The sequence below is a fragment of the Camarhynchus parvulus genome, chromosome 3 (genome assembly GCF_901933205.1).
Source record: "Camarhynchus parvulus chromosome 3, STF_HiC, whole genome shotgun sequence".
NCBI classification, from domain to species: Eukaryota; Metazoa; Chordata; class Aves; order Passeriformes; family Thraupidae; genus Camarhynchus; species Camarhynchus parvulus.
The window spans coordinates 6,197,077-6,482,092 of record NC_044573.1 but is presented as its reverse complement, the minus strand read 5'-3'; the positions used below and the strand labels follow the sequence as shown (position 1 = coordinate 6,482,092).

The following is a 285,016-nucleotide window of genomic DNA, read 5'->3' as shown; positions in this document are numbered from 1 at the left end:
ATACTCTCAATTATATGATCATATTCAAATGATTCAATAGCAAACATAGTCTGTGAGTTGTCACACTCTTCTTAGCAGATGAGAAAGGCTGTGGATGGATAAAATCCTGTCAGGATGGCTGGGCTCAGAGAGTGGTGGTGAAAGGAGTTAAATGCAGCTGGTGCCCAGTCACAAGTGGTGTTCCCCAGGGCTCAGCACTGGGGCCAGCTTTGCTTCATACCTTTATCAATGACCTGGAAGAGGGATTGAGTGCACCCTCAGCCAGTTTGCAGGTGACACCAAGCTGGGTGGCACTGTTGATCTGCTGGAGGGTAGGAAGTCTCCTCAAAGGGGTCTGGACAGGTTGGATTGCTGGGCTGAGGCCAGCTGTATAGATTCAATAGGGTGAAATGCCAGTCCTGCAGTTGGGTCACAACAACTCCAGGCATCACTACAGGCTGGGGGCAGAGTGCTGGAAAGCTGCCTGGTGAAAGAGGACCTGGGAATGCTGATGGATAGTGGCTGAATGTGAGCTGGCAGCCTGCCCAGGTGGCCAAGAAAGCCAATGGCATCCTGGCCTTTATCAGGAGGAGTGTGGCCAGCAGGAGCAGGGCAGTGGTTGTTCCCCTGTACTTGGCCCTGGTGAGGCCACACCTCAAGTCCTGTGTTCAGTTCTGAGCCTGTCTCTGTTTGAAACACACTGAGGTGCTGGAGAGACTCCAGAGAAGGACAATGGAGCTGGGGAAGGGTCTGGAGCACAAGTCTGATGAGGAGCAGCTGGGGGTGCATAATCTGGACAAAGTAGGCTCAGGGGAAACCTTACTGTTCTCTACTGAAAAAGAGGCTGTAGCCAGGCAGGGTTCAGTCTCTTTTCCTAACACAGGACAAGAGGAAATGGCCTCAAATTGCACCAGGTAGGTTTAGACTGGACAAATTTCTTTCATGGAAAGGGTTGTCAAGCCCTGGAACAGATTACCCAGGGAGGTGGTTGTGTCACCATCCCTGGAGGTGTTTAAAACATCTGTGGATGTGGCACTCAGAGCCATGGTTTAGTGGGGGACTTGGCAGTGCTGGGTCAACAGCTGGACTTGATGATTTTATAGGTCTTTTCCAACCTAAACAATTCTATGATTTCGTAGTTGTAATTAGTCATAATTGTTTGGAAACTTCTTGTGTTGTGGGGAGTACTTGTAGGAGTTTGCATTATCAATGCATCAGGAACAGTTTGCTGAAATAATTTGTGAAGAATTTTTTTAAATAGGAAGCTTACAGGAAAACTGTTATCTTCTTTCCAGAAGATAAATTGAAAGTAAAAAGAAGTTGTATCATTCATTTTATCCTAGTTTATCTAGATTGTCAGATTTTGTTGTTTAAGGTTTTTACAATGGAGTAAATAGAGTAAACAGCTATTGCTGTGTTGTAATTTTTGTTGAAGCTCAGTATTAGTAATGCTGTGTGGCAGCATGTCAGTGACTAATTTATAAAATGTTTTTCTTTTTTTCCGGTGTAGGAGTTCTACATTTTAAATCAAATTTCCCCTATGCTATGTCTGTTTTCCCCATGTTTTCCATTTCATGTCTAAAAAGTAGAAGAGGCCCATCAGCTTGCTGAGGTGTATTCTGAGTGTCCCAATGTAACATGTCTCAATTGCATAAATGGGTTTTGTAATCTTTTGCTCTGTAGCTTGCACAATGTGGATTAAGTTAATTATTTATAGCATGTCAGGGCAGCTTTTGAAGTGTCTTGTGTGGTGCAGGAGAAGTTGTATTGCACAGGAAACCATCCTACTCTGCCTTGTCAGTCTGGGCAGGGCCAGAAGACTTTTTTCTTGATAGCTGAAATAATTTAGTGATCTTTTTCTTTCCCCCAAAGAATCTATTGTATTTGTCCCATCAAATAATTTTTCTTTGCTCACTTTTTATTCTGAAATTTAATTTTTTGGGGTCAATTTTCCCTTTTAAAGTGTCTCTGGTCTTCTCTAGCCATTTCTCTTTCTAGCCCGTGGTTATGTTACATACATGTCTCTCTCAAAACCCTTCTCAGAAGAGCAGGTGCTCCCAGGCTGGCCAGTTGAGCCCATATCAAGCTGGCAAGAGCAGCCACTAGACTGAGATAGGGACAGGGGTCACTGAAGCTCCATAGGGTCTTGGTCCTTGCTCACCATTATCCTTTATACAAGCACTGGATGTCTGGGCTTTTTGCAGGTCCTCTCTTCTTTTCAACTCTGCTTGTGAGAAGGTTCACTGCATTTAAAATGGTCTGCACCAAGTCTTAGCCTGGAGCAGGCCTGGTGGTCCCCAAGCCCATCCCCGGGGCTGGTGATCCCTGTCCCAGTGCTGGTGTCCTGCTGAAGGCTGTGGAGTGACCAGAGCAGGGTGGGCAGGGGAAGTTCCCTGCTGGTGGCCCATTGGCCATCCCTGCCTGCCCTCCCTGGCAGCAGAGCCCTGGCACTGCCTGCTAGGCCCTTGACCTCCCCCCAGTCCGGCTGCTGACCTCTCCAGCTGGCCAGCCCTGGGATCTCTCCCTCTCCTCGCCCAATAGGGACCTGCTTCCTGTTAAGTCACTGCTGAGCCAGGCTTTTCACAGATAAGCAGACCCTGACCATGAAAACTCTAAAATGGTTTTTCCCTTTCATTTATCCTGAACACTGTGTCATCTTTCTGCATCCAAACTTCCCCTGATGTCAATGTAGCGAGGGGATCAGGGACGATTATGTTTCTTCTTACAAGGAATGCTGACAGGAACCCGGTCAGGAGACCTGAGAAACTCAAAGCATGAGAAAATATAAAAACAAAGAGGTCATCAACAGTCCCCCAAAACTGGTGGGTACTTACTTTTACCCATGAGTATTGTTTTAATGTGTTGTTTTATTGTAAATTGGTTTTTAATGAACCATTCCATTTATCTTAGAAGACTGAAGCATTACTTGAGGGTCTGTACTCATTAGAACTGTTTAACCAAATAAGAAATTACAGACATATTGGAGTTGTGGTAAGAGAATATGCTTTGAACTCTCTAAATTCTCCTGCCCTTGGAAATTCACTGGATTATGCATTATGGAATAAGCTACTTTATAGTTGTTTCTTCTTCCAGAAAACAAAACAAAACACTCTTCCAGGAAAATTAGTAGTACTTTTATTATTCTTCAAACTTATCTTGTTTTCATGCCTCTCAGGTCAGTGTGGAAAACCAGCCTAATATGTTTACTTTTGCTTAATTGATCTTACTTTGGCTTTGCATCATTTTTTTTCTGGAGCATCAGTCCTGAGAACTGTAAACAAAGTGAAGATTTGTACATGTTATGTTTCAGTCAACAGGGTACAGGTTCTGGGTCCAGATTCTAGTCTCAGTGAAAACAGTGGATGGTTTCTCACTAGGTGGAAATATTCAGAAACCATTTGATGTTTATTTAACTTCTCTCCTACTGAGTGTAGTGAGCACTCAGCACTGAGTACTCTTGAACATTTCACCCCTGGTGTCATCACTGTTTGTCCTGCTGTTTGGGCAGGTTGTCCAGCTTTTGTAATGAAGTAATTTCTAAGGTGAAAATAGCTTTTTTTATCCACATAGAATTGAGAAGTGTAATGTGTATAATAGAGAAGTTTTCTAAGAGTCTTTCTTTCATAAGGATGGCTTTGTACCCTTAAAAAATGTAAAAGGTAGTGACTCCAGTAAATGGATCAAAAGGCAGGTTTGAAGACCAGCTTGGTTAAGGCCTTCATTTTGTAAAGGAAAAGGCAAGTATAAGAAATAGCACCAGCCTTTGAAGAATAAAATACAGGTTCTGGAGCAGTGTCTAGTGAAAGCCTGTCTACCATCACATTTAGCTGTTTCTAAAGTGATAATCATCACATCTCTCACTGGCTGCCACTCCTGGGTCTTCTGCTAATTTGTGGTTCTTCCCCTCTTCTGCAGCTCCTCTGTCTGAAAGGGAAGTGGCAGAGCAGGGAATAACAGACTGGGGCCTTGCTCCTCTTTTTTCACCATCACTGTAAATGTGGCTGACAGCAATAACTTTCTGAATTAAGGAGATTAAATCAGAACAAGTAAATACTAGGAACAAATATTTGCTGACCAGAGCAGCAGATCAATTCACCAAAATAAGGATCTGACTTTTCTGCTGTGCACAGCTGTGACATGGGATGATGTGGTGATGGAAAAAAGAAGGTATTTCAGATGACCATTGAAATTCCTCAGGATGTGGGTATTTGGTGTTGATGCTGGAATCCTGACAGTTTTACTTGTGATATTTCAGCTCTCAGTGCTGGCTACTGTTTGCATTTTTGTGCTTAACATTTTGTAAGATATAGAATATGCAGGATGTTGAATGTTAGAGGCTCTACACTAGTCCCTTCTAAAAGCTATTATCTGCTGCAGTAATTACCACCATAAAAATTGTAAGAATAGAAATAGGTCTTTCCTCTGGGCTATTTTAGCCTCTTTTTTTTTTTTTCTCTGAAGCTTTTGTTGTAGATCACAAGCTTTATGACACAGAAATTAAATTATCTCCCTTGTCTCTCAAGTATTCTATTGTGGTGGTAAACCAAATTATATTTTAGGACCACTGTGCAGCTTCTCTGGGACAGAAATGCTTTTATGTGTGTAATCCAATTAGGATTGGAACTATTATGGTCTTCAAGGGGAGATGGATTTGAAGTTCTGAATTCCACTCCATTGTGTTTTTGTTTATATGGAATAGCTTATACTTTGTTCAAGGGAATAAAACCTTTTGGTTTTGTGCTGTCTTTAACAAAGTGAGTAGTGTTGGCTCCTTTAACCACTTGAGTTGCTCTCCTAGAGCTGATTTATCTCCTGGCAGGATCACTGAAAAACCATTGCAAAGAAATCACAGGTTTATTCAGCAGAAGCCAGACAGGTGTGATTGGACACTCCTGTATTGCTATCAATGGAGATAACATAGCAGGAAACAACTAACAGTCCATTATCAATTTCTGCAGTCCCAACCTTGTAAACCCTTGGGTCACAACTTCCCTTGGCCTGGGAAAAGAAAATTTGAGAATTTCTGCATACACACATCTTTATCTTACACTTTCACCATTTTTCTCAAGTATTTTTCTAAGCTGTTTGGTTAAAGCCCATCTTGTCATCTTACTTTAACAAGGTTATTAATCATGTTTACATCAAGATACATCATCAGCATTCTCTGAAAAGCACAGGTATATCTGTACTCTGGTGAGGTGTCTTCATTAGTCATGCTGGCTATTTTATTGCAACAGCCTGTAATTATTTTGTCAGTAAATATCAAAACCTCACAGTGACTACTTGAATGATGCAAAGTAGCCTCCTGCCAATCCATGAAAACTATCAGCTCTACCTTTTGTTCTCATATATGATAATAATATTGGATATAAAATGACAGTGGGGGAAGGCTTTTTTATTAGAAAAGGAAGCCACTCCAATTCAGAAGGTAGATGAAAACTTTGTGGTATAAAGGGTAAAGGATCAGAAATATTTGAGATCTGCACGTTCATCATGCAAGCATTTGAAGAAGCACAATGGCACTAATGTATTAGTCTCTCTTTTAACTGTTGTCCAATGGAATTCTTGGAAAGTGGAAGTAACTTGTTCTTCATGAATTAGAAAGCTTCAGGAATGATGGTGGAGGACTTCTATTTAGTGCCCTTAAATGTTCATACTTGGGCGTATTGCTGAAGATGAGAAGTCTGACAGGTAGTTCTGTTTGAAAATAATCCAGGCAATTAAAAATGTATCTTCTGAGTAGCCAGGAATTCAAAGACACATTTTAGATGTACATTATTACAGGCTTTCTACAAACAGTCAGCTTGCTTCTCTGTCTGTTCTTAATAAACTAAATTTGACACTAAGAAGGCTCTTTTACTTCAAGTTGAGACTGTAGGATATCAGGAACATGACTTGAGAAAATCTGTCTTGTGGACCCTAGGTAGGATTGGAGGAGAAACACAAGACTTGAAGTAATTTAAGTTTCAACTTCTGCAATATGTGCTTAAGATATTATCCACTTTGTAGGCGCTTCAGTTTTCAGTTTTTAAGCAGTTCATCTTCTTTTTATGTGCTGCTTCTCTTGGAAGGGCGTTCCTCAATGTTACTGCTATAATGGGGATGGCTTTTCTAATTTTCACCTTAAATGATGCATGCTGGGTTTATAGCAACTGCTCTTGAGCCAGAACTGTCTTTTTGTTTCCTGCTTGATGTTTATGGTCTGTTACTATTGCTTAGTGGAAAATTATTTAGAATGAATTTGTTTTGAAGGGAAATCAAGAAGTCTGGGGGATACCAGCTGACCATGATGGCTGCAGTTTGAGACAACTGGCCTGTTTTAGTGATAGCATCTGCTCTCCTGTACTTTGGTAATAACAAAACTCTTCTGAAAGTCTCTGTGGGATTGCCTTGCCATGCTTGTCCAGTCTAGGTAGGCCATCTTAATGATGGGAACTAGAAGGAAATCACAGTACAAGGTACTAAGTGCAGGTCTCTGTTTAGGCAGGGTCTGTGGAGAGAGGCAGCCTTTTCTTAGGCAGACTTACATAGTTGGGGGATCCTTACAAGCTTTTGGCATACACATCCCTCCTAGATAGAGCAGTCAAATGTTTAGTTGATTCAGGAAAACCTTTTTGGTTCTTTGTTAGCAGAAGCAGCTGTGGAGGATTTCTTGGTTTTCAAATGAACTGCCCATCAAAATAATGCATTCTGAAATGAGAAAAGAATTACCACTGAGATACACAGAGCAGCCAGAGGATTTGTGCAGAAGCCCAGGCAGGTTCAGGACAGTATATGAAATAGAAATTTATTTTATATGGCTGGTATCAGAGTTTTGACAGGGAGTCACATGCTAGACTGCATATAGACAAGAGAAAACTAGGTATTACCATCTCCCAAACAAAATTAATTCATACCTTCACAGGGGCAGAACAAGACAAGCAAGGCAGACTTTTGTGTAGAGACTCTCTCCTGTGAAGAAAAGCTGTGGAAAGTTAGCCATGCATGGGTATGGTATGGGAACTAGTTTTCACTTAGTTAATCTGGCCCAGAAGAGTTAGATTATCAGGACAGGTATAGGAAGTTTCCCTCACATGGCACCTGGAAGCAGCTAAACAACAACTGATAGGTGTCAAGTTTGGTGCTGCTGGAGGCAAGCAACTCGCATTAACGAGCCTGCTTGAAAAGAAGTTGCTTTTCAGGTCAGATATCTGAAACATCCTTGTTTGGCCCACTGGAAATAGGCAATGGAAGAAACACGGAATGAATTGAAATCAGTCATGCTCTGCTAATTATTGTGATGAATAGTGGCAACCAGGACTCCTCAACAGAAGGCTGCATTGGCTAACCTTGCTCATTTCTTGCTCTCATAGGAAGACAGGTGGTAGGACAAAGAAAAGAGCTATAATTAAACTCCACCCATCTTCAAAAGCAGGTGAAGAGATCATAATTCATGCAATAAATCTGGATAATTAGACAATATTTGTACAATTAGAAGCTGAACACTGAATGATTAGTGATTCATGAATAATGAGCTAGTATCCACTCACAAACCTCAATGGGGAAATCAAATTTATATTTGCTTTGTAACAATGATCTTTCTCAAATGTCTGTCTGTAACCATGAAGGAATTTAGACCCCTCACAGGAAAGTGCATGAACATAATTTATTTTTTTTTAATTTCTGAGAAATGCCTTTGAAAAAATGTGCAGTACCTTACTTTCTTAATCATAAGGCAATTTTATGTGGGGCTATTTTTGGGGGGGGGTTTGTGTTTCGTTGGGGTTTTTTGGAGTGTTTTGTTATTGTAGAGTATTAAGTTTACTGTCTGTATTAGGATCCCCAATGGTTTTGTTTGAGCTCTTTTTGGAGACTTTGGCAATAAAGACTGAATGTCCCTATCCAGAGATAAAAGGCCCACTTCTTTCAGGAATCTGTCTTCACCAGTGGCTGATAGGTGATGCCAAAGAGAAGAACAAACATCCTCAGGTCACACACTTTGTCTACACTCAATATAATAATTTATAATAATTTATAATCATTCCTCTATGATGTTTTGGGGTTTTTAAAACTCATATAGAGAACACAGAACAAAAGCCACAACTACCAATAGCTGAGGCTCTAAAAAAGGATTTTTAAGTAAGAGATGGTGTGCACAGCTCTAATTAACCTTGTATGCCCTTGTGGCTGACCCTGATAACAGCAGGTGGAGACCTCTTGAGATCCCTGACGAGAATCCAGTGTGTGTTCCCACAAAGGATACATGAGCCAACAGAAGAGGGATCACCAGAACTAAAGCAAACAGGTTGTTTCCACTTGAGGGGGAAGATGCTGTCCAAAATAGTTTAGCAACAGTGGCTCCAGAGGTGCAGTGGGCACACAGAGTGAGTGTGCAGCCATACAGGGGTTACTGCGTTAAAGCACTGACTTGGGACTCTGTTCCCTTTTCTATTTGCTTTTAAATTTGCTCCTCATAAATCCCTTAATAGAATTCTCTTCAGAGTCACCTGTTTCTTCTTTCCTGTTACCTGGAAAGAGGAACGTGAGAACAGAGCAACAAATCTTCTTGCTTCTGTTTGTTTTAAATCTCCTTGTTTATTACCCCTGGCATTGTTTCCTTGTTGTACTTTCATCCATTTACCTAATTCTGGCAGTTAACTCCTGGCAGGAATAGTGCTTCCATAAATTTCACTGTATTTATTGAACTACACATGTGATCATCTGCAGAACAGATGATGATGATTATTATTATTGTGATTGCAACAGCCAGGTCTGCAGGATTAACCAGTCAGAATGAGGAAAGTCAGCTGCTTTTAAAAAAAATATTCTTGACTCATATCAACTGCTTTGCAAGCTCTTCAGTGAGTGAATGAGACTGCAAGCAATTTTGAACTTCTAAAACATTCCCATCTCAGAGTTATTCATGGGCAAAGGGATGATTTCTGAAATGGGAAAGTTTGCTAGACTTTATCTGACTGGTAAGTCAGAATACTTTGTCTAATAACGAATTTTTGTTTGGTTGAGGAAGCTTTTCTATTTTAGCTCACTTAAGGAAGTTCTGGGTTGAGGATTTTGTGAGTTGGCTTTTTTTTAGCTTTCACTTTATTTTCTCTGATTTCTTGTAATCATCTCTTCTGTTTCAGAGCACATGGGATTTCAAGAAATAGACAAGAGATTTCAACAGCACACACTCTCATGCTTCAGAGTTATTTAGAGCACTAGGAAAATTCCAGTTCTGTATGTCTTGGTTCTCTGCCTTTGAAATGGGTATAGTAATAGACTATCCCATCAGGGTGATGAGAGAATGAGTGAATTTGGTGCTGTGTGATCAGTCACTCTGTTGAGATGAGGTCTGAAGTTTTAAATTACCATGTAATCTATAAATAGAGATCATGATCATAGTTATATTAATCTTTAGTTTTGTCTTGGGTGTATAGTAGGTTGATGGATCAAATTCCTGTGATGGAATATCATAAGGTGCTGTTTACTGATTTAGCAGAAATCAATAGTTTACCTATAATGTTATCACCAAGGCGAGGCAAAAATTTGAGTATGGCTATCATCCTTTAACAAGTGATGATATGATTGGAAATGTTCTTTAAACCTAAGAACTGCATCATGCATTATGGAAAACACAGATCAGGAAACTAAACAAGTTTGATTTTGGTGTTAATGCTGTAATGGCTAGTTGCTTTAAGGTTGTTGTAATAACACATTACTTGTGGTTATGAGTAACAATTGTTATTTGAAATATTACAAAACTATTAATGAGTAGTAACCTTGTGTACACTAATTTTGAGATTGCAGCTTGCTACGTGAGGGTAGTGCTTGTGTAAATTTTGCACAGAAATACCAAGCAGCAGAGCTTAAGATTACCTGAAGAAAAGGGTTTTTTCTAGTACTCTGATATTGCAAAGTGGGAGGTGCCAGACAATAGGTGTCAGCACTGGTTCAGCTATGCACAACTTCACTGAAAACATAGATTAAGGCAGCTGGTTTTAAGCACAAATTTGCTGTGAACTCTACTTTCAGCAAACTGAAATGCCTTTAAAGAAGGCTGAAATGGTGTTTGACACTAGTTATGAAATAGCTTTTCTAGGGTATGGACTGGGAAACAGAATAGATGAAACAGAAGATAAAAGCTGGTAGAAATTATGTATGTATTGTGTTCACTGTGAAATGTTTCTGTAATACTGAAGGACTATTTTTGAAAATTGTAATTTAATTAGGCTTTGTTATCTTATTAATTATTCAGAGAGGTTCCTGAGAAGAAGACTTTGATATTGTGCTTTCCTAGGTATTTAAAAGAAATCATTAAAAAACCTAATAAAAAAATAACTGAAACTGAAGAAGGAAAGCAAAATCACAAGAATCAGAATGGAGCAGACAGGATAAGGTACAGTGTTAGGAAACTTCCATGGACTTTGGAACTGTGCTGCTTTGTGGTGGAATTTTAAACTGGAAGTAGCTGTTTAGATATCTTGTTCATTGAACCAATGCCTGTCATATGGATTCTGCCATCACATGGATGATTCTGCCAACAGCTTTGGAAGAAATAGACAGGAAGGCTTCATGCAAAAACTGTGGTTGTGTAATGGAGAAACCAGAAGGAACCACCACCAGGGAAATGGAAGACAAAAAATCCTTGGTTTTCCTCTGTATTTCACTGGCAACGTGCACCCAGGAGCCAGGATGTGAGGATTAAGCCAAAACAGGTAAGAATAAATGCTTTAAGGGCCCAGTGTAAACATTATGGTCTTAGCCTAGCACTTCAAAAGAGGTACTGGATCAGAGTGCCAGCTCTCTAGAACTGCTTTTATGTGGACAAGCACATGCCTGTTTAAATTATGTCCTCCCAGGCAGAGGGTACTGCAGCTTTAAAACTGCAAGGAAAAATAGTGAGAGCCTAGCAGCAGATGTGCACGTATCAAGGAGTTTTTAAATAAGCAGGTGCTGTCATTAGAGACCTCTGTGTGGTGAATGCCAGGTGGATGGCTGTGCGCAGAACAAGGGAAACAGCTTTTTCTTGTCAATATTTGGTGAAGGATAGCTGGGAGAACGCCCCCTCCCTCCCTCCCCTGAAGTTTGCATTGCATTGCAAAACCCCGTGAATTCCTTGCTAGTGGCACCCAGCAGTGCCCCAAGCCTGGCAGGATCATCTGAAGGGAATGCAGCTGAATTGTGATCCTCTCCTATATAAAAGGGGGCGGGTCACTCTGCTGCTTCCAGCTCCTCTGCTGTCATTAGGGCTGCAGGAGCACCAACCACAGGCAGCTGGCACGCCTCTCCATTGCCTCTTATAATATGGGCTCTCACAGGGCACCGGTGTAAAAATCAAGTCAGACATTGTGGAGGCAGACTCGGGTCATCTGTGGTGTGGCTGGTGCTCACTCTGCTCTGGGGAGTAGGGCTGCTCTCACAAGGCTGCTCTGTGGCCCTGCTGGAGTGAAGGTGGGAAGGTGTGCAGGATGGCTCCCAACCAGGCAGGGGATGAACTTGTTTTCTTTGTGAATGGTAAAAAGGTAAGGAGGATTCCAGCTGTCTATCAACTTGCTCCTGGATTGTGGCTTGATCGCTTACTTTTCTAGCCATCTTTTTCCTCCTCTTAAGTTTTCTGATAAGAATACATGACAAGTCAGGTATTAAAAATCATTCCATGACTTTTAATTATTAAATTGTGAAGACTACATATTGCTTTGCTATAAATGGCTTTTTCTCTTCTTTGAATTTACCTTGTGAATTATTCAAAGGGTAACACAATTATATAATTTTCCTTTTACATTTTTGATGGCAATAATTTACTACAATTCTGATGTAGCTACTTTTAAATAAGTGTGCATTTCTAGCATTTCTGCTAGAAATAATTCCAGTATTTATAACAGATCTGGAAAATTCAACTCAAATGGAAGCATCCACATATAATTCATCAATAAGTAACTCTAACATCTGGTTTTTGAAAGGGATTTAGAAAAATGTTTATTCCATTTAAGAAGCTAGAAAACTCTTCAGAATGAAAGCCCATTACCTGATACTGATTCCTGGCAATAACCTGCGGAGTGACTGTGTCTCACAGGAGGCTGGGCTGCTCACTGCACGTGATGGACACATTTGAACAGCTTGTCCTAGGTCTCCCTTTCCTCAGTTTGGGCTTTGCCTGGCTAGCAACGCCTCTTCAAAGGTTTGTTACAAAAGTCAAAGCTGACTCTTGGACCAACTACCAAGTTAATTCTATTTTTGAGCTCAGCTCAGTGCTGCCTTCCCCTTGCCCAGACACTTGGGCAAGGGAACTCATGCCAAAGCAGCTTCCTGCTGGGAAGGGAAGGGGACAGGGTTGTTTATCCATTGGTGTGGAGCCAAGAGATTGCAAACCTTCCCTGAGCACTGCTTATCGGTGTAAATCAGGTGTTATACTGGGTTTGGGCTGGACAATTAATTTTTAATCCCTTGAGGGATCACACAGTACTCTCAGTTGGTTAAAAAGCTCTGTGCCCTGCCTTACAGACTAGCACAGGATTATATCCGTTTTGCTTTTTTGCTTTTTCATGGTTGTTTAATGTGAATGAGAGTGTAGCTACAATTAGGGGTTTTAGTTATGATTTTGTATCCCAAACTGGATTGGAATTAGAACTTTGTGAGGTACTAGTGGATTTGATATGGATGTTTTGTTTTATTGACATATTAACAGTTTACTGAAGAACGAATTTTATCTAGTGTGCAGTAAAAGTTAGTCGTAGAGTTGTTAAATATAATGCTGATGTAGAGCCCAGGCTTGGTTCTGAGGTTTTATAGAGAAGGATGACAACTGAAGCTTTGCTCACACAGATTAGTAGTGGTTCGTATGTGTTAATTGACATATCTGCTGTTCATTGTTTCTAGAAAGAGATGAAAACTTGAAGCTCCAAGTTAATTGTAACTAGCTAATTGAGTCTGGTAATTGAAATTGTGGCATAGGATGCTCTGTGAATTTTCTCTGGTGAATTCTGCTATGGTGGGAACACGTGGCACACCATTAAATTGTTGTCTTCTTGCTCTGTGAAGTTTTGTGAGATGCCTCCTTTGTGAACCTCAATTTGTAGAGGGTGAACTTGGAGCTCTTTAGTTCTTGCATTAGGAGGTTGCCACAAATGTGTTGGGCGATCCAGATCCTGATACAAGGCAAGTGCCCTGTCTTGTTTGATTTTTTTTTTTAATTTTCATTTTTTTTCTGGTATGCCCTAATCAGTGAGAATTGTTATTCTGGTGCCAGATCAGCTGAGGTTCAAAACCAATAGGCCTCTCATGGTAGGTATGAAGAGTTTGTAAACAAATTCCTGCATGCAGTTACGAGTGGTGCTTCAGCACTGGCTGGTGCTCAGTTATTACAAGAGCACTGCTCTGTGTAAATTGTTAGAAAAGTTCTTCTTCCTGGAGAAAACTTTTTGCCAACACATGAAAATGTCTATTAGTCAAAGTTTTGAGCTGGCCTTGTAGGAATTTCTTTTATGCACAGGGGGTGAGGCAGAGAAGGGGAGAAATGGCAGCCTAGGCCCTGAAGGCCATCAGCAGAAAACAACCTGTTTATTTTGGATCTTCTGCCTGTCCTTGCTGTGTCCTGCAGGTAATAAACCTCCTGTGAGTGACACTGGCCTTGTTGCATTTCAGCAATTTTATGGAACTGCTGTTCTTGTTTACAAAAGCCTATGTGCATGTGTAAAGGGGTTTATCACAGTGTGATCCTGGCAGCTTGGCTGAAAAAAACCCCAAACACTAAGGGATGATTAATATTACCAATGGTACCAACTTATTTGAATGTCAAAGCTCTCTTAGCATCCTTTCCCACTGCCCCATGGAGCAGGCAGTTCTAGTAAAGGAGCAGGTTTCACTTGCTATACCCAGTAGCTTTTTTTTTTTCTATTCCTTTCTTTGTGTGTGTTGCTAAAGTGGCTCAAGTTACAGCCCTACCAAATGCAGGTTTAAGAGAGAGAATTGACTCATGGGGTGCTCTGATCTGTGGCAGTGTAGGCGGAGTTTGTTGGGACATTGCTGCACGTGAAAGGTGATGTGAAGGAAGGAGTGGTGGGAAGTGCCTGGAAGTGCAATTCTGCTGGAACAGCAGGTAGCAAGAGACTAAGTGGAGAGGCAGGCAATAATATCTTCTCAATGGTGATCAGTGGCAGGGCCTGAGGAAACAGCATCCATCAGGGGAGGTTATGAAAAGGTTTTTCACCCAGAGGGTGGTTGGGCACTGGACAGTCTCCCCAGGGTAGTAGTCACAGCATCAAGTCTGACAGATTTCGGGAAGTATTTGAACAATGCTCTCAGGCACCTGTTGGGATTCTTGGGGTGTCCTGTGCAGGCCCAGGAGTTGAGCTTTGGTTTCAGTGTGTCTCTTCCAAGTCAGTATATTCTATGATTCCAAGTTAGGATATGGCTCTATTCATCTGGGATCCTGATTAAATATTCCAGTTGATTCACTGCAAAGAGTGTGGTAACACAGCCAGTGGGAAAGGTTCCTGCTGTGTGAATTCATGACAGCTTGACACTGCAAATGGGCTGCTGACATCCTGTCACTGTACAAAACCACGTGCCAAGGGGTGGTTTGTGAGACAGGGGCATGGATTGCAGCAATTTCTTCTCTCTCACATTAGCCCAACCTGTGCTGTTGTCAAGGAAAAGTCTTCTTGGAGCAGCTGAGCACACTTCACATTCAGGACTGTTTATTTCACTGGGCATATAGCTTGGCACACTACTAACTCAAAGTTCTCTTAATAGTCTGCCTAGACTAGAATGCAAATCAGGCTGTTCAGTTTAAAGCTAATGGAGGCAATTTTTTTTTCTTGGCTGACAAGTCTGTCTCATGCATATGTAGGATATAATTTTAGTTTAAACACATGGAGTCAATATTTCTATTTCTATTCTGAATGCTAGGGGAGGATCTATGCTGGAAGCCACATTTAGACCTCTTACCACTTCCAAAGTCTGTGAGTATTTGATTGCTGGTGGGTCCAGCTAAGATACAGGATTTTTCTGAGCTTTGTGAACCTCTGGATTCTACATAAACAGAGACTTAGGAGCTTATAGTGTGCTGCTTTAAAGCAGAACAAAGTGTTCTCATGACCAGTAGCAAATTTACATTATGTGGTTATATTCAGTTTGTTCATCTGTGTTCGAATCCTTTTTCCTAATAAATGAATTTGAAATCTCTCATTGTCTTCAGGAATAACACATTCACAGATTTTAATGTCCTAGGGGACCTTTGCATGTGACTGGTCTGACTTGCTGTGTGGCAATCTGGTTAAAACCTTTCACTTTCTCTTCTTGAAACTTAATCAGTGACCAGGGATTAGTGATTGAATGGGATCTTGTCCTTCAGGAAAGCACCTGCTTCTCATTTATAGACCCCAACTGATGGAAATTTTAGCACATTGTTTGGTGAAATGGGAAAGTTTTTCACTTTCCTTCTGTTCCTCTATTTACCTTGTTCAACTACTGTTCCCTTAAACTGAAAAACCTCTAACTTTCTGGGAATAATGATTTAAATATGATGCTTTGTGTTGTAAAGGCAAAGGTGTCTGAATTAGTGAGAGGCAGGTAGAGAAGTTGAAAAACAAAATATTTGAGATTGAAGTTTTGTACATGGAATTACGGGGACGTGAGTTCAACGTTTTTCTGGACTAGTCCATGCACTCTAAAGGTGTGAAGAGCTGCTTCAGAACCTGCTTTGCATGGTACTTAAAATCACAAAGAACTTCAGAGCCAGGCTAGGCTCCCTGCTGAGGTGGAATTGAGTATTTAAAATTCCTAGAATCAGTAGGCAAACAGACGTGTAGTACAAACACAGCAGTACAGAGTAAGTTTGTTGAGAGTCATTTGACTGTCCGTGCCATCCTAACATTTTCAACAATGTTTCTTTCTGCATTTGATTAATAATTAAGCTGCCAAATGCAGAAAATCCAGTTTTAAATTGTCAAAACATGGCTGTCAATCTGATACACCTGCAATGTGACATTTGATTTAAAAAGCCAAAATAAAACAAATTGCCAAACATTAAAAACTTACCAAAAGGGAACTATTTTCTTTAACTGCAGTTCCTAAGTTGTTTGATCCTACAGCTGCAGAAGGCAATGGATGGAATTCAGTTTCTTTCTGTACAAGGACACTGGGGGAGGTGAGCAGGAGCTGTGGTACCGAGCTGTGAATTATATTGTACTGGGCATCAGACAAGATGTGTTATCCCCACCCACAGGGTTTTAAAATATTTTAAGAACAAATCACAGCAGGAGATTGCAACAAACCACTGGAGGAATGATATGCTGGAGGACAAGCCAGCATCAACAACAATGAGCAAAAGGCAAGAACAGCAAAAAACTCTTACTCTGTGCCCAGCAAGAGAGACTCATCAGCAAGCATCCTCCCACCAGGAATCTGAAGTGAAGAGAAATGATTCCTTGATCTCTGATGTGTGAGATTTGTGTTAATCCAGAATGTTCTCCAAACTCTTACCCCTATCTCCCTCAGATCCTTAGTCTCTGCCAGAATTGCAAATATACAGCTCCAGTGGAGTAGTTTGAAGTGGCTGAAGTAGCAATCCAGGGCTGTTGGCTGGAACAGAGTAAGGGTGTGGATCGTCTGGGGCATGGTGGGAGACATTTTCTGATAAAGTTGAGCAAAGCATTGGCTTTGGGACTTCACACATTCTTACATCATTAAAAGTACATGGAGATGAGTGGTTAAATGAAAAATGAAGGACTAGGCCTGTCTTTTAGTTCCTGCTTCCTGAAAAGAAGCCAGTGGGCCAAACTTTTAATTGCTTGGTTTGAGTACATGACTGAGCACTTCTTGAACTCTTTCAAGAAAACTTCTTGAGATGTTTTCTTTGATATAAGCACAGAATAGTCTTTAGCTGCTCTAAGGTTTCTTCTCTGTGTCTGGCTATCTTGGAAGCTGCTTTGGAAGGGTTTGCAATGGCCATTGGCACAGACATGAGGAAGAAGCTCTGTGTGACAGTGGGAGTTGCTGGGGCTGGCTCTTGGCTGTGGAATGGCTCTGAAAGGCCATTTGTCCTCTCACAATCACAGGGATGTTTGGAATTCCCTTCTCATATCTGTTTGCCAAGGTGCTGCAGAGGGTTGTATGTGCTTACTCTGAACCAGATGGTCATGGAAGAGCACTGCATGCTTTTATTTATTTCTATGCATCCAGGAGGTGAGGGAACAGGGGAACTCTGCTCTGAAGAGCAGCAATGGGTGCTGCATGATCTGCAATATGACATTCCCAAACTAGAATTGACTCTTTTTTTCCTGTAGATTATCCCCAATGAAGGAATGAGATGTGCAAAAAGTGACCAGTTGTGTTTTGTAGCAGCAATTTTATCAGTTAATTCTAAAAAAGTGAACTCAAGCAGGAAGTATGAACCTTGTCTCTTTAGGATAACCTTGTCACGTGTCAAAGGCATAAAACTGGAGCAGGACAGAGGTTGTGAAGGTTTCTTATCAGTGAGAAAAGAAAGTTAAAAAAAATACTTGAACAAATGACCCCTGTTTCAATTTGCCCTTCAAACTGGGAGTGATTAATTTAAATAAACTGTAACTATTGTACTTAGGACTTGCATAAAATAAGAGCCAAGAACATGATTATATTCTGGCACACAGTGAATTTGGAAAAGTTTCTTGACACTTTATTAATAACAGAAAACGGGGAAGACAAGCCCTGTGACAAGGGCGGAACTTTGGTTTCTGACCACTGGGCAGAGGTTAAAGTAAAATGTTTTATGTCTAATGGATAACTTCTAATAGTATGGTTTATTAATAGGATGGAGGTGGCTCAAAATATGCAGCAAAAATTTTTCTTTTCTTAGTATTTTGTATTCCCACATTTAGGATGGCTACTACTGTAATACTGATTGATGTTACAAGGGAAGAAAGAGAAACTTCAGAGGATTGGTAGTTGCTGTCCATCCTGCTGCACCTGTGTTGTCACATTACAGTTTCCACTGTGGGGGTTTTTTCTCTGCAAAACCTTTTACTGATGCTCTTTCTGTCATTCTGTTTATCTGCTTATTTTCTCTCTCTTCCAACAGTAAAAGAAAGGACAAAGTTCAGTTATTCAGGGTCGATAAAGATGAGACACCCTTTGGGACGTGTCAGGAACCCAAGATTTTAATACGAAACACAGTTCTTTCTCTTCTCACTAAGTCTTTCTCTTCTCACTACTAAGTCTGTTTGCCATTTTGGATGAAGGGTTTTTTAGATTTGCCGCAGTGTGCCATGACTGAAAAACTCAGATGTATGTAATGCATATACTTCCCTCTGACACAGTACATTCAAGGAAACCTTGTATCTGGGCACATGACCAACATTGCTGAAATAATCTGTGGTTTTTGCTTCCTGCTTTGGAAAAGAAGTTGCAGAAAGACCAAACTTTCCCCTTGCAACTATCTGTGTTGTAAAACCTCTTGTGTTTATCAATATCTTTCCCTTCTTGCAGGTGGTGGAAAAAGATGTGGATCCAGAAACAACCCTGCTAACTTATCTACGGAGAAAATGTATCCAGTGCCAGAAAAAACTGCAGAAAGCTTTAAATGCCTACAGCATTTCATAATTGTTTACTGTTCTGTCAGTTCAGTACTGGGCAGAGATTTTGCACAGAGTGTAAGAGGGAATGCTTTGCATTGTCTGGTATCTCTTGCTAGCAAAGATTACAGCTGCTATTCCAGGCTTGAATGATAACAAATTTTAAATTATATACTTTAAATGATTTATTAGTACTTTAAGGAAAAACTTGTAATTTCACAGAATTATAATATGATGGAAAGGAAGCAGTAATGAGATGGCAATAAAATGGAAAGAAATGTAAGTTTGTTCCACACAAAGAATAAAGAATTTTCTGGCCAAAACATCACATTGGCCAGCTAATATCCCATAACTTGATAACCCTGTGCTGTTTATCAGATGGCTCAGGGAGGCAGGTTCAGAGGCAGGGGTTCCCCCCATGCAGCATGGGCGTGTTTACATGAGCAGATCCAAGCAGTCACGTTTCACCCCTGCTTGAAACTGGTCAACACGTGAGTCAGAGCAGCTGCAGGAGCTGAGTAGCTATTACTGTGATGATCAGGCTGGCTGCACCAGGTCTGCTTCCATAGGTAGTGTCATTCCACGTTTTCTGAGTTTTTGTCTGCCCAGCTGGGTGTGTACATCTGCCAAACTGTTCACAGCCGTGTTGGTGTATCCATACCATGCTGCTGTGTTCCATTTGTCTGGGAGCTGAAGGAAGGAAGTACAGGGATGTGAATCACACCTCTTGGAGGTTTCCAGCAGAACTATCAGCAGCTCTGAGTATACCATAGATGGATAAAGGTCAGGAGGAAATGTAAGTGGTGTTACTCTTGTGCCTAGGTGTGCCTGTCTTACTGCCAGAACTTTTATGCCTAAGCTTGTAGATAACTAATGCAAATAGCTTTGTAAAGAGAGAATCTGAGCCCTTCAAAACCTGCTGATCTTCTACATGAGCATTCTTGTTAGGGTCAGACAAATACTTTGAGAAACATGTTTTACTGAGGCAGGTTAGCACCGTTGTCAAGAGAAACATTGGATGGCATGGGAAAGCTGTATTTCTGCTCAAGCAGGCACATGATTCTATGCAAAGCAATGGTGGCTTTAAGGACATGGTTTCATTGTGGACTTGGCAGCCTTAGGTTTGCATCAAAGATGTGGTTTAGTGGTGGGCTTGGCAGCATTATGTTTATGGTTGGACTTCATGATCTTAAAGATCTTTTTCAACCTAAATGATTCTATGATTCTTTAGAAACAGTCAGTGCCACACTGTTTGCAGTGAAGTCAAGATTGAGTTCCCTCTATCACAGTGTCTGTTGCTTTTCCAAAGGCTCTGTGATACAAGGAAAGGCACTGATTATCTCAACTCAATGTGTCCATTGCCAATAAAATCAGCTGCTTTTTACTCCACCAAAAGTCTCTCAACATTGGCCAATTCTCTTTGCAATAAATAATAGTGTCTAATTGCTTTCTAATGAGCTCCCAGGTGTCTGGGCAGGGGTTCTGTACATCTCCATGAGTTCTGGTTCTCAGTGTCTCCCTCCTATGATTTTATGGGACCCAGGCTCCTGGGGGAGTGTGCATGGCTGGTTTTGCCCCTATCAATTGGCAAGCCATCAGAAATGGGGTGGCCAGACCATGACTTTTGAGATGCAGGTAGTTTGTGAGCAGTTCAAATGCAGCTCCCAGCCAGTGCTAAACTGTGTAACTTGTAGCCCTGAGTGGCTGCCCTTCCTGGGAGCCTTCTAGGTGGTAGGAGTCACCAGGTGCAGGAAGAAGTCATGCCCCACCACTGAGAGGTGCCGAAGGAGGATGCCACTATGTGGCTGCATGCCTGAGCAGCTCCTGCTCAGCAATTACCAGTGCTTTATCTCCCTTGTGTCATTTCCTCTTCTGAGTCATGGAAAGTGGGAACTGTTGCAGTTGAGGATATTTTTTTGTTAGTTTCTGAGAGTGTGTTGGAGAGTAGGCTGTGTCCTTATGAGGGGTTTGGGTGTTGATCTCAGTAGTCACATGCCAGCTTTTGAAACTTTGCTTATGTTAAATTATTTAGCAGAAGAAATGAGTGATTTGCTTCCAGCAGGAACTTGTTGCTCAGCCTTGATTGATGACTTGAGCAAGTTGTGCCAGCTCTTTCCGTGTTTTCCTTAATTCCTGTTCTCTCAGTGGGCCTGTGTGGAACCAAACTAGGCTGTGGAGAAGGTGGATGTGGTGCTTGCACTGTTATGATATCCAAATATGATCCCTTCCGGAAGAAAATCCTGTATCCTTTGCAATCTGAACTCTGCAACAGAGAAATAAAATGGGGACAGATCCAGGTTCCTGACATACCAGACATGGTACTATTTTTTGAAAAAAAGTTATATAATGAATGTTTCTGCCAAAACATAATTTTTCACTTTCAGAACATAAGCTCAGAAGGCTGAGATAAGAAAGTATTTTTTTAAGCATTGCACAGTGTTTATAAGGAACTATTTCTTCGTGCCCTGCAATATCTGCACTGACTCTAATGTAACTTTTTCCTGTAACAAACCATATAATGATTATTGTGATAAAATCTTTATTGTTATTGTATTATGACAATAATCTCATTTCTGTATGCCAGCAGATATTACCATTTTTCTCTACTTGTACTGTAGCTTTCAGAATTATTTCCTGAGACAAAATTTCCTCCTCTTCTCACTTTAATTAATTGAAAAGGGAAACAATGGAATAAAAACAAAAGGGAATGCAAAGAGAGGATGAGACAGAGAGACAGGCCTCAGTTTAGTTTTACTGTGTGGAACAGAAAGCACTGAAATCTTTAATGTATTTGGAATAATGCTTGAAGATACTATAACTTGGATCCTCTCTTAATAGCATAGCCATAAGATGTCTTTAGGGTCATTATTCTGTCTTGATAGAAATGAGATAAAATAACTAGTTCTTATACGAGTTTTGGCAACATTAATCTCTTTTACCTTCAGTCTAGACTTTCCTCCCATGTTTACCATCTAGAAACAGCTTTCTAGGTAAAAGGAAAAAAACCCAACAAAACTCCAGTCTCTTATGTAACTTTGCAAGTGTCCAGCTGCCCAGCATCTTCGTATTTGTTAATCTGCCCCTATAAATTACTTATATGGGTTCTGTATCTTAATGTGCAACAAGGATGTTTAAAGTTGCTGTATCTAGGTGAAATCCTGTGGTGCATGCCTGGATCAAACTGCAAGGGAAATTGATTAGAATTTTGGATGACTGGGTGCTGTAGGACTTGATTTGTAATTAATTCTTATATCACATCTACTTAAATGCTCCTGTTGTGTTCACTGCTGTAGCTTCTGAGTACTCTTCACTGCTCCTGTTCCCTTTTTCCTTTGCTGAGCAGCACTGTCAAATGAAATGACCTTAATGTCATATTTTAGCCACCACACTGCCAATGCTTGTCTCTTTCCTGTCTGTGCCCTGCATCACGTGGCTGTAACTACTGTTGAAGGCATAGGAAACACCAAATCCAGGCTGCACCCAGCTCAGGTAAGCTATTGATACTGGGAACTTTAAAACTCTCTATGCATGTTTTCTTGTGCTGCTTAAACCTGTTCCAGGACACTGGGACCTCCACTAAAGCCATGGGGCTGACTCTCCACATGAGCAATCCATACTTGCAGGAATGGCTGAGTGACAGAATCAAACTCCTGAGGCAAAGCTAGGGTTCTGTTCTGCCCCAACAGGTTAACTCATGCTATCCTGGCTGAATTGCCAGTGCTCTTGTCCTTGGGCTGCATTTGCATGGCTGTATTTGGTCCACATCCTGGTCTGGGAAGACTGATGTTGTGAGGAAAGCCAATCTAATGACCTGGAGCTAGGAAATCTGGGATAGGTTTGGGCTCTCCTATGGCCTTCCACAAATGACTTTGGTTTCTGGTCTTGCATAGTTAGGAACCTTCCCTGCAGTAGTGTGAAGTAAGCTTTGGTTCAGCGATGTTTCTGGAGTTTCAAAATATTCTTGGTGAGAAGGAGTGACAGGGATGTGCATCCTTGCCCTTCTAGCAAGGTGTTACAATGCAGCCTTGCCTCTCTCTGTCAGACCTGCTGCCTTAAGGTAAACTGTGATTCACCTCACCTTGCACAGTGGGTAGGACTTGTGCCACCACCTGAGGGAGTGAACAACAAAGTGAAAAATAAGTTCAATATGCATGAATGATGGCAGCCTTTGTCTTCTTTTCTCTCCTCCCACCTGAAGATTCTGATAGCTAAATTTTGAAATTCAAAGTCAGGTCTAGGCAGGTAACCCAAAGCTTGCTAGCATGGTAAATCTGAAGAATTCCTGATCTCCTTGGAATCTTCTAGTGGCCCTCAGGCACATTTTGAGTTCAAATTCTGTGGCAGTCATATTTTCTGGAAAAATCCCCTTGCCCAGGATTCTTCTCCTGGGAAGCTGAGAAGCCTCACAGAAAAAGGAAAACAATTCTTATCTCATTTGCTTCTCCTGTGTTTTGTCGCTTTGGAATGTCTTTGGAGATTGCTTATCCAACAGGTGATTGTTTCATTAGTTTTTGATGTATTTTCACTCACTGGCCAATCACAGCCAAGCTGTGTTGAGACTCTGGAGAGAGTCACAAGTTTTCATTATTATCTTTTTACCCTTCTGTAAGTATCCTTTCTGTATTCTTTAGTATAGCATAGCATCCTTTAAAACAATACGGTATCATAAAATAATAAATTAGCCTTCTAAGAACATGGAGTCAAATTCACCATTCCTTCCTGCCACAGGGCACCCCACAAATACAATAAAAGCCTGGGTGCAAACTTTTCAAGCTGCTCTCCTCTTTGAAGGCTGTCCCACAGATTGACCAGAGAACATCTGATGATAATCTCAGCCCCTCTGTGATACCAGGTTTTGCTTTTAACAGGAGTGTAATTGAAACAAGCACAACAATGAACTCACCTTGACATTATGGGCTAATTGTGGTTTTTACTTTATCTCAGGAGAGAATAGCAAAAAGTCATGGGTCCCAATGTGGCTTTTGCACTCCAGGCATTGTCATGTCCATGTACACATTGCTTCGGAACAACCCCGAGCCTCACATGGAGGACATTGAAGATGCTTTCCAAGGTAATATTCACAGCCCTGCAGGGGTGCAACTTGTTCTGCTTTAATTACATCTGCTTCACCCACTGGGATGGAGGTGCACCATTATTTAATGTATTTTGTTAAAAAGAGCTGGTGGTTGTGAGGTTAAGATGTAGCTTTTTCACTTGGAGACCAGCTAGGTGCCATGAAGTGAACGTCATAGTTTGTAAGCAGGGGCAAGTGGCCTCAGTCTGGGATTAGGAGCCCAAAAGGTGGCCTGTCCTTGAGGGGCATAAAAGTGTCCTTGTTTATTCACTGCTGTCACAACAGCCTGCAGAAGTGACAAAGAACATGTCCTCAAGTCAAGGACCAAGACAGCAGCGTGCCATGATGGAGTGGGGCAGAACCCAGCTGTGTAAATCCTGCGAGAGGCTGCTGTTATTGCTAAGGTTAGAGTCATCACTGTGCTTCCAGCAGTGATCTGAGAGGAATGATGATGCAGGAGAAAGCAATCTCTCTGTAATTCAGGAGACAGACGAGTTGGTATACTGATAAGACTCACACAATTGAGATAAATGAATAGTGAATAAGACAGATTGAATTTGTTCTAAATGAATTTCAGTTTAAATTTCAACAAAAAGGAATGGTAGGGTTGTTGCAAGGTTCCTAATGAAATTTTCCTCCTCCAATTTTTTTCATTAGCTGTATCAGGATTTGACAAGCTTTTGTGAGAAACAATAGAATGTTTTAAAAGAAGATAAATTTTTAGCCAAATGACACTAAATCCTTATCCTTTTGCTCTGGCAATGCAGGGAACTTGTGTCGATGTACAGGCTACAGACCCATTCTGGAAGGATACAGGACATTTGCTAAAGTAAGTGGCTTTAGATGATGTTTAAAAAAAAAAAGGAAGTTGGTAGTCTTTCTCTCTGTTACTGAAACACGCCATGAACTCAAATGGAGAGGAAGGAAATTAATATGCTCCAACAACCCAGCTCCAACTCTTGACCTCTGTTTATGTGATTCATGTGTTAATAATTCAGATAGAGTAAACACTTTATTCTCTCCACTTGCTGGAGACACCTAAATAACATCCATCTGATGGTCCCTTTTTGGATCACAGGTAATCAGACTGTAACTCTTTTCTATAAGTCTCAGAAAAACTTATCCTCTCTGCATAATACAGCTTGCAGCTGATCCTGGTGTGGACAACCTGTGAAGGTATGGTGCACTGGTAGGGACATGCTGTGGAGGAATTTGCATTTTTGAGCAGGAATAGCTCTGGAAAGAAGTTAAAATCACTATTTTATAGCTCTTGCCCAGAATTCTTCTGCTGGTTTGGGTGCAGTATGAAGGTTTGCCATGAATTTTCTCTACTCCCTTTGTACCTGAATGAGTGCTGGAGGCTGTGAAGAGGAGTAGATCATTATGTACTTCAGTGATTGCCAGCCACTCATGGGTCTACACTGATATTAAATATCAAAAGGAAATAATTTATGGTGATGCCCATTAGTTTCATTTTATTATCTAGAACTGCAGTTAACAAATGAAAATACAAGCAGGAGTGAGGTTCATTACAAATGGTTGATAAACCCAGTTGATAAAAGCCTACTTGGATTTCCAACAGGCTCTCCACAGTGTCTCACCAAAGGGTTTTAAGGACAATAGGGGTTAAGAGGGAAGATATCTGTAGGTATGAAAGATTGGTTAAAAGGCAGTAGAGGAAAAATGGCATATTTTGGCAGTGGAGGGAGGTCACTGTTGTGGGGTTTTGTTGGGACTTGTGGTAGGAAGCAAGGTTGTTGCCCCTATCCCTAAATGTGGTTTAAAAGAATGTTAAGTAAGGATATGAGAAAGTAAACTAACAGATATGAACTTTGGGTAGTGAAGGCAGGAACTGGCTTTGAGGAATTTCTGGAGGATTTTATGAACCTGAGACACTGGAGAATAGAATGGGCTACAAAACAGAAAACACTGCTATGGCTCTTCTTACACTTGAGTTCTCTGTGCAGTTCTGCTCCTCTCACCTCTAACAGGGTATTGCAGAACAGAAGAGGATTCAGAGAACTGGAACAAGGATCACATCTGTGGCAATCTGATTTCCATACTGGGAAGCACTGAGTGCACTTCAACATGAAAAGGAGATGCCAGGGAGAGGAAGGGACTCCATGCAGCACAGTGGTTTCTGTTGACCTCTGATAGAGATCAGCAGAATTGTGATTAGAAGTGGAACGTGAACAGGCATCTGCTATTTCCTGCCTCTGCCAGTAAAAGATAATTTCAAGAAATGAAACTAATAGTAGTCAGATGGAAAACAAAGGCAGATGGTCTCTGTGGTGGAGTATTGGTATTGTATTCTATGTGCTTTCAGCCTTCTCTGGGTGTCTGCTCACAGCTCCAGAGCTAATTGTTGAATGGTCAGAGTAGTTTCAAACCAGAACAAGAGTTTTACCAGCACAGTAGGCATGCATTACACTGTAGGATATTGCCTTCCATTGGTAAGAGAAATACCTATGTGGTTGGCATCTTTCTTCTGCTTTGGGTATTTCTCTCAAAATGGGATCAAACCTACTTAATTTCCTTGGAATCTGCACATTTTTTCTCAGAACAGTTTTTGTTCCCACAGGACATGAATTGCTGTGGCAAAGTTGTCAGTGGCACTGGATGCTGTCGTAGTGGGAAGGAAAATACCATGGTAAGCTGGATGTTAAGACCCACAACCTCGATTTTCAATATAGCATTGGAGCTTTGATGTGTTAGTCACCTCTCTGGCTCTGCTCTGGTGCAGATACTCGAAGTTCTCTGAGCTGTTTTTGTTGTCTATCTCTTGGAAAATGCTGGGAATGTATGTCCCAATGAGCATGAATGGCCATCATGATGTGGGTTTTAAAACAGAGATGTTCCTTCTGAGTCTGCAAGGAGCATCCCTTCTGTCAAATAGCACAACTGTAAACAGTGTGTTACCAGCTTCTAGTGCACTGAAGTGATACATCTTTCTGTGAAAACAGGTCTAAATTCCCCACTCTGATATTTCTCAAACTTTGCCACCCAGTGATGAATGAAGCAATTTCCTCTCTGTTCCAAAACTGTACAATTGAAATCTTTTGGAATATCTGGAGGGGAAAAAAGTCAATCACATTGTATGTATCAGTCTAGGTACAAAACAAATGAAGGAATGGAAAGAAGAAATTGGTGCTTAAGGTAGTGTGAGTATAAAATAAATTTAGGAAGCAGAGAATATAATGAAATTCATTACCAGAAATTTCCAGGGAATTTCTGTGGATTGGTTTTTAGGAAGCATCCAGTGTTGCATGGAATACTCCAACAATTAAGACTGCTTGGAGTCCTTTCTTTCAAGCAATTTATTAATGAAAAATGTGACTGCAAATTTCTGAAATCTGGGGATTGATAAAAGAGGAGGACCATATTCTGTAAAAGTTGCAATGTTCTGACTATGTTTAAAATAGCTGGAGTGTGCTTTTTTTCTTCTTCAGAATGGGGGCTGCTGTGGAGGAAAAGCCAATGGTCCAGGCTGCTGCATGAATGGAAAAGAGGACAGTGTGGTAAGGTGCCTCTCAACTAGTACTTTTAGTACTTTTTCCTTTATTTCTGATGTTTTAAAGTCTTAGATCTGGCTCATTGCATGCCCAAGCCTGATGCTTTTATTTTAGCAAGATCTATGCAAAGCAATTTAGAACTGATTTATATTTTATGGTCAGAAGAGCATACATCAGAAAAGGTATATTTGACATGATTTAACATGCCAGTGTGAAAGGGATGTCACTTTTGATTGACTAAAATATATTAGTGTGTTCAGGGTTGAGGGTTCTGACAAGACATGCAGGGGAATCAGAAAAATATAACTGGAGGACCTTAAATGCTGAATCAGGTGGCATCATTTTGCTGTGTTTGCCATGCTTTGCTCTAGGAAATAGTAACAGGGATTTGAGTTGAAAGAGGAATGAGTTATGGTTATATGTGGAGAGCTTTCTCCTCAGTCATTAGCCATTTGCATTTTCTCTGTCACAGACAATGACCTCCTCCAGCCTGTTCAATTCTTCTGAGTTCCAGCCACTGGATCCTACACAGGAGCCAATCTTCCCACCAGAATTAATGGTAAGTTCATTCAGAAAGAAATAGCAGTGATTTGTTGGCTCAGTTGTTCTGCACAAGGTTTGAGTGACTCTGTCCTGAGGAAATGGCGGGGCAAAGATGTCTGCTAATAAATGAAAATGCATGGGCATGAACCCTCCCTGTTCTATAAAACACAAGGTGTTTGAGCCAGGGTGGCTTAGAAGAAATATGCAGGCCAGGTGCCTGCTCCAGCAGTCTGGCTTTCTTTCTGGTTCTCACCATATGTCTCTCTGCTCTTGGGTTGCCTTCCTTCCCAGTCACTGCCTGTCCGGGGCTGGAACAGTAACTAAAATTCAAATGTCAATTGATTAGGTCAGATGTTAACTTCTGCATCAAATACAGATATATCTGAGCTTGTCTCCCTGTGTTCCCTTTATAGTGTAGGAAGAGAAGTAGGAACTTGCGGTGGTTTTGTATGAGAGGCATTCATGGAAGTGATGAAAAGTTTTTAGCTGCTGGAAAGTTTGTGTTTTTGTAAAAAACACATGTTAAAAATGAAAGAAACTCAGGATTTTTTTCTTTCTTTTCTGGCTGATAGAGGTAACAAGGGCTGGGTGGTTTTTGCTGTGGGCCTTTTCCCAGGGTGTCTTCCCCCAGCTGGTTTTTGGGTAGGGGAGGAGAGGCTGCAGGGCCCATGTTGGGCCTGGCTGCCATTTCTGACATCCTGCTGCTACTGAGCAGGGCCAAGCTGGACCTGCCAGCCCCTAGAGCTGCCCTAGGCCAGGCTGGCTTAGCCAAGATTCCACCACCATTAAATATGCACCCACAACCACCGGGCAGGGCAGAGGAGAGGCCATCAGCCCCCCTGGCTGCAGCTCCCACCACAAACTACCAAGCCTGGCCTGGGTCAGGTAATGATCTACAAGCCCGGAACAAAATATTAAATCTTTCAATGCTTCAGTCCTCCCCTGAGTGAGAGAAGAAACAAAAATGCAGACAATGTAAAGGAATTCACAGAATGACCAGGTTGGAAGAGATATTAAAGATCATCAAGGCCAACCAACAACATGAAGACACCAAAGTCAATGAAGAAGCAATCCTGGATAGGAGAAATGAGGAGATACCTTTAGTTTTAAGCTGCAATCTTCTTGTAAAGATATGAAAAAAGATTCTTTTTTCCCTAAAACATATAAAGGTATAGAGATGAAAGTATTCAAATTGTAGATATTGAGCAAAGGCCTTCATACTAAAGTAAGCAAATGTGAAAGTAACTGTAATCCTATGAAAAGTTTAAACAGAGAAAGAGAAAAAAGTAATAAAGATCTTGTGCCCTTGAGAAGAAAATAATTTCAGAAGTAAATAATGAGAACTTTTGCCTTTAAACAACTCATCTTCAAAACATTACCCCATAAGTTGGCATGGCCCATAAACACAACTTGAGAAAAACTTGTAGAAAATGAGACGAATTTCACGATTGCAGATTTCTCCAGACAGTTGCTATTCATAGAGAGAACCAAGAGAAAACTGATTTCTTGTAGAGAAGTCTCCATAACATTAACAAAAAAGACTATTTTAGAAGTAGTAAACTGACTGAAATTTTAGGTTTTGTTTCTTTACATTGTCATTGGAAAAGAAAAGACTGTGGGGGGAAGAGCAGTGTCCTAAAGGTATTTTATTCTAATTCCTATTACTTTCTTTTAGTTACTATTAATAAACTTTTCTTTATGCCGTTTTAGAGTTTTACACCTACTTTACCTTTCTCCTAATCCTATCTCACAACAAAAAAGAAATGAGTACACTAATAATTAACCAAGACTAAACCCATCACACTCATTGATACGTGAACCATAAAATCTCAAATTAACAAATCAAAACCACTACAGAACTACAGGGTGTAGCTCAATATGTATCTCAAATAGTTATCTTTTCAAAAAACTCCCCTCACCATAGCAGGAGTAAAAGTTGGTTGGCTCACAATGACATTAAAAGTTAGGTGAGATGAGTTTCCCTCTATGTTTCATTCCTGTCTTTTTTGGGGATCCTCCCCCCTAAGCAATGTGTCCTAGCCAGGAATCTAATCCAGCACATGACACATTTACAGCTTCCTTCACATTTAACAACTGAAATTCAATCATTAATTCTGCTGCTGTACCCAGCTTAAATGTGTCATGAGCTACAGCAGGTGTAGGTTCTCTTAGACCATAGCATGAGATAGATTCAGCTTGAGATAGGGCTCCTCTGTTTCTTCTTCAAGATGTTCTCCTGCCCAAGGAGACTTCATGTTGATTTCATGTTTTCTGTAGTCACTGGGTGAAGTAGTTAAAAGGGGAATCAGAACCTGGCCTAGCAGGTTAATTGCAATTCATCTGTACTAAAAACTGACATTTTTTGATTGAGATGGGAATGGAAAACCCATTGAAGCAACTGGAGCCACGGCCACGTGCCAGAGCCTTGGAGCTTGCTGGCACAGATCTTGCTAGGGAGGTGTGGCAGCAGGATGCACCTGGCAGTACCAGGAAGGGAGAACTTTTGTCAGGATGAGAAAGACTTCCATCACTGCTAGCAGAAGGATGGGGAATGGCAAACTGCCAACCACAGTGTGGATATCCCAGCCCCCTGTCAGTAACTTGGCTGAGATGGAGCCCAGCGTGGCACAGGCATGGGCAGCGTGTGAGCAGGGATTCTTGGCTTGATGTAGAGGCTGAGCTCTGTCTGAATTCCCTTCTGCAGACTCAGAGTAAGAAACAGCAGAAGCAGATGTGTTTCAAAGGCGAGCGTGTGACGTGGATCCAGCCCACAACTCTCAGTGAACTGGTGGCTCTCAAATCCCAGTACCCCAATGCCAAACTCGTTGTGGGGAACACAGAAGTGGGTAAGAGAAAGAGCTGATGCTTATTATGAACAGTTGGAAGACCTTCCATTAAGTATTTTGTGACAACAGTGCAAATGGAAACCTCTTTCATGTCATTGCTTTTAAAAAGCTATTTATTTTCAGGTTGTTTGTAGGAGCAGGTTTTCTTCTCAGGTAGATTAATCTCACTGTGAATGTTTTTCTCCATTCTTTGCTATGTCAGGTGAAAAAAATGCTATTCCAGATCTCTGAGCCTTTGTGCTACTTTGTGGAATTTTGAGGAGAGGGGAGTGACACAGCATGAAATGTCCCCATAATCAAATTAATTCAGTTGTGAAAGCTGCATTTTGAAGGACTTTTCAGTGAGAAAATTCTCAAGACTTGAAATCTTACTGCCTTCTCACACCAAATAGATACTTTTGCAAACATAAGTGCTGAGGAGGATAGTTCAGGCATATTTAGTAATTCTGTTGTCTTGAGCAGTTGGTTCATGAAATAATTACTAAATGTTGTAGGGTTTGTTGTATTAATTTTCCTTTCTTGAAGGATTATGTGCAGCAGTAGCCACGTCACACAAGTATCAAACAGTGTCTTTTCCTTAAGGTATCGAGATGAGGTTAAAGAACCTCCTGTATCCAGTGATGATAGCACCAGCATGGATCCCTGAAATGAATGCTGTTCAGCACACTGAAACAGGTGAGCAAAACAGAGGCAGACCACCTGTGAGGTGAGTGGGGACTCCATGGAAGAATAAAGAGGGTGTGAAGGAAAATCCCCAGATTAAAGATTGCTTTCTGTATATGTTATACCTTTCCCATTTTCCCACAGGAAATCAAGTGAGTGATACGTAAAAAAGTGAGCTGGGGATGTTTAGCCCAGAGAAAAAGAGGTTCAGGGGTGACCTTATCACTTTCTAGAACTCCCTGAAGGAAGGGTGTAGCAAGGTGGGGGTCAGTCTCTTCTCCCAGGTAACAAGTGACAGGACAAGAGGAAATTGCCTCAGACTCTGCCAGGAGATATTCACATTGGCATCAGGAAGAATTTCTTCACTTGAAAGCATGGTCTAGCACTGGGCTGGGCTGCCCATGGAGGTAGTGGAGTCACCACCCCTGGAAGTGTTCAAGAAATGATTGGATGTGATTTTTGATGCTGTGGTTTAGCTGATGTGGTGGTGTTCAGGCAGAGGCTGGACTCAGTGATCTCTGGAGGTCTTTTCCAACCTTAACAATTCTGTAATTCCATTGCCTTTAGCTTTGTGATGGAAATGGGTCAGCCTTACAAATAGAAGTACCTAGGACAATTTAGTGCATGTGGCCCCATGTCTGGTAGGATACTTAAAGTGTGGAAACTGGAAAGGACTTGGAGTTCACTTCTGAAAGGACAGACTAATACCTAAAGGAGGCCAATATTGTTAATAATACACTGATGCAAAAGGGTGGTGTGTTACTGTCACGTGGGAGACAGCACCACTGTGAGCTGTGGTTTAAAGGTGAATTTTATTCTGAGGATGTGATGTTTACATGCAGTGCATTCTAAATAGCCTGGTGTAACTGAAGGTCTAAGTGAACTCAGTGGCATCTCAGCTTTGCAGACACATAACTGTCCTTGTGTACCTCAAAATTTTGGAAAACAACATTTCTTTTCCTTTGTTTGTTTACAGGGGTCACCATAGGCGCTGCCTGTACCCTGAAGTCAGTAGAGGAGGTGATGAGGAAGGCAGTGGCAGACCTTCCTCCATACAAAACAGAGATTTTCCAGGCTGTCCTGGAGCAGCTGCGCTGGTTTGCAGGGCCTCAGATCAGGAATGTTGCTGTAAGTGACTCGGGAGCACCAGGGGCTGGAGTTGAAAGCTCAGTCTGAGGAGCTGCCCTGCCTCAAGCAGTGTTGGTGTGCCCTGTGCCTCTCACAGGAAAACATTTGCAAACCTTGGGAAAGAAACCAGCACACAAAAATCAACCCCAGGAAGTGCTGGGGTCTCAGCTGGTGTCTGTGCTGCACTGATGTTACACACTGAAACATGGCAGTTCTCCAAGTCTTCCATTGCTGTTATCACCAAGTGGGGGGGAACTTAGTGAGATTTGACTAATTGAACAAAAAAAAGGTATTTAGAGTGCTGGACAAGCTTCAAAGAAGCATGTGTGTATCTATTTCTGTGACAACTGGGGCAGTCATAGAGTTAATGTATCAGAGCTGGCAAATTTTCCTCTAGTTTTAAAGGGGAAGATGTGCTCAAACTCCATGTGATCTAAGAAAAAATCCAAGCAAGCAGCTAAACCAACCTAGCAAACAAGAACTTTTGTTCCACGAGACACTGTGCCATGCATTTGTTTTGTAGCCAAAACCCTTGGGTCCTGACTGTTACTAAAAATACTCTTTTTATTTTCATGGATCCTTCCTTAATAGCAGGTACAGTGTTTGAATTTTTGGCACGGTTGTGCATGTGAGGCTTTAGCATAAGGTAGTCTTGATGCATTACCAAAACACTGTTCTAAATCTGTTTCAGGAAAATGTTAATATTGTCTGAGACAGCATCTGATTTCGTGGGGCTTAGATTTTCCCAATTAATTAAAGGCCAAAAATTGCTTCGAATTTTAATAATTATCTGATGCATTATTTTCACTCTAGGCTATTGGTGGGAACATAATGACAGCAAGCCCAATTTCTGACTTAAATCCTGTGTTAATGGCGAGTGGAAGCAAACTGACTTTGGTATCAAAAGGTAAGTTAGTTACATTTCCCTGTACACTGAGGGGACTGGGAGAGTCAGCGGCCCTCTGCCATGGGTTGATAGGTCAGGCCAGAACTTGAAAGTGGAAATTAATATTATTGGTCTGAGTCCTCTGTGTTTTCAAGCTTTTTGAGGCTAAAGTCCTAAAGCTAGAGGTAAGGTTGGCTTCCTAAAGAATGTTGAACTTCTTTGCCAGATGGAATCTCTGGTACTGTGTATATACTTACAGACACATCCTTGTGAAGAGCTGGTTGAAGATGTGTACTAATGAAAAATAATAGCCATTAAATAGTTTGTCACTATCATACTTTAATCCTGGTTTATTCAGATAAAGACTGAAACTTGGTTTTTGTGGTTTTTTTTTCTAAGAAGAAAGCCAAGTGTTTCAGTTTTTATTTGTTCTTAGGAATTTTTTTTAAATTGTATCCTTGAAGTAAATGGACTGTCCAGTCAGTGGACTGGGTTTGTGTGCAGGCTGTGGAAAGGAGAAATAGGGGGATTTAATTAGTATTGGAAACTGGCTCACCTGGAGGCTAAGCTTTAATTAGATAAAGAAGGAGATCTGTTTTTATCAGTTCATGTACAAAGAAAATTTAATATGTAGGCAGAAGCTGTTATAGATTCCATAAATACCAAAATAAATCTGAGAGATTTTCCTGATTTGGAAAGAGAGTGGAAAAATGAAATCAGATATCAAGAGTGATTTGTGTGGTTTGAAGGCTTTTCCACACATACTATTGCCATTTTTCATTTATTCACCACTGATGTCCCTTTGCTCTACAGAGGGCAAAAGGACTGTCACCATGGATGAGAAGTTTTTCACTGGCTACAGAAAGACAATAGTTAAGCCTGAAGAAATACTTCTCTCTGTTGAAATACCCTACAGCAAAAAGGTAAGTTTGTAAGAAAAAACTTCACCGTCTGTGGAGCTAAAATGCTGTTATTTAAGTGTTGTTTTCAAAGTTAGGCACCTTTTCCCACTCTCAAGTGCTTATGTAGTCCCAAGTGGACCAGGAAGCAAGAGAATTATTTGGAGAAAATTCAGCAGCACACTTTTCTTCACAAGCAAGGGGAGCAGGGCTCTATGATAAAGTATGGTAAGCTCAAGAATTTTTTTAGTGCAAGGAAGAGAAATTTCACTGTATTATCTGAAGCTTTTTGAGTGCATTTGGTAATGATGAAAAGTGTCAAAATGATGTTCCCAGAGGTAGAAGTTCTGCTTGAAAAGCAGAACAGAAAAGGTTTTAGCAATTTCTGATGCAGAGTGAAGTTAATGTGCCAAAGATTCCTGCTTAATTTCTGTGAGCTTATGTGGGAAATGAAATGGGGAAGAGTCAGTATGGATAAAAGGGAAGTTCAGTTTCTTCATTCTTGCAAGATATAAACCACAAGGACTGGCTATTAGGGCATTTTGGAAGCCCATGTGGCTATGTGGGCTTCCAATGAGGCTGTAGCAGCACAAACCACAACTGATTCAGTATCTAAGAAGTAAAACTCTGCTTTTTCCTTTAGGGCTGAGAACATCAGACTGTAATTTTGTGCTTGTGAGGGTGTTTACCTTCTTAGGGCCTGTGGCTCCTAGTCATAAGATGCAAGGATTTGCAGTATGGTGATGCATTTTCTTTATAAATGGAAAACACTGATTTACTTGAAGTGCCATTGTATTATGGGAGAGAACTAATGAATCCCCTGTCTATCCTCTCAATTCTTTCTATTTAACTACTAAAGGAACAAAATTATTTTATTTATGGTGGTTTTTCCATCTATTTCTGGGCAATCCTTCTTTGGTCTTGTGATAAAAGCATCACTTTTTGCCAAAATGAGAAACATGGTTGAGGTTGCCAATGGAAAGCACCGTATTCCTCCATCCATATGGCAGTCTCATGGCAATTTCACAGAACAAACAAATGTTTACAAGCAGGGGCAGTGGCTTCAGCCCTATGTAGCAGGCAAAGTTTTCTGCAACTGTGGTTTCCTCATGAATGAAAGCAGGGCTGTTTCAGCACACAGCTAGATAGTTTGGGGTTGTTTTTTTTTGTTGTTGTTGTTGATTTGTTTGTTTGTTTGAAACTGATGTTATGCCTTGCATTATGTAATTAATCACACCAAGGGTAAGACTGGCCAAACAATAGAAAGAATTAACATGCTCTGTTGTTTGCCAAGAGACCCAGGCAGACATGTGATGTGATGCTTCACTTACCTACCCTCCAAGTGAGGAAAGGTCATGAGTGCCTTTCCTCCCACAGGACTCTGAATGAAGAAAATGAAGGTGTCCTGTGAGGAGAGAAGGCAATATTGCCCTCTTGTTGCAATCCTGCTATTGGAAATCTCTTGATTATGCAGTAAGAGAGGAGGCTGCTTTTTCTCCTCTTTGAAAGCTAATTGTTTTGACAAGTAGAGTGGCAGAATGTCCTCACTGGAAGGATGCTATTGATGCTCCTCTGCTATTATCTGCTGGCTGCTGAGTAATTATTTGGATTCAGGAAATGAAGCACACCCTTCAGTTATATCTCCAGTAACAAGTGCTTGATGCACAAAAGGGGCCTCTTGTGAAACTGTTGTCATTGTCAAGAGGAGAGAAATTGTTCTGTCTGATAATGAAAGAATTGCTGTCCACTTCAGATTAGAGGTAATTAATGAAGCAGACTGCTGTGCTGTGTGGAGTCACTTGGAGAGAAGAAATTTGTCAGAAAACTCTGCAGAAGGGCAGTGCAAAGACATCAGATCCGATTCCTCTCTTAGCCTGCAGGGTGCCTGAGCAGCAATTTGTCTTCACCTGCAGCACAGGCAGGTGCTGAGAGGACTGACCATGCTGTGGCTCCAGGGTGCCACCATTGCATGGTGCATCCTGGTAAAGTGTTAATCTCATATTTACAGCCACTCTTTATAAGGGAGCTGCTGAGTTTTGTGCACTGCAGTTACTGGTGCATTCACAAGAATTTCCTCGCTCTGTGGAGACCAGGGTAGTAACTGAGAATTCTATTTCCTGTAGCAGATTAAATTTTCTTTTATTAATTATTCTGGTCTACTGAATAGACTGAATTATTAATACTGAATTATTCTGGTCTACTCTAGAACTGAGACATTTGTGATTACTGATTTCAGCTCTTGCAGATTTCAAAGACTTCTGAAGGGAAGGGGTTTAGGATATGGGTTTTACTGATTAGACTTCCAGCTTAACAGCCTGGGAGGAAGAAAAACTTGTTGAGAAACTGTAGTTTTGTTTATGCAAAAACAATCTGTCTTGGTTCTTCCTCTTGAAATATGGAAAAATGTGACAGGCACAAGCAGATCTCTGTCAAAGCTTGTTTCCCCCACAGTCCTAGGCTTGGTAACAACCACTGAACTGATACATTAGAATTAATCACTGAATTATGTGAAAATAAACAGTGCTGCCTGAACAAACATGTCCTGCTTGGCCCTGCACAATGAATCAACCTGATACTGTTGCCTGGAATAGCTCATGCACTTAGAGATAGGTAAACAGCTTGTCCACGTTTACATTCCAAAGCATGCCAAGGTAGAGGATAAAGAAATATATTCCTGTTTTTCAGGGTGAATACTTCTCAGCTTTCAAGCAGGCTTCCCGTCGTGAGGATGACATTGCTATTGTGACCTGTGGGTTGAGAGTCCTGTTCCAAGATGGCACAAGCAGAGTGCAGGAGATAAAACTAAGCTATGGAGGAATGGCTCCTACCACTGTCCTGGCACTAAAAACTTGCAAGGAACTCGCTGGCAGGTAGGAATTTTTCCTGTAAAAAAATATTGTCTCATGGAACAGTGCAGATTTTTACAGGAGCAGTTGAAATATCTAAAACATCCTAAATGCTCTCTAAAAGTACATCAAAAGAGAAAGGAGAAGAAGTATAATAATGCTTCTGCAGCAGTGTGTTTTGTGTAATGCCTTGTTTCCTCCAGTATGCTTTACCCTCGAAGATCCATGCCATTCTCTCATTCAGAGAGGCATTTTCTTTCCAAATTCGCTCATCAGTTGAGGTGGACAGCAGCTAGATGTGTTCATGACCTACAAAACTGGGTTCATTTCAAATTGGATGGAAAAAAGTCAGGGTTTTTGTCATGCAATAGCTTTGCCATATCTTTAGGGAAGGTAACATGAGCCCACGGTGACAGCCAAGCTCAGACGTGTGCTATGAACAGATAGCTGATGGCTGTTGCTTGACAGCTCATGGGAACAGTATGAAGCTGTGTCAGGGCATGTTTAGACTGGATATCAGGGGAAAACTTTCTTCACCTAGAGGGTGGCTGGGCACTGGAGCAGGCTCCCCAGGGCAGTGGTCACAGCACCAAGCCTGACAGAGTTGAAGAAGCATTTGGACAACAGTCTCAGGCACACGGTGTGACCCTTGGGCTGTTCTGTCTAAGGCCAGGAGCTGGACTCAATGATCCTGATGGGCCCCTTCCAGTTCAATATATTCAGAAGAGTTAGTCTGCCCTGGTGAATTTATCTGAGCAAGGTGTCTGTGTCCCCTCTGTTCCCTTGCAGAGACTGGAATGAGAAGCTGCTGCAGGACGCCTGTCGCCTGCTGTCGGCTGAGATGGATCTGTCTCCTTCAGCTCCTGGGGGCATGGTGGATTTCCGACGCACCCTCACCCTCAGCTTCTTCTTCAAGTTCTACCTGACAGTCCTTCAGAAACTGAGCAAGAGTGGCACTGTGAGTGCTCCTTGGGAAGGCAGATTTGGGGAAGGAGAACCTCTTTGTACTGCCTTGGTGGGGACGGCATGGGGAGAGTTCAGATTTGAGCAGAGTTCCACCTAGTAACAAAATCCATGCTGCAATAGCTGCCAGAGCTGCCCTACTGCTTGCATAACAGTGACTTGTGTATCTTCCCACTTGCTTCCTGGTGGCACCCTCCCCTTGAGGTGGAAGGGTGTAGCTCTGTGGTTCACAGGATGATTCCTGGGCTTCTCCCATTTGCTGCATGACAAGTGGTCTTGTGGCTCTGTGGTTGTTCTTGGCACAGAGCCTGAGCCTCATTCACCTTTAACTCAGTAGATTATGGATTACCTTAGGTGGGAGATGGAGAATGGAAAATATCCTGAGCTACTAGGGAGTGTGAGAAAGGAGTTGGAAGGGAAGGTGATTTTCTTTAATATGTCTCTGGCAGAAAACTGTGTGTGAGCCTGTCCCTTCAAACTACATCAGTGCTACAGAGCTGTTTCACAAAGATCCCATTGCAAATGCCCAGCTCTTCCAAGTAAGTAGCAGCTTTCCCAAGTAAGTAGCAGCGTCAGCATGACATAAATGGAGGCATTTCTGTAGCTCAAACTGTGCTGCTTATCTTCTTGTCTCCCTAAGTATGGTCATCACATAAACTTTGATAATGCCTTGCATGTAGCTTGTATTTGGGTCTCAATCCTTTCCTCATTTTTGGATACTATTCTTTCCTATTATTGCTCAAGAGAGCCCAAGCTTTCTCTGTTGCTGAGGGCTCTATAAAAATTGCTTTTCTTCCTGTACCCAGCTCTATATCCAAACTGAAATTCCCATTCTGTTTTCCCCAGTTATAGCCTACCTTTCTTGGCATCTCTCAAGCTTCACACTTATGTATCTTCTTTCTTATTTCTCTGTTAGTGACCCATTCTCTTCAGCTTTGAGAGCAGAATCCAGTTTCAGAACTTGAGCTGTCTTACGCAATATGTGAAATCAAACCCTTCCTTTCCACAGCAATTTCAAAACCCAAACTACTTTCACTTCATTCCCTACAGCTCCCCTCTGTGTAGCCACACCTTGTGGCACCTTGTTTACCTTCCTTTCACACAGGACTGAGCCCCCATCCCATTTCCCATTCACTAGAATGTCCCACAGCACTCTTTGCTCTCCCATCAATGCTTCCATCCCCTTCCACCCAAGCCAGCAGTAGTCAGCCATGTGTTTTACTCCAGGAAGTGCCCAAGGGGCAGGCAGTGGAAGACATGGTGGGCAGGCCTCTGGTGCATGTTTCAGCAGCCAAACAAGCCAGTGGAGAGGCTGTGTACTGCGATGACATCCCTCACCTCGAGAACGAGCTGTACCTGACGCTGGTGACCAGCACCAAGGCCCACGCGAAGATCCTGTAAGTGCTACTGCTCCCTTCCAAGTGTTGGAAGCATCCTGTTCCTGGTGGCTTGGAAAACATCAATCTGTCAGGGTGTGGGTGAGGGAAAGGTTTTGCTTAGGTGGGAACTCCAGTTCTTTGCACATTGTTACGTGGAGGCGAGCTCTGTGTGTGTGTGACAGCTGCCTTGCAAGCTGTCAGTGGGAATGTGAGGGAACCAGCACCAAACTTTGGGCTTTGCTGAAGCACAAAAGCCCTCAGCCTAAGCCAAACTTTTTGCATTTCCCATCTCTTATACTCAGGCATGAAGGATTAAAAAGGAGCAAGGTAGGAGAGCACCATAGAGGTTGGGATGTCATTTTAATCACTAAACTGGAAGATTCTCCTTCTATCTGCTTGAAAAATTAGGTTGTGAGATGCAATTCTACCAGCTCTCCTGCTGGTGGGTCAGCTGTGGGCACTGGGTTTTGCCTTGCATGGTGCTAGCCTGCACTGGCTCTGATCAAGCCCTCTGCACAAAAGTCATTTGTGAATTGGCTTCAGCTGTGAGGTGTAGCCCTGTTTGTGCTTGGCTATAGCAAAGTGGACAGGTCAGTGTTTGCAAGTGCAGCTGTCTCAGAAAACATCTTGCCCATCCAGGCCATAACTGGTACCTAATTCATAACAATAGTAAATAACCAACTCCTAAAGGCCAGTCCTGGCAGGTAATGCCATCCACATTCTCATATGGATTTTAATGCTGTCATATTGCAGGACTGGCTACCCCCACAAACCCTAATTTTGTTTATGTGGTGGTGGGTTCTGCAGGCTCTCATCTGCCCTCATCTGCTTTGATGTGGGGCACTCCGTGTTCCACTGGCTCGTGTCATCCTCAACAGCCTTTCCATGTGCTGTTCATTCCTTAGGCAACACTTCCTGCCTAGTTAGGCTTCCTGTGCAGAGCTTTCCCACTGTGGCATGGGCAGCATGGTGGGCAGGGATGCACAGATGTAGTAATTGGCTCCCAGGTTATGAAAGAAACTGCTCTGCTCATCACAGTTAATTTTTAGGTGTTGCCATGTGCAATGCAGACACTTAAGTGGTGTTACTGCCACCAGGGCACATGAGGAGATGGAGAAGGCATCCCATCCATGCTTGTGACCACAACATGCAGTGTTTTCTACAAGTTGCTGTACACATTCTCTTGCATTTATGTTGTGTACACGTATTTCAGGCTGGGAGCCTGTAGCATTCTGCAGAGGACGTAGGAGAATATTTAATCAGGGGACAAAAGTATCAGCCTATGGTTTTGGCAGTCAAAATATTGACTCTGAAAACTTCCGCTTCATCCTAGTCAGAGTTTGAGCACCAAGTGTAAATCGGACTCCAGCTGCCTCTGCATTTCTAACTAAGGGAGTGTTAGGGGGTTGTTTGTGAGCTACTGCTGCAGATACACAGGAAAGAGAACTTCCCAAAGAAAAATAGGATTTTGAGTTCCTGCTGTCTAAGGGTTCATGTGGGAAAGTTCATTCATACATTTAAGGTCTTTTTTAAAAACTCTGTGGCTCACTGGGATGTATTAACAACTGCTTTCAAGCACAGTTTATATCAAAGTTTTAGGAATCTAAACAAGTTGCTGAAAAAATTGCAGCAATTTACAGAAGGCAATAAATCATTCAGTGAGCAAAATCGAAGCCACAGCACTTCTTAACTGTTTCTCTATAAAACCAATGTACAGAATATTGCAGAAGGATCCTGAAAGTATTTTGTAATATATTTTACAAAGTTCTCCATATGAAAATTAAATTCCATTACTCTTTTAAAGTTATTTTGTCACTAAGTTTTAAATTTATATATGATTGAAGCAGACAAGCATTTTGGTTAGATACTTCTTTTTCTGATTACCAAAGAAAGCCTTTCATGAAGGTTTTTGTCTTTTTGAGCATCACTTCTTTGGCATCCTCTTAAAAACCCTGAAGCTTCCTTATGATTGATCCTCAGCAATTTCTCCCTGACCCACCCGTGGCAGATGATGCATGTCAGCACTAAAATTTCATGTTTATCCATATTCTTGCCTTCATGGCAAGAGTCATGGCAACTACTAGAGGCACAGCATCACTAACACCAACTTGGTATCAAAGAATCTTTAGTACATGTGGCAACTGGATCAAGTTCAGATATGTCTTGGGGAAAAGATGTATGACATAGTCCCAAGAAGCAGGGTGCTGATCAGTCTCACAGTCAGGATTAACATTTTCATATAGATCCCAAATTATTTTAGTCTCATATGTTATGCTGTCACAGTCTCACTTGCTAGTCATATGGCATAGCCAAACTCAGGGAAATCAGGCCTGAATTTGTATTGGAATCTCATAATTGCTTACACAAAGAAAAAATGAGAAATAACACTATCTCTCCTTCTTTCCTTAGCTCTATAGATGCATCTGAAGCTCAGAGTGTTCCTGGGTTTGTGTGTTTTGTCTCTGCCAAGGATGTTCCTGGCAGTAATGTCACTGGCATCGCTAATGATGAGACTGTCTTTGCTAAGGATGTGGTATGTAGCTAAAAACAGCCTTTTCAATCATGCTGCTCAAGATGTAACATTTCTCATACTGTCCAGTCAAGTCCTCTACCTTATACAGAGATAATTCTAACTGCACTGGGGTCAATAGAAATCTTAGTGCCAAATTCAATAAGGCCCAAGTCCCTTTGCCCTGTGCCCCTCTCCTCTCTTATCTCCACAATTCTTCTCTAAGCTGCAGCCCCCTGAGACAGGCTCACTCACTCCAAATTTGCTTGTGATTATTTTCCCTGGGTGCTGATTTTTAATAGACTGGTCTGAACAAACTGCATGAAAGGAATAGATAAAGAGAATTATCGTGAGTCTCTTTTCACTGCAAACACACACCCCAAGTGATGGTGGGTCCCAATCTCGCCTGTAGGTCACCTGTGTGGGTCATATCATCGGTGCAGTCCTGGCAGAGACACAGGAACATTCCAGGAGAGCAGCTAAAGCTGTGAAGATTAAGTATGAAGAACTTGAACCTATTGTCACAATTCAGGTAAGATGGCTCAGTTCTGTATCTGCAGCTGACTTGGGACTTCCTGCTGTCCAGTTCTGTTCTCACACACGTGGTTACTGAGCCCCACGTTTTGTTTGTGTTTGTGGGTGCAACAGGACACTGATAGAAGGAATAATTTGTGTATTTAAATATAAAGAAGGTACATCTTTGGTGTCCTGCTGATTTAGAGTACATTAACTTTTTCTGTGCTATTTAAAGCTGAAACAAATAAATCAAGCTCGGGGAGATAATATTGTGCTCAACAGAAAATTGTTTAAATAAACAAGGTTACTGTGAGTTACATTCTTACCCACAAAAGCTTGCTTTTAATATTCTCTGGTCTGACCCTGCTGGTTTCTTTGATATCCATTCCCTCTTCATTCTCTCATTTACAACAAGCAATAATAAGGTGTGAAAATGTCTTTTCTAGCTCTGTCACTGCACTACTTCTCTGAGATTTCTGCAGACCTCTTGTCTAGTTTCTAAGCTGCTGAAATTAATTTTCAGGAGTTCACTCCCTGCTGTGAACTGTATGGCCACAGTCTTTAAGTGGCTTTTCTCAAAGCTGAAGAAATTAATATCAACAATGCATGATCATTTCATGCTTTTCTAACTGGAAAATTTGTTGACAAGATCTCCTTATGAGACAGTAAAAGCAAATAATAATACCTACACAGCATTCATTTCTAGAAATGAGAAAGAAAAATGCATAAAGCCATTTTTAATGCATAAATTAGAAACAAAGGATTCTAATGAAATGGTTTTAATAGTCAGTATTTCATACCATGTATTTTGCAAGGAATTTTACATGAAATTGTATTCATGTAAATAGAGTCTGTGCACTGTCTCGTGCAGACATTGGTACTGTCTTCTGAGGACAGATTTTGAGTTGTTTGGGTGATTTGTGGATTAACAAACAATGTGTGAGACCTTTGCCTTTTCTGAGGCTTCAAGTTGTTCATTCACCCAGGGAACATGAGAGTGGAGCCAAAAACGTGCTGGTGGTTTTTTTGCTATTGGTTGCTTGATATTTGGTGGGGATTGTTTTCATTATGGAAAGTTTCCATTTTGGCAAAAGGAAAATGCCTTTGTTAAACTTCCCTTATATACTTCCCTGAATATTAACTCAGAAGTGAGCTACTTCTGCACTTCTTATCTTAGAGGTTTCATTTTCTCTTTCTCTTTTTATTTCTCTTTTTTTTTTTAATTATTTTTTCCTTTTCTCCCACCCTACGGGCTACAGACAAGAGTTAATATAAGTTGTAAGTTATAGCTCTGGTGGTTACAGGCCTTGAGGTTCTGGGTCCACAATGTCAAACAAGTCACAAGGAGTACCCTAAGATTGTCCAGTTACGGTGGTGTTGATTGTGAAATTGCTTTGTTGCCAAAAGTTATTTTCTATTGCTTTTAGTCAAGTCTCTTGGCTACTACCATAGAAAGTGTCTGATAAGTCCTTGTGCTTTTTATCTTGGATGTTTCTTCTTCAGTTAGAGGAAGGTTTGATTTCATTTCCACTTAGACAAAAATGTCATTGTGTCTTTCTGTTTCCTAGGAAGCAATTGAGAAAAAATCTTTCTTTAAGGATATAAAGAGGATTAATAAGGGAGATGTGAAGAAAGGATTTGAAGAATCTGATCACATTTTGGAGGGTGAGAATAAGCATTAATAATTCTTTTAAAATAGTATAGTTTGTGACAAAAGAAGTCAAGCTCTCAGCCTCCTTTTTTTCTCATATGATACTAGAGTAAGGCTTGCAGGACTAAATTAATTTCATATAAAGTTTCAGACTGATACACAAACTTTATTGTTTCAAACAGACCTGGATGCTGCTGGCTGTGCCCCCAGAAAACGCTCTTTTTTTCAATGAAAGCACACATTTTTCTTGAGCAAATATTCTACACACTGTTTCTTTTTCTTTTCTGAAATTTTTCCCTGTCCAGACATAATCTGATCCAAATCTTATAGACAGCCAATTTCCTTTAATCTCGTGTATGGCTGTATCTTAGGCAAAGGGACCACAATGAACAGATCAGGGCCGTGGCTGAGAAAGGAGCTTGTTTCTGACATTTAATTGTGTGTAGCATGATTGGAAATTGTACCCTCAGCACTGCCAGGTAAGATGCCCTGGGAAAGAGCCTAACTGATTCCCAGTTAGATAATCCTGAGGCATTTTGGGTTTCTATTTTTGTTCTCCTGTTTCAAAGTCTGTAACCTTGTATTTTATCTACTCAGCTAGACTACACTTGATTTATTTTTATTCTTATCTCAGTGGTGTTATTGAGGCAGTCTTGAAAGGCACCAAATACTGCATCTCCAGAGATGCTGGATCAATGGCATGGTGTGCAGAATTTTATTTTTGAAATGCCAGCCACTTGTGTTTTAAAATTAAGATTTATAGAAAGTGGAAAGAAAGCCTGTATGGAATTTTTGTTGTGTTTTGTTGTTTGGTTTTTGTTGGTTTTTTTTAAACATTAAACCAGAAGTGTCAGAGCTGGTGATATCCAGTGCTGGGCAAAGCAAAGGGTTGTCACTTAACACATGTACAGGAGGCAGTGGATTGAAGACAACATGTGATGGGTGACCTCTTATAACACCAGGGATGCCCTTTCTGTGGGGCATTTATTTCAATTTTCTAGGAGAGATGTACCTTGGTGGTCAGGAGCATTTCTACCTGGAAACTCACTGTACTTTGGCTGTGCCAAAGGGAGAAGATGGTGAGATGGAACTCTTTGTGTCAACCCAAAACCCAATGAAGACACAGGTACTTCTCATTAACCTGGTGCCAAAAAGCCATTTGTTTCTCAGTTTCAGACTAGATGAATGGTTGTTTTATAGTTGCTTTTACTTTATTCTTCAATTAAAAAACACATAGGCTTAGAGTTGGGTATGGGATCTAAAGCCTTTATCCATCCTGCTGGAATCCTGAATCTCCTACCACGTGACAGGGACATTTCTGTTGGCAACACATCTTTGTTAGGAGGGATTACATGCTTATCCCTTTCTGGGGAGGGTACCAGCTGCTCAGGAGACACAATGCTTGAATGACACATCAGAAAGAGAGGTGGTGAAACCGCTGGCTGTGCACCAGCTCTCCCATTCCATGAGATTGGCTACTGGCACCATGGGGTGTCCTTGTTCTGTTTACTGGCTCACCAAGAGTGTCCAAAGGTCTCTCAATGCAGCAAGGGTGGTATGGATGCCAAAGCCTGTGCTAAATGAGACCTGTGTCTGGCTTGGCTCATCTTGTGTCAGTCTTTTCCTGAATCTTACGCCTGTGTGCTGCAGCACTGTGCCTTTTCCCCTCAGAGATCAAATGCTGGCCTTATTGGCTCCAATTCCATCAAATCCAATATTTGCACTGTTGAAATGGTTTCAGGAAGGCAATGTGTTGGCATTTAGTTCCTAACACCAGCTGAGCTCCCTACATGTCCTCCTGTTTTGTTTTTCTTTAGGAGTTTGCTGCTAATGCCCTGGGAGTGCCTTCAAATCGGGTGGTGGTTCGAGTGAAAAGAATGGGAGGAGGATTCGGAGGAAAAGAGACTAGGAGTACTATTCTGACATCTGTAGTGGCTGTTGCAGCCTTCAAGTAAGTTTAGATGTGGGGGAAGAGGGATTTTTTTCCTTCAGACTGTCCCAGGCTGCCTCTTTCTGGAGCACCATTTCTGCTGGAGCACTTTTCAATACTCTGCATGTTTCTTACTGTACAACGTATAGCAAGCTTGGGGTTTCCCAAAGGAGGTGTCTAATGGATTCCTAGCTGGTAGGAGGGATTGAACCTGCCCAGAGGGGCTAAGTTTATGTAGGAATGGCAGCTTTTAATAGGAAAGGGGGAAAAACCTCCTTATTCTTTTCTCCTTTGGTGCTCTCTGAAAACTCTTGGATCTCAAATTATTTGCCTTTCGCCCCTCACTTCACCCCAAACCATTCCAAAATCCAGCACCAACCATGGTTTTTTTGTTTAATAGAGGTATGAGAATATCTTTGTTCAAAACTCTACTAGACCAGTCTTGCATCATTATATGTCTGTTCTTCTGCAAACTCCCTCTTGGGATTTTTCCCTAGGAATGGTGGCAGGCCTTGGAACCCGCGCTTTTCAAAACCCTAAAAGCTCAGGGAATTAACCTAGGTTGCAACCATTTGTAAAGAGTAGATTGGAAATGTGCTCCTGGTTTCTGGAGTTTTGCTGTGGGCTCGTGTTTAAGTGTGCAGGTTTTGGGTGGACATGGCCTCTGAGGTGACATTTCTGCCCTGTCCTTCCCAGTGCTGCCCTTGCTGGCAGAGCTGGAGGGATCCTGCAACACATCAGCAGTTTGTTACAATACCTTTGAATGAGGACAGGAAAAATGACACCCTGTTTGTAAATTGACTTTATTTTTTTTCTGTTCTGAGCAAACAATCTGCTTTCTCTAATTAATCAGTAAAACATTTGCATCCTTTTCTTCTCTTTATCTCTGCCAGCCAAACCACTGTTTGACATCCTGGCAGCTACAGAACAACATATATGACATTTGCTAGGTACTGGTACAACCTGAAGACAGGCACTTGGAAGGCAAAATTGTTAGAAAATTAAGAACCACTCCTACTCTCCCCCTTGTTTTCCTCCTTGATAATAAATAAGCAAATAAAAACAAGGTCAAATTGAAGGCTAGTTAGTACTTTGCATTATTATATAATTCCTGTGGCATTGTCTTTTTCAAAGCCAAAAGAGTGCCTTGAGAAATAGTCTGGAAAACAGTGATTGCTCAGTCATTAGCATCTATGTCTCAAAGAAATTATCCATTTTTTAATGCAAGAGTTTTCACAAACAAGTCCCAACTTTGGAGATGTTTATTTTTTTACTCAGTCTTGCCATTTTCTTAAGTGTAAGATATATAAACCAAGCAGTTTACCCTTAACTGTCCACTGCCACCCTGGAAAGACAAAGAGAAGAGCCTTGTTCTGCAGGACCTGCATTGAGCATTTCAGGTTTTGCCTAAAAACCTGTGTTCTTTCCCAGAACTGGCCGTGCGGTGCGCTGCATGCTGGATCGAGATGAGGACATGCTGATCAGTGGTGGGAGGCACCCCTTCCTGGGCAGGTACAAGGTATGCACACACATGAAAGAGCCCTTGTGCTCTCAGTGCTGTCCCTGAGACATCAGAGAGCAGTAAGATATTGGGAAAAAACACTGCTGTGGTTGTTTCCCTGCTGATCTCCCCCACTGCAAATGGGCTGTAGCATTTTTCCTGTTGAAGTGCTGCAGAAGTTATTTTGACTTGGATGGTTCCTTTCTTGTGACCTCAGCATAAATAACTCTGCCTTCCTTGCAACCAAGACTTTGACCCTGCTGACAATCACTTTTTTTTTAGAGGTTTGCCCATTCCTGTAAAGCATCCTTTACACAGCAACGTGCTTGGTTAACTTCCCTTCTGCTTCAATCCCCCTCCAACTGCTGCTGCTTTTGAAAGCAAAACCTGTTGAAGAAATTGTGGCTGTGGTAAGCAGCCAGCACTTAATTTAGAAGAGTTCTCTGGAGCAAGACTGACACATGCATCAACTCTTTACTGGGGGGACTCCCTCAGCTGCTGGCTGTGCCTGCCCTGTGCTGCACTGGGGACAGTCAGCCCTCTCTGCCTGTGTGAGATCCATTCAGTTTTTGGAGGCAAGCACAAACCAGAACGCTTTGTTGAAAACTGATCACTGAGGAGACACTCTCTTGACAGGTTGGCTTCATGAAGAATGGGAAAGTCAAGAGTCTGGAGGTGTCATACTACAGCAATGGGGGCAACTCTATAGACCTCTCTCATGGTGTAAGTAAAATTTTCTGATGGCTAATTAAACAGAAGGTGTGTTTCTGTGCAACCTTCTGCTCTGCCTTCAGAGAGCTGTTGCCTACAGCATTGCTTGCATGTGCAGCTCTTTGACATGACTGAAAACAGATTTTGAAGGGCTTTTGGAGCTTCTACAAATGCTCTGTGAGCCAACTGACCTGTCTTGTCATGTGCCACATAATTCTTATGGATGCTGTAATAACTCAAATTGAGCAAAGGGGTCGAGAATGTTTGCTTTGCATTACAGAGGGCTGTGATGGAAAAGTTGTTGCACAATGCAAGATGGCTGATAGATCCCCAGCTCTGGGGAAAGATAGTTCCTTGGAGAAAGAAGCATCCCAGTCAATAGGTTGATCAGGGCAAGCTTGTAAAGGACTGGCTAAAGCCAACATTGTGCTCACAAGCAGTAAGGACAAAAAATGGGCCCTAGTTCTGAGTTTGTCTCCAAGAAGTTTTGCACTGATGAGTAAAAAACTCTCCTTTTCTGTCATGTGAGTGACCAGCTCAATAGCCTAGTGTCACACAGGTTGATTCTAGCTCACTTCCTCCAGTCCACCAAGTCTTTGATAATTTTCTGCAAAAATGGATCATTTTCAATAGGAAAGAACTGCAGGAGCTCTCTACCAGAACCACATTTGATGCTGGCTATGTGGCTGGTGCTGAGCAGAGTAGAATGACAGGCAAGTGTCTTTGCATAAGCTGCGGGCCTGGTTGAGAGCACATCTATGTAATTGTCTTTTTGACTGTGTCTGAATCAGGAGACTGGAAAGTGCTCCATGTAGAGATAAGGTTTGGTTGTGTGTTGTGTCCTCTCTGTGCTGCTGCTGGAAGGGAAGTCTGGAAACACAAGCCAGAAAGAAGTTCTGGCCATTTCCCAATGTGGACAGAAAGTGGACAAAGATCTCAAATCTTGCAGTTCAGTAGTTACTGAAAATGTTTATTTCATATGTTTGCCCTTCCTGCCATAACCCAGTGCTGAGTCACTTTTCCAGTATCAGATTACTCAAAATGTGAGAAGTGAAGAGAAAACTCTGTTTCTTCCCGACAGACAATGGCATTTACTAACAGTTTGACTTGGCATGAGCCCAGGGCCAAAAAGCCATAGGAGTCAACAGGGAAATGAGCTTATTGTCCTGTTGTTCTGGAGTATGGCATTCACATTCTCTGAGCAGAGAGAGACATAATTTTCTCTCTCAGGATTTTTCCTAGAGAAGCACAGAGGGAAGAGAAAACAATTTTCTCTACTTGCTGCTCCTGTTGTTTTTGCACACGTGGAATGTGTTAGGAAGATTGTTTACCTGAAGTGATTTGTCAATTGGATTCTGCTGAGGATTGTTTTGTTTCCTTGGCCCATTGGCTCAAAGCTGTGTCCTGGCTGTCTCAGACAGTCATGGGTTTTTCTTTAGTATTCTTTAGTATCTTTTGTATAATATAGTATAGTATCTTTTTAGTATAGTTATAATACAGTATTAATGTAATATCATCTATTTTAATAAAGCAATTGTTCACCCTTCTGAATCAATGGATTCAGATGCCAATCATTCCCAGATGTTTGGGGCACCCTGCATTTGATACGGAGGACAGCACTTGACATTCCCTTGCACCTGGGAGGCTGTTCTGGCTGCACCTCAGTGCTCATCCAGCTGTGCTGACTGCAGCACTGCAGGGTGCTAGAGAAAGTGCTGATGTAAAATAGCTTCAGAGCTTCCAGTCTGTTTTTGGCACTGGTGAGAAGTCTGACATCCAATTAATGTAAAATGTGTCCACCTCCATTCCTTTTCTTCACCAGGTAATGGACAGAGCCCTGTTACACTTGGATAACTCCTACAACATCCCCAATGTCAGCAGCGTGGGCATCGTTTGCAAGACCAACTTGCCTTCCAACACAGCCTTCCGTGGCTTTGGAGGGCCCCAGGGAATGATGATTGCTGAGTGCTGGATGAGTGACGTGGCTCGGAAGTGTGGCCTGCCACCTGAGGAGGTACAGACACACTGACACCTTCCAGGGGGGTGCTGCCTTTGAACTCTGAGAACTGCATCAGCCACATGAGATTTTTAAGCATAAGAACTTTTGCTTCAGTTTTGCTGAGCTCCCAGCAGGATCTTAAACTTGTGTGACAAATACGTTCTAGCACGGATTATCTTCTGTTTAATTAAATTCCTTGGTAGCCTCAATTTTGTAACATCTGCTTTAAGGATAGATATTGAAGAGAAGAAAGTCCAAAGGAACCAGGTACCTTAATCTTACTGACAATGTGCTTTAAGTCCCAATCTCTGAAAATTTCCAGCCTTAATGTCTTAGTTTATGTTTTCCCATAAACAGATATATATTTGTTAATGGCTTTGTTCCTTGGCTCTTTGTAGAAAGAGCCAAGGAGTAAAACCAGCAACCAACACACTTTAGATCTCATCCCTCCTTGTCTGAAGCATTAAACTTGGCCTGTCCTTTCTGTGTCTCTTTGGGAAGGTGAGGAAGCTCAATCTGTACCACGAAGGAGACACAACTCATTTTAACCAAAAGCTGGAGGGATTTACTCTACGAAGATGCTGGGATGAATGTTTGTCCAGCTCTGGCTATCACGCCAGGAAGAAACTGATTGAAGAATTTAACAAGTAGGTGCCCTGGAGCTGTCTTGTCACTGGGTGCAACTAACATCTGAAGTTCTCTTAGCAACTCGAATGATGGGAAGTCATACCTCATATTTACAGATTGTCTTCTAAATATTTCTCCTTTTGAAATCCCTTTATGCTCACTATCGGAGGAAAAGTCTACCAGTGAGCTGGTAGCATAAATAGGGCCAGAATCAGACCCAGCATGATGTGATTTTGTAAGAGAACTGTAGCAAAGAAGAGGGGGTCTGTTAAGTCCAGCTAGGATTTTCACATGCCTGTCAAGGCAATCTGTTTATGCTTTCCTCTGCCTCATTGACTTTTTTAGTTGGCTTGTATATACAACTGAACAGTTAACAGTATGTACAACTGTTTCTATAATGCTTGCAGAAAGCATCTTCAGTTGCAATTTCCTCTTGTTGGAACACACAAAGAAAGCCTTTAATACAAATTAGTGATGATCTCAGTCTTTATCACAGTCAGGTGTTTAATTTCCATTTGATGCACAGTCAGAGGAAAGCACAGTATTGATTTATGATAAAAGGCTCATGGGTATATGAATAATGTTCTTTCCTTGCAGGCAGAACCGCTGGAAAAAGAGAGGGATGAGCATCATTCCTACCAAATTTGGCATTAGTTTCACTGTCCCATTTCTGAACCAGGTCTGTAAATGTCATTTGCCCTTTCACTAGAGAACTGGATTTATGCTGCCTCCCCCAGGCCTTCCTCCACTTGTACCAAACTGGAGCTTCTTGAAGAAGTAGTGAATTAGTTAAGAAAGAGCACACATTTTTCAAGCCAAAATGAGCACCACACCAGTTTCCAATTTATACTCTCCAAAAGACACCACAATATAGCTGCATTTCCATGGTATTGTGTTAGGTTGATTTTTCTGCCTTTCTCAATAGCAGAAATATTGCTCCTGTGTTTGAGCTGATTTGATGGACTGTCAAAGGTGTTGGAAAGTTGAGGTGAAGGGTGCATCTGTGTTTCACAGAGGCAGGATTGGATTACTTCCCCTGCTTTCTGAGCTGAAAATATTGACTGGGGTTTGTTATGTCACTGGAGCATCTAGTGTGTTGGTGAGATTAAACCAAACTCGCCTCAAGTGTAAACAAGTGGCTTTAGTTGCACCAAAGAACAACCTTAGTCTAGTTCTGAATGAATTCTCTCTGTACCCTGCCGAGTACTCAACTAGTTAATTTATGATGATTAATGTTCCCTGTTGTAGGCTGGAGCCCTGCTCCATGTGTACACAGATGGCTCTGTGTTACTTACACATGGTGGGACTGAGATGGGTCAAGGACTTCACACCAAAATGATTCAGGTAATAATGAGTTTAGGCTTAACTGAATAAGATGTCTTTTCAGGACAATTACACTCTCCCTACAGCATTGCCTCAGGCACCTTGACAAATCCTCCATGTGCATGCAGAGAGTAACAAATCAGGACTGATTCCTCTTCATTGTTTGAGCAGCAGTGCTAGATTTCCAGAGTATAATCACAACTGAGTATTAGAATTAGATTCTTCATCATCTTAAATCTCATTATGTAAATAATGCAGGTCATGCTTACAGTTTAACTACTCTGGCAATTTCAGTTCCCTCATAAAGGTACAGTTTCTATGCATTTCATATAAAAATTAGTTGTATTGAAAACATATTTATCTGCATATGCTAGTGCTTTTGTAGTTTAAAAGGCTTAAGGGACCAAAATTCCTTTGCCAGGAAAAGGACAGGAAAATCTTATGGGGCTTTTGATCTTCTGATTTTTTTAACTGTTGAGAGAAGAATTTAGTCTCATAATACTGAAGTGAATGTCTGTCATTGTGGCAAATGTGTGTGTGCTCACACACATGCAGTCTGTGAGATTCAAATATAACAATGTCCTGGCCAGTTCTCAGTCACTGGAACAACTCAGTCTGCAGGAAAAATGAAATTTATGGTGGGAGAGGGTACAGGTTGCAGTATGGATCTTGGTAGTGCCAGCAATGACTGACAATGCTCATGGATAAGAAGTGCTGCTTACCAATTGTTTACCTTTGCTTCACAGGTTGCTAGCAGGGCCCTGGGAGTCCCCACCTCCAAAATTTACATCAGTGAGACCAGCACAAACACCGTCCCAAACACCTCCCCGACAGCCGCTTCCGTCAGCGCGGACATCAATGGCATGGCCGTCTATGTAGGGAGCTGAGTTATCTAAAGCACTGGGTTACGAGGGAGGGCTCCAGGGCACGAAAAGCTGCCCTGTATTTATCTCTTGTTGCTTAAGGAAAACAAACATCAAAAGGCAGTTCCAGTGTAAGGATGTCTCATAAGGTGACCTGGTATAGCAGTGGCATTAGGTTGTGAATCACTGTATTTTTTCAAGTTATTCGAAACTCTCCTTCAGTCCTTTGGTAGTTCTAAAAATAGAGTGTTTGGGATTGCTCAGAATGAGCAGAACAAAGCATCCATTTAAACAGCCAGCTTCAAAGTAATTAATACAGCCTTATCTAGAACAAGTGTATTTTGCTGCATGTGTTAATAGCAAATGGTTTGAGAGCTGTTCTCCACAAGCTCTAAGTGTTGATCAGCTCAGAGCAAATGTTCTGCTGTAGCAATGGCATGGTCGTGGCTGTCTGCCATAGTGGAGTTGCCAATGTATATGTTGTTGGGTATGTGATTTTTCTATTTTAAAAGAAGAATTTAGTACTGGTCATTCTCAGTTTAAAAGACAAGGGGGAGTGAATCCTGCAAGTAAAATAATCAGGCTGTTTTTATTCTCTGCACGGCTTATCTGTGTAGGTTGAATTTTGGGAAGAAATTTTTTGTTCTTTCACTGTTAAAGGATCATCTTGTAAGCTATGCTGAGTTGTCCTGTACAGATAGGGTACAGACAAAGTTAATGTATAAATGAGCAGACTGCTTATATTTTGTGTCATGGTCCAGAAAGTTCTGTGCTGAATTTGGGATTCCTTTCTGCTATCAGCACATCCAATCTCCTTTAAAATCCTTTTCAGGCAATATTTCTTCCTATGTAGCAAGACATCCATTAGTGAACTTTGTTCCTTTTTATGGTTTGCCAAAGTCCTAAAGGCAATATTGATTTAAATACAAGGTTCTTTGAAACTCTTAGAGGGTTCCTAATACCATAAGCTGGCTATTCAAATCTTAAAGTATTTCTTCTCACTCTCTTTGTTCCTAGAATGCCTGTCAGACTATCCTAAAAAGACTTGAGCCAATCAAACAGTCTAATCCCAAAGGATCCTGGGAAGACTGGGTAAGCTGTTTGTGTCTGTCATGAGACAAGTGGACGTTGTCACAGATTGTTTTAATGGGCAAACTACATGTGCATGTGTGTCCTCCAGGCCTTCTGCACCTTGCTAGCATAGATTTGAGCAAAGACAGTGAAACACAAACCTGGCACAGACTTCCAAGTAATTAAAACTTACAAGAGGTCATCCCCAAGACATCAGTTATTACTTTAATCCTGAGATTTCTCCAAATTTTGGGGCCTGCCTACGACGAACTTCATCAGACAAAAGTCTCGAGTGGTTATGTTTATCTTTGTAGTCAGGCTACAGTCTTGGACAGAAGGAAACCTGATTTTTAATGAAGGGATTCTGTAGCATAGACAGCTCTTGTTGAGCTGCCATTCAACCCCTATAGTGCTCCTTGTCTGCAATATCTCTGTCCCCTCAATGAGAAGAGATGGATGGGCTGTAAGGCTCTGCTCTTCATCTGAGGAGTTTTGACTTTGGGATTTGGAAGTCAAGGTAGAATTTCCCTCACTAAAGTCGAGATGACCTGTCAATTTAACCTTTGTCCCTGAGGCTAAAAGTCTAACCTGTAGCTGAGAGACAAGCAAACACAAGCAGCTCTCATCCTCTGCCAATGATTGGAGTTCTGCCCTTGGTAGCTGCTGATGGGGCTGTTCGGGGAAGCAGCTGCAATCATGATTTGGCAGTGCTGGAGTTGGGTAGTGTGACAGCTGTCTGTCACTGGACATTTGCTGCTTGAGGCCTCCTGGAAATGTTTTTGTGCAGTTATTTTGAATGACCTGAAGTGAAAATATTTCACTGTTTTCAAACTCTTGTTCACGTTGCCAGATTAAAACCGCCTATGAGAGCTGTGTCAGCCTGTCAGCCACGGGGTTTTATAGGTGAGTGAAAATTCACACTGCAGAGGCACTAACTCAGGTGTATGGATTGCATCCAGGGAAATTCTGGGAAGATTTACAGCCCCTAGTCCCCTGTAACTGCTCTAAATTAAAGCTGCATTCCCTTTCCTACCTACAAGTGATAAGGTTAACAGCCTCTTGGCTGGGGAGAATTGATTCCTGATGGAGCACAGCTCTGAGGGCAAGTAAATCTGGAGGAGATCTGACTTCATTCCAGCTGACCTTGGTCTGAAGAGGCATAAATGAAATCAGAGCTTTGCCTGGGGCTCTGCTCTGTGTCAGCCCTGTGGCCTATTTTTGCGCTAGAACTGCCATGCAGGATAAGAGGGGACAAGGGTTGTCCTTGAGGAAAATCCTGTCTCTTGTGGCAGGAGCAGATACCAGTGTTTCCAGCAGTGTTCTCCCACTTCAGACTCTTGCTGGACCCTGTGTAGCTCTGAAATGAGGCACTTCTCTTAGTCAGCTTTACTGCTGGAGGAAAGCAGAGATCCATCATCTTTAAGGCAGAGGGGTTGACATTAATAAATAAGTCTATTGTTGAGAAAAACCTATTTAGGGCTAAAATACACTATGTTTTAGTTTCTTTTGTATCCCTGAAATGTATTTTCCCTCTTAACCAAGTGACTTGTCAGCATTTTAATAAACCAGTTTTCAGATAAAGTATAAGTAGTCAAATTTGCCATTAACTGTGCTTAAAATCAATTCTAAGCTTAATAGAGTTTCTGCTTCAGCTTAACTATTTTCTGAAGTTTAATGGCCTTAAAGAAACATTCAACTGCACTCTAAAAGCAAAGGATTTTCCACTGGATTGGTAGATAATAGTCATCACAAACCCTGAGATTTATGGGCAAATAAAGATGGCTTAAACAGTTTGATAGTTTCAATCAGGTTTTGGAATACAGAGTAGATTAAGCAGATTTCTCTTTATAGTTGTTTACGCTTTTACTTTCTGTATGGGCTTGACAGAAGGAATGAAACAAGAGTGAATAAGGATTTTGATAAGTAGCAATGTAGTTGTATTTGGGTTTTTTTTCATGAAATTAAATGTGGTTTCATTTGTCTTTGTATCAAGAATTCCTGAAGTTGGCTACAATTTTGAAAAGAATGAAGGGAAACCATTCTCCTATTTCAGCTATGGAGTTGCCTGCTCTGAGGTTGAGATAGATTGCCTGACAGGCGACCACAAGGTGAGGGGTCAGCAGTGAAACAGTGAAACAGAACAAATACTGGGTGTCAGCCCATTCCTGGCTCTGTCATTGGTCTGGTGTGACCTTCAGCAAATTTCTTAACTCCTCTGTTCCACAGTGCAGCAATCTGTAAAGTGTAATAAAACAATAATTATCTACCCTGTGGGGATTTGGGGCTTAATGAGTGATTGCAAAAGTTATTGGATTTGCTTGAGTAAGAGATAGCAGCATTGTGCTGGCATAAAAGTACAGAAACATCCTGGAATTGAGTTAATCATTAAAATTAACACTGAAGACTTCTGGAAAGAAAGAAAAAAAAATTAAATCAGGATCTGACCTAGTTGGTTATGCTAAGCTACAGGCCACTGATACCAGCATCTTGCAATTAATATTAACTGGGTCCACTGGACCTCTGGGGAAAACTGCAGTGAATTCCTCTGAATTACTTTTGGAGTGAACTCAGATTAAAAGTCAGTATGAGAAGTTCAGCTGAGATATGATTATGTGGGATAGTGTTTGGATACTCTTCCTCACATGAGACCATGGTGGACCGGTTGCAGAGATCTGTGCCGATTTACCCTTTATTCCTGTTTTCTAGAACATTCGCACAGACATTGTTATGGATGTTGGTACCAGTCTGAACCCAGCCATAGATATAGGACAGGTAAGTGAAAAGTACTGCTATTTCCATCACATTAAGGCAATCACACTGCTCTCAGTCTTTTCTATTTATTATCCCTCTTCAGGCTGTGCCTTTGCAAACACACCCTTTTTAACTTGGCACAGAATTACATAGGGAAATATTCTGTTAGGGTTTGGGGATTTTTGCCTTGGATAATAAGACTACAGGATATTGTTCAGTTACCACCCCATAGATGTTTTTCAGGCTAAATCCCACACCTGATATTTATATTCCTATCTGTCAATATTAAGTTTATTTATTTTAGTGAACATTCTCCTGACTGAAGAGTTAGGGTGGCAGATTCTGTCCTCCAGCTGCTGCTGTGTTGAATTCTCAATAGGAAATTGGACCAGTCACTTATCTTGCAAAGTCCTTGGGCAGGCACAAGATTACTTCAAAATTTTGTGCAGTAATAACCACACTATCTCTTAGCAGATAAAGGTAATAAAACCAGGGTTGTTTGACAGACCAAGAGATGAATTGTTAGATGTGCACTTATCTAGCCATCTTAGCTCGCTGGCTAGCTCTAGATGTTGATATGGTGTAACTCCAATGAAACTGCTGCAGGATTTGGGATGACAGGAGAGCATGAATTGCAAAGCTCTGCTACAGCTAAAATGAAATTTCCTTGAAAGTGACATTTTTTCTGAAAGAGATTTTTTTTGAAGTGTCCAAGAGGAGAGAGGGATTTTCTGTCTTTGAGGCCTGTCATTTAGGTTTGGGAGTTGAGAGATGGCCTAACAGGAGCCTGTCAAAGGGGTCTTCAATTCCTGTGTCTTTCCATGGACTGCTGCAGAGGATCTGGGGGCACAGGAGAGAAAGGATGTGGCATGAGTGCAGGAATACAAGTACAAAGAGATGGGTCAATGGATGCTGGTGACTGCTCTGGCTGTCAGATACCTCAGTGGGCACAGAGAGCAGAGCTGCTTTGTGCAGGGTTGTTCAAGCACATCCTCTTCTTGTAATCTTTTTTCTCCTAAAATTTACAGTAGAAAAAATATGCAAAGGTTTTTAGTACTGAAATGGATATGGGAGTGTTTTTGGAGGTGTCTGTGCTGCTGACCTGATAACACACAGCACTTAGAAAAGCATTTATACTTAAATAGAAAGCATAAAATAGTTTGTCTTTAGATGTTTCATCTTCAGTCCTTTTAGTCTACTTGTCCTTTGATATATCAGCAAGTTCAACTCATTCAATGTTCACCTGCCTGGGAAGAAATCAATATTTTATTATTGATTTTTTTTTTGGTTGTTTCATCAGAAAATTCCTGTCCTGTGTTTACAGAAAATCTGTTTGCGTGTATTTGTAAATTGCTTCACCTGCCAGGGAAATGCAGCCACATTTATGTGGGAACACAGGAATTGTGCAAAGATTGTATCCAGCAGAAGGCACAAGAGTTTAGAGATAAAAAGCAGGATTTGAGTCGGGTGGGAAGGGTTGAAAACCCTGGTGGATGTCATCACTGTTTGTCCTTGTGCAGGGAAAAAGAACAACAACAGAGCCTGTAACCTTGTTTGGATGTGTTTGTAGATAGAAGGAGCCTTTGTCCAGGGCATTGGGCTCTTCACCATGGAGGAGCTGCGTTACTCTCCTGAAGGGAACTTGTACACTCGAGGGCCTGGCATGTACAAAATCCCAGCATTTGGAGACATCCCAACAGAATTCAATGTGTCCCTTCTCCGTGACTGCCCCAACAGCAAGGCAGTTTACTCTTCCAAGGTATGCCTGTGAGGTCTGTGGGCCTCTTACTGCCCCATAACACTGTGAAGCTGAGTGGGATAAAGTCATGATCCTGTGTGTCTAAACAGTTCATCTCATCATACTGTGGTTACTCTGAGGTGAGAATGTTTTTCTGTTTCTTATCAGAAATGTGTGTACTATCCTTTGTAGTTAGGAAGAACTGAAGTAACCTGCACATTGCTGCCCTGATTGTCCATTAGACAGAACTGAAGTGCTGTTGCTTTGTGACAAAGCTTGTGTTTTCTTCCTGTTTCTTCTTTAAATGGACTGAGGGTTGATTTGGCTCAGTCTTTCCTCACTGATCACACCTGGCACACTGGAGGCTGTTTTAGCATCTTGTTGCCTCACTGAGCACATCTGGTAGACTGAGGTTCCCATCTGGAAGGCAAAGGCTCACTCTTGCTTGTGCCCTGTCTAGGCTGTGGGAGAGCCACCTCTGTTCCTGTCTGCCTCAGTGTTTTATGCCATTAAAGATGCCATCTACTCAGCGAGGAAGGAGTCTGGCCTGACAGAGTCATTCAGGCTGGACAGCCCTGCCACCCCAGAGAGGATCCGCAATGCCTGTGTGGACATCTTCACCAAAATGGTAATAGCCCTGCTCTCCGGTCTGCTCCCTGGCCAGCCTGCCCATGGGCAGTGTGCCTGCAAGTCACAGGGGCCCAGGGCTGGGATTAGGGCAGGACAGGGGGGCTGTGTCCCTGCTCCAGCAGATGGGTTTTGTTTCATGGGTGTTATCCTTCATTTGCCATGCCATTAGCTGAGAGCCAAATCCCCAGGCCAGCACTGCTAGGCTCCCACTGCAGGAAGGGCTGTACAGTATCCCTGAAGTTCAGTCCATTCCATTCTCTAAGTGTATGGAACACTGGCTGCTTGTCCTGATGCTCCTGACTATCATCTCTCAGAGAATCATCACATATGGTGAGGGCCACGGTGTGATTTAGTGGTGTCCCTCAGCAAAGGAGGGGGAGAAAAGTGTTCCTTCAAATACTCCCTTCTTCTGAATGTTACGGCCACAGGAGTCTCCTTAGAGTTGTGGACTTGTTCTGAAGGAGTGCAGGAGTTATCCCTGTCACTGGTTTCTCTTGGGCTGCTCTGTCATGGTGTTGTCACAGGGCTCAACTATCAGGCCCCTAACAGAAGTGCCATGAGAGTGACATCTGTGTTTGAAAAAACTGGGATAGCAGCTCCTATCTTCACAAAGTCCCCACCTGAAATGTGTGGGACATGCTGAATGCTGGACAGGACCCTCATTTGTTGCTAATTCAAATATTTGTTCTCTTTGTAGTGCCCTTCTGCTGAGCCAGGGACCTTTAAGCCATGGTGTGTGCGTGTGTAGGAGGAACGTTTGAGGAGCAAACTCTGCTGAAACTGAGCTTACATCAGAGGAACCACAAGGCAGTAGGACTGTAATGGAGAAGAGAAACCAACCTGTGTTCATGTGGCTCACCCACTGATTCATGGAGCTTTCACATTTAATTGTCCAATCATTATTTTCTCTATGAGAGGAAATTGCTGCCAGATTATAGGTGTCATGTAAATTCAAATGAAGACTAAGTTGAAGGTGATGTTATCTAGGTGTAAATGAAAAATCTTACAGATTTCATATAAAATTGCTGCAAGGATGCTTCTTACCAGCCAATGTGAAATAGCAGAGTGGATGTTTCTTCCTTTTCTTGCTATGGGGAAAAGATGTATCACCTTGTGATGCCATGCCAAGAAGGACTGAAATGTGTTGATCCCAGACATAGTCCTCTAGCTGAGATGGGGGAAGGTCTAAGAGGTGCTGAGGGCTGGACCCTGCTGTGTCCCCTTTGCACACAAAGCCAGCCATATCCTAGAGGAAGATGAGCAGGACTTTTGCTGTTGGCTAATGAGGATGGTCTTACCTGTGTAACAAAAGTGTTTCAGAGGAAAAGGCTAAAATGTGACCAACAACTGATTTACCCTCAGTTCAATGACTGTTGCTTGTTCAATGACTGCACCTGGGCTTTAATTGAGATTTTAGTTCAAGTGCTACCTTGTCTTCTCTGATTAAAGATAAAAACTAAATATACCAAGAGTACTTCCAGCAAGATGCTGCTTTGTTTGACATAGATTTTTCCCATCCCACATCTCCACTTCTCTCCCCATCCTTCAAATAGGAAAGGACATCAGAGACCTTGGGGTAACAGAGGAACTTGCTCATCGATGTTCCCAAGGTAATTTACACCAGCCTAAGCAAGGGGCACAAGGAAGCTGGGCACAGCTGGGGATTAGCTGCCTCTGGGTGCCCTCTAGGGTAAATCCCTTGCTGTCATGGCCTTGCCTTCTTTTCAGATTTCTTCGTTTTGCTGAATGTAAGAGAATGGATACGTTTTGCTACAGGGAGTGCTTGTCTGAAAAATGTGCTGGCTATGTGATGACCTGGTGTCATCTGGATTGAATATATTTTTCATGTTGGATTTAGTGCTGGACATCCCTCCTTGACAGGTTTTGTCACTGTCAGATTCAACACTGGAGCACCATGTTATCTCTAGATGGTCTCAGCCACATACTGTGCCTGCTTATCATTTGCAAGCTCCAACTGTTTTTCTGGCCTACTGCTTTATGAAAAATGTCCTTTTTCTCTTTTTGCACTCCCAGAGCCACAAAAAAGTATGGTGCAAGAGGACGTAACTCCTTATATAAAATTCTGCTCACATACAAACCTTAAATTTTGCCTTCATCTTAGGACTGGACAATGTATGCTCAGTGTGAAATATTTTTTTTAAGCACTCCAGGGTATATTGCTTGGAAAGGAGTAGATTTATTTCTCAACTCGAAATATTATGGATCCACCATCTAGAAGAAGGGAATTTGTACATGTTAGTTGCAGGAAGTATTTTGTGCCTGTTGGGCTTGCTATGTAATTGTTTTATTAATTGAAATATGATAATTGAAGTTTCTTAAGCTCTGAGGCACTGGGCAAAAACACATTTTAGTTTTCTCCTGAAAGTTGGTAATATGTAAAAAACCTCTTAGAGAAGCAAACGTGATAATTCATGTGCAAGAACAGCTATTGGAGCCTGTGTGTCCACATTCTTGGGTGTCCAGGGAGGGATGCAAAATACTAAGTCTGTAAGGTAGATTGGTATCAGCTGTTTCTGTGAATTCCACCTCAACATGCTCAACATGGGATTGCTTAACATGCTCCTTCAGACCGGGATGAGAAGAAATACAAAGATATTGTGTGTTAAAGCAGAGCATGGAGACACAGGCAGAGTGGGATATCAAGGAGCTCCCAGTGCCATCCCAGGGGAAAGCTGCCAGTGTGCGCAATAGGCCTGCTGCTCGTGATGGTCCTGGGAGATGTTGGGATGTCACTAGCAGGATGAATAAGTGCTCTTTCTCTCCCTGCTTTTTGGAGTTTTCATCATTTCAGGATAGGTTTGTGAGTGTCTGACAGAGTCAGAGTGACTGCCTGGTTAGGTGAAATGCTTTTAAATTAGATGTGTCAAGTCTCTGTTTTGCTATTTGCTTTGTGAGTTAATTGGAAGTGCATTAGCCAAGTTCTGTGTACATGCAGTGGTCAGAGCAGGCTGTTCAGAGCAGAGCTGTGGAGCCAGTTTTGCTGCAGCATCAGTGAGCCACTCTGTCCCAGGCAGCAGCCCTGGCCCTCCTGATACCCTCACCCAGCTGATGGAGAGAGGAAACACTTGCCTTTTGGGGTGCACTGGAATTGAATGCAAATGAAATCAAACACCTGGGGACAGCAATGGTATAAAATCTGGGTTGCAAAGTAATGACAGCAACTGATTGTGAGGGTGTAGGAAAAAGGGAAGCTTGGAGGCTAACAGGAATTTACAGAAAGATCATTGTGCTACCCGCCTGTGCTGTGGAACTCTAAGGAACATGAAGCTGAGGTTTTCATGTCACTGCTCAGTGTCTGAACATTTCATACATTGTTGTCATGGAACTAAGTGCCTGGCACCTTAGGAAAGTGCTGGGACCCACTGGGGAGGGCTGGCAGGAAGAGAAGATCCCTGACCTGAGGTGTGTGCTCTGCACTACAAAGCTGTGGGGAGCAGCTCTCCTGCTCTGAGTGCACAGCCCTGTCCCCTTCCAGGTGCTGTGTCCCATCTCCTCACACTACATCTCACTGTGTGGAATCTCAGCTCACTGTCACTGGAGGGAAAGCTACTCATGAAGAGAAAAATGTTCCTTTTCTAGTACTTTCCAGTGAAATAAAGCATGGATGCAAGACTCTAATTTAATAGCATATAATTGGAAATTTGCTGCTTTTCTTCTTCCAGAAGTCTGTCTCAGAAGAGGAACTATGCCATCTTGCTAGACTGTAAAGTACTGCGCACAATAATGGCACTTAAATAGTAATTACTGCAGCTGGAGAGTGTGTGGGAGTGTGAAAGGAGCCCAGCTGATCTGATGTTTTAATGCTATTAATTGCATGGCCTTCTGTGAGACAGGGAGGCCAAGATTTTGGTAATTGTTTTAGGTCAGTTCTAATCAACAGTTTTCACTAACATTCTTTAATGAGCACTGTCAAAACGGTACCATGAATGTACATGGAATTCTCTGTGAATGTCACAACATCGCAAAATAAAGCTGCTAAATACTCTGGAAACAAGTATGCTATGGTCAGAGTCTGGAAGGATTTGAAATCTAGACAACTCATCCTTGGTGTTTGCTCGACAAAGATGGACCTTTCCCAGGGCCTGTGAGTCAGATCAGCTCGGTGACCAAAGCAGGGAGAGGGTGGGTCATTGCTCCGGGCTGCCCAGCTGGATGGAGCTGTGAGCCAGCTGGAGAGACTGGGCCTCTGTCTGGCCACGCTGGCACCGTGTCCAAAAGAAAGCAGAGTCAGGCCTCGTGCTTCTCTGCCAGCAGCAGCCTCTAGTAGCCACATCCTGTTTTCCACTGCAGCACAGTGATGCATTCTGATGCTTCTAGCTACCTCCACAGGGCCCACCAGCTGCTGACACAAGGTGGGAGGCAGTCTGTCTGGTGCTGTGGCTGGTACCTACTCAACACTGGCACTTCCTTCTCTCAGGGCTAGTGTACCAAGCTGAACACTGGCCTCAGCCCATTGGAGTCAGCCCTGGAAGGAGGGGAGCCAAACTCAAAACCTGTGAATGGAGCAAGCATTGGGTCCCAATTCCAAGGCCCACTTGAGCCCACATACACAGGAGATGAGGCTGTAAAACAGGAACAGTTCACTCAGAACAGAATAGACCAAATGATGGGCTGGGCTTGACCTTCCCTGAGCCTGAAAAGATTGGGAACATTGCCAGTGGTTCCCCAGCAGGGTATGCCACCCTGTGTTACATCTCAGCCTCCAGGTGACATGTTCCACTGGGAGCACTTCTTGTATCTGAGTGGGAAGATTTGTCAGGAAGAAGCCATTGCCAAACCTCTTGGAGCCCAGAGAAGGAAATATCAGCATAGGCACAGCGTGTGTGATGCTACAGTGGTTTGCAGCAGGTCCAACCCCCCCTACTCCAAACTGCTGGGTTTATCCCATCACAGTTCAGTTCATGCAGTTTTCCAAGTGCCTGCTCTTGCTGCATTTAAACACAATTCAACCACGTTGATCCCCTGTCCCTGGCAGTGGTGTGTCTCAGCTCTCTGACAGGCTTTTGGACTGTGGCATGGAAAAACTCATTGCAAGCAGCTGTGAAGCAAAGGCCTGTCAGTATCTTGAAGCACCTGCTTTTGGTTTAATGCTCCCTGAAACAGTTCCTCCCTCCATGCAGGCTATTTCTGCCAGGTCTCTGCAGTGCTGGGATGGTCTGACAGGAAACTGCTTGAAAATGGGAAAGCAGCGAGGTCCCAGCGGTAGAAATGAGAGAGCTGCTGCTTCTGTTGTGCAGACAGCTCGCTGAACATCTGCTCTGACAGCCACCTGTAGGTCCACTGCACCTGGCTGTCGGTGAGCTCGGGGAAGAGGCTGCCTGCAGGCAGCCCAGCCCGGTGCAGCAGGTGGCCCAGCTCCTGCCTGAGGAAGCCAAACATCACCACGTAGTCGTACTGCACGAGGCAGGGCTGGCACAGGCTGACCAGCGGTTTCCAAGCTTCATGTTCCTTTCTGCTGTCTAGGACCTCCTGGACAAAGCTGCTGAAGGATGGGCTGATGCCCATGCCTTGCAGGAAGGTGGCAATCAGTCTGTGGAAAGGGTCCCTGACAAAGAGCACTTTGGTGTAGGACCCCAGCATGGCCTTTCTCTCCGTCTGGTTGAACTCACTCAGCCGCGTCTCCTTAGCCTGCAGCCGGCGGTAGGGGAGCGGCACTGGCAGCGTCACATTTTCCCACTCCAGCTTCTCCAAAAGCTGATGCCATTCCTCCACCCCTGCTGATGGCACTTGGCAGTACAGGAGGTCCAGCCTGGTGTTCACCCTCAGGCTCGGCAGCAGGGAGGCTCTCTCGTCCCGGCTGCTCGGCAGCGCAGTGACTTTGCCTTCTCGGCTGCAGAAAGCTCTCAGTCTCCTCTTCCTGAGCTGCTGGACATGAAGGAAGGTGTCCAGTGTCAAAGTGAAGCCCTCCTCTGCCTTGGGGGCCAGGTCACCTGGGAAACAGCATTTGGAGATGGGGGTGAGGAAAGAACACAGTGCCCTGAGTCAGACCCCGAGCACACAGTGCTGCTGCAGGCTCTTCTCTAGTTATTCCAGCGTGGAAAGGATTCAGCATGGATGAAATGGATAGGAGAGGGGAGACCAGCTCTGTCTGGCAAAGAGCTTGGCTTTGCTGGGAAATGGGTTTGTGTCCCCATGAACATGTGCGATTATGGACACCCAGACCCCCCTTTCCCCAAATCACCATGCCTGAGGACAGCTCTAAACCACGGACTTATTCCACAGGCCCAGTTGTCCACTAAATAATATTTTTTGCTTTTAACTCCTTGCTTGCAGCTGAACATCGCAGAGGTGAGTTTACCAAAGAGTCAAAAATATTTTGAGAGACCAGGCAGTAGTAAATTGGTTTGTAGCTACAAATACGTGATGTCCTGCAAACCCTTTTGCATCTGTTAATAGGTTAAGATCAGCTACCAAGTATATGTGAGTAAGGGATTATTCTGAATGGCTTGGGGTGAATTAGGGACCCAAATGACATCATTTCTTGCATCACTCCCATATGTAAATTTTTTCTCTTGTAGATAAAAAGGCAAAAGCAAATAAAAGGCAAAAAGCAAAGAGAAGTGAGATGACAACAAAGCAAATATAAAAGGCAAAAGCAAATACAAGGACTCTCTGAGAGTGAGTTTAATTTCTCAAATTTCAGCTTTGCTTTTTTGTCTTCTTATTTTTGATGTGAAAAGGCCAGAGTGGGTTTGAATGTGGAAGATTAATGCCTGCCTTGTTAGTTTATTTTCTTTAGCAGCAGCACATCTGCCTCATCTGCTCAGTGCAGGCATCTGGCAGCCCTGGGGAGACAGTTTGATGGTTTGTTCTGGGTCCTTGGAAAGTTAAATATTTGAGGAGGCTCTTGTACAGAGCAGCACAGGTAAAAGCAGAGAAGCACAGTTAAAATTAGGCACAGGACATCAGGAACACAGTGATGCCTGAAGCTATCCTGAGCTGCTCTTTGAATCACCCAGCCCCAGAGTGACAATGTCTGCAAAATCAAGTGATGACTTTGCCCTGGAATGATGGAAAATGGAGGGGAAGGATGCATTTTTAAGGCAAGAAATGCAATAATCACCAACGCCCCTACTCCCTCCTGCCCACCCAGCAGCATTTCACAACAAAACAATGAAAGTTTTCATAACAAAAGTTCGGGGAGTTCCCTCCAGCAGCCTGACACCTGTTTTCCTCACCGCACCTGAAATCAATGACCCCGCTAAGAGCATGAAGCTGCAGGGCCCCACAGCAAGGGGAGGGCCTCAAACACCATGCCAAGGGCATTTTTTGTCCTGTAGGCATTTGCCCACCTGGACCCTCTGGAAGAAGCTCCAGGGCACGTCCCCGGGGCACAGAAAGGCTGCCGGACGTGCAGAACCCGGGTGGTCAGGCCTTACCTCCGTGCCTGCGGGCCGGGCTCCGGAGCAGCAGCCTCCAGCCGAGGAAGGCGGCGATGGCCAGCGCGGCCGAGAGGCCGAGGCGGGGAAGGAAGCGCATTTCTGGGGTGTGCTGGGTGCCGAGCGCTGCTGAGCCGCTCGGGACCCGAGGGAAGGGTGTCGGGGAACCTCGTGTGTTTATTTAAACACACCCAGCCGGAGCTGGGTTAAAGTACTGTTTGGGCAGCGGCTCGGCGCAGGGAAATGGCCTGAGGCACAGCAGGTGCCGCCTGCCTGCGCTCACTGCGTGTGATATTTTGAGACAGAATCTGCCTTGTTATTCAGAGTCTGTGCCGTGCCATGCCAGGTGGCAGTGCTGTGAGGAACAGGCCCTGCATCCCCACCCTGTGCAGGCAAAGATGTCCCTGGTCCCCTGATACTCCTAATTGTCTCTGCTTTTGGCACCGAGGGAGGGAGGCACCACTTGGGAACGGTGCTGTGGGGAGCAACCGGGACTGGGACTGGGAATGGGGCTGAGCCAGCGAGTGCTGGGCCACGGCTCCTGCTTCGGTGCTGCTGGGGCTCTTTTAAGCTGGCAGCTGTGGCAGGGGAGGTGACAGGGCACAGCCAGCGTCATGCGGCAGGTCCATGATGAGCCACGGCGTGGAAGTGTTGAACTGTTTGTGTCCTTCAGCTGTTTACAGCGGGCAGCGCAGGGGCCTCACGATACAAAACAAGTGGTGAGCTCCCATGGCGGCAGCCAGACGCGCTGCTCCCTCCTTTCGTCCAGGAGCCACCCTGGCGGGATGGAAACCCTCCTGCCAGCAGTTCTTGAGGGCTGTGCCACGGGAGGATTTGCTCTCCTCCGAGGCTTTCCCAGCAGAGGGTGCTCTGTGTCCGACGAAGCGCTGCCCTGCCCGCCGCCGGGGGAGCCGAGGGACGTGGGCCCTGCCCGCCCGTCCCCGCTGCGGCTTCGCGGATCAACCTCACAGCTGCCCTGGCCACATTTGTGCCTTTTAATGCTTTTCTGCAGCGAGGAGGAGATGTTTCCTCCAGGTCTTGTGGCCAGACCCTGCTGCAGGTGTCCCTGCAGCTAAATCTGGGAGAATCCCGGTGCAGCCAGAGCTGGGGATGTTCGGGGCAGGTGTGAATGGCCGTAATTTGATTATATTTCGGCAGGGACTGTCCCAGCCACAACCCCAGCGAGCAGCTGCAAAAGGTAGGGAGAAATGCAGCTGATTTCTATTTTACAGTCATAAAGTGAAAGCAAAGAGACATTCTCTGTCTGGGAGGCAGAAAGAAATAGCGGAAAACCGCCTTTGCTTTGCATTGCAAGGAAACTGAATTTCACAAGTTACATCAGGGTAGGGTTTCATCTCTCCTTGCTCTAACTTGTATCTGCCATCTAAATTGTGATTTTTAATTTTTTTTTTTTTTTTTTTTTTTTTGGTGCTGAAAAGTTTTCTCAAGTGTCTGTAGAGGCTTACTGAAACTCACTGCTGTGCTTCCCCTGTGTGCCTTCCATTCACCACTTAGCAACAGCCAGCGAGGCTGAGACTGCAGTTCTTGCGCTGAAAGGCTTCCTGCTAGATGCCTGTAGGGAGCCAGAGCAGCCTTTTGGGCACAGAGGCTGAGTCAGGTGTGGAAATGCATTCACATCCTACTATTTAATGCAATTGCACAAGGGAATTAGTTAGGGAATTCATATGAAGCTTCCCATAATTTCGGAAAACCCTCACTGCCATGAGTGTGAGAAAAAGCCATTTTCTTTTTCTTTACACCAGCAGTAGGATTGCCTGAATAAGGATTTGTAGATTTTTTTTTTCCCACCAGTGTCTTGAACAACATTGCCTTGGGCTCCCTTTTTCTCCTCACAGGACGCACACCCTTCGGAGATATAGGTTAATAAACATCCTCCTCTCCAGCCTTCCCACATTCCTCCCACTTCCAAATTTTGCAAAGTATTGTTTTGTGTGACCATGACCCGTGGGCACTCATGTGAGGGTTCCCCCCCTTGTTCCTCCTCATGCCTGCCTTGTGGGAATGTGAACTTTGCAAAGTGATGGCCTGCCTCGTTTGGCAAGGGATGTTTTTACACTGCGAGGAGAGGAAGAGCAGAGAGGAAACCTTCTTATCCTTCTTCTTGTTTGGAAACTTGCATATGACATCTGTGTTTTGCAAGCAAATTCGGGCCCGTCTCTCAGAAGAAATGTGGGAGCAGCTGGAGACGGAGCAAAGTTCCCAGCTCCCAGAGCACCATGTAACGTGGAAAGTCTCTGGTCTTTGGGAAGGATGGTCCTGAGAGCAGGGCTGCCAGCTGCTGGCTGGGGATGCAGTGCACTGAGTGGACAAGGATTCCTTGAAATCAACCCAAAAAGTCAGGGGTGGGAGTGGGTATTTGTGAATAAACTGGGGTTTCTGCAAGTGGCCTCTTTTCCTGACATATCTCTGGTTCCCAGAGCTCCTTTCTGTGCCTGTGGAGAACCTTGGCTGCCCAGCTTGCTTTGAGGGTGGGGCACACACCCCATCACCCACCCACAGGGCTATCTTACTCTCAGGGATGAGGTTTAGCACTTCAGTGCATGAGCTGGAGCCCATGTGTAAGGATCAGCTCCTTCAGTCTTATGGTCATTTCCAAATTTGGCCAACTCTGCTGCTTTCTGGTGGGATGTGGGATTTTCTTCGCTCTAGCTCCTGCCAGATGTGGGTGAGCCAATCTGCCCAGCACCCTGCGTCCTTCTCCATCTCCTCCAGTGCTTGCATTCAGCGCTGCCGCTGTTAGCAGTGGGTTTGGAAGGTGGGCATTTGTCCTGGTGCATTGGACAGGGAGCACCAGGCTGGCTTTGGGCAGGCAGGGAGAAGCCAAAGGCCGCAGGGACTGCCCCACGCAGCAGCATCCTGGGACTGAGCAGCAACCAGTAATAGTTATGCAATGTGGAAAGGAAGGGAAAGCAAGTTCCCATTGCGCCCAAGGAGTGGAGCAGGTAGGACAATGTTTGGAGTGGTTGTACAACTCTGGCGCTTCCTGTTTTCCTGCGGGCAGGAGCTGTGATTGTCACTTCTTATTCAGCTCCTCATCCTGGGAGGAAGACAGCATCGGGCTGTCCAGGGGCAGCAGGATGTTTATGTGGCAGGCTGAGTCAAGGTGCTGCTTTTAATACACTCTAGAGCAGAGTCATTGGGGGAAATGTACATTTTAGATTTCTTCTTTTTTTTTTTTTTAAAAGGCTCATGAACATCCAAAGTGCTTTGCAATTGCCATCGAGCTGTGTGGCCGAGTGCCAGCTGAGTGTCGTTGTTTTCTAAGGCTATTACACAAGGATTTCACAGGGTGCCATGAACTACTGGTAATTTAGGGAGGATTCATCTAATTAGTGATGCTGTATTGAGAGGCTTTGCTTAATTACTCCATAAGCTGTTAAAGTTTGCGTTGTCTCAGCCAGGCCCACATCAACCAGAGCTCGTAGCGGTGGTAGGGAGAGGATGAGGCAGCCATGCAGCCGTGTGCCCATCCAGAGGAGTCCTCTCTCCTTGCTTTATTAAGTATAAAGGCATTTCCCTGGGAGGGGGGACCAAGAGACACAATATTTAAAAAAATATGGGGATTGCAAGCATTATCTCTCTGCAGTAGCAGATGGGAATCCCATGGGGAAAAGTAGCTTGTGTCTGGATCTATGTATGCAGGGGAAGAATGGTCATGGGACTAGTGGCCATCACATCCACCCCATCCCCTGCCATGGGACCAGCAGCCATCCATCCCATTGCCTCCAACCCATCCCCTGCCATGGGACCAGCAGCCATCCATCCTATCGCCTCCATCCCATCCCTGCAATGGGACCAGCAGCCATCCATCCCATTGCCTCCATCCCATCATTTGTCATGGGACCAGCAGCCATCCATCCCATGGCCTCCATCCCATCATTTGTCATGGGACCAGCAGCCATCCATCCCATTGCCTCCAACCCATCACCTGCAATGGGACCAGCAGCCATCCATCCCACTGCCTCCATCCCATCCCATCCCCTGCCATGGGACCAGCAGCCATCGCCCCTGTCCCAGCATCTCCTCATGAGGCTTTGTGGTGCCACCTGGACAGCACAGGATCTTTTACCACTGAGTGTTTCTCCAACCAGATCTCAGCCTTGATTTGTGTCCCAAGCTCCTCCTGGCCTTCCTCTCTCTTTAGTGCTGCATGGGATAAACCCAGAGTGCTCCCAGACAAGCCAAGCAGTGCCTGTGCATGTATGGTATTTTGGAAAATCTAGTCCTTCAGCTTCCCTTTCTCATTTGTTTTTTAATGTGACTTTTGTTTCATGCAGACAGCTCTGATCTTTGGACTGTTCGTCCCTTTGGGACCCAAGTAAGAAAGAGATCCTGAAAGAGCCCTCAGGAGCCACTTATCCACCCCATCAACATGCGGACAAAGCCTCTGCTTGGCCCCCAACTTCACAGAGGTGGGAGAGTTTTTACTTGGGTGGCCTCAGCCACATTGCTGGGGGCAGCACAGAGGAGATTGGGGTCAGAAACATCCCAAAATCTCCTGAAAAAGAGCTGGTGGTGGTGAAAAACAGGGTGGCGGCTGGAACCAGACTTTGATCTCCTGCTGTGGTCCCTGATGGGAAGGGGAGGTGTGGGCTGGGAGGAGATGGGCAAAGGAAGAGGGGATCTCCTGGGATTTGGGGATGTGTCTCCCATGTGTCCTCTTTTGCTGAGCCACAGCTCTCTCACTGCAAAATGGCTTCCCCAGGCTTCACATCCTGTGCCTGCCCTGGTTTTTGGGGGGAGAGGAGCACGTTTGCTTTGTTTACAGCAGCATTTTCCCCTTTTTGTGTCATTTTTTGTGCTGCTGCCTGATCAGGTGAGGAAAGCTCTCACCTGCGTCTGTTGCTGGGCACGGGGGAACGGATTCTCAGGCAGCTTTTGACCCAGGGACTGGCTTTTGCTGATGCTGCTGAAAGCTGAATTTGTCTGAGTGCACCCAGACATCTGCCCACTGTTCCTGGCCTCTCCCAAGGGAGTGCTGCCCCATGACACTGCAGGCTATCACGTTTTCTTGGTCGCTGGTTGTTTCCATTATTCATACAGCAACTCTTTAAATATTCAGAGGTCTCTTGACTGGTTTTTCAGTGGCTTGGGGAGGAGGAGGAGGTGGCAGCATGGCTCGCTGGGGCCACCTCCACACCTGGTTTAGTAGGATGCTATTTCTGATGAGCGATGTTTTCGGGAACTCTGGAGCCTACGGCCCTGACTCCAGACCAGAAGTGGCAGGGGGAAAAGGATTTAAGGTCTGTTTGTTTTACTTTTTTGTCCAGACAATAAGCCAGCAAATACTCCCAGAATGTTTATATTTGGATAAGGCCGCTCGTGTCCTGTGAAAGGAAAATGACACATCTACTACTTCTCCTGGGGAGAAATGGTGTGGGACAAATGGACTCCTGGTGTGGCTGCCAGAAGCCTCTTGATGCCACTTCTGGGATGTGTGGGATGGCATTGGCACTGTGGTCCACATGGGAGAGCATGGCAGGGGGACAAATGCCTGTTTTTTCTCTGTTGCTGGCATTAGTTTGGGGCCAGATGCACAGAAGGGCAGAGCTTGGTCCCCTGTGCCAGCCCCACGTTGCTGCCTCCTTCTCTCCCACTGGGATGGGGGCTGGGGACACTGGCAGGTGGCCTCATCAGACTTCCCATCCAATGAGTTGTTTTTGGAGTCTATGGGTTGTGAACCACAAACTGGAATTCAGTTCTCCTGGTTTTCCCAGAAGCGCAGCCCCTCCTGGCATGGCACTGCATGGGGAAAGACACGGGGCATCCAGGTTTGGCTGCAGGGCTTTGGGCTGGCTCTGCTCAGCTCCCACCATCCCTAACCAGGACATCAGGGGCCTGACCCCCCCAGGACACCCAGCTGGTCGTGCCTATGTCCCCCCATCTCTTCTGGCTCTCTCACAGCTTCCTGCAATGAGTGGGGTTTAGCAGCTGCAAACAGGACTGACTGTTTGCAGCAACTCTGACAGCAACTCCTGGACAGAGCCAGTGAGGATCAGTGTGCAGCCCCATCCTGGGACTGGCAGAGCCCCCTGCCTCCCCATGAGCCTTGTCTGAGTACAGGATTCACTTGGGGTACACCACACACCCCTGCCTCACCATGAGCCTTGTCTGGGCACAGTGAGCACAGGATTCACTTGGGGTACACCACACACAGCATCCCCCTTGTCCTGAGGTTGGGTCTTATGGATTTTGGAGCCTCTTGTCATTGTCCAGCTGCAAGGGGCTGAGGGATGCTCTGCCCTCATCTCCTCTATTCCAACCCTCTCCTGCAAACAAAACGCATACCTGAGGTGTTTTCGCAGGAGATGAGCAGCCCATCATGGCAAGTCACAACATGAAGGTTCCAAAAACTACCCCATAACAGTTTTCTCTTTTTTTTTTTTTTTTTATTTGTTAAACCACTCCCTTGCAGAAAGCACCACCTGCTTGTCCCATAGGGAGAGGTCAGGCAGGGGGAAGAATAAGTGAACTCGAGGCACTATGGCCCTGCAGCAACAGGTCAGGTCAGGGAAGAGGAATTTTCTTGGCTCACAGAGCCTTGGCAGCTCCTGGGGTGGCTCTGCTGGCTTTACCCTGGGGCAGATGCTGTGAGAAAGTGCCAGGAACTCACAGCTCTGCTGCAGTCTGTAACTCCAGCTGGGTCCAACACCCCCTTTCTTGATGTTAAAATTGGTCAGATTTTTTTTTTTTCATTTCCTCAGGGTTATTTTTTACCTAAAAGTGAAGAAAAGAGAAACTTTTCTTCCTATTTTTTTTCCCCAGAGCTTTTGGAAAAAGTAAGAGGGGAAGGGACTTTTCTCCTTCATTCAAAGTTGGTAAATGCAGCCAAAACTTGCCTTCTCCTCCTCCAATTATTTTACTTCTATTAGTAAATCTTGCCTGTCTGTAAATTGGGCATTTCTGCCTTTATTTCCATTCTGTGGAAATAACCAGTCCCCAGCCTCTCCTCTCTGATGTTTGTCTCCCCATACATGCTGAGGGTCATTTGATTTAAAAATTTCCAAACAGGCTGGAGACAAGAGAAGCAGCTTTTTGTCACCTGCAGCACCGTGTTTCTGCAGAACAAAAACATGGTGTAATGAATGAAAAGGCCTGGAAACGCTGAAAACCACAGGAGAAGAAAAAAACTGCAAATGAGCAAATCACCATCATGTCACACACAGCCACAATTAAAGAAGCAGCAGATCTGGGAGTTTTGGTCTGAAAAAGCCCAAAGGATTTCAGCTCCTCTTCCTTGTCCAAGGCTTAAAATGCAGCAGCTGTTCAAAGTCATGCTCTGGTGCTCCACCTGCCCCGAGTGCTGAATTCAAAAGCAGGCAATGAAACCCTGAGCTGACAGGCCAGGAAAGCCATGGAATGGAGGAGCAGGGATCTCTGTGCCTGAAGGAAGGACCCAGGAGGGGTGAACACCTCTTCCACCCCAGCAGCCTTCTGACTCTACGAGCCTTCATCTTCCCCTACACCAATTTCCTGGGAATGCAAGGTGTGGGAACAAATTGCATTTTGGGAGCCCTTTGGAAACAGATTTCGGTTGCACCATTGCTCACTCTTACCTAAGACCTGGCAGCAGGTTTTGCTTTTGGGAGCTTCTGACCCCAGCTGGTTGTTGCACCGTGGTTGAGCATCCTCTGCTCATTCTCCTGATGAAGAAGGAGACAAAGATGAATGGTGGAGAGGTGGCTCCCTTGGTAAAACACCCCTCAGGCAGGCATCCACCACTTGCCTCAGCCTCTGAGGGTGGGCAATTCAGCAGGGAAGAGGTGGGAAGGTTCTGTAGAATCCATGCCATGTGGATGTGACCCTTAGGGACATGGCTTAGTGGTGGCCTTGGCAGTGGCAGATTAATTGTTGGATTCAATGATCTTAGAGGACTTTTTCAACAGAGGTGATTGAACAATACTTTCACCAGCTGCTGAGTGCTGGGATCAGTGTGTGTGGGAGTGGTGCTCCAGCCCACGGGGTTTAACTGGAGCAGAGCACTGAAATGCCCCTGAGGCCTGGCTCTTGGGTACTCCTGAGGCTTTTTTTGGAGTCTTGGCTGGTGGTTTGGTGTTGCTCCAGCACATTCCCACTCTCTTACTGCATCTCCAGCAGCCCCTTTGCAGAAGACCATGCTGGTGTCCCCGGAGAGCTGCCAGTGCCAGCTGCCTCTATAAATACCCCTGGTATAAATTCAGAGCTCTGTCCCTGGCAGGCCCAGTCCTGCCTCTGATCACAGCATTGTAGGGTGCTGGGATGGAAACTCACAGGCTGTACAGCCCTACCACAAGAGAAACAGCTCTCAATGCCTTGTTAGAAAGCTTACATTTCCCTTTTCCATTGATTAATAAAAGTGATGCAGTAGTGATTCTCTGCTGCTTCAACATTTCCATTCCCTTGGTCTTATATAAGTCAAATATTTCAACTTTTGTACCAGGACAAATCATTTTTAGAAAGCCAGCTAAGGCCTATGTGCATGCCAGAGTGCTGCAGCTCCATGGCAATGAGCCTGGGAGCTGGGCTGAGATGTCCATGTGTGGGTCAGACCTGTGGTTGCACTTTCCCTGTTTCATGGAGGAGTCAGCACATGAAGCTTCCCATGGTTGCAGAACACATCTCAGACAGTTCTTGCCCCCTGCCCCAGGCCATGGCAGCAGGGCTATTTCTCAGGCTGACCTAAAGGGACATTTCTTTACTGGGCTGTCCTTGCCCAGACTGATTTTCTGAATCTTTTCAGATTTTACGTGGTGAGGTCCCCTGGGAAGATCCCCATTGGAGGAGGAGGGATGTGTCTGTCTGACAGCTCCCTGCAATGTTAAAGGGTGCCTTGGGGATGGGCTGCAGCTTTCAGTCCTGACAGCCACATTTTTGACATCCACTGCCCCACTGAGAATCAAGATTTATTCTTAAAAGGAAAAAAAAAACATGCACTTTTCTTCTTTGCAAGGAAAACTCTCACTCCCTTTTGCTCTCTTGCCAACAGGAACGGCTTGCTGGGGGCCGAGGGAAACTTCTGCTCAGCACCAGGCAAATGCATGAATTCCTTTCCATGTTCCTCTTGGTACATCTCCTTTTAGCACTTGGGGACTTTTTCCCTGGTCACAGAGAAAAGCAGGCAAGGAGAAAAAAGAGCCGGTGGGCAGCAGAGCCCTTGCCAGTGCTCTTGCTTTCCTAGTGACACTGGTGGCTTTGGAAAAAGTTTTTGGTGTGTGAGTATCCCCTCAGGGCAGACACAGCTGAGAAGAGCGATGCCTTTGCATTAGAGGAGAGTGGCAATTATTGGCATTGGGGCTCGAAACAGCCTGTCCTGACATCTCCACGCTCCCGTGTGCTGCAGAGGTGGGCAGCAGCCCCTCGGGGCAGGTCCCGTGTGCTGCTCCTCCCTGCAGCTCCAGGGGAGCGTGGGTGTGCTGGGGAATGCGGGAGCTGTGGCGTGGGCCGGTGGGAAGGGTGGGAGGAATGACTGTTCCGTGCTTATATTTATCTCCCGGGTGATGGCCAGGCTCACAAAGCAGGATACGCCTCCCCGGAGCCCGGCAAACTGACAAAAATCTACCTGGGAAGGATGCAAACCCAAACAGCCCCCCCCTACTAAAAATATGCAGGCAAATAGAGATTTTCCGAAACAGAGTTCCGGAATGCTAAACTTGGTGGTGATTCATGGAAGGAGGGGGGCACAACCTCTTTTTTTTTTTTTTTTTTGCCCCGAAGGCGAGCAGGAACAATGTAAATGCCGAGTGTTCTCCGAGCCGCTCCCTCTGCCGGGCTGCTGTGCTTTGAAGCGCCCATCCACAGCCCGGTAGGCACCGGCTTCCCAAGAAGGCAAAATTCCTGCCGCAAAAACAGGAATCCCTTATCGGGCAGCAGGAAATCCTATTTTTACATGAAGTTCAGAATAAAAATAAAAGGGAAATATATGCTCTGTGGGTATGCAGGCTAAAATTAAACCTGGAGCTTCTGCTCTGATGGCTGGCTCCTGCCACTGCCTGGCTTGAGAATCTAATGGTGAAGAAGGATCCTGCTGTCCCTGGCTGCTCTCAGTGGGATCTGCTCTGCTCTGTGGCTTTTCTCCTTTCAGTGAGCTCTATGAGTGTGGCTTAAGTGAATCACTCACCTTGGATCAGTGCTGTGGCCAAGGCCTGTGCCATGGACAAGCAAGAAGAGGTTCCTTTGCCTCTTCTTCATGTGGCTCCTTAACATTTCTGAGCCAAATCCTTCAGTTTCTGACTGCCCTGTCAGCTCCGCTGCCCTATGCCCAGCCCAGGCCTTTCTCTGACCAAAATTTCTGCATCCAGGTGGTACCACAAGATGTACTGATGCATCATGAGGCTCTGTCTTGACTGAGTTTCCAGCTTTGGGTCTGCTCCCCCAGAGGGGATGAACTGGCACATCTGCTCTGGATTTGAGCATTGCTTTACAAAGTTCTCTGGGATCTGTAGTAATGAAACAAGCCCTAAGCCACAATCCCCAAACCTCTTCCTTTCCTACAGCCCAAAATTGAAGAGTGACTGCCAAAAACAGCGCTGTGGCTGTGTGTTTTCATTACCACTGTGATTTGTACAACAAATGCAGCCCATTTGCAGCCACGCTTTTGTTCTTCGACATCTCAGGCCTTTGCCAGCTGAAGCCACTCTCAGGGCTTTCCTCTGGGCTGCACCAGCTTCACCAGCTCTGTGACACAGGGTGGCACTGAGACAAATCCCACAGGCACTGTGAAGGTGGCTCTGATGGCACTTGGTCAGCATTTCTGTAAGGCAGCTCATCTCAGAGTTTCCTGTGTTGGACCTCGGACCAAAAGGCTTTTTACTTGGTTTCCAAAGAGCAGAAAAGTCACTGGGTAAAATGCATCATGACTTCTTGGCTGACCACATTGACCTTTTATGTATGTGTGTGTGTATCTATACATATATATTTTTTTATATATATATATATTTATATATGTGTGTGTGTTCAACCTACCTCCTGTCTGCTTTTTTTCCTGCAGCAAAGGTTCACACTGAGCCTTTGGCTACAAAATATATTGTAAAACGTTGTTTGCTCGGAATAAGTATTTGAGGGCATCTTCAATCTCCATCAGGAAAGCAAATCCCAGTAAATATTGAGCAGAGCAGCCTGAGTTAGCCAGACAGCTGCAGGTGCTTTAGCAGGGTGTTGGCTTCTCAGGTGCATAGGAGCTTGAGAGCAGAATTTCTTTCACCTGAGCTGGTCTTCTCCTAATTGGTAAAATTGCAGGAAGTTTTGAAAGGGTGGATGGAGAATGGTGGTGCTGGGTTGCTGCTGAGAGCCAAGGAGGAACAGCCCGTGGAGAACAGGTGGGAAAACTGGGGAAGAAGGAGGGTGAATGAAGAGAAAGCATTTGGTGATGGTTTTGGATACTCTGGAGTACCTGGAGCTAGAGGGAGCTGCCTGGGTTGTGTCAGCTGTGGTGTCATTTTTAGAGGATGGCTTTTTGGTTTTGGGGGAAGGTAGAGTTGCAGCATTCACCACTGCTCCTGTTTGTGGCCGGCCTGGACAGTTGCATGTCTTGAAATTTAATGTTGCAGCATTGTTTGCTTTTCTTCTCATGTGCTGAAAGGGCTTTATGTGGAGAGCCCTTCTCAGCCTTGCCAGCTAGTGTGGGCAAGCAATTAAATTGTTTTGGGCAGCCCTGTGTGTGATGAATGTGTGTGGCTTGCATGCAGTGGGAAGTGAATGTCTGAAGTCCCCCAGAAATGCAGGTCTGGGATCTCTGCTCCGTTGTGTAAGTGCTGTTTAACACTTCTGCTCTTTACTGTAAGATGAAGTGGTGAAATTTGCCTTAAAAGAGAAGTGATGTGAAATGGTGCCCAGTCTGACCTGGAAGAAAACAATGGCTTCTGTTCCTACACAGGGTGTAATTCAGTTTGAACTTCACCATGTGAAATTATCTTGCTTATTCTTAGAAGGTTTTGTGCTGTAAAACATCACCTTGCTGGTTTGCCCCTTTGCAATCACTGTAAAAACTGCCCAGGCTGCTCCTGTTATGGACAAGGCTGGGGGGGCTCTAGCCTGGCCCTTGTCCTTCCTGGAGTTAGGGGCTACATAGCAGAGGACAAATAGACATTTGTAGATATTTTTATTTCATTTTCTGCAGTGGACTCTATTTTCTGGCTGTTCCTCTTTCAATGAGAGGTGATTTTGGGGCATTAAATGTTGAAATCCTGTGTGGTTCTGTGGTGCTCCTGCGGGATATCTTGTATCCATATTTGATGTCGTATCCAGCCTGTGCAATGCTTTTTCTCTTATCTCTGAAAAAGAGAGGCATGTGGAGCCAGTGAAAACAAAGGTATCTGTGAACACCTTTGGGTTGGGATGGGGAGGGGGATGTGTGTGCCAAAACCCCTTGGGTGAGAGGCTTCCTGAGTAAGGACAGCACCTACCAGGAAGGGGTAAAGGAGAGGTATTCCTTTATTTGATACAGACTGTTTGTCCCAGATATTGCACATGTGGTCTGACCCCAGAAACTGGGCACAGCAGGTCCAGGAGGTGCCCTGAGGTGAGGAGAGGAGTGGGATTCCCATGGAGGCCTCCAGGACCCCTGGGCTGCTGCCAGCACGGGGTGCCAGGAGAGCTCGCTGGGGACTTTGGGGTTGCAGATGCAGACCTGTGTCCGAGGTCCCTGGGGTGACACAGGGCAGGCTGGCCCTAAGCAGAACGAGCTGCTCCCTCTCACTCTGGTCACACTCCTCAGGCTTGCTCAGGTGCCCGGAGGTGACAGGGGTCGTGCCACCACAGTAAGAGGGGTAAATGCAGAGCTTGTGTCCCTGGAGATTTTGGGGTTTTTTTTTTGCCTGTGACAGAAACTGTGAGTGTTGCCAGAGTGCAAAATGCAGAACTTGAGAGGTGAGAGTGCAGGGCAGGACTAAAGGTGGGCTGCAAGGCCAGTCCATCCTCCTGAGGCAGGGAAGGACTCCATGTGCTTCTCTCACCTGCTGTCTCAGCTGGTGCACTGGAGTTTCTTGAACCTGGTCCCCATTTCACATTCAGCAAAAATGAACAAATTTTGCAACAGAACATGTTTAAGTGGGAGGGGGGGAACTGTCAGTCCTTCCTTTCTGAGATGTTTTGAGAGTCAAATTTTTATCAGAGGGAAAAAAACCCAACCCAAAACTCAAAACAGGAAACTCTTATCAGCTTGCCAGGAAGCTCTATTGCTTTGTGGAAGTGTTACCCTACGGTCATTGCTACTTTCAGTAGCTGTTTGTGAGTAATTTATGGCTTTGAGATGGGCGTCAATCTTCCATGCAAGCAGGGGAGAGGCCCTAAAGCTGGAAGGAGTAGTGGTAGGAATAGAGGGTGGAGGGGAAATACCAAGGAACAGGATTTGTATTATCTCACTACATATATTTACAACGATAAGATTTTCATTGTCTTCAATAGTAAATTATGATCCTGTTTTTGTTCTGTATTTGGATCAGGAAAAAGCAAACCCGTGTCTTCAAAAAATGCACAGGCTTAGTGTTCCGTGCCTGTTATTCAGCAGAAGTAATCGAGGGACTTGGGATGATACGTAACTTCTTGGCAGGGGAATTTCTAAATTATTGCCTTATGGAGTTCTGTGTGCTTGAATTCTAAATGTGTGCAGGTGTCTCTGTGTAAATCATATAAAAATTTATCTAAAACCTGTTAGAGGGGGTTGTTTGGTTCTCCTCTGTGTCCCAGTTTTGGTGTGCCCATCTCCACCACAGAGCGCTTGCTCGTACCCAGAATAATTTCTTTAGAAACAGTGTCCCTGCAAAGTGTTTTTGGATTTAAAAATAAGGAAAGCAGTGTTAGGCAATGTGTCTGAAAGCTGTGTGTGTGTGCAGAGAGATCAGGAGCTCCTATTCCAAACCTGCCAGGTAGCAGTATTGAACAGTTCTGGCTCCTGGCCCGGTGTTTATTTTTATTTTGCCTTTTTGTGCCCTGGTGTGTCTATCCTATTGCATTATGGATTGCTGTCACTCCTGTAGTCACCCAGCACAATGGGGATCTTTCCAGCAGAGGCATTTTGCATCCCCCAAGCTGTATGGAGCAGGCATGATGTGGAGAAGGAAGTGCAATGCTGTGCCAGGTTATCACGTCTGTCACGTTGACTGCTGGCTAAAGTGCTTGTTTATCTCTTTGTGCTGGCAAATCTCTTTTGCTGAAAAATAAGCATTAAACTTTTGTCTGGAAAGCTGGGCTTCTGGGCCATGAAGAGAAAAGATGATTTCTGAGTGCATAACCCATGACCAAATTCTTAAAGGCATTTTGGCAACAAGCCTGTGCAGAGGGGCTGGGATATGTCCTGGGTGAGTTCACTGTGCACCACCACGATGCAGAGCTCATTTCCATGGGGCCTAGCCTTGCATTTAGAAACACATCATGGTGTGACCAGGCTTTGGCAGTATGGGGATGATGCTTTTTTGGGGGAGCAATGCATTTCTTGGCTTTTCTTGGGCTGCCTTGTGGCTGGAGGAGTCCCTGTGAAACCAACATCAGGGAGGTGAATCATCTCCGTGCTTCTATCTCATCACTTTGAAACCTGACTGTGCCCATTGGCTTTTGGGCTGGCATCCCTCTCTGAAACATATCTTTTAAATACAAAGATTCCTCCTTTTTTTTTTTCTTTTCCTTCCAGTTTTTAAATGATGGCCTTAAACACAGAGCACTCTTGTGTCCCACTCTTCTGGGAAATGGGGTTGTTCCATGACGGCTTGAAGTCTTTGGCCAAGCATTGTTGACACACAAAAGTACAGCATCCTGACTGCAGTGGTGTATGAACCCATTTTTCTCCTTTAATATGCACTTATCTTTATAATAGGGCATTGGAAAACATTCCTCTGAAACCCAGTAACCAGTGGCCTTTCTTACTCATTGGACTACATTCAGTGTTTGCACTAGCACTTCATTAGGAAATAGATAACTATTTGCTGGGGCTGTAAAAAAAAATCACTTTTTCCTCTCCTTGTACCTTATCTGCTCTTCCTGGACAAAAGTCAAGAGCCTCTTTCCCCTCGCCCCTTCCCTCTTGGGTATACAATTGAATACAAATGATCCAAGCAGTATGATATGCCAGGTATTTTGCACACTCATCTCTGGGGAGCTGATAACAGCAGCCCATCTCTCTGGAAAGCTCAGCCTCTTGGCTGCTCACTCCTGCTGGAGTCAGCAGCTTCTTGCAGGGCCAGGAGGTGCTCACCTCCCTCATCCTTCCAGCAAAGGACTTTGGAGCAGGCAGTGAGGTTGCAGCTGACGCCTTGAGGTGCCCCAAGAATAATTAACGCTGTAAGAATAATTAATGCCGTAAGCTCACCTGCACATTTGGTGGCAGAATTGCAAACCTCCAATCAGCATGGTAGGGTCCTTGAAAGACATTTCCTTAGCTAGAGGGGGGGAAACGAGCTGCTTCTGACCAGCTCTGGAGATGGTGGGAAGCCAGGTATGAAGATGCTCTGAACTTCCTTTTTCCCAGGGGGTCTCCCACCAGCCCTGTATTGTCCCACCTTTGGCAGCCTTCCCATGAAAATCACAGTTCTGGCATTCCCACGGCAGTGAGAAGCTGGCTGAGTAAATTCCCTGTGGGGACAAGGGAGAGGGCTGGAGCAGCGTGTGCCTCTGGGGCTGTAAGGATGGCCCACGGCTCTCGGCAGCACTGCACCAGCTTTTGTTCCCCTCTGTCCTCCTGAAAGGAAGTGGTGAAAGGCAGCCAGGCCGCCTTTATTTCTGTGAAATGGAGTGAAAGGAGCGAGGCAGCCCATCGGAAGCAGATCATTAGGAATATTAGTGACCTTAGGTGATCCCTCCGGGGCTGGGAGAGGAGCAGGCGGGAAGGACATCGTGTCCTTGTTTGTCACGTTAGCTGTCTATCCTCCGTGCTCTGCAGGGCTTGTTTGCCTCCCTTGAGAAGGAGACATCCATGTTTCCTGCTGTGGGAGAGCAGCTTCTCCAGAAGGGTTGGACAGGCCCTCCACAGAGGCACAGCCAGATTTCAGCCAGCTCTACTTGCACCAGCCTGCCCTGGCTGTATAGACACCTTGGCCAACTTCTAGCAGGTTTCCCACATTTTCCAGTCCCATCTTAAACCCTTGGGACCCTCTTTGTGCCTTTGTCAGCTTCTGTTGAGGGCTGTGCTGGGAAGTCACCTCTTGTTGGGACCTTGCATGGACAGGCTTTTCCCAGAGAACATGCAACAGCACTCTTGCCTGTCTAGCAAGGCTTTTGGGATGTCATCATAAGAACTTTTCTTCCCCCATCCCATGGTGCAGGCTGGATGAAGATTTGCACTTCCCCAAACCCCGTGTGGGAGAGGAAGGACAGAGAGTGGCCTTGAGAACCAGAATGTCTGAGAAAAGCCACAACCAAAGCCCAAAACTGCTCCTTCCAGGTTCTCAAGAGAGATGGGAAACTCTGCCCCTGGGTCTGTACTGAAATACTACCAAGCCTGAGATGATGATGTTGTGCTTCTGGGGTTTGACTCAGCTGTGTAGAGGATGGAGGGGGAGGAAAAAGCTGTTCAAGCATAAGCTTTGCCATTTCATAGGCTGCATGTGGTCTCTTTTCTGTGCTGTTCTGCTGAAGGGCTGTGCTTGAAGCTTGGCAGAGTCCTCTGTCCTCGCAGATATGGGGAACAGAGGCTGGGAAAATACTGCAGGGAAAAGGGCTGGAGCAATTCAACCAGCAGAGCTTAAAGGAAAGTATTGCTGCCATACCTCAGTGCCTCATCAGTCTCCATTCCTGTGGAGTGCTTACAGGGGGGGAGACCCCAAACCCCTGCCAAAAGCCCAGCACCACGGAGGTCCCGTGGTTGCACAGACAGCTGTGGCACTGTCAGATCCATGGACCTTGGTTTGGTTGCTGTGGGCCCGGGTGTTTGAGTGTTCAGTCCCTTGTGCTGCACAGCATTGCTGTACCTGATGGCTGCAGCTGGGAAGGCAGAGCACTTGTTAGAGAGCTGATTGCTGGGTATGCCAAGTACTGCCTGCCTTGGCCTGAGGCACGTTTGAACCAGGCCTTAAAAACCAGGTCCCAATGTGTCATCATGGCTTTGAACCTCATGGGTTTTTTGATTAATGCTTTTTGATTAAAACATGTGAGACTTGGGGTTGACATTCACCGCTTGCATGACTTTTTTTTTGGTTTAAAGATCTCTGCTCCTTGCAGAGACAAGACATCTCTGGGCAGTAAAACTTCTTTCCTGACTCTTCTCCCAGTCACTGGATTTTCTATTGCCCCTGAGAAGCCTATAAATCTCTAGACTAGCATTAAATGGCAACCAGTAGATCACCTCCTTTCCCTTTCCAAGGCTGCTTAATTTCAGGAGGAAGAGTGAAGCCTTGCTGAGCTGAGCAGGAAGAGGAGCTTTAGGTGTGCTTTGCTATCTTGTGCTGGTGGCTGCTGGTGGGACCTGGGAAAAATGCCACCAGTTCTTTTTATAGTTCAGTTTGCAAGCTGTATTTCTTGGCAGAGAAGATGATCATTGGTCTGTTTTTATTCCTTTGGCATGATGAGTCATCAAAGATGATATTAATTAGAGAACTAATCTCCCTTGGTGGCAAATGGTGCAAGTTCTCTGGTTTGCCAAGGGTTTGTTCCATGCTAGAACTGGATTGAGGGGTGCTAGTTAATGGGTATGGAAGCTTAAGCTGCCTTATCACTTTTCTGTGCATGCAGAAGAATTGATATTCCCAACTGAGTGGATGAAGGAACTCTTTACTGAGGGACTGGACATTAAAATTCTAACTGGGGAACAATTCTGCTTCTGAAAACTTAACTGTGAGCTGCCAGCTTGGACTGCAGCTACACTGCACTTCTGATACAACTGGAGATGCCTGTGCTGTGGGACATGGAAGCTTTAAAGATGGAAGGATGCAGGGAATGCCTTCTAATCTGTTGTGTGTAAGAGCCTGAATGAGGGATGTGGGACTCCAGGGGCTCTCCAAAATGCAGTTTATTCCATCCAAGAGGTTACAGCAGCCCAGGGAGGTGGGTGACAGAGCTGTGCCCACAGCTGTCAGCTCCAGCTGCAGGCAGGCCTGGAGACCCTGAGTTTAGGTTACAATGCATTATAGACTTTCCTTTGCTGAGCACCTTAATACAGAAGAACCAATCTATACCTTAACTTTTATCTATAGCCTGTCATAGCTACTGTAATTACCATATTCATGTTACTGTTCTCCAATCACTCATAGTTAGTACATTACAGTTTAAGCTAGAAGTTGTTTTTCAGTTTTCTTGCAGTGGAAAATTCTGAGACCTTTTTTCTACTTGCAACATTGGCTGACTTGTTTGCCTGTGCTATCTTTCTGCTTGGTAAAAACATCTTCTTGTTTGAGGTGGGTTTATCCTTTGCTCTAAGTCATAAAAACCCCTTCTAACTAACACACCCTTTGCCTCCTTGGTTATCCAGTAAGACTGGCTCAGCAATTCTTTTCTTCTATATCAAAACTTGCTTCCATCTCTATTCCTTCATCAGACTCTACATTTAAAAATCTTTCTGTTAAGCATATATATCTGTGAGACTTTCTTGTCAAACTTTGATTCTTCCCAACAGTTGTGAATGGTTTAAATGTGGTGGGCAGACAGACAGCAAACTCTTCATTTTGATACCTTTCTACTGTCTTAAGTGGAAACTCTGCCTTGAAAACTGATGGTTGAAGGAGGTCAGAAAACGGCTGGAGAGCTTTCCCTGGGAGCTGTGCTTCCTACTGATCTCTGTGCTGCCATCACCTTATAAGGAGCTCCTGGGAGCCTCATCTTGCTGATAAATGTGTGGGGTGCTGGGTGAGAGCTGTTCAGAGAGCAGCATTTGGCATTTCCCTGCAGGGAACTCGTGCGGCGTGAGGAGAGGAATTCCACGCGCACGCCCTTGCTTTGCGCAACGGCCCAGGCGAGGAGGGCGATCCAACCCAACCCAAGGGTTGGATATAAATATCTCCCAGTTCACATCTTGTGCAGGCACTGACGAGGCCTCTGCAGGCACTAAGGAGGCCTCACTGACAGCTGTTTACAGCACATGTCAGCAGCTGGAGGGGAGCCCATTTCAAACCTAGCAACTTGCGCGGTGTTTGACAGCGAAGGGCTCGGCGGAACAGGCACGCCGTGGAGGACGTGTGCTGTACTCAGCAGGGATTTCTCTCCCTTCAGGCACCCAGGGATTGTTTCCAAGGCCTGCTTTAAATACTGGATTTGTTACTCTATCAGCAGTGCCTGGAGGAGCTGGAAAGCTAGGCAGGGATTGACTTGCCTGCACTAGCCTTGAGCTTCTTCACATGCTGAGATTCCAAACTAAGCCTTGTTAACTAAGCCTTGATTTTTCCCCCACTCTTGGACAGACTACGAAGAGGAGGGAAAGGCTCATAAGCACAAGGAAGGAAAGGGAAAGAGAAGAAAATAATAGATGCTATGCTATGCTATGTTATGAAAACTCCACAGAAATAACTTGGGTGTTACCAGTCAAGCTGCTCCTCTGGAGTAATTCAGTGCTGTTCTCCATGAGTGTTCCTACCCATGTGTCAGGCTTAAAGACTTGAGGAATTCTGCATCTAGGAAGGGCTTAAATAGTCAATTGTGTCCCCTGATTTACCAAAGCCTGAATGTGGAGCCACAGCTTATCTCTATAATAAACTCTATAATAAAAGAAACATGAGATAAATAATAGCAGAGATGGAAACTATCAATGATGTAAGAAGGGTAGTGTGATCTGAGGTGATCTTCTAGAGGAGCTTCCGTGGTTCCAGCTGTGCTTGTAGGAACACTGTCCCTCTCTGAAAGGTCAAACAACCCATAACTTTTGACCATATGACAGCAGTCTTTGGTTAGTAAGCAAACGATTAAGGAAAGCAACTTAAACGAACAGTTTCCAGACTTAAATCTGAATTTCACTGTTGTATGAAGTTTGTGTTGGAACTTAAAGTGATGGAAAAACTGATTCTGACCTTTTCTGTTTGATTAAAAGTCTCTCTGAAGTTCAGCATGCTGGCTAAATTCCAGCTCCCAGAAGTAATTGCCTTTTGCCAAGCTACTCACCTCCTGTGAAACCTTATTCAGGGAACTTAGTGTAATTATTATCCTTCCCTTCAAATAAATGGTTGTATAGCACTGTTGATCTAATCTGCCTGTCATGTTCCACTGTAGAGAGAATTTCATTTTCAAGAAACTCATATATTAGCCCATAAAAGGATGTAGGTACAGATGTTTCTGCTCTAGATCCTTCCCAGAGAGAAGACCAAGTGCAGTTCCTATTTAGAGGGGTAAAAAAAAAAAAAGGCCTTTTTGTTCTTCTGACCTTGTGAAAGCTCTTCTGTGTGAGGATGGGTAGAGAAGGACATGAGAGGATCAGAGAAGTGAGTGGTAGTGGTGTGTTCACATGATAAAATCCCCCACCCACAGACAGCAAATGAATTGGTTCCTCTGTAAAACCTCCTGGGGAAAATCTTGTTAGGTAATTGAGAAGTGCTCTGGGAAAAAGGAAGCACTGTTGGACACAGATAACTGCCTTGGAGTGTGGCTCTGTGAGCTGGCTGGAGTGCAGTGCCTGGAGTCCTGGTGGGCTTGGCAAATCACATCCTTCCACAGATGTGGGGAACAATACAGGTGGCTGGGATTGCCCAGGGAGTCCTAACTCGGAAGGGAAAAGGGAAAAAAAAAAAAAGGGTGTGTGAATTTGCAGCTGCTGTCTGGGAAGGGGATGGAGAAATACATGCACCTTCTCATGGCCATAGTGGAGAGACAGGATTCCATGCATTTCTATATGGAGAACAGGGTGTGTAAGGTTTGATATGGTTCTTTGGTGTTTTAGTGGGACTTTGTTTGATTGATGTTGTTTTCTTTTAAATTTCCTGAAGAGCCTATCAAAAATGAAATGTGCTGGTCAGATGAAGTTATCTGACTGAAGAGGACTGTTCATAACCTGCCTCTCTGGGCACACAGCCCCCCTGCAGCTGCCCTGTTCCCTCTGTAGCAGGGTCCCTGCTGCAATCCTATTAAGTAATTATGTGTTTGTCAGTGCAGTGCTGGTGTTTTTTCCTCTCTCCCCACCACCAGTGGAGGAAGCTGCACTCTGAGAGTGCCAGGTGGTTCCTGAGGGTTGTTGCAATCAAACCCCTCTGCACTTGACCTGTGTGGGCAGAGCTCTCTGTGCCACTCACTGTCCTGCTGGCCCTCCTGGGTGAATCCTGCAGGAACATCCTGGAGAGGCTGGCTCAGGGATGAGAGGAGCACAGTGCAGAGCAGGCAGGAGCATGGAATGTGCTGGCATGCCCCAGCCATGGTGTGGCAGTAACTGCTGCTGCCTACCCAAGCACCTTGCTGGAGTGTACAAGGAAGAAAAGACTGCCTAAGACCTCACCTTCTCCCATCCCCTTAGAGAGAATGTTCAGTAATGTTCTGCTTTTTAAGGAGTTAGATTTCAGCATGACATGACTGGCACAAGCAATGTGCTGTGTGAGTGGCCATCAGACAGTTGTGCCCACACAGAGGCAGGGTTGATTCATAGTGCTCTGCTCAGCCTCAGCTGGAGTCTGATGGATGCAAATTCCTCAAGAAGACCTGGACAGCCTTAGCAGCTGTGTCCTGTGATGGCAGTCAAACTGGGGGTTACTGGGTAGCTGAACTGGCATGACCCAATTTGCTGGCTTTTCCTTCAATTTGCATTTATTGCTTTTGCTCTCCACCCTATTATTTCCTCTCACCCCTCTCTCATCCTGTACAGATGCTAAATGGAAACTTTGCCAACTCCTACAGCTCATACCCTCTCTCCAGATGCTTTCCCAGGACTATCCTAAGTGATCTCCCTGTCTTACTGCCTCTCACTGTCCCACTCTGGGGATAGCTATCACTGTCATGAACATCCACAGAAAATAAAGACAGAAATAGAATTAGTCAGAAAGATTTAAGACTGAGGTTTTTTGCATCCATTCTGGATCTTGATAAATTCACAGCATTCTCATCTGTGACTGGCAGGAAGGAATTCTTTCAATATATTCTTTTTTCTACTGAAATGTGGTGGTTACCTCTCCCCTGTATTGAACAAGGTGGATCACGGGTACAATTCCTCTTGCTTTGTCAAGTATGGAGGTTGTGATTAGACTGCCAAGAGAGAAAGATGTTGCAGATGTCAACCAGTCATTCGGCAGTGCACAACCGAGTCCAGCTGGGCTGATCTGTATGTGCACTTTTGGGAATGTGCATAAGCATAATCTCCTCCCTTTGCTGCACTTACAAATAAGCTTTTTTTTTTTTTTTCTTTTCAGCTGCATTTCATTTCACTGTAAAAAGAAGTAGACAGATCTGGCCTTTCTTTTTTAATAATGTCTTAGGACCAGGGTACAAAAAAGGTTAATGCATTAGTTTTTAAGACAAGTGATAAATGTACTGCAATAAGCACATTCTACATACACAGAATATATTTCTCTATATAATATGAACACAAGAGATATAAAATAAGTTATACTTATCTTGGTTTTTCATCACAGTAGGAGCTCAGCTTATATAAAGTGACAACAGGATTGGAACAACACGCTGCTCCAAAGCAACAACAAAAACCAGAAGTGCGTGCGCACGTGTGTGTTGAGGCAGTGAAACAGGAAATGGAGGCATTTCTGCTAAAATCAGGTCTTGGAAACAAAAATTTCAGAGCATGAAAGAAGTGGGGAAGGTCTCTTGGCTCAGGGCAGAAGTTGGGGAGGGGATCAAGTCTTAAGTGTGTGGTGAGGAGAGTGTGTGAAGGCTGACATCTTGGCTAGGTTTGTGGAGGCGCAGAGCAAGCTCTGCCCAGTGCCCCAGTGTGGGGTTTGTGTCTGCACAGTGAGGATGGGGCCTCATGGCTGTCACTGTGCACCATGAGAGCAAACACTATCACTTCACAGGAATCACAGACACCACCACTGTTCAAAGAGCAAACAGGACCCACTGGCTGTGCAATGCTGGGTGAGCCTGGAAGCGGTGCTCCTCCCTTCCACCCACCTCATGTCCACCTCTAGGGCCCCCTCCCTCTGCTCCCCTTGGAGTGTGGTTCTCTTGGCTGGGCCTGCAGAACAAATCTCCCCTGGGGACTGAATGGGAGGTGGTGCTGATTGGGAACTCTGAGTGCCTGCCCCACAGTGAACAATGAGGAACTCCAGCTGCCCAGTTCAGAGCTCTTTCAGATTTTATTTTATTGATGTATTTTTCTTTAAGGATTGGGGAAGAACGTTTGTAAAACTTGCATCTTAACGGTGAAACAAGGTTCCTAAAGTTCTTAACTCTGGGGTTTAGTATCTAGTATTTTAGTGTGGGCTTATGTTAATTAGGAAATGCTCTTTATTTTGGCCAATAGCTTGAAGACCTTGTGGTTTCTCTTAGTCTCCTGAATTTTGCAAGACCCATTAAAAGGCAGAAGGTGCAGCCAAAGCTCAGGAGTGATACTGGCAGTTAGCAGATTTCTATTAGTGCCTATTCCACTCTCCAAAAATGCAGCCCTGTTCAGGTTTTCTTCTATTCTCACTTAACAGACTCTCCTACTTTGCAACATCCTTCCTTTACCTTCATATTTACAGACTACACATTAGAAAGCAGGGACAGTACACTGGAAGAGTTAATTGCATATCATGAAGGATTGGACTTTTTTGTTCTGCTTTAGATTTTGTTCTTCATACAGCAAAGTAGGTACAAATCCAAACGTGATCTCACATCTAAAGGTATAATTTAAGTAAACATGTTGTTCTAGATCTTTTATTTTCCCCCTCCCTTTCCCTCTCCCCTATAACCTTTCTTTCACTCTGTTATTTTCCTTTTGGACGGAGGGAGGAGATGGGAAGGGAGCTCATTTGGCAGCTCATGACCCTCCAACTTGACTTTAATGAGATGATTCGCCAAGGCAAACTCCTCATCATCCAGCATGCCATCTTTGTCGATGTCAGCCAGTTTCCAGATCTTGCCCAGCACGGTGTTGGGCAGCTTGGACCTTACCATCTCCTTCTTGGCGTTGGCACCAGTTATTTTGCCGTCGACAGGCGAGAGCGTGTAGAAGATCTCGTCGTACATGGGCTTGTCCCTGGCCACCACCCACTCGGCGTCGTCGATCCCCTCCCCGCGCCCTCTCCGTAGCCGTGGCCAAAGGGGCCGTGCAAGGTGCCCTCGAAGGCTCCTCCCTTCACCATCTGGGTTGGCCGCTGGGACTCTTCCTGGCGGACCAGCACCATCAGCTGGGCGATGTCGTTGGCCAGCATGTCTTCCACGGTCTCCAGCAGCTTGCTCTTCAGAGGCTGGAACTTGCTAAAATCCTGGGCTTGCAGTTGATCCTTAAAAATGGGACAGCACGGCAAGAGGTGAGCGACATGGAGGAGTAATGGTGCACGGGGGGATGCCTGCCAGCTATTGCAGAGGAGTGGGGAGTTTGGCATTCCTTCCTCTGACTGCCCTGCTTTCAGCATGGCATGGGGTCTCCCTGGCTGGCCTTGCTCTTACTTTAATCCTCTCCTAAGTCCTATAGAAAATGACCAACTAGTTCAAGGCAAACTGGTTGTGTGCTCTTGCTACGTCCTCCAGCCAGTGCTCTACGTTCCCTCTCCCTTTCTGCACTCTGGGAAGGAGATGCCACTTGGCAAAAGACCACTGTACTCATCACCATGCAGTGCATCTTTCAGATGCCATCAAGACAGCAGCACATCTGTGAGAGGTGGTGAGCAGGTCTTTACAGCATGGCTCAGATTCTGTAATTTCACAGCTAAGCAAAAGGGCTTTCAGTAGGGCCTGCAGAGAACTCTCTTCTAGCTGCAGGAAGACCTCCAGCTTTATCTTTCACCCTCTACTCATCAAATCCACACTATTCACTCCAACTGGATTCATACAGGTTTTGTTTTTTTAACACACATTTTAACAAGCAGTGAAGGAGATCTCCTATACCCCACAGATATAATTCCCAACAATTTAGGGAAAATATATTTTCAAAAATAGGCAAATGCTGTTTTCCATAGATAACTAGTAGCAACCTCAAGAGCTAGAACTCAGAACAGGGTTTTGCTTGGACTGAAGCCACACAGCAATACAGCAGTGTCCAGCATTGCTTGAATGTACAATACAAGGCTCTGATCCAAGGTCCTTTGAAGTTTCTGACTTGTGTGAACACTGGGCCAGGTCTCTGGTCTGCAGAACAAAAAGCCTGCTTCTCTGCTTAAAATAGAAAAGGGGATTAAAGTTTTTACACCTTCCTTTCTCTCCTTCTAGAAACAAAGAGTTAAGTAGAAAACAAATATAGCTCTTGAGGAATGTGCCATATGTAGCCCTTTCAGGACACAGCTTTCCTTTTGTTATAAATTGCTTAGGCCTGAAAAATCTGCAAATGGAACCTGGAATTAAAAATAAAGAAAAACAGAAGAAATCATTTGCTGTAAAGTGCTATTCAGGCAAAGATACGAGAAATGAAAGCGAAGCTGTAATGCCTCACATAAGCTCTATGTGTAAGAAGTGCTCATGCCCAAATATAGCCTGCACATATTTTAAGGCACATTTCAACATTACAGCAAGTTTTTCCCACAGGTGGCAACAATCAAAGTCTGCATGGCTCTGTTGTATTCCCTGCAGTTACTCCAATGCTCTTTCCTTGGATGTTTGCCAGGATGCCACTGCTTACCTGCATCTTTCTCAGGTTAGGGAAGTCTCCTGGTGAGATCTGATGCTCCCGTTCAATGCGGGCATAAATATCTCCCAAGTTGTTAACAAGCTCCTTCTTTTTATTGTCTTTCCCAAACATTGAGGGCATTTCCTTCTTTAGGGAACTGATGATGTAGGCATGGACCTGAAAGGAATTAAATTATATGGAATGATGGCAAATGTTAAATAGCACATCAGAAAATTCTTCTCAGCAGAGCATCTGTGCCCAGGCCATCTTGTCCCACCCTGAAGAGCAAGCTCAGCTCCTCAGCTTGCCTGGACCTATGGACTGTTATTCCAGTGCTCAATGCTCAGCTGTGTGCTTTGTCTGTGCTGAGACAAGGCAAAAACAAGTGTAGTCCTGAGCATACAGACAGTGACATTCATATGCACCTTCTGGAGGGAGTGGTGGGTTTTTTTTTCTTCCACTGGGCATGGCCTTCCCAGTCCCTTCCCAGTCCAAATACACAGGTTCAATCTTTTAGTACTAATACCAGTCCTTAACTTATGCAACATTGTGGCTTTTTTATTTTTAATGGCGAGCCAAGCATTTTTTCTTGAATTGAAGACCCTTACACTGAAAGCTTTTGAGGGATCTTTTGATCTCTTTCCTCAGTTGATGTGGGTTTTTTCCTGTATTTTTAAGGGCTTCTTTCAGTTCATTTCAAATACTCTGGGATGCTACAGGCTTATTTGTCATTTGTGTGAGTCTCCACCTCCTGTGCATCCACCTTAGTCAGGTATCTCTCTTGGCTAAGAAAGTTTTAAGCAAAAAACTTAGAGCTTATCAATTCCCTCGGTGTATGATTCTGATATACTGAATTGGTCCTAATTCTCAAATTGCTACCACAGAGCAACTGCTTTCCAGATCCCTTCAAGTGCTACCTGCTTGATCTGTAGTTACCCTCCTCACTATGGCCCCCCCATGACTGACACACCAAACACAGGAATTGTTTTCTTCCCATATTGGCATAGGGCTCATATGCTGGGCCTGAGTTAAATGGGATGGAAAAAGAGTAGGATCCACCAGCTCTGCAAGCTGAACTGGCCAAACCCACTTCTCCATCGGCTGCCTGCTGCAGAGAGCCCACACTGAACGCTCGGGGCTTCTATGCCCGCACCTACCTTGGCCAGGCGCGCTCGCTTGATGAGATCATTGAGCTTCCTGAGGGCTGCGTTGCGGGGCAGGCTCTGGATGTCCCTGAACAGGTCCTGCTCCTCTGCCTCAAACAGCTTGCGGTTGTCGGGGATGAGCAGCGGGTGGGACCAGAAGGAGCCGATGTAGACTCGGATGACCTCGGGAGTGTTGACGATCTTCCCCAGGGACCACATGAGGGCACCGTACACCCGCATCAGCTGCTGAGTCTCTATCTGGTCGGCCTTGTTGAGAACAACTCTCATCTTGTCCTCGTGGTTCTTCAGGGCCTTGATGACCTCAGAGAATTCATCAGAGATGTCCAGCTTGTGAGCATCAAAGAGGAGAATGATGCGGTCGACCCGCTCTGCGAACCACTCCAGTACAGCAGCGAAGTCATAACCTGCAAGGGGGGAGGGAGAGCAGAGATGCAGCAAATGTGGGAGATGAGAGCCTCCCTGCTGTACTCAAACTACATCTGCACCTAACTGAGGGTAAGCTTGCAAGGAAGTGGCTTTCCCAGCAGAACAGGTAGCTTGATAAGGAGATGAGGCACTGTCCATATAGTTAAGGACAGGTCTTGTCCTCTCCACATGAAGAGATCACTCAAAGAAGTGCTCCAGTTCTTCATTCAAATGCACATCAAGGAGCAACTGCTGTATTCAAACTTACTGCAGAAGTCTTGTATGTGGCACAAGAGAGGTTTAATTTGTGAATGACTGGCCATCAGTACAGCCTACATGGAAAGCTGGGTCATTGCAATACTTGTAGCCAGACTGGTTTGAGATGCCTATCTCCACTGCTTAATAAATCCCAGGTCTTGTTGTGCAAGACTAACTTTATCCCATCCAATTCAGAACCCAGCATGCAAATAACCTTCCCTAGCAGAGTAACCATCCTGTCATACCTGCTGCATGTGCACAAAGCCAAATGATTTGTGTTCACTTAGCCAAGAGCCTGACACTCAGCAGAGACAGCATTGCTGTGAACACCAGAGGCAGGCACAGGCCAGGAACAGTGGGTTCAAATTTCACATGCCTCAGGACTAAACATAATGGATTCAGTGTCAGACTGGGTCAACCTCTAAGCATGATAAATAGTGTGTGGAGAAGTCCCTAAAACAATAGTAATGACAGCAACAAAATTACCTTTTTTCCTAGCTCTGTGGTGGATTTTATTGTGCTTTAAAGTCTTGGTGAGAGAACTGCTTGGTTCTCTCCCCCTGCTCTGTCAGGCTCTCCTATGCTGTGCAATATTTGGGGTTATCTGAGTCACCAGAGTGCTGCACTTAGTTAAGGAAAATCAGGACAGGGCAAATGCTATTTGCATTCAAATCCTTTAATATACTATTTTAATCTTGGCTTTCATGAATAAATCCATGATAATTAGTTTGGTGCTTTTTCCTCCTTCTCCCCTTTCTTTTTCTTCCTTTTTTCCTTCTGTTCCCTCTAAAACCTAGAGGGCAACCAATGCATCCCAATCATTAGACTGGAACTACAGAAGGGAGGATAGCTGAGCTCTGATCTTGCTTTTTCATGCTGGCCTTTTCTTCCACATGACTAAGCAAACTGGAGTGAAATCCTGCCTCTCATGTCAGGAGTAAAGCCTGTGTGAACTTTCTCTTCAGCAGGAAAAATTTGTATTAACTTTTTGCCACTGAGAACTTTTATACAACTTCAAAGTCTTGTTACTGGGCAGTGTTCTGCTTTGGTCAATTACAGTTTGCTGCTGACAGGAAAAGGGGATGGCAGAGTGTGGGCATGTGAGGTGTGTGTGAGGTGTGGACACTCTGTCCTGCTCTCTTCCATGGGATCTACAGAGATCTCAAATGAAAGGCAGATGTTTGTCCCACCGGTGTCCTTCTGCTCACTGGGACACGAGTGTCTCCTCTCACAAGAGCAAGCAATGCTGGGCCCTGGCTCTTTGCTCAGCTGTGTTTGATACTGAGAACTTCAGGGAATTCAGAATCAGTATGAGCTTTGACAAAGACCTGCTGAGCATTCAATATGTTATACTGACAGCTGCCTATCTTGCTCAGTCCGTGTGTCTGACCTCAAACACAGTCACGAGTCAGTTTTTTAAAATTGAAATAAACTTGATCCTGCTTGCTTTCAGATGTTAACAGCCTTTTTTAACCTTAGGTGCTAACCTCAGCTTTTTAACCTCAGCTGCTCTGGCTGCAGGGAGCTCTGCTCCACTGCTCTAATGGTGCAAAGATCAGGGTGCTGACTCCTTCCTAACCTGTGCTGGGGCAGTGGCTGCAGGACAAAGTCGATGCTGATAGCTCACTTCACTTGGCCTGGGTTCAGGCTGTCAGCTGTCCCTCTGCAAGCTGATCAAAGGCTGTGCAAACAGGGACCTCCCATGCCCCCTCCAACCCTGCTAAACAGAGGATATACAGACTTTATGTTCACTTCTGTCAGGGCTGGAAGTCATCTGGCATGGCAGGACAGTTTGTTCTTCATACGCAGAGCTACACAGCTTGCTTTTCCATCATGGAAGCAGTGAGTCAGGGTGACTTTATTTGGAGATGTTTGTGCGTTTAACCTTGTAAAATCTCATGGACTGAGATGTTTTCTTGTCAAGCTGCCACATGTTTGAATTGTACCATAGCTACTTCGTCCAGTCCAGTCTTTTTCTTGGGAGAATCAGATGGAAAACAGTGATGGTCTCTAGGCTGCCTTGTAATGCTACAGTGATGTCCTGTCACAGATCATGTGGATGGTTTCCCTCTGACAGTAGAAGAGCAGTCACTGTTACACTCTCTGTTGTGTTAATAGGGGCTGGAATGAGTTAGGGAAAGTGTGTGCACCTGACACTCAGTCCACCTTGCAGGGATTTAGTAAAAGTGGGAACTGATTATTTAAAAGGGAGGTATAGAAAAAATGTGTAATCGTAGTTTTGGTATTAACTGAGGACTTGGGAGACTGACTTTAGCCTGGGTCTCAATGTTTGTCCAAAAGTATCTTTAGGTGCTTAGCTCTCATGATTTTTATCCTGTATCAAGCCTGCATCCACAGTGGCACTTAGAAGGTATCTATTTACTGAGCCTCTCTTTCCCTATTAACAAAAATAAATGTTGCTCTACCCAGCAAGAAATGGAAATTAATATCTGCTCAGACCCTTTGTGCACTCCCAGCTGCTACAGTAACATACAATGAGTCCTGAATGTCCCTGTGGGCTTCATTAAATGTCCAGATTGATTAGCAGACTTTCTTTCCTAGCTTCTTTGCTGGCTCAGAGATATTCTCTGGACAGCTCTCCTGCATATCTCCATTAAAGAGAGAACAAAGCCCTGGAGAGTAACACTTGCTGTTGACTGCTCTGGGACATCACCATGGATGTGGTTTACATGCCATGCTGGGACAAAAGCCCAACCCACACCCTCCCCTTGTGTGTCCCTCTGGCTCTGGGGAACCTCTCCTGTTGGTGCCCAGCTGAGCTAGAAACAAGTCTGGTGTGTGCAGTGCTACTGATCCCAGCTGCATTCATTCCTCTGTATGGGGGTACCTGGCAGGAAAAACGAGGTGTAAGTGTAGGCATTCTGTTCTTAGGTGATGGAGGGGAAGAGGGAAAATTATCCTGAGTGCTGTAAAGTTCCTTAACAAACAGCATGATGCGGGACAGAGCTCTGTTTACAACTTTCTACTCAGAGTCACTGACTGTGGTGGTGTTTTCATACACACTGCCTAGAGAATTGCTTCAGATGTGATTCATGGGGTAGACTTTGTAGTCTTGCTTTTAGTGTATAACAGATTGTTACTAAAGCATTTGGATAGCAGGATGACACTGTAAATGGCTAAGGGCAAGCTATTAATAAAGGTGCTTAAAAAGAAGGTCTTAGATTAATATTTTAACATTTAGTTTGGAGCTTTCATTTTTGGAGGGCTTTTCAATGCCACAGAGAACTCAGGGCATTTTGCCTGGCTCTAGCCAGAGCTGGAGGTGTTCAAAACCTGAAAACACGAGGCTCATTCTGTAACTAAACTTTAGCATTATAGCCTCACTTTGGATTCCTCCCTCCTGCCCCCTTTTCATTCCACAGATGCACTGGGCCTGCCTCTTTCTTCTGGCACTTTATTACTGTGTGAGCTTAGACCAAGAACTGATCTTCATCTGCAGTCAAATTAGGAGTTTTCCTGGTGTTCCTTGCTTGTTCCACTGCAAATGCATTATGTCTCCCTGTGTTGTAGGGTGTTGCTAAGGCCTCTCACAAAGCAGGCAGGCACTATCTCAGCTTTGGCAGTGTTTCAAGGGTGGGTGATGCTGTCCATGGAACTCACCAGGGTTTTACTGTCAATTTACAGGGTGGCTGGGAAGCCATCTGCTTGCCAAAGCTGCATTAATGCAAAACCATTATTACAGGGATGTTCAGACAGAACTGTAAAGGGAAGAATTTGCTGTTCAGTAATTCCTGTCTGTTGTGCTTGCATCCCTGTTGAAAAATCTGCTGCATATTTAAACATTCTCTAACATCACTGCTGCAGCTTCTTTCACAACCTCCAGATAAGGTGAACATGAAGAGAAAATGAATCCAAATCATACAGCAGTAGGAGGACAAGATGAACATGATAACAATTTTATTCCATCAGATTTTTTTTTTTTGATGGGACAGGTTTCCTTCTGACAGCATGAAAAGGGCTCAACAGACTTAACACAAAGCTGACAAGTCAGCAGGACTGTCAGTGGGTTCAGCCTGCAGAGAAAATTACATTCTTGCAGACACCTTGCCACTTAGACTCCATAAGGCAGGCTGGCCTAATGAATTCCTGTCTGTGCAGCACTGGAATACCTGGCACCACGCATTTCACCAAGAGCTGGCAGGATTATGCAATTACATTCTGTCAAGTCAGATCAGGCATGATACGGTCTTTATGCTGACTGTGAGAAGATGGATGATACCTGACCCAGCACAAAATCTGCCTGGCTATAAGATTCTAAAGCCAATCTGAACCAGCAAAGAGTGGGCATGCATTGGTTCAGCATTTCTCACCATGCAGTTACACTGGTGGTTGGTTTAGGTTTGTTTAGTTTGTGCTGGTGTTTTTTTACTGGTAGCAAGCATACTAGTGATTTCCTGTCTTGTGGAACCATAGCCACTGGTCCTGTGGTAGTGGAGTTCAGGTGGGGTTGAATGGAAACAGTGAGATCAAGAAGTGCTGAAAACTCCAAAGCTGCTGCTCTGCACCAGATATTTCACAGCTTGCTGTTATTACTGCTGTAAACTGTGCTGCTGCTTTTAGCAATTTACTTCTTTCCTGCTGAATTTTAGTCACTGAGAACTTCCTTCTCATCTTTCTAAAGCTGGTGTTATCTAGAGATGAAAGATTTACCAGAGAGTTTTATGGCAGTGTCCCTATTTGTCAAGTGGGAGACTGGCTCTGATTGTCTGAGGACAACATCCCAAGATGACACTCTGAACACTGACTGCCTAGAGAGGGAACAGCTCTGGGGAGATAAAATGAAATTAATGCTGATTCCAGGGAGCTTATGCCTTAAATTTTTCTAATTGACTAATAGAGCTTTGAGGCTTAGTCTAACAGGTCACAGAGATGTCCTCCCTGAGAGCCCTCCAGAGTCCAGGGAAGAAGACTTGTGTCATTGCAAAACAAGCAGGCAGCCCACACTGGAGGGGGACAATGTGCCAGGAGGGGCAGGTGTTAGCCAAATGTGACAGATGGCTGTGAGCAAGGAGAAGGAAGGTCACACCATGGTCAGAGGAAGAAAATGAGGGGAGGGAGGGAGGGGGAAGTTACACATCCCTTTGAGGACACACAAAGTGGGAGTGGGAAGCTGGGTTGGGTGGCAGTTATGGTGTCCTAGAGAGAGAAGGGTGCTGGGTAAGAGTATCAGAGAGGAAACAGCTGGGACTGGGTGGAAGAACAGTGATTTGAGCAAGTTTCTCTCAAGGAGAGGAGCTGGGGGTGCCAGCAAGGATGATGAAAAGCAAGGGATGGGTACTGGATACACCTCACTGCAGCTCATCCTAAAACACCTCTGTAAAAAGCTGCCATGCTCCTCTCTGGAAGTGGCTGCCTCCCAAGGGAATATAAAGAGATTCCTGTAATGTATCTGTGGGTGTGTTGGGAAGTACACAGAAGGCCTTTGGGATGAAAAGATTTCTTTGAATGTCGCATGCCCTAATTTTTAGACAGGCCCCAGCCTGCCAATCACTTCTGCCTGTGCCTATACTCAAAGAAATAATCTGTCCTGGAGCTGCTGATTCAGAGCACTGGGAGCTACATCCTCCTGCCAGTGCTCCACGTTTCCTCCTCTTCCATACCAAGAACTAATGGAAACATTAAATACGTTTTGGAGGCTTTAAGGTTTCCAAAGCAAAAGCAAAAGACTCAAAGCACAGCAGGTCTCTGTTCTCAGCTAGCAACAATGCTAACATTAACCAGTACCTGAGTGCCAGACTGAGTGGCTTTTTGCTTTTATGTTGTTTACTGCAAGGGCTTCAGGGTGGGGAAGAGACTGGGATGGGGCTCTGGCTTTATGTCACTGGAAAGTCAATGAAACCTCACTAGGCACATTCAAATCAGGTGGAGCAAAGCTGAGGAGAGCATTGTCCAGAGCTCCTGTTTAGCTCCTGTGTACACACAGCCAGAACTTGTCCCATCCTCAAGTTTTTATCTTTGCCACTTGTGACAGATGGGCCTGAGCGTTACCTGGTACTTGGGCCAATTCTAAAAACTAAATTCTAGAACAGTTTCTAGACAGGTTTTGAGACCTCAGAAGGCACCTGAATACAGGCCAAGTTTTCCAAAGAAGTCAGTGCATAGCAGCATTGATGTGTAGCTGGGATTCCAAGGAACATTTTTTTTACTATAGCATCCAAACACAAACTGAATTCTCCTGTATTCATACTTTAAATTTCAGGAGCAATCATGTTTGAAAAGCTGGCCTGAAATGGGCACCAGTGACTGACAGCTCCCAGGGAACCAGGAAACACATTCCTTCTCCATTGTTACTCAGGATGCTGAAAGAATGCATGATGGGCATAAATAATGCAAATTGATGAGATGCTGATGGCATGACCATCTTCCCTCTATGCAATAGATACTTAGAATATTTCTGGAGTGCACAGTGCACAACAAATGGACAAGCTGCACAGCTGTTCTAAAACTCAGACTTGTTTAGTAACACAAATGAAATGCTTGCTGTATGTTAATAGGAATAGAAAAAAGCACAGCCCTTTCCATATGTGCAGCCATTTAATCTTGTTCTTTGGTGCTGCTTTTTTTTTGGCTCTTCCAGTTCTGCAACTGCAAAATATATCAGTATTTGCAACCCTAATCATGGAGACAGTCCCTCTCACCCCTAGTACCAAGCAAAGTATTGGTTTGACTTTCTCAAACCCCAAATATAATCTTGACCTTCTGTTTGCATACTGCTTTCAGGTCAGAAGAGTTAGGCTCATGGCTTCACATATTTCTAGAAATAAAAATGAGAACTGTGCAGATTTTCTGCTCATTTTTGTGTTGTTTTTAAGAGGAAGTGCAAAACAGTGTGCCTCTAAGAGCTGAGCACTTCAGTGGAACAGCATGTGTTAAGTGAGACTGTGATAAAATCAGGCAGGTTGGCAGAGCAGCTGTAATGGAGGTGAACTGGAAAGTCAAAACTAAGCAGAGCACTTTCACCCTCCCAGGCAGAGTGAAATACAGAATACAAGCAAACATCACCAGTGGGGAGTATTATAGCAAATATTTGAAATGCCTCCCTTTTGGAGGCTTTCAGGGTGGATGCCTTTAGTTTGTATCATGCTGTTGCTAGCACACGTGACAAAGCTCCTCAGAAAAAATATTTTTTTGTTGCCATTGTACCCTAAACAGCATTGCATGAAGTGGGAGAACATCAATTCCCTTGGTGTTTGCCTTTCCCTTCCAAGCATGGCTATTTGAGACACAGCCAGGCTGAGAGCTCTGCACTGCCCAAGACTGTTGCTATTGGCATTTTTCTTCTTGCTGTCAGACTGCTGAGTGATTAAGTGTCCCTGGTGCTGAAGCTGCTGGCCATTTGGGAATCTTGCTTTCCCAGGAGAAGGGTGAGGCTGGTGGCTAGGGTTTTTTCCCTTGGTTATGGGATGCTTAGGCTGCACTGGAGCCAGCAGGATGAACTGAGTGGAAGGCTGGGAAAATACTGGAATAGTGTACACTGGAAAGCAAGCCAATGAGGAATGACACTGCCAGTCCTCACCTGCTGGCTAGGACCTTGTGGTCACTGCTAACACAGGAAAGGGAGAAGGCAGCATACAGGGAGTGAACATGAAGTAAGAGTTCAGGATATATCCAGGAAATACTACCCCAAAAGAGGGATCAAACACAGCTTGGCCAAGGTGTCACTGAACTTGGCAGACTTGGATCTGCTCAGCTCAGGGCAGATGTGGGCTGAGACAGCTGGGCAGCAGAGCGTGCAAGGCTCAGCCCCCAGGGATGGCACTGCCACTGAAGCACACGAGTTCTTGCTGCCAGGTGGCTCCATTAGCAAGGCAGACTCACAGGGTGATGAATTATGAGGAAGTCCTCACTCCTGTCCTGGCTCTGCATGACCTATCTGTGGTCCTCCCCTCTGTCCTCATTTATTTCAGTCATCCCCTCCTCATTTTCCCTCCCAGCAGGCTGGCCTGAGCTCATTATGTGACACCAGAACACTGCTTTGCAAGTGGATGGCATTTGTATCATTATCAAATTGTCAAAGCAGACAAGACTGTGCTGCTTTGGTCCAAACACCTCCCCCATGGGCATCTCTGCAGCCTCATGCTCCCCTAGAAACAACAAATAACAAAAAGGACACAGAGCAAGGGGCAAGGCAGTGCAATCATTAGTTCTTTGAACATGGACACAGATTCGTGCCTCAGACTGTAAAAAAGATCAGAAGAGAAATGGCTGCCTTCCAGGCAAGGATGATACAGAAGCAGTGGAGGACAGGACGCTTTGGGCCAGGACATCCTGGAAACATTTCCCACAAAGCCTGTAAATGACACCTGTGCATCCCAGGGAGTCTGGCTACCACACCTGTGACACTGTGGGTGCCCACCACAAAGCAGTGCATGGGTCAGAAGCTCAGGAGGTCAAATCAGTGCAGGCAGCTCCTGGGCTACATTTTTTATGAGGGTCTGAGAGCAGCAGGAGCTGTCAGTGCTGGTGATGTCACTGCATGTCAAAGGGATGTGCACCCCAGCTCTGACAGCCTGCATCACCCTCAAGTGCTTGATAGGCCTAAACCTGCAGCTCTGCTACTGGGAAACTTCATGGGCTGCTCTGTGGGGGAAGGGGGCTCTTTATGGTCATGCACTCCTGGGAGAGAGCCAGTGCAGAGCTTTGTTTCCTGGGATTATACAGCATTCCTTGCAGCAAAGCCTGGGGGCCATTTGCAAAGCCCTGCTGCTGGCACTAACACCAGCACCCTGTGCTTGTGCACACACTGTCAGATCTGTCACCTTTAACAGCTACAGGGCAGTGAATTTAATTCAGAGTTGATTTTAGACAAATGAAATGCTTCCAAACCTGGACTTTGCCCCTGAATCACTCCTTTAAACCCTGTTCCCTTGCTCCTGCTCTTTGAAACATGGATGCAGCAACAGGAATAGCTACTGATTTGGAATTCAGGGGTATAAGGTGGCTCTCATGGATTGCTAAACTCTGACAGCGTGGCATTCTGCTAAGCTGACACTGTATAGATTAACTAATGCTCCTGATGTCTAATGGGGAGAGAGATGGACTTGTGATGTTCCCACTGAGAGGAATTTCCTATTTTTAGAAATGCTGCTGGTTCTCATGGGATGGGCAGGCTGGGAAAGCCTGCCTCATCTTTTATATCTTTACTTTCCCCCACAAATTTATGACAGAATGCTGCTTCACCATCTCCTCTCTTCCCTGCCACTGCATCCCAGGTACCACAGTCTGAGGGTCTCAGAACCTACTACCAGCAGTGGGGGTAAGAAAAGCATTCCTGTTCCAAGCAGTTAGGAAACTTCAAAGTCTCTTGGAAAACCTCTGTAAGACTCCCTCAGGTATTGCTTCATTCCCAAGTGAAATCTGAGCAGGCTGGGAAGGTACAGAAGGAGCAGAAGAATTTTGTTGTGTCAGCATTTTTAGCCCTGTCTTGTTTTCTGCCTCTACCATGTTACTGCTCTACCTGCCTCCAAAACCAGCTTGCTCATGAGGTCAGCTTGGCTTGTAAGCTTGGTGGCAAAGGTGTCAGCCTCACCACTTTTTCCTATTCCTCTTCCATGGGAGCTGGGAGGTGGCTACTCCCTTTCAAACACCTTGAGATAAGCTCAAGCCAATACCTGGCAGCAGCCCTTCCTAAACACAGGCACCTCAGCACTCTTTTGGCTCTTCCTGCTCCCTGGAGACAGAAATTCCTGGAGTTTCCCAGCCTCAACAAAGCCATATTGACCTAAACCAGGTGAAGATCTTGTCCTGTAGCTATTGCAAGGTCATCTGACCTGGCCAACACGACCACTTCCAGTCTGTCCCAGATGTAAATGGTGACAAAGCAAGGTCCCACCTACACTGTACTTTTAACTGTTGTGATTAGATCAGTGACTGACCCCTTGTCTGGCTGGAGATACAGCAGAGCAAATTCCTGGGATGGCAGGATGATCAGGAGATGGCTGATCCATCTGGAGTTGCATCCTGGCTGAAGGGTTGAACGACCACACACTGTAGTCACAGGGCCAATGTGCCAATTTTCTGCCCTAAGCACACTAAATTGCACTGGGGGCAGAGAAGCTGTCCAGGAAGAACCTGCTCCACATGCTGAGACAGGCCTCCAGTTCTGCAAACATGTACAGCATGCAGAAATGTACAGAACTGGGACTCCCCTTCAGCCTCCTCAGCTGTTTCCAAATGTCTGCAGAGGCATTACTGGCTTGGGTTAAAGTACACCAGTGACTTTTGTAACAGTGCACAGCTGTGTTATAAGCATGTTCTGGCATTGCTGCCATTTATTACAGTAGCTGCAAAGTACAGAATTGTTTAGGTTAGAAAAGATCTTGAAGATCATTGAATCCAACTGTAAACCCAGCACTGGCCTCGGATCTGTCCCATGCATTCAGATCCCTCTACAGATTCCTGTTCCTACCTTCCAGCACACCAACACTGCAGCCCAGAGTGGTGGCAACTTCACACTGGCTGAGGGTGCTCTCACTCCTCTTGTCCAGATTAAGATATTAAACATCACTGGCCCCAGTCTGAGCTCTGGGCAACACCACCTGTGACTGGCTTCCAGCTGGATTTAACTCTTCTCACCACCACCCTTGGCCTGCCCACCCAGCCAGTTTTTCACCCAGTGAAGGGTGCACCCATCCAAGCCATGAGCAGCCAGTTCCTCCAGGAGAATGTGAAGGAAACAGGGTCATAGGATTTACTAAAGGTTAGGCAGGCAACATCCTCAGCCTTCCCCCATCCAGGAAATTGGTCACCTTGGCACAGCAGCACATCAGGTTGGTCAAGCAGGACCTGCCTTTGATGAGCTTGTGTTGCCTGGCCTGATCCATGATGATGATCAGTTCCATGGCCAGGGTCACACTGACAGGATCTAGAATGGGACACCAAGACCCACTGGAAAGCTGACAGAGAAATTCTTGCAGAAGGAGCAGCAAGAAGTGCCAGTGTATTCTGCAGGAGGGTATTTTTAGTTCTGTAAACAGCTGAAAAGTAGGAAAATCTTGCAATATGTGTTGGCATTTGAACTAATGAGGAGATTTGGAAAAGGGGCATGAAATGGAATTCCTTTTTGAATCACCTATACCTTCTTCTTAGTTTTTTTTTTAATAACAAAACTACTTCCTCCTAAGCAAGTTTCTTTCACTGTGATAGTTCCACAGGAGAATTGGTTGCTTTCAGTGGCATTTTTTGACTGGAAAATGTCTACATCTCATAATAAATTTTTTTAATACTTTCTGCTGAGGGGAGGAATGCTTGCACAGCATATTTTTCAACTTTCTCATGAAGGCTGGCACACCTTGGAATTTCTGATCCCCTAGTAGTGCAGAGGCCCACACTGAAAAAGGTTAATGTGAGGGGATTTTTGTGAACTGTAGCTGTGCTTTATTGACACTTCTTTGCTAGCTAAGGTTCCTGTGGTGGAAAATGCCAGCAAAACAAACAAGACCTGGCTCTGTGCAAGGTGGCTGCTCAATTAAAAAAGGAAGTTTCCAAGAAAAATTTCAATGCAAAAGTGTCACAGAACTTGGAAAGTCATGAGTCATCTGAAATCTTATGGGGCAGAACATGGGAAAATATGGGAAAGGCCTCAGCACTTTGGGGTGGAGCCTGTGCTGCTGAAACTCAACTGTGCACAGTTAATAGGCAGTGTGCATGAGAACTGATCTCAAACCTGAATGCTGAGATTACTGCTCTTGGCTTTCTTCCAGTGAAAAGGTGCATAGCTCCCAGCTTTATCTAAGGAACCTTCCAGAAATGCAAGCTAGGCCACCATCACCTCACAGAGCCAGAAGGCGACCACAGAGGGCAGGTTTAAAGTATAAAGATGTTGCCATGGGTGGGTCTGAGTGACCTCAGAAGTTCACTAAGAGACTCCATGCTATTCATCAGCTCCAGTTACAAGGGTCTGTAGTGACAGGACAAGGGGGAATGGCTTTAAACTGAAAAAGGGTGGGCTTGTATTGGATATTGAGGAGAAATTCTTTACTGTGAGGGTGCTGAGGTGTTGCACTGGCACAGCTTGTCCCAAGAAGTTGTGGATGCCCCATCTCTGGAAGTGTTCAAGGCCAGGTTGGACAAGACTTTGAGCAACCTGGTCTAGTGGAAGATGCACCTATCTATGGCAGGGGTTGGAACTAGAGGATCTTTAATGTCCCTTCAAAGCCAAATTACTCTAGGATTTTATGATTTAGTGTCCACAGGCTTTCCAGATTCCCTACTGCAATGAAGAACTTGAGTGCCAATGGTTCTTTAAACCCAATCCAGTCCTGCACTAGATTTAGGGAGCCTGGCCAGTGCAAGAAACCAGGTAGATTACAATGGGGGCCTTAGCCATGGATCATCAGTAAGCCACTGAAAGTAACTGGTTCTGCAAAGCAGACAGGCATCACTTGACTCTGATAGAAATCTCTCCTGTGGGGTAATACTGGACTGTGACACAGGTACTGCTGAGCTTGTCAGCAGCCTTCCCTGAAAACATCTAAATTCTCTGCAGGAGATTAACCATGTCCCTTTGGTCTCCATTTGCAAAGAAATGCTGCAGCTCTGAGAGGCTCCCACCACTGTTTTTATCAACAGCTTTCTAGTTTGAAGTGAAAATCATATAGAGTTCCTTTGGTTTTCATTACTGTCATTTAGAAGAGAACTGAACTTGGGACTTACCTCTGCTAATTCTCTGCTTTTCTCCAGAAAGGATTCCTGGAGTATCAATGACGCTGATGCTCTCTAATACAGGGTTAGGTAGCTGGGCACAGACAAACCTGCATGGAAAATAAATGTGTTTAAAAAAATTAAAAATACAAAACACAGTCATGATGTGCTGCACGTCACAGGCAGCATGGGATAAGTCAGATTCTGGTCTCTCAAGTCTTCAGCTGGAGCTTGGAGCTACTGTTACTTAAAGAAATGAGAAAGAAACTAGAACTAAACACTTTTCTCTGTTTTGCTGCCTCTGGAGCATGGGTCTCAGTCATGACCTATGACAGGTTGTTTTATATAGGCCCCCAAGTTGTGAATTATGAAAATATTTGGGTTTTGGTTTATGTGCTGTTTAGATTTTAACAAGAAGTGGTATTTGTTTTTCTTTGGTTAAGCATTCCCCTGAAGACTTCTGAACTCAAGTGAACTGAAATAACTTGCTTTAAAAGAAAATCAGCAGTTCTGTAGGACTTCTGTACTCTTTCAAATCTGTCTTAAAAAGACAAAGTGTGCTATTATTGCAGCATGGAAGTAGTAAAGCATAGACAGCATGAGATCTCAAGAGGTTGTTCAGTCTAACCTCTTGCCTCAAGGCAGGATCAGTCAGGTTATTTGTCTAAAGTGCTCTTCAAATCCATAACAATGCAGACTCACCAACATTTGCTGTGAGTCTACTCCATTACTTAATAACCTTTACAGTAAATCCTCTTTTTTAATGTCTACTCTAAATTTCATATGCTACAATCGCCTTAGTCAAAAACACAATTGATGTGGAAAATGACTTATTTTTCCCCCCTTGTCTCAATGCACACTATAGCCACCCTGCTCCCCTCAGTCTTTCCTCTATAGAAATCAGTTTGGTGGTTATTTATTTCTTTTTCCTGTCTCTTCCAGTTCTCTCTAGCTGCCTTTCTAGTTCACTTCTAAATCCCTGAAGACCCTTGGAGCCTTCCTTTGGGTCCTCTCAAACTGTTCCACATATTTCTTCTTCAGGCATGATGCCACAAGCTGACATATTCCAGCCATGGCTCACCCTGCTGGTGGTGAGCACACTGGATGGATTGCTCCTTATCTCTTAGACTTGACAGTCTGTTTATACATCTCACTGACATGTTTGCTTTTTTAACAGCAGTATGACACTGTTAGCTCACATTCACTTTGTAATTCACTGCTCCCCCCTCTGCAGCTCCATTTCTGTGTAATTGCTCTTTGGCTGGTTGTTCTCCATCCTGTATCTATGCAAATCACTGCCTAAGAAGAGTCACTTGTGCTTTGTGGGCTGCAGCTCATCTATTTCAGTTGCTAGTAACAGCAAAGGACACTAAAAGCCTATCTGCTTCCTGGTAGCATTTCATGGATAGCCTTTTTGGGATGGCATTCCAGGCAGCTCTGAGAGTGTGTGTGTGTGTACATATGCATATTAATAGGGTGGTGTGACATCCAGGCACAAAAACCACGTTGCTGTGGGAGGAGGCAGAACCACAGAGGATGGGGGTTGCTACAAGGACCACTCAGGGCAGATGCAGCCCTGCAGTGCTCTGATGAGTGTCTGGCTCTGCAGGAGCCCCTGCACCTCTGAATTCCTCCAGGCTATGCCACAACCCAATTGTTCCACTTGTCTGACCCCAAGAAGATTCTGGTAAGAGTGAATCCTCATGGGTTAAAGAGTGTCTCCTCCCCTAAGCTGTCAGCTATTTCAGACCACATATTACAGCTTCCCACATCCCCAGCTTGGCAGGTGGCAACAGGGAGCATTTCTGAATGTGTAATAACTCATATCAAAGAGGGGGACTGGCTTGATTATCCTGTTGAGTGCCAGGCACAGCAGCAGAGAACAAAAGGCTCAGGAGGTCATGTTATATCCTTGTCCTGCCAACCCAGGTTTGCTCTTCACTGTTACAGCCCTGAGTACTCCTTGTGCTGTAACATGAAATGGGGCAGGGGGATTTTCCACCAGTTTCTCTAGGAAAAGTACTCCACAGGAGGTTTCAGATATAAGGTCAGAGGCCAGCATGAGTGAGTGCATTCTGGCTCTTTTGGCAGAGTTAAGGCTGTGCTGCCCTCCTGTTGTCCCAGCAGAACTGCAGGACCTCAGGGAGCTCGACCTAATTCTGTTTGGGGCCATATGAAGGGAAGAGTGCCGTGCCAAACCAGAGTTTCACCACCTCTACAGGCAGAGCAGAGCACAGGGCTAAAGGAACAACATGTTATCTACCTCTCCAGCTGTTCACAGCACAAAATCAGGACTGACTCCACCTTAGTTTCCCAAAACAGACTCTGGGGATGGGGGAATTCTTGCAACCTAGTCAATGTGATACAAAAGTAATGGGCGAGATTCCTGAATTTGCTCCAGGCCCTTGGTGCCAAACAAGTCTTCCTGATAACAAGGTGCAACTTCTCATCTCTCTGGAACCTTCCCAGAGGTGGGGGTTGGCCAGCAGAGCTGGAGAAAGGAAAACAAACCCTTCTCTCAATGCCCAGGAACAACCTGGGGCAAGAAGAGCAGACAAGAGACAGGATTGTGCAGACCTGCTATCCTCATGTCAGCCCTCAGCAGCCCTATATCCCAGGTATGGGCATCTCCTGGGAATGAAGGGAGGGAGGATACAGGCTCTGAGCAGCACAATTTGCTTGTCTCCCAGCCAAATCCTGCCTGTACCAGTCTTTCCTTGCTTCCTGGAAAGCAGCAGATCCCAGTCTCTGCTGGGGAGGGAGCCCCAGCTAAGGGTGGATGCTCACTCCTGGAGCAGCAGGCTCTGCACCCCACAGGACACAGTGCTGTGGGCTGCCACCTCTCAGCCAAGGCCAGCTTGGCCTGTGTGAGTGCTACTGCTTCATGCTACTGCTGCTCTGCTCCTTTCCACTGATGCTCACAGCCAAGCGTTACCTTTAACCATCCCTGGGCAAAGCAGACTTCCCCATGGCCAATCTTATCTCAGCTTAGAGGTGTGGTCCCTGCAGATTAGCTCCCTTCTGCAAATTTCTTGCTCACAACCTCCTAGCTGAGGTCAGGGCCTACAGCAGCAGTGAGGTATGTGCAAGGCAGAGACAGCTCTGCTTGTCCCTAGCCCAGAAGCCAGGCCCACTGGAGAAGTAACTGTGGGTGGCTTGATCTGGTCCAGTGGGTGCACCAGGACTTACATCTGCTAAATTTCTGACCCTCTGAGTCAACTCTTGCATATGTTTCATTTCCTAATTAGCTGGCCATTGGCATCTGCATTTTCAGCATGCGATGCTCACACAGCTGAGCCAGTCCCCTCAGCACGTCTCCTCTGTCAGTTTAGAAATCATTACCCCCTCTTTTTTCATGTCAGCAACAGAAAGATGTCATTAGCTGCTGTGGCTGCTCCCCTGCATTGCTAGAAGGACCGCACTTATGCTGCTGCTGAGCCACTGCTGTGTCCCTCTGCCCTGCTGCCTGCACGGGCACAGGCTTGACTCCTTCCTCAGGAGAAGGAAGAGTAAAGAAGCATAACAAGAGCACAGCATGATACAGTGAACTGGGTTAATGCATGCAGAGATCCCTTGCTGTATCAGGAGCAAATTGCATTCAGGACACATCCATCAGGCTAGTTCAGAAGTGTTGGCTTTTTTGCCCCCCATGCCTGGCTTAATGTTCCTTCTCTGCAGTGAACTATCTGCCAGCTGTGGCTGTTCTTGGCTATCAGTTGAGCTGCTCTGAATTATGTCCTCTTTATCCACCATCTCTGCACTCCAGGCAAGAGCACTGTTATTCTCTTAGGGGAAATGACTGTTCTGCCCTGATAATAGGGAGTGGGCAGTCACCTGACCTAACTGTTGGTCAGGTGCAGACGTTCTGGGCCCTAGGAAACAACAAAAACTTCTCAAAGTCTCTCTGGTGCAGGACCACGTTGATGTATCTGAATGATGCTCCTGTGCAGTGATCAGATACTGCTTCCTGTCACCCTGAGGATTCCCACACAGCAGTGACTCCAGCTAGGTCCCTCCCCTGTCAGCAAGTTTCTCCCCATGCTTCTCTGCAGGGTTTCCCTGCCTTGCTGCAGCCGACACCAGCACTCCTGTGGTCAGTGCTGTAGGAGATGCTGCAGCCCCTGGACAGTCATTCTCTAAGCTTGGGAGATTGAACAGGAGCCAGAGCCCAGCCCAGCTTTCCTGGCTGTCTGGCTGAGCAGCTGCCATGTTTCCAGTGTCTCCCAGTGTCAAGGGAAGGCGTCGATGATGGGTGTAGTCAGTTTGTTGCCTTCTGCAGTTTGAGCACAGTTTGTGCTCATCTAGGATATGGGTGTGTGCTGCTGGCTTCCTGTGAGGCCTAGATCCAAAACCTCCCTATGGTTGGGCTGGGTCTAGGGGATGGAAAGGTTAAATTCCTCATGTCATAGAGCTGCTGTCCAAACACCCTGCTACTCTTTTTTACAGGAAACACATTAGAGTGGTCATCAATTTGCACCTGAGGTTGTATGTATAAGGCATGGGAATAAAAGAGTCTGGTTTGGATTACAAATGGAAGAAGCTAGAAATACTGAAGCAGGGGACAACAAATGTAATGAAGATATTTCCTTCTAGTCTCCTACAGGATAAGCTTAGGCTGTGATGTCATTTTTGTTTTGTTTGTTCAAGTAAAATGAAGGTTTGTCACACTTGAATTTATCAGCCCGTCAGCAACTGACTTATGTGCATCTGGTAGGACAGGACTGGCTTTGCATCAGCCATGTGGATGGGAGGAAAAGAAGTGCCTTATCCCTTTACATTACTTGCTATGCTGCTCATTAGGTTCTAACTTTACTCTGCAGAACAAGAGAGCTCTTGAGTACTGACCTGTTCAAAAAGGCATTGCCAAAGGCGTTGAGTTTCCTGAACGGTTTTTTGGGATCCACCACCAACGCGTTCCCAGGAACGATTCCTTCCACGTCTCCTTGCATAACTGCTATAAAGGAGTCAGTTGTAGGCTCTGGTCCAATCCTCATCCCTGGGAAATCCTGCTCCAGCAGGTACCTGTAAGTGAAAAAACAGGGTGTGGGCATGAGCCATGAGCTGCTAAATCCTAAATGAGTTGTACTAAAGATTGCAGTGCAATTATGAAGCTCAAGAGCATGGATCCTTCCGAGACTATTTTTAGCACTGTCACTCAATTGTTTGATAAATGTCTTGGTAGCTTTTCTACTTAGGATCTCAACACTGAAAGCTCATTTAAGGTGGATTAAGAAATTAAGATGATTATAGCTGCTGGGAAGAGATTCTCATCATGTTGCATCATTTTGTGTACTTCAATCCTCAAGCCATTTGGAGTAGACTTAGCACAGCAAAGTAAAAACAGCAGTTCACTGCAATCACAGAGTTAATCCTACTACACACCACTGCTAAACCACTGCACTCCTGAAACCCTACTGGCTCTTGGTGCCAATATCAATTACTTGGCTGCTGCTCGTTTCAGCAGACTCAAACAACTGATGTGATTAGCCACAATTAGTCCAAATCAGTTCTTAAATGCCAACTTCCCCTGCACTTGACTGAAGTCTCAGTCTCTGTCCTTGTGTACTTCTGAAATGCAGCCACACGCCTGCACTACAAACTGCTCAAGCATATTGTGCACCACACACCTGGGTAGGGGAGTAAATTCCAAGCTGTATATAAAGCTAGATAGCACACTAAGCACAGCATCCCTTTTTATTAACTCCTGAAGGTAGTTTGGCGAATTTCAGGGAAAGATAGTTGCCCATGGGGTTGTAGGGCTTTGAATAGGACCCTGGCAGCACATCCCAACTGAACCTGCCAAATTCAGGGTGGGTCAATGGTGTGTGCATGGGACAGTTCCCTTTGGCTCATGAAGGTGCCAAATGCCATCACTGAGGCCAGGCCTGTGTTTGTGTGTGCAGGAAACCACCTGCTGATGCTGTGCTGAAAACTAAGACCATTATGTGCACGTGGCTTGCAGAAGGAAGCTAGAACTGGTCTAGCCCTCAGTATGGGATGGTGTCAGAAGTGACAAGGAATAAGCTCTGGCTAGTTACATGAATTAAATGACTACCAGACTATGGAAGTTAGCATAATAATGTGTTGCTTGTTGACAGAGGGTAGCTGGCACTCCCTCTTCCATTGCTTTGACCTAATCCTCAGCAGGCAGAAAGATTATTTCAGAATTGCTGTGATGTTAAAACTAGATTGTGGGGATGTGGAAAAGGAAATAGGAGAAGGACTGGAAATTTTTTTCATGATTGAGACTGATATGTCTAAGCACCAGAATTGGCTCACTCAGGTGAGTCCTAGTTGAGGGAAGTCCCTGTGTGAGGGACTATAAGACCACTGGCATGAAGGCTTGTGAGAACCTTTTAGGGGTTCCTGCTTTCACTGTCATTTTAGCATAGGTAATCACTATTCAGTGTTTAAGGAGCAACAAAAAAAATTGTGCAGGCTACTTATTTATTGATACCATGTCAGCAAATGTGTCTTCAGTTCCCAACAGGCAAGGCCAAATCAACTGGATCTAGAGGTGAAACAACCAAATGTATACTCAGGACAAATCACTGATACTTATCTGGCTTGGTACACACTCATACTGCAACAAGAATGCCTCCACAAATTATATCTATAATTCACTTAGGAGATGACCACACCTTCTTTACTGGTGTATTATCATGTATTTTCTTTTCTCTTTTGTCCAAAGTGATTTCCAAGTCCCATGCTCACCAGAAGGCCACCAGAAGGGACTCTTCTTAACTGCAGAACTCTGAGATGCAACAGCAGCAGTTGAGGAGCTCTTAAAAGACCTGAAATAATTCAGGAAGAGAGCATCCCTCTGACATCCTGTCCCAGGGTGGATATATCCTATTTACCTAAACCTTATGGAAAGGCTTTCTCAAACTTTCCTGTAAAAGTGGAAAGAAAAGAAAAGCAGACTGCAGGTAGTCCTGGTGTGTGCCACCTCTCTGGCTGGCGATCACAATACCCCTTCCTGGCAGCCACAGCAACTCCTCTCTAGCTTGAAGCACCCGAGAACAAGGAGGGGTTACTTCTCACCCACCAAGGGCTCTGTAGACTATCATCTGAGTGTTCTTGGTTCAATTTCTTGGGAAGCTCTTTACACTATTTGCTAGGTTAGAAGCCACTTGGTCAGACTTTGGAAACTAAGCTTGTGCCTCCCTGATGGACATTGCTGTCAAGCCAGTGGCTTACTACAAACAGAAACTCACTGAATTCATAGAAATAAATCTTTGCATTCTCCCCATGCAAATACTAGAGAGAAAAGAAATAGGCAGCATCAACAGCTGCCAAATATAACAAGTGAAGGGCTTTTGAGAAAGGCCCCTTACTCCTGATGTCAGGTTGCAGCCTTGCTGTAACAACCACCTTTTTTCTTTTTTAGAGGCTTGAAATGCACTTGTAACATGACAGCTTTTGAGCAGAAGTGAAAATTAGTTGAGGGGGGGGGAGTTGTTTGTTATTTATAGACAAAGCTTCCCAGAAAAACTAACCAAAAGTCCTGTGTGGAATAGCAACTCCTCCAGACAGACTGTTTGAAAGAATTTTATCACAGCTCCACTCAGCTAACGTTTCAAAGCATTTCTGTGTAAGATGTAAAAAAACACAAAACGAAGAAAATCCCAACAAGAGCACAAAAGAAGTAGCTACACACCAATGTTACTGACTTATGTGCAACAAGTGGTAGGAAACCAGAGAGATGAGAATTTGTACTGCCCACTATCACAGCATCTGTTTTAAGTGAGGCCCCTCTGGGAGATTTGGGTACATTGTGCAGCAGGGTGTCAGCAGCATAAGAATCTCATTGTGCAAAGGACAAACACAAGGGGTTGTATTGACACTGCCTGATGGGGGGAAGGCACTTCTGCTCAGCAGTGACACAGCCTGCCCTGGCTTCCAGAGGCAAGACAGAGAACACATGCAGTTGTCACATTTGTGGGGATTTCTGGGAGAGAAGAGCAAACAACAGCTGTGGAAAACACCAACCACCAGCAAGCAATTTCCTCTGCCAGTGCTGCATACCTTAAGCTGAGCTGCTGAACACCTTCAAAGGCCTGGGGGAGTGACTCCCAGCCAGGTTAGGGAAGTCTGTGGAGCAGAGGAATTGGTTTTTTATGACCAATCCACTTTTTAGAGCAGAGTCTGGGCTCGGTGTGTGGCTGCAAGCATCATGCCTGTTCCTGGGAAGGGCCAGGGCAGGAAAGCTGCATTAGTGCCGGCCCAGCTGGGGGTCTCCTTTCCCGGGTGGATTTGGGGATGGGTGAGGAAGGAGACGCTGGGCTCCCCGGGCAGGAGTGCCGCAGGATGTGGGGGAAGGGGCTGCCTGCCCGTGATGAGTCACGCAGGAGCCCTGCAGGATGCCGTGAGTGTGGCAGCAGAGGTGATGCCGTGCGGAACGGGAAGGAGGGCAGAGCAGGAGGAAATGGTGACAAAAAACTGCCCCATGCAGGCACAGATGAAAGGCTCAGGGCTGCACGGGGAGGTCACACCAGAGCTCTGTGTGTAGCCTGTGACAAACGGTGTGGAGGGGCCAGGACGTGTAAATGATTAGCTGTAGGAGGAAGGGGTGGATACAGCAGAAAAGCAAGCTATGTTGACAGTTAGTAGGGCTCTAGCAGGCTTGTTTATTTTATTAGCAGGATGGCTGGACTTGAGCCAGGATTATTTTTAGAAATGACCAAGGAATCTAAGTTAATTAGGAGAGTAATGTTCTGTCCTGTGCTCCCACTCTCTTACAGGAAACATAAAACGCAATAACATTATAAAGGCAAGCTCCAGTGAGATCCTGCAGTGGCTGTCACATATTCCCAGGCAGAGGTGTTGCCTTGCCCTAACCAGCAGCGACTTTCAGCCCCCAACCCTGTGGAAAAGCATCAGCCAGATGTATGCTGAGGAGAGAAATGGGAGTGAGCACAAAGAGATGATACAGCAGGAAGCAGGAAAAGGAAAAGCTGCATTGCAAAGCAATGCAACACCTTTCACATAGCACAGAAAGGCTCAGCTCTGTGTCCCTGCAAGGAGAAGAGGGAACAGCCTGGTTCCACTGGAAACAAGCCAGGCTCTGGTCTTGCTTCACTGGCTTTGACCCACACAACTCACCCTCTTCTGTGGCTCAGCCTCTAGGAATGTTTCTCACTGACCTTGACTGCCTTTTTTCTGCCATCAGCTCCTGACAAGAGAGCAGCCTCACTGCAAGATGCTGCAGCTTAGGTGCTTCAGAGCCTTGCATTTCTTCCTTGTTTCACCTCAGATTCCTCAAAACAAGGAAAGAGGTTTGGAAGACAGACATTCCTTAGGTAGGTGACTAAGAGTCTTTTTTTTTTGTTAGGTATTGTGGGATCCAGGTAAAGTGGGGCTGAGTTCATTCCCGACGATTGTTTACTAGCATTAAGTCATCTCCCAAAATTGCACGGCAGTACAAGCAGGATGCAATTTAAGAGTGGAATTGATACATAAGGATAACCCTAATTATCCTGACAAGATTGTGGACGGAATGTCCAGAGGCTGCTTCTTGCTTCACTCTATTGCTAAGCCATAATGGTTGTCAACCCTCCCACTTCCTCCCCCCAGCCCCCTTTAACTCCTCCCTGCTCTCAGCTTTAGCTCCCACTTGCCTTCCCACAATAACTCTGGATGCTAATCTGCTGCTTATCCCAGCTCTTTAATGAGCAGTGCCTGCGAGCTCCCGCTGCAAGCCTGTCACGAGCAACACGAGGTTTCCTGGCCTTTGTCTGGGAACACACTGGAGTAACAGACTCTCACACTTCTGTTAGAGACCCTGAGGTTCTACCAAAGTTCTCAACTTTCACCTTCTTGGGCACTGTTTTAAACAGAAGAGTCTCCCTTTCTGGAAAGCCCATTTGGCACCCCAGCGAAGCAGAAGCTGCCAAAGCTCCTGGTCACTTTTGCTTGACCATCATCCCTGTAGTCTCATCCCAGCCCTGTGCCTGGAGCAAAAGTGGGAGAAGAGGACACAAGCATGAGTGAAAAGCAGTTGTCAGAAGCTCAGATCCACTTGCTGGAAGCAGAAAGGTTGTTGCTGCCATGCCACACGAGCAAAGATTCAATCTTTTACCTGGAACGTGCTCTAGGCACCCAAAGTTCCTGCAAAAGGAGCTGAGGTTCACAGAAGAAGGACTTCACTGAGCAGAGAGGGGCAAAGGCAGGAAGTCTCTGCTAACAGCATGCTGGTGAGACTGCAGGGAAACACTGATGCTGACAACCCAGAGAAAATAATTAGGAAGAGATGCTTTAGTTAGACAGCGTTATCAGGAATTCAGCAATCCCTCCTGTTCAGGCTCTGAGTGTCTGTAACCCAGAGGACAGAAAAAGCTTTCCAAACAGGTTTGGTATCAAGTCACAGAACAAAGATATGGGGTGGAACCAGGCATTTGTGCTATACTCTCTATTTTTCAGGAGAGTAACTCCCTTTGCAAACATGTGCAAAATGCTTCTTTGGGTCCTTTGCAGTCTTCACCATCCATTTGACCTGCCCATATGAGAAAAGCCTTTTAACTCTTAAACTTTGTTTGCCAGGTACACGCCAAGGTAGCAGAAATGCATTCTGTCCTTGGCTCCTGACCAGGAAATTTAGCAGCAGGAATATTACAGCATATTGAAAAAAAAGCCCCTGCATTTCTCAAGGTCATTCCTTTAGAGGTACAGTCAATTTGATTCACCTCTCCTACTCTCTGCAGTTCCCTCCTTCACCAAGAAATAGTGGTAGAACAAAGGGCTGGCTGCCTGTGGCTAGCGTCCAGATTTACACTGGGGTAATTCCACAGATTTCAACACAGCCAAACCAGAAAAAGGCTGGAATTTAACGCTTAGCTTATGAATCACATAGGAAACACGGACAGCGCAGCTTCAGCTATGATCCCAAGGGAAAGGCTGCTGCAAGTTGAACTAGCAGCACGGCTGAACAGAGATCCCTGCAACCAAGTCCAGCCGGAAAAGTCTAACCCTTTCTCTGCGACAGTTTCACATCATCGAACTGAAAGAGCTGCTGGCAGCTGCTCTTTCTTTACAGTTCGAAAGGAACTCGCTGCTCCCAGCATCTCGGCCGAGCAGGACACGGTTAAGACAGGGCTCTCCTTCTGGAGCCCTGAGGAGGGGCAGGTCTCTCTGCGCACAGGCACACACATGCTTCTCTCAGTGGGATCCGAGGGCTGCCTCTGGGACAGCGCAGAGAAAGACAGACACACGCAAGCGTGTAACAGCAACAGCAACGCCTGCAAACCGAAGCACCCCCTTTAAAGCTGCCTCACCCCTCAAAAGCTGCAGCAAATTGAAAAGAATCGCTATCTCAAGGGTCAAGCCGGGCAGCGCAGGCACGGAATGCCCCGCGCATTCCCAAAGGTTTCCCAAAGCCTTTGCACTTTGAGCGGCCAGGAGGGCCCCGGTGACTCACACCCAGCTCCGCACTCCTGCCCTGCCTGCGCTCCTCAGCCCTGCCCTGGGCTACTTTTTGCCACGTCGGTGTTTCACGGGACATCTTACACCACCCTGTGCTCGCCAAGGGATGCTCTGCTTTTGAGCGGAGTGAAAATGAAAATGAAAAGCTTCAATGAAAAGCTGTTGAGGGAAAGCGAAGGGGGATCGATCCATAGCACGGGCAGCAGCTCTGCCCCACCCCAGAGCTCGGCCGCCGAGGGTGCAGGCATGGCTGGGAGGGGGGCAGCAGCGTTTTTACCTGATGAAGGTGGTCTTCCCAGTGGAGTACTGCCCCACGAGCAGCACCATGGGCTTGTTGTCGAAGTCGGCATCCTCCAGGGCGGGCGAGTGGAACTCGTGGAACTTGTAGTGTTCTTCCAGCGGCAGCAGCTTGGTCTTGTAAAGCTTCTTCAGGCCGTCGCTGACCGTTTGGAACACCTCCGGGTCCTTCCGCCGACGGTCGTCGGTGCCCAGCCAGCTGAACATCTTGTGGCTTCCTGACGCCAGCTCCGCGACGACCACCGGGGCTGGGCTGGGCTGGCTGCGAGCGCGGGCTAGCCGCGCATCCCCCTCAGGCCGGGCGGGCCTCGCTCCGCTCCGGCGCCCACCCGCAAGGGCCGTCCACCCTCACGCCACCTGCGCCGGCGATTTCAGCCAGAAAGCGCTCCCCGCGGGAGGCTGAAGGAGCGGCTCGTCCGCGCAGCCCCGGCCCAGCGGCACCGGCGGGCGCCGCCTCCCTTCACGCTGCCGGCTCCCGGCGTGGGCATGGCGCGGAGGCCCGGCCCTCCAGGAAGGGGGCGGGCGCCGGAAGCTGGCCGTTCCTGGCGGGCGCCGCCCGTTCTCCCCAGCGGGTGAAGCCGCGCCGGGCGCCGCCATGTTGGGAAGCGGGAGGGGCCGGGTCCCGCCGCGCCCCCTGGGGGCCGTTGGAGGGAGGTTCAGCCCGGCCGCCATTTTATTTCCTTGCTCGCCTCGCTGCGAAATAGACCTTAAAACATCTACTGAAATGAACCGTGCGAGTGCAAATCTGAGAGGGAGCCGGCTGTTCCTGAGCACTGCCAGCCTCATCTGGGTCTCCAACCTTTCACAGAACGGGTCAGTTTGGAAGAGACCACAGTGGTGGCCTAACCTCTCTGCTCAAGCAGGGTCATCCCAGCGCATATGGCACAAGATTGCCATAAGATGGTTGTGGGAATACTCCAGTAAGGAAAACTCTGCCGTCCTTTTGAGCAGTATGTTTCATGTGTGGTCATCAGCACAATAAAGAAGTTCTTCCTTATACTCAGGTAGAATTTCTGGTGCGTCAGTTTCTGCCCATTGCCTCTTGTGCTATTGTTGGCGACACTGTGAAAAGCCTGGCTCCATCCCCTTGAGGTATCTAAAGGGGATATCTTGATATCTAAATAGATATCAAGAATATCGTGATATCTAAAGCCCCACTTTAGATATTTACACACGTTCGTGAGGTGCTCTCAGTTGTCTCTTGGACTATTCTTTCCCCAGCCCAGTGTTTGGGCTGCACTGCTGCCCCTCACTTTGAGGGCTCGCAGCTCTGACAGTGCTTGGAAAAGTTCTCCATCTAACTAGGTGAGGCAGGCAAATTACCTACTGTCCCAAATTCTTTATTCCTCCAGCAATGAGGGATGACAGGACAGCCACATAGGTTTTCCAGAAGTAGCCTGAGGATCAGAAGTCCTTGGGGCTGGCCATCAGCTCCGCTGCCAGGCTCTCCTCATCTCCGCTGCGCAGCTGGGATAAAGCAGGATTTTTTTTTTTCCCTAAAATATCTCCTAAAGGCTTTTTCACTTTAGTCCATCCCATGGGTCCAAAGAATGTGGCAAGAGGCAGTTTTGGAAGCAGTCCTGCTGTGTGGTAGTTCCTGCCCTTTCCCAGCCATTTCAGCCGGGAGGAGCCCAGACCTTGCATAAGCAGAGGCAGCTCTGCATGAAACCCTTTGTTTCTTTTTAATTATTTTTTTTCCCTACATACAGGATGGGGGACACATGGAGACTGTGTGGTCCTGTGTGCCTGAACAATGTTCCAGGTCCATTTCTGTACCTTGTACTGCAGGAGAAGACACTTTCCTTGTTCTCATTGTGTGATCCTAGGCACCGGTATGCTGCCCCAGGAGGTGCAAGCAATGACTCCAGGGATCAGTTTTCTTTTTCTGGAAGAACATAGCAAGTTGACTGTATTTTCTGAAGATCAGACTTTTCTGCTTTCCTGCCAATGCCTAGAGCTGAAAGTGGAACTGATGTTTTGAAAGCTCCTTAAGACAAATTTTCCTCATTTCTTTAGTTTTATAAATAGAGGCTTTTGGCTTTAAGAATTTGATGACTCCTTTCCAGTGAAAACTCCTGAAAATGAAAGGCCCCATAGAATTCAACATGTTTTGGCAAGAATTACTCATTTTGTAGGAAAAGACTCGCTTTCATCTTCTAGATAGTTCTGCCATTTAAGGGCCGTGCTCCTCTGATGGTGCTCTGGCATTTCTACAGCTATATATGGAGTCTCTTTGGTGCTTGCTTGTGTTATCCTCAGAGCTGAGCAAAGGCCAGGCCAGGAAGCCTTTGATTGTAAATCTCCCCAGGCCACCTTGGTGCCCTTCCTGAATGCAGCAAATGGGGAGAAAAGCAAGGTTTCTGTTGTGCAGGCTGAGGGAGCTGACTGCCACAGGTAGGGCAGAAGCACAATTGTTCCCCATTTACAAGGTGAGGATATTAATCATTAAACTTCATAAGTCATAAATATGCATATCTGATGGCTAAATGGCCAAAAAAAACCCAAAAAACCCAAACCCAAAACTTTGCCTTGGCTGAAGAGAATTCCTTTCCTGTGGACTCATTATCTCTGGGGCAGATCACAACGAAACTTGACAGTCTTTGTATACTTTCTGTAGGTATCTCACAAGCATTGCACATTTTTGTTTATTTTTCAGTCTGTTTTCTTAGCCATTTGAGACTGACTTCCTCAACAACTATCTTTACCTTGAGGTACAGAGCTTGCCAAAAACAAAGGGAAGTAAAATTAGGAAAGGAAATTTACAGTGTAATTAGGTTTTTCTTTCTGCCATAATCAAACTGAAAGTTTTAATCTGTCTCTATTATTTATTCCTTTTCATTTCTTAAACAGAGGTGTTTTAATGGATGGTTTTCTGTTGGATAGATTGGCCTTAATGGTGCAATCTTCAACAAGTTGGGGTTTTTTTTTAGTAATTGACATTTTTAAAATGTAGAAACTCTCTCTTGACAGCCCTGCACAGAAGCCACTCTACTGCAGGGCTCAGAACATATTGGTGGGAGTCTGCTACAGTCCTCTACTGCAGAATTTGTCTTTATCTTTAAAGATATGATGGATTTAACTTTTAGTTCTGTAATTTCTCAGTCGTGTCCCTGCTTTTGGTAACAGGGTTTGCAGTCACTTAGCTGGATGCTTGCCTTGACCAGGAGAGAGGGGCTTGCTGGAAAAGCTTCACTTCCACTTTGATGAAAGTCAGTGAGGCTGAAGTAAGTCATGTAGTATTTGCACACAAAATGAAACCTGGGGTTTTGGGGGGAAAACACAATGTTGTAAAACAGAAACTTGTGAAATGGTGACAAATATGTTTGCTTATCTGCAGCCTTAGGTTGGACAGGTTTACTTCCTACAGAAGATCATCTGAGGATGGGGACGTTGAAGTCACAGAATCTGAAAAGACGTGGTGACTCAGACAGTTTCAAGAAGCTTGTGGGAGCAGTGTAGCTCAGTAAAATTAACTTCCTGCCAGCACAGTTACTGCCACTGTTTGTCCATTACCAAGTGTGAAACCTGAGGAGACAGTGTCAAAAGTTCAGGTGCTGATGGGTTCAACAGGGAATAACCAGGGTTGTGGGAAAGGAAAGAAGGGAGAGGAAGGCACAGCAGGTCCCCAGAATTGAACCAAATATATTAATGTGATAAGTAAGGGGGGAAGACTTTCCTCTGGTTCAGCTGATCAAAATTCTCAACTGCCTGCTGGTGCCATATTGCCTGTGTGGAGACATAAAATTGTCTCCAGCATAGTCTGTTCCTTTCCTCACTCCTTGCTTTGCCTTTGCAACTCAGAAAACTGCTGCCTTTCTCTCCTGGCCTCACTGCTCCTTCATATTCCTCTGACATATTTCCCATTACCTTTCTCCTACCATTTTTCAGGTCTCCTGGTACACACTCACAAAGACACAGTCCTTTTCCCTACCCTCCCTATACTGCTTTTAGCCCCTCATTGCCTGAGGTGGAACAAGGTGGTGGTATCCAGAAGTGCCACCAAAAATGGGGAATGTGAGGCTGGATAATGTACATCCAGTGAGTGGGAATCATTCTTGCTTCCAGAGAGCTCCCTCCTTAGATCTGTTTGGCAAAGAAAGCTGCTTGTATTGCACACAGGGGACCTGACTGATGGGATGTCTGTAATAGTGCTGGAAAGAAAAATCCTCTGAGCCCTCAGCCATCCTTGCAGTGCAGAAGCTTGGTCTGTAACTCTTGAATGATTTTGTCTGTCTCTGCCATAGGACATACACCTCCGTCAAACTTACATAAATGTTCTTTGTAGAAATTGATATGATTAACTGATTGACAAAGTGTCATGTCCCCATCTGTTCTGAGAAAATATGAGGGCTTTGAGATTATTTCCTCTCTGAACTTTTTGTTACCTGAAAGCAGAAATCCTGTTAAAATGTATTAAGACACAGTTGGACACATCTCTCTGTTCTACCTTGCCAGTGATTTATGGGGAGACGCGGAGTTTTGTGCTTTGAATAATCAAGTGACAAACTAAACAAGGAAACTGCTGTCCACTGAAGCAATGGGTGAGTCAAAAGGTAGCCTGCATGATGGGCTGACCTGTTCTTTCATGTCTTCCGTGGAGTATTTTGCATTGAGATCTCCAGAATTTTCTGTCATTGCTCAATATGTTTATTTTCCCCACCTCCTGCTTCTACCACGGTGTTTGATAGGTTGGGACAGGCTCTTGGGGTTACGTATGCAAGGCATATATATATACATGCACATAAATACACACACAGTGAGAGATAACAAATATACTATTTATGAGCAGCAGGCATCACTGCCAGTGATCCTTTGCTGTAAGAACACACCTGGAGAAGGTAGGACATCAAATGCCAAGTGCTGTGTAGAGGGATTTGGTGCTGGCATTTAGCAGTTATCTCTGGCTAGCACAGAATTAGGATTTTCCAGGGGTTTGAAGAGAGGGTAACCATGTTAAAGATGAAGCTGTCCTCTGGGATCAGATGGGGGTATTAGTTACACAATGCAGCAGCTGCTGCTGTGCTGTTCTCTGGAGGTGTTGAGGGAAAGGCAAAAAGTTTGTATCAGCAAACGTGGGAAGGGTGGGTGTGATGTAAAGCAGCTAGATGAGCCACATCAGCTGCCCTGCATGTCACAGCTCCAACTCTTCTGCCTGCCAAGTGGTTGGCAACACAGGCTGGTGTTTTAGCTAACCCAGTTTTTGTGCACCCTTGTTCTCTCACTTTTGCTGTTTAGAGTTGGTTTGGCTCATACTCGATCACTAAGTATTCTGCAGCGATCAGAAATTTCATCTGTCATTAGAGGGAGTTCTGGGTAATCTGAATATCTAGTGATTGGGATGCTTATGAATAGGATGTTGTAACCTTAAGTGCTAAAGCACAGATCTTGGGTAAATGGCATTTTCATATTTCCACTGATTTTGATGTAGCTAGGACAATTTCCACAGCAAAGGATAAGTGTTTTTAAATCTCATCCAGAGTCTTTAAAAGTGAATCTTTGGTCAGAGAGGTATTACTTAAAGTTCTAAAAGACATCCAGGCATTTTTGATACAGACTTTTTGTTAAGATCAGTGGCAGCAGGTTCACTGTTTGACCTTGAAAATCTCAGCACCAGAAGGTGCTCATCAACTTCTGGGCTGATAATCTAAGCACAGGAAATGCAGGGAAAGGTCATCCACCTGTCTCTATATTCATTCATTTAGTGAGAAAACATAGTTCAGTGCTTCTTTTCAGGATATTTCTGTTTGCTTTAAAAGCCCACAGGAAGAGCAGGAATCAGCCTTGAGGTTTTTTTTTCTGAAATACAGCACTCTGTTTAATCAAAGACTAGAGGTTGTACCTGCAAGTGATGTTTTTATACTGTTTGTTTAGAGGCTAATAAAGATTAACAAAGCCTAATAGACTCACACTATCATTTTGACTAATGACTACTAATTTCTGTAGCTAACGTTCTGCTGTATTACATGAATGGCTGTAAAAAATGGCCCTGCCTCGTTTGTTCTGCTCACCCTAAAATTTATTATTTTGCATGCAAACATTTACTACTCTGTTCTACACAATCAGGAGCAGCTCCTCAGCCCAGATTTGGATTGTCTTTGTTAAATCAGAAGAGCTGACCTCTGTCATCCCTAGGTTTAGTCCTCAAATTGCCCACTGTCCAAGTGTTGCCTGAGGTAAATCCTCTCATAGAATAAGAGGCTCTCAGAGAATTAATTCATGGTCCAGTTACTTTTACAAAAAGTGAAGGATTTTCCATGGATTCTTCAGCTTCTCATTTCAAGACTTAGGGATGAGGCATTTAAGATCTTGAGAAAGCTCAGGGGAGATCACAGGATGCTAATGCAGTGAAAGGATTTAGATCAGATGGTAAATATGCTAACTAGGGGAATATGCAAAGAATAGAGAATCAAATCCATTTAACCTACTGGCTCATGGCTTCCCTCTAAAGCTTTTAACCTCTGTCTGCTACACTTGGCTACTTTCCCTTAGAAATTTTAATTGCTGGAAGAGACTTGCACACACTCTGCTCCACCTGTGCAGGAGGACTGATTCAGTCTGGCTCAGTACCATTGCTGAGTGGAGTACAGGAATATACATCTGTATCTGGTGCCTGCTCATAAACAGGGCTGTGGCCAGACAGAAGGTTAAACACAAGGTGGAACACTTGCTGTCTGAGAAGTGACTGTTCATGACACATGAAATGCTTCATTGCATCTTTTGTTTGAAGATTTCCAGGTAATTTTGAAAAGAGTTTAAAACAACACACAGTCAGGTTCAGCTGGGAGGTTTTCAAAACATACAAATTAGCATCATTGACTCAACACACTCTTTTACAGTCAGGGGTGCTGGTTGAATTTCTTGAAAATACTTATTGATTTAAACATTAATTTTTGAAAGCATTGTTTTTTTCATACTATCTTTGGATTTCAAGACTTGTATATAAAACTCAATTCTTTTTCAAATAAATGCTAGAGTGACGTGAGAACTGGTGAAAAGTTAAAAAGTTAAAAGTTAAAATAGTTTTATCAGGCACTGTGAGTACTCTGCACACCCAAAAACCAAATCTCAAATATTTGTTCTTCATCTGTAGCTCAAAGTGTGCCAATTGTTCTCTACTTCTTTTCCTTGGGAGCAGCAGAATGAGAAATTTTTCTTCATACATGTTTTGTCTCCCTATGTAAAGTGCAGCTGGTCTCCAGGCTGTTTTCTTCCTTTGTTTTTCTCTTAAATCTGTCTCTGTCTGTTGCTCGTGTTATTGCAGCCATGAAGGCCAATGGCTGTAAAAAGGGAGGGTTTGGTGGGAGAGTCAGCATTTTTCATCCGGACAAAAAGTAAGCAAGTTGTTAGGCACTTAAATTCTTTTTCAGCTCTGAAATGTGTACAATACAACAGAAAATTGAATTTTCATTTCCAGTGTTATCTTCTGAAGATTTTTCTCTTGGTTGCCCTTGAGGGTCAAGCTTTGTGGATCACTTGTAGAATGGGTTTATAACAAATGAGGGCTCTGTGTGGTTGAGCAGTACAATGTGTGGTTGTTTGTTTTCTCACAGGGACTGCTGCTGACCTTCAGCTTTGATGGGAGTAACAATCAACTGGTGCCTAACTGAGACCAGCATCCTCGGGTGCCTGGGGCAGGGATTTTGAGTCCCTAAGAGCTTCCTGTGTGGGGGAGCCTTCCAAATACTGTATCATTATGGCATGTGAACCATTTCTTCAACTTTGCATCCTGGTTAGTGTTTCTCACTGTACTAACTGATTGTGATCACCTTGTTAGCACTGATTTGCCTTCTGAGATTTTAGTCATGATTTCTCCCAGCAAGGGGTGGTGCAAATCTTTAATATAGCTGCTAATATTTAAAAAAGACCTAGGACATCACTCTCTGGTGTTTTTAGTGGGGGGATGAGAAACATCTGTCTTGAATGTTACAAGGAAAAAAATACCTCAGCATGCAATTTCATGTGTGAATCTGTGGTGTTCAGCAAGATGGAATGTGAACTCTTGGGGAAGATCATATCATTCTCCAAAATGAGGCAAAAAGGGCAAAATAACTATCATAGGAGTGTGAGTCGTGGCTTTCTAAAACCTAATGTATTCCAATTTTCTGTTAGCCTTTGTTTCATCTTGCTTTTTTTGGGGGGGTAGGGGAGGGAAAATAACTTCATGCCAGAAAGTGATTGAATTAAGACTGTCATTCATGTTGCAACACGTTATGAAAATATCCTAGAGAGCCTAAAATAGTCCAGAGAGTGACATAGAATAGCCATGTGTGTGGCTTCAAAGCTCTGGTAAAAGTCAGTGGGGTCAGTTGTTTTGATTTCACTCAGATCTACAGTGATGTTAAAGCCTTGAAAATGCAGTGATAAGTGCTCAGTTAGAATTGGGTGAGCCCCCACTTCTCCTGGGAATGCCACTGTTGCTACCCACCCCTGCTGACTAAGAAGAAAATTTTAAAAGTCAGGATTAAATTTACTTTTTATACTTACTTTAACTGTCAGGAATTCTTCTGAAAAGACACGCCTCATCCGAGAAAACCAAGAGTTTCCAGCAGATCCCTCCAGAATCCTCAGTGGAAAAAAATTATCCTGGTGTTATTGGAGACATCAGCATGCCTTTTCTGCTGTGCTTGAAAAAAAAGAAGTCACCTGTGCCTTTAGGCAGGAGTATCTTTCAAAAACACACCCCTCCCATCCAGCAGAACTACCAGGCTTTGCTGGAGTCGTGCTTGAAGAACAAATGCTTGTTCACAGATGACACCTTCCCTGCTCACATCAGCTCCATTGGAACAGGAGCACTGCTAAAGAAACTGCCCCGAAATTTACACTGGAAGAGGCCACACGTAAGTGACTTTCAGTGAGCACTGTGTGTAAGAGGATGATTACAGATGATAGCCAGCAAATAGTTTTAGCATTGAACAGGCTACTCTTAGACTTTAATTTAGGTGTACTTTAATGTCTCTGGGGATTACATTTATTGCATCAGGTGTCATTTTGGAAGCTGGGGTACATGGAGTCTCATAGTTGCCTTTGAAGCATTTGTTGCCCAAAATCATGACCAGCTTTGTTCAGTTTATATCCAGGAACACTTGGAGCAGGCAGGGAGAGGAGGCAAAGAGAGCAGGGAGAGTTGGTTTCCTTGGAGTTCATAGCTACAGGGATCTCACTGTGATTCTGTGGTGACAGATGAGATCCTTCTCCCCACAGTTCAAGATCATGACCTTCTAGAAGATTTCTGAGTCTCTAGACAGTTCTTAGCCATGACCCCTCTCTCCCATGGACTGTTATGATGCTGGAAGCTGCTGCTTTCCCAGACAGGGCAAGTGCCTTATCCTCTTGTTGGGCTGGTGTTTTTTCCCTGCTTAACTGTTTAGTCTATTGTACTTGGAGTAATCTTTCCTCAGCTCTCAAGGCTGAGCTGCTATCACAACCAGTGACTGAGCATCAGTCTGTGAGTTGGTTTTAGTTTTGAGGCCTTTGTTTTCTACTTGTGCTCACATTTCCAAGGCTTTTGCTGGCATTCCAGGCTGAAACTGAACATCTCAAGAGACACCCAGGTGCAAGGGCTGGTCACAGAGCACCTTCTCATAACAAAGGGGTAGATAACAAGTGTAGGAGGCCAGGGCAGGGGACTGGCACAGTTAGATAAGGCCTGTTATTAGCAATGCCAGTTCTGCTCTTACTGAGCCACTGAGCAAAGTATTGACAATCAGATCCTCCTGAAAGCAATGTACAGAATTATGTGAGAATTTCAGAATTCCTTTGTCTGTAGGGAATTCTGCCAGGTAATATCACATAGCATCTCCCAGCTAAGTTATTTTCTAGCTGTCATATTTTGTGAGATTTAAACAATTTCCCAGAAGAATCGAGTTTCTGGAAAAAAAAAAAAAAGGTCAGCATGAGTCCTGGCCTCTACAAAGCCCTTCAAGTGTCTCCCCATCCCTCAGATATTGGAATGGACTTGGAACCTCTTCTGTCTCTCAGTGGACTATTCTGCTGCTCTGCTATGATTGTTGGGGTGTCCTGTGTAGGTCCAGGAGTTGGACTTGATGATCCTGATGGGTCCCTTCCAACTCAGCATATTCTGTGATTCTGTGAGTCTAAAACTGCCTTGTGAAGAAGACTGCTGTTTGCTCTGATGCCAAACTTTCTGAGCAAAGACTCTCTGAGAATGGATGCTGTGCATCCTTCAGTCCCTGTGCTGCAGAGGAGATGCTGAGATTGTGCCATTCAGCCTGCAGGCTTGTAGCTTGCTGCATCTATGAGTGATGGCCTGCAAACTGAACACCCAAACTCACCAAGGGCAGGGCTTGGTGTCTAATTACTGTGACTGCCTTCTGAGGGAAGCTGTTTCTTTCCTGCTGCCTGCAGGGGAAGCCAACAGTGTGAAACTTAGCTTGAGCAATTTCTGGATCATTCGAGTAAAATATAATTTTGACATTTAGGTTATTAATTTAACCCCAGAGGCACTTGTGAAGGGAAAAAAAATCACCACACCATTATCTCTCTCTGTACAATTATTCACAGACCTATTCTTGTCACAGCAACAGGATTTCTGCAGCAGCCATCAGTCTGTAGCTCAATTGTCAGTCAAGCTGTGGAGATGTCAGCCAGCTTGGGTGAAAGTTTGATGCTCTGCCCTCATAACCTCTTTTGGCTGGCACTTGTGTGGAGGAGCAGGATTGGCAGATTTGAAGGGTTGTCTTCTCAGCATGGTGACCATGGAAAGCCATGGTGATGCATCTGAGCACCAGTGACTTTGGCTGGAGACCAAATTCAACATAGACCGAGCACAAATGTGTGCCCAGGCTGGGGTCAGGTTAGCCAGAGCACACAACAATAGATTTATACCTGAGCCAGAACAATGTCTGCTGGGACAAAGGATTCTCAGTATTTTAAAAGCTTTAACTTTCAAGCTAAATCAGCTCATGTTACTGGCTTAACTCTCTCCTTCTTTTTTTTTTTTTTTTCCTTTTCATTTTGTGCTTCCCAGGCTTTGCACAAAAGTCCCGTATTTTATGCTGCCCACAGAAAGCAGCCTGATCTCTGCCAAGGATTGGTGGGTAAGGAAACTCCTTTGTATAAATATCTAAGTATTCTTATACAAGATAACATTTTGCATGGAAGTTTGAATGTATAAAACTTGGCATGGAAATAGAAGGTATCCATCTCCTGTCTCCACTTGGCATGGTGTGGATGAAGCAATCATTTACTGGCATAGGCTCAGTAAATAAGCTGGCAAGCTTTGAGGTGGGATTTGAGGCATGAGAGGAGTCTCCACAAGCTGAAATCACCACTGTGTGTTGTTTCTGCCCCTGCTAATAGGAAGTGTTCCTGTGCTCTTACTGGTCTGTGGTGTTGCTGCTTGACAATTGAACAGAAACCACAGAAGGGCTTTACATTTGTACTTAATGCTCAGTGGGAGTGTGTTCTCTTCTCAGCCTTGCTGTTAGAAAAATAATTTGATGCCTGTGTTGTCTAAAATAAAAGACTATATTGCCATCTGAAAAACAGGTAGAGGTGGGACTAAATTTGTTTTTAAGTGCTTTATGTCCTTAAAACCAAAGTTTGCCAAGTACAGTCTTGCATGTGAGATCCACTGGAAATTATTTGCTTTTCTGAAAAGCTAATGTTTTCAAAGAAAAATGGAAAAGTTTTTTTTAATAGTGTGCCTTTATAGAGAACAGAAAAAAACCCCATGCAATGTCAGTAAAACAGAGAATGTTTCCATTGACAGTTATTGCTTGCTAAATTTCTTATTTAACCAAACAGTACCCAAATGAAAAGATCATGAGAGAGCAATTATAAACCAATCACGGTTTGGTTAAATAAAGAACATGTCTGGATCATCTAATTTTGTGTGTATGATTTGTTATAACTGTAAAGACATCAGCACAACAGCTCTTCTGCTGGGATCTTGGTGGTGTTGCTGAGCTTGGCTGAGAGCTCTCACTTTTCAGCCAAGTGCATGTGTCCGTTTGTCTTGGCGCAGAGAACTGCTGGTTCCTGGCGGCCCTGGAAGCCCTGACATTCCACCAGGACATCTTGGCTGCAGTTGTGCCACAGAACCAGAGCTTTGAGAGGAAATACACGGGCATTTTCCACTTCCGGGTACAGCTGCCCCCAGATTGCAGGAGCTCCTCAGATATCCTCTGCTGTGTTCTGTGTCACACCCTTGGATAATTTGTATGTGGTTCCCTTTGGGCAGGGGCAAGAGGGCCAGAGGGTATCCCAGGCTGGAGAGGAGCCCATCACCCCTCCCACAAAGTAGCACAGGCAGTGAATCAACTGCAAGCCACTGAGGAAACACCTCTGCTTGGCTGCTCTCTCCAGCTGTGTCCTACCCATATTTTAATGCAAACAAAACCCTTTCTCAAGAGTGGCAACAGTCAGCAGGACCTGAGCACATCAGCTCCAATCTTCTACCCCTTTGTCCACGTCCTGGTACAGCTCTGCTACCTAGCAGTTAGGAATTCCTTCCCCAGAAGTCCACCTGTGGCTCATTTCCCTGCTGACTGGTTTTACACCTGATAGATGCTTTGTTTACTCCTGTGGCTGGGTGGGGCTGAGGAACTGGCTCTGTGGGTGAGTCAGCATGCCCCACTGACCCACAGCAGCTTGCTCTGTACCCACAGCTGGGCTATCTTGCCTTTCCTGTTGTTTCAAGGGGAGGTCCTTTCCAAGGGAAACATCAGCTCATTCCTTTCCCCTGACAGTTCTGGCACTTCGGGGAATGGATTGACGTGGTGGTTGATGATCTCCTGCCGGTGAACGAGGCTGGGGAGCTGCTCTTTGTTTCCTCAGTCTATAAGAACGTGTTTTGGGGAGCCCTTCTGGAGAAGGCATATGCTAAGTAAGTGACTCATTTCAAGTTATGCAAATAGTGTCTCTAAAATATGTTGGTCGGTGCCTACGCAGTTTGTTCTTGTTTATAAATGCATCTCCTAGGCCTTGCTACATTTGGGGTGTGGTAGATAGCTCTCATCTATCTCTTATTACACATAAAAGCTGCCATTGCAGTAGTTGTTATCAAACCAGGCCCTTGAGTTTAAATCCAAGGGTTTAGGTGAGAAAACAGCCCTGTTGTGGGGGATTGTCCTGTGAGCGTTATCATTGTTTGCAGTGTATTGGCTGATGCCTTCCTTGTAAATATCACAGAGGAGTGGAACGCCACAGATAGAAATTTTCAAATGTGAATGATTTCCAAAGCCTCCTTTAATGTATTATCAGTGTGAGAAACCTCCAAGGATTTTCATTTTGGAGGTCTGCTGAAGCACTGCACTTTATTTTGGCAGATATTTTTGCTCTCAGGTCCTCGAAGCTGAGGTATATCACAAGTCATATGGCATGGTGAGAGCAGTGGCTTGCCTCCAGGGTGTTTTGCCTACAGTGGTAGTATCAGCACAAAGAAGAAAGCAGCAAGGCCTAACTGATGGAGTTTGTTAATATTTGGCTGAAATAATCTTTGCAGAGCAGGGAAAAATGCTCTAGTTAACATTGAGAGAAAGATCACCCAAAGGTGAGAATGTTCAGTTATTTTCATTTGGTGTTAGTGTTAGAATGAAAAGACTGGGCCAAGTTGCACTGGAGTGATAAAGAAAATCAGATTAGAGACTGAGCTCTCAGGACAGTGTCTCTCAAGGCACTATATCTTAGATACAGCTCAGAGCCTGGTGATAAATTCAGGCAACACTCTCTGAGGCAGAGTTATCAAAGAATCATGATGGGTATGTTCTCATTACAGTGCAGTCAGGGATGGCAGCTAGTGAAGAGTCCCTTTCAGACTATGGGCAATCTTGGAGGCAATTTTGTAGATTCTCCTCTTCCCAAATGCCAAAAAAAACCCTTAAAATGAAACATGAGTTACAGCCTTCCTTTTGCTTTTTGCACACTTTTTTTTTTTTAATATTTTCATTGGCAACCTGTTCTCAACCTGCCATCTGTGATGATAACCCAAAGAATATATTGATGTCTTTTTTTGCTAGACTCTATGGCTCCTATGAAGATCTGCAGATTGGGCAAGTTTCAGAAGCCTTGGTGGATTTCACAGGGGGTGTCAATACAAGGATCAAGCTTGCAGAAGCTCCTCCTGATCTGTGGGATATACTGACAAGAGCCACCTACAGCAGATCTCTCATGGGCTGTCAGACACACTTAGGGGTGAGGCTTGGAGTGACATCAAATGGCTTTACAGCTAAAAAACCTTTCCAGACCCCTTTCTGTCTGCTCAGCTGGTCATTGTGACTCAAAATGTATCAAAGCTGCCCTATGTGGTTTTCTGTAGAAGTCACATTCTTCATGTTAAACTTTGCTCATGGATTGATTCCCTGATGCTCTCAGCTCCCTGTTGTTATGTTTAGGAACTGGTTTGTCTATCAAAGAAATGCTATTAAATAGGGACCTACTGCATTTTCCCATTTTTGTTAAATAAATATTCCATTTTTACAGGTGGTGCAGTGACACACATATGGAATAAAGTTATAGCTAAGGTAGAGACATGGGTTGTTCAGAACATGAATTAAAGTCTTGGCTTCCAAGCTTTATGCTACCACCTCAGCTGTTGGGAGACTCTACTTTTCTGAAAATCAAAACCTAACCTCCTGGACTTCCTTAAAGTGACTGAAGACCCACAATTTAGGAAGGGTCATTAACAATCAACTTTCCAATTCCAAGCACACTGAAAAAATCTGGCTCTTAGGAGGTTCCATTCATATATTTATTTTCAGTTCTCCTTTGAAAGTCATTGCTTACACAAATACAGGTCTCTGGTATTGGTGTAAGTATGCTGTATGAGTAGGGATAAAATAAAATGTTTCTTTTCCTTCTGTTTCTTGTATACAGGCAACAAAGGTCCTGAAGAATGGGCTTGTTGCTGGCCATGCCTACACAGTAACTGGTATTAGAAAGGTAAGACCAGCCCAAATGTCCTGGGCCCAGGTTAATTTGGATATCAGCAATTTTTATTGCATTCAGGCATTGATCAGAGCAACTATAATATCTCCTCCCCAATACTCTTTTCTTAGTCTAAGGCTACAAGAGACTGTGGGCTTTGTTGAGATTGACATTTTAAGTGTGTCCATTTTAATTTGGAGGCCTTGATGTAAAGGACAGTTGTTATGGATCAGTGTATATCTCTAAGGGTGGGAATGATTCATAGGGCTCTGCTGACACCATCACCTAGAAATGCATCTCAGCTATTAAGAATGAAAGGACTGGCCTTTGGGGTTGCTGGGACAATGTGCTGAAACTTGGGGATGTGCTTTTTACTTGGGGTAAAAAGCCTTCCTCTGAAGCCAGTGGAGAGGCTGTAGAGAAGTAAGGATGTAAAAGCCAAAATATGAAAAACTGCAGATAGAAATGTGAGTCAAGGGTGTGGAGTAAGGGAACTGACCTGTGCTCGTGTGCAGACAGTGCCGGGTGACCCCACTAATCTGCAGAAGTGCTGTTGGAGTCCCCTTAGGATATTTGTCTAGAGGTAAGGGACTTGAAATAATACATCCCAAAGAGTTGGAGCGTCTTCCTCCTGAATTGGTGGATGACTGTCTTGTCCAGCCTCAAGAGGAAGTTGACAAGGATGGCAAAGACTGTGTGAGGCTTTGGACATTTTGGTTAAAGCATGTTCAGTGCCTGTAGCAGGAGATGCTAGGAAGGGCAGAAGAGATGAGCTGGATAAGGCACATCTGTGTCTCCCACAGGAGGAGCAGGAGGAGTTTATGTGTGGAGTTTTTCAACAACGTGTCTGTCAGTCTGGCTCCTCTGAAGAGATGAAGAGCCAGGCAACCTTAAGGGACTGACCAAGCATGTGGAAACTGTGAAGTCAGCTGTTCTGCAGCATGCTGTCAGCAAAGCCCCTAATTGGCCTCTCCTCCCACCACTTCAGGAGGCATTAATCTGTATAGTCACCCATGGGGGCTGCATTGTGCTGAGCCACTGCACTGGGGTAGGACTTGGTTTTCACACGAGTACAAAATTAGCAGATGTTGGAAAGGAAGAGGAATTTACAGTCAAGCCTTTGGATTAGGAATCTGTCATGTCTCTGGTTTCAGTTTAGAATGTAAGATGAAGCACCTTAATCTCTTTGTTGCTGGCATTTAAAATTGCATGTTCAAAGATTTTTATCATCATACTTGCTGGCATCTATGAGAACAAGCAAAATTGTTATTAATATCTGACATAGTACAATGATATAAACCAGATGAGAACTGCTGAGACCTTGGTAAGCACAATGTTACTGTTTTCTGCAGGTGACCTGTCAATATGGACCAGAAAACCTAGTGAGACTGAGAAATCCATGGGGAAAAATTGAGTGGAAAGGAGACTGGAGTGACAGGTGAGTTTACAAAAGGAAAGGTGTGACACTGAGCAAAGGAAAGGTTTCTTGGAGGAAAGATGCTGCCATCTTCAGGCATGAATTAATGTTGGGGGCAGCAGTAAGATAACACTTGCACAGACCTTTTGGTGTCAAAGCAATGACTCCATGGATTTATATGTCCCCAACAGACAGTGCTGCTGCAGCTGGCCTCACTTCACACATGCAGCCTCAATCAGATCAGTTCTACTTCTCATTTCACTAATGCCAGAGGAAGCGTAATATGAGCATGAGACACTGACCACCTTGCTGTGATGTGGAGAGCATGCAAAGGGACAGATAGCTGTGCAGGAGCTCTAAAAAACCCCCATGTTTCAGGACACAGTTGTTTATCATGGGAGGGCCCTGGAAAAATCTTCCACAGGCTGCAAGGTGTTAGAATTGGATAAATAGCAAGGAGTTCTCTGAACTGGCTGCTTGGGTAGATACAGTGGGGCATGAGATCAGAGGAGGTAATGAGGTAAATGGGCTCCATATTTGCACCTACCTGATTTTTTTTCCTTTTTAATTGGGACCCATGAAAGACAATGGTTTGCATTCTAGACCATGAGCAACTGTAAACTTGTGTCCTGTTCCTCTATGAAGTGGAGCATGTTTCTTGCTTCCAAGCTTCATTTCATTCCCCGCACAGGCTCTTTGCTGAGGCTCAGGGCATAGAAAGGAGGGAAGAGTAGAGAGGTCATTGGGAATGTGAATGGCTTTCACCTTGTCTGCAGAGCAGTAACTTCTCTGATGCATGTCTGTCACATAATGACAACACACCAGCTGTTCTGTTGAAGAGCATAATGAGCAACATACTGCAGGCCTGCCTTTGAAATGACTCCCAGCTGCCTCTTGTGCTGTCCTAGTCATTCATTCATTATGCCAAACACTCTTCCTATTATGTCTCCTTTAACAGAAAATTAACCAACAAAGTGGGTCTAGATTTTTATATTTTAAGTACTTGGAAGCTGTGTGTTCAAGTGAAGGGAGTGGTTGATGGAAATGGAACATTTCTGGCTTCTACTGCAGAAAACTGGATCCATTTAGCTACATCTCATGGGACCCAGGGTGGTTGTGGAGAGTCTCGTTTGTCTGAAGGCAAAGTGGGGGATAAGCATGGAGATATGTAAAAACAGGGATTTGGCCTCTTTTTGTAGAGGAAGGTCATGTCCTCTGCCTTGAATTTGTGGCCACATTTGGTTAGTCATCTCATGTTTTTCCCCTTAGCTCTTACAAGTGGGAGCTGCTGAGCCCAAAGGAGAAGATTTTACTGCGGAAAAAGAAGGATGACGGAGAATTCTGGTAAATGGCACAGTCTTGCTTCTCCCCTCTCTGCCAGCAGCCCCGGGGCTGCACCTGGAGCTGCACATTGCCACTTAGGCCAAGGCATAGGTGATGAGCTTTAGCCTGTGCTCCTCTCTGCTTGATGCTGTGAGAAGCAGCGGCTGTGCTGACATGAAATGCACTGCTCTTCAGTGCAGGAGTGAGGGAGAAGCAGGGCATTGCTCGGTCTCCTGGGGCTGCTGGAGATAAAGGGCAGCCCCAGGAGCTTTTTGTCCTGCCCTCCTGTTTTTTTGTTGTTGTTGTACTTTAACCATAGCTTCGGGAAGCTCCTGTTTGTCTCCGGTTTCTCCACAGCTTTTGCCACGAGGTGGCAATGTTACCGCCCCTGTAATTTCATCGCACTGCCTTTGCTGGCGAAATTATTTCATTCTCTGTTTCTCCTATCATTTGCTGAAGTTTTAGTCGTGCATTAGCTACTCCTAGAGGCTGCTGTGGAAGCAGACGCTCTCTTCTTTACTGCCTAATAAAATATGAGCATTACCATATGTAACACAGAATGGTGTGGCTTCAAAGTTCCCCGCTCCCTTTTCTTTCCATTTTATGAGCCATATGGACTAAACTAAACTGCTGACAAGATGTCTCTTGGCACTCTTTTCCCAGGATGTCTCTGCGAGATTTTAAGATTCATTTTGTAGATCTGGTGATCTGTAAATTAACTCCAGACCTGATGAGCCAGGAAGATGGGAAAAAGTGGATGTACTCCTTGAAGAGTGGGAGATGGGTTAAAGGAAGTACAGCAGGAGGAAGTCTGGGATTCTATAATGGTGAGAGATGCTCTTTTGGATAACTCTGACTTTTGGATGCTCTGCTGACTCGGTTAACAGCTTCTTATAACCTCTTAACATAAAATTGATGACAGAAACATGCACTTCCTGTTTATGCCTCCACACAAACATCAGAAATAAGCAGCTGAAGGACTTTGACTGGCTTCTGCTATCACTGAAGATGCACTGCTTGCAAACATAGGGCAGTGGGCTGATTATAGCATGAAATAAGCTTTAGGATCCCAGGATCAATTGCCAGCACTGATCTGCTCTAGAGCATTAGACTTGTCTGTTAAAATTTGCATCCTCAGCACCTCCAGGAAGTGTGTTTTAAGTAAAGTGAATAAAATAGTCAGAGACTCAGCTCTTCTGTAAGCAGAGCAGGTGGAGTCTAAAGTCAGCTAGCCTATACACCAGGGCTAACAGAGGAATGGTGATACATTTATAAACAAAATGAGCTCTTAGTTGCACGTAAGCAGAAGTATAGTTCCTTGTTCATGGGTCTTTCTCCTGTCTTAGACAGTAGTTGCACTGCTAAACTTGTAAACTGCACCTTAAAATCAAATTCCTGTGGGGTGTGGAGATCCAGACAACCTGTGACCTATTCAGTCCAGTGCCAGGCATCATGTGGGAAGCTGGCAATAAAAATGACATCAAAATGTTTTTCTTGTTTTACTTAGGCAACTTTTGGATGAACCCTCAGTACTGGCTGAATGTGCTGCCAGTTGAAGACAGTAAGAAAAGCCCAAGCACGTGCAGTGTGGTTATATCCCTCATGCAGAAACACAGCACCAAACACCGCAACCGAGCCCCTCACCTTTTCATTGGATTCTTACTCTATAAGGTGCAAAGAATTCCTTTGCTTTTCTTGCTCTCACCAAACAGGAGAACTTCCAGCCCCTGTAGATTGTAGTGCTCTGCAGGCCAAGAGTTTTTGTGGTGTGCAGGGTGATCTCTGCTCTTTCCTCCTGCCTGTGCCCAGTCTCCTCACACATCAGGGCTAGGCTCCCTGGGGCTCTGTGCCCTGCTTGCTGCCTCTCCAGCAGGCTGTGTGTCACCCTGCAGAGCAGTGAGAAGTGCCTTTTGCTTCAAAGCACATTGGGATTTATTTTGCTGCCTCTGAGGATATGTGCAATAGCTGGAAGAGGGTGCCAGGAGTCCCCTTACTTTGGGGTAGGAAGAGCTCTGCCCTCAGGTTATTTCCAACCATGGTAAAATTGTGCCTAAAAAGTGTTCCTAGTATGATGTGGCAGCTGCTCATGTGTGCATACTGCACTCCCCATGTGCCCAGAGGCAAATGGATATCACTAGGAGTGAGAGTTTCCTACCTTCAATTCTCTGCTTATCTGAGTACCTTGAGGGCCACTCTTCTCCCTTGAACAGAGCCACAGGTCTTGCACAGTTATGGAGAGGTGACTGTGGGGAAGGGTTTTTGAGTGGAGGGGCTGAGGTTTCTGAAGGCAAAGACCCCATATAGATGTTTGTAGCTGCTCTGCTTCCTAGGAATGACTTGGCTGTGTTTGGTGAGGCACAGAGGTCCTGACTGACAGATGCTGTTTCTTTTCTTCCTGCAGGTGGGCCTACAGGTGAGTCCCTTGTCACCACTGATGCCTGTTGTCTGAGGGACCTGGGCTGGCACAGCTGTTAAGACAGTGCTGAATGTGGTGTGTTTGCCTTTGTTCCTTGGCTGACAGTGAGTGCCAGTATTGGAATTCAGCGAGGCACAACAAGGCAGAACCATCCTCTGACTCTACTGAAAAGCAGCCATATCAGGAGAGCTCACTGGCCTTGAGAGTGGGCATTAGTTGTTCAGCTTCTCTCCTGGGTCTTCAAAGGTATTAGAAGTAGCATCAGCCTTTACCTGATGAGCACTTCAGCCCTGCTGCAGTTGTGGGATGGTGCCCCAGTTCTTGGCTGCGTTTTGGGAGTCAGAGCTGCCTTTCTGCTGCTTCCCAGTCTTGGCATGAGGTGGGAAAAGAGCATGTGCCCCATGGGAGTCAAAGATCTCCTGGGGAGCTCAGGTTCCTGGCTGGCTGATGGTACAGGTGTTTTCAGCTTCTTCAGGTCAGCTGCATTTCTAGAATTTTCTTTATCCAAGAGCCTTTGGGACCTGGGTAAAGGCCCTGGAACTTAAATCCTGATTAAGTCCTGATTTTGGCCCTGACCTCAGAGGGCTATTTAAAACACAGAAAGATTTAGCTCATATTGCCTTTAAAGGGCATATCTTCCACTCTGTTACTACTCAAATGAGAGTACACCTCTTAAATGAGAACGTGGGCTGGCAAAGAACTAGTTTGGGTATATGATATGGGCAGCACAATTGTGCTCCTAGTTACTGTAGACCCAGCATGGTAACCATGAGGTAAGATGCCACTCCTTCCTAACTTAAGTATCTTGGGCACTCTCAGGGTTACCTTCAAGGTAAACTTTCTGGCAGAGGAGGTCTGAGTGTGGCCCCAGGACAGTGCTCTGCCACACTTGAGTGGGAATGGTGGCAGCCAGGACTTCAATTTCAGGTTTGTAGTGGTTGCCAAGATCAATACAGAGAGATGGCAAGCTGAAAGCATCTGAGGTATTGGAACTGCTGTCAACAGAGTATTGACTGGAATATAAAAACTTTGAATTTAACATAAGGGGCATGAGGAGGAGTAACCCTGAACCTTTCATAAGAAAGATTGCCCTATTAGTAAGAAAAATACTGGCAAAGGAAGAGGAATAGCATCTCCCCATGAGGCTGCAGAGTAAAATGGCTAAATGTTTTGAGGAACAGCCAAGATCAGAAGGTGACAGTAGCTTTAGCTAGCAGGATTATTTATTGGGCTTGTGCACTGGGCACTCAGTGGCATTAAAATTAGTTTCATGTTGCCTGGATCAACACTTTATCCATCATCCTGTGGCAGAAAAGGGCCTGCAGAGCAAAGAGTGCCAGACAGATCAAGGACACTTGCATGAAGTCAGGATGAGGGCTTAGGTTGCTCATGCAGTATTCTCAGATCACAGGTGTTCTGAAAAATCCTCTGCTACCAGATCCCTTGTGCAAAGGACAAGCTGGGGACAAAGTGTGTGGTCCCTGTGGGAGAAGAGATGTTCTGGCTTGTGAAGGGCAGTCTCTAGAGCAGTTCCTCTCTGCAGTCATTTTAGCCCATCTGGCAAAGACTTTTGCAGAAGCCACGTTGGCAGGAACAGCTTCTTGTCTCCAGTTCTTGCTGCTGTTCCTTACAAGTAGTACAAGTAGTGTAAGTTTTTTTTTTTTTAATAAGTTGCAGGAAGCCCAGTCTTTTGCCATATTAGTATTGGGCAAATGTGGCATTCACATTCTCTGAAAAAATCCCTTCGCCCAGGATCTTCTCCTGGGAAGCTGAGAGGCCTCAGATAAAAAGGAAAATAGTTCTTATCTCATTTGCTTCTCCTGTGTTGTGCTCACATGCGGAATGTGTTTAGAGATTGTTTACCCACAGGTGATTGTTTCATTGGATTCTGATGTGAATTGTTTTAACTCTCTGGCCAATTAGGGCCAAGCTGTGTCAAGACTCTGGAAAGAGTAATGAGTTTTTATTACTGTCTTTTTAACATTGAGTAAGTATCTTTTCTGTATTCTTTAGTATAGTATAGTATTCTTTAATATAATATAATATAGTATTATAAAGTAATAAATTAGCCTTCTGAGAACATGGAGTCAGATGCATCATTCCTGCCTTGGTCGGGGCATTCCCTGCAAATACAATAGGCAAGGATGCTGCATAGTGAGAACCACCATGTCCTGGGAAGAGACTGAGTCCTTTGGGCTCTGTTACCTGCTTGTGCTGTAAAACAGGCTGAGATGTGAAGACAGGCTGTCTGTGCCCTGCCCATGAATCCTCCACACCTTTTGTCCACATGTTCAGCTGTAGCAGAACACGAATCTCTTACCTTTCTTCCCTGAGCAGTACCAGGAGAGCAACAGAAAGCTGCCCCCAAGTTTCTTCACCCGACATCAGCCTGTGAACAAGCACCAGGTTTTCCTTGATGAGCGGGAAGTGACTCATGACTTCCATCTGGAGCCTTGTGTCTACGTCATTGTCCCCTCCACCCTGGAGCCTCAGCAAGAGTCTGAGTTCATCCTGCGGGTCTTCTCCAGGAAGCACGTCCTTCGGTGAGATGCTGCTGCCCCTCATTCCCTGGGAAAGTCTGGTCTTTCTACTTTAATGGGGGCAGCAAAACTTAACTCTGAAAAAAGCAGCATAGTCTCTTTCAGAGAAGCTGGCTCTGGATTTCTCCTGCCGTAGGACTCTCAGTGGTTGAAGCTCTGGTTTTGGCCTTATCCTTTCAAAAAAGGCTGAGATAGGCCCACACAATCCTTGCAGCATGCACATGTTTGAGACTGTGGGAAGGATAAGAGCTCTTTAGCTTTTTAGCTCCATTAGTTTGCCAGGAACTGCCTGCTGGCAATACTAGCATGGTTGCTTGTACAGAAATGGGTGCTTTGGATACTTCAAATGCCGGCAGCTTTTGGGGTCCTGTGTGGATATGAGGCCTTGCCTTAGTGCAGCTGTAACACCAGAGAGTAAAACACATGGCAAGAGCAGGTTGGAGCCCCATCCAGGGAAGAGGAATGACACCTGTGGTGAGACAAACACACAACTCTGAGATCTGTCCTTAATGTGTCTGCTTTTTTACATCTCCAGGGAAATGGGCGGGAACACGAGCTTCACCCTCTCGAAGGTGAGTGGGTGTGAGGGGAGTGGGGGGTCTGTGGCTCAATCTGCAGCTCTGAATGTTGGGTTTTTACTGTTGCTCTGCCCTAGAGGAGAGGCTGAGTGAGAATGCTTGTGTTGCAGCACTTGAAAGCACAGCTTGGGTTTATAGACAGAATCCTTTGGACCAAGGGGACAGATGCAATCAAATGTGGGAGACAGGCAAAACTTGAGACAGCTTAGTTGCCCTTTTTGCAAACATCTTTTACTGACACCATTTTGCTTGCTCTAAAGTCTTTCCCGCTCATGGCTTTTTGGAGATTCATGGTCCATTCTTGCACTGCTCCCCATCCCTTTCAGGCCTTAAACATTTTGGAGACATGATGGGACCTTAGCTCTACTATTCCCATGCAATGGCCTAAAGGTTATTTTCAAAAGAACTGGTCTCAATGGCAGTGCATGCACATCTACAGCTTGTGCTAGGAAATTTATGGCATAGTCTGTTCCCCTGGCATAACCAGGGCCTTTCCTGCCTTCATCTCCTCTGTTGGGCTGTATAAAACAGAACAGAGACTCATCTCTCACAGAGTGAGCCCCAAGCTTTGCACAGCTTTGGGTGGGGTGAGAGGAATGTTTCTCCCCACTAAATGTTATCTGAGTATTTCTCTCCAAGAAATAGCAGTTTTGTGATGTAGGGAGGTATTTTAGCAGTGGGCTGTATTAGTGATGTAACACTGATTGCAGAGGTGGGCAGAGGGTGGAAGGGGCAGGGAATGGAATGGAATGGAATGGAATGGAATGGAATGGAATGGAATGGAATGGAATGGAATGGAATGGAATGTCATACTGGGAAAGCATCTTTAATAATTTGGTTGACAATATTTTTCTTCTGCAAGTTAATGTTGGTTTTTTTTTTGATACCCTAAAGGAAATTGTTGATAGGTATGAAGGCAAGATTTGGGAGGATTTCTTCACAAAGCATTTTGAACAGGTAAGTGCTTGCATGAGTAAACTTCTCCAGAGCTATTATGTAGCTCTGTGAAAGTAAAAGCATGTGGATGTGTGGGGACCAGAGAGGGGCTATGGAGAGGAGGTTGGACTCTGTGTACAGTGATGACTCCACACAGCAAATTTGCCTGTGAAGCTTAGCAATGTGATGGCATTGAGACAGGCACACTTCTCTGCACAACAGGGTGTCAGTGCCTGGAACTTAATGTGAGTGTGACAGTATCAAGAGGCTCAAAAGGCATTAGGAAACTGATGGGCAGAAAGTCCATAAACAAATGCTAAAGGACTGAGCAGGGATGTACCCTCAGAGATCACTTTTCCAACAGGGAAACAGCAGAATGGACTACCGAAGCTGACCAGGCTCACATGCTTTCCTTAAACATTAATTCCTGTTGCCTGTACTGGGGACAAAGTGATGGGCTGTGTGGATCCATCCTATGCTTTGGGGAAAGCTGTCTATTAGAGAACACCCCTGAAATATTGAACTTGTCTCACACATACTTCATCACAGTTGGATGGCAACTAACCTGCTTTGAGATGTGAAATAGATATTGGGTATCCCATCATCTTTTCCCCCTAGTTTTCCAAGTGAAATATGATCCTTGCTGTGAAGGATTCTTTTTAGTATTTCTCTGGCCTGATTTGGGATGGAGCTGACCATCAGGGATCCCACTGACTGTGGTGAGGGATGCAAGTGTTTCACCTTTCAGAAAAGGTCACTGCATTTGTTTAGCATCATACCCTGTATTTGGCAAACACAATTTCACAAAAACAGATTTGCGCTTTTAATAGGAATATCTTGAACAAAGCTGTTACTAAAAACAATGAATGCTTTCACTTTTTGTCCCTTGTTTAAGATTTTGGTTTTGAGAATGGTGTGGCTTTGATGTGCTAGAAATTGCCACATACTGTGAGGTGCTGGTCCTTTGCTGTCAGGATGTCCAAGTACACACAGAGCACCTACTGCCATTTCTGAAGGCTTTACCCTGGCATCCCTCAATGATCTGAAAGCAGGCTTTTATTTTTGAAGAGTGACATTTAAAGAAACCCTCCAAACAAACGATTGTCACAGCTTCTAAAAGATTTATGAACTTTAGTATGACAAGAGGGAGGGGGAGTCTCTGCTTTGAAAAGTTTGGGGAGAAGTATTCCAAAGTTTCAGGTTGGTTTTTTTGTTTGTTTGTAAATGATAAAAAGGGAATGTTTGAAGCAGATCTCTTGACAGTGTACTTGATGGGACAGATGGCACCAGGGCTGAAAGGCCTGCATCCTCACTCAGTGGAAATCTGCACTACTGCACTGATCTGTGTGGAGCCCTGAGAACTTAGCCCAGAGCACACTGCAGCTCCTGCAGGCTCAGGATCTTGTCATATTCAAAGGGAGTCTTGTCTATCGATTTTCACAGTGGCTGGAGTGGGGCCAGAAAAGCAGAGAATGAAGATGGGGCATGCTGGGAAAACAAAAGAGGGAGAAAAGTGATTTAATACTTAGGAAAAAAAACCCCTAAAATTCTCTTCCATATCACAGAATCCTGAAATAAATGCTGTTCAGCTCCAGAGGATCTTGAATAATATATCTTGGAGAAGTAAGTGCTGAGAAATAATGTTTCTGTAAAATAAGCCCTTTCAGAGAAAAGCCTCAGCTCTTGTATCTATTTCTCGAATTCTGGGAAGAGAAACTGGCTTCAGTCTGACTGAACTAACTCTTCTGATGCCATGTTAGATTTCCAGAGCAAAAGGATTTGCTGGGGTGTGAATCAATATGGCAGAAATGTTATAAGCAGAGCTAATCTAGTTTGAATTTCAACAACTGAAATAATGAGGGAGGAGAGCAAGCATGGATGCAGATTCTTAATTTGGCCTCCAAACCCAGCTTGAGCTCAGCTTTGATTCTGAAACTGTGTCTCATTTCAGCCTGTGCCACTGCCTCAGCCTCAGCAGCACCAAAGTAGAAGATGTGGAAAGCCTGGTCTGTAGGAATTGGTGTGGTGGAGGAGGGTCTTGCCTTTAATTTCATGTGCTTGCTCCATGCTGCTGTTCCTGTTTACTCTTCCCTGCTGTGCATGCATAGGGCTGCCCCTTGCTCTGTGTTTGGGGGACAGGATGAGGTGCAGGTGGGAACCCATGCCTGTGAGAGCCAGGTGAGCCCTGAGCTGGTCCCTCTCACATGTGGCATCCACTCTGCTGGGGGCAGCCCAAAGCACTCCACAGGTTTGTAATTTGGACTTTGGTAACAAATAACCTGGGCAGCAGTGAGGCATTGCAGTGGCCGTTCTCTCTGGACAATGACATTGAAATTACAGATATAATGATGAATCCAGATTTTTTTTCCTGGTTTCTTCACTGGTAACAATCAATATGCAACATAGAAAATGCTCTGTCCAACCATTACAGGCAACAAAGAAGATCATGAAAAGAGTGATGTGATGCCTTTTTCACTTGGACTGAATTTGATATTTCTCTCTTTTCTGCAAAAGTGGACAAGGATAGTTCTTCTGTCTTTGTAAACTGACCCACCAGGCACTGTCTTATCTGTGAGAAAGCAATATTGAACAGAGAGTCTTTACTTTTAATAAATTATTGATTTTAAGAATTATTTTCAAATCTTTACAGTACTTGGTTCATACTTACTAAACAGGGCTATTACAATATTAAAATTATTAAAGCATCGTGACTTCGTGCAGAGAAGGGATTGGTGAGTTATGATTCTGTCCCTTACTCAGTGGAAGGGGCAGACCAACTGTGATCATGATTTTCAGTGAGATTAGAGCCTGTTTCTGTTATTCTTCATGTAAGTTGTATATGAACCAGGAATGCTAATCTTTGAGGCAGCATCATGTTTTCAGCAGTGCCTGTACTTTTAATTATATTAACAGAGCTGGCAGCGTGTCTGTGAAAGAGAGGGAGAGAGAGATGCTTAGTACAAGGGTTTCAATTAATCTGCAGTGCTGTTCCCCAAAGCTCTTCAGGTCAAGTGACTTTGCTCAAGGTCATGCAGTAAATTCTGTTTGGGATTAGAGCTTTGGATGTCCTTTTCCTTCCATTTTCTCTAATAGCTGGAGATAGTGTACCATATTTCATTCTATATTACATGCCTGCAGGGAGCTCATATTGGATTTTCTGAGACTAGTAGAATCCATCCTGTTGCCTCATATTTTTATCATCATAAATGATACATCTTCTCAAGTGGGTGTAAACTTTCACAAAGGCTTTGGGGCCTGAGCCCTCTCAAGTAAGGGGGGATTTTGTGAGTCCATTTTTCTGAGAGATGTCCAGTGACTCCCCAAACCATTTTTTTTTTCTCCAGATTTCCAGAGTTTTCACCTGAATTTCAGTCTGGATTCCTGCCAGGGTATCTTGGCACTCCTGGATGTATCCTTGTCATGAGTGATACTTCTGACTCATATAATACTTTACCAGAGCATTATTTCTTAGGCGAGACCGGGTGTTACTGTGATTTCTTTACCACCAGGACGTGGCCTGCTTATTGAACTTCTCACCCTCCATAATAACAGTTTAGCTGTGACAGAATGGAGCTGCTTTGGGAAAGGGTTGATTCCTGCTGCTTCTAAAATCAGCAGCCAGGTTTCCTTTGACTTTAGTGGGATGAGGATCAAGTCTATAAATAGGCACATGGGCTAAGAAATCATTATTCTCATATTATAATTGCATGGGTGTTAGAGTGGCTGCAAATTTTTGGGTTGTTTGGGCTTTTGGTTGGGCTTTTTTTCTTTTTTCATTTTTTAATATATGTAATGGGTGCTTTCTAATGTTTGAGATGTTTTGACCTTAATGCCCCCACTAAGCTGAATGCCACTGGCACACTGAGTATCCAGGAATTCAGAATCCTGTGGAAGAGGCTGCTTTTCTATTTGGTATGGCAGTAATTTCTATGCCCCCTTTCAATATTTCCCTGCTCACAATCCCTTTGGTGTCACCTGCTGGATTTTGGGTGGTTTGGTTTGTTTAAAAGTACTCCCTTACCCCACAGGAAGTTTTCCAGAAGAGAGACACCAAGAGATCAGGAAAGCTTGACCTTGTGGAGCTGCACGCAGCTGTACAGGAGACAGGTGAGCCCACAGCATGTTTTAGCAAGTCTCATCTTCTTGCTCATGAAAGCTGAAGAAAAAGCACAGGGCTGGGAAACATCTTGATAACTGTGTGTAGAGCTCAGGAAGAGTGGAAAACATTATAGTTAGCATGGCCTTGGCTATGTCATCTTCCTTCTTTAGCTGGGTCAACATGGCTGAAAATTATTTTGCCATGTGACAGGCTGCCCACTCTTTTCTCAGTGTGGTCTCACACTGAGAGTTGTGTGAAGCAGAAGTGTCTGCCTATTTCAGATCCAATTTTTAAATCCCTTCCTGTGTGTTGCTAATTGAATTTTAAAAGATTTTGTGGGGTTGTGGGGATGCAGGAGGCCAGATCTAGCTCCTATTAAATTGCTGCTTCTGCTGAAAACGACAGCTCAGGGACCAAAACTGGAAGTGTGGGACTTGCACGGAGGCTAGATTGTTGCTAGACTTCACTAATGCAGTGTCTGAGGCTTGATCTAGAAATGGAAGATGATCCATATGGGTCCAAATACTGGACCGAGCTCTGCTGCTATTACTGGGCGTTGTGTGGGGGCTGGAGCTCAGTCTTGTAGCTTCCTTTGCGTGTTTACACTTTAAATATCATTCCTCTTTTTGGTGCATGTTCACCCAGTTCATCTGAGTCAGTGAAAGCACAGTGAGAAACCTGGGCAGACCTCTGCTAAAGCAAACTAAAATCCCAGGCCATGAATAGAGAATGCTTTTGTTCCTTGCAAATGCTGCTGCTGCTTGACATTGGGACTGATGCTTTCTGTATGAGCTTCCTCTGGATTTTCTTTTTCATCTCCTTTCCTACCCTCTTGGGAATATTGCTGTTAAACCCAGCTGCTGCTATTACCCTCATATCCCATGAGCAAAAGAGGCCTATTTGTATTTTATTTCAACTCTGGAAGGACTGTAAGTATAGGGGAGCAGACCTGAACCCTTTTAAATTTGGAGAAGATATCTTCGTGTAGAGATCTCATTTGGGCTGGCTAATATTTGATTATCTTAGGCCAGGCTTGAAAAACAAAGCTGTTGGAGAAGTGATGAAGACCATTCAGTTGTGCCATCTCATTCTGTATTCTTTTTTTCCCCCCCATTTTATGTAGGCATTTCACTCAGCAATGAAGTCTGTAATTTGATGGCAATCAGATATGGTGACCCTGACTTACAGATCAGTTTTGAGAGCTTTGTTTGCTTCATGCTTCGAGTGGAGATCATGGGAGGTGAGGCTGGTGCTCCATGTCTGGCCAGGCAAGCTGGGCTGCCAGCTGAGCCATGGCCCCTCTGATGCTGTTCCCACTGGCAGTGGCAAGGGGAAAAATTGCAGGACTGGATTTCTGAATAAAGCAAGAGTAATCAGTTTAAAGCAAGGGACAGATACAGAGGAAGCCAAGCTCTCTCTTTACCTCCCCAGCAGTCCCTTCCTACAGACATCCAAGCTGTACATATCAGTGATTCAGCTCTCTGCACATTTGTACTGGCCTTCTGTAGGAAGAGGAAATTACAGACAAAAACTACTTGTTTTCCATAAAGACAACCTTGAAATGCACCTTTTCTAGGAAGAGGAAAGCTTTGAAATATGTCTTTGGTGGACTGCAGTGTGATGATGAGAGAGCTGATAGATGAGAGACCATGCTGCAAACACTTAGCACATGTCTCATAATTGTAATGGGTAAGGTTGGGACCACCAGCATTTTGGGGTTTTACAGATGGATGGGCAGACATCACATGCCTGACTTTATTCAGCTGCTCCCAGTGTTCCAGCCTTCAGGGATCTCTCAGGGACAGAACAGAGAAGCTCTGCTCTTGAGAATAGCCTACAAACTCTGCCTTTGGGGTTTTTCCTGAGGCAGTGCCTTGGCTGTGGTGGTGTCTTGGCTGTCAAGTTAACTCTCCTCATTTGCTTTTTTTTGCAGAGGCCTTTCGTAACTTAACCCAAGATGGCAAAGGGATTTACCTCCGGGAATCTGAGGTAAAGCCCACCCCCAACTGGCAGCTGCAGACCTCTTTGTTGCATGTGGCACTGCATGGTTTATTCTGTAGCCTTAGAAAAGGTATCTTTAACTGACCAGGGCAGGTTACAAACAAGGAGGTTCAGGCTTCTAAGTTTTCTGCTTTATTATGGCTTCTCTTTCTTCTGGAGGCAGAATATCTTCAATGCCCCATAGTCCAGTCTCGGTGTGAATATGGCAGGGCTTTCACAGGGATGGATTGTTTCACCCCCCTTTCCATATTATTTTCAGTGGATGATGATGACACTTTATTCCTGAAGCAATGCTGTAGAGGAGGAGACAACCACACCTGTACCAGGATGAGGAAGGCTGCCTTGTTTCAACTTTGTACTTCATATGAAAAGTCTTCCTCAAGCAGACTTAACAGGATAACCACAGACTTGGTGAACTGAAGTTTTACTAATTAACATATTTATTTTGAGTCCTATTTCACTTCAGACAACCCTACTGAGGAGAGACCATTGGATGCCAATTTCCACAAGTGCACAGTGTGACACCCTGGAGCATGGTGGCTGAGTTTTTGGGGTCACCTACTTCATGCTGGTGTAATGCTGCTGTTATAGGCACACATTGTGGCAGTGCCCAAAGGCTGTGCTTGGTGGTGGGGCTCTTGAATCTGTGAGGGAAAAGGCCCTGTCCTGATAGAGGGATCACAGTTCTGTAGCAGCTAGGCCCATGATAGAGAGCTGGAATCTGTGGGCTTCTGAGAAAGAAGGGGTGAAGACTCACACTCTTCCCTAGCCCTGACTTGGAAAGGTGATTTGCAAGCATTCAAACCATCTCTTTTGCTTTTATACATTGACATAGCCCTATTGAAATGGCCCTAATTTGTTTTGACCAAGTGATGAGCTGACCCTCCAGCTGTTTGTTGTATGATGATTGTATTTATTTGATGATTGTATTTATTTCAGAAAGGCAGTGAGTTTTCTCTGCAGATTGGAAAGTACAGCACAGTGAAAAGTAAACTGATCTCATATTAAGAGACTCGCAGGGAATGAATGTTCTCAGTAGGGTGATACAAGATTTGGATATTTATTTTCTATAGGTTGAGCGTGTGTGTGTGTGTGTACTTCTAAAGGATGCAGGTAAATGTAGGCTGTAGTTAATTAAATAGTACAGCCCAGGTGTGTGGCTGTGAGCAGTGGTAGAGAGCATGGTATAAGTGGGACTATTCACATCAAAATCCATGAGAGAGTTACTTGATGCATCTGTCTGTAGGATCCTTTTCCACTTTCTTACCATTGATTTATTTGGGCTGGAAATTTCCACGCTAAGTGACTGTTACAGGTTGCTGCTTTGATTTTTTCCTTTTTTCCCCCTTTTTTGCATTCCTGCAGACAGCTCAATTGAGGCTCTTTTAGAGTGCACAGCCTAGGCTGAGTCTGGGTGCTAAATGAAACAGAGCTCCAATGGGAATGAACATATAATGAAAGATCACACTCTAATACCTTTGTAGGAAGGAGTTATATTAAGCTTGCATAGGCAGCCTTCCCTCTGGCTTTTGGTGACTTTTTAGGTGCTTAATCTCATAAATATTTTTTCAGAGTGCATGTGATATTCAGGAATGGGATGGACTGTGGCTAAGAAAGTAAATTTGGGCATGGCTGAGCTCAGGGATGTGCTTACCACTGCACTGAGGCCTGAGCAATAGCATAAGCATATTTATAGAGGAACTCCTTTGCATATAAGTGTTCCCAGTCAGGAGGCATTAAGCAGTAAAAACAACAGCATGCACTTTATTCCCCAGAACAGTCTGTTTCTAAGCAATATCATTTTCTTCCTGTTTTTATGAGAAAACTGTTAGAACCAGATAAATAGATGGCTGTGTTGGTACTTGTTTATTACAGATGATATACCTATCATCTATTGGGAGAGACCTGCTGTGGAGTCACAGGGTTCAGTCTGTGGAGCAGAGCAAGTTGGAGGGAGCAGGGACACCCAGGGCCCCTGGAGCAGCTGAGGGCTCTGTGTCCCACTGGGCTCCCAAAGAGGCTCCGTGTCCCGCCGGGCTCCCGAGGAGGCTCCATCAGCAGCTCCCCTCTCAATGCACGTCTCTGTTTCCTTTTGTGACTAGCAGCTGAACATGATGGTGCAGACTAAATTAGCCTGATTTAATTTGCACTCAACTCAGCAGGGGATGTTATAAACACTGATTTACTGTGTGCAGGAGCAGCGTTGGAAGAACCAAAAGCGTTGATTGAGGGAGCGTAGGTCCCGCTTTTCTCAGCGTGTTTTGGAAAGGATGGTCCCTGTCACCCGTGGGAGTGATCCCACCAGAGGGATCTGTGTGAGTGCACAGTGTTCACAGCAGGCTCTGTTGGACATGATGGGAGGGAAATCTCTCAGTCCCAGCTGGGTCTGTTGCACGTTTAGGGCTGGGAGTGTGCTGGACATTGCTCCACCACAGGCTGCGTGCAAAACTGGTGCAGGACACCCAGTTTCACATCAGTTCATTTTAATGTTGTACACATTGGTTTTTTTATCAGGTTTTGTACTTATTTACTTCACACCTCTTTAATGCAGAGCGATGTAATTGCAGGGAGATTATTTTGCTATTGATTACTTGATCCAGGAAAGAAACAGAATTCATCCATGCCATGAATCACTAAGCATTTGCAGCAATAAACTTTATTGAGCCATGTGACTTGCTGTTACAGAATTGTAAAGAATCCTTTACTGGAATGATTATACCAAACCATGTACAATTCAAACTGAATTATCTGGCTCACAATAAAATGTTTTTGGCAAGGGCACCTACTCGGACACTGTGAAGCTTTTATATTGCTAACAGAATAATGTTTTCTGGGCAATTCTGAAGATATATTACTCCTCATTTACAATGTGCATTGTGAAAAAAATGGTCTGAAATGCTTCTGAAGGATGCATTCGTTTGTAACCACAGCATTTTCAGGGATGCTGAGCTGTGCAGTGGGTGGTATTGCTCTAGCAGAAATGAAAGAAAAGTGGGACTATGGCTTGAGACTAGTATTGCTAATAAAAGTCCTTTTTGAAAAAGGCAGGTGCAAGAATAGCAAATAATGTCTGGAGTGGGAAGAGGAGATTGGTGGTGAGGTATATTGTAACAATAAGGCTGAGATGAAATGGAAAGGAACTAATCAACCCTTTGCAAACAAAGTCTTCAGCTAGAGCTTGTTGCTGCAAATACACACACCTGAAGTATTTCATGTTTCCTGGATATGGCTCGTGTGCATGTTGAGGGTGCAGTTGGGGTACAGCAGATACCAGTCAGTCTCACTCCTCACGTGCATTCTGCACATCAGGGCTTCTGTCTAGATGGCAACAGGACAGGCTCTACTCTCAAGCCTAACAGGACTCCAAAAGATCTGAGACTTACAGGAATGACAAGCAAAGCTGGAGAGGTCATGGCTACAGTGAAGAGCTGTGACAGTTTTAGGCAAAAAGGGGAAGAGCTATCCTCTGGGGACAAGTAACCACGAGGCAAATCACCCCAATGTCATGGGCTCTTGTCCTTAGGCAGCTAGGGATGACCACCCTAGAGATACCAAGCTGGCCCAGGTTTGAGATGGGCAGAAATACTCAGTTTGTGTGTTTCTTTCTGGGTAATCCATTAAATGCTGTTGGGACACTGCAGTGTAATTCTCTGTCTGAGGTCACACCTTGCCTTCTACCCATTTTACAGTGAGGCCACCAGGACTTCTGCATCACTTAAAAGCACATTGCAATCCTTTGCTAAGAGGCATTCTATTCATGCAAGTGGCTACTGCACTATCAAAGCTGTCCAAGCTGTGTCAGCAGGCTTTGATCACACCACAAGATGCTCTGTGTGGAATGAATAATGTTGCTTTGGTTTTGATTATTAAGCAGTACATGTAATCCTAACTCCATGACCCACAAATGGAGCTCTAAAGGGCAAGTTGTCATTGGACTGGCACCATAAAAATGAGAACTTTTGAAGCTTTTGGAAGGAAAAGCCTGTTTCCAGGGGCAGATGGTGCCTGAAAACTGTCCACTGAGCAGAGTGGGTGCAAAGTGTCCCACTAGTGCAGACACCTTTGTATGGGGCAGTGATGGGAGTGAAGAGACAACATGGGGACATGGAGTTAAAGCCGCTGCTAAATCCAAGTGTCCACCAGTCCTCAGTCACCCACTCTCCAGTTCTACAACCCCACCAGGAGACAATTCTGACAATGGGATTTCAAAATTTGCAAACCTAAAGTCTTCTTTTATTTCCTCTGTGAGCTGTTCAGGTCAATGTTTCACGGCAGGCTGTGGAGACTTTTCTCCTAAAGTTAGTCCTGCTAGACTCTGGTTGAATGCAAACCTGTGCTCCAGTGTGGAAAAGAGTGAAAAGCTGGAGTGTGATACAGAGGAACGACGTTTTCATCATTATTCAGAAAATTGAAGGTCAAAAATCCCCTTTGTTAATATTTGCAGTGCCAGGGGGAGAAAGATCAGGTCCCCAGGGTGCTGGCTGCTATGTGACACAAGAGCAGGACTTGCTATTTACTTATAAAATAAGTACTTCTGCAGTACCCAGTGGGAGTGATCTGTATTCAGCCTGGAGCTCTGTTGAGAGATAAGATTTGACCCAACCTGAGCCTCCTGAGGTCCTCCTGCCTTGGCATACCCCAGCATGGCTGCTCTGTAATCCTCCTACTGCTGGGAACTGGATTTTTCCCATAAGCAACGCTTCATTCTTGTTGGCATCCAGGAGCTCAAATTATGACCCCATCCCCAAGGTTTGGGGCTTGGCAAGAAGCCAGTGATCTCTGAGTAGTTCTTTTGCACCTCTCTCTGCACATACACCCCCACATATTCCTGTGAACCTCATGCCACCTTCCTTAAAAACTATTGCAATGCTGTGGTGAAAACGAAGACGAAAAAAAAATTTTTTTCCCCTCCCCTGCTCGGGGAGCAGCTCCTAGCAGAATGAAATGCTAACGAGTGCCTTTGCCTTTCCTTCCTGCTGTGTCTTACACTGAATTAGACCTGAAAAGCAGTATCACCAAGCTTGAAGTTCAATTTATCAGTGCAGTCAGGATTGATTTGTTACACTACCTATTCTGGGGAAATGAATGTCTCCATCGCACTCCCTTCCAGTGCAGGCAGACCTTTGTTTTGCTCACATCAGCCATGTAATGTAGGAAGCTGACATTCCACAGATAAAGGAAAAAACCTACAAAATCCTGACTAATTCTACCCAGCCTGGCAGTGCCAGAGAGTGATGCCACTTGCGAAGGACACGCTTGGCATTGTGGTGGCTGCAGATACCAGGCAGAAGTGCTCTCTACCTGGGCTTATCTGCTACTTTTTTTGTTATTGAATAAGTGTTTAATGCCATAAGTGTCCTAGAAAATTATTCTTGGGTGAATTACATGTCCCCATTATCACTATTAATGCTATAGCTGGACCATTGTGTTGATCCTTGGAACTCAAATTCACAGTAAGAGTCAGGTTGAAAACGAACTTGTTTTTTTGTACAAATTTTCAGCTGTTGTGTGAGACAAGAAAAATGGACTTTGCTACTGCTGTTGAAGAGGAAAATTTTCACTCATAATCTAGCACAGGAGATCTCCATTAAGAGAGCAGAAATTATAAATCCAGTTTTCTCTTGCAGCATATTTTGATGGAATATTTGCAATGAACCACATACAAATGTGGGAATTGTGTTTTCAGATTCAAAAGACCCAAAATGTGATTGCTGTGAAGCGTTACAATTTTAAAAGACCTTTTTTTTTTTTTTCCTAACTTGTCATGCACACATCAAATGTGGAGGGAAGGGTTAAGAGCTAAGCACCCTGCAGAACCATGCAGAGCACTTCATGCTCCTGGAAATGTGGCTACAAGAAGGATGTCTATAGCTGGTGCTCATTAAGCGAGGTGAAATGAAAGAGGTAGTTGCTCTAAAGTAGCTTTTTTTCTTCAGGTAAAAACAGGATTTCTCTCTCATAAATATGCGGCCTCTAGACATAAATGACTTATTGCTTGAAAGCAGCTCTGCACTGCTGAAGAGCTGGAGCATAAGAGTGAGAAATTTGGTCTTAAGCTAGCCTGAGTGGGTGCTTTCAGCAGCAATGCTGCTTTTTGCCTGGGCTGAGGCTGCTGAGGGCTCCTGCCTGTGCAGCTCAATGCTGAGCTTCCAGAGGATGCAGGAGTGGGATTACGTCTGTGGTTGGCCCATTACCACAGTCTCTCCCTTTCCATAGCCCTCTTCAAAACCAAGGATTTAGTTTGGAATACTGCTCCAGCAATGGGGACCATGCTTGCTCTGTGAGTCTTTGGGTACAGCTCCCCCCCATTAATGGAGAAGATGCTTTTTGTGCTCCTTTAGAGCACCCACCCTTGTTGACCCTTCTCTGCAACTTGTGTGTTTATTGTAATTTACTGTGTTTCCTTTTAAAATGAAGAAAGAAAACAATATCAACATCACCCACTCTTCCTAGCTGCTCCTTGATCTCAGATCTCAGCCGAGTCATAACCCTAGTCTTAAAAACTGTCCCTCCTGAAGTCTCCTACTCTTAGAGCATAGGAATGCATGTAGCAAAAGACTAACACAGATGGCTGAGGTGTTCCCCTGATCCTTTGGCCAACATTAACTCCAGCTGTTCATCAGCTCCAGCTCTGCAAACTGATGTCTGAACTCCTGCAGGAACTGGCTCATGTGGGACCATGTGTCCCAGAACCGGGGTGTGACTGTACCCAGCAGAGGGGCGGCACTGACCACTGGAGGTCTCATTTTATCTTGGAGCCATGCTTGTCTCAGAGCTCTTTTCTGAAACCCAGCTACTGTCCATGCTGGATGCATCCCTTGTGCACAACTTCTACTTTCAGTGAGGCTGGGGAAATGTCAGCCTGATGTTAAGATGCTCATCCTCAGGGACTCTGCTGGCTTCCCAACACTCACCAGGCAAATCCAGACAAGAGAAATAACCCTGAGCATCTCCAAAATAGCTCATTATTTTTGAAGAGCTGAGTTGAACATTACTGAGAACTCAATTTCCATTTCAGCTTGCTTTTCTACTTGTGCTGGGCAGAGCGTGGGAGCAAGGATTGGGCACTTCACAGCCTCCCCCATATGGATCAATATTTTCCAATGTGCACAAGTTTCCAAGAGTTTAAACCGCTGAGTTTTGCAGAACTTTAATTGTATCAAATGCAAAAAAGAAAGGGATACTCTATCAAACCAACACATAGCTAAGCACATAAAGAATTTAGGGGATGAATTACCAGAAAATAATTCATATATTGCAAGAATAAACTGCTGAGTCCAGTAGAAGGAACGCCCATTTATTCTTCATTTTTATTTTTATGGTTTATAAGTACTTGGAAATACAAAATGGCAAGAGAAGTTTGGTGGTAAGGCCGTGTGGAGGTGCCATTCCTCAACACTACTTTTTAAATTATGAAAAATGTTGCTTTAAATCTGTGGAACATCAAAGAACTTCTGTCAGTTCTGACCACCTGATGGAGCTGAAGGAAGCGGAGAAGTCCACATTACTTTGCTGAATTAAGGTGCTAGAACCTGAGCTAGATAGACACAGCTGTCATTGGAGAGCTTACTGTGACAGGAAATAAGCCCTTCCTGATGCAAGGCAGACATTCTTCCTTTCTCAAATTATTTAGAGGCAGCAGACCCTCTGGTGGCCCATGCTGCTACATATGCCTGAAAGTTAAGATCAGCTGAGAATCAGTTTCTCCTCAATGACCTGGCATATAGAATCACAGAATAATTTGTGTTGGAAAGGACTTTTAAAGGTCATCCAGCCCAACCCTTCTGCAGTAAGCAGGGATATCTTCAACTAGACCAGATTACTCAGAGCCTCATCCAAGCTGGCTTTGAATGTTTCCAGGGGCAGGTCATCTGTCACCCCTCTGGGCAACATGTTCCAGTGATTCACCGTTTTCATTGGGAAAAAATGTCTTTCTTATATCTAGTCTAATTCTTACCCTCATTCAGTTTGAAGCCATTCCCCCTTGTCTCACCACTACTTGCTCATGTAAAAAATCCCTCTCCACATTCCTTGTGTGCCCCCTTAAGGTACTGGAAGGTTCTCTTAGGTCTCCATGGCTGAACAACCCCGGCTCTCCCAGCCTGTCTTTGTAGGAGAGGTGCTCCAGCTCTCTGAGCATCTTCATGGCCTCTGGACTCACTCTGACATCCAGAGGTCCACATCCATCTTTTTGTTTGAGCTGGTTCAGTACTCCAGGTGGAGTCTCACAAGAGCAGAGTCTCAGAAGCAGAGGGAGAGAATCCCTCTCCCTGGACTTGGTGGCTTTGCTTCCTTTGATGCAGCCCAGGATGTGGTTGGCAATATATGAAGAGCTGCCTTTAGTTAACAAAGCCCAGAGAGAAGGTCTCCTGATTGCTGGTAAGGCTGCTTTCCTCAGAGGCTGTGCTGGGTGTTGTGCCCTTCCCAGGCTGGTCCAGGAGCTGAGCTGGCTGCTTTGCAGGGCTCAATGGCAGGGTGAAGGCCCTGCAGCATCAGCTGAGGCTGTCTGCCTGCTCTTTGTGTGAAGCCAGTGTTTTCCTTTGGTGAATGACCCTGGGGATTGCTGCAGTGAGGGGTGAGGCTGCTCTGATGTTAACAGGAGGTGGCTGCAGTGAGATCAACCCCTTCTGCATTGCTTGGGTAGCAGGGTGGAAGAACTCCATGGGTGAGCAGGCTGTGGGCTGGGCACACAGTCTCCATCAGTAGCCCAGCTCTTTAGGGCTGCCAAGGATATGCTCACTTGTTCTATTCCTCCCAAACTGAGGCTACTCCAGGCTGTGACTGCACTGTGAAGGGACAGCCAGCCTGGGACCCAAGCCTCTCCCTGCATTCAGCACATGGAAGAGGCTTATTAAAGGAGTCATCCTTCCAAGTCAGGCTTTTTGTACAGCTCTTCAAACCTAGAAACCACTCCTTTTTCTCCTGGCACTAGGCTCAGCTTGCTGAAACAAAGATTAAAAGCCTGGATTCCACTAAAGGTTCTTCAGTGGCAGCCCAAACAAGCTCCCTAGAGAAGATTAACTATCCCCTGCACTGTTTGAGCTTGAGCTTTAGCAAAATGGACTGATGAGGAAAACATAGGTAGTACTGCAAAGATGAATTTGATAAAGGTGGGCAGAGCACAGTGGAGGCATGAAAGGCTGGTTAAGTGTTTGCTTTTATGTATAGCTGAGTTCTAGGTCTTTAGACAAGACTTAATCTTTTCTATAAACAAATAACACATTCATTTACATGAATAATCCACATTTCTTATGCAAATCATTTGCCTGCTGCTATTTCTACTGAGAATAATATTCAGTATAATTACCACATTTATTTAGTGAATCTATTTACACAGGATAGCTCTCTGTCCATGAATGCTCTTCACCAGAGAAGCCCAAAGAGCAACAGGGGAGGCCAAGCTGCCAGTCATGTGTGCCCTGTGCTTTCTATTTTTGTTCCCATGAAGCATTGTGGGACCGTTTGAGATGTCTGGGAGAGAGCAGAAGGATGCCAGCATCCTGCCTCCATCCCAGGGAGAGCACCTGCTGCTAATGGAAGGCAGCTCTCCCCTGCTCACCAGCCTGCTGTTTGAGCTCCAGCTAACTATAATGAAGCAAGGCACTTTGAATAATAACTTTCCTTTGGGTATAAGGCTATCTTAATTTTTTGTGTGTTTAAGTTGGTAATTGCCACAGAGTTTGAAAATCTTCCAGGTTTTACCACTCCTAATTATGTTCTCATGCATATGCATCCCCTGCTTGTGTGCTCATTACTGCGAGGAGATCAGAACCCCGAACGTTGGAGCAGTTCCCTCCAATTATCTTCCAGATGCAGAAGTTCCTGTGAAATACCTCTCCTGCATGGGATGGCCTAAGATATTTGGAGAACATCTTGCTGTCCAGAGCACATTTTGCTCTGGGTGGTAAAATCAAGATGGGTTTTATCCCTCACGTGTCTCGCCCAGACCGCTCCTACCTGGGATGTCTCCTTGCTTGTAGCACCAGCCATTGAAATACTTGTTCAGGGGAAGTTATTAAGGTGTCCTAATGGAAAATATTTCAAGTTTCTAGGGCCCTGATTGCCTCTTTACCTGCTCTGTTTGCATGTATTGATCGTTGTGGTTCAACAAGACCCTCTGGGACTAACAAACACTAACAGGTTTGAATGCATTCATGAGGTTCTATGCAGGGAAAGAAAAATAATGCTGTTGGGCTTCTGACTTGTTCTTGCCCAATAACAGCAAAACAAATGTGTGCAATTAAACATTACTTTGTTTTCTAAACAGCAGCCTTGAAATTTTGTCCTCCTAGTGGGGGAATCAAGCTGCTGCTTTGCTGTCTGACCAACAGCAATGATTTGGTGATGGGAAAGGAGATGTTAATCCACCTGAGCACGTTCAGGGTAGAATACCATTCCCTTGTAGGTAGGCAGGATTTCTAGCACCGTGTGTGTTTTTGTGTAGGAGATCACAGTGGATCCTATGAAAAGATCAACGTGGAGCAAGCACAGCCATTGACATTACTCAGTCTTTTTGTAGAGAGTAACTGCTTGTTAACTATTTGTCAGGGAGCTGTGGGGTTAGTAGATGTCAGCCCCTTGGTACTTTTGTACTGTGAGAGGCGGAGGTTGCCTGATCAAATAGAAATCCCTGTCTTTATGCTTAAAGCATTGGATTGTGTATGAAGAAATGTCTATTCCTAGACACCTCACCTAAATAATGAGATTAAAATCTTAAGAAGTAAGGTGATGTGTGGCTCACTGTCTCCAGTTTTTGTATCGCCCAGGAGAAGGGTGAGGTAAACAGTCAGAATTTTTTTCTGTGAAAAATTTTATGGGGGGAAGAGGGTAAAACTTTCCACCCAGCTGTGAAAACCCTCCTTGCCCAGAAGCGCCTGGTGCAATATTGCATATTGCCAGCTGTGTTAATAGATGCCTAGATCCCAGTTGGCATTGGGCCACGCTTACATATCCCAGAAATAGAGATTTAATTCTGAAGTCTGCTTAACACCTGCACACAAAAGGACAGAGGCATTAAAGGTGCTTTAAGGACAAAGCTTTATTTTAGCTAATGTGTTCTCTCACCCATCACATGACTTGTTCTTTATTCTGTTGAGTGTCACCTGTCCAAACCACAATTATGGGCTTCAGTGTGTCTGAGAGACACAGTCCTGCAGCTGGCTAAAAGGGACTGATTTAGCCCATTCAAAGCACAAAAGGGTTTGGTCTGAATTCTGGCAGGGTTCTCTGCTTTTAGAGATGGATGTGGGGGTGGGGGTGTGCATGTGTGTGAATGCACACGGGAGCACAGCTCCTTGGGAGCCAGGTGAGCAGCTCTGCTTCCCCTGGAAGCCCCAGCAGCACTGGGAGCATGAGTTTTACCAGAGCTGTGCTGAGAGCTGCAGGGTGCCCAGGACCTCACAGGTTCACCTGCCCTGTGCTCTGCTTATTGATTGTGTGCTGCAACTTGGCCCATAAAACCCTCTGCTGCCTTTGGTCTCAAATACTCCTTTGTGGCCATTTGCAGTGCCTGCCACTGGTGGTGGTGCAGTGACCTGGAGCTAGGCAGCTTACCCTACCAAAACAAGGAAAAAACAGGTTGTGGCATCAGCAGCCATCACTTATCCAGGAGCTTTTTCCAGAAAATAGGAGCATCAGGAGACACTAACAAGCACCAGAGACATCTGAGGACAGACAGGATCCAGAAAGCTTTACTGTAGCAATAAAGCCCAGAGGCAGGGCTGGTCAAGGGAACTGTTCTTTGCTAAAATGTCCCTCAGTCACACACTGAAGTCAATGTGTCTCCCTTCAAATCTCCAGTTGCTTTTCCCCTTGTTCCCACACCTGCTTGAATTGGCATCATTGGGCACCTGGAAATGCTGTGAGTAAAGGCTGCATCTAGTCCAGAAAAACCTGTGCTCCAGCAAATGGAGACAAGGACTGAGGAGCATAGGAATGAAACACAAGTACAAGTGGGTGCCCATTTGATTGCTGTGGCTGGAAATGGAAAATGCCTTGAGGTAAGCAAGAATTCCCCCAGCCTTCCTTCAATTTCACTACAGAGAAGTCTTTGCAGTTGTTCCAGTGGTGAGGGAGCTCAGTGCTGCCTCATTCATCAGTGCCACAGACATTAGCCTGGAGGTGGGAGTCTGACTTGTAGGAACTGCAGGCAAATGTCTGGGTGTGTGCTCTTGCCCATCGACTTGGGAAGCAGCTTCTGTTGCTGCAGTTGACTTGATGAGAGTTTCAATTAACAAATGCTATTAAAGTAGCTCTCCTCTATATTTTATTTTTTTTTATGCATAGCATTTCCTGACAGCTTAAACGTTTAATTAACTGGAGATGCCATCGTGGAAAGTTTGCTGGAGAAGAATGCTTGCGGTTTAATTAAAAGGAAAAAAGATCCTTCAGAGGTACTGGAAGAGATCTGCTTTGCAACACCGATAGTGGTAAAAAGCCTGCAGGAACTCCTGCATTTCCCTTTCTGAGTGCAGCAGTAGGTGAGGAGGTGCACAGCAATATCATCACCCGAGAGGAGAAGGTGAGTGCTTCACAGCTTCATGTTTGACCCTCCCATTTAAGCTGCGGATGTAGGACAAGCTACAATTCTGTTACCTCAGCAAGGGAGAGGAGACAGCCAATAAAAAGTTTTGGTTTTATTTTTTTAATACTTTAACTTACAATTCTCCTGGTACTAGGCCAGAGCTCTCTCTCTAACATTTTTGGTGTTCTCCAAGGGCACACAGAGAGAACATTTTTCATATAAGCACTGGTCTGGTTTTTTTTGGCTTCTGTTACAGCACAAAAACAAAGGCAAATCTTTCCTGCCACAAAAAATGTGGAATACTGTTCACATTATCTTCAACAGCCATCATGAAAGCTGTTTTTTTTGAGATGGCAAGGTACTGCCTGAGGTAGGAGAGAGCCTCGGCTACCCTCACAACAATGAGGGCTGTGTGAGATTTAGCTGTGGGTAGGAACCATCAGCTCAGCACACACTGGCACCCCTGCAGCAGCTTTCCACAGGGCCATGGCATGGTGGTGTCAAGTGCTGCAGAGCTGGGGACCCCCATGGCAAAGCAACAACCTCCTTGCTCCTGTGCAAAGGACTTCTGCCCTCCCTCTCCTCACACTGACCAAGTGACCCAGAGGCTTTTTGAACAGCTACAGGTTGGAAAAGGGAACTTTGTTCCCGTATTAAATATAAACCTGGAAGTCCCTGACGTGACTGTTCACATCTGAAGCACAGCTCCACCCACAGAGGGGTATCAAATGGTTCTGAGTCATCTCGGGGAGCAGGCTGGGGCTCTGGGGTGCTGCTGGGCCAGGGCATGTGCTGGCTTGTTGTCCTGGAGCTTCTGCACCCAGGCTGGCACCTGTGCTGCTGGTGATGAGGGACAGCTGGGCTCCTGCTGAAACAGGCCATGCTCAGCGCCTGCCAAAACAGCAATTTGGGAGCACAGCAGCACACCCCTTCTGCCAGGGGTGGGGAGAGAAACTTCTGAATGAGTGTCTGCCCCTGAGCCTGGAGGATGCACCACAAAGGCACGACTGAATGAAATCCAGCCCCCTGTGTAACCACCTATCACCGTCCTGACCCTTTCAAACGCTGATCTCTTATTTTTTTGCAAACAAACACAGTCTTTCTGATACATTTGCTACTGGAGGCAGCATCTCTTCATGGGGATGGTGCACTGCCATGAACAGCACTGAGTGCTGGGCTACACCAAGTTGAACCAGACTCCTGGTGAAAGCTACCCCTGCCTGAACCAGATCCTCCCCTGGCAGTGGAGCTCTGTCCTAGAAGCCCCTTTCAATCCAGAGCTCAGTGGGGCTTCTCCATCTTACAGTAACCTCCCATGTTCAGCGGAGACTCCTCAGTATCCCCAAGCTGGGGGTGGATTTTGATCCTTTCCTCTGATCACTTCTCGACTGTATCTGTTTGAGCCCCTTTCAACTTTCGGAGAAAAAACTGCAGAGTATTTGTGATCCTTTTGGAAAAGAAACACTCTGTGAATGGAATCTCAGATGGGAACTGAACTCAAACCCCAGAGTACTCCTAGTAAAAACTGCACTGAAGCAGTGTCCAGCTGGTTTGTAGACCCAGTGAGATTAGATTCCCTTGAAATATGCTTTACAGATGTCCTTGAAACAGCAAGGAAAGCCACTTTCCCCTTCCACCCATTCCTCAAAGGACCTGAAGGGCCATTGTCTGAAGCTGTGATTGTGAAGAGTCCTCCTCCCACTCAGAAATCATGTCCTATTTTTCCTTTCACGAAACAATCATTTTCATCACCTTTTCAATGCTGATACCAACAAATGCCAGCCACCCATTTCTTGGATTGTTTTTCTGTCTCTGGCTGTACTGCCTGTAAATTTTCACGTGTTGGAAACAGGTAATATGTTATGGACCTCACTCGTGAAGCAGCTGAGATTGGCAGATTAAAACAAAATTAGAGAAATGGGAAAGATATGGGTCAATAATACAACAGAAGATTTTTTTTATTATTATTTTTTATACAAGTCTCTGAAAGTCTACAACTTCAAATAACTGAACCTCCAGATTTGTATTCTTGTTTAAATAGCTGTTACCATCATCTGCTTGACATATTATATCTGTCCCAGCACACAGGCACACCGTCAGGAAGAAAATACTTCCTTGAGAATGACACATTGCCAGAGCTCCTGGGGGCTCCTGCCTCCACAGGGACAGCTGCACAGAGCTGGGATTTGCAGTGTCCCCCCCTGGCTGGAATGGTGGCACTGCCAGCAGGGAAGCATCGGCCCTTTGCTCGTTCTCTGCCGGGATAACAGCAAGTTATCCATCACGGCACCGAGCCCTGCCAGTGAAGCTTTCCCTCAGCAGAGGGAGTTGTTTCTCAAGGTAATAAGAAAGCATTATCTGATTGCATTTTTGTCAGGTATGTCCTATTTATTACCTTACCTGTAATCTAATTTGTAATGTATTTCCTTGATATTTTCTATACTTCCCCTCTGTATTTTGTAATAGCTTCCCCTGAAAGCCTGGCCTACAAAAAAGACAATGTTTTAAATCCAGCTTTGAATGATAACACCCTCCAGGTGCCTTTATGTGGAAAAACTCTCCTTGCACAGAGGGAGGTCTGGTAGGAAAAAACTCAGCACCCTCTGAAAATGTGTTGGGGGAACACTGTTTACAGCAGCCAAGGTCACTTTGTCCCAGGCAGGAAAACACTTGTGGCTATTTTCTACTTGTGGCAAGGTGATCTTTTTGGTCAGAAAGCCATTCCTGATCCAAAGGAGGTATGTGAGAGGTAAAAACCAGTCTGTGCCAACAGCAGGAAGGCAAGAAAACAACTCTAAGCCATGTAAAAACTATCACTGATGTGCCTCAGCTGCTTGAAAGCTGCTCAGGTGTTTTACCTTGGCTGTCAGGACAAAGCATAAGGCAGCAGTGTGGGGAGAGAGCAGCACCTGTAGGTCCCAGCTAGGTTGGGCAGAGATGTCCTCCTGGTGGCCGAGGTGAAGTGTGATGGTCCAGCTACCCTGAACATTGGGCTGAGGAACGTTAATTGGCATGAGAAATGATGCACGCCGTGGGAACGTGTTGCATTTTCAGGTTGGTGTGGGATTCCCATGTGACATCAGGTTGGTGGCTCACCAGGGCATGAGAGCTTTCTGCCCTCTTCCCCCTGGTTAGCTCTTCTCTTACTTGGCTGTAAAACAAAGTTCAAATTTGCTGCCTGATGGACCTGGATTTCCTGCTTCTGGTAAAGGTGTTTCAAAGTCACACAGCTTTAAAACAAAGAAAGAGAAATGTCCCTTTTTGTGGATGCTAATGAAATTTTTATCTGGGCATCTTTCTGTGAATGTTGGGCCTGAGAGGCATGGATTATGTTAGAGAGAAGGGCTTATTGAGCCCTGGAAATAAATCAGAGGAGGACAGAGGATGAAGATCGCAAATGATAAATTAGCAAGTGACAGAAAACAACTGCAGGAAATAATAAAGCCAGGAGAAGTGTGGGGGAAATGCATAGGAGAGGTTGTTTACAACATGTGCATTGGACTTTCCAGCATTTGACATCTTATCTCTATTTCATTCCATATGTTACTTGATGCATGGATTCCTGTTTTTATGCGGTTTGTTCTATAGTTTTTGCACTAACATGAATGACTCACATCTGCTCCAATACTTAATTTATTCTCTAATGTCTTCTGCAAAGGTTTGCTCAGCTCATGTAATACTTGTCAGTGGTGAGATCGGAAGAGCAGCTTCAGGCAGGTGAGCAGGGATAGCTGGGTGAGACAGCTCTTTTCTGGAGTCCTATTCTGTAGTTGTCATAGGTGTTTTTTTCACCTGTAATTCCCACTTTGGCTGCCCTGTGTGGGCAGGCCCACTGTGCTGGGGCTGTGTATGGAGCCAGCAGGGAACACCCCATGGGACGGGGATGACAGCTGAGGGCAGTCCTTGCAGGACCACGGCCCGGCACTAAGCTGCTGCCGGAATACCAACAGCTGATGATTATGATTTTATTTTTTAAGTGTTCTTGACAGCTCTGGAGACACACATCTTCTCTTCCAAATCCAGTAATTAAATTCCACCTACCTGAATTCCCCCTGCTGTTTCAATTGGTTAAATTAATCTTCCCATCATGTCTGAGCCTCCTCTGAGTGTTGTTGAACGGTGGCCTCCTCTCGCCCCGGAGTCGGGCGGGGACCGGGACGGGCACCGGGACCGACCCGGGCCAAACTCGCCCAGCCCCGCGCATCCCTTGGCGTGCAAGCGGCCCGGACTCACTCAGGGAGGCAGGGCAGAGGGATGGGCGTCCCCGGTTACACACGGACACCCCCGCACCCTCCCCGTCCCCGGGGCTGTCTCCCCGCCGGCGCGGAGCGAGCAGAGCGGCGGCTCCCCGGGGACCAGCCCGGCTGCCTGCGCGCTGCACCTTTCCCGGCGAGCGGCTCCGGCTCCAGCCCCCCTCCTCCCGGCGCCTCCTCCTCCCGTTCCTCCTCCCTTCCCCTCCCCTGCAGAGCATGCACAGCCCGGGACTCGCATCGCCGGCTCCGAGGCGGGCGGGCGAGACCGTGCTCCCCGCCAGCCCCGCTGCCGCTGCCCCCCGAGCCGCCCGCGGCTCCCCCTCAGCGCCGCCCGCTGCCCCCGCCGCACTTTTCGCTCCTCCCGAGGATGAGGCGGCCGACGCGGCGGCTGGCGCTGTCTCTGTTGGGGGTGCTCTGGCTCGCCGCCCTCCTCCTCTTCTTCTTCGGGGCGCGGAGGAAGTTGGAGGTGCCGGAGCCCGAGGGACACTCGCCGGAGGTGAGGAAGGGGCGGCGGGGCCGCGGCTGCTCCGGCGGGACTTGGGCGCGATGCCGCCGCCGCCCGGGGAAGAAGTTCCCGGCGGTTTTCGGGACCCCCACCCCATCGCGTTCCCCTTCAAGTTTGGTACCGGACCTGTCCCTTTGCGGGGGGCACTGGGGCCCTTTCCGTCCCCCCCCCCGGGCTTGGTTTTTCCCCCTCTCCTCCCTCCGCTCGGTCTCGGACAGCGGCAGCCCCAGCCGCCCCCCCTGCCCCGCTTCACCGGGAGTGCCCCGGCCGCGGGTGCCGCCGCCGGTACCGGCCCTTTGTCCCGCCGCCAACTTGGAGCATCCCAGGCTCCGGGGAGCGGGGGGAGCGGTGATCCCCAAGGGAACCAAACGCGTGGTTCGTGTCACGGGTGGGGGAGCGGCGGCTCCTTTCCCCCGCGGGTCACGCCGTGCTCCCGAGCTCTGCCCGAAAGGAGAAGGGCTCGGTCCTGTCCGGGCTGACAGGACCGGAGGGGAGCAGACTTGCATGGTCCGTGTTTGGCGTACGCGGGCTGGGCGAGCCCTGCTGTTAAAGCGCGGGGCGTTCGCTGCTGGCTGTGGTGGGAGAGCCGGATCGGGCAGCGCCGCTGCCCTGGGAGCCCCGGCCGGGCTGGGGCGGGGGTGCCCGTGCATTCAATCGCGCCTTTCCGTGTGGTATCTGAGTCCCCGGAGTGACGGCACGGCAGAGATGCGAGGAACATCTCGCTGCGCACAGGGAGTGAATCGGAGGAGTTTCGCTGCCCAAACGAAAGGCAGGGGAGCTGCGAGCAGCTTCGGCTGAACGAGGTCCCGGGTCCTCTGCGGCTCCCGTGTCCTCTCCTCCTCGCTGAGAGCGGCTGGGGCTTAGCTGAGGGTTAACTTTCCAAAGGACATGGATTAGATGGTGCTTAGTTGTACTGTTGTAAATCTTGAATTAATTAATCCGGGTTAGAAGCCCAGCTCCTGAAAATACACCGAGATTTGGGTTATTGTGGCAATGGAAGGGTGTGAGCCCTCACCCCCTTTTTTTTGCACCAGTGACGCCCAGTATTGTTTGGCCCACTATATATGACAGCTTTACGTGTTTGCTGCATCTTTGGAGAGTCTCATATATGTGTCTGTCACCTCAGCAACTGAATTAACGACCTGATTGGGGAAAAAAAAAAGTCAGAACTCATAAAGCTTACTTTGATTTTTTCATCCTGAGGAATTATTGGTTTTCCATGGTTTTTTTTAAATAAAAATGATTGAAGAGGTTTCTTCAGGCTTTTGTAAATCTTTCAATCCTAGAAGAAGGGAATGAATCTATGTGACTTCAGGCCCCAAAAAGACATAATTATCTATACATTTATTTATTTATTTAAGCTGGGGAAGGCAATAAATAAGTCACTGAAAGCAGAGTTAGGAGATGAGGGCTTTCTTAACCAGAACTGTGCTTTGGTGTCGGAACTGTGTTCATAAAGATTGCAAAAAAAGACCTCCCCTGTTTGACAGGGGCTACTATAATCTCCTTGAAATGAACCTTGCTTTTCGCTTAGCACCAGCTGCCGCTGAATCGCTGCCATTTTGCAGCCCGTTTTGACTTTCTGCTCCCATTCAAGGCTCCCCCACCTCGGGGTGTAGGTTGCTGATGCTGTTACAGGCTGGTCTTGGCTCCCGCCGCAGGTGAAGGGAACTTCTGCCACACAGGATCTATCCCCACATTTTGAAGCTGCCACTGTCAAGTTGCCATAACTCCAGCAATTTGACTGCTTAAATTGCCTCTCCTTCATTTCTTCTGAATTCTCCATCCAAACAGTTGCATCCCCTTGAGATTCATAAAGTGCAGATTGTTTGGGGTTTTTTTAATTTTTTTAATGCATTGAATTTTTTGGCTTTGCAAACTCCTTTGGAACAGTATGACTTATAAGCTGCTTATGAGCATAGGGATGTGGTGTCCCTTCAGTTAACACTTCTGAATGGCTGCAGAGCTGACTGGGCTAGCAGAGACAGGAATGCTGTGGTCCAGAGAGGAGCCTGGTGCTGTGTCCTGTTGCCCTGGCCAGTGGGACTGGCTGCTGCTGATGAAAACTTGAGCAGTTAAGGGGTTGTCCTCCCAAATTCCTTGGGAATCCAGAGGAGGTGATGGATTGCTAACAGCAGCTCAAACATTGTAAGACAGCTACAGAGGGGAAATGGAGCAAATCCACATAAACTTTCCTGGCAGCATTTTCCAAGCTGTTGCCTCCCCCCTTCTCTCCCAGTTGAGCTGTATTTCTGTGTACGTGGGCACACTGTGTATCATGCCTTGTTTAGGTTTAACCTTTAGACCATTCCAGTTAAGCTCCAGCTGGTATTGCTGCCTCTTGCCTGTGCCTGTCCCCAGCAGGGCTCCCAGTACACATCCATGCTCGGTGCCTGAGCTCCCTGGCTGGCTGTGGCACTTCGGTGGCTTGCTGAGAGCTCACAGAGCTGCTGCCCTTGGCTCCATGGATGCCCATCAATCCCTGTTATTTTGGTCTGCACCCTGCCCCCTGCTTTACCCCAAATCCTGAGCCAGGTCCAGGCTTCAGCTTCCCAAAGGAAGGCTTGTGATGTTTCTCTTGCAGTCCTGTGCTGGGGTGGGCAGGGTCTCCAAGGGGCAGGACCTTGGTGTGAGGGGTGCAGTGCAGTGTTTAAGTCCTTGCTTTGCCCAAAACATGCTGCTGGCTTGGCATCCTAAGGCCCTGGTGAAGGCAGCGTTCAGGGAAGGTCCTGCAGCAGTAGCTGAGCTTTCCTGAGCTGCTCATGCCCAACCAGGTGGGTGCAGCAGTCTGTTGTAATTAGCTTAGCTTCACCTTGCCCTGTAATTTTTTCCCCTGTATTCCCCTGCAGTCCATCTCTATGGATCTCTTGCTGCTGCCCAGTGGCAGGTAGGCAGGCAGAGGGCCCCCCTTCTTGCCAGCCCTTGCTTCCCTCAATCCCTGGCGCCTCCTTTCCCTCCTCCTCCTCCTCCCTGCTGCCTGCAGCTGCTGGTGGTACATGCCAGGGCAGCAGCAGCAGGTTGAGGCTGGATTTTAGGGTGTGGGACTCCCTCCTGGCCGTGAGGTGTAGCAACCTTGCAGGGCTGGTAGGGTATGGAAGAACAAAACTGGCCATGTTTAGGACCATGAAGTTATTCCTGGGATAACTTCACCAGTCCCTCCAGTGCTGTTTTTAGTGCTGTTACTTGGGGTTTGGGGGTTGTTTTTTCTCTCTTTTCCAAGGGGCAGATCAAGCCCTGTTAGAACACCCGCCCTTTCGCTGCCCTTTGTGCAGTCCTGTGACTTGGCTGGGAAGAGGAGCTGTGGCAGGGTGCCTGCCCCTGCCAGGGAGCTTTACCCAGCCCAGCCATGGGCTCAGCCTGCAGGGAAGCCCAGCCTGATGGATGGGGCTGTGAGGACACGGGGCTGCCCGGGGTCACGGATCAGCTGGGACTCGTTGAGCCTCCCTCCTCCCCTGCCTTTTGACGGAGGGTTTCCAAGCACTTTGCAAGCTTTAATTAGTTCCAGCCTGTCTCCTTGTCCCGGCAGTTTTCCAGCTGGATAAGCCAGGACCCGGTGAGGCTAGTTGAACTTTGTATCCTTCTGTCTCTGGTGGACTCCAGAGGAATTGGAATAATTTTATCCTCTTGGAAAATCAGGCTGCCAGTGACCCACTGAAGTCACCCAGGGAGGCAGCGGTGGGGCTTGGCATGAGCTCCAGTAATCCTGGGCTCATGGCCCCATGCTGCTGCCTGGCATCTCCCCTGCCTCCCTCTGATCCATCCCCCTGCTCTGCTTTTGGGGGAACATATAAACTAATAACTTAATTACATTAAGGAATAATGAGGGGAACTGATACGCGGGATTAATTACAAGCGAAATCCCAAATTAATTGTGAGGAGTGCTTGTAGCTGGCTCTGCAGCAATGCTTTGCTGGTGTGCTGGCTCCTGTGTCCTGTGCCAGGCTGTGGCTGGGGATGCTTTGAGGGAGCAGGAGATGAGTAGGTGGGTGATGAACCCTTGGTCATCTCATTTCCTGCATCTGTATCAGACCACAGTGGCTGTGTGGCAGAGCCCTGCAGCCGGGAGGGGTTTTTGGGGGTCTGGGCAGGAGGGGCAGGACTGAAAAAACAATCTAGTTTTGGTTTGGTTTGGGATTTTATTTCCCTTCATTCCTTCCTGCATGCTAGCTTGCTCCCTCTGATGAATGGCTGAGGCACAGCTGACAGCCTCTGGAGGGAAAGCAGGTCTGTGACGGGCTTGACAGCAGGAGAAAAGCTACAGAGGAAAAGTTTCCTTTATTAAAAAGAGTGACCTGTTCTACTTGACTTGTACTAGTGTTTGCAATGCAACATCTCCTTTCTGAGTGTGCTCAAATGCAGCTGGGGAATGGCTCCTGGGAGATGTGGAGCAGCCTCACTGCCTGCCCCACTGCTCAGCACCCTGCAGGGTCAGACCTCAGTGCAAAGGGACCCTTGCCAGCTTTGTGCTTATGTGCCTTGCACCAGCCTCTGCTTCCTTCTGCATCATCGCCATCTAGAAAGCCTCAGCACCTGGAGCTCAGCTGACAGTCTCCAGATATTAAATTCCTGTCAGTTTTATAGCAGCAGAGCCACTTAACAGATTAAAATAACTGTGTATCCTGCAAAAATTCAGATCTTGACAATTAAGGGATTGAAGTGGCAAGGCTGTTGGGAACAAAAAAACCCCAAAAAACAGGCAGAGTGTTTAATACCCAGGAAGCTTGTATTGGCTGGGACTTGGCTGGGGACATGGATAGGTCCAGGATGTGAGACAAGAAGAAACTTATTTCCTGCTTTGTTGGTGAAATCCCACCCTGAAATCTCTAGGAGCAAAACCAGGCTTTCTAGGATGTGCAGAGCCTTGCTTTTGAAGGAGAGGTGATGGAATCCAGTTGCTCTCTCTCTTGCTTGTGTATTTAGTGCTGGATAAAACAAAAAGCCATGCCCAAGCAGCCCTCATCTGTGGGATCAGGCAGGACAGGTCTGGTGGAGCAGGGGTGAGGTGAGGAAGTCTCCTCGGTGGTTAAACCAGCTGTGGACAAATGGTGAGCAGCCTGCCTGGTGCACCTCGATTAATTAACCTGCATTACAGCACTCCCTGGGATACCTGTGGAACAAAAAACAGTCAATGAAAACCCTCCTAATTTTTCACTGGTAATTGCAATGAATGAATTTTGCCTCCATTACATTGTGGTGGAGCTCTGTGTTGCAGCTGTGACTGATGGGGGCATAAATATTGATTGAACAAGACCTGTTTGCTTTGCAAAACAGTGAGCTTTTGAATGTACAGGTGCCTTTCTTAGCTTGGTTCTTTTAAAAGGAGTATCAGGGAGGGAAGGAAAGGAGGCAAGGATTCTGCTTCTCTTCTGGTAAGAGTATAAATAAATTTCTGTGCAGGTGGTACGTGTTTTGTTGACAAGAACTGTTAAGCACCAGAAGAAGAAAAATACTTTTTATTGTGCTCTAAAAGGATAGAAGGAGTTGGAAGAGTCCTCCTGCTTTGCTCTGAAGGGGTGTTGGAGGTGGTGATGCTCTGAGGGTGGGATGGGCTCAGGAGTGTCATGGTTTCTCTTGTAAATTGCTTCTCCTGCCAAGGTCCCTGTTGAGCACCCTGCACGTGGAATTGCTGCAGGCTGCAGCATCCCTCTTCAGCTAGTGTGGCATCATCCTTTCCTAGGTAACAGGGAAGGGCTCAAGGCCTTGCTGCTGGGTTTTTAGGAGGACTCAGCTCTGGCTCACAGCCTGGAACCCTTGGTAACCTTTAGGGCTAGGCTTGACAAAAGTCTTACTTTTGAGCAGGGAAGTCTCCAAAATCAGCTCTGTGTCTGGATGCCAAGGCTTCAGAGACACAGCACATATGTTGAAGTGTCTGTGCTTGAGAAAGATGTTGACTATCAGGGAAGATGTTTTGTCCTATTTATCCTTTCACCACGTCGGATATGCACAGAGTTGGCTTGTTTACTCAAAAACTCACTGTTTTCTCCTCGCTCTTCCTTTCCTTGATAAGAAAGCATCATCCTGATTTATTTTGATGGGCTCATGGCCCAGGGCCTGTCTTGGCTGGGTTTATTGCTTGCTCTGCTGAGACATCTCTTGTCCCTGGCTCTGCAATGTGACCTGTGCCTCCCCACAGGCCGGGGACTCTGCACATGGGATGACTGCAGGGTGAGAGCTATAAATGGGAATGCTGTGCCTGGGGAAGGCAGGTCCAGGGAGCATTTTATGGTACTGTGACTAGAGATTTTTTGTGCCTCCTGAAGCTGAGAGGTTGGTTGTATGTGTAGAGACCAGGGCTGAGCGTGGAGGGCACACTGCTGAGCTGCTGTGGCTCCGCAGGTGTGAGCTGGGCGAGCTCCAGCATGGGAAGGGCACTGCCAGGAGATCCATCCTTGCAGATAAAACTGTCTTGTGATCCCTCATGAATGCAGGTGCAGTGTTATTGTCCCAAGCTGACAAATCCCTGGGAAGCTGAATATTGGGGTTTTGTGTGCCCAGTGTTTTCCTTGGGTCCATGGATGTGTGTGTTCTGTATGCACAGCTCACGGGGATGCCACTTTGGTACCTCTGGCTGTGCTTCTCTGTGCTGTAATCTCTTTGCCAGTGGGAAAAGTGAGCTTGGAAGAAGTTGTGGAGATGCAAAAGCAGCGTACTCTGCCTGGGAGGGTCTCATCTGTGAGGGCAGGCCAGCATTTGGTGCAATGAAACCAATTAAGGGGAATGTATCTGCGAGAAAGCAGAAGTAGGATCTGTTTAAGGAAGACGTTTGCGTGAAGGAGTAATTACGTGCAGCCTAACGACAAAGGGTGCAGCGGATTGACTATTAATTGGAGTAGCAGGAGCGGGAGATTGCTGGCATTAGCTGTGTGTTTCTTGCTGGCTTCCTCCTGTTTAAAGAAGGAAGGGGTGAGGAGCAGATGATGGGGGGGAGTTTGCTCTCAATCCACTTTCCCGTGCAATGAAAAAGCCATTTCTCCCCCTTTCTCTCCCAGCAAAATGTTCGGATTTTGCCAGCGACGCTTAGTGCAGTTGCTTACTAAGCTGCAATTAAATTGATTTCCCACCCTCTTTACTCTTTTTGGTTCCAGAATCTCAGCAGGAATCTGTGTTACAGGAAGAGTACGCCAAGGAGGGGATCTTGTGCCCCATCTTCTGCTCATCTAAGTCAGTATTACTCCACTCTTACTATGTATTTCCAGAGGAGCTAGGAAAGTGAGGCTGCCTAGGTATAGGATTTCCCATAGAGCTGCTGTTGGGGTGGGAAGGGCAGCTCTAGGTCAGGTTGGATCAGTCTATAGGGTACCTGAAAGGCCTTCTGCTGTGGGATGGGCACTGGGTGTCCTGGGAGTGCCTGGGGCTCTGGGTGCCAGTGGCACAAGAGTTGCTGGGAGGAGCAGGAGGAGGATTTCTTGTCTTTAACATGTGCCTTTGGTGAAAATGATCAGTGGTGAGAGGTTCAGCAGGAGTTCACCCCTTTGTTCTTGGAGGTAGCATTAGTTGTACCGATAGTTTGCCTCAGTCCTGCTGTTTGGAAACCCCTTAAGCACCTTGGTTAACCCTTCGTGCAGCCCGAGGGAGTGAGAGGTGTGGTGGTCGTTCGTGGGTCATTGGAGAGATGTTTGAATAAGGGACGATGTGCCACTGTCACTTCTCCACGGGGGGACAAGGTGACTTGCTGGATGCTGTACTGTCCCCAGTCAGCAGGTGCACAGATGGGCGGTGGCACTGGGAGGGTGTGGCAGGGCTTGTGTCCCCTGGCCAAACCCTGCCTTGCCACACACAGGAAGAAATTAGTGATGATTTACTGCACAGCAGCTCGAGCTCCAGCTTTGTGATATTATTTGGAGGAGCAAGTGAGCTAATGATTGCATCTCATCTCGGAAAGTACTGCGGGAAGTGCAGTGCCAGGAGAGAATTGATTCAGAAGCAAAACAGGTTCATTTTCAGATCAGGCTGAAAGACAAGGGAAAGAGAGATTCTCCTTTTTTTTTTTTTTCCTATTTTTTTTTAACTTTTGTTTTATTTCCCCTCAATCTCTAGTGAGACTGAGGGTCTTAGCCTTTCCCTCTTTGGTTTTCTTGTGGAAACATCAGCAATAAACCTGATTGGAAAGTGATACGAGGAGAGCAGGGTTCATGCGGTGCAAAAACAAATGAGCTATGAAATCACCCTCTATTCTCCAAACATTATTCACAGAGCCAGGAAAATTGAGACGGATGATTCTTTTTCTTTTGAAGCCACTGAAGGAGCAAGTCCAAAGGATGTGATTTGGCCCATGCCAGGAGAGAAATGCTGCTTTGTCCTGGCTTTCCAAATAGCTTTGCCTGCATTTAGACACACACCATTTCCTCCTCAAGGACCACCGTCGGCATCCGCCAGTTACAACCACACCTCATAACCCATTATGGAGACACACGGCTCACAAATAAGACATGAATATGTTCAGTGGTGCCTTGGCTGCAGCCCCCCTGGGCTGGATGGAGTTCCTGCACATCTTTTCTTGCTTGTGCATTGAATTTTTAGTTGCTTGTTGTTGGGTGAGATGGAGAAAAATAAAAGGGAGGAGTTACAGGCGTGAGCAGACTCGCTTTCAACGGCTGGCTTAGTTCTTCTTACAAAACGGTGATTTTAAAAGAATATATTTTTATTTAAATGAAGTTTTTTTTCACCTGGGTCTAGGTAATCTGCTTTACCCAGTGGGTTGATTCAGGATCATTCAGGATGGAATCATATCCTCTGATATCCTTTGGGATCTGCCTTGGGGGATGTTTGGCGTGCAGCCCTTTGCACTTTGACCTCGCTTAGACGAAATGCGAAACTCAGGGTCTGGTTGGGGTGGTAGGCACGTTTTCTGGTAAGGTGGATAGTGGAAAGACACTGGGAGCTGCTGGAGCTCTGGCACTGTGGGAGCCAAGGCGGAAAGGAGACTTGTGTAGCATGGTCCTGCCTTCCACAGGAATGGAGCAGGGAGGAATTGTGGCCTTCATAATGCCCGTTGCATTTTCCTGGTGCCATAATACAGTGTAATTTGCAGAGAGGCAGACTCAAACATGCATTACCCAGCCATCTGCTGCTGCCACTGGGATCCAAATGGATGAATATACAGATAGTGCTCAGAGTTAAACCATGTACGATGTGTAGGCTGCATATGGTTTGCTCTCGGTGGTACAGCAAAACTCTTTGTGAAGAAGAACCTCCTGTCCTGCCCTCCCATCCTGCAGGAAGATCTTTGCTTTAAGTCTCTTCAGAGCAAAAAGAACCAGCCCCTGTGCAGCCCTTGGGGATGTGCCCTCAGCCCAGCAGTGTGCTGGCAGCCGTGCCTGCTGGCCATGGCATGGGAGGAGCTGATTTTGGGGTGCAGACCCCCTGCAGAGGTGATGTGTGAAGGGTTTGGTCAGGAGCATTAGAAACGGTGAGGAAGTGAAAGATCTGAAAATTGAAATTAGATTTGCAAGTGGTGAGAAAGGGAATGGAATGATGAGAACAGTGTTATGTTGCCTGGTGACATGGCCTTTGTTACTGCACCTGGGCATGGATGTGTCTCTTCAGCAGGGACCTCCTGGATGCACTTGTGCACTCAGGAAACAAAAATCAGACATAAAATAGAAACACAATCTGCCTTGAGAGCTGAGAGTGAGCTCCAGCAGGCACCTGAATGCTGGGGAAGGTCATTCAGATGCTGTTCATCAGCAAGGTGAGGACACCTTCCCTCCTGAAGGCAATGCCAGCAAAGGAAAGGCAGTTTCAGTTTGGCTTTTGCAGGCAGAAGCTCTGCTCTCATGGGGGGAACAGCAGGAAATGGTGTTGGTGCTTTAGGGAACCAGCTGCTGGGAGCTGGAGGGCAATCAGCCTTCCCCAACAGGCACAAGGGGTGTTCTGGAAAGTGGCATTTCCTGGCTCTTGGTGCCTTTCTGCATCCTTGGGACCACAGCTCCTGCTGCCATCATCATGGCCAGATCCTGGCTCTGTGAATGAAAGAGAAGTTTCATTCACAGGAGTGAAGCACATCTCTGCTGTGTAACCAAACCTCTGCACATCTTCTGTTTACCCAGAGCATCGTGCTGGGACAGCAGCTGTGGCACTGGGGCAGAGCTGGTGCAGCAGCAGGTACAGGCCCAGCACAGGGATTTGCCCATGTGATAGCTGGAAATTAACTCATTAAATAAAGTAATTTGCACCTTTTAATCTCAGTGATTCCTGTGCGTGGGCACCTGTATTTAGGAGAAGAGCTTATTCTGCTTCAATTAATTTTATATCAATATAAGCTGAATAATTAAAGGTGTGAATGGAAGGCCAGGTAGCTAATTCCCTTCCCTCTGGTGCACAGACTGCACTGAGATAACCAGGAAGAGGGAGCTCCTAGCAATGCAGATGTTAGTCCAGCCAAAAGAGCCAAATGCTCCTGAGTTTCTCTGTGTAAATATCAACTGGGATCAACTATTTTTTGATGCTGGTCTCCTTGTATTGATCTTGGTTTGTGCATTGGCACCAGCTGTGTGTGTGTGGCTTTGGGCAACCCAGCATCTCTCTGTCTGAATGCAGCCTTGGCTCTCAGGATGTTCTCCCCATCTTCAGGCAAAACCAGCAGCCATTACTGCATCTGAGAGATAAAGCAGATAAATTTGCACTTTTTTCCATTGTTTCCAGAAGCTGTTTCAAGTCTCTAGGCCAGGAGTGGCTGTGTTTCACAGGTGTTTCATTACAGTAGGATGGATGCCATTGATAACTGGCTATTTTTGCCTCAAAATCACAGGGAACTTTTCAGAATTGTGTTAATCCAATGAAAGAGTAAAAACTTTCAAAGTGTAAAAACTGGGGACACTTCTACTTTGAGAACAAACTAATGCTTGACGTTAAAAGTATGATATATCTCAAGTCCTGAGGCACAGCTAAACTCATGCCATGCTCAGGATTTCTTCTCCTCCCTCGGTAATCCTTTCCCAGTACATCAGGCAGGTACAGGAGATTAATTTGCTCAAGCTCTTAATGTTTGCTCCATGTTACAAGGACCCAAACTCCATAAGAGGCTGGCTTTCACTGAGGGAGGCTCTCAAGCCACCCAGTTCATCCCAGTGTGTGCTTAAGGGCTTTTGCTGTGTGGGATTTCGTTTGGAGAGAACGTTCAGGGAAGGCAGCGCTCACTTTTCTGTAAGCAGGGCTGATTTCAGTCCTGTAAGGAGCACGGGGAAGTTTGATAACCCAGCAGCATGGTTCAGTGCCTTCCCTTGTGCTGCCTGGCTGTGTTCTTGCAAGGAGCCACAGTGTGATTACAAGGGCTGTTAAACGCCCTTAATATTCACGCTGTTGGAGGGAGCATTACTCCTGCCAGCTCTGCTGTCTGCTGCTGTTTGCAGTAGCGTTGCATTGATGATTAAATCACCAATGCCACAGTGAGTAGTGTGTGAAGCCCCTCCAGCCAGGAGATGCAAAAGCAGAGTTAAATCCCTCCTATTTGTCCACTTCTTTTTTTTTTTTTTTTTTGCTGTCTCTTAACAACATTTTTTTTAAGCAAACAAAGCACAGCGGAACAGTTTGGAGCCATGAAACAAGATGGGAAATGAGCCCCTTGCAGAGAGGTTAAGAGAACAGGGCATGGGAACTGTGAAGGGAAGGAGCTGGAGGGCTCAGGGCAGCCCATGCTTGATGCAGCAGTGCTTTACATGCTTCTCCTCATCCTCTTTTCAGGCATAGAAGGGAGAAGCAGCAAACTGAGTAATACGTATTTGTGTGTATACAGTGGTACGTACTTGGTGGTGCAGCAGACCAGGGTGTGCTATGATTGTGATGTGGGGAGGCTTTTGGAACTGAAGCCAGGGGCTGTTTTTCGTGAGAGAGCCCTGTTGCATCCTAACCTCTTCTGGATGGGGAGCTGCTCCCAGTTGATGCTGGGTTTGGAGAGTGTTTGTACCCCATCATGCGTGAGCCACTGCCACAGCTCCCGTGTTTCCTTGTCTGGCACTGGGATGCAGCTATTTCTCCAGCAAAGCCATGTCCCTCACGTGCAGCCTCAGCTGCCTCAGACAATCTTCAGTATGCCAGGTATTTGAGGGACAAGAGCCAAAAGCAGATTCTTGGCACCCAGTTCTGCTTGTTGGTCTCTTCTGCACCCCTCTCTGTCCCCCAGGGCTGTGTTCACACTTCCTTGTGTGCCCTCCTGCTCGCGGGTATCTCAAGCAGGTGGCTTGTCTTAGAGGAATCCCCACACTTCCTATTTGGCCCAAAAGGTGCAGTGTCCATCTAGCCATAAAGACTCGGATTTTCCTTTTGGGGCCAGGGGCCTAGAAACTTCGGTGGTTGTTTGGGAGAGAAGTACCGAGCCGAGCATCCTCAGCTGCAGGGAAGTGCTGGGGACTTCCCCAAGGCCGGCTCCCGGCGGGACTGCAGCATCCCCCCTTTTGTGCACAGGTGTTGCCGGGGAGAAGGCTGGCATTTCCACAAATGCCTTGTTTGCCTGGCCTGCCGTGCAGGCTGTGGGTGAGGAGCCCTGACAGGGTAGCCATTAGCGGAGCTGTCGGGCAATCGCTCCCGTCTGTTCGAGTTAGGGAGAGCAGGGGCCGGGGACGCCTGGCTGGGCGCCGGCAGGAGCTGCACTCGGAGCCTCCATTGATTTCTGAGCTTGTCACGCTGTTCATTAGGAGAGGGAGAGCAAACGAGGTGCTTAGCAGAAGTGCTCCAAGTCGATCCTGACGGAGTATGTTTCTCTGCTGCCTGGTTAGGGGCAAAAAAAAAAATAAATTCTTGCCCAAGTCTCTTCTGCTTGTAGAGTGTTCAGCCTCAAACCTCCTGTCTTCCAGGAGTGTCTGCCAGGATCTCCCCTGGCACTGCCCTGTCCTTGCAGACTTTCTGCACTCCCCCTCAGTACAGCAAGTTGTGCTGCTGGTGCTTTTGCTTGTGGGATGATTTTGTTCCCTGTCCCTCCCTCTTGTCCTTCCAGGTTCCCACAGCTGGGTCCCTGTTGCGTGCTGCGCTTGCTGTGTCTCTTTTTTGTGCTGGAGCTGCATTGATCGAGGCAGTAAATCAGCTGGCTGGTGCTGTGGATATAAATGATGGATGTAATGAACCAAGGGGGAAAAGAGGGAAAAAAAAAAAAGGAGGGGGAAACAGAAGGAAAAATTGGGAAGAAAACAGCATACTCAACAATGGATGGGCTATGAGGTGAAATATCTACCTTGGCCAAGGCCCCTCAGCACAGCAGTGTCTGGTGGTGCTGCAAGAGGACCTGCTGGGGGAAGAAAAGGGGGTTCCCGTGCATGCAGAGCTGTGCTGGCAGCCCACCTTGCTCCCACGTTTGCTGACAGCAGCTAATGGATGGTGGAGATAAGGATGGAAGCTGGTATCTGCCGCGTGGGCTGCGCCACAGGGCTGGATAGAGGGCACCAAATGGAGCTAAATCAGAGGCCAATTTACAGTCTTGCTGGCTACAGCTGCAGGGAAGGTTTGAGATACTATTGTTTGGATGTCTCTGCAGCTCTTAAGGTTGCAACCCCTTCATTTGCTTTCTGCCTTAGCTGGGTTTTTTTTTTTTTTGAGTTTTAAAGCACTTTCCTGCTGGTGAAAGGCCGAAAGCCCCCAAGGCTTAAGCCTTCTACTGATTTCAGCAGTTTCTAGGTCTTTGAGCTGGTTGTGCTCTGTCCCTGAGTTTTGGGGATGTAGAAGGAGGTTTGGAGCTGAGTCAGTGGCATCTCCACCTGTGGGTTGTTATCCAGCTGAACAGAGCCTGGCAGCTCCCCGTGGGCCACAAACCAGATGTTGTGTGGCAGTGATTTAAAGTCTCCGTCATTTAGAGACAAATCAGTGATAATGAGTCTCTTTTTATAGAGAGGGACTTTGAGGCACGAGAAGATTTAATGGCAGACGCTCTGTAAAATTAGCTACTTAGCTAACTTTAGCGAAATCTTAGCCAAATGAACTAAAAATGAGCTAAATTCAGCGAAAATCGTTGGAGAATTGTCAGTCTGGATGGAGGGAAAGCAGAAATTGAAGGGGAAATTGAGGCGTTAGTAGCACGGATGAAGTTGTAACACCAGTTGGTAGTTCAGGAACATGCCCCTGCCTTGGGGATGCTGCTGAGTTTTGGGTGTCTCATTGGGATGGATCCTGGGTTGGAAGAAATTAAGGTGGATGATGGGAAGTTATTTGCAGGGAGATGAGAGTAATTGTCTTGTGGACCTGACTGCTGCCGGGCTTTTGTGGCTTGAAGCACTTGATGGCTGGCAGCAGGAGGGTTTGGTGCCTTCACGGTCACCCTCAGCCACAGCTTTTGTAAGAGGAAAAATAGATGTGGGACAAAAGTGTCTCATGACTCACGATGGTATCTTGAGGGCAGAAAAATGGGCCAAAGCCTCGCTCCTAGGGGGGCTGTGTGTAGCTGTCAGTGCAGAGAGGTCTGCACCTTCCTGCCCTGTGTTGGTGGCAAGGGGCCTGGTTGGATGGGTCAGGAATGATTCATTTTCTGAGGTTGGGTGTGGAGAAAAAAACAGGGCTATTGTAGTCTTGTGCCCTTGGAGGTGAAATACGAGGAAGGAGAGCTGAAGAAAAGCCTCTGAAGTGGCTGGAGGAGGAGGTGAAAGAGAGTAAGATGAAATCCAATTCTGTGTGCCTGGCTGTTGGCCAGGAGGATGTGGTGAACTTCTGCTGTGTGCCTCGGGATCTGTCACGACCAGGAGCACTTAGGAGCTATTTTTCCTCCAGCAGAGCTACATCTTTCTGCAGATGTTAAGTTGACAGAAACAAGATGGATTGTTGCAGAAGTACAAAGGGCTTGGATGTACATTTTTCCCTTTATCCCAATTTATGTTTGAGATAGTTGTAAGCCCCATGGAAAATTATCCCTGGTAGAGGATCTGGTGATGTGCTAGTGGCTTTCTGGCTTTTGGCTTTTCCCAGAGACAATTCCAGTGGACCAGCCAACGGTGTCAGTGGTAGTGGCCAGCAGTGGTGAAGCCAGTGCATGGGGTCCCCATCTCCTCCTCCATTAGCTAGAAAGCTTATGGATCAGGAGGGACTGGAGTTGTGGTTTTGTGGACTGTGCTTGAGCTGGCAGAGTTGTTTTATCCCAGTCATTTTGTCCAAGTGGTGCAGAGTCAGGAGGGCATGTGTGGAAGCATCTCTGCCTGCAGCAGTGGGGCTGGGGACCACAAAGTGGGACCTAAAGCAAACCCCAGAGCCTGCCCTCCTGCAAGGGATGAGAAGAGAATGCAGAGCTGTGCAGGGGTTTGCTCAGCATTCCCAGTTGGCTTCTGGGACAGGAATTACTGTGAAGTTTTCAGGAAATATGTAGAGGCAGAAATATAAGTAATCTCTCAGTTTGCAGACTGTTCTGATGAACTGATGTCTTCAGGAGTGACAAACAGGTCGTGCAGTTTTTGGGCTTCGTCCAGAAAAAAAACAACCCCTGAATCCCAAAAACCAACACCCTGCCATTTAATGTGGTGGGTAGGGCAAGGAAGAAATATATCTCTCTGTTTCATTCACTTCCATCAAATATGTTATCAGGAAGCATTGTTTAGTTTAGGAATTTATTTCTCCTCTCTGGAAACCTGTGCCGGCGGGGCAGACCCTAGCAGAGGGTTTGGCAGTGTTCAGCATGTGGGTGAATGTGACACACAGTCTCAGTTCACTAGCATTGTTCTGGGCAGTGTGGGCTTGTGTCCCATCCTAACCCCGACCTCAGTTTTCCTCCTGCAGCTCCAGTGTGCCCAGCAGAATGTGGGGCAGCTGGGACAGCTCTCACAAGCCAGTGTAGTTTTTTTGGGTTTGTGGGTAATAATGAGCTGCCATAGGAAATAGCAGTTTCTTTTAAAGCAATCTTCTCTACCAAAGTCCCCTTGAATTTAATGAAGACTTAGAAAGTTGTTCCTGCAATTTTTACGCTGGCATATAGATATCCATAAAAGAGCCCTCCCGTAAACGGAACAGAGAGGAAACCATTCATTTTAGCGTCTGTGCATTTATGGATTGATTTTTACAGAATCCTATTAGTTTCACTGCCAGTAAATGGCATGAGGACTCTATTTCAAACCAGACAATGTCAGGATATAGAGGTGGGCATTAAATATCATCCCACCTGTTGCTGTTCAGCTATGCTGCTTGTGTCTGAGCAGAATGTAATGGCAGAGGCCAGGAATGCCAAGTCGATCTCTTCCAGCTCTTTGCTTTGTAAAATCATTAGGAGCCACAATAAGGTAAGGGGCTGGCATTACACTGGTTCAACAGCCCCTTAAATAGATCTGATAATTTTTGTGCAATGCTTTCTTAAAAACAAAGGAATTAATACTCTCCTGTAGCTGTTCGTGGTGCTGCTTTTGAGAAAAGAATGATTTATAACGCTCCTCTTAAATAAACAAGTTAGATACAATGAAAAAGACCCCCAACCCCATGAACCAGAGACTGCTACTCTGCCCCAAAAAGCAGACAATTCCTAGATTTTTTGTTTTCCTCCCCCTCTGTCAGGTAGAGGACAGAACATTCTCTCCCAACCCAGAGGGCTGCTGACAGCCCAGCTCTACCTGCCCATTTTACACTCTTCCTTCACGTGATGTTTGAGCTGCTGACAGCCAGATGGTTTCATAAACAGCCACCTCTCTCTGGGCCAAGGGTAGCTCACCTTCCAGTGTCATTACCCAGCTCTCAGATTATTACAAATGAAAACATGCTATTAGTGTAATTTCCATTTCCCCCCTCCCTCTTTAAGCTCTCTGCTTTGTGCATCCCACTTGATTTTTGGCAGTGTGATGCTTTGATTTTTGTTGGTGGGTGGTTTTACTCTTTGATTCCAATTCCAGCTGCATTTAGTTTGCGGAATGTGGGGACTTTGCAATTAAAACCAAAACTGAGCCACACACATCAAAACAAGGCAGGAAAAGCAAGAGGCTGACACTTGGAGAGTGGCACAGCAAACGGGGAACATTGCTTAGCCATGGCCGTGCCAGTCTCCTGCTTGGACAAAGCAAATCTGTGATGCCTTACTGGACTGCTTGGAAAAGGCAAAGTAATGTGGAAATCATACATGTATATATCCATATGTGTATTTTCCTATATATAGGTTTTCTGTAGCTGAGAGGGAAGGGGTTGTTGCCAAGATCAGTGGTGTAGCCTCAGATGCCATGTGCTATTTAGGGACTTGATGCTGCTGGTTGTCAGCCATCTGATCACAGACACAAAAATGTGCTTTGGAGTTGTTTCTCCTGTTTTACCTCTGTGGGCTGACCAGGTCACCCCTGTGCTCCTGCTGCTCTTGTTGCAGTGGAGACTCAGAGGATGTCACTTCAGACAGAGAAAAGGGCCATTTTGAGGGTCAGAAAAAAGAGAAGGATGTTAATAAAAGAGCCTGACCCTGAGCTTATCCTCTCCCTGGCTGTTAGGCTGCTGCTCACATCCTTGGTCCTCTGTATCTTGCAGGCTGTGGAAGTAGAGAGCTGCCAGGATGGACGCTGGTGCCCCAAATCCCTGCTATCCCCCTGCCCATGGCAGGCACCTGCCAGCACAGCCTTGCCAGGAGAGTTTTCCTGCCTCAGTGCTGGGAAATGGTTTCTAGGGTTGGAAGAGCACGTGGCTCTTTCCTCCCTGGGCAGCCTTGGGCTTCCCCATTGGAGCTCGGCTGCACTGCCCTGGGGCTGCTGAGACTCGTGGGGAGCCAGCTCAGCTCTGAGCTCCCCAAAGTGCTGCAGATGCTTCAGAAGTGATGCAAAAGCCTGCCCTTTTTGAGATGTGTAATTTCTGAGTGCAGCAGATGCTGGGAGCTGTGTTTGGTGTGCGTTTGTGCCAGGGCACCTTTAAATTGCAGGGCTGAGTTCCTGGCAATAATAGGATTTGGCTGTAACATCTGTAGCCTAAATTTCATCCTGTCCCAGGGCTTCTGAGACTAGCTGGAGCTGGATTTTTAAAATTTAATTTAATTTTATTCTTTTATGCTTGAATTGGACTGTGCCCAAAGAGCTGGCACATACACCTGCAGCTCTGGGATAGCCCAGCATCTGGGCTAACAGCTAATAGCATATTCCCAGTGGGTTTACATCCCATGGGGAATTTCAGGGTCTCTGTGGGCCAAGCAGTCCCTGTTCCACACTTCAGCTGTCCCATCAGGACATGGAGAAAGGATGGGGAGGCCTGGGGGAGGCTGTGCTGTGCTCTGGGGGCACAGAGCAGGACACCCTGCACCCAGGTCACTGCTCAGTGCTTCCCTTCCTCGCTGGGAAGCCTGGGAATGTGGCCTAGAAGCATGGCAAAAGCTCACTTTGCTTCACCCAGTCTGATGGTGAAAAGCAGCTCCCTAGGTAAGGCTGTAATGAAAGTTATGCTCAAAGCAGGGCTAAAATCCCGTTTCTTTTGCCCTTTAATTATTTAATTTATTTTCTATATTTGACGTGCTTGCTCTTCGTGAGTCAACTGAATTTTCATGTTGTTTCTTTTTTTTCTCAAATATTTATCTGTGTTGGCGGAGGGAACATTTTAAAATTAGTTTCTCAGAACTTGCCCTAGATGCCCTAGTGTCTCTTCTGGCTGCTTCTGCTATGGAGTGGTTACTTACATGCTCCACATTTCCCACATTTTCCCTGCTGCTTCCAGCGAAGATAAAATGTTAAATCAAAACACAACGAAGAATTTTAATTTTATTCCTCATCTTCGCCACTTGGGAAATAAAAGGCTGGTGGGCTTAGCCTGGTGCTGGCAGCTGAGCCCTGCTCCAGTAGTGCTGGCTGCCCATTCCTGTTTGGCATTGCAGAAGCTGGGCAGAAGTGAGGGATAAGCCACAGTGAGCCTGCTGGAGCTCAGCTGTGACATGTGAAATAGCAGAGCCCCTGCCAAATGCCCTGTGGAGGGGAAAACCATCTTGTCCTGCTGTACCAGGATCCTGGTGCCTTTTAGCAGCCTGCATTCGTATTTTAGAATGAGGAGGCTTTTGCTGCTTTTCTTTTTGTAGTCACATTTAAGTAGGGAGGCAGAGGACAGGACTGTTGAACAGCCTTTCCTGGGTAACTTGTGAGGACAAGCAGGGTGCTGCCATGTGAATTGACAGCAAATCCTGCCTGCTTTTGCTCCCTGCCATCTTGGAGAGCTGGAAATGGTGCAGGGGGGGACACAAGGTGATGGCTTCTCTGCAAGAAATAGCCTCAGGATGCTCAGTCTGGGATGGAGGACAGGGGTTGTGCTGGAGGTCTGTAAAGTCATTAATGGCAGACAAGTGGTGGATAGGAAATAGCTCCCATCTCTTCCTGGACAAAATCTGGGATTGTCAAAGAAAGCTGGAAGGGGCAGGTTCAGTGTGCTGGGACACAAGCTGCTTGTGGAGCCCCCTACAACTGGATTTTCTAGGTGCTGAAAGTCTGGCTGTGTTCAGCAGTGGCTGGACAAGATGCATGGGGAAAAGGTCTGGACAAGTGTTAAATGAGATCTTCTTTTTGCCCTGCTTCTCTGAACGCCACCTTCCTCAGCTCAGCAGTTTTAGAGCTGGGTGGTCCAGCTGGATCCTGCTGAGCCCCTGTCAGTGCAGGCAGCTGGGCAGATGTGTCTGTGCCTATCTAGGACAGGGAGGAGGCTGCATTCCTGCTGGGGCTGCTCTGCATCTTGCTCAGGAGCTTAAAGCAGCGCTTCCCAGGGCCAGAGCACAGCACAGACCATTAGTCTTGCTGAGTACAGCTATGATTGTGCTTAGCACTGCCTTCCTATCTCTCCTGGCTGAACCATAGAGCACTTTGCTATGATTAATTCAGCATGAAGCTCTTAAGTGAGCATTATTGCCCCGTGTTAAAGCAGACATAAAGGTTGCTGGCAGAGCAGGAGCAGAAACTCTCTGCCATACAGATGTTCACCAGCCTGGCTGTCTGCAGCCACCAGTAGGTCCCACTGGCCTTCTTTTGTCTCAGCCCTTTTTAGGTCCATTTTGTTGCCCTTGAGATATTGTTCGCTTTGCTGCAAAAAAAAAAAAAAAAAAAAAAAAAAAGGGAGGGGGGTGAATTCAGATGCTGAGCTGTACCCAGTAGTTTGGGATTAAAACAGTCTCTTTGACTGCATAGATGAAAAGTCTTGGCTTGTGTAACCAGTTATTTCTGGTGCATCTCTCCAGGCATCTGCCTTGATGTGGGCAGCAGCAGCAGCAGCAGCATATGCTGCTGGCTGCACAGGGACCAGTGCTGTCACCATCTGTGTGCAGGCTTGCTGGGGCAGCGGCAAGCATTGCTGCTGGGGCTCTGTGCCCCTGCCTTTCCTTCCCAGGGCTGTGCATGAGCCTGGGGCAGGTCATCCAGCTCAGAGCTGGGAGCCTGTGGTGCCGTGTCCAGAGCTCTTCACATCTTGTGAGAGTTTTTCCTTCTTCGGGCTCTAGCGAGGGTATGAAGATTATGAAAGCTCTCAGCTGGAGCTTTGTGCTCTGAAGGTGCTGTTACAACAGTAAATCAAGTATAAAACCAGTCAAGTGGGGTTTTTACAGCCATCAGGACCAGTGTTGGTTGAGATGTCTTATGCACAGCTGATGGGACCTCTGCACTGGCTGCTGTGGTTTTGGGCAAGTTCATGGAATAGCATGTCTGGTGCTTGGCACATCTTCTCTATCCCACATGCTCTTCCCTGAGGTGGTGTGGCTTTAGCTTGCTCCAGCATGCCTCTCAAAGCCTGAGTGTACCTCCAGGCATCTTCTCCCTTATGTTTGAAGACACACTGTGACTGGTGCCAAGGGTTGGGGTAGTGAGGGGAGATAGAGACAGGCCTGGAGCTGGAAGAGAAGAGCTGCTGGAGTGTGTGGGAGAGGGTAAGGATGGAAAAAGGTCTATGAGAAAAAACAAGCCCAATGGATGCCTAACATTAAGAGAAGCAGCATGACCAGCTTGGGACTTGCCTTGTGCTTTCAGGACCATCCAGACAACAGAAGGTTGTGTTTCATCTCTGGTTACACAGGCCCAGCAGGAGTGGTGTGAGACACTTCCCTCCAGCAGCGTGAACCTCCTTTGCAGTTTCTACTGCCCTGGTTTCCACCAGGAAGCTCAGCTAAGGAGGCATGGCTCCTCAGCAGGGAGATTCCCTTCCCATGTAGCTGTGGCCCATCAGGCACTGTGTATCTGAACCTGCATGCATTAACCAGGTCTCAGCCATATCCCTCCTTTCTTTGCCTGCCTGGCCAGAGTTTGCCAGCATCTTGTTTCCCTCTGGCTGGAAAGACTGGCTCCTCATTTCCTTGCAGCTACTGCCAGCAGCAAACACGACCTGATTTGTATTATCCCGTGTCTGATCCCACCTAATCCTTAATGCAGCTCTGCAGGCAAGGGCAGCGTGTTGCTGCTGGAGCAAGAGGGATCAAAGGCATGTGGGCTGGGATGTGGCCCAGGTGGGTGATGGGACTGTCTAAGTGTGGGTCTAGCCTCTGCTCTCCACTCCTTGTGTCACACAGGGGACTTTCCTCCCTTCCCACAGCTTTCTGAGGGCAGGGAGCTTTGCCTTCAGCAGTTAGTGCACAGCTGCTGGAGGAGCTGATGTGTCCACCCAGCATGAGATGCTCCCCATGGAGGAGAGCGTGGGGCTGTTCCAGAGCTGACTCTTTGGGTTCAGAGGTCCTGGAGGTGTTGCCTGTCAGCTTGTTTCTGGTGGTTGGGTGGACAAGCCTTGTGTGGTGACACCTCTGTGCTGCCTAGGCACTAAGTGGGACATGTGTTGTCTTGCCACCCAGCTGTGCTGCAAGAGGCTGAACTGTGCCCACGACCATTGCCACTGCCCAAGCCTGATGGTGCCAAAGCTTATTTCTGCCTGGATTTGAGCTTTGCTGCTGGCTTGTAGTGTGATTGCTCTGCTTGCCCACATGCATCTTGTGACGGAATGTCATCTATAGGACTGCTCTGGTGGCTGCATGGAAGGGGATGAGGTTTGAGACACTGAGATACATGGCAGGGCTTGCTGCCCCCACGGTGTGTGGAATTGTGGAGCTTAATGTGTGCATGCCATGAGCCATACTGCCTGGGTGGAGGAAATCAGACAAGGGGACTGGTCCAAGCCCAAGCAGGAGATGCTCACCAAGACTTCCATACTGTGTTTTCATGACTGAAGACTTCAAAAATGCTCTTTTGCTTATTGCAGTGAAATGTGTTTTTGTATGTGAGAGAATCAGTGCCAAATGCAGATTGGGTTTTTTTATGATAATAACAGCAAAGCTCAATGCTGGTTCCTGGTTTCCATCCAGATCCCCATGCTCTTGGATGTTTTGAGTTTGCTGCATCAGGAGACTTAGCATGGGTTTGGTTTTTATGATGCCCGTGCTGCGGCTTCCGTGCCCAGACGTGGCTCTGCTCAGGGTTTTCCCATGCAAGCAGCAGGGCTGTGCTGCTGGAGGATGGCCAGAGCCTGGAGATCTGCCTGTCATCTGCCTGGCCAGGCCACACCAGCCATGTCCTGCTTCTGTTTTTCCCCATCCCCAGCCAAGCCTGCATCAATCCCAGGCACAGCACTTGGGGCTCCCGCAGCGCCTGTGCTCACGGCTGGCCAGGACCCACAGTCCTTCCCCAGCAGGCTGGATTATTTTAATACTTGCCATCCCTTCCTAGGGTGCATTTCTCACTAGCCAGCACTGTTTTTTTAATTTCTATTACTGAGCTGAGATAGAGGAAGGCTGGGCTGACACATGTGCTCTAAATTATGCTGCTGTATCTGCGGTGCTGTCAGTCATGGTGTGCCCAGGCCGAGGATCTTGCAGACACTCCAGCAGCAGGTACCTGAGGATCAAAGGTTTAGATCCGTTCTTGCTGTCACAAATGTTTTATATCTAGTTTCTCCTTGAGGGGAGTTGAGGGGAGGATGGGCTGCTACATCTGAGGAGTACACACACCCTGGAGCATCGTTGCTGTGACCTGAGCTTCATCTCCCTGCACCTGTGTGTTGAGGACCAGCTCTGGGCTACAGAAACACCTTCCTCTGCAAAATGTGTGTGTTAAGATGAGGACATGGGTCACCAGTGCTTTTTGACAGAGGGATGGTGTCTGACAGGCAGGCACTGGCAGGTCCTGAGCCTCAGCTGAGCCCTGAGAGTTTGCCCCACAGGTCAGTACCCCACAGCCTCTGCTGCCCCTGCATCCTTCTGCAGCATGTGTGTTAGGGCAGCTGTCATGTTTCCCAATGATGCTTTTAAATCTATTGGGGAAGTCGAGCTTTGTCCAGGAATTTCTGCACTGCTGCCACCACAGCTGCTTGATACGGTTTGGACTGGGCTGGGCTGCAGCACATCACTGCACAGTGGGCAGGAAGGCTCTCTGCAAGGGCTTGGGGCATTTTGGTTAGTCACCAGCAAGGGTTTTCCTCTGCTCTTCCCGCTCTGCTGGAGGTGAGAGGTGGGAAAAGGGGAAAAAAGCCCTTGTACTGGAGCTGCTCAGCACAGGCCGTGCTCCTGCCCAGTGGGAGCCCTGTGACTTAACTGTAGGAGCAGGGAAGCTGAGGAGTGCTGGAGGGAGTCCAGGGCTTTTCCACAACCAGAAATCAAGTGCAGAAGTGGGGAGTTTGGTCTGACAGCATTTCTTGTCCTTGCTGAGCTCCTTCCTTGGAGCAGGTTGTGCCTTGGTGCTGTCGTGGTACATGTCTGCTCCCCAAAGCAGTTAGCTGTCAGAGGGAGGGGGAAGGGTGAAGCTGGTGGCTTCTTAAAGGCAGCTAAAGCCATGTATGTAACTGTCCTGTGTGTTTGCAATTACTGTATTTTTGTTTAATACCTATTTTATGATATATGTGGTTTTTAATAACCTTTCCCTCCCTTGGAGATGCTTCACATTCACTTGCTGCTGTTACCATCACTCCTGTTGCTGCCTGCCTTGGGAGGGTGGCTGCTCAGGGAAGGATACTAGCATTAGTTTCTAAAGCTGTGTAAAGATCCTCATGGAAGCAATTACCAGATGGATTACCCCTGGCTTTGCAGCTGTGAAAAGGCCATGTTGGGTTGAGGATGCTGACTATATTAACAGCACGATCCCTTCCTTCTTGGGAGGAGTGATTGGGATTAACCTCCTGATTTTTAAAGGGCTGGGTTCAAAGCAGGACATTCAGAGCAGGGATCTGCCTGGCTGGCTCCTTTATTCTTCCCTCCCTGTTCCCTTTCCCCTTTCCTTTCCCCTGATGTGCCCTGTCCCAGGCTGTCCTCTGGCACGTGGGAGCCGCAGCTCCATGGGGAAGGGGAAGACCTTCCCTGACCTCTGAGGTGCTCCAGCTCTGTGGTTTGGTAGGAGTTTTGGCTCTTATGCAGGAGGAGGAGCAAAGCTCAGCTGGAGACTGAGTACAGCTATGGGCTCCTAAGTGCTAAATCATCTGCTGCTCCTGCTGAAGCCTGGGAAGGCTGGTTCGACCTTCATGGCTGGGAAGCAGCTCATGTCTGTCCTGAAAGGCACAGAAGGAAAACAAAACACTGTCTGTCCATGTAGGAGCTCCCTTTTGCTACTTTATTTACCCACCATCGCTCTGAGTTCTTTTCAATATATTTGACCTCTTGTGATGCTGGAAATGTGCTGAACCTGGCTGGTGTGGGGGGCACACAGGGGATGTTGCCTTAATTTCTTTCCCAGTGAGTGCCCTTTGTAATTGGTGATGACCTTTGGGGAGCAGCTCTTTCACTCACCCACACTCTGGCCATGCAGCCAGCAGAGGATGGCACTGAGTGGGGGCAGTGGGCTGGGGAGGGGCTGCCTGTGGGGCACCAATCAATGTGGTACCATGGCCCCAAAGATGCTCTTTGGCATCTCCTGGCACCCTGGTGAGCCCAGAGAGGGTTGCTGAGGGGATCCCATTTGGCGGGGGGCAAAGGCATTTTTGGGAATTAGCAGGTGGAGAACAATGAGAGGGCCCAAGGGTGCTGTGGGCATCCCACTGCCGATGGGAGTGGCAGTGGGAGTACTGGTGGGGCTGCTCCCATCAGCTCTCAGAGGACTTGGCTTGGGAATTGACCCTCAACTCATTGTGAGGGTGCTGCCAGTCTAGATGTTTTCCACTTATTTTGGGTTTTTAAAACCTGAAATCTTAAAAAATGAAAATCTCAGTGAAAGCAGAGACTCTTAAAACGTATTTTATCTGGTTTGCCCTCCAGAACTACCATTTGTAAACCCGTTAGAGGGGTTCACAGGTGCCAGTGGACTTGGACTGGCATTGCTCATCCTTTTCTTGGGGCTGTGGGGACACCCAGAAGACCATTTTTAGATGGAAACTTGGGGAGACTGATGCAGCCCAAGCACAAGCAGCTGAACTGAGAAGGCCTGCAGCATCCCAGGAGAGCTGTGGGCAGGCGTAGGAGGAAATGACCAAAAATCCTCTCCATCCTTCTGCTCGACTCTCAGTACAGACAGAGCTGGGTCTTCTCTTTTGTCCAGTCAGCAGCTTGGTTTGTGCTGACCTCCTAAATATTCAGCTCATTATACACTCTAACGTATAAATAAAACAGAAGCAGGCAGCAATATTCTCCAGGAGGATATAATCGGCTTCCTTTCCTTTTTAATTACACAGGATTTGTCTCCATGTGTCAGGCTATCCTATGGGCTAATTTATAATTCTAAAGAGTTAAGATCTGTGTTCTTTATGTAGTGAGACTCTTATGAACACACCTGATTTTGGGGGTCCAAGATGAAGGAGCATCTTTCTAGGTAGAAAATGCAAGAATTCTGTTGCTGGATGTTGTTTTTAGAGGTCAGTGGCCTGGATCCTGCGTTCCCTTCCATTGTCACAGAGTGGTATGAGGTTCTTCACTATGCTGGAGATGGTGAGGGTCACCATGGGAATTCCTGGGGTCTCTCTGGGGTGTGTGATGCTGGCTGCTAGCATGCTTTGTCCCTCTCTAGAGGCAGGATGGTGGCCTGGTGCTAGAGCCAGCAGGTAGGAGCATTGTCCACATATGGAGCTCTGGCTCTGGCTGCCTGTGGGAGATGTGGATATATTTTAACCTGGCACCACTGCCAGTGCAGCAGTTGCTTGCTGATAAGTGTGGTGTGAACTCTGAGCTGACTTGTTTTCTCCTAAGGGAAGCCCTTGAAACAAAATTTGGCTTTTCATCAAAGCAATGAATCTGTCATCTTTGCCTCTGTGCAGCTCGGAGTCCCCTGCTCCTGATTTGCAAATAAATTCCCCATTTTGGTGGCTGCCCTGGCCATCCATTTTAAAATTAAAGCTTTGGTGCCCTTACTGGGAAAAGCATCAGTAATTCTCCAGTGACTTTTCACGCTGTTATATTTGGCTGGAGACTTCAACAGATTTAAGCCTCTGGAGGGTGTTTCAGACCATGTATATTGTTTACCACAGATACAGGCAAGAAGATAAACAAATTGCTGGTTCTATCTGTGATTGCCTTAATGGTGGCCCAGATTCCTTAGCCCTGGGTCAGCTGCTTGCACTGACTCAGTGGCCAACAACCTGAGCTGATGTCTGAGTGTAGGGATGACAGGAGGAAGGTGCTGAAGAGCCTTCTCCAAGGTCTTGAGAGGGATGTTTCCATCCAGGCTGAAGTTGCAGCTGTACTTTGTGAGGGTCAAGTTTTCTTCCAGTTCTTGAAGGTCACATCTTCTTCCTTGGCCCCTTTCCAGCCTTTGTCACTCCTGTTGCCTGATACAGCAGGTGCCTTGGTTGTGTAAATGTGTGTGTGCACCACAGGAGAGATCCAGGCTCTGCCCACACAGGAGGTGGTGAGCAGCAAGGGCAGAAAAGGTGGGGACAGTGTGCTCTTGGCCTCAGGGCCAAGTGAGAAAGTGGGACACTGAAAGGTCCTCAAGGGCTCGTGCTCCCTGCTGAGCCAGCAGAGGAGGAGGAGGAGATGCTCCACCCTTTGAAGATGAAGCAGAATGCCTGTGGATGTGCACGAGCAGGAAAGGGTCAGTGGCAATGAGAAGCTTGATGGTGAATGTTCAAAGCTTCTCCAGGGACCCCAGCTGGAAGGCAGGCTTTGCTGGAGAAGTGCTTTGCTTTAATTAGGTATCTGTATTAATATTTTATTTGATTTTTCTTTTGTTTTGATTTTTATTCTCCCAAGGTGGTCAGAACAGGCTCAGATCGGAAGCGTTTCCAATTTGAGAGTTTTTCTGAGACAAAAAAAAAATCACCTCCAAGCAGGGGGAGGTGCTGGTCCTCTTTGGAGGAGGGTGGGATCCTGGATCTGCTGTGTGTCCCCATGGGGTCGCAGAGGAGCTGCCACCAAGGTGCTCATCCATGTTGTGCCCAGGTACCAGTGCAGGAGGAAGAGGAGTTTCACAGCCCTCAAATAAATGAAGTGGAGCTAAAATCTCCATGGGTCAGAAAAGTAATTAGGGCAGATCGTGGTCGGGGCCCAGAGCTGCCTCCATTCCCAGTATGTGGTTTGTGTCAGCACAAAGCAGGGCCACTGAGCCAGTGAAGCACTTAAGCAGGTACTTACCTTCAAGCATTTAGACGGGGGTTTCTCTTGGTTCTCACAAATGCCTGGAGTCACTTAAGTTTGTATTTAAGTGCTTGATTGGCTCAGAGATTGTGCAATTTGGGGAAGGAGGGTAAGAGGAAAGAGGTGACTTCCAGGGTTGGTGTGAATTTGGTGCTGAACGGTACCTGATGGGCTGGAGGATGTAATGCAGGATGAGTACAAAGCCTGTTTTCCAAAGACCCAGAGCCTGCTTTTGGCACCACCATATCCTCTTTGGATGGGACAGAGACTGGCTGTGGTGCTGCCTGTCTCCCCCTTGTATCCTGAGGCTGAGGCCATTGGGATGGACAGCACTGCTCACTCGGGGCTAAGCTGAGGCACTGGGCTCTGGGGCTGAGAAAACTACACCAAAACTTGGCTGAAGGATCTTGTACCTCACTGCTCCATCTGGGTTATTCAAGGATGAGGACAAAGGCAGTCTGACACTGTCCCACTTCTTTTCCCTCTTATGCTGCTGACCCTCTTAAGTGCATGTGCTGGCACCGGGGGACGAGGAGGGATGAGCCCTATCCTGTTTGAAGTATTATAATCCTTTCAGCTGGCATTAGCTCCTGGGCTAGCAGCAGCTCTATAATTGAACCTCCTGTTTGCAGGGGCCCTGTGCTTCAGTGAGACTTCTAAATCTCATTTGTATAATGCCTGGTTGCAGTTCCTGCTGAAAGATTGCCCTCTGCCTCCAGTGCCCCCGAGCCTGCTGAGCACAAGGATGTCCTCGCTGGCAGAGCAGTGACAGAGCGTGACTGGGCAGCAGCAGAGTGCTGCATGGCATCTGAGTTCCCAGAGCTTTCACCTGTTTATTAGACCTTGTGATAGGCTGATGCAATTTTTAATTTCCCCCCCCCGCACCTCCTGTTTTTTAATGCCTGAGTCCCAGGGTATGGGCTCAGTGGCAAGTGCTCAGTCAGGTATTTCGTAGGGATGAGATTTTCCAGGGAAAGCTGGGTTTGAGGGGAATCGAGGTAGAGGCACATTTGGCTGCTGCCGGACTCCTTTGGGGTCATCTTTACACCTGCACAAGAAAAACCCTTTTTGTGGCCAAATGGTTTCCCTGGAAAACCCTGTCAGCTCTGCCAGCCCCCTGGGCTGGCTTGGGTTTGCTGTCTCCTGAAATGCCATGTGTGGCATTCACATTCTCTGAAAAAATGCCTCTCCTGGGAAGCTGAAAGGCAGAGAGAGGAAAAGAAAAGAGAACAGAAAATAGAAAAGAAAAACAATTCTTATCTCATTTGCTTCTCCTTTGTTGGGGTCATGTGGAATGTGTTTGGAGATTGTTTACCCACAGGTGATTGTTTCACTGGATTCTGGTGTGAGTTGTTTTCACTCATTGGCCAATTGGGGCCAAGCTGTGTTGGGACTCTGGAAAGAGTCATGAGTTTTCATTATTATCTTTTTAGCATTCAGTAAGTATCTTTTCTGTATTCTTTAGTATAGTATAGTATTCTTTAATATAGTATAAGAAAATAATAAATTAGCCTTCTGATAAGATGGAGTCAGATGCATCATTCTCTCCCCTCGTTGGTGGCCCTGCATTTACAATAAGCATGCTCATGGCACTGGTCTGATTCACTCTGGACTGAAGGCAGAACTCAGCAGGCCCAAAAGGAAAACAGTTTTTATTTTAGTAAAGGCTTAAGTCCTCTATGTTAAAACAGTGCCACAAAAGAGGAAAGTGAGTCAAAATCTCCCTTTGGCTCGTGCTGCCCACTCCTTGTCTTGCTGGGCAGCTGGAGGCTGGCCCTGGGGACCGGTGTGACCTGCCCATCCCTGTCCCTGCTGGCTCCTCTTGGGAGGCTTTTCCCCTGACATGCCCTTGCAGTGCTGGGCTGCCTCTGGGTGGCCAAAGTGCTGCCACAGCTGCCCTTTCCCTGCCGGTGTGCAGCCTGGCCTGGCCTCCCGTACGCTGCCGGAGACGCCACGGCCCCGCAGCAGCCGCCGCTGCTTGTTCCTCCTTCCCGCTCCAGCAATCCCTGCTGTACTGTAATCACACAATTATTATGCCGTTAAAATGTCATATTCGCAGAAATCCACATAAACAAGGCATTAGCAGTTGCCAGGAAATTGTAGTTTTACTGCTAATGACCCATTTTCCCCCTGCAGCACCACTTGGTTTTTTTTTCTTAAATATTATTTTTTCCCTTCTTTGTTTCTTTGGTATTTTTTTTTGTTTTGTTTTGTTTGAGCTGTGATTTAAGAGGCAGATGACGAATTACATCTTTGCACTGAGAGGCTTTTAATCTTTAATGTACAGTTACAGTGAAAAGCTGCCTCTGTGCCTGCTCTGGGCTGTGTGCCCTTAGCCAACGAGGGTGATGGGTGGTTTTGGAGGAGGTGCCTTTAGTGGGTCATTTTTTGGGGGGTGCTTTAGTGAAATGGCAGACAAAGCTCTTGGTGACCCCCTGCTCTTGGCTGGGTGCTGGTGTGAGATGGAAGCTTCTCCCCACAATAAGTTTTGTCAGTGTCTTTTTGTGGGTGTCCCTGTCCTTGACCACCCCTGGGGGACTCCCCAGTGTGGTGTTGGAAGAGGCAACACTTGTTTGCCAAGAGCAGACAGCCCCTCCTTGGATGTATTTTTCTTCTCTTTCCTTCTCATTGAGTCTCTCAAACTCTTTTAAGCATTGACTGTGTTTCCTATAATTAATACCAGTCATTAAACTGCAGTGTTGAAAGAGAAATTACCTAATTCCAAGGAAAAAAAAATGAAAATTTATTACTAGTACGTGAGAGAAAATGAATAGGAAACTTGGAGAGATGAGCCCTGTAGAAGATAAATAGAAAGGCAAGTGGAGTATTGACTTGATCCTTTTCTAGTGCAGGGTAATTTGGCCTCTAAAGTGAGTTAGATCATAATAAATTAAATTTAGATTTCTGCACATCAGTTAAATAACTCCCAAGACAGAATTCTGGTGTGAGGAAGAGGTGATTATACATTGTGGAAATATTATAATGAAGACCTTATCTGGTAACCTGTAACCAATGTGCTGTCCCTGGGTAAGCAAAGGAGATTTCTCCTGGTGCTTTAACTCTCATTCCCTGTCTCAGATCAGGTGCAGGTGAGAAACAGGTGAGTCCCTATGTGCAGGTTGGTGAGGTCTCCTGCCTCCTGCTGTTTGCACAGCTGGGAGCTTTTCATGCTTTCCTCTCCTGCTTTGAGCAGCTGTGTTTTGCAGAGGTCAGTGTGCACCTGTGTCTGTCTGAGCTGAGCATTCTGCTCCAATTTCAGTTACCCTTTTAGGGAGGCTTGGGATGGAAAGAACACCCAGAAGATTTGGGCAGGTGATGCAGACCAAAAGCAAATGACCAACCCCCAGTATCTACCTCTGGCTGAAAAAGTGAACCCAATCCCTGGTCTTGTTTTGTGGCCAGATAGGGATTAAAATAAGTGTTTAATCTCTGGCATCTAGTTACTGTAGATCTCAGGTGTGTATTTAGTTATCCAATATTTATTATCCATCCCACTGATAGCTTTCCTCAGCTCAAAAAGAAGAACCTGGGTGAATCAAGGTGGGCTGGTGTCTTTCAGGTGGAGATTGCACAGGAGTATTAATTAGTCTCTGCAGACTGAATGAGGAATGCAACCTGGAATGCAAGATATATCCTGAGCAGGATGAGAGGTGAATACTGTGGGGTAAAGCTCTGGTATTTGTCCATTTCCTGCTGGGACCCCACCCCTGGTAACAGCACGTTAGTGGAGTTAGATGGAAAATGCCATCCCAGACCCTGGAGGACCCTGCCATGTGCCAAACCCTGCTTCTGCTGCCTGACCAGGGCATTGCTGCACTTGTAGCAGGTGCAGAAGCTCCAGTTTTCTTGAGGGAATCCACCAGCCCTCCCACCTGAGCCATCAGTCAGATTCTTGCCCAGCTGTACCCTTCTAGCTGACCCAAGGCTATTGGGTGTAACTGACATCACAAAAACCAAAACAACACACACACAGACCTTACAGCCGTAAGTGCTGTGCGGCCACTTTCGAAAGCCATTTCTCTTCTTATTAAGTTTGATAAAACCAACTTTTTATTTTTCTTCACAGCATTAAAATTTAGGGACTGCAGCTCCGGTGGTTGTTTCAGCGGCGCCAGGCCTCCTGGGGTCATCGTGAAATCTTATAAACATCAGGCTGTCGCTGGCTCCGCCATGCAATCACCTCACTCTTCCCTGATCTTTTACTGCCGTGCTAAATCATGTTTTGCAAGATGCCTGAGAAAAGACCCAAAATAAACAGCATTTATCAGCCTGTGCACGTCAGCCCTCCCGAAAGTCCGCGGCTGGGTTATGTGCGTCCTCCTCGTAAAACTCCTGCAGGGACTTTACTGGTTTCATAACTTTCTCCCAGCCTTGAATAACTTTATTCCAGTCCTGAATAACTTCCTCTCAGTATGGCTGGTGACTCAGGGGTTTCTTCTGATCTCCTCACACTGGGGAAGGTGCTGGAGGAGGTCCTGAGAAGGCCATGGGGTCACACCAGGGGAGGATGAATACAACCCTGTATCTGGAAACCCTTGCATCCCTGGAGTTTGTTGGCTCTTGGGAGTGCTCATGTCACTGTAACACAGAGCAAAGTGGGGCATCCTGTGGCTGGAGGTGCCTGGCTTGCTCCTGTGGTGGTTTACTTGCAGGAGCCAGTGCTCCCTCCTCCTTTTCCTGTGACTACAAAAAATGCACTGCCAGATGGGAGTAAAATCAATTATGGGATAAAAATCGCCCTTTTCAAAAGCTTCAATTTGTGCTATTAGCAGGCAAAATCGGCTTTGAGACGGTGTGAACTGAGGAGGGGGGGAAAAAGAAAAGCAGAAGAAAAGATCAATTATTGGATAAGATCACAATTTTCTTTAGGGCTGAGATGTGTGTAAATGTTTGCATCTCTCAGTGTTACAGGTAGGCTGAGATCAAAGAGGTTGTGCTGCTGTAGCGATGAGATCTTATCGGCTCTGTTTTGTGCTGCCTCAGACACCGCCAAAGGATGCTTAAACCCCCGACAGCTTCTGCTGCTCAGGGATGCTTCCATCCCGACAGCACCGAGCCACCAAGAAATGCTTAAACCCCCCAAGGTTGTTGAAGCTGCTGGGTAACCCCAAAATGCAGCTCTTCCATCCTTCTGGTGCTGGGGGGACGGGCATGTGCTTCCCTGCTCTTCTCCCTGTGGTAGAGCTGAAGTCCTCATTGGGAGATGTGCAGTGGCAAAGATGGACTGAAATTGGGTTGGGAGCATGATGCCCCCCTTCTTCCAGGGTCCTGTTGTTGGAGCTGGGGTTAGGATGTGGTTGTGGAAATGTGGGATTACTCCTTTCCTACCTGAAAGGTTACGGGGGCAATGGGTCATGTGTTGTAAAATAACTTTTTTTTTTGCCTGCAGAGAAATTAAAACCCTTACAAAATGTTTGTGCTGCTTGAGAGAGGCATCCACCAGAGACCTGAATTTGGGTTCAGATTAGTCCTTTTCATTCAAATTGGCAGGCTCTCTTTGACATCTTGTTTCAGGAAGTAAGGACAAAAAATAAACCCTGAAGACTTCATGGGACTCTATAGGAGTATGCCTCTTGTTGACAGAGTGATAAAACTATCTTTTGTCCCCTCAAAAAGGAAAGAAGCCCAGAAGGGTTCACTTGATTAGGTGAAAAAACCACCTCATAGGCCTGGGGGACTTCACCTCAAACTTAAGGATAGCTAATTAGACAGAAGCCAAAAAGTCCCACCTTTAGGGCAATTTACTAGAAAAAGAAGTGAACAAGAAACTAATCACTTTTGTAAGGTGTTTTACCAGGAGCAAGAACCTCTAGCACCTGGCTGAGTTTTTCTCTGTTTGTTATTTTGCCTTTTTGTTTCCAACACTGCAGCAGAAGCCGTCCTGCTGATTTTTATGCCTCCAAAAGTAGCTGAGCCACGTTGGGTGTGTCGTAGACCTCAGAGAGCTTATGAGACCTGGCTGGAAGAGGCTGCTATAACAGGACTCCTCGTTGGCTGCTCTTGCAGCGCTTGCCCGGGTTGCGGGGATGATGGAGCTCTGGGGGGGCTTGGGAGGAGCTCTGGAGCGGGCTCAGGCGTGCTCCGGTCTCTGCTGTGTCTAACGGGGCTGACTTTGTGCGCGCAGGAGTCGGAGGCGGACTGGGACGACCTGTGGGATCAGTTTGAAGAGCGGAGGTACCTGAGCGCACGGAGGTGGAAGGGCGGCGAGGACCCGTACCGGCTGCATGCCTTCAACCAGCGGGAGAGCGAGAGGATCCCCAGTGACCGAGCTGTCCGCGACACCCGCCACCACAGGTTCTGCCTCTCCCCTGCCTCCTCCTCCTCCTCCTCTTCCTCACCAAACTTCGCGGCGTGGGGGCTGTGAAAAACGCCAGTCACTTGTTTTTAAAGTTTTAAAAGTTTAATAGTAGTAAAATGGTTATAAAAAATAGTAACGCAATTAGAGTAATAATAATTTGGACAAATTGAATCAGGACAATATGAGACAATAAATACAAAGAGTTATGGACGTCCGGGTACCTTTTTCAGGGCAGCACAAGCCTGAAAAAGGACCCACGTTAACAGAGGATTAACCCTTAAAAGAAACAGCCTGTTGCATATTCATACACCTCATACATGATGCATAAATTTCATTTAAATACAGGATTCTGTCTGGTCAGTGTCAGCTTTTTCCTCCGAATCCTGACAGCGCCTTCCAGGCAGGAAGAAGTTGTTTTCTTCTGCTAAGAGGGCAATAAATTCTTTTTCTCTGAAAGATTTAGGTGTCCTGTGGCTGCTATCTCACTGCCACTCCTTTCTTTGAAAAAAGTATCCTACATAGCATAGTTTCTATTTTAACATTTTTTATAACCTAAAACTATATTTAACACAGTACTTAAGAGAATACAGCATTACTTTCTAACAACACATATAATATTCACTTTAATATTTGCAGAAAGCCAAACATAAAATACATGCATTTTTCCCAGGGGCCTAGTCCCATTTTCCTCCAGGGATGTGGTTTCGGGTGCTCTTGGGATTGGGTCTGCCTGGGTTGTATTTCTGGGATTGAGTGTTTCCCTTTGCTTGATTTCTTGGCATGTCTGGAAGTCTTAAACCTGTTAATTGAAACTGTACAAAATTTTCTGGGACCATAGGGAAAGAAAGGATAGGCCTTTATTTTCCCTTCCAAAAAGTAATGGGTTTGCAAGAGCAAGTCTCACTGATGGGCACAGTCTTCACGGGTGCTGAGAACTCCTGCTCTGCAGATGCAGTGAGGTGATGCAAGGGGGATAAAATAACTGCTGAGCACTGAAATTGCTCTGCAGAGAGAGGAGTGGGGAATAAGGGGTAATTGCTGAGTGAGGAGGAGAGAAGGGTAAGAACTTGTTGGGTTACTAGCTGCTCCAGCGCCCCTGAGGTCAGAAATATCCTTTGGTGCCCAAAGGAGCTCTTGGGAAAGGCAGGGAGCATTGCAGCAATAGTTGCCTTGTAGATGGAGCTGCACTCCCCTGTCAGTGTGAGAAGGGTGGGCTGGGAGTTTTGGTGCACCCCTGTTTGCTGAAGTCTCAGCTGTAGTCTCCCTCTGGTTGTCTTTTCCAATCTCACTGGGGAAGAGCTGCCCTTCCTGCTGAAGGTCAGTGGGGTTAATTGTTCGTTTGCTGGTTGGGGTGATGTGAGGATGTCCCAGTGGGTGAAGGGAGAGCTCCCAAGGTCCCCTCCATGCAATTTTCCTCCTTGTCACCTGAGGACACAGCGTATGCCTGGTCCCTACTGTCGGTCACCAGTCCAGAGCCGGTGCAAGCTCTTTCCATGGAGCTGTGCCTGGCATTATGTCCCAGCTTGCAGGCAGCAGCTGTCTCTGCTGCCTTGTCCTGGGAGCCCTTTTGGGGAAGTCCTGCTCTGGGGGGAGCTCTGTGCTGGACCCAGCCATATCACCCTGCTGCCCGTGCTGCACCTTGCTCCCAGATCAGAGTGACTCCGCTCCTGGCATCTGACCCAGCTCTGAACTTCCCCCATTCCAGTTCAAATGCAGCACTTAGGCTGAAATGCTGAAACAGCACCAGCTCCCCAGCCGTGTAGCAAGCCATGTGCTTATTTATTTATTTAGCTGCTTTTTGCTGTAAGGACCAGATGCTCCTTTCTCCGGAGAGGAGCTGTCAGCCCTGACGGACGCCTGTTATAGCTGAGCAGAGAGCGAATGTGCTATTCCTGGAGAGAATTAATGCCAGGGATATTAACCATCTGCCCTATTAAAAGGGAAGATTGCCTCGGTTGCCCCTTGCCTACCCTCGCTGTGCAGTGGCAGCCACCTTGTTCCTGGGCGGGCAGATGTGGCGCTGAGTGCTCCTGTGAAAGAAAAGTTCTCATTAAGGAGGAAGAGAGGGCACAGCACGTGGGAGGGGCTGGGGCTAATTTAATTTGTTTCCAATTTCCTTAACCCGGTAATTGGATTCTGATTTATTGAATATGCCTGAGGAATGCTGCGGATGATGCACCATTAGCCAAGCATTAGAGTAGCCACGGAGGAAATGGAGCTGCCGGCAGGTCTGGGGGAGGCAGGCGCTGGTGGAGAGGATGGAGGAGGGAGAAGGATCTAGGATTGGTGGTTGAGGGAGAGAGGAAAGTGCAGAGCTGAGCCCACTCTGGAAAAATAATCCTTACTTACAGCACAGGTGTCCTGGGAGCTGCTGCAGGTGATGGTCAGGCCCTGCCGTGCAGCCTGGAAGCTGGTCTTGAACTGTGCAGCAGAAATACCTCGGAAAGCACGGATAAGCATGGCCGGCTCTCAGAGCAGGGAGAAGTTGCTGGTGGCTGTGCAAGAACATGTAAAGGGAATGCACCATGGGTTTGACTAGATGCCCTCCTGTGAAGGGGAGAGCAGGGTTGTGTGGACCAGGCTCTTGTGGGAGAAAGGAACACCTGCAGTGCTCCTGCTTCATGTCCTACTGGAGGCTGTGTTTAGAGGCTTGGTTTCAATGGAAAACTTGGATTAAGCTGCTCAGAGTGAAACCAGAGAGTTGCACCTCAATTCTACTCCAGCTGACTTTGGGGCAGTTCAGGACCCCACACTAAGGGGTACCACTGTGCCAAGAGGCTCCTGCCCAGCTTGTGCAAGGGTTTAGGAGGCTTTGGAGAGGGTCTCATCCATCATTTCAGCTCCTTGCTATTGATAAGCAACTTCTCCATCAGTCTCTCGGTGAAATGTTGTGCTCTGCTTTGTGACAAGGTTTCCAGTGTGTTGGCTCTCCATCTTCTTGCCTCTGCATGATGTGTGACAGCACTGAGACGGACCTTCAGACCATGGTAATGCCCAGAGACACACACATTGGATCCTAATCCTGGGGACTGGGATGTGGTAATGCTGCTCCTCACAGCTTCTCTGTGGGGTGTTTTTCATTAGGATGGTTGCAGAAAGTTTCCTGGTGTTTTCTCTCCTAATCCAGCCAAACATCTGGACTTGCCAGCGGTAGCTGAATATACAAAATCTGGTAAGGGCTGAGCAGCAAGCTCCTTGCCAGGAGGTCATGGAGAGGGCAAATACTTTCAATGGGATGGGATGTGGCACTGACAGCCAGTTGCTTAGCAATGTTTGCTGGATTGATTTTGTTTTTAAATTGCAGCCAGTGGAATAGTTTCAGATGGAGAGGAATTGCAGTGTTCCAAGAAATCAGAGCAGGAGAAACTGTGTTGGCTCTCTTTGTCTGCCTCTGGCTAGTGCAGGGCTATGAACTTCAGCTTGGTTTGTGGGTGATTTCAGCCAGGGAGCTGTCATGCTTTCTGTGGACTACTTTGTGTCACTTGGCCTGGGAGATCTCACAGCTGGAGCGGTGCTCCTGGTGACCCCCTTGTGTTTCACTGCATTCCTGGTTGCACATTGACTATGCCCTTGGACCGCATAAAGGGCTGCCTTTCTCCAAGGAGAAGACTTTGGATGGCCCTGTTGTGGTGGTGCACCCCACCTTCCCCAAAAGTCAAGGTTAAAACATCCCTGTGATTGCATCAGCAGACGGGACCTGGAGCTTGGTGGTTATCCAGAGTGTGCACAGCCAGCTCATTCCCCTGGAGTGGGTGGCTAGTCTCCCTCCACCACGGTAGCCACATGCACTGGGAATTACCTCATCCACAACTCCCACCGAAGCGGCAGCGAATGAGTCAGTGCCGGGGGGAGAGGAGCGGAGCTTTCCAGCACTGCTCAGCGGCTCGGAACGCCGGCAGGAGCCAGGACATGTCGCCCCCAGCCAGAAGATTTCATCCTGATGGCTCCTGGGCTTTTTCCATCTGTGGCAGACAGCTCCTGGGGAGGCTGGTGCTCACCACGCCAGTGCTCCATATGCTGCTTGGGCTGACCTCCGCCTCGCCGCGCCCCGCTGGCTCTGATGGATGCGCGGATGCTGTTGTGGCTGCCAGGCTCGCCTGGGACCGGCCTGGGCGGGGGTTTGTGCTGGTTGAGGGGGGAAATCGGGGATAAGGAGAGGAGATGAGAGGCTGGAGGAGAGGTGAGAGCCTCCAGCAGAATTCTCCAGCTACTGCAAATCATGTCAGCCAGCTTCAGGCATCTCGCAGCGTCTGTTTTCCTCTGTTTGTTTTGCTTCTTACTTCAGCAGTGCATGTTTAGTAGTGCTGTCTCAAGGGCTGATAAAGCAAGAAGGCCAAGGATGGAGCCCTCTCAAATTCTAGCATAAGACTGCATTTTTGAAATTCCCTCCTTCTCTGAGTCTCAAGTGCTTTACAAGAGGTCCTACCTACCCAACTGAAGTTTAATTTTACAGCTGCTTAGGGGGTGTGTTTGTGTATGTGTGTGTCTGAGACAGAGAAAGCAGCTGCTAAGATCAAGTTGTGATTGAAACACGAGGCTGGCAGGGATGCTGCAGGCACGAAGATCAGGTGTTGCATTGTCTGCTGAAGGTGAGAGCATCCTGGCAGCCCAGAAGCCACGTCCTGCCAACTTGTGCCCCCTAGAAAAGCTCAGCTGTTATAGTGTTATAGTCTGTTCTCTTTCAGAACAACAGCACACACTCTTAAGATTTCCTCCAGATTTCTTCTCTTAAATCCCTGTGCTAAGCCAGTTGGAGAGTGTCCCCTGGGTAGGAAGGCAGCTTAGGACTGATTCCTCTGCTCATATGGTCTGTTTTTGGTGGGATGGGAAGATGCAGGTGATGCCTGCGAGGTTTCCCTAAGACAGAGAGCTGCTGTCTTTTATTCTCAAGGTCCAGAAATGCCAAGATTTCAACCCTCAAGCAGGAGCATTACACACTGCAGTGCTGTTTTGACCCATTAATTTCAGCTTGCATCCCAAGGGTGCAGAGCTTGCACATTTCACGTCACAGTGGAGCAGCTGTGGTTGGGGTAGGCAAAAATACCTGGCTGTGCTGAGTGTGGGCATGACTGGGGAGAACAGGTGGTCCTGAGGGTCACCTCTGCTGGGTGCTGTACCTGTGTACACGGGCACCTGGGGCTGAGCATGGTTCTCTGCCCTTCCCTGTGTCCCTCTTGGGCACGGCTGGCACGTGGGAGCGCATGTTGGCATCCCTGTGCAGATGACAAGAGGGCAGCTGTGGCATGTGCAGGCTTTGGAGTGGCTCTGGTTTTGGGTGAGTTGATGATTGCCACCCAGGAGTGACTCTGTTTTTGGGTGAGCTGGTGATTGCCACCCAGGAGTGGCAAGCGCTGAAAATGTGGTGATGTCTTCTTGGGAATGAGGAGTCGAAGGGGAGAAAAGCTGGCAGCACTGCCTTTGGTTTGGCACGTTTATGATGCCCTTGGACTTCTCACATTGCCTTGTCTTCTTCCAGCTTCCTTTTCCCCACTAGACCAAAACCACTTTGAGGTTGTTCTTGAGGTGAACACTGGGTCTCAGCAGACAGAAATGTGGTTTTTGCCCCACACAGGAATTTAAGCATTTTACCTTTCTTGCCTGGTTTCTTGACAGTCCCCAAAGGAGGAACTTAATGTCTGGATGCCAATATGTATGAAAAAGCCCAGGTAGGACAGAGTGGGGGCTCTGCTCTGCTGTCCTCAATGATACCTGAACGTTAGACCTGCAGGAGCAGGTAAGTCCCTAGGGTCCCTAGCAGGTGACCAAACCCACTTTGAATTTGAGGGAGGGTTTGTAGGGACCCAGATGGACCTTGCACAATTGAGAGCAAAACCAAACCTATAGATTTTTGAGGTCTCCTGTTATCTTTCACTTTGCTGACTCCATACATTTCTTACTTTGGCCTCTGGACTGTAGCTGGGCTAATCCACTTTCCTGTGTAATGCAGACTAAGTCCTGGGGGATTATTATTTTTAAATGTGCTTGTTCAAGCAATGTCTGGTGAGTTGCTGGCTCGGGGGGTGCTGTGTAGACCAGGGCAAGAGGTGGTGTGGGCAGGGGTGCGTGTGCTCGTGGTCTCCCTGTGCCTGGTGCTGCTGGGTGCATCTGCTTGGGGCACAGGGGTGGTGGGGCAGGTCTGAGCAGGGGAGCCTTGAGTGCAGGGCAGATGGATGGACCCCTGCCCATGAGTTTGGATGAAGGAGGGAGCCAGGTGAGGAGGATGGGGGAGAGGGAGTGCTCAGAGGCTGCCGCATCTCTGGACGTGGCAGTGGTGAGAGCTGGAGGAGGTGTCCTGGTGTGGCCAGGTGTCTGTGCTCTGCTCTGTCCTGTACCTCTCTCACCCCATGAGAAGTGTGTGATGCCCTGAGGGGAGAAGGGGGCAGCACCCTGTGTGAGCTTGGGGTGGCTGGGTGTGAGAGGGTCCAGGTTTCTTCTTGCCTTTGGGGCTCTTTATTAGCTGCTGGGCGGCTGTCAGCTGAGGAGTTTTTCTGTTGCTTGATTTATTATTCCAGCTGTTACTCTGTTTTCTGGGCAGAGCCAGGATATTTGTCATTGCATTGCAAAATAAGATTTATCACATTTCAGCAAAATCCTGTATGTGTGAGGGCTGTCCAGATCTTTTGCCTGCAAAGAATTTTGGGGCTGAAACAGCTGGGTAAGAGAAGATCTGGGATACCCCTGCCTTTGGTCTTGGTCTCCTTATTTCTAGTGACAGCAAGAGCAGAGCACAACCCTGCAGGTGAGCAGGTACACAAATCAGTGGCAGAAAACACATTTTACTCGAAAGTATATGATTGCTTTTTTTCCTTGGACACCAGAGGTTAGCTCTCAGCACTGTGTTTTTCCATCATCTCCCTAAGCTGAGATCTCTCAGGATGAATATATGAGAACAATCCTTTAAGTAGAGTAGGGGCTGCCTTTTCCCTTTGGGATAAACTAGAACTGCCTGCATTGGTCAAGGTCTTGGTTGTGCCCTTGATCAGTTGGCTTTTGTGGCCTAAATCTGAAACTTTCATGCCTATGTGGAATGATCACCTCACATGGTGGCATTTGCACTTGGTCTTCTGGGTGAATTTGGACTTGAAACTGCAGGGGGGTTTGAGGAGCCATCGTGTGATCAAAACACAGAGAGATTGTTTTCAGGTAGCACAGAGAACAAGGAGTATTGAGGTTGGCAATTCTTGGCAGCTAAGCAAGGAAAGCAAGACAGCTATTAATCAGAAACTGGCACTTCATAAAATCTTAGAATAATTTGGGCTGGAAGAGACCACAGGAGGTCTGTGATCCAGCCTCCTGCTCCAAGGTGGGTCAGCTCTGTAATCAGCCCAGGTTTGTCTCAATGCAGAAAGCAATGAGCCCACTGGGACTCCTGCCTCTCAGGCTTGCCCCAGCATTTTCTAAAAGCTGATGTAATTTAAAAACCCTGGTTGCTGCATGTGGAATTTGTAGTTCTTTCCCTCCAGCTTCCTGTGTTTGTGAAACAACTTTGAAGTTGCTTGAGGTGCTGTCATCTCCTCTTTTGGTGTTCATCACTTTTGGGTTATTCTAATTACCATGCTCATGGATCTTCTCTGGCTTAACACTGCAAGCCTTTGCCAACAGTGGGGTTGAGACAGGCTTGAGAAAACTTGGTCAAAGACAAAAATCCCGTGGAGTCTCCCCTCCATTATGTTGCTTGAAAGTGAAGAAAAATATTCACGGGGCCGTTTTAGCCCTGCTCACTCAGCATTGCCTCCTTGGCAGGGACACGGGGTCATTGTCACCATCCCAGGAAAACGAGCTCCTGCCACCCTCTTGGTGCTGTGTCTTCCTCAGCCTGGCAGTATGGTGGCTCCCCTCAGGCTTTTGGAGCACAGCTCAGCTGATCCCAGGTTGTGAATCATGCCCTGGAGTCATGGGCTCTGGGTGTTGGCTGTCACCAAGGGGCAGGAACTGAGGTGAAGTGAGATGCTGCAGTTTTGTATCTTGAGGAGCTGCCTAGAGAAAAGGCAGGCTGAGGAGCTTTCATTAAAAATGGTTCTGGGAAGGAATGCTGGGCCTGGGGGAGGCTGGTGTTCCTCCAGGAGCAGGGTTGGTTGTGTTTTGGTTGTGTCTGCTCTAGGGAGGTGGCAGATGCGACAGCATTTATTCTGCAGTGGTGAATTTTCAGTGCTATTCATCCCCTCTTCTTTTTCTTGCATGAACAGGATGAGGGTAACTTGAGAAGCAGCTGAGGAGTGAACCAGGCTCTCTGAGGAGCTGATGGAAGTGTATAGGCAGGTGTTTGGGATGCAGGAGGATGTGCCAGTTAAGTGGTTGTGTTACTCTTTTTTTTTTTTCTGGAGGGCAAAGCTACTTCCATCTGAATGGGCTGTGCGAGGAGTGTGAGTTATGGCACTTGTCTGCACAGCGAGCAGAAACTCTTCCTGAGCTGTATTCTTGGCTAGAAGATGTCTGCAGGCCCAAGGGGATTGGCAGGGTGGGTCCTGGGGGAGTCTGTAGGGACTCAGTGTCTTGGGGCCTGGCTGCAGGCAGTGGGGATGACTGGACTGTTCCAGCAAATATCCTGGTGTAATACTGCATTTCTTAGTGCTGAGTTTTGTTTATCCAAGTTATCCCTCCTCCCAGCCCCTCAGTGCCTTGCTGGGTGGGAAAAGCATCTGCACGGGACAGGCATCCTCCCAGAGAGAATCTGAGGGGCTCACGGGGGAGCATGCACAGCTTCCATCCCAGCTGTTCCTTCCCTGAAGAATACCTTTATTTTGTGTTCCTTGCCAAAAATTGCGGTTTCAGAGAGGGAAAAAAGCTGAGAACTTCCCTCTCCCCTCTCCCTCCCCCCCACATAGTGATGTATTTCTTTCCCCTAAGTAATTTTGGCTTTGTTTCCCTATGAGACAGTTTCTATTTCATTTTGGAAATTCCCCCCTCACCCGTCCATTGCATTTTGCCAAGAAAAAATGCACGCACAAACCAGTTCTGGGTCGATTTGAAATGACCCTTCCCTCGTCCTTTTTCAGTCCCTCCATTTTCCCTGTTTGCATCCCAGCCCTGTGGAGAGATGTTGTGCATTGTACTGAGGATTTCTGTGCAGGCACTGGGGGAGCCTCCTTCTGCACAGTCCCTGTGGGAATTTACTTCAGCTGCTGGTTCCCCCATGAGAACAGGTTTGGTTTTGGGATGGAAGAATTAGGAGAGCCCATGGGATTTCCCTTTTGTTGTGCAGACTGGGGTGCTGGAGCAATAAGGGAAGAGAGTGCCTGGGGAGAAGGGACTGGGACTGGTGCTTCAGTGTCAGTGCTCTTGGCTGAGTCACAGTGCCTTGGTTTTTTAAAGCATCCTTGCACCAGAGGGCAAGGAATGGACCAGAAGAATGTGTACAGCCTTTGAAGAGAGGGGTTTGCCTCTGTTAATATCCTGTGGCAGGTTGGTTTGTGCTGAGGAATACCTGCTGGTGAGATGCAGTGCTAGCCCAGAGTTGAGCTGCTGTCTATCCATCAATACCACGTGTCTCTCTCCAGCCTCTTGCTCAGTCCCTTGGGAAATGGCAGAGCTACTGCTGCCAGGGCTAATTATTCCTCAAGACAGAAGACATTTGATAAAATATTAACCTTTTTCAAAAACAGAGCCCCAGTTAATTAGCTCCACTTTTGTGACACACTCACCCAGAGATAAAAGCTCGTTCCCCAGATATCTGTCTGTAGAGCAATGATCTTCCTGCATGTCCCTGTCACCATGGGGGACAGAGAGGAGTGGAGGAGTGAGAGCTGGGAATTTAATAAAAGACAGTGACCTGCCAGTCACTGCGCCCTGAGGACAAACTGCTCCATTTCAAGGTGAGCAGTGCCTGGGGAGGGGCACTGCTGCTTTTGTTCAAGAGCCTGGAGCTGGAAACAGAGACAGAGTGGGTGGTGGGATCCACCTCACTGCATACACCTGGGCTCTGTCTGTGTTGTCAGTGCCACATCTCTGGAGCTTGAGTTTGGAGGCTGCTTGGGTAGGTAGGGCTCAGTAGAGCTGAGTGAATAACAGCGTTTCAGTTCTTTGGTTATTTAAGAGAAAGAAAAGCCAGAAGATGGCAATTTCAGGGTAAACCAAAAGCAAAGCTGTTGGTGAATCTAAAAGGAAAAAGGCAGGAAAACTTAGAGCCAAAGAGATCTGTTTTTCTCATCCTGAAAAGGGAAAAATTTCATTTAGATCTGAAATGTTTTTGACACTTGAGTCATCTAAAAATGACAAGCTGTATTTAAAAGCAAGTGATTTTGAGTATCAGATGAAAAGTACACACTGGGCTCCTGAGGAACAAACGATGTGCTGGAGTGGAAGTGATGCTGCACCGTGCGTTGGCGGGTGCAGGAACCACTGGTGGGAGGCATCACTGCACCAGGGAGAGGCTTCTTCCCAGGGAAGGGAGGGATGGGGGTCTCTGGCACACCAGGACTGACTGCAGACCCAGCCATGGCCCTCGGGGTGGCTGTGCCAGCATCAGTCTGTGGTATTTTCTGGGGTCCCCATCGTAGGGAGGAAATGATGAATCTGACTCCATGTTCTTAGAAGGCTGATTTATTATTTTATTATATAAAGAATATTATACTAAAACGATACTAAAGAATAGAGAAAGCCTTCTGTCTGTATCCTAAAAGATAATAATGAAAACTCGTGACTCTCTCCTCAGAGTCCGACACAGCCTAACCATGATTGGTCATTAAGTCAAAACAATTCACATGAAACCAGTGAAACAATGACCAGTTGGTAAACGATGCCCAAACACATCCCAAAGCAGCATAACACAGGAGAAGCGAATCAGATAATTAATGTTTTTATTTTTCTCTGAGGCTTCTCAGCTTCCCAAGAGAAGAAATCCTGGCGAAGGGATTTTTCAGAACATATGACAGTGACATCAGTCAGTCCATGGGGGCACAGGATTTCCTTTTTAAACTCGAGGTGCCTCCTTCCCTGCAATGGACTGAAAGGATCCTGGGGTTTTTATAGGGAAGAGAAACCCTTGCCTGTCTCAGTGGCCTTCAGGGGGTGCACCCAGCTGCACCACAGCAGGGCCCAGTGCTGATTTTGTGGTGGCCATCCCTTCATCACCAAGTGCTTCAGCATTCCCAGGGTGCCATTGATCACCCTCTGCTAGAACCATCCTCTGCCTTTGACTGCTGTAACATATTGACCACTTGTCTTATGGTTATTATGTGCCATCGATTACTTTGATAACTTGCTCCAAGTAATTCTGACAGAATGAAGTTGTTTGTTTAACTCTCGTGCTTGTCTCGCTGTTTCTATTGACCTAATATGTTTATGTAGGCTGAAATCAAAGTCAAGTATTAGTAAATAATGGAAGTAATTCTCCAAGACTCGCTCCTGATGATAATTTAGGCCATGAGACAGTTTCTTCCATCAAGCTCTTGTTTCTTTTTTCTAGCCAGCACCTTAAATTCCTACTCCATCAGCTGCAGCAAAAGGGCATTTTGTTTTGGGGCCATTTGGGTGGATTTCTGCTTTGAGCACTGCAGATCCCTACATGTTGGAAGTGTTTTTGAGCTGTCAGTGTGGAGCTGGGTTTGTGCTTCCCCAGCTGTGACTGTGGAGGTGTTGTGAGGATGGGGACTTTCTCAGCTTTGGTTTGCCACGTGATGCCAGGAAGCTCTCTGGTCAGAAAGCATCCTCCCTAAGGAATCTTTACATCCAGGGTTCCAACCATCTGAAATGTAATTTCAGGTTTTCCTGGCTTCTAAAGATCTTTAATAATGGATTGGTGGTTGTCCATGAAGCTGCAGTGTACCAGATTTTGCTTTTACTTCCACCAAGTGAAAAACTCTGCCGTCAGCTCTGGTATTCCAGTACAACTGGCATCAGTTTAAAATTCTACTGAATTGTACTGGTTTTGCTTTCTTCTTTTCACTTTTGTTGGCTCCATTTTTCTTTTTTCCTCAGTTCTGAGCAAGGAAGGATGGAGGGAGTCAAGAAGCAAGACAGACCCTGAGTCTGTGTGGAGGGCCCTAGAAGTCTGAATTATTCATAAGCTGCTTTGAAAATCAAGACACACAATCTGGTTTAACTTGTTTTTAAAGGCAGCCGTGCTATTCTTTCCTTCCTTCTTAGTAAATTCTCTTTCTTTTCCCTTCTCCTTTTCTGAAGACAAAAACCCAGCAAATTTTTAATGAATTATAAATGCATCTTCTCATCAGTTTTGAGGTTCACAGGCAGCAGCACGTCATGTGCACAGAATGTTATTTTTGCCTTCTTGCATTTCCCCTTTTCTTCAAATTTAGTAGTTTGATTAATTTTTTAGATATCTATCTTGCAGGGAGAAGAAAGAAAGAGACTGAAAGAGGCAGTGAGTTAGAGGAAATATTAATTGCATGCTAGCCAAATCCAGCACTGCTTGAGGTTCCAGAAGCTGTGTAGAAAAATGTATTTCTTGCTCAACCCAAGGAGACTGATCTCAGGTCAGCCAGTGGTTAAGTTGCACCAATTTGCAGGACTCTACTCTTTTGTGCATTTTCTAGTATTTTTGTGGGGAAGGAGCAGACTTGGACAGGTTCCTCTGGACATCTAATCTACAGCCAGAGCTGGTTCACAGCCCTAGCTGATTTTTCCTCAGGGCCTTCTTTGCAATTTTATCAAATTACATCTAGTTCAAACCTGCTGAATAATTCCTTGTGAGGAACCACCAGTGAGTATTTGTTACAGATGTGCCTCCTTACTCTTGCTGAAGCCCTTGTACACCCTGAAGTCATCTGCTCAACCAGGGATTCCTCTCTTTGGATCACCACTGTTTCTCCCAGCCCCGACAGCGTCTGTTTCACGCCACCCTAGGGATTTTTCAGCCCCTTTTTGGGAATGCAAACCTGAGGCACATGCCAGTCCAGCGCAGAGAAATCCTTCTGACCTTTCTCAAGGGTATTTTTTCACTTTGGCAAGCCAAACTTGAGCTGGCATTCCCTGCAATCATGTGGCACTGCCAGCTGACATCTGACTCCGCGTCCTTTCTTCTTTCCTTCTGGCACGGCTGCTTTCCGGACTGCCGAGCCTTCCAGCTGTGTTTCCAGCCTCTCTTTGCTCTAGGCCTTTGCTCTGGTGTTTCTGTAGCACCAGCCTGCCCACAGCCATGGCCAGCCCAGGGTGGACCTGCAGGACCAGAGAGTCTGGAGCTGCTGGCAATTCCTGCCGCCGCAGCTTCTCCTGTTGTGCTGTGACAGTCACGCCCGTGCTCTGAGCTGCCACCTCCACGCTCAGATTGTGTCCTGGTGGAGCTTAGAGGCAGCACCAGAGGGAATCCCAGAGCTTTCTCAGGAGGTCTTTGTGCCAAAGCTGACCCCACATGCAGGATGTGCCAGCAGCAATTGTCTCACTGCTCACAGCTGTGCCCGGGAGAGGCCCTGGGTGCCGTGGTGGCGCTGGGGATGCACAGACCATGGCCAGCCCTCTGTTTGGCAGCTTCTTCCTGGCTGAGGAGGGGCAAAGCATACCCAGAGAAGGAGCAGGAGATGCTGGCATAACTTGGATGGAAAGGAGCATTTTGAAGGTCTCTCAAAGCTGAATGAAAAAATACTTTGAGGCAATGTGCAGGAGGGGTGGCTTGGGGAGAGCCAAGAAGCAAGGGTATTGATGGGAGGTGAATGCCATGGAGATCACTTGACCCCTTTATGTGCTCTGGTCGAGCAAATTCTGAATTGTTGTGCCCCATATATACTCTTGTATGAGACTGATGTATTGACTGTGTCATGAGCAGCATTTCTTGAATTTTCCATCTCTGGAGGTCATCAAGTAATGATTTTTTGAAAGGTACTCTGCAGTCAGGCACAAGTCACTGGGCTTAATGCATGGATAACTGCAAAATGCAGAAGTAACTGGGAGAAATGCCAGAGGCTGTGTTGCCCAGAGGTCAGGTGAGGTGGTGCACAGTCCTGTCCAGCAGTAAACTCTGTGAACTTCCTAGATTCCATATGAGCTGGCACATACATTGTTTTATAGCTCTATATCAAACCATAGCCAGGGTTCCAATTTTTAGAGTATTTTGATGGAAGTCTCCTAGGTTAGTTATTGGGAAGAAATTCTTTGCTCTGAGGGGAATGAGACACTGGAATAGGTTGCCAAGAGAGGCTGTGGAATGTCACATCCCTGGAGGTGTTCAATTGTTGCATGGGATTTAGAGGAACATGTTCTAGTGCAAGGTGTCCCTTCCCAAGGCAGGAGTTGGAACTAGATGATCTCTTGGGTCCCTTCCAACCCAACATAAAAACATTCTATGTTTTTATGATTTATGAGTTTTGCTTCAGCTCAAAGACAGGGCTTAGGCACAACAGTTTTCCACCGTTGTGTATGCTACCCTGAGAGGTGTGACCAAGGTGCCTGCATGTCCTGCCACCCATCCCTACAGGTGTGCAGAGCCTGTTTAGCAATGTTTGCTATTGGCCAGGACAGCTGGGGTTCTAATCTTTTCCTTTCCACTGACAACTCGTTCTTACCTGTGGTGGGTAGTGGCTTCCTTTCTCACCGGGGTCATAATTTTCATTTTCTTCCATGGGAGCAATTTTTCAACATTCCTTGGGGAATGTCATCTGAAATCAGCGTGGTTTGTCCATCCAGGCTGTTGTGAACCCATGCTGTTGGTGATGTGAGATCCTCTGGGCTGATGTGACAGCCCTGTGGCAGCAGAGTGCACACAAACCCAAATACCCTTATTTTGGATGTGTGGTGACAAGACTGTGTTCTCCCATGTGTTTCCAAGGAGAAGAGAGGAGCCAGCAGGGAGGTGAAGGATGGTGTAGCTCTGCCTGATGCAGCTGCTGTTTGAAATAAATATGCAGAGAGTGCTTTGGAAGTGGTGAGCTGAGTTGAGGGAGAGTTTGGACTTGATGGAGAACGTTAAAAATTCAGAGCAGAGCTGTTGGCAAGTGGTGGCTGTTGAAGTAGGGCAGAGGAATGAGCAGAAGCCTGGCAGGGGGAATCCAGGGGATGAGGATGATCATTTATGGAGGGAATTTAATGAGGTACAGGAGAAGGTGAATGTAAGAGGTGGGTTTTGAGAGACACAGCACTACTGCACTGTGAACATGTGGTGTTGGATGAGCCTGGGGGCACCAGAAGAGGCTGTGGAACAGGGTCTGATGCCTAAAGAGGCTGATCTGGTACAGAGGCTAGACACAGTTAAAAGAATAAAGTAGGTATTTATTAAAAGGCCTTCAAAGGATACACCTTGGGCAGTACAAGAACCTGGCCGTGGCTCTACCCAAGATGGATGACCAGTCACACATTTCCACACTTTTATAAGTTTTGGCCCATTTACATATTGAGGTCAATTGTCCAATTACAGCTTCAGGTTATGAAGTCCCATCCTCCCAGATTGCTCTCCTCAATTTGCTGTTGTTTGTACTTCTGAGCCTAAAGCTGCAATGGTGTCCTTGGTTCTCAGGCTGGAAAAGGATTTTTTTGTCTAACTAAACTGTGAAGAGAGCTTGCTAACACTTTATATGTAAAGTTCAGAGTCACACACTGAGACAGTACAGAATCTAAAAAATATGAAAGTTAAAACTATTGGCATCAGGTCTATCTCTGTTCACACTGTTAATCTTTACCATTGTGCTGTGCAGCTGGGGTGGCAAGGTGGGCTTTGGTTTGGTGAGGGGCACTGAGAGTGAAGTTTGCCATTTTTAAATGTAAGATGGGTTCAGATTCCCTGGGAATGGGCGTGTGCTGCCCTGTTGGGAGGATCTCTAAGGATGCAGGGGCAGCTGGGTGTGGAGGCCACCAGCTTGTGATACCCCTCTGCTCACCAGCAGCACAAGGGCTGAAGAAGCTCAAGAAAAATATCTTGAGAAAGGGACTTTGGGCCCAATGCTGGAGTGTCCAGAGTTTGGGACTTTGCAGGAGAGCTTTGCAATTCCTGCAGTGAGTGCAGGGCTCTGGCTATCTGCTCCATGTTCCCACAAACAGGCCCTGCATTACTTATTCCTGAGCAGTTAACAGCACTTTGGGAATGTGGGGACAGATGTGCTGCTCTGTCCAACCTGGAGGAAGTATAACAGGTAACCAGTCCAGGCTGGGATTTTCCAAGTGATTCTTAATGTGTTTGTAGCCAGACTACCCTTTTCAAAACTTCCTGCTTGTGAAATTATTTCCATTTTGAATGGAAAAAAACCCTTCAATCAAAAAGTGACTCTTCCCGTCGAATGAAGTTTGATTCTTGCAGGAGGAAATAAGAATTGTTCTCCATCTGGGTGCTCTCCCTCGGGTTTTTAGGGCAGGCCAGCCTGGCTTCTGCCTTCTTTCACCCCACCCAGATGCTGGGAACCTGCAGACCTGCCTGGCAGCTCTCCTGCTTGCACTTGCTGTGCTAGGATTGCTCTCCAGTCCTGCTGCAAGGTTTCAAAGCATTAAACTTTAAATGGTTTTAGCCAGTGAGTTTCAACACACTGCAAATCCAGGCAGTGCAGTTACTACTTTTCTTTTGTCCTTTTTTTCTTCCCTTTCTTTTTTAACAATCTAAAAAAACCCTCAAACTTTCATTGGTTTCCTGAAAATGTTGTGGGTGTTGGTTTTGGTTTTGTTTTGTTTTTTTCTGGCAATTGGGTGACCTATGAAATACCATCAGCAGCACAAAACGTTTATCCAGTGACAGCCTGAGGTAGCACAGGCAGCTTTTAGCAGGTTTATTTTCATTATTACAGCAATTTTAGGGCTGCATGCTGCAATTTTCACTTGCAGTGAGGTATTAAATTGAAATTACCCCAGATGTAATTGTCACACAAAATAATTCTGGACATGCTGGATTTAATGCTTCTCCAAGCTGTGGTTTTTATTACCCAAGTAAGTGCCAAAAAAAGACACTTGTAGTCAACAACTTAAACTGAAATCTACCTTCTGGGGACCCAGGATGTTTAGCTGCAGTTACACTGGGGGAAGGAATGGGTTGGGGAAAAAAGGGACCAAGTGGAGGAAACTTCGGGAGGGCTCCTGAAAGAAGAACCCAGGGGTAAAATCGTGGACAAGGAGAGTGTCAGAGCCATAAAGCACCCAGGAGGAGGAAGAGCCCTGGGAGGAAGATCCAGCAGCTCTGCCTCACTCTTTGCAGGCAGGTTTTGGAGAGGCAAGTCCCAGCTGTGGTGTAGTGCTGGTCACAGAGGCGAAGCGAGGCTGGAGCTCCACAGCAGCATCATTCCTGTCCTCAGGATGTGACAAGCCTCACTAGACACGAGCCAGAGGTGAATTGCAGCTCTGGAGGTGTCCCTGCGTGACATTCCAGCTTCTCCCACACACACACTGCCTGGTTGGGCTGGTCTGGTGTGGCAACATCTGGAATTTTAGAAGCAGGTTGTTGCTCAGGAGGAGCCTGAGCCAGCCTGCAGCAGCCCCAGCGCTCCCACCCGTGGGAGGCACAGACACTCCCAGCTCCTGCTTTCTTTACCAGCTCCTGGGCTGTTGTAACAGCATAAGTAAAGTATTGATGACTTTGTATTTTCCACTCCCGCTCGTTCTTTGCCAGAAATAGCTTCCCTTGTTGGCTCCACAGAGCCCTGCTGGAAGTGGGTGGAAGGACACGCATCTGGGAGCCGGGTATAAATAGCTCAGGCAGAGCAGCTGCCATCGTCTGTCCCTGCAGCTCCGCAGAGCAAACGGGAGCTGAGCCTGAGCGTGGCAAAACCCAGCAGCAGCAGCAGCAGCTTGGGATGGCTCGGCTGGAGCAGGACACTGGGTGGTGCAAGTGATGCTGCAGTGACCCAGAGGAGCAGCTCAGGGCACGACCCAGTGCTGTTTCATAATTCAGAAAGGCTCTGTTTCCAGCATCCCTGAGATGCAGTTTTGATGGATGAGGGTGGTGTCGCATGGGGCAGTGCTGCTGAACTTTCTCCTGCATATGGAATAGCTGCGCGGCCTCGGCGTCCTTTGGGGATGGACCCAGAATTAGAATTGGCTCGAAGGTGAATTCCTGGTGTGGATGACTGTGCTGAAAGAACAGAGGAGTAATGAGAAACCTGCTTTTGGTCAAGTTCAAGCAGGATTTGGAAAGGGTTTTGAGTGAAACAATGAGAGAAAGCAGCAGCTAATTTAGCGTGAGCTTGCAAATATTTTGTCCCACCCAAGATACCATTTTTCCTTATCTTTGGAATTGTTGCTCCTGTTGTGCACTCTTGTTCACTTTGTAAATAATCAGAAGTACACTTTCAAAATTAAAATATGTAAAACCTGGTTTAAAATAGAGCATTTTGGCATTTGAGAGGTGCAACATGCTGTTCTGAATAGCATAAACCAGCAATATCTGGCTGCTCTTACATGCTTTCTCCTCTCCATATCCAATTTAATTTTTCCATCTGTTTTTACTTCACCTTGCAGGTTCTGTGGTCCAGAATTTTTGAGGAGTGAGCTGATGGTTTGTTGTTGGAAGAGTGGTTGCTCAGTGCTCTTTCCTGCTGCGTTTGAGGATGGCAGTGGTAGCACCTGGGCAGTGACACAAGAGCAGACAAGTGGCATGAGGATGGCAAGGGACAGGATGGCTGTGATGGAGAGCTACTGTTGTGTCATCTTGGGACCATCTTAAGGGACTGACAGGGCCCTGGAAAGGGCAGCATAGATGGAAGGGGTATCTGGATTTTCTGAGCTGGGAATATATTGGTGTCGGTCTATAAAAGCCACAAATTTAATCAGCTAAAGGTCAAAGTAATTACAGAGTCTGTGACATTTCCTCCTGGGAAGGAGGCAGCAGGGACTGTGGCTGCAGCTGTGGGTTTTCACCTTCTGAAGGCTGGCTTGGAAAGTTTGAAATCCCAATCTTCCCTGTAGCCTGGTTATGTAATTAAGGCAGAATTAATAAGGAAACAATCAATTTAGAAACAGGGCTTGGCTTACCTTGCAGCTGGCTGGTGGGAATTGCTTCCTCGGGAGGCTGAGAGTGAGGTGGATGGGAGATGGAACTGCAGGGATGCTCTTACCTCTGGTGGTGCCATGAGCCAGGGGGATGAGGGAAGCCCTGGTGGGTAGCTGGGAAGCAGTGGTTAGAGGAAAGGGCTACCAGCTGTGTGCCTCCCTTCTCACCCCTTCCCATTAATGACAGTTAAGTTCTTTGCTGCTTTAATCCTCAGTGGCTTACTTGGCAGTTCCTGGACTCCTCTAGAAATGATTCACACAGAAAAAGTCTTATTTATTTCTTTGTAATAATAGCTGGAGACCGTTTACTGTTGGACTGTGCTGCCTGTGTTGGTGAAGTGAGCTCTGACTTTGAATTCCAGCACCTGAACAGCCTTTTCTGCTTCCTCCCTCCCCAGGTGTACGACTTTGCACTACAGCCAGGACCTCCCGCCCACCAGCGTGGTCATCACCTTCCACAACGAGGCCAGGTCCACTCTGCTGAGGACAATCCGGAGGTAAGAGCTCCTGGGGGCCTCTTAAAAGAGGGTCAGTGGGCCAGTGGTCCTCACAAATGAAGGCGGAATCTGTTTGCCCTCACCACAGCAACAGGAGCAGACCTGCCAGCTGTGGTCTCAAATGGAGACTGAGAGCAATTAGCCTGAAAGTTGCTCTCTGAGAAGTAGGTTTTACAGTGGGATGCTCAGGAAAGTGAGGAGCTGTGCTCCTTTTGCAGGGCCTAGCATGGGAAGCTCTTGAGGGCTCATCAGCAGATTAGACAGGGTCTGGGATAAGAGCTTTTACATCCACCTGGGTAGGAGTGCTCAGCTGTGTTTTGGCCCAGCTCTCTAGGGACAGCTATAATTCTACAGATACCTGCTCCAGTGCTGCTCTGTGAGCTTCTCCAGTGCCAGAAAGGCTTGCTAATTGAGGAGCCCTAATGACACACATGCAGACCAGATTCTCAGGGATGGTTTCTGTCCTCCTGCAGCGATGCGGTGCAGCACTCTGGGCATGTGGCCATTCCTTCATTTGTCGGTTTGTTCTTGGCTGTGTTTTGCTGTCGTGGATAGACTGAAGGCTTCATTTTCACTGCAGGCTTTTGAAATCTGTGTTTAATCCCAAGGTGTGCCTTGAATCTGCAGGTTCTCTTGTGGGAAGCTTGTGTCCAGGTCTGGGCTGGTGGGTTGCTCTGTAGCAAGCCTGGGTGTGCTGTGCTTTGTGCCAGTGGTGCTTTCAGCTCCATCTCATGTGTGCTTAGTGAAGTTCTGTGCCCTCCTGCAAGTCTTGGCTTTTAAATTTAAACCCTGGCATCTCCAGGGACCCCTTGCCATTGCTGGTGCTGGTCAGACTGGGATTGCTGGTTAGGGAGAGGCTTCAGCTGTGCTCTGTTCACTGTCATGTCTTTGCTGAGCTTTTCTCTCAGCATCCTTCTTCAGGTGAGCGTATCCAGGGCCACAAGTGAGTTTGACAGTCCTGAAATTGAATTCCTGCTCTGCTTTATGGTTTCATGCCCAATCCTGTCTCCCTGCTTCACACTCAGTAATCTGTCACTGCTTTCTCTCTCTGGCGTGTGTGAATTTTGGGTGACACTGATGCTTGGTGCTGTGTACCACCTCCTCAGTCCTGGACCTTCCCTTTCATCTTTACAGTGCCTTGCATAAGTTTGCCATTCTCCAGAAGCAGTTGTATTTGTAACAGAGGTGTGGCAAGTGCAGTCCTCTAGCTCCTAGAAATATAGGGGGCTTATAACATGTGAAGTGCAGGGATGGATTTTAACCTCATTTCTCCCCATAACTCAGCACCTGACTATCCTGCCAGGTGTGGTCATGAGCGGTGTTGTCACATGAGAAATGTCAGACCCATGGTACAGCTCTTAGGCCTGGATCCCCCATATCTGGCTTCATTAGAGAACTGTTCATTGCAGTGATGGCAAGGTTAGAAGTACAGGCACATTGAATTTTTACTTCTTCCTTCAGGTGATTGTCCTTTGAAGTTTCTTATTTCCAGCATAGACTTTCTTCCTTGTTCCTTTTTTTTCAATTTTCTTGACTTGATTAATTGGCTTTACTGCCTTCCTTCCCTGGTCACGTGTGATTTTCACCACAGCTTTGCCCCTTTGCACTGCTCCTTCTCTCTTAGGGGCCCTGGCAATTCCAGTGCTCATGTTTAATCTGTGGGGAGGTTTCCCCCAGCTCTGGGGGCCCTTCTGAGCCCTTTCTTGTAGGTTCATCCCTCAGCAGTTCCAGAGTCCCACAAAGCATCCCAGAGGCAAGCCCAGGCAGTGAGGAACTGAGATGACAGTCTTGGGTCCTCATCTCCTCTGCCTGTCCCTGGGCTGAGATCCTGAACTCTCCTGGGCTGACCCTCTTTTTTCTGGTCACCATGGTTTGGAGGTGGCCTTTTGGCATCAGGGTTCACTGATTTCCTCCTGGATGCAGTGCCTAGAGGCTTGCTTTGATGCAGCCAAGCCTAGGGATACTAGTCCTTGGTGGCAAGTTGGTGATGTGGCTCCTGCTCTGTTCTCTCTAGATGTGGCTGTGCACATATTGCCACCTCCCTGCCTCTTTCTGGACCCCAGCTGAGGGCTCATCTGCCTCTTTAGCCTCTGTGGGTTAATTTGCTGTGCCTTCTGACTGCTTGGGGCTTTTTCTGTCTTGCTCGCCAAATACTCGGTTTAATTAGATCTTCCAGATGACTCCATCCCACAGTGGCTGTAACAACATGGATCATTTTCCTTGGCCATTCAAAGCAAACTCTGTCCTCCTGACAGTGCTTTGTGCCTTTTGGGGCAGTTTATGGCCAACTGCTTTTAGCATCGTGGTGGGTAAATTCAGCATCTCTTCTACCCTGTTTTCCCTAGTACATGTCTACAGCGGCAGCTCTAGAGCTCTATAACCCAGGTGACAGATGGACAGGCTGAGGAACAGAGAGGTGATTTTTCTGTAGCTGGTGGAAGAGTTGCAGACCTGGTTTCATGTGTTCCAGTATGTTGGATTTTCCAGCCTCATTGAAGAATCAATGTTCTCATGTTAATTGAGATTCTCAATGTTAATCTCCCTGTCAGGAGCAAGGACAAAGGGACATTTCTTGGCTTGTCCAAAGCCATGGGTGATGGGGCACTGTCCCTGCAAAAGGGGCACTCCCTATGTAAACACAGAGGACTGGCAGAGGGAAGTGCTGCTGAAGGCAGTAGGGGGAGGGAATGCCTCTTGCAGAAGTGACCACATACCTGCTGAGCGGGGGGGATTTTGCTATTCCTGCAGTTTTCCTGGATGCTTGAGAGCCTCAGTGCTCCCCAAGTGCTGAGGCTGAGCTGTGCTGCAGGCTCAGTGTGCTTCAGGCTCTTGGTAGGAAGCAGAAACACGTGGCCTCCCTGGCACCCCTTACTCAGGTCACATTGGGAGCACTTGGGACAGTTTGTTTATGGACATTTTGCGTTGTCAGAGTTATCTGCTGGTGGATTGTGTTGAATAATGAATTCATTTTAAAGTTTCATGATCTTTTCTCTGACCATTTGCCAGCTGGAAGTAAAGCAAAGGGGGAAAAAAAAAAAAAAAAGTAAATTTATTGAAGGCCCACATCTCTGGAAATGGTGAGGTCAGCATTTATAAATGCATGTGCAACAGTGCTTGTGAATATGTGCAACTGTCCAGGGATTAGGGGATGGGTGTCATGAGAAGGGGAAATAGAAGATAGGAGAAGAGGACAGAAAGGAGGAGATGGTCAATAGCATAGTAGCTCTGGAGAGTTTTTTTAGGGTTTTTTTTTACTGTGCAGAAAGTCTCATTGGGTTGTTTCAACCACTGACTTTTTAACAAGTTCCTTGTCCCTCTGAGGTTCAGTTTCACGTATTTCAGTGCCTAAAAATGGTGAGAGTCTCCAACAGTGCATGAGATGGGACCATGTGAGTAAACCCAAGGTGGGAAGGCAGGAGCAAGGGTGAAAATAAGCACTACAGAGGCATTTAAAATAAAAAGTAAAACCCCACCAAAACAACAATTTCTTCTTTCCTGTCTTTCCATCCTATACTAGCCTGGATTTAGCAAGGGAATCCTAATCCTGTCATGTGGATGACCTGCTGGGCAGATGGTGAGACAGTCCCGTTTACTCTGCTGAGTGGTTTTTATTTATTTATTCTTCAAACTTGCAGCTGGGGAGCTCAGGGCAGGAATAAGAAAACTTAAATTATTTACCTCTTGCTGACAAACCAAAACACATCCTTTGGCAGGAGTCCTGATGCAAGCGCTGTGAATACCACATCAAATATTTAGATCATTAATTAGCAGAGTGAATATCATGCCTTTCATTTTCCAGTGCTCATAGGTGAAAGAAGTGGTGTCCTGGGCAGCCAGCACCTCTCACCTACCCCTTGTTGCCACTGCCTTGTCTGCATCTAGACACATCTGAGACAGGGAGGTGACAAAGCCTCCTTGCTTAGGCACCATATGGAGTCTGTGCCATAACTGAAATGAGCCTGATTAAAGAAGCAAAAACAAGCCAGGTGTTGCACAGAAACTGTATAATTAGCACTTTGTGCTGACTATTTTTTCATTTCTTCTTTTCTTTTCTGCTTTTTGCTTAAACCCTGGACTTTTTTTTTCTCTCTTAATTTGCTAATCATCTCTCGCGGTGACTGAGTACACAGCCCTCCGTGCGCTCTTACCTTTTGATGTTAACATAAGAGAACTCTTGAATTTCAAAGAGCTTGGTGGGTATTTGAAAGAATAAAATGCAAAAGCTGCAGTGTAATCAAAGCTCATTATGGTTATTCTTGGTGTGATGTCTTTCTTCCTACATAATTAGCCATTTGGGGTTGTTGAAGCAGTTCATTTTGGTGGGTATTTTCTCTCCATACTCAGTCTGATTTCAATAATTGTGACCCTTGGCCCTTTTCATACTTCATTATCCTCCCAAAGGTGTTTTTTTTCTCTCCCAACAAGTCCTAATATGTTGCCATGGAGAGAATTAACAGGTTCATGAGTTCTCAAGGATGAGTGTCCACAGTCACCTCCCTGTAGCAAGTGGGTGATGACCAAAACCCCCCTGACTTGGCCAGAAGGTTGAAATTCCTTCCTGAAAACATTTTCCATGTCTTACATGGTCTGGGTGACTTTTGCACTGGTGTTTATTTGGAGATGAAATTGCTAGATCCAGTGCTTACCTCTGGGTAGGTGGAAAAGGATCCCAACAAATTCTTGAGGAGGATGGAAGAGGGACTTTACAATGAAAATTTAAGGTGAAATTCTCCATGGCTGTGTCTGCATAATGTAAATAAATCGGAACAAAGGAAGTTTCAGCATTGTCAAAAGATAATTCAGCAGCAAACCTGTTCTTATTAGGGTGAGTAAACACTTTCTGGACTGGAGGCATGAGCTTTCATTTTGATGGTAACAGGTCTTTTGGCAATTTAAGGGAGAAAATGTTGTGATCTTTGGCACAGCAGAACTTAAAAACTGTTTTGATTTGTTCAAATATATCCATCACTGCAGTATATATCTACCTATGTTTGATTTCAGGGAAAGAAAATCTATAATAACAGAGGGACTTCAAAGCACTGTAATATTGTCTTCTGATTTTTCCCATATAAAAGGGAAAAAAAAGCCATGCCCAGACATAAAGAAAGGAAAGTATTAAAAAAAAAAAAAATCAAAGCTGAGCAGAGGCACAAGTAATAGAAAAGCCGGCTTTGAATTTTTAAAAGTGCTTTTATGGTCTAGCTGGAAAAAAAAAAAAAACCAAACCAAAAACTGTAATGTTGAAAACGTGGAGGATTTGATGCCTCTTTTTCCCATCCTCCCTGAGGAGCGCTGCAGGAGGGGTGCTTGTATTGTGTGTTCACAGCATCACATGGTATTATGTGGCTAATAGAGCACCAGGCAGAAAATGCACTGGAGACACAAATTTGGCTTTGCTGGGCATCTCTCTGTGCCTGCATCAAGTGGCCCCTGGCTTAGCAGCAGTTTTGGGGCCTGCTGGGGTCTGTGCTCTGACTTGCAGGGGCACTAATGAGCTGAAAGTGTGCTGAAACCAGTGGACAGCAGGTCCCATAGAGCCTCTGGACTGCCCTCACCAGGGTGAGTTGTTCACTCGAATTTGGGAAAAGTGTTGTGTGGTGAGTGAGTCCCACAAGGGATTTGCTGGGAGAGGGCTGTGGTGGTACAGGTGAGGCGGTGTGTGCCACCCACAGTGGTGGCTGTCACTAACCCCATGGAAGGGTGACACTTTATGGAGGAGACCTTAGAGATGTCCTTCCCTCATGGGTCAGCGTGCTGGCCTTTTCCCCCTTGCTCTGGTCAGTCCCACAGATGGCCACTGTGGGCACTCAGGAGTCATCTTCCCTGATTTATGGGGTGGCAAGCCCAGGCACAGAGCTGGCAGCAAATCTGGGCACAGCGGGAACCTGCAGCTGAGCTGGGACTGGGCTGCACCTCTCCCCAGCCCAGGGCCTTGGAAATGGTCCATTGGAGTGGAAGTGGTCCATTGGAATGGAAATGGTTTATTTTCTTCCATAGATGTTCTCTGGCAGGAGATCCTCTAAGGCACTGATTACTGCTTAGAGCCCAGGCCTGAGCCTACCCAGCCCAGTGCTTTGGTTGAGTTCTAATGGCTGGTACCAGCAAAAGCAGCAGAATCAGCCCCTTCGCAGCCACCTTCCCAAAGAGTTAAGCCCTTCACTGCGTTTCTGGCAGTCAGATCTAGAGGGGAGACCAGGCAGAGGCAGGCCTTGAGTGTTCCAAGTTTCCCGCTGCCTCCTCCCCTCCCGCTCTCGGTGGGTTATTTATTTATTTTGCTGCCTTTTTTACAAACCCACTTCTTTCCTGCAGGTTGCACAGAGTTAGGTTTCCAGGCAATCAACACTTGTTAAATATTCCACTGAGCATGATATTGCTCTCCTGTCTCTGTCTACTGATGCTCGGCTACGGTAATTTGCTGAACTCAGCTCTGGCGTACGGGGATTTCTAAAAAATAACAAGCCTATTAATAACAATAATTAAAAAACACTTGACAGGTGGAAACAGCACATCTAAATTGTTCTGTGTGCCCCAGTGGGAGGAGGGGCGCTGAGCCACTTTTTCCCAGTACTCCATTCAGGCTGTGGGTGTTGGAGAGGTGCTGTTTAACTCTGCTTGGCACAAGCCAAAGTGTTGGGGTGGCCACAGCAGCTCCAGGCTGTTGCTGAGGGGACAGTGGCTTTCTCTTCCTTCAAACCTTAGCATGCAAGGCATCTGAAGTGGGAGGAAAGAACGGCTTTTGCCAAGGTCCTGGGATTGTCTTTCCAGAGAAAGTAATTCTTGGAAGTGGTTTTTGAGGCGCTCCACAAGGGAGGTGCTAGGCTTGCCTACTCTGGTCTGAGAGGAAACTTCCTTTTTTCAGAGGATTTCTCCCCAGGGAAAAAAAACCAAAACCAAACCAAACAAAAAAACAAACAAACAAAAAAAAAAAAAACCCAACCAAAAAAACCAGCATGGAGTAAGTATTGATTATATATGGAAGAAATTCTTTCCTGTGAGTTGCTCACAGAAGTTGTACATGCCCATTTACTTGAAGTGTTCGAGACCAGGTGGGATGGGGCATTGAGCACCCTGGTCTAGTGGAAGTTGTCCCTTCCCTGTGGCACTGGGATTAGAACTGGATGATCTCCCTTCCAACTCAAACCATTCTCTGATCTATGATTCTTGGGATGTCCTGTATGCCTTCCAAAAAAAAACTGGTTCATCTGTTTCTTTCTGCAGGCAGAAGGCACCTGGCAAAGGGGAACCCCCTGGGTGGGCTGGGCTGGATTTTTTGCCAGCTGGTTGGGTGGCTCCCAAGTTCCCTAGGGCTTTCCATAAGTAGCTCTCCTTACTGTGGTCTGGGCCAGGGATGTGGTTTTTCCAGACTTTCAGGTGCTTTTTTTTTTTTTGGCAAGAGTTTTGGGAGCTTGAGAGACTGAGAGAACCTGTTAATAAGGATGTGGCAGGGGATCAGGGGCTGCAAGATTGTTAGGTGGTTGGGTGACTGCCCTCCTGTGCCAGTGGGAAGTCTGAAGATCTGAAATTTGGGGGGATTTTAAATGCTTTGTGGAAAAGGAACCATGCTCAGGATGAAGGCAAAGAAGTTTAAATGCTGTGAAAGCCTGTACCATCTGACTGACATTATCAAAGCCCAGCTCAAGCACTTAGGAGGCTTTTGGGACACTCTGGGGCTTCTGCTTCAAGCAGACAGCCTTGACCCTTTGCTGGGGCAGAGTTTTAGGCATGTGTAATAGCAACTGCAGCTCCTTGTCCTACGTGTCAGGGTGACTGCTGCACTGCTGTTTATTTGAGATGAAATTGCTGGAGCCAGTGCAACCAAGCCATGACCTCTGCGCTGTGAGAGAAAGGGAAAAGAACGGGTCTAGATTCTTTAATAATAACAGTAATAACCTTTGGTGGCTTAATTAAGGGAAGATATTAGCTTTGAGCCATGTTTCAGTGTCTGTCTACATGGAGGAAGCTGAAAGCCTCTCTTTCATTACCTGGGTGGGCTCCAGCCCTGCTCTTATCCTCTCAGCAGCCTCTGCAGCACAATCAGCCCGTGGATAAAAACAGGAGTTGTCCTGCCACAGCTGTGAGCTGTGTAAAGATGGGTTTGAGCTGGGTAATTTTCTCTGTATTGGCCCTGCTGTGGCTGGACACCATATCATTAGCCCCAGAGGAGGTGGAGAGGTGATGGCAGCTTTGCTGTAAGTCCAGTTAGGAATCTTGGTCCAATTTTGGGGAAAAAAAAAAAAAGCCAGGTCTTCCTGGCTTTATGTGGGGCTCTGCTTTTGCTCAAAAAGGTGAGAAGGGTGAATCTCAGCTATTTCCTAGGAATACAGAGCACTTAGCTCCTAGATCAGGCTACAGGGAGTTGATAGCCAGGCACTGTAGATGACTGGGGGTGGTTTCTGGGTTCTTATCCAGTATATCCTTCATGGAAATCCAGGCCTGGTCTTCTGTGCTTTGGCAGGGGGTCAGTTCCTTGGCTTTTCCGCTCCATTTGCTGGGTTGTTGAGTTGGTCGAGCACTGTCATGGATTTTCTCTCTTCATCCCTTAGCGTGCTGAACCGCACCCCAGTGCACCTCGTCCATGAAATCATACTCGTGGATGACTTCAGCGATGACCGTAAGTGACCCTTTCCCTGTTAAAAGCAAAGGGCCCAAAAGCCTGGGAGAGACTGGGATTAGCACTGAGACAGGGGAGAGTTAGTTTGCTGGAGTGGAAGGAAATTTAAAGCTCTGTAGCTGTGAAGAGCAAACCCCGCTGTGCTGGGTTTGCATCGCCACATGTAGAATTCAAATTCCAGATGATCCAACCTCTTCTCACGAAAATGATGCAAGAAAAGCTCTTGGCAAATCGTTTTTATGCCCAGCAGATGTGAATCCAATCCTTACACGGCTGTATCCCACCACAGCCGTGGCTTTCAGCTGCAGCCAGGAGCAGTTCTGGGTTGGCACCACTGGAATTCCACAGGACAATGACAGCCTGACCCTCTTGCCCCTATGTGTACATTCTGCATACATTTATGTAGGTTGTCAGCAATTCTTGATTTTATTTTTTTTTTCACCTTATTTTTCACCCGTGGAAAGAGAGGACTTCCCTGCATGGGTTTTTCCCATTTCTGAGGTGCACCATAAATAGCATTGTGCACCACACAAACAGCCCACATCCTCCTGCTGTTCCCTCCCAGTTAATAGTGTGACTCAAGGGAAATCAATAGCTCTGGTCTCCAGTAGAAGAGAGCTGAAGCCCCAGGGGCTCCCAGGGAACCACCCCTGCTAAAGACCTTGCCTAGTTCGATGGGAGAGTTGAAGATCTAAGTGCTCAAAAAACACTGTCTCAGGCATAAAAAGGATGATAAACTGGCTGAGTGGTCTGTGGCACTTATGTTTCAAGGAGCTGCAAAATAAAGCTGTTTACTTGGAAACGTGAAAACAAAGCCAGATAGGTTTCTTTTAAGAAACGGATCTGGGCTTTGCTCTTGGATGTTATAAATAGGCACTGCCTCGGAGAGCATTAGGGACAGATTTCACACAAGACCCACTTCTTGGCACTGGCACCTCCCTGGGAAGTTGCTGAAGCTAGGGGAAGGAGCTGCTGTGACTGTGGCGAGCCCTGGAGCAGCTCCAGCACACGGGGCAGGCAGGCTGGGCAAGTCTGGGATCTGGCAGAATGGCTGTGACGGGGAAGAGGAGCAGGTGCAGGAATTGAGCTGCCCTGCAGAACAGCAGAGCAGGATTTTTGGAGGGTGGAGGAAGTAAATGGCAAGTATTTGGCTAAATTAGGCAAAGCACTTGCTTTCCTGGGAGGAGGCAGGTTTGTAGGAGCACAGCTCCCCGGTCCCAGCATGCCAGGGGAGAAGGAGCAGGGCTGGGTTTTAACTCGTCCCGGGGCACCAGAGGGGAGCCTGGTTCCTGTGTAACTTAGGGCAGCCCCTCAGCTACTCAGCACTTCTCAGCTATCTGACATCTTTGCTGTGATAGTCTGAGCCTGCTGGCATCTGCTCTGCATGCATTTACATAAAATACATGTATTTGCATAATGCACTACACACACATGGTCAGTTTTTTCCCTGCAGCCCACCCCAAGCAATTAGTGCTTTTATCTCATGCCCAGTTGTGTCTCATTTCTCACCTCCCTCTGCCTGCTGACCTGTTATTCACTGGGATACAGCTCTTCAGCACGTGAGTTCCCACTATCCCCAGCAGATTTTCACTGTGAGTCCATAGCCAAGCCCTGCCACTTCTGCTCCCCTGTGCCAGCTCTGTCCCTGAACTGTTAGGGGTGTGGGTACAGTGATGTCTTGCTGACAGAGATTTCTGGAGGGGGTGAAAGTGCTCAGGGTGGGTGTGTGGGTTCAGGGTTTGGGGCAGAGGGGATGGGGCACTCACCTCTGTGTTTATAGTGCTGAGGAAGAAGAGGCAGAGGGGTGAGAGCCATGAATGGGTTGTGGGGGTCATAGTGTGGATGTGTAGAGGTGGAGGGGGCTTCGATGGGTACACCTGACGTCCTCCCCTTTGCTGGGAGAACTCTGGATGAGGACAGATCCTGGGGCTGTCTGTAAGGTTGCAGGACCTGCCTAGCTCAGGTGTAGGTGGCTGTCAGGCCTTTCTGCCCCATGGAGCTCTTGCCCAGGGCATGAGGAGCCCCCAGCTGCTCCATAGGGCTCTCTTTGAGCATCCCTTTCTCCTTGCTGAAGGCTCCAGGCCGCCACAGGAAGCTCCTGCCCCGCCAGGCAGACACGCATCAACAGCTTGCGTGTTGCTTTGCAGCTACCAAAAATAGTCATTTGCATTAATGTGCAGAAATTTAGATTCTGACCTGAACCACAACTTTTCTATGCTGATTTTAGAGCATAATTCAGCTGCTCTCAGTGTAAATCTGCTGAATTTACACTAGTTCTATGAAAACTGCTGCTCTGCCAGGCCCAATTTATGCTTCACGAGCCGAGGGGCAAGGCTGTCGTGACCCAGCAGCGCCATTGCCCTAACAAACCATCAACCAGAACAGGACAGGGTCCTCTCCCCGCTCCCAGTCTCTCCTAGGAGTGCCCATTTCTGCTGCCAGAGGCACCGTGGGGGTGACTTGTCCTCCCTTTGTGTGTCCCCAGCTGATGACTGCCGCTTGCTGGGCCAGCTGCCCAAGGTGAAGTGCCTGCGGAACGGCCGGCGGGAAGGTAAGAGCTGCCTGCCCTCAACCCACATGGGAAGCACAGATTTTGGGAGGTGGGACACTCATGGAGCCATGGGGAACCCGCTCCATGCAGTGGTCAGCAAGGAGCTCAGTGGCTTCTGGGAATAAGGGGGACCCTGATTAAAGAAAATGTGATAAAGAGCTGGGATTTGAAATGGATCTCCCCTCTCTTGCTGAAAAAGATGGGGCTATTAAGATTTCCAGTGAGGCTCAGCTGTAGCTTATTAGCCAGAAAATTAGAACAGGCAAAACAAAGCCCCGGGTCTTATTTGTAAAGATGTTAGCTCTAATGAAAAAGAGAAGATCTGCTCCTGCTGCTTCTGTGGGATTTTTTTTTTTTTGTAATAATTAATTATATTTGAGAGATTAATTCATCCTCCATCCTATATGGAGGATGAATGCAGGTCCTACTGGACTGCTGCTGGCAACCTTTGGAGACATCTCCCCATTCCCCATAGCCGGAATGTGTGTTTCAAATCCTGTTTTGCAGTATTAGGATAACTGAAAACAAAGAAGTTTTTTGGTGCTGCAAATCCAAGATGTGCATCCAGGTCAGTGTTGGGTTGAGGAGGCTGAGGAGTGGAAAAGGTTCTTTTCTCTGTGGATTCTTTCTGCAGAGGGTTTCAGCTCTGCAGGCCTGGTGACAGGGTGGCATCAGGCCCCATGGTGTAAGAGACTTTCTTGCTTTGGCAGGAGATTAAGGGAGATCTCCATAGACCTGCACCTCCTTCTCACCTTTCTCCCCTGCCTTATTGGTGTGTGTGTGCTCATCTCCAGCGCCTGAGGGACCTGCAGTTATTGGTGCTCTATAAATCAGTCACAGTGTGGGAACTCAACCTTACCTTGCTGAGTACATCACTTAAACTGTTTCCCCAAGGGGCTGCCAGGGTTTGGGAAGGGCAGGGGTGGGTGAAGAAGAGCATACCTACACACAAGGTACAGGGAGATACAAGTCTGCATTGCAGGAGGAGACCTTGGCAAATTCTGGATGCTCCAGGCTTTGTTCATGTGTTCCCCCTCCAGCTCAGAGGGTGTTGCTTAACCCTTTTCCCCTAGGGAATTTTAGTATGAAAGTCAGTGACCTCCTGCATGAACCTGATGTGTGGCTGCTCCCTGAAATCTTGTCTCTTTTTATCTGCCCATATGTCCCCTTGTATTGCCGCTGTTTCTCCTTCATAAAGAAGTTCTGCTCCCCTTGAGTCACCTGTTTCTCCTCTTGTTTGATGCGTGCAGCGATCTGTTCCCATCTCCAAATGGTTCCAAATTCATCATCATGACCCTGATAAGTCAGGCACCTTGAAAAGCCAAACCTCTTTCCTTGGTGGAAAATGTGTTCCCATTGAACTGCTGATCAGCAGTGCTCTCAGGGTGGGAGAGAGATCTGGGGATCACTGGGAAACAAAAGGGCTTGCAGCAGGAAAAATTAGTAGTCTGAGAAAAGCTTAATTCTGGTGGAAGGTGTTCCCACCCTCAACTCCTCTGTCCCATTCCCTACTGCCTCACATCTGTGTTAGATTTGTTGCCTGCAGAAGGACATGAAATTATTTTGAGTCATGTTTTGTCCCAGAAGGTGACAGCAGAATTAATTGTGCAAACTACATATTGGCATAAATGCCATAAATCAGTAACCTTGGTGGAGCCATTTATTTCTTTGGGGATCTTAGGAAATGCTTGGCATACCTTGCAGCACCAGAAAGGAGACAGTGAACCTGGGCCATGTTTTATCTGGGTGGGATTTAGGCAGGTTAAAACCCAGGAGAAGCACGAGTGGAGGAGGCTGGGGATGTTACCCAGCCCACGTGAGGAGCAGCTGACACGGTGTGTCCCTGAACAGGTCTGATCCGATCCCGAATCCGAGGGGCAGACGTGGCCAAAGCAGGTGTCCTGACCTTCCTGGACAGTCACTGCGAGGTGAATAAGGACTGGCTGCTCCCTCTGCTGCAGAGGATCAAGGAGGTGAGTGCTCCTGGGTCACCAGAGTCACCCTCAGGGGATGCGTCCCCTTGTCCCCCTCCTCTTCCTCCCAGTGGGCATGACCATCCAGCCATAACCAGCTGCATGCAAGCATCCAAGTAAAGGGTACAGAGAGGCCTTTTTGGGGTACAAAGAGGCCTTTTTGGGGTACAAAATGGCCTTGTTGGGGTACCAAGTGGCCTTTTCTGGTCTTCCTCCACCCAGCAGGCAGGTGGGGTGTCTCTGTGGCTGGGGGAGCACATGGGTGGGTGGGACAAGGTGTCTCCTGGGGCACTGGGACTCTATCTGGCCAGCACAGGTTGAGTGGTGATAGGGGAATACGTGGGCAGTGCTCCAGCAGAGATTTTAATTAGGCTCATGTAAAATGCTCAGTGATGATGATTTAAGGGAGTTGACGGCTCCTTGAATAGGGGCCGAATTTAATTTCATGCAAATTAAGCGCTAATAAATTGATTTAATAGGATTTAAATTCTGCTGATTTCGGAGCAGACAATGACATTCCCCTTTCTCTGGTGGCGTCTCTCCTGCCAGACGTGCGCACAGAGGCTGCTGGCGCCTTGTCACTCGAGTCAGGGGAGCTCTGTGCCCGTGACCTGCTGGCAGCAGAGTGCAGGGATTGATGCACCGTCAGCCAGGGTGTGGATGCACCATCCTTTCCCTTCACCCTTGCTGCACCTCTGCTCCACCTCTGGCTCCTGATGGCCACTGTTAATTACTCAGCAATTTTATAACTCCTGAGTTGCACTGACATAAGGGCAGCTGAGGTGGTGGGTCATGGAAAAACCCTGCCTGGCTGGTGTTCACAGTGCCCCTCACCTAAGGCATGCTGCTTTTTACAGCTGCAGATGTGACAGCTGTGATGGCTGGGCTGTGCATCCCCTCTGTGTGTCAGCAATGGGACCAGGGGCAGGGGGGCACAGCACCAGGTCAGCTCCCTCCACGTGGTGCTGCTGGCACTCGTAGCACAGCCAGCACTGGAGAGGTCCCAACCTCAGTGTGCAGGCTGGGCCACAGAGCTGCAGATAGATGGAAACGTGATGGAAATGGGCTGCTCATGTCATTGATCATGGCTCTGGTAGAGTTATGAGAACACATGCTGTGATATCCCACTGGAGCCTCATGGCTCGCCTGTCCAGGCTGGGATTTACTGCTAAGCTTTACAGCATCACTTGTTCTTCTGGGCTTTTTAAAGGCAGGCATTCCCTGCTTTGTGCCAAAGCCCTGCTTGTACTTCAGTAAGGAGTATCCAGAGCAATTGCCTTTTTCCCAGGCAAAGCTTTTGATGTGTTTTGTCAGGAGAAGGGCAGTGAAGGCAGCAGGAAGGGATTTGGCAGATCTGCTTTCCCACACAGGAAAAGGACAGTGCTTTCCAGGACAGTGCCCCATGTCCAGCATCCGGGTTGGGTGAATGTGAGTGCCATGTGCAGTATCACCACAGGAGTTCCAGTGCCTTGTGGTCTGAATGCAGCATCAAACACACACATCACCTCTGTAAACTCTTCTGGGTTGAATCTTTCCCCAGCTGGAAGGAAGTAAGGCAGTCTGTGAGCTTGCAGTGCTGCTCATGCTGCCCTGACCTTGCCCAGCATCTTGCAGCCTCAGGCAGCAGGGGAGATGGACTACAAAGAGTGTTGAGGAGCCTGCAAAGCCAGAGGGGTCCTGCATGCCTGCTTTTTAACTGCTCACAGAAGCTGCAGGATAAGGGCAGAGTTCTCAATCTCCTTCCAGGCCCACGGTACCCATCCCTGCCAGCAGGGTTAAGGTATTGATCAGTGAAGTGTATGAAATGTTGCTGCTGCCACCTTCAGGCTGTGCTCTAGAGATGGGATCCCTGGCCAGCTGCTCCATGAGGTTCAGCTGCCTAGGAGGAGCATTTTCTCACTCTGTTGCTCCCAGGAACAGCCTGTTTTGAGCTGATGTGCTTTAAGTTCCAAGCAAACGAGCAGCGAGGACCTCAAGGCACACCCATCACTTCTGCCACCACAGCCCAGCCACCCCACTCTTTGCTTCTCTTATTTTCTCAGCCAGAGCAGCTATTCCTGCCCCTTTCCATGCTGGGAAGTGCCAGAGCCCATGTGTGCCACCATGCACCCGTGTGGAGGTGCCCCTCAGGCCCCACCTCGAGCTTTCCCAGCAGCTGATGATGGTTTCCCCCTGCACTGGTGGGTCTGGGCAGCACACAGCCAGCACATGGATTTGGAAACAAGCAGGAAGAGCAAGTGATGGAGTGTGGGGGAAAGAGAGAGGGCCTGGGGGATCCCAGCCCTGTGCCTGTCTCAGGATGCAGCAGTGATGGTCAGTGTCTCACACCAGCATGCTGGGATTGTGGGCCTGGGCTCTTATTTTTACTTATGGAACAAATATCTCTTAAAGTCATTAATGGTGCATTTCAACCGAGTAACTTTTCTAAAAATGTAATTATCCATCCCAAGGTATTTTTACAGTATGACTCAACAAGCTCATCCCAAAACTGGATTTGCAAATGGGATGAACCAGTGAATGGTGACCCCCTCCCCCCCATCCCAGCTCAAATACCCCCAGTCTGGTGCTTTCCTGGGAAAAAAGGAGACACATGAAGGGCAACCTGCCTAATCTTTGCCTAATCTTGCTGTGGGGCCAGAGGAGCAACTGTGGCCCTTTTTGTTGTCCATTACAAGGTCAGGATGTAGAGGCAGAGAGCCCCTCTGCCCTTCTCCAAGGCTGAAATATATCTGTTATCTTCAGGGGCATTTTCAGAGTTTTTTCCTGTTGGTTTAGATCCATACATCCACGTGTTTGAGAAAGGCATTGCAGAAATTAATGCTCAGGTTTGTGAGAGAGAATTGAAGGTTTGGCTGTTGTTAATATTAACATGCCCTGGTATGGGTGGGTAGCAAAAAAAAAAAACAGAAAGATGAAGCTGCCTATAATAAGACCTGCTGCTCAGCCCAAAATAAATCATAGCAACAGTACTGTGCTCTTGAGCATGCCATGCTTCTCTTGTGAGGGTCAGAGAGACCTTCATGAAAGCTGAGCAAATATATATGTTCCCAGGACATGGCAGGGAAAGTGAGGCAGGGAGAAGACAGCACTGCTCAAGGTTAGCATCTTGCAGTAGTGCTCTCAGCCCAGATGTGAAGGGGATTTTCTTATAAGAAGTTGTGGCATGCAGTGAGCAGAGTGGAATTGAAACTGGGGGTGGGGGTCAGCCAGCTAGAAGTGCTGCCCAGTAAGATGCTTGAGGGACAGGTTTTAAAGGAGTGGATGCAATCCTTTCCCTGCACTGCTCAGCACACAAAGCAGATGCTTTGCTTAAAACCTTCCCCCTAGCCTCAGGCAGTTAAAGGATGCTTGGCTGTGCTGAGCTGTGGCAGGCTGGGGGGCACTGGGCAGCAGCCAGGATAGATTTGGAGGGTTTGAAAGGCTCACCCTGCTTGGATGTGGCTTGTGTTTCCCTGTGCAGTACAGAGGTGCAGCAGACTTTGCCCTTTTCAGTGAGATGTTTGACTCACAGAAAGTGATGGTGAGACCCCTGGCTTGACCCTGTTATGGAAATACCAAGTATTTGTCATGCTCAATTGGAAAATCAGCTCTAGTCCAGCTCCCAGCTCATGGCCTTTGGTTGCTTCTTCCTACTGCATTTGAATGCTTCTTTGTCAGGACTAATTTCTAAAACAAAGTCTTTCCCCAGTGAGAGAGCAAGCCCGAGTGTGCTCAGATGCTTTGCTTTGTATAGCTGTGAAAAACAATTTGATCTGGTGAGGGTAAAACCTTGAAGTTTGAGCTATAATTGGAGTTTGGGATTTTTGAAAAGAAAAAGGGAGATAAGAGACCAGTCAAAGCTGTCAGAGTCTCTTCCTCCTGTAGATATTTTTGTTCATAACTGTTTGTATAATCTCTTTGCCCATAACAAGATGTTAATTAAATCACCACCAACTATTTTGAATAAATCAGGTCTTTCTTTTTTAACCCTTTCACAACTTTGGCAAAACTAACTGTACTGCCATAGTTGGTGCATTTAAAAACATACCTATATTTAAGCTGTTTGGCTGTGTTTTTCCTCTGTCATTTCAATTGCCTGTTTGTCACTTGACTTCTGAAATCCAGTTAGAAGTATTTAAGGGAGGTGAAAGGGGAATATTTTGGTGAATTTGTAAAAGGCAGAAGGAACTTTGCATCCAGCCCAGCTGTCTGCCAAGTACAGGCACAGTCTGAGGAGGAGGAGGAGGAAGCAGTGAGGGACACTTGTCCCAGGCAAAACTGAATGACACCAGGGTTTGCAGGCACTGGTGTCTCCAGGGGTTTGGAGCCCCTTGCCCAGTTTGAATGGTGTCACCTGAAGTCAGGGGTGGTTTTGCTTCTGCTTTGCAGGATCCCACCCGGGTGGTCAGTCCCGTTATTGACATCATCAACCTGGACACTTTTGCCTACGTGGCAGCTTCCTCAGACCTCAGGGGAGGTGAGTCCAAGCTTTGTGCATGTCCTGTGGGCATCCATTCCGTGGTGGGGATGTGCCCTGGCCTTTGCCCCACACCTCTGTCTCCTGCTGCCTCACAAAAGAGCACATGGGCGCTGCTCAGTGCTGCTGCCCCACACACAGGGGGTGTGGTGTGAGCAGTGTGCTTGCTACAGTGGGTGAGGTGGTCAAGCAGGAAAGAAGGGTCACATCAAAGCCACCCTGGGCAACACTGGAAGTGACAGGAGGAGATGGGAGATGCCTAGGCAACAAATGGAGGATGCAAGTGTGGTGCTGATTAGTATGCCTGTGCTATTTGGAGCACAAATAGTCCACCAGAGCATGCACAGGGGTACTAGGTTTCAACAGCAGCTTTAATTCTGACTTTTCCTGCCTTTGGAGCACTTGACTTTGAAACTGTGATGCAATGTGCTGTTTCTTGTCCATATGTAGTAGTGAAATATGTTAGACATTGGACTTTTCCTCTCAAAAGCTGCATCTCTGTGGCTGAAGTCATTTGAAAGTGGGGAAAATGTTCCATCAAACACAGCTTCTGCAGCCTGCATTGCCTCCTAATCCATATCAATTTCTAATTTCCCCATGGCACTTCTCTGCTCTGGTTTTAGGTTTTGACTGGAGTCTGCATTTCAAATGGGAGCAGCTTTCCCCAGAGCAGAAGACCAAACGACTTGATCCCACCGAGCCCATTAAGTAAGTCAGGAGGGGGAAGGAAGCACCTGAGGGGCAGGACAGGCTTCTCATGTGACCTCACGTGTGTCCCCATGCTCCACAGCAGTGTGAAATCTCTTCCAGGACAGCTCTGAACTTCTAGTACTTCTAGCAAGCTCCTGGCTAGCCTGGATTTTGCAGTGCAGCTTCACACTCCAACGCTGAAGCCTGAGAATGCCACGAAGATGGAAGGGCTGTGTTTATGGTTACTGGGGTTTTGGTAGTGCTAAGGATTATGATTAGGGAAAAAGCCCAGTGCTGTAGCAAACTGCTTCTCTCAGTTCAGCTACCACTTACAAATAAGGCAGTGTCCTCATGATAAACTTGGTGCCTAGTCCAGCCTTCCCAGATCAGCACTGCTCTTCTGTACCTCACTGAAGACTCCTCAGAAATGGGGATGTGCAGGGGAGGGAGCAAAGCTGAACAGGAGAGGAGGTGCCATCTGCCCTCATGCCATGGGATGGAGGGGTCCTTCATTCTGCTGGAAATCTCTGCTGGCAGCAAGCCTGGTGCTGGTGTCTGCAGCCCCAGCCAGATGTGAGGCTTGGAGGACCCCAAGTGCTGGGGAAGCTCAGGGGCTCGGAAGGCTCCCAGGGGATAAGAGCACTGCTTCTCCTTAGGATCCTGCTGTTAACAGGAGCTCTCACTGGCTTCCCAAAGGCTGGCCTTGCATTCCTGATCACTCTGCAGTGTAGGGCACTGTGGAGATTAGCCTGGGCACAGCAATCCCCCCAGTTGCTCCCAAGCCTCTACTGAGGCATCCACAATGTCTCCAATTGAGTGCAGATGGGTCTTGTGCCAGCCAGCAGCAAGTCTCCTCAAGCTCTCTTCTGGGTCTGCCCTCCCCTCCTCCACGGGCCTTCTCTGTGCAGTTTCTTTAGCTAATCCAAAGCAAAAAAAAAAAATAACCCTGGTTTGAAATAAAGATCACACAGCTAGTGATGGCTTTTAAAAAGCCCTTCTGAATTGGCTCTGCCTTCCTCTCCCCAGTGGAATGGTGCTCTTAATAGGCTGGCTCCAGGCAAAAATCCCGTCTGAGTGAATAACCCCCGAGTGCTAAGTGCATTTTTGATGCTGAAGCCTACAATCAGGGCTGTCAACGTTGGGCTTGTAGGAGTTGTGCTGACGGGTGCATTAGCCAGTCATTAAGTGCCAGGCAATTTATGATTGGCAGCAGAACACCAAGGAGGCTGAAAGAAAGGCTCGGATGCGTTTTGGGGTGTATTGTCCTTTTCTTGGTGAGAAGGTGATGTCCTGGTCATGGAAGGGGAGGCAAAGGGAAGGACTTCTGTGCATCCAGGTGCTGCAGCAGTGCTTGAGAGTGTGTCCTCTTGTCCTTATGCATTCTTCAGGACACCCATCATTGCTGGGGGGCTGTTTGTGATCGACAAGGCCTGGTTCAACCACCTGGGGAAGTATGACAGTGCCATGGACATCTGGGGTGGAGAGAACTTTGGTGAGTTGTTCTTCATCCTCCTGTGCCTTGCTGTATTGGCTTCCCTTTCTGAGTCATGCTGGATGGATACAAGGTCATTTCAGGCTTTTGAATGTTCTGGGTGGTTTCCCTAATTTACATTCATAGGTTGTGGTCTTAGGAGAGTGAGAGATCCAGCAACCACGAATGATGGGAAGTGAGCAATTGTTGGCACTTGGGGCTGCCTGCCTTCTATGCTGCTTTGATTTCCTGTAGGTAAATACCTTCAACCACACAGTTTGCAGCTTTGGTGTTACCAACAGATGAGAGAACACTACATGCACCCTTCTATTCCTTCCTGATCTTATTTTTGCTTTAATAAAGCAAAGAATTTGTCTTCATCCATTAATGACAGCATTTCCAAGCTATGAACTGAGGTAGCAGTCCCTCCTTGAGCTGGCAGAGTACCTGAAACTGTAGCTCCATCAGCATGCAGCAAACAGGTGGCAGAGCACCAGGGCTGCTTATCCATTCCTGTATCCCTGGGTGGCTGAGGGCTGCCCAGCTCTCTCTGATACCGTCGCTTTTCCTGCACAAAAAAAAAAAAGGGTTGAGCTCACTGAAATTCTGTCACATCTGGCCCTTATCATGGGACAAGAGGGACATAAAGAAATCTCCTGCAAGCACACTTGAGAGGGCACATGAAAGAGGCAACAGCCTGTCCCTTGTCCAGCAGAGCTGGATGGGGCTGTGCTGTTCTCCCTTTGAAGCTGCAGTGATGCTGTGGGTCAGAACAACAGACTGTACCCAGGAAAGAAGGGGGAGGCACTCAGTGTCAGGCAGACAGATCAGAACCTGGCTTTAATAGCTTGCACCTCTGGGGAGTGGGGCTAGCCAGGAAGGAAGGCTCTTGTGTCTCAACACACACAGCGTGCTGTCACTCATCCAAGGGAGCAGATGCTGCTGCCTCGCAGTAATCCATCCACTGCCTGGCACTGGTGTTTCCTTCACATGCCTTGTCCCTCCAGATATATTTTATTTATTTCTATCTTGTTATGCAGTAGGAATCTCACTCTTTCATGCTTTGTCTCTGTCTTGCCTTTGAAGTGACCCAGAGTATCTGAGTGGGGTGGCTGTGAGGAAACCTGGGAGAGGGGAGTGGCAGCCCTCCCACCTCCCCTGCTGGATCAATAGCCCAAACAAAGCGTTCAAGAAGGGAACTGGACAGGAGAAGAGCAGGAGAGGAGCTGCCATGCTGTGCCTGACCTGCTGTCTGTCTGTGCCCATCATTTGTCTCTGACAGCAGCCAGCAGGAGCTGCTCCTGGGAGATGAGCAGTGACAGGACAGCCTGCTCCTGGGAGAAGCTCCATCCTGGCAGCTTGTCCCGTGCCCTGTAACAGCAGGCATTGTGCTCCTTATGCCTGGTTGTGACCCATCCTGCAGAGGAGAGGTTTCCCTTGCTGGTGCTATGCCCCAGCAGGCTGGTCCTGACCAAACATGCAATGACAGTGGTGCAGGGGTGTGGGAATCTACAAAATTAGAGGGTTTTGGGAAAGCTGCAAAAGGCAGGCCTCAGAGACAGTAGAACTGTGATTTGAGCTAAGCAGCAGCTATGAGGTAGGTCAGCAGAAAAATTATTTAAAAAGTAGAAAAGCAAGGACAAATAGAACAATGATCTTTGTATTAACACTTGTCTAGAATAACTCTCTAAGCTACAGAAAAGTTTATCTAGCAAGATATTAGGAAGTTTGAAGCTTAAGAATGGAGCTCTGTGCATTGTGTTTTAAGGCTTACAAGCAGGTATTGTATTTGAAATAAGCACGCATTGTTTTAACCAAAGGTACATGTGCTTATGGTGATTGGATAGAACTACTATCAATGTGCTTTTGTTTTGTGTGATCAAAAAACTTATGAAGTAAGTTATAACATTAAGTTCTTTGTCTGCTGCCTGGGATGTGAGCTGCTGGCATCTTCTCATTGTCATAACTACGTAATGAGACTGATGGTGAAAAATAAAACAGCTCCAGGCACGTTCCCAGCAGTCCTGTCCTGTTTGTGATTTGTGCACAGCCCCCAGCCAGCGATACAGGGGTACCACGGCCTCCTGTGACAAAGGAAAGCAAAATCAAGGTTAACATTGCCACTACAAAGTGCAGGTCTGCATAGCAGCAGGGCAGATCCCATCTTGCCCATTTCCTGGGAGCAGAAGCCCAGGAAATGGGCAAGAAGCCCAAGAATGCCTGGCTCACAGCTCCACCTCCTGCAGGTGCAGCAGTTGAGGGCAGTGTCCCATCAGGCAGAACAAAAGTCAGTGTGTTTGGCCTTGAAGGAGGACACCGTAGGTGTTTTGCATCTTAAATTTACTGAATTCCCTGTAGATGAGTAATGGCAAGAAGGACTTGCAGGCCAGCAAGAAGTGCCAGAGGTATTTTGCTGAATGACGGCCAAGCCCAGCACACCCCAACATGTACTGCTCACACCCTCTGCTGAGGGTCACTTGGAGGGGCCATGTGCACTGGCAACATCTCTTGAGGGTCAAGGGAAGCACACAGCCAGTTCCTGCTCCCCTGGCTCCTCTGAGCTGGCCCTGTACCATGCTTTATTTGCCTTCCCTTGGGGCACTTAGCTCTTGGCTGCCTGTCTGGAGATCTTGTTTGTTACCTGCCATGGATGGCTCCAGGGGTGATCCCTCTCTGTGGAAATGTGTGCTTTTATTGTTTCTGCTGTACCTGGAGCAGGCTCTGCAGGGTGCAGAGAGCTCAGACTCCTCAGCATCTCCTGTGTGCTGTGTCCTCATTCCAGTTCACAGTACACAGAGATGACCTCTTCACCAGGCAAGGACTGAATGCTGAGAGTCTTTCAGCACACCAGGGAGCTGCTCTTCTCCCAGGCTGAGCAGAAGGAGCAAAGGAGGGGAAGGCAGCTTGCAGTAGCCACTCTGTGCTCCACAGCTGCTCAGCTGGTTGTCCCCTTGTATTGGGTGCCCTTAGGACTGACACAGCAGTGCCAGCTGAGTGGCCAGTGCTGTGACACACAGACAAGTGACAGCAGCAGGCCAGTGCTGTGACACACAGACAAGTGACAGCAGCGAGGAGAACCAAGAGCAGCAGCTCAGAGTGGCCACATCCTGCCATAATCTCATTTCCCTGCAGCTGTGATGAAGCCTGCTCCCAATATAGCACCAGGACATGGCACAAGGGCACGTTTTATTGGCCTCTTAATACCCAGCACTGGGGAAAGTGGTGAGGCTCCAGCTGCTGTTGGCAGCTCTTGCATGTAAACACGGCAGTGAAGGGAAGGGGAGGGAGTTTCTGGGAAGGAATACTGCTCCCTGCTGTGCTTTCCCACCCCTGCCATTGCTTGTCCCTGCTGCCAGGGCCAGCTGTTGGGGATGGGACCAAAGCCTTGAATTTTGGATCCAGACAAGAAGGCTTTGCAGCTGTGTCAGCCTTCCCTTTCCATCAGCTCAGGAGCAGGCGGGTGTGCTGGGAGCGGGATGGGAGCAACATGAACCTGGCTTCCACCTCTGCAGCAGCTCAGGGCTGAGTCCTGTGTGCTCAGAGGGCTTTGGAGGTCCAGGCTCCAATTGGCCTTTGCTCCCTGAAGCTGTCAGCTGTTCTTGGAGGGATGGAAGCTTTGTAAGCCCTTGGAGGACTTGGAGGAGGAGGAGTCCTGTTGGCACTGCCCAGTTCCTGCCACAGCTGCTTGTCTTGCCAGCATCCGACCTGGGGACATGTGATCCTTGTGCTGGCATATACAAGGGGACTGCTGGGAGCACAAGTTGGCAAAGACAATGGGTGTTCTCCTGTCTTAATTCTGTTGTTAAATGGGGGAGGATGTGTGTGAAAAGGAATTACTAGTTTTGCAGTAGATGCATGCTACATATAGCTCTGCACTGTCAACAGATGATAAAATAGGATTCACAGAACTGCAGACGCCTTTTCATTTTAATTTCATTTCTTTTCCACACTGGTACGGTCTGACAATAGAGCTACAGATTCATAGCTTCATAAGCATCAGGAGCAGATGGACCCATTAGATCAGCCATGCTGCTTACCCTTCCTACCTCATCCAGCTCCCTGCCAAGAGCTTTATAACTTCTGGTGTCAGTTATGCCACAGGCTCATTTTCCTTGAGAGGGGCCCTGTGGGCCAGCCACAGAGTGGCTTGGAGTGACTGGGAGACATTTCCCACACTGACAGCTTATTCAGATTTTTGGGATAATGCCTCCCACTGCTGACCTTTGCTTGTGTGAAGGTGTGTGCCTTACTTGATTGCAGCATTGGAACTCAAGGCCCAGAGTACCTGGGCAGGGTGAGCTCCTGTCCATTTTGGGACAGACAGTGGATGCACAGCTCTCTGTCCGCTTTGCAGAGTCAATGGTGGATTCATAAAGATAATGACACTTGTGGTCATTAATGGAGAGAATTCATAGCTTCTCCTGGTGAACTTGAGAGGCCTTTGGAGGGAAGTGAATCTGGAAGAGGCAGTGCAGGAGTAATGAGGGAGGCACAAAACTGGTGAGAGGATTCTGCAGTGTATGAAAAGGGACCTGCTTATGGTCCCACATTGTGAGAGCATTGTGATTGCACCTGCTGTGCTGCAGGCAGGTTTCAAGTGCACTGACTTCAAACAGCTTGCAAAGAAGCTTTGAAATGTGCTTTTAAGCCCGTTGTGCCTAGGAAAGCCAGTCTGGTAATTGATTTACCCCAGTTTAATGTTGCAGAGGACGAAGTAAGAGGTAACACCAGGATTCAGACTGCTCTAGGACAGAAAGACAAAGTGCTGAAGCTGCTTCTCTTACAGAAATCTCTTTCCGTGTGTGGATGTGTGGAGGGAGCCTGGAAATCATCCCCTGCAGCCGTGTTGGGCACGTCTTTAGGAAGAAACATCCCTACGTCTTTCCAGAGGGAAATGCCAATACATACATCAAGTAAGTGGTTTGTACTTGCTTTGTTTTGTTTTGTTGGTTCTTTTTGTGAATTAGCCTTGTAGAGAGAGAGGAGAGCAGAGAAGACAGGCAGGAAAGTTTGTTAGGAAAACTTTGAAATATCCTTGGGCAGGAATTTCTTGAGCTGAAGAAAATGTAAGTCAATACAACTGTCCCATAGGATTTCTCCAGTGTTGAGAATATGACAGAAATAGGACGTTTATGTGGTAGCTTTCATCAGCACAGAAATGGAGGGATGGCCCCAGCACATCCCTGAGAGCTGGCTGCTGGGACATCAAATGGTTTAGACCTTGAGGTCACCAGAACACTTTTGTAGTGACCTGAAATGAGTCTGCCAGCAACGTCTGTCAGTGGCCAGTGACCTTAGCTGAGGGCTCAGTGTGGCTCAGCTGAACCAGAAAATTTGGTTCCCAGTGCCTCTCCAGGATGGGAGCCACACATCTTGCTGGAGAGGGTGGTTCTGTCTCCAGGCTGGTGCTCTCTCCTGAGCAGAGGCAGCATTGGGCTGCACCTGGCTGGCATGGACCAAAGGGACTGCCAGGGCATAGCAGCTGAAGGGCAGGCACCTCTCCTCACACCCAGCAACACAGGCTGAATCAGGCACTGAAAGGGCTGCCTGAACTGGGCTAAGATCCTGGAAACATCAGGCAAAGAAGGAGGGAATCCAGGAGTGGGAATAGGCATGGGAAGGATGATCAGAGCAGCTAGTGAGGTCAGGAAGGATTTCCTCCATTTTTAGAGTGTGAGGCTGAATGTTGTTGCTTAAGTGAATGGCAGAGAAAAGCACTGGGGGCACTTACAGTAAATGCAGGGTTGTTTCTGAGCTAACCTGCAGCTGTGAGTGCTTACACAGCAGGCTTTCTTTTTAGTGTGGGCTTCCCACTGTCAGAAAGCAGCATTTGTGAAGACCCAGCTATCTGACCCAGGCTCTCTGCAGCTTCCTCAGCCTTTGCTTGAGACAAGGGGGAGTGCAAATGACACATCTTGTGTTGGTGTTCACAGGGGTCCCAGGGCGAGGGAAGAGATGAGAATCTTCACTCCATGTTTCAGAAGGCTGATTTATTATTTTATGATATATATTATATTAAAAGAAAATTATATATTAACTATGCTAAAAGATAGAAGAGAGGATTTAATCAGAAAGCTAGAAAAGAAAGGAAAGGAATGATAATAAAATCTTGTGACTGACCAGAGAGTCTGAGACAGCAGGACTGTGATTGGCCATTAATTAAAAACAACCACATGAGACCAATCAAAGATGCACCTGCTGCATTCCACAGCAGCAGATAATCATTGTTTGCATTTCGTTTCTGAGGCCTCTCAGCTTCTCAGGAGAAGAATCCTAGCAAAAGGATGTTTCATAAAATATGTCCATGACAACATCTCACTGACACCTGTGATTTCCAGCCACTGGAGCGGGTGTTTTTAAAAAAAAAACCAGCTCTGTAATATGACCATTCATAAATGCCAGTGGCTAATTGCCAAGTGTCCCTCTGAAAATTACAACTCTGCCCCAATACCCTTTTTAGAGAGGAAAAACATAGGAAATCTTAATCTTACATTTTAACACCTGTACAGTTTCTAATGACGTACATACTAACTGTACATACTAATGATGCACTTATTTATCAATATTAACTAAAGAAAACTAGATAGAACATTTTTATTTCTATTTTTAAAATGAAGTCACATTCTGAAACCTCACATTTGGCTTCTCTGGAATTAGGATGTTTAAACACCTGCTCCAGTGGGTGGAGCAGGAAGGGGATGGCTGTGACGGGCACAGGGCATCATCAAGGAGCAGAGCACAAATTTGAGGATCACTAGGAGGGCTCTTGCTTTCAGTAGTGAAGCAAAACTATTTCAGAGGGGCCTGGGATGTGACAAAACCGCCCCTGTCAGAGTGGCTGCAAACCAGAGCGAGAAGGTGGCGCCTGCATTGCATCACCTGCAGGAGGAGCAAGGGGAGCTTGGATGGGCACAGCTCTTGTGCCTCCCTGCCAGGCACAGGCCCCCGGGGACTTGGGGGATGGCTGTGTCATGCCTGGGTGTGAGCCTTGGCACTTAGCCCCGTGTTTCTTGTAAACTCAAATGAGATCAGGAAGCCAAACAAAGGAGCCCTGCACGTTGGGCAAGGTTAGGTACAGATGTAGACACTGATTTAGTCATCTCTTGAGCAAGAGCACTTAGACTATTGCCTTAGAGAGAGAAAGGAGGAAGCCCATGAATCAGCAAGGAGCTGAGAATCAGTCTGGAGAAATGTACCTGTAGGCATCAGGAGCTGGGATGTTATTAACCTTAGGGAATCCATCAGCCTTAATGTTACAGTGTATAGACTGAGAGGAGAAGCAGCTCCTGGCAACCTGATGCTCTGTAGCACTTCTGTTTAAATAGAGGTGCTAGCAAAAAATATCTCCACCTTTCTGCCAGATACTGATTGCTTTTCCACAGAGCCCCTACTTCAATGTGAGAGACAGCTCAGGCTCCAGTGCAGTGCTGGCTTCATGTGCAGAATAATCCTTTCCTGGGCACCTGGGGCTTGGCTGGGTCCAGAGCCTGCCCACAGCAGCTTAGTGGTGTGGCAGCAATAGCTTGGAGGCACTGGCCTGCCTTGGAGCAGGAGACTGGAGAACTCCCCTGGTCAGGGCAGGGACAGGCAGATAGGCATGGAGCAGGAAATCCATTTGCAAGAGGAGTTAGAGCCATCTGAAGCCAACAGAAGATTTGCTGTGGTTCAGAAAACTTCTGCAGGCACCTGGCTGATGTGGGAGAGTGGCATTCATGCTGCAGCACTATGGTGGGGCCGCTTTCTCTTTAAGTTTTGAATGCTGAGGTTTGCCTCAGTGAAATCCAAAGCAGGAGAGTCCATTCAGGGTTGAAACAAAGGAAATCTTTGCAAACCTTTGGCAAACTTTTCAGAGCTCCTTCCCATCCACTAAATAAAACCCCAGGCACTCCTGTCTTGGAGATGATGCTTGAGACAACCTTCAGTTCTGAGTCTGGTGGATGCAAAGCATCTAGCTGAGTTTGAAATGGTGAATTTTTCATCCAAGCTTGATTGGGCCTGATGTGTTTGGTCCCTGGAGTAATGGGAAGGAAGGAGCACCTAGTAGTACCTAGGAGTACCTACTAGTATCTGGTAGTAGTGAGGGATGGGCTGACTCAGAGGGGGTTTGGGTGAAGCTGAGGCTGGGAGGAGGGCAGGTGGATCAGTTGGTGCACTGTGGGAGATGTCCCCTCGGTTTCAGCGTGTCCCCTTGCCTTCCCCAGGAACACCAAGCGCACGGCCGAGGTGTGGATGGACGAGTTCAAGCAGTACTACTATGCTGCCCGGCCTGCAGCCCAGGGGAGGCCTTTTGGGAAGTAAGGATCCTTCCTCTGCTGCCTGTGCCCTGCCTGAGCCCTGCCTGCTGCAGAGGGTGCTCACAGAGATGTCCTCTGCTGTGGAAACCCACCTGTGTTGCTGTATAGCTGTGCTGAGAGGGCCCTGAGGAAGGAGGAATGATGAGGAGGACTCCATTGATACCAGAAGGCTAATTAGTTACTTTATTAGACTGTATTATTCCATACTATATTACATTACATCTAAACTGAATCTGCCAAGCACTCAACCCTGCTCACACTGCACAGCACTCATGACTGTCACCCCACAGTCCTCACACACACACACACACCTGGCCCTGACAGGCCAAGGAAACAAAACCCCATCTCTGTGGGTAAACAGTCTCCATATTGCATTCTCCTTTTGCACAAACACAGGCACAGCAAATGATAAGAATTGTTTTTCCTTCCTCTGAGGTTCAGAGAATGTGAATCCCAGAAATATTCTTGGGAAGAATTGTGCCTTGCTTTTCTCTGTGAGGAGAAATGTGGCTCCATCTCTTCTGTAGTGACAATAAAATACTGATGATAGGCACGTGCTGCAGCAGTGAGGTGGATAAAGTGCCAGTTTAAATGCTGTGCTGGTTTATTCCAGTGAGTGAACCAAACCCAGGTGGGGGAAAACCCTCTCTGCCTCTGTCCTGTCCTTGGCATTACATAGAACTGTAAAACCAAGCGCATCAGAACTACTTCTGATCCCAGAGTCCAGAGGTGTTGGTGGCAGCTAACAGGCAGGAAAATCATCAAGTTTTTGACCTGCTGATGCTTTATTGGAAGGCAGCAAGTGTTTGTGTGCAGGGAATTTGCCATTCATTCTGTGAGGAGTCAGAAATGCCTCCCTTTCAGGAGGATTGTAAATATTTGTGTTGCATTTCTCATTTTCACATGCTCTTCTTTGCCTTAGAAAGTTTCCTTCAGACCCCAGGGGGTTCTGAGTCCAAACTTGAATTCCTTGTGACCACTCTTCAATCTCCAGGATAAATAATTTGAAGTCCTGGGGATTCCCCTGTTTCCTCTGAATTGATATCCTCTTCCCATCCATCAGCACAGAATGAAGGAGCAGCTCTGTCCTCTGCTTAGGGTATAGAGAAGTTGACCTATGTGAAAAGGAGGTACTGGTGGCTTCTGGCTATTCCATAAAAGCCAGCTCAGCTCCACAGGTGGAGGCTGGCCCAGGGAGGAGCTGGAGTTTTGAAAGTGTCACTGTACCGCATGTTCCCTCAGCAGAAATTTTGTCCTGATTAATAAAAGAAAAAAGTGTTTCACTCTATGATTAACTTCTGCTGGCTTACCAGCCTGTTCAGGTGCTCTTGCAAATCAAGGACTCCTGTAGTCCTGCAAACCAAGAGTAACTTAGAATAGCAAACAGCATATTTTAATTTCCTAATATGTTAATATGTTCAGGTAAGAGTTATTGAATAGTAGCATACATTTTTTAATAATAATTTTTAAATGGCTGTGCTCTTCCCTGAACCTTCTCAGCTCCAGACTCCTTGTTAAAATGACAGTATGTCATCATGCCATTTTACCAAGTGAGACCTCCAAAGAGACAGAGATCAAAACAACTCCTCTGGCTCACACAGAGAGAAACCAGAGCTGCTGATGCTCTTGCCTTTGCTGTCTGTGCATTTCTGATGGGTTTCTCTCATCCTCCCTTTGTGGTGTGTTGGGTCTCACCTTCATAATTTCCACTGTATCTCTGTGATATTTTCTTCCCACAGCATCCAGAGCAGAGTGGAGCTGAGGAAGAAGTTGAAATGCCGCAGCTTCAAGTGGTACCTGGAAAACGTTTATCCCGAACTTCGGTACGGATGTGCCACCTCCACCTGCATCCAGCAGGCCAGTGGGATGCTCCATCCCTCCCTCCTGCCCCCCAGAGACACGGGCACCCCCTCCCCTGGGCTTCACAGAAGGGCAGAGAGAATTTTGTGCTGCACAGCTTGCTCACAGGGTGACACTCTGTGATATCTGCTTCCTCCAAGCTCTTTGCTGCAGGGCTGGTGAGGGACAAAGCATCAGTTATTCCCATTTGTTCCTAGGAATTCATTAGGTGTCCTCCTGCCCATGCTGTGGAACAGGTTGTGTAGGGAAATAAGAGAGTTTTCCTTACAAAAGTATCCCAAGGCAGAAAATCCACCACAGCTTCTGCTGGGGTGTTTCAGTGCTTAATGACTCCTCCTTAAACAAGCGCCTAATTTCCAGTCCTTTCACACTGTTCTGTGGCACTCAGGGCTTCTCTGTTGTGAAACCATTCACCCTAGGATTTTATGACTTGTATTCAGATGGCTGTGCCTTGCTCCTAGCCCAATGCTTTGATGAATATTGTTGCTTTTGCACAGACATCTTTTAGCTACCAATTTAGTCCAGAAACCATTGCATTCATTCCCCTGATCCCTATCAGGAGCCATCCTCAGAAAGGATGGTAAAGTTCTAGAGATAGCTTCAACAGCTGAGTGCAGAATCACTGTGTGAAAATTATGATTTACAGCCATTTTCTTACTTTTTTTTTTCCATGTGTGGCATTGCACAACAGCATTCACAGGCAATGCCAGGGCTCTGTGATAGGTTGTTACAAAGTTCCCCTCTCCTGTAGGCTGAAGGCTGCTCACAGTCTACTCCTGGCTCTGTTTGCCTGGTGCAGTTATTTATTTTTTCCTCTTATAAAGGTCAGCCGTCCATCTCTGAGCGCTGCTTCTGCAGCGTCCCTGTCCACGTGCTGCTCTCACTGCTTCAGTGTCATGTAGACCTTGCCACCCCTCATTTTCTGGAGCTGAAATGGTGCAGCCTTACCCCACGGAGCCTCCCTGTACCTGGGGCAGCTGTGCATGGGGCAGCTGTGCATGGGGCAGTACGATGTGGTTTTCATGCTGTTCCCGCAGGATTCCCGAGGAATCGCTCTATCAGACTGGGATCATCAGGCAAAGGCAGAGCTGCCTGGAGTCACACAAGTCTGAAGAGCAGGAGTTCCCCATCCTGAGCTTGAATCCTTGTAACAGCACCAAGGGCACAGTGCCAAAGGCACAGGTAAGGTGTGTTGTGTATCCCTGTGGTGCTGGATGGGAAGATGCCGTGGGGGCAGCTTTAAGATGGTAGTTTTTAAGGTTGCTAAAGCTCTGTTGGGGTATTTACCCATTCTTGCCAGTGTCTTTCCTTTCCTTACCTGACCCTTGCCTGTCATTAAACCCTGGCAACTCCAGCTGACCTTGGTGGAGGCCCTGGGCAGCAGCAGGGACTGATGCAAGAGCCACAGGACAGCACGTCCCACTCATCTCCATGGGAGCCTGTGCTGAGCTCTTCCCACTGCCCAGGAACACCACGTGCTGCTCATCTGCACAGATCAAAGGCAAAGAGAATTATAACTTCCTCTCATCTCTCAGCCTTCTTTCTCTCAGAATGGACTGAGTTGCAGTGGCATTTGTAACTTCATAGTCTGCATTCTCTCAGTATTGGATTGCCCATTAAACTAGCAAGGATTTAATGAGGATGAGCTCAGTTTTTTCAGTCTCACTGAGATGAGAAAAAGCTGCATGAATTGATGTTCTCAAAAGCACACCCTGGGAGGTTTTAGAGCCAAGAGCAGGCACATGTGCCTTGCAGGAGGGTTTCTGGAGCAAGACCCTGAAGATACACACAGCTTCTAAACTCACCTTTGTGATTTTGCTCTTGTCAGTAAGTTCTGTGTTCCCTTCTATAAAACAGGGTGGATAACAATCCCTTGCTTCTCCATGGTTGCCATGAAATAATTCAGTAGAAAATGGTGTGGTGTGCATGCTTCCTCTCAACTGTACATCCTTAACCCTCATGGTTACATATTCAAACCAGGTAGCTGTGCATATAAAAAGCCCAGCCTGGGGAGATTGCTTAAAATACCCCTGATTTGTGTGTGCAAACAAAGCATGTCATTATGTGCATCTCTTTCAAATGCAGTTGCATGCCTGTCTGTAGGCAGGAAATTAATATCTGTTTCACAGCATGGCAAAATCAACAATGACTACTTGAATATTAGTTCAGTTCAGAAAATGTAGTTAATATAATTGCAAGTGCCACACAGTAACACTTCTTACAGTTTCACTGGTTTTCATGTTCCAGAATTGGGTTTTTTTTTCTTCCACTGCTGCATGGACTTTTCACACAAACAGCAAGCTGATGAGAGCAGGTCATCATGGTTTTTCAGAGCTAGCTCTGCAGAAGAAAGGAAAAGTATTCTAACAATAATAGCAACTTCCAATGAATCTGCTGTTCTAAAAAAAAAAATCTGGGAAAATCAGAATGAAAAATGCTGCTGCGAGTTAGTGTTTCAAAATGAAATGGTATTGGTCTTTCTGAAATACCAATTTGATGTGGTATTTTAAAATGAGAAATGTCATGCCAGCAAGTTGGATTGTTTCATTCCTACCAAACACATTTTGTTTTGACATTTCTGTGCAGTAAATTTTCAGAATTTTTCACACCACGAACTTTTCATCTTCCTGTTCTGATTCTGCAGCAGTTTGCAATAGGTCAACACTTCCCACTGGATGGCAACTCTATTTCTTGTGCACATCCAGGACTAACTTTGCAAAGGAACAGAAAAATGCACTACAAACAGATTGCAGGATGACTGCACTCAGTACACAGCAGGAACAGAGAAAAGCCTTTTCCTTTTTATCTTTCTCTGTCTTTCTAGGATAGTTCTTTGTTATTTGTACCCATGGAGAATAGTTCAGATTAAAGCAGGATATTTCAACTTTTATTGTGAATAGAAACTTATATTTTAATGACTCAGTTGCCACAAAACCACCTGAACTTGTGGATGACGTGGGTGTTACAGTCACCAGGCTATGTAGGATTGATTATGCAGCAGTCCTGAATGCTACTCGGTTTTGCATTTGATACACCAGAATAGAGCAATAATCTTCACTTCTAACACGCTGAAGTCACGTCTTGTTTACCCTGAGCTTCATTTTGTGAAAAATAGGCTTAGCTAAATCAAAGCTGTGCTTCCTTGGCGCTCAGTAAGTACCGTGAAAATATCCTGGCTGTCCAAGTTCTTTATTATCACTATTATAGTAGCAATAATTTGATTGCTTTGATTGCCTTTCTGTAGCTGTCTCCCTGCTGGGCTGCCCCAGCCCTTTACCAACATTATATGCATGAAGTCTTGAGACTGGCTGTGAGAAGATCTGGGCTGTCATGGTTTGAGGAGAGAGGCACAGGAGCTGTCAGATGGCAATCAACTGCTCTTTGTTTCAGGATTTTCTAACTGTAGTGTAGGGGAAGGGTGTTGTGAGATCTCTGGCTACATCCATAGTTGGGCTAAATTGAGACAAGTACTCAGTGGGGAAATCAGACTTACATCCTTAGCAGGTCTCAAAATACCTCCCTGGTGGTGTCTGGTGTTGGTCCTGAATTACTGAAAGAGGCACAAGAAGACCCCTCATCTTTGTGTAGGAGAGCTCTCTCTTCTCATCCTGGGGATCCACATGGCCCTTTCCTTCCTCTGCAGAAGGCCTGGCAGCAGTCAGGGTGGGCTCCGTCCCCTGAGGTGGCTCTCAGAGGGGTCTTGAGGTGGTTGAGGAGCTCAGGGGTGGCTGTCAGGGGGCTCCTGAGTTAGTGACAGGCAGAGATGTCTGTGCAGTGCCCATGCCCAGGGCACAGCAGGCTTTGCCTGTGCTCCTGCCCACTGGAGCACTCCGTGCCTTGTTGCGTCTCATTTGCTAAATGAACAGATTGATTTCGTTTTTCACTAGAGAAATGCATCTGAGGGAAAATAATTGATCATAATTTTGTCCTCATCTATCTAATGAAGATGTGAATAGTTGGGTTTTTTTTTTCAAACAAAGTGTCAGTTGGTATTAGTTCATAGAGTTTGGAAAAGACATCTGACTGGGATTTATTTAAGTCATTAGCAGCTTCAGGAAACCTGACATACTTCAGATAAAAAATCTGAAGATGCTTTGACCTGGATATAACACACGTGTAAGCAGTTGCTGCATGAATAATGTAAAGCTCAGGCATCTTTTAGACAAGCAAGGAAACAGGGGAAAGGCTGCAGCATCTGTTTCCTGAGCCTGCACCCCAAAATACCTGGGCTTTGCAGCTGAGTGGCTGCCATTGCATTTGAGTGGCATGGCCTTGGCTCTTCTTGGGAAGGAAAGACAGTGTGATGGAAGGAAAGGCAGTGTGATGGAAGGAAAGGCAGTGTGATGGAAGGAAAGGCAGTGTGATGATCTGCCTGATGTGGCTTTGATGCTCATCCCGGTTGGCTTGAGGTCCTCTGTGTGCTGAGTAGATCTGCCCTTTTTCAGGAGAGCATTTAGCATCTGTCCAAACTATGCCCCTCCTGAGACATCTCAACCATAAACATTCTCTTCTGACCCTCCTCCCCTCAAAAGCCTTAGTTCTTCTCCTCCATGGGCATGACCCACCCCAGCTGGCTGGCTGGAGCTGTGGGAGCCAGGCTGAGTGAGCAGAGCAGGGGGACAGCAGTGTCATCTCTGCACCCAGGTTGTCCTGTGTCACAACACGAAATGAACGACACGCGGACGCTGAGGTGTCCAAGGCTAAAAAAGGCTAGTTTATTTTTGGACCTCAGTATGTATAGAATTCTAAAAGTGACTATGGATTGGAGGATGCAATTGCCACCTCTCTAACTACACTGGTCAAACCAACAGTCCATCAATTCTCTCTTCCTCCAGAAAGTAATGCAAAACAATCATTATTTACATGAAAAGTGCGTGAGAAACTCCATCACAATAATGTAAACATCAGAAGGCTTAGAAGAGCAGTCCTGGGCACCTGGTGTACTTTGCCTTCCCTCTCCTGAGATGTGTGGAAGTGCCAGTTGTATCCCAGGGTCTTCGATAAGGGCAGCACTTCAGTATCCTTCGGTGACTCGTGCCTTGGGAAGTCCTTCCCTGGGATTTTTAAGAAGATAATTGGATAATTAGATTGTTCCACCTTCTTCAGAAAAGCTTTTCTGTTGTTCCTACCCCTGCTTTAGGGCATGGCTGACCTCTCTCTGGGCAGCACAGGCCTCGCTGTCACGGAATGCTGGGCTCCCGTGGGATTGCTCCTTCTGGGCTGAGGGGCTCCTTGCTCCATCTGCCAGCCAGGCTATGCCAAGCCAAAGGTCACTCTGGAAAATAATTTCCTCAGTTCACAATAATGCTGAGTAACAGTGACAGGTGCCGGCTCAGATGATGCTGAAGCCTTGAGGAACAGTCACAAGCCCCAGATGAGGGATTGATGTTATCTGAGGCTTTGGAGGAAGGGGGTTGCTGGTTGTGCTGTGCAGCTGGTGATGCTTTCTTCACCAAGTCCACCCTCTTCCTCCTGGCTCCACCACCCCTCCATCTTTGCCTTTGAAAAGGCAGGAAATCTTGTTTTACTTCATAGATCTGTTTTTCTTTGGCTCTGGGTCAGCTCTAAACCCTGATGGCATTTGCTCAGGCAATTCTGCAGCCCTGAAGCCAGGCTGGCTCCTTGCAGGGCTCCTTAGGAGTACCATGGGCTGCTCCATCCACCACAACCTCTGCTGTGCTGGCACACACATCAGTGTGCCAGGGATTAGGAGATAAAGTAGTTCCTCATGGGAAAAAAAGAAAAAAAAATAATCCCAACTCACAAAAATAAGGGAAGAGAAGGGGTAAGATAAAAATTTGTGTGGCCATGGGCATGTATTTTAACTCAAAGTCCTTCATGTATTCTGTGGTGTTCAACTCCTCCTTCCCCTTCACATTTCTTCATTTTCTGCATAATTTTCCTTGGCTTTCATCTAGGGCTGAAAGGGAAGAAGACATGATTAGAGCTAGATAAAAATTTTCAACAGGGCTGGCTTCCATAAAAAGCCATTCTGCCGAGATAGATGAGCTGTGTGAAAATCTGTCAGCTGAGATAAAGACAGTGGAAGGACAGCCTGGGGGCAGGAGGGTAGGATCCAGTGTCAGCTGTGGAACTGCTGCTGGATGTGGAACATCCAGCTCTGGAGCCCTCACTTGTTATATGAACAACAGCTTAGGGAAAATGGTTATCACCACCCTTCCTATCCCGTGGTCCACTGCTGGATGAGAGGATGGCTCTGCCTTGAGAGGATGTGAATATTCTGAAGGTTTGAACATAGCCTGGCCTGGAAAAAAAAAAAATGGAGAAACTCTGGTAGGAGCAGTGTTCTGTGAGATAACCTCAGTGAAGCAAGAAGGTTTAGATGTCAAAACAAACAAACAAAAAAGTGCCATGGCCTGGGTTAGTTGGAGAATTCAACATACACACAACTTACAGCATTAACTGGCTACTGCTGAGGAGCCTCATGGGTGCAGCTTCAGCCCTGTCCTGAGCTAAAATGACCAACAATTGGTTAAAACTGTAAAGCAGGTTTTCAAAGCAGCTTGTAGCAGCGTGGGTGCCAGGAACAGATGTTGGAGCTTGCCCCGTAGGGTTTGGTTCCTCACAGATGCTGGACTAATTTGGCACCTGATTTCCCAGGCTGGTGGTTTACACAGCAGCTGACAGCCTGCGTGGTTGGGGGGATGTCTGGGACGTGTTCACTGTGGGATCAGGTAAACCCTGCTCCATGTGACAGAGAAAAGTGGTTGCCAGAAGGGTGTGGATTACAGCTTTGAAAATGAATGCTTGTTATATACCCAGATCCTGGGCAGCTCTTCCTGAGGAGCCTGTGGGCAGGCTGTTCAGAAAGCCAGGCTTGATTTCCATGAGCTGGTGGGGAATACTGGGCTGGGAAGCACAGAGTATGAGGATCACAGTGTGAAGTCCTTGTGGAGCTGGGTCTGCTGTGCAAAAGCATGTTTTCCCTTCCAGGTGACTGAATGGAAGTGGGATTTTTATTCTCAGGAGTTAAATGCCTGTAGCTGTCTGTTTTGAAGCTGAGGAGAGGAGTTAGAGCTGCTGACTGTGACAAATACCAAAGGACCAGAAGTGTGTCCCTGCTCTAATAACTCATGCTAATGCAACCCAAAACCTCCACCATTCAAAGTCAGGGGCACTGCAGGCATCCCAGCTCTGAGAGTAGGGCAGCCATTCTTCACATTCCCCTCCAGCACTCAGAAAGGGTTGAAGTCTCCCAGGAGCCCCATTTTTCCAGCCCCAGCCTAACAGCCATATGTTTGAGCACTGCCTTCCCCTCCACTGCCCACACTGCTGCTCACATCACTTCTCATGGAGCTCTGACTTCTCCATAGCTGAGCTCCCAGCTGTTCTGCTTCCTCTTTGCACCTTTTCTTTCCCAGCAGGTTCAGAGTTTTCATAGCCTGTACCTTGCTAAAACATCTGCCATGGCTCCTGGGGTCTCTTGTGGGAACCCTTGTGCTCCCTGGCCTTGCTGTCTCTGGCAGGGTTATTGCAGTCTGATAGTGAAGCCAGCCTGCTGTTGGTCCTCCAGCCCTGCTCACCTGCCCTGCCACAGCTCAGAAACCTGATTTCCATCTACTCCCATTGCTGCTCAGAGCCATTTACACAGCAGGAGCTGATCCTGCTTTGCACCCTGGATGGCAGCCCTCACAAAGCCCTTCCAGCCCTACTCTTTCTAATTTCAAAGTTGATGCTCACAGAAAGTTACAAGCAAAACACCTGGACCAGAAGTCCCTCTCCAGGGTCATGTAAAAGCATGGCTTGTGGTTTCCCATCAGCCAAACCAGCTCTTGTCTGCTTGTGCACACACACAAATAACAGGGAGACAGACATCCATTGGCTGGGATCCTCTCAGGAGGTGCTCTTGGGTAATATGAGCGCAGGTGAGTGATAGAAAGTGTTCAGCTGGAATAAATGTTGGAGTAAACTTCTGTGAAACACTCCTGGGCTAAGCAGTGTGTCTGTACATCCATGGTGCTTTGTCCAGTACATTTGCAAATCCTCATCAGTCTATCAGCTGCTCCTTTTCTTCTCCCAGAAACATCCACTGCTGAAAAAAGATGGTAATCCCAGAGATCGCCTGTTGTTTGGTAAGCATGACACAGGACAAAGAGTCTCTGCTCCTCCAGAGTTTATTTCTGGGGCTGAGAAGATGATAAAACACTGGTGAACGTGAAAAAAACAGCAAAAGAAAAAAACCTCCAGGACAGCCCAGTGAAATGAGAGCAGCAATGCTTACAGCCAGCCAGTTCAGCAAACCTTTGAAATTTGGTCCCAGTGCCTTGATAGAAAGCAGAGCTTTTCCTCTTATTTTTGTGGTATTTGGGAACAGAACCCCAGGAGTTGCAGGCATTTACTGTGTATCACCTCTTGTCTCCCACTGACAGCTGCAAAGCATCTCTGCTGCTCTTCCCTGAAAAAACAGGATTGCACATTGTGTGGTTGGTAGTGTTCCTGCCTCTCTTCTGGTTTTTTTTCCCATCCTTTTGTTCTCCAACCACAGCCCAGTTCTGGCAATGGAATCTTTTGTCTCATGAAACATGTTCTTCCAGCAGCTTTTGTAGACATTTTCTGGGATACCTGCAGTTCCTCAATGACAACTGCAATTTTGGGGAGGCTTGAAACATCCCAGTGACTTCTTTTAATGCCTCTTGAAGTCAGTGAGGTTTGTGTTTGATTTTGTAAAGGGCAGGATCCAAGCCAAAGTGTTTGTTTTCCAGGTAAAAGAATAGAAAGAATCAACACTGCTCTCTCACCACCTTTCTTTTTCTTCCTCTGTGCAGGAGTGGACATACACATACAACCACCACGTCCGCCAGCAGCAGCTCTGTTTGTCTGTGTACACCCTCTTCCCTGGTTCCCAGGTGCTGCTGTCACCTTGTAAAGAAGGTGACAACAAGCAGGTGAGTCCTTTTCACTGATCCCCCATTTCCTTTGAAGTTCCCTTTCTTTCATCACAGTATTACTGCACATTAAATGGCCTGTGCTCTGACTTCATCTGGGAAGCACAGTCAATTTGGGAGTACAGACTCTGGCCTGTTCAGCCCTTTGCCTCTTAAATGAGTGTGTTGATAAGGATGTCTATTAGTGAGGGTGGTGATCTGGACACTTCAATGCAGAAGTCAAACCCAAACTGGCAATTTAGTTCACATGGGCTGCCAGTCAGGCAGCAGATGCTAACATTTCTCTGCAGTTAATCACTGAGCTGGCATTTGAACCAGTGACCTGGGGAAAAAGCTGTTAGTAATGTATTATCTCCCTGAAGCCAGGCAGAGGCTGAGTTAAGTGAGTGTGCTTCTGATGGGAGGAATGCTCAGAGTGAGTGAGCTCTGCTTGGTGTGTGCTATGGTGTTGTGAGGGTCCCCAGGATGAGGTGAGAGATGAGAATCTGACTCCCAAGTTCTCAGAAGGCTGATTTATTATTTTAAGATATATGATATGATATTGTATTAGATATTATAATGATACACTAAAGAAAAGAAAGGAGACATCAGAAGGCTAGACAAGAATAAATACTAAAAACCCGTGACTGACCAGAGAGCCCGACACAGCTGGACTGAGATTGGTCATTAAGTAAAAACAATTCACATGCTGGGTAAACAATTCTCCAAATCACATTCCAGAGGAACACAACACAGAGAAGCTGAGGCTTCTCATCTTCCCAGGAGAAGAAATCCTGGCAAAGGCATTTTTCAGAAAATATCATGGTGACAGTGTGGGTTTGGGGACCTTGTCCTTGACAGCATCAGGCCACAAGGGCTTGATGACAGCTGTCCCCTTGATGCTAGAGCAGTGCAGTGAAAGCAGGGTGGGCAGGAAGCTCCTTCACCTGTTTCTCCTGTCGTGTCTCCCCGCAGCGCTGGGGCAAGGTGGGGTCACACATCGAGCACATAGCTACACGCTTCTGCTTGGACACTGAGACCATTGGGGACACCCACGAGAGCATCAGGGAGCTGGTCATCAACCCCTGTGAGAGCACAGCCATGAGCCAGCGCTGGGACATGCTGATGTCTTGACCTGCTGGAGCACGGGCACCGGGACGTGGCCACGCGCGGCTGAGGCGGCACCGGGTGGGGCTTGGATCCAAACCCTGTGTGCTGTGGGACAGCAGGAGGAGCATCCAAATAAAAATGGGACACTGCACTCCAGGTGGAACGGCGGGTGTTGACCGCCAGGCGTGCAGCTGGTATTGGCCTGGTGGTGGTCAAGGAGGAGGGATGGCAGAAAAACAAGCCTGAAGTGTTTTAGAGGGGTACTGGGGCTCCTGCCATGGGCTGCACAGAACCTCAGCGTGCACAGCGTTGGTTAATCTCCCTGGAAACGCTGGTGCAAGAGCCTTTAATGCCTAAAGGAGACTTGGGCTGAGCAAAACAAGCATCTCAGTAGCTCCTGGGGCTTGAGGTGGGTGCACAAGGTGAGATGTGCCAAGGGATGCTCAGAGACGTCGCCAGGGATCAAGCGGAAGACGCTGAATTATTTTTGCACTTTGATGTGAATGTTTCTGTCTTCTGCAGACAGCATGGGTGGAGCTGTGTTGCACATCTGGATTGGTACCTGATGCACGTCCCTGTTGTGTATCCAAAGGCAGAGCAGTCCTTGATGGCTCTGGCCAGGATCAGAGCAGCGAGTGAAGGGGGAATCCTGCTCTGTGCTGACTGCACACAGTGCTTGTTGAATCTCCAAAGCCCAAGCAAACAGAGGATTCACTGTGTGAGATTAAAGGATATACATTTCTGTCAAGCTGGGAGGAAAGGCAGTAACGTGATCATTTCTCCTCTCTGAAGGCCGTGGGTCACTGAAAACTCCTCTAAAATTTTGCTGTGTGTCTCTCACTGCTCTGCTTCAGATCTGGACTAAGTCAAATTTTCACTTTTCTTCCATAAAAGTAATATTTTTGGTAATTGAAGGTAATTGTGTCATATTTCTGTCTCCCAATTTCCAAACTACAGATGAAGGGACTCCCATAAAATGCTGCTACTGATGGAATGGTGAAGGTTTAATTTTTAATTAAAATTAGAGATTGCTCCAAGAAAGGAAGAGGGGTATTACCTGGGTTTGCTTCCCAGTTACCTTGTAGCCCACAATGTAAAGTACTGAAGGAAAGATTTGGGATTCCCCATTCACACTGGTGAGCAGGGCAGCCTGGGCCATGATGTACCTCTGTCTCCAAGTCACTTAGCATAGCCAGACCAGGCAGAAATTATTTCCTTTATTTATATTATTATTTCCCAGCTTTTGGAGATGTCTTTTACCAGAGATCATGCCAGGTGCTGCCTCTGTGGAACTGAGGTGACTGCCTGAGGGGAGAGAAGGACAGACAACCTCAGGAGGGGTGTTAGGAATAGAAGGTCCTTTCCAGCCACAGGTAACAGGTAACAGCAAGAGCTGTGCACACAGCTCTTGTGTACTAACAGCTCTCAAAGAGAACTTCCACAGGACTGTCAATGTGACTTAAAAAAAAAATACATCGTTTCTGTCTAAAAATGCTAGGATTTAGTGAAAATCCTATCCTTTGTTTCCTGTGCTGCAAACTGCAGGTGAAATACCATAAGCTTTAAGCCTTCAAGTGCTCTCAGCATCCCTTCTTGAATAAATTGCTGGCTTTCAGGATTTTACTGCCTCAGTTTCTCCTCCCTCAGTGCTGGGAGAAAGCCATTTGGATAAATCTTCCCGGCTTTATAAGCAAAACTAGTATAGCTCTTTATGTGCAAAAGGTCACTGGTGCAAAATGCTTTTCATGTGCTGCAGTGATTACTAACCTCATCAAGCTCCCTTGGTGCCAGCCTCAAGGGCTTCTGTTCTGAGAGGGCTGGAGCAGGCTGTCATTTCGTGGTGGGAGTGGCATTGTTTCTGTGCCACCACTCTGCCAGGAAACAAAGGGGAGCCCTTCAAAAGGAATGGACCCGTTTCACCAAGGAGGGCAGTGACCTTGGGCTCCTTTTTAATTGAACATGGACATATCACGTGTTCTTCTCACAATGGTGATGACAGGCAAGGGGTGGTAATTCCCTGTCTAGTGTTTACAAGGGAAGGCAGCTCCCAAGAGCTTGAAGCTTAACACGTTCACACCTGCACTGTGCCCACAGCCTGGCACTGCCCAGCAGCTGGCAGTTCAACTCTGAAAATTCAAATTGCTGAACAGCCTGGCATGGGTTTTGAAGTTCAGCACCTGGCAGGTACACTCCAAGCAGGGCCTCAGACCTATCTAGCTTTACTGTTTTCCACCAAAGCTGAAAATCTCCGTTCTCCTGACAGCCAAAGCTCTCTAAACTGCTCTTTGCCTTAGCAGAAACAGCTACCTCACTACACATGTGTGTGTGCCTGGGCACATGGACCCATGGGACCTGCAGGGATGGGGAGGAGTTCCAGGAAGGAGTTGTTTGACCAGCTTTGCAGCTCTCTTGCCTTTTGGGAAACACATGCTATAGCAAACCCCTCCTGTTCCAAAACATGCTCTCAGTGATCACTGTGAACATGTCTGGGGCAGTGGAGAGGGGAGCATCAGGCATGGTGTCCCTTACCAGAGAGCAGCAGCCAAGTTCAGCTAAGTCTCTTGGAGGCCCAAAAGCCACCACATACCTCCCAGACCTGGGGAGCAGCAGCAGCACTTGTCACACTGGTGATTGTGTCTCACACAGCCATCAGCTGTAACCCTTAGGCTGCAGCTTATTTCATGGTCCAGGAAATGAGATTATCCCTATGGATCAGTGGTGTTTTCAGAGAAGCCTGGGAGTATCAGCCTGACTCCTGGGGAGCTTTGTATAAAGCTGGCTATGGTCTGGCAATCTCCAGAGTTAACCCCAGTGTGGCATTTAGCAAATCTGCCTAACACCCCTGCAGAGAGACCTCGCATGGTGTCAGGGAAAAGGTTAACTTGCTGCTGAAACCCAACTCGTACCTTCAGGTTTCTTCCCTTTATTAAAATTCACTGAAAACAGATGAACTTTTTCTTGCTTTGTGTTTTTTCAATGCCCAGACAAATGATTGCCATGCTGTGAACAGGCACAATGTGACTGATTGGGATCTAGATGGGCTCCCACGCCAGTGCTGCTTAAGCCCCAGCATCATTTGGTGGCAATGCTTTTTGGTAACGTTTTGCACTGACTTGAAAGAACATAAGATAAAGCAGAAAATATGATTATAATCCTGGCTGTTGAGCTTTGTGACAGCCTTTATGATCTCCAGGTAAGTCACTTCTTGTGCCTTAGGAAATTTAGATTCAGAGCAGGAAACTTAAGGCTGGAACTACTACTGGCTTTTAAAGAGCCAACTAATGCTATCCGAAAAAACCCCCCACAAAACACACCAGAAAAAGTCAAAAAAAGCACATCCTCTCCCTCTCAAAGGAGATCCATGTTCCCATGAGAACAAATCTGTCTGGTTTTAGTTGGGCTGGAGAAGTCTTGCAGTCCTTACATTGCTGCTTATGTGATTTCTAGGTGTCTCAAGCTCATCTTCTCTCTGCACCAGTGCAGTACCATAAGGTAACAGCACAAATCATCTGTGCACAGAGCCTCGGGTTACTACATGTTGAGGTGGTTATTTAGTGGTAAAAGAGGTGGAAACTGAATTCAAGGATCTTTGTTTATCCAGCAATGCAACAGCAAAATGGGGCTGGTGGATGAAGACTGAAGAATTAATTGGTGGTGGTTCAAGACAAGCACAGCCCTGAGTGCTAATCCCTTCTCCTGCTTCTAGGAGTGACTTGGGATGGCTTACTTCATTTCCCTGCCATGGTTCCCCAAAATTTTAGTGAAGACCAGGTGTCTTGAAGAGAGAGAAAAAGCCAAGGATTATTTTTGTTGCATGCGACACCAGCAGTGCTGGGCTGGCAGTCTCCATGGTCCCTTTTTATCTGCCTGTACAGATAAAAAGGTTCAGATGGAGTTCATTTTCTTTATAACAGCCTGTAAGATCCTGTGGTTTAGACTGGTGCCCAAAACAGTGTTGATAACACACAACAATGTTTTAGTTATTGCTGTGCCTGCACGGTATCAAGGTCTCCTCCATCTCTCACTCTGCTGCCCCTGTGAGCAGGCTGGGGCTGGGGGAAAGGATTGGGAGAGGGGACAGCTGGGACAGCTCTCCCAGACTGACCAAAGACAGTCTCACACCATATGATGTGACACTCAGAGGTAAAACTGGGGGGAGTTCTGCCACAGGAGGTCTCTGCCTGGCTGAGCATCAGGCTGCAAGTGGTGACTGACTGCCTTTGCATCACTTGGTTGGTTTTGGGGTTGTTTCACGTAATTTCATTTTCCTTCATGACTGTCTTTATCTTGAGTCACAAGTGTTTCTCCCTTTTGCTGTTCAGAGTCTCTCTGCCATCCTGTTGGGCAGGGAGGGAGGGAGCAGGGGCTGAGCTGCCAGGCAGGGTCAGCCCAGCCCCGTGCCCTAAGCAAACCAGGGTCTGTGGTGTCACAGGCTGCTGTTCCTCGTGGCTCAGGGTCTGCTCACAGCTCTGCAGGGTGACCTGCACTGCTCACATTTCAGATTTTAAAAGCTTCAGTGAAAAGCTGGGGGTTAGTATTGTTTGTAGATGGGATAAAGGAAGCAAAGTCAAGGAGGTTTCACACAAGCAACAGGAGAAACTTCTGCTGCTCATTAATGTTCTGACTTGAATTAATTTTGAATGATCAGTCCAGCACCAGTTTTAATGTGCAGCTGCTTTACATGGCTGCAGAGTTAAAGGAAGCCTGTGGTATGGGTGTCCAGCTTATGTTGAGACTTACCTGCTGAAATCCAGTGGCATTTTTCCAGATTTATGGATGTTTTCCCAATGTCCACTGTTCTGTTTCTCACTGGAAGTGCCTTCAGAACCCTGTAAGAATAAAAACCTGTTGCAAGCTACTGCCTCTCCAACTGAGTCTAATTAAGTTTCAAATGGAGCTGCATTTTACCACAAAGCTGACAGAGAGCAACACATAAATTTAAAGGTAAGAGTGCTTCTTTTGTGGAGCTGGGGGCTGTTTTGTTTTCCCTAATACTGCTTGGGCACTAAAGAAACCCCAACTGGTTCTGTGTGATGTACAAAAGAAGCCAAGTCTGTAATAATTATCTGTCCATCACAGTGAGTGATGTCTCTCATTTTCCTGTGATTTACATGAAAAAGTGTCCAGACAAGGTGTTGCTACTGCAGAGGGTTAAATTCATTTGTAAAACCAGCCAGCCGTCCAACCAACCAAAGAGAAAATAAAGGAGAAGGAGCACTGAAAGCTTGTATGTAACCTGATAGGTGTAATAAAAGAATGATATTGTGAAATTAGGACTGTTCCCTAAGGGTGAAAGGAGTCTGCAAGTCAGTAGGAATCTATTTAGGGTCATTTTTAAGAGCCCTAGTGACTCAGAGTTGCACCATGGGGACAGGTTTATAACACAGCACCTGAACAAAGTCCCCCCAGTCCGCAGTTTTCTGGAACAACCCAAGACTCTGCACTGCTCCTGTGGCCCCAGCTGTGCTCGTGTCAGGGGTTCAGCATGGACTTTGTGGTCCTGAAGAACTCTGGCCATGGAGCCACCTGATGGATCCATGTGTCTGTGTCTCTGCAGCAGGCAGATAAAAACCCTGCCTCCTTTTCACAGCTTTGGACCAGTTGTGTGAGCCTCTTCCAATGGAGACTGGCATCCTGGTGCTGTGTGCTGGCATTTGGCATGTTCTCAGAAGAATCAGTGTTACAAGCACTTTGAGCAGTTTTCATGAATTCTAGTCCTGCCAACAATTCCTGGATCATCCCCATGAACATCCAGCCTGTGTTATGTACCAGAGATGATTGGTTTTTCTGTGTGTGGTCACAACCAGATCAAGGGTATTACTAACATCAGCTCTGATCCTCTTGGCCTAAGCCCACACAATTTAGGTGACTTTTCCAAATTTTACTGGACTCCAGCTGCCTGAGGCCACTGACAACAAGGATGTGCAGCAATGATCAGCTCACCAAAAGAAGAAGAACAGGGGAGAGAGCACTTCTCATACTGAGGCTGCTACCACCTCCTTACTAATCCTTGGGAAGTTGACCTGGGGGGTAATGTGTGCAGAAGGCAAGGTGAAAAGGAGGTTTCCTGGAGGTTTGGCAGTGGTGGGAAGCACTGGCTGACACTGCCGGGGTGGATGGGTTTACAAGATGTGGAAGCTGGGGAGTAACCAAGGACAATTCAAATGATGTGAGCATGAGAACACCTGCACCCAGGGTTGCAGAGAGTCTGGGTGGATCTTAGATCAGCACCCTGCACTTCCAGGGGGGATTTATTTTGGCTGATAACTGATCCAGTGCTTGAAATGGCTGCCCCAGAACGCTGAAGGGGTTAAAAGGATTTTGCTTATCTGGTTACAACATACTTTCGCTTCTGTTAATGGAACTGTTATTAACAGTGTGGCAGTGGATTATTCAGTGCCCTGGACATGAAACCTTGATTTGGACAGGAACCATGTATTGATAAGAGCTTTGTGCTGTCTCTGCAGCTGTGTGCTGCCAGAGCATGCACTGGTGTGTTTGCAATGGATCCTCGGCGTGAAGGATCGCAGCCATTGCATCTTCAAATTGATTTTCTTCTAGGGAAAGCTGTTGGAAGCAAAAACCAATTTGGTTTGTATAAACTGCATTAGAGATAAGAAGATATCCCTCAGAGTGCAGGAGATCACCTTAGAAGATGTTTTCACCCTACTGCAGTAACAAGTCGCACAATAAAAGGAATTTCTCACAGCTGATCTGATCTCCACCCATCCATGAGCTGGCTCTGAAATGAGATAAACCCATCTCCTCTAATTCAGGACAGGTGTATCATATTTCCCAATCACATTACAGACACTAGGGAGGCCTGGTGATGTTAACACTGAGCATATAACCCAGGCAAGTGAGGCAGCTTTATCTCCTTTGAGGATCTGGCCTTGCAAATAAGATGCTGAACTGCTCCTGCTGATCTGAAGCTGATCTGGAAGTTGGCCTGTGAGGTTCTACCTGTGGTGCTGCTGAGTAAGTAGTGGCTCTGGAGGGTCACCTGTGTGGCTTTCTTTTCTTTCTGGATAGATTTGGTGTCTTGTATCTTCTGTCTGGTTCAGTCCTCCCAGCGAGGTCCTCAGTTGGTTTTTGTTTGTTTAGGTGGTGTGGTAGCCAACCTACAGAAAGAGCAAAACAGAAAGTATGCTTTAAAGGGGAAAGCAGCGAGGGAAAAAAAAATAAACACAACAAATGCACCACTTTTTCCTCCCTTCCTTCTCCCAGTCTCTTGGCCTTCTGTAATAGGTATCCCTGATATGTACTAGCATGTAATTTGCAGTGTATCTAAGAGGTATCTGTGGGAAACCACAGTGGGGCTGAAGATTCAGGTGGATTTGCAGTCCCAGTCTGGGCTGGAGCCATCCCTTCTCTTCCCTAAGCACAAGTTTGTCAGCTCCAGTTCTAAGACTGGGTGTGTTTTGTGGGTCCTGCATTGCCATTTTCCCTCAGGTTGGCTCAGGAACACTGAGAAGTTCCTCCAAACAGGAGCAGATGGATTCCTAGCAAGAGATACTAACTCAGGTTGTCCATGAGATTATAGGGGAAAGACTGAGGCTGACCAGGCCTGGGGCAAGCACTGGTTGTTCTGCAGGGAGCAGGGTGGCATTCTCAGCTGGGCTTGTTGCTTTTGATGGTAGAAAGCAAAGCTTCTGATGGTTTGGCTGTGGAAATGGAAGGTGCCGTGTCCATGGTAGTTGTCAAAAGGTGCCTGAGAACACAAGCATCCAGAAGGGAAAGGAGAAATCTGTGGTGCCTCAAATGGATTTTGTAAGAATTTACTGGACTGGGGAAAGAAAAAGAACATGTTCTTAACCTGACTTGTACTATTTTGGCAAATAGTGATGGCAGAGCTGTGGGTGGGCAGATGGGCAGGAGGAGACTGTGTGCTCTCCAGTCTGTGACTGGACAGGGCAGCCCTGGGCTGCCTCAGTGCGAGGCAATGGCTGCAGAGCTGAGAGCCCTGCCTGCTCTGTCGGGTGTCCTGCGTGCTCAGGGGTGCAGGGCTGTGCTGGGCCCTGGGGAGCTGTGGGGGCTCCATCCCTGCTGCCTGTGGGGGATCCCTGGTGGTGTGCTGTGCCCCCCTTTCCCTTGCTGGTGTGACCCTCCTGGGGCCCTGTGCTGGCCCCAGCACAGGGATCTGTTACTTTTGGTGGGACCCAGGGGAGTGGGAAGCCAAGTCCGTTCAGGCAGTCAGGAATTGTTCCTTGGAGGCTGCTCTTTCTAGGACACCTGGCTGTGCCTGGAGCGTCCTGCATGCTATCAGCTCATTTAAAATTACTCACACAAGCCCTTATCAGTGCATGAGACCAAAGGGTGTTAGTGGGCATAATGACAAGGAAGGTTTTATGAACCACTTCATGAAGCCAAATCCTCAGGAGCTATTGAGGCTGTAATTAGATTTGAGGATAATAAGGGGTTTTTTCTCCTTTCTTCTTCTATTTTTTTTCCTCCCTCTCTTTCTTTCTGGTAGCAAATCAAGGGAAAAATTGGAGCTCTCAGTTCATTCTTGTGTGTTCAGAGTGTGGCTGCAGGCTGTACTCAGTAACACAAAGGGATTACAACTCGATATCAAGTAGCCTGGGAGAAGCGTGAGCATGAAAGTACAGGGGTGTGTTTCACTGTAGACCACGTGCATCCCTTATGGATGTGCCTGGAAAAGGCCTCCCAAGCCTCAGAAGCGATTAATAATGAAATCAACTAATAACAAGATCTGCAATGTGAAGAGAAAACCAGCCAGCGTTTTGTTATGGGGAGAAAATGAGCAAAGCAGCGGGGGACGTGCTGATCGTGTCTGATTCATGTCGTCTCTGTAATCTCAGCTAAAGTTTTAACAGCCCAGCAAGATGAATTACCCACTCTAACCAACACAGGGATCAGCATGGGGTTTATTAGAAGCAGGCTATCATTTAGCAATGTCAGGAGTGTATTTATTATTAAGCAGTAGACTCCACAGTCTAAATGGAAAACCATCAGTCCTCCTCAGACACCAAACAAGGTATGTTCATAAAGCCCCGTGGCCAATCCACTGTATTATTGCCTGAGCACAAACCCTCAGTCTGCTTTACTGGACCTCAGGGCTTTCTGTGTTTAGCTACAGACTAACAAACCAAAGTGTCTGAAGCTACTGGAGGACAAAGCTGCACACCACATGCTAATTTTGATTCTCAAAACTCCCTGGTGACTTCATTCCAGTGGAGAAACCAGAGAAAGAATTCTGGGTTCAGCACAGAAGGATTGGTTAAAAGTGGATGCTTGTGGGCCAGGGTACAAAACCCTCTCAAAGCAACTCTGCACTGTGTGCTTTCAGCTCAGAGATTGCTCAGTCCATCCCTTTTCCTGGAGCCTTTGTCCATAAGGAGATCCATCAGTAAAATGTCTGGTAACACACAGTGAACGTTTTGGTTTTATTTATCGCCACATTAAGATACCCAGTATGGAAGCGTAAATAATACAGTTCAAGTAAACCACCACTTAATGCAGTAATATTTCAGGCTGGATTTGTGGGAAAGGCTGGGGGCTGGCCATGTTTTCTGTCCAACTTTGCAAATCCAGAGTATTTCTGGGCCGACAAACATACAATGCTCTCAACCTGTAGCATGAACTCTTAGATGTTGCAGTTCTGCTCTTGCTGCACGGTCAAACAGCAACCACAGAACATCTTCTGGTCTAAATATAGGAAAGAGTTCCTGGGCACAGCCCTCTGAGTGATGTGACTGTCTGACTGTGGGCTGCCACAGTTGGCTTTGAACACCACCAAAAAAATCTTTTCTTTGCAATTTATGAGGCCTAATCAGCCATATTTTTAACAAGTCCTCCTAATGGGCCTCTTGGGAGATACCTTGAAATATGACAAAGTGGATTTTCAAAATTTGGAAGCCAAATTGCAGAATGAACTGAGAGCTGAGTCAGGGATGGAGCAAATACATCAGACTCATTTTTTCACCTATTTTTATCAGTTGTCTGGGAATACCTGATTTCTGATGTTTAAGCAATATCACAGAAATTTCTTAACGTTTTATGTCGCTTTAAATTATTTTCTTAAATTTCTCAGATTAGGGATTTGTAAACATACTAGACTAGAAATGCAGGATGTAGATTATACAGAATGAATGCTGATCTCTAAACCTGCTCTTCATCAAAAATTGCTTTGTAAAAAGAAAAATTAACCAGTTGACTTTTCTCTTCCTCATTATTGCCTTGCACTTGGAAAGGGAAATACCAAATGTCCATTTGAATGTTATTTGCAATTGAAGGCAGTCTTTGCATCTCACTCTGTGAGATATCTTTTGGTCTGGGGCATGGATCTGGAGGGTCTTTCTGTAATGCAACTTTTTCAGTTCTCTTCACCTTCAGTGTTCAATTTGTCCGTTCACATTTAAAATCCTTTTGTGTTTCATTGCCATTCCCATCAGCTGCTTCTGCTGCTGCCACTGTTCCCTGAATTCCCCATAACCATTATCCCTGATCAAGTCATAAAAGCAGATATGATACCATCTCCACAGGAGTGATTTTCATCTAGGTGTGATGAATTCCTCTTGCACTGCAATAGCTTGGATTCCAGCCATGCATAATTTTTGCATTAATTATGTCATTACTGTTTAATTGCTGCAATTAGCAGCATCACTTTCTCTGAGCCATCACTGTCATCATGTGGCCTCCACATTTTGGCAGGGTCCCACCTGTTGGGGCACCCAATGCAGATGTATGGGATGTCCATGTAATAATATCAAGAAGCTGTGCTCACCTGGCCACAGGATGGGGAGCATCTGAGCTAATACCTCTTCTTTGTGAAGGCACCTAAAACCCTGCAAGGTGACCTGCAAAATGCTGCCTCTCTGAAATGTTTCTTATGTCCTTTTTCTGTGGCTTCACATGGCTACACAAAGTACAGGAAATAGGGAATAAGGTCTCAACTTGAATCTTAAGGAGCTTCATAAACTCAGTTTACATGCCATCATGACAATAAGTGCCACCTGGAGGTGGCAGGCACCTTGTTTGGGAAATGGAGACCAGGCTGGGACTCTGTGCCCGGAGCCAGAGTGACCAGGGTGTGACCACACTCCCCAAAAGCACCGTAGCTGCTCACCTCATGCAGAAAGGGATTCCCTTCAGGGCTGTCAGGGTGATGTTCCTGGAAGATCTGAGAGCCTCCTGCCATCTGGTGAGAATGTTAAATGGTCAGCTAATGACAGGAGTGTCATCTGGCGTGGTGGTGTTCACAGGGGTCCCGGGACGAGGGAAGAGATGAGAATCTTGACTCCATGTTTCAGAAGGCTGATTTATTATTTCATATATAATATGAAATATATATATATGAAAAATCTATAAATAATATAAATATATCAAAAATAATTATATACAAATATAAATTATTATATATAAATATATATGTGAAAATAGATATATAAATATATATGAATTTATTATTTCGTATCCATTAATATTAAAAGACAATGATATATTAAAAGAAAATTCTATTTATTAAAAGAAATATTAAAAGAAAATATAAAAGAAAATTATATTAAAAGAAAATTATGTATTAGCACTATCCTAAAATGATAGAAGAAAGGATTCCATCAGAAGGCTAGCAAGGAATAGAAAGGAATGGAATGATAATAAAGTCTTGTGACTGACCAGAGAGTCTGAGACAGCTGGACTGTGATTGGCCATTAATTAGAAACAACCACATGAGACCAATCAGAGATCCACCTGTTGCATTCCACAGCAGCAGATAATCATTGTTTAAATTTCGTTTCTGAGGCCTCTCAGCTTCTCAAGACAAAAGATCCCAACGAAAGGATTTTTCATAAAATATGTCTGTGACAATCTGGGCGTGCTTTAGGAATCCACCCCCACCTAAGGCCCTGCTGCAGAGCCACTGGTGGGTTTGTAGGACCTTGGGGAATCCTGTTAGGATGAACCAGATGGAAGCACCTCACGTCCCTCTGTTTGCATGAGACCCTCTGTTTCCATCCACAGCACAAATTGTTACACCTCCAGGCCACATCTTTGCTGTTTCTGACTTTTTTTTTAAGGTAAAATTTTCACCATTGCTTCCTGTCAGTCTCCTGCACCAAATTAAAATCCATTTGAGGTAATGTCAGATAGACAGTGCAGCAGGTTATTTGTTAATCCTACAGCCATAACACCTGGAAAAAGCTGCCAGGGCTAGGGTACACTCATGGTATTGGGTAACTACCAAAGTCTGCATTTCCATTTTTGCAGAGGGGGAAGGGCTGGTTTCCCAGAAGTAATCACTCTTCCAGTAACCTGACCAGCCCTCGAGAGATTATACAAATCAAAGCTGCGTTTTCTCATTCGGAAGCAAGATTAACTCTGTAGGGAGAGCCATGCTTTGTGCTGTGGCTGCTGGGCTCGGGAGGTTCCTGACTGTGACTCTCAGGTCTCCCATTCAGCGCCAAGCTGTCTGCTAACAGCACCATCAGTCCTCATTACTGCACAAAATCCATCAAGCAACAAGCCCTGGTGTCTATTTAGCAGCAGGAGATCCTTATCCAGGAGAAGTGTTCTGCCTTAAGACATTCTGCCTTGAACAAGGGTCAGCCGTCCTGCCAAATGCATAAAACTCACTTTACCCAAACGCTTATTTTGAGTAAAACAGAAAAATAACTTCATGAGATGCTTTTAATTCTTAGTAAATTTTTACGTTTGTTTTTTTTGTGTGTGTGTCTGATGAGAAAGCTTTTTATGTGCACTTTTGGAGCCTTTTTTTTTTTTTTGGCAATGGCCCTGCTGGGAGTTCTTATGATTGTTGCATTCATTTGAGCTTGCTTACACAGACAAAACCCACTCAAGCAAAATCACTGCTGATCACTCTGCAAGTGGGAATGATGATGAGGTGACAGTTATATGGGCTCAGTTTCATGGACATAAACCATCTTCATTGGCTGGAAAAGCTGCCTTGGGAGGAGTTCAACCTTTCCTGTGTTTGTTTCAAGCACTTAGGGGAAAAAAGGCAGCAATTACAGAAGGTGGCTTTAGGTCACTTTAAGTCACCCAGTGATGAACATTTATGCCACATATTACCAGCTTTATAAACTGCACTGTTCTGTGCCAGTGGTTACCCACTGTATAGGTAATTGTAAAACAAACTCCCTATTCCAATTGACACCCTTTCTAATTACATCTCACCTTCATTAGGCTATTAAAGTGATAGATGCTAGCAATTACATTGATCTCCAGTGAAAACCCTCTGTCTGTGGTGTGAGTGATTTGCCCTGGAGCCTGGCAGAATTCTACCAGTGGAGCAAAGCTCTGAACAAAACAACCACAAAAAAGGAAAGAAAAAAAAAAAAGTGTGGTGGTTTTTTGGGTTTTTTTTTCCTGAAAAGCAGCTCAGCTGATTAGAGAGCATCTGACACCAAAGTCCATGCCCAGCACTGAACAGCATGGCTGGATGGGGCTGATGTGCCAGCCATGAGCTGCAGCTTCTTCTCATTTGAATTGCATCTCTGCAGGAGGGGGAGGAGTGTGTGGATCTGGCAGGTGCTTCAGCCTGGCACAAGGTGCTCTCATTCGGCTCTGGTGGCTGTTCTGTGGTTGCTCTTTGCACGTTTTGGCCTCCCCATGTTCCTTCACAGGAGATCTCCCTCACAGGAAGGGACAGGAATGGATGGACATCTTTGCTCTGTGTGTGTGGAATTTAAATGTGCACAGTCACCTGTGTTCCAGCTCAGGTGTGGTCTCTGCTGCATGAGCCAGACTTAGGTGGGAAGACAAGAAGCTGCTTTTTGTCACAAGGATGGGGGTGGCACAGCCCTGGATGGTGGGGGAAGCCATGAGGAGGATTCCCAGGGGTGCCCTGGCTTTCCTTCCTCCCTGGCAGCCCCTCTAGGGAGCCAGGGAAAAGAGCTGGTGATATCTGGGGTTTGGGGTTCTCCCTGTTGAGTGATTTGGGGGAGCAGAGGAGACAGGGAGGGGAAGGGGCTTTTTTGCTCCGGTGCCTGCAGCAGCTCCTCCCAGCCTGCTGTGGGGGGGACCCCCAAATGGGAGCCTTTCTGTGGGGTCAGCAAGTGGGACAGAGGGTTTGGGATCACCCTGCAGGTCTGCCCTCACAGCAAGTTTAATTTTAAATCCTCACAGTGCTTTGTTACAGCCACACATGCATTTCAGTGGAGACAGCAGCCAGCAGGAGCAGATGTTGCTTTTCCTGCAGGGCTGAGCCAACAGGGATGGAGTGTCAGGGATTTGTAGTTCTTTTTTAATAAATCTGATAACTTCTGCAGACTTTTTCCTCAGGGTTCCTGCAGGGCAACTGCTGGAATTAATGCCAGGAGCACAGCCTGAGCTGGACACAGGCTTGCCCAGCTCCTCAGGGATGGTTTCTTGGGGGGCCAAACAACTGGGGCTCCCCATGGGTAACACATTTGCCAGAGAAGGACAGCCAAAGTCACCTCCTCTTATCATTCCTGATCTTTGTGTAGACAGATTGAGGGCTTCTCAAATGCAGTTGCTGTCTGAAGTGATTTGCTGAATGCAGCCATTAGTCATTTCTGATTTATGAATTTTTCAGCCTGCGAGCACCTCAAAGTGAGGTATTTGAGATTCAAAATCCTGCCTGTGCTGATGTGTTGATTAGCTGGTCTGAATGCATTGAGGTACTTGATGTGTTTCTATTCTGTGACTAAAATGAGTGTGACCTTAAAATGTTTTGTACCACTAAAAATAATAAGCCATTAAAATCCTTAGTAGTTGGCCTGTGCCTTAAGAATATTATCCAGAGCTAGGAAGGAGCAGCTGTGGGCTGCTTATTGACAAATGATAGCAGTGAACTTCTCCCCCAGCTTCTTTTGACAGGATTGCTTTGTGATCTGTACATTTCCTTGCCATATCTGAGTATCTTGCAGGAAAACCCTGAGTAAAGCTATCACCATCTGTTTTGTTATTTTTTTCCATTATACCAGAAAAAGACACAGGTGGAAGGGGATGATTTGTTTTGGCATGAATGCCTCCTCTAATAAGGACTGTTCCTAGCAAAGCTTTCTGCATTTCATTAGCTACAGGCTGGACATTGCACTGGTCTGTTGATGTGAAAATTTTGTGAGTTTTCACCCAAATGATAGAACCTCCATCTCTTCTCAGTGACTCGTGCTTGACACAATGTGAAATCTGTTTTCTCTGACTATTTTTTGGCCACTAAAATCTTTTCTCAGAATGCTACTTTTGAATATATTATTGCCAGCAAAATCATTTAGAGCGCATTTGTAGGAAAGTAACGTGGAGTTAGCAGGAACCTGGAAGAAAAAAAAAAAAAAAAGAAAACAAGGGGGGGAAATAATTTCTCAGAAAAACAATGCAGATATTAAAAGCCTCTTCCACTGAATACCAGCCTGAAATGAGGATGTACACACAAATGTTCCTGAGCTCCCCTGGCACTCTCTGACTGCCACCACCCTCCTGGGCATGAGCTCTCTGGGTCATGGGGGGAAGAGAGAGAAAAATCAATGGGAGGTGCCTGGTTCTGTGCAAGGGTTGAAGTTCATGCCTGGTGTGACCTTCTGTGAAACCAAAGGTGCTGGAGTGTGGGTCTGGGGCACAACTCCTGTGGCCCAAAGCTGCCTGGGCTCGAGGTGCCACGGGGGGTGTTTGTGGGTGTTTCACTGGATCAAGGATAAACAGATGTGTGTGTGAGTCAAACCAACACCTTCCTCAGACAATGACAGCAGCACAGTCAACAGATGGTGTCCCTGTGTTCTGGTGACACCCAGCTTGCTGCCCACGAGGAGCCCAACCCCAGGTAACAGTCATCAGGCAGAGTCACTGGAGCTGGCCATTGCAAATATTTACTCTTCAAGCACTCGTGGCACAAATTTAAATAAATGGCCTTGCACAGGTGCAGGTGTGATGCAGCATCTTGTGTTAAAGCTGTCAACACAGATGCAGATGGAGGGAAACAGGGACACGTTCAGGCCTGTGGGCATTTTTTCAGTGTGAAAGTAAACCCAGAAGGTGGCAGTTTGCAAAGCAGCACTGTCATCTATTTACCAGGTGGCAGTTGGCAGATGCCCATCCCCTCCAGCCTGGATCAGATGCCTTCTTTAGGGCAGAAAAGAAGTCTGGGGTATGGGCACAGTGGCTCTCGGCCCCAGGGGTAGACTCAGGCCCTTGGCATCTCCTGTGGTGTTTGGCAGTAGGGATGGAACTCGGTGTTTTTGGCTTGTTCCTGGTGTGGCCATTGCCCCCAGGCGGGGCTGGGGTGCTGCTGCCTTGTCTCAGATGTGTTCTACGCTGCACTGAAGTTATTGGATTATTCTGTCCAAGTCAGCGGCCTTTGGGTTAGATCCTGGAGCCAGCTGGGCATGGTTTTATTCAGAAATCCAGGCCTTGAGCTAATCCCTGGTTAGGGGAACAAGATTTTTCAGGTGTGTTTCTGAGATGGACTCTTGAATTATGAATAGGAATTAATTTTCTGAAAAATCCCTTCACCAGGATTTCTTCTCCTGGGAAGCTGAGAAGCCTCAGAGAGAAATGGAAGCAATAATTATCTGATTCGCTTCTCCTGTGTTTTGCTGCTTTGGAATGTGGTCTGGAGATTGTTTACCAACTGGTCAGTGTTTGATTGGTTTCATGTGAATTGTTTTCACTTAATGACCAATCACCATCCAGCTGTGTTGAGGCTCTAGAGAGTCACAAGTTTTTCATGATCATTCTTTTGTAACCTTCTGTCTGTATCCTTTCTCTATTCTTTAGTATAGTTTTAGTATAGCATTCTTTAATATAATAAAATAGAATAAAAAGTAGAATATAATATATAAAACATAATATATAAAATATGTTATATAATATATGTATAATATGTTATATAATATATGTATAATATGTTATATAATATATATGTTATATAATATATATAATATGTTATATAAAATATAAAATATACAATACCATAAAATAAGAAATTAGCCTTCTAAGAACATGGAGTCAGATTTTCAATTCCTCCTTTGTCCTGGGGATCCAGAAAATACCGCAATTTTCCAACCAAATGGTTTCTTATTTCACTTTAGATTGTCCCTCTGTGAATGTTTCACCAGTAAAAGTTTTGCTCTTCCTGCTCCCTGTTGACTGAGAGGGTCTGAACTGCAACCAGGACCAGGGGCAAAAAAAGGTGAAGGTGTATATTTATAAGAAGGGGGAGTTTAAAAAGTGGCTGTATCTACACTGGAGCTCTGTGGCCTGTGTTGCTGGTACCAGGTAGCACAAGTAGAACCAAGGCATAGAAATCTTCATAATACATAATTTTTATTATAACCACTTGGCTTTTCCACAGCCCATAGCCGTGCTCATTAACAAAATGCCCAGAGATTTATGAAGTCTGTTTAAAAAAAAAAGAAAGTTAAAGATTAACTATTCTGAAATTTCCTTGGGTTTTTATATACCCAACAGTTAAAGTAAAATGATTTTAATCATTCCTCATCCTGACACGGAATAATTGTTTGTTCTTTCTGTTTGGATTACAGAGGTCTTTCAAGATCTAGTGGAAGGATCAAAGTTTTATTGTGTGAGGCATTGTACACACATCATAAATCTGTGGCCCCAAAGAAGCTGCACGATGGGCAATTTTTCAGTTTTTGTCTCCCAGCAATGCAGTGATGTCTTTTCCCTCTCTCTTTCTCTGACAGTCCAGTTATTTAGTGCAAAACCCATCTTTGTGATTTCCTCCAATGCTCTGTGTAGCCCCTGGTTTAACAGGACCATCCCCAGTGCTTTGGCAGGAGGATATAAAGGGAGAGGAGAAGAGGAAGGCAATTCTTTGTTCTGGGAATCTGATCCATCACAGCCTGCAGTATTTCCTGCTCAATCCCATCCTCTGTCACTCACTGGGGCTTATATTGGGTCAAACACATTAGAGTTGGATTCTCCAGCTAATGGCTACCAAGCCCTGCTCTCAGTGGGCTGCAGCAAGCACAGTAATTGAAATTCAGACTGCAGGAGAGAAAAGGCTCAGTCTTCATCTTAGCACATCACCCACTTGCTTATAGACAGTTTTCTCCTGGATGCAGCAAACAAGGGGCTTGGTTCAGGCTTGCCCTGAAGTCTTATCACATATTAGTAAAAAAAATGACTGAACATAGAGATCCCAGCACTGATTTGTTTTTAGGTTCAAAGTGTCTCATCTTTTTGCTCTGAAGAAGAAACTTTCTCTGGTTCACTGTGGCAGAGTGAAGGTCCCTGACTGGCTCCTGGGGATTGCCAGATACATGTCGCCTTTTCCATTAGTGAGTCAGGAGAGCTGCTTCATTCAGCTCTGCTCTACTGTCACCCCCTTTCTGCATCTCCCTGTGGCTCAGCAGCATCAGAGGAGGAAATCAGATGTCTGGGAGAGGGACAAGAGGTTTCTCACCAGGTGGGCTGAGGGGGGGGTGTGGCTGCTTCTCATTCAGCTCTTGCTCCATCTTAAACCCTCTCTTATATTAGTGTTGATATAGTGAGATTAGTGACTTGGTCTGGGATTTTCTAATAAGCTCACCAAATTTAAAATTAACAAGATCTCTTTCAGAAAAAGTTAAAATTAAAAATGCACCAGGAATTGAGGCACTATCACATTGGTTTCCAGTCTACCTTTACTCTCCTGGGTGCTTCCCAGCATGGTACTGTGCCAGTTCTTCTCACCTCCAAGGGAAGCAACATTTCCAAGTCTGTCTCACCCTAGGAGTGGTCTTGCTGAGCCTTGTCCTTGTCCCTTCTCCTTGTGTCCCTCTTCCCTCTCAGGCATTGGCATTACCTTGCCTTTTTCACTTTTTTTACTGGATGGAATAATTTTCACAGCAGTCATGGTCTGTAAATAAGCTGAGACCCTGCCCTTCTTTTTACAGTCTTGTGTATCATGGCCCTGTTCTATCCTGTGGCTGTTTTCCATAGCCTCCTGTGTTTCACCATGGAATCAGAGGGTTCAGTTCTTCTCCTCCCCCTAAGAAGAAGGAAGCTTTTAGAAATGTAGTGTAGTTTGGCTGGGCAAGTTAAAGGCAGTGTCTGATGTGCTTCCTCAATACATTGTAGAATACAGAGAATCAGTGAAGAACATTAGTTGAAATGTCTATGAAAAGTGACAGAAACATTCACTAGGGACCATATGCTGTTCTCTGCACTGGCATCTCACTCTGCATACGTGGCTCTGAGCCCTAGCTAAGTGCCTTATCTAGCTATTTAAGGTATTTAATTAATACCTCAGATAGATAGAGCACCAATCCTCATTTTTCCATGTACTGATAGAGCAGAGCAAAGAGAGCAGCCCTGTTATCAAAGCCCACCGTGCAGCTTGGAGGGGAACCTTTCATCCTGCCAAAAGAGCTCAGGGCTGGGGCTGCTCTGGGGCAGGGAAAGGGAGCAGGGAAAGGGAGCCTGCTGCCAGCACAGCGTGGGGACAGAGGCCATGTAGCCATGATATTTTATGAAAAATCCTTTCTTTAGGATTTTTTTCTCCTGAGAAGCTGAGAGGCCTCGGGAGCAAAATGTAAACATTGATTATCTGCTGCTGTAGAATGCAACAGGTGCATCTGTGATTGGTCTCATGTGGTTGTTTTTAATTAATGGCCAATCACAGTCAGCTGGCTCAGACTCTCTGAGACACAAGCCTTTGTTATCCTTCTATTTTTTTTTCTATTCTTAGCTAGCCTTCTGATGGAATCCTTTCTTCTCTTCTTTTAGTATAGTTTTAATATAATATATATGATAAAATAATAAATCAAGCCTTCTGAAACATGGAGTCAACATTCTCATCTCTTCCCTCATCCCGTGAACACCGTCACAAGGTCACACAGCAGGGCCAGCCTGGGAAAGGTGGTGGCAGCTGCCATGGCCACGCAGCCAGGTGGAGAGGGAGAGCAGAGCACACAAACCCTTTCTTTCCAAGGGGCCTTGCTGTGATGTGCTGAGCTCTTTTGGCAGGATGAAAAGTTCCTCTCTTGACAGCTGGCCTCAGCAGCAAAACTGTCTGAATTACTGGAGGAGACCACTTCTGCCTGGAGCTTTTCTCCATGGATTTGCCACCCTTTCTATGCCTCTCAAATCAGAGGTCATGTTCTCCTTTGGTTTGGGGCTGAATAAATCTAGTGTCCAGACTAAAGTGAACAGATTTCTTTATGGACAACACTTTCCTTTTAACTTGTGTCAGTCAGATAAGAAAGCTCAGATGCATCTGCCTACAAAGTCATCAGCATGAGAAAACTCAGGCTGGTGATGTTTTAGGTTCTTTGAGATTTTTTTACTTTTCAACCCTGTGATGTTAGCAAGTGTTGATGCTGTTACAAACCTGTGGCATGACTCTTCTCTGGGCCAAAAGAATTCTTAGAGAGAGACCAAATGGGTTCTCTGGTGAGTGGGATACAGTGTGCACTGCTTTTTTCAGAGGTAAACCACCAGGTTTAGGTACCCTGAGTATTCCAGGGAAGCACAGCATGATCCTGGGAGCCTTGTGCTGTCCAGAAAGCAGAAAAGATCTGTCTACTGCTCTCACCTAATGTGGGAACTGAGGTGAACACAAATTTTTTTCTGACTTTACCATCAGCTCTGTGAGTATCTCACCATCCTCTCTCAAGGCAGCCTTTCCTTTTAAACTGCCCAGGTACCTTGCAGGTGTCTATGCTTGGGTTCTACTGCTTCAGGAGAGGTCAGCTCTGCTGGATCAAGGGAAGATGGAGCCAGGGCCATCAAAAACATATGATTTCTGGTTTTTCTAGTATTTTAAATTTGCAGGAATTTGGTGATGGAGTTGTTAGTCTGAGAGATCAATTCAATCTCTCCTTCCATGCCATTATTTGTGGTTTGTGGAGCCAGTATGTTCAAGCAATGGCCAACACTGTCAGCATCCAGGGGGAGAAGCTCCACCAGCACTTCTCAGAGGACAAGGCCAGGGTGTCAAGTCTGTGGCTTCCAACCAACTCATGGCCTTAATTCCCCTGTGACAGTGTTAGGGTTTGCCATAATTTAGCTTCAGATCCCTCTGATTTGGGTATGAACCCCATTTTCAGGTTTTGGGTTTGTGCTGCAGCGCATGGAATCCCAGAGGAGCTGGGATTCCATGAACCCTGAATTTCTGCAGGTGTTGGGATGTCTGGTGGGAGCAAGGAGGAGAAGGTCACTGTCATGTTTTCTGAAAAATCCCTTTGCCAGGATTTCTTCTCCTGGGAAGATGAGAAGCCTCAGCTTCTCCATGTTTTGCTGCTCTGGAATGTGGTCTGGAGATTGTTCATCCAAACATGTGAATTGTTTTTGATTATTGACCAATCACCACCAGCTGTGCCGGACTCTGAGGAGTCAGTCACGTTTTTATTATTCATTCTTGTTAAGCCTTCTGTCTGTATCCTTTCTCTTTCTTTAGTATAGTTTTAGTATAGCATTCTTTAATATAATATAATAATAAATCAGCCTTCTGAGAACATGGAGTCAGATTCTCATCTCTCCCCTCATCCTGGGGAGCCTCACAAACACCACAGAAGAGGTGGGCAGCAAGGAGGAGAGGTGGAATGCCAGCAGCACACCCTTGCTGGCACCCCCCAAATGCCAAGATGTCAAGGAAGAGGGAGCTGTGCTGTGCATGTCAGCAGTCAGCAAAGACTGGGAACCCCAAATGTTTTTAGTGAGCTGTCAGAACAATCTGCAGGCCAAGGATTCCCCTTTAGAGGATGGGGGGAATGTTTCTGGAAAACAAACAAATGTGAGGCTGTCACAATCTGTTCACAACAAGGCAAAAACAAAAACAACAAAAAAAAGCGTGAAATAAATTTTCTCGCATCCGTGGGGCTTGAAAGAGGCTGGAGGCAGAAATGCCAAACAAGGGCCAGTGTGCTGATGAAAACAAGAGCTTCATTTTGATGTGCCTTGCACAGTGGGCTGTCTCTGGGACCCAGAAGCTCCTTATGAAGAGGTAGATGAAGGACACCAAGGAGAGAGGAATAAAAGCGCTCCCTCACTTTTATTCCTGCGAAGTGAAACAGCAGTGCTGTGGCCAGGTGGGAGGCTGTGTCACTCACAAGGACAATGGCACGATGGCTCTGTTTAAAAAATGTTTTGATGTTGCTTCTGGTGATAGGATGGGCTTATTCTCAAGGAGAGTTTCACTGCTGGCTGCTGAGGGGTCAAAAACTTCCGTAGAGATTTGGTATTCAAAATGGTATCATATTCTGTTCCTCGTTCAAACAAAAAAACAAAGTCCAAAATTTCCTGGGAAATCACATTCTTAAAAATAATGTCAGAGCGAATGCAGAGAGCTATTGCAATACCACTTGAAATCTTTTTTACATTGCAACGTTAAACCTTCTGGATAATGCAGAGATGAGCCTGAAGTGATGTGGCTTTCATAAGCAAAAGTTGCAACCATTGCAAAATCAGAATGGAGCCCAGTGGCATTATTGAAATGTTTGTATCTTTCTCGTGGTGAAAATTCATTGTTAGTGTCTTTCATCTTTGACAGAATTGCATTTTTCTGAAGGAAAAATATTCCACTGGGAAATTCTAGTGCTAATATGGGTGTCAGTAGCAGGCTGCCTATTTTTTTATTTTTATTTTTATTCTCCAAGAATTCCCACTGTGGTTCTGAAGCCAGTGGATATTTCTTCTGAAAACAGGGCTCTGGAGAGAGATATTTTTCAAACCAAATCCCCCCTCCTCCAAGAGGCAGTTAGGATCCAGCTCTGTGGATTCATTATGTGCTGTTAAGCAGCTGCCACGTTTCACTCCAGCAACAGTTGTACTTCATTTATGAGCAAAATGATTCATATGTGAATGTGGCAAGAGTGCTGCAGGTCGTGGTGAATTTGCACTGAGGAGCAGCTCGTGGGTGAGGACTGGGTAAAAAACAGATGCTGAAGTAGGACTTTGTTACTTGCCTGGTAGTTTTTACAGTCATAAAAGTTTATGTTTTAGAAGGGTAGGTCCTGCCAGAAATAGGAGTGCATAAACACAGAGCAAAGGAGCTTGTTTATGACTAATATTAATCATGGTTTCCCTGCATCTTGTCTAAGAGAAGCAAATAAATGATAATACTTGACCTATATATAAAATTATGAATGAGGAAATGAAGTGGATTGATAGTATTCTTACATTAGTCCCATAATGCAAAAACAGTGGGATGCCCAATCACTGCAGCAAATGTGACAATGATTGAAGGATGATTCCTCCTTTACACAAAACCTATTTGCGTTCACTACCCTGGAAAACTTCCCAGCCTGTTTCTTTTATTTACCACGGTGTAAATTAGGAGCCTTTCTGCTAAAAAGAGTGTGATCTTCACAGGGGTGAGAGCAGCACAAGTAAGAAATTAAGGCATATGTCTGAAATGTTGCAAAAAATAACACTCCTAATCCTTCAGTGCAGAAGCTCTGTGGGTGGAGTGAGGAGAGCTCCCTTTCTTCAGGCCAAGGCTCCCTCTGGCACTTGGGCAAAGTGATGCAGTTCCTCCCCAGACAGCCTTGGGAGAGGATGCAAAACTCTCTGCAAAACTCACACGTGCTGCTGTGCTGCTTTTAACTGGCTCAGAGTTCATTGTCTGTGCAGTGGCTGGTGCGGGGCTGTAGTTTGGGTTTGTGCTGAAAGCAGAGAGATGTTTTTGCTGTTGCTTGGCAGTGCTTGCACACATCATCAGGGCCTTTCCTGCTCCTCACCCACCCAGCAGGGAGAGGCTGGGGGGGGTCAGAGCCAGGCCAGCTGACCCCAGTGACCCAAGGGACATCCCACACCTCAGGGAATCCTGGCCAGCAGGTAAAGCTGGGGAAGGAGGAGGAGGGGGGGATGTTGGAGTCACTGCTTTCCCCAGTAACTGCTCTGTGGGATGGAGCCTCTCCTTCCAGGAGATGCCTGAACACCTGCCTGCCCATGGGAAGCAGGGAATTCATTCCTTGGTTTGCCTTCCTTGTGCACACAGCTTTTGCTCTACGTTTTGAGGTGCCCTGACCTCAACCCATGAGTTTTTTCACTTTTACTCTTCCAGTTCTCTTCCTGATCTGGTGGTGGGGGAGTGAGTGAGCTGACAGCTGCAGTGAGACCATGACATCCATCCAGTGAGACCATGACTGCATTTCCTGGTGCTTTGAGGAGGAGAACAGTATACCCTCAGAAAAGCCAGGCAAAGAGGAGATAGAAGTGTTTAGTTTAAAATCTGTTTTTAAAAGGCCTCCGTGTTGTGCAATTTTTTTTTTGTGTGTGTGTGTGTGTATTTTTATACCAGGGTAGAGAGGATTAAAGATTCACTAAATTCCAAAAATCTGTGGTGCCAGCTGAGACCTCACAAGCCGTGTTGGCTTCACAGAAAACCTGGGCTCAACAGCACCTGCTGGTATTTTTCCCTCTGGTGCCAGTCCCCAGGGAAAGAGGGAGCTCTTGGTCCTGAGTAAAGGGGGCCTCCTTTATTTGGGTTTTACCAGCCCTGAGGTGGTGCCTCACAGTGCAGGAGCAGTTTTGGTTTTTCAGTGATCCTCCAGCATCTTTTGTTCATGAGAAGATTAAACTGCACATCTAGCCTTAGATGGATTCATGTCCCTGCTGTGCAAAAGCAAACTTAGGGGAATTGTTGGCACTTGCCACAATCTCACAGGGTAGCACAGCCCTGTGCACTTTACTCAAATCCTTCCTTTTTTTTTTTTTTTTTTTTTTTTTTCAGGTTTTTTTGCAGGTTTCCACAGGTACTTAGGGTAGCAAATAATCCCAAGGCTCGTCACTTCACATAAATCCCTGAGCCTTCTGGGTTTCCTTCTCTGGAGCCCCTGCAGAAATGGACACATCAATACAGCCTTTCTGCAGAAAAGCCGACAATCTCAAAACGGGCTCGTGCTGCAATGACTGAAATCTCCTGCCAGGTTGGTGATGGGGCTTTCTAATCAACTTTGCAATGAATATTCCTTAAATCATGTTAATCCAGCATTTAAGCAGAGATATCAGTTCCAGACAATGAATCCCATGGCTGGAGGGGGCTGTACCTGCCGTTTCCAGGGGAGGAGGCGGCGAGCAGCGCTCCTGCTGTCACAGCAGCCAGCAGCTACGGCATTTATCACCTCTCAGCTCCTTCCCTGCAATGAAGGAAATCTTTGCTCCCTGCTCCTGCTGCAATCAGCTTTTATTTATGTAGTGCTTATGGAAAACAGCTCTTAAAGGAAAACTGCACCTGCTTTGCCCTCTGAGGCGGATTTTGCTCTAATTTACATGGATGGGTTTCCTATTAGAGCTTGCTAAATGCTGGGGTCTCATGAGGAAACAAAAGCCCTTAAATAGGAGCAGGCAGAGTGCAGTACCCAGCTTTCAGGCCCACAGAGCTGTAGTGAGCACTGATGGAGAAGATGAACTGTCTTTTTCATGAGCACTTTTATGTTCTCATCTCCCATAGCTCCTAGGAAGCAGCTGCTGTGTGAACTGTTGGCATCCCAGCTCAAAGGGACTGCAGACCAAACAGAAAGTCTTGTTCTGGGGAAATTCCTGAGCCCAGGTGCCTGTAGGATTACTGAGGGTAAGTAAAGAACTATGGATTGATAAATTTTTCTGTTCATCCCCAAGGTGAACGTCATGAACATTCACTGCAGAGTAACTTTTCACGAGCAAGCTGTGATAACTTGAACAAGAGAGGGTGAGAGGGTAATTTCTTGGGTCTTTGAGTCCCACTCCAGCTCAAAGCAGGTTGATTTTGAGTTAGTGTTGCTGCTTATGCCCTTGTCCACGTGAAGATCTCCAATATCTCTCTGGGCTTAGCCACTCTGAAGATCCTTTTTGTCTCCAGCCACATGCAATTTTCCTTGCTGCTCCTTGTGCCTGTTGCCTCTGCCCATCTGCTGTGCACCTTCAAGGACAGCCTGTCTCCATCTGCTCTGGAACTTTTTGGATAGTGGGGGGAGTTCAGTTAGCTGTCCCTCCTGCCTGAGCAGCAAAACTCCCTTTCTCCCTTCTCTCACATCGTGTGCTCCAGCCCCCTGACCATCCTGGTGTGTTTCTGCTGCACTTGCTGCACTTTCAGTGCCCCTCTTACACCGGGCAGCCCCAAACTGGGTACGGCACTGCAGATATCATCCCAAAAGTGCTGTGCAAAAGGGAAGGCTCTCCTGCCTTGACCCACTGAGCTGCAGCTCATACAGCCCAGGGGGGCTGTTGGTCTGCTTTATTGCAAGGTTGCATTGTTGTCTCTTGCTCAGGTGGCAAGAGACTGAGGATTCCAGGATTTTATTCAAACATGTGTTTGCAGGCTGTGGGATTACACTTAGGATTGCTGCCAGGGAATGTGTCCCTGAGAACGTGCTGCCCACATTCCCTTGAATTTTGGGTCTCTTTAGGCTGTCTCAGTTTGGTCTCCCAAAAATAAACATTTCCATGTTTTTGCTAGATACTCTTTAATTATTTGGCTTTGGGCTTTAGCATAATGGAGGTCAGTCCCTTCCTAAATAAAAAGAT

At 46.2% G+C, this 285,016-nt stretch overlaps 4 protein-coding genes across 4 annotated transcripts; 3 read left to right on the top strand and 1 right to left on the bottom strand.

Annotated features, from left to right (window-relative positions):
- The first annotated feature begins 11,426 nt into the window (after nt 1-11,426).
- On the top strand, nt 11,427-59,923 carry XDH (xanthine dehydrogenase). Its single transcript, XM_030945360.1, has 37 exons — nt 11,427-11,480; nt 18,424-18,481; nt 20,655-20,751; nt 21,890-21,998; nt 23,454-23,580; nt 24,351-24,412; nt 26,165-26,233; nt 27,033-27,101; nt 27,568-27,654; nt 30,343-30,484; nt 31,067-31,159; nt 32,124-32,275; nt 33,089-33,182; nt 33,975-34,084; nt 36,746-36,930; nt 37,696-37,864; nt 38,319-38,408; nt 39,097-39,266; nt 41,658-41,781; nt 42,170-42,289; nt 43,842-43,938; nt 44,926-45,050; nt 45,742-45,875; nt 47,286-47,373; nt 47,992-48,078; nt 49,889-50,080; nt 50,567-50,712; nt 51,290-51,371; nt 51,941-52,036; nt 52,762-52,890; nt 53,896-53,970; nt 54,800-54,852; nt 55,943-56,057; nt 56,656-56,721; nt 58,271-58,459; nt 58,899-59,066; nt 59,766-59,923. Exons 1-37 carry the CDS (start codon nt 11,427-11,429, stop codon nt 59,814-59,816), a joined length of 4,074 nt encoding a protein of 1,357 aa, XP_030801220.1. The 3' UTR covers nt 59,817-59,923.
- Nucleotides 59,924-88,741: 28,818 nt separating this feature from the next.
- Nucleotides 88,742-118,467, bottom strand: LOC115902147 (EH domain-containing protein 3-like). Its single transcript, XM_030945390.1, is given in 7 exon segments — nt 88,742-90,521; nt 90,524-90,731; nt 92,063-92,227; nt 93,208-93,620; nt 106,555-106,652; nt 111,388-111,564; nt 118,241-118,467. Coding segments are annotated over 7 exon segments (1,605 nt in total). The 3' UTR covers nt 88,742-90,204.
- An 8,362-nt stretch (nt 118,468-126,829) lies between these two features.
- Nucleotides 126,830-148,742, top strand: CAPN14 (calpain 14). The gene is made up of 21 exons (XM_030946630.1): nt 126,830-127,097; nt 129,248-129,317; nt 130,247-130,365; nt 130,971-131,107; nt 132,240-132,414; nt 133,096-133,161; nt 134,499-134,584; nt 135,833-135,907; nt 136,550-136,713; nt 137,394-137,557; nt 138,288-138,299; nt 140,640-140,845; nt 141,378-141,414; nt 142,315-142,377; nt 143,922-143,979; nt 145,701-145,765; nt 146,200-146,268; nt 146,385-146,463; nt 147,579-147,695; nt 148,389-148,444; nt 148,716-148,742. The coding sequence occupies exons 1-21, from the start codon at nt 126,867-126,869 to the stop codon at nt 148,740-148,742; spliced, it is 2,076 nt and encodes a 691-aa protein (XP_030802490.1). The 5' UTR covers nt 126,830-126,866.
- A 16,752-nt stretch (nt 148,743-165,494) lies between these two features.
- GALNT14 (polypeptide N-acetylgalactosaminyltransferase 14) lies at nt 165,495-260,671 on the top strand. The gene is made up of 15 exons (XM_030944290.1): nt 165,495-165,728; nt 199,208-199,377; nt 218,629-218,727; nt 227,271-227,338; nt 229,824-229,889; nt 231,741-231,862; nt 236,231-236,318; nt 236,942-237,026; nt 238,397-238,500; nt 243,266-243,392; nt 246,681-246,773; nt 248,513-248,596; nt 249,671-249,815; nt 257,420-257,539; nt 258,494-260,671. Exons 1-15 carry the CDS (start codon nt 165,600-165,602, stop codon nt 258,650-258,652), a joined length of 1,659 nt encoding a protein of 552 aa, XP_030800150.1. The 5' UTR covers nt 165,495-165,599; the 3' UTR covers nt 258,653-260,671.
- The last annotated feature ends 24,345 nt before the right edge of the window (nt 260,672-285,016 follow it).

Bases quoted from the DNA above. Each gene is read 5' to 3' on its own strand.
- XDH (XM_030945360.1), top strand. From the start codon at position 11,427: ATGGCTCCCAACCAGGCAGGGGATGAACTTGTTTTCTTTGTGAATGGT. The intron at 33,183-33,974 runs GTAAGTTAGTTA...TTTGCTCTACAG, and splicing joins ACTGACTTTGGTATCAAAAG to AGGGCAAAAGGACTGTCACC. The intron at 43,939-44,925 runs GTGAGAATAAGC...TCAATTTTCTAG, and splicing joins ATCTGATCACATTTTGGAGG to GAGAGATGTACCTTGGTGGT.
- CAPN14 (XM_030946630.1), top strand. From the start codon at position 126,867: ATGCCTTTTCTGCTGTGCTTGAAAAAAAAGAAGTCACCTGTGCCTTTA. The intron at 146,464-147,578 runs GTGAGCCCACAG...CATTTTATGTAG, and splicing joins CGCAGCTGTACAGGAGACAG to GCATTTCACTCAGCAATGAA. The intron at 147,696-148,388 runs GTGAGGCTGGTG...TTTTTTTTGCAG, and splicing joins TCGAGTGGAGATCATGGGAG to AGGCCTTTCGTAACTTAACC.
- GALNT14 (XM_030944290.1), top strand. From the start codon at position 165,600: ATGAGGCGGCCGACGCGGCGGCTGGCGCTGTCTCTGTTGGGGGTGCTC. The intron at 246,774-248,512 runs GTAAGGATCCTT...TTCTTCCCACAG, and splicing joins CAGGGGAGGCCTTTTGGGAA to CATCCAGAGCAGAGTGGAGC. The intron at 257,540-258,493 runs GTGAGTCCTTTT...GTCTCCCCGCAG, and splicing joins AAGAAGGTGACAACAAGCAG to CGCTGGGGCAAGGTGGGGTC.